Source organism: Heterocephalus glaber, unplaced genomic scaffold (assembly GCF_053883595.1).
Source record: "Heterocephalus glaber isolate CG9 unplaced genomic scaffold, H.glaber_assembly_v1.0 deba00001547, whole genome shotgun sequence".
NCBI classification, from domain to species: Eukaryota; Metazoa; Chordata; class Mammalia; order Rodentia; family Bathyergidae; genus Heterocephalus; species Heterocephalus glaber.
Window position 1 is genome coordinate 7,733,743 of NW_028258340.1, and position 288,358 is coordinate 8,022,100.

The 288,358-nt window shown below is 40.6% G+C and overlaps 1 protein-coding gene and 1 pseudogene across 5 annotated transcripts; one reads left to right on the top strand and one right to left on the bottom strand.

Annotated features, from left to right (window-relative positions):
• Positions 1 to 25,140: 25,140 nt before the first annotated feature.
• LOC101707357 (unconventional prefoldin RPB5 interactor 1 pseudogene) lies at positions 25,141 to 27,215 on the top strand (annotated as a pseudogene).
• Positions 27,216 to 60,964: 33,749 nt separating this feature from the next.
• On the bottom strand, positions 60,965 to 183,859 carry Usp9x (ubiquitin specific peptidase 9 X-linked). 5 transcript variants are annotated; one of them, XM_087189846.1, is made up of 45 exons: positions 183,842 to 183,859; positions 157,838 to 158,091; positions 153,368 to 153,513; positions 151,218 to 151,297; positions 147,510 to 147,622; positions 145,636 to 145,854; positions 141,959 to 142,074; positions 141,549 to 141,800; positions 141,333 to 141,471; positions 140,762 to 140,914; positions 139,486 to 139,590; positions 135,074 to 135,280; positions 134,284 to 134,420; positions 132,382 to 132,530; positions 121,831 to 121,918; positions 118,902 to 119,244; positions 116,507 to 116,602; positions 115,670 to 115,881; positions 114,230 to 114,470; positions 113,643 to 113,792; positions 112,546 to 112,666; positions 107,481 to 107,611; positions 106,848 to 107,126; positions 105,144 to 105,269; positions 103,730 to 103,855; positions 102,303 to 102,469; positions 96,978 to 97,086; positions 96,627 to 96,773; positions 95,760 to 95,906; positions 93,182 to 93,404; positions 90,810 to 91,030; positions 86,247 to 86,437; positions 82,912 to 83,085; positions 79,735 to 79,876; positions 77,248 to 78,001; positions 76,597 to 76,720; positions 75,532 to 75,757; positions 74,995 to 75,124; positions 71,287 to 71,472; positions 70,548 to 70,768; positions 70,372 to 70,460; positions 64,789 to 64,945; positions 64,379 to 64,639; positions 63,954 to 64,049; positions 60,965 to 62,491 (listed from the first exon to the last, which is right to left on the bottom strand). In XM_087189846.1, the coding sequence occupies exons 2-45, from the start codon at positions 157,931 to 157,933 to the stop codon at positions 62,354 to 62,356; spliced, it is 7,728 nt and encodes a 2,575-aa protein (XP_087045972.1). In that variant the 5' UTR covers positions 157,934 to 158,091; positions 183,842 to 183,859; the 3' UTR covers positions 60,965 to 62,353. The 5 variants fall into 5 exon arrangements, with proteins under 5 accessions (XP_087045972.1, XP_004850072.1, XP_004850071.1 ...); XM_004850015.4 differs by lacking the exon at positions 183,842 to 183,859 and adding an exon at positions 182,935 to 183,721 and having other exon boundaries at positions 64,427 to 64,639; positions 132,382 to 132,515; XM_004850014.4 differs by lacking the exon at positions 183,842 to 183,859 and adding an exon at positions 182,935 to 183,721 and having other exon boundaries at positions 132,382 to 132,515.
• Between the last annotated feature and the right edge of the window lie 104,499 nt (positions 183,860 to 288,358).

Below are 288,358 nucleotides of genomic sequence, written 5' to 3' on the forward strand. Positions count from 1 at the left end.
GTGTGTGCACGTGTGTGGGCACGTGTGTCAAAGTGTGGTGCCGGCCCTCAAACCCAGGGTCCCAGGCATGCTGGGCAGGCGCTGTACCACTGGGCGCCACCTCCCAGCCCCAACTCACTGTATTGTAGTCATTTTAACATAAATGTAGCAGCCACATAACATACTGAAATAGGATAGAGGTAAAGATTGGTAAAAATGGAGACAAAGAAAATAGTAATTTTAAAGTTGTATTTTGAAGAAAACTGCAGCTTCAGGACATAATCAAAGTTACCCAGGTTACAATGCTTTTTTCCTTCCCAGGAAACTCCAGGAAAAAAAAAAAAAAGAAAATTTCTAAGGGCCTTAAAGCTACAATCATCCTGTATTGAGTCTGTACTTTTCACCTGTAAATTGAGTCAAGATTTTCCTCCAATACTAAAGATTCACAATCCCCAAAACTTCCATCCTCAAGCAAATAGAACTATTAAGTAGGTAGCATATTTCTCAACTTCAAACACACACAAATGGCTCGCACACTAACATAGACCACTCACTAATGGCTAACCTAGGAATACACATCCTAGATCACCCTTACTTATTTGAGACAGGGTCTTGCTGCACAGTTCAGGCTGGACTTAAATTCATAGTGATCTTCCTGCCTCAGCCTCCGGAGTTCTGGGGTTACAGGCGTGTGCCACCACGCCCGGCTCTCCCAGTTTCTTAGTTTTTTCACCGGAGCCTCAGCTTTTCAGGTGTGTCCCCTTGTTTCTAATTGCTGCATGTCATTCCTGGCTGCAACGCCCATCCTCAGTTCCCAAGACAGGTACCTACCTGGCCCGCACTTACACCAGCGGCAGCCGCACACATCCTGGGCACCCTCCCAGCCGGTTGGCCAGAGAACCAGGAGCACAGTGGGCCTGGCTCCTGGCCCCACAAGGCCCAAGTACCAGGTCGGCCCCAGGCTGGCATCTGAACGCTTGCACTCGGAGAACTGGTGACGGGCTCACAGCCCGCGCAAACACTGGGAGTCTTCTACGGGCTGAGCAGAACGTGACATGCGCACCCCCAGCAAAGGCCCTGAACGCCGAGTCTCAGAGGAGCTTCGCCTGTACCACATGGGTCGTCCTGCGAGCATTAAGCCACTTGGCTCCACTGGAGGAGGCTTGAGTCCCCCTTCCCCTGGACCTGCCCCCATGCCTCTCCCCTTTGCTGATTTTGCTTTGGACCGCTTGCCGTGCTAACTCAGAGCAAAGAGTGTACCTGTGTGCGGAGTCCCGGCAGACCTGGAAGTGACCCATCAAACCAGAGGATGGCCTTGGGGAGCCCTAAGTGTGCCGGGGAAGGAACAGGTGAGCACGCAGAATACAAACACTAGAGTTCGGTAAGTCCTCATCTGCTCCTTCTTCTCTCCTCCCACTTCTAGTCCTCCCCCCTGCCTCTTTCCCATGCCCCTCTGGGCTCTTTCCTCAATTTCATCTCCCTAAATCCTTTGGTTTGATTTTGCTTTTGTTTTTTTGTTTTTGTTTTTGTTTTTGTTTTTGTTTTTGTTTTTGTTTTTGAGACAGTTCTCGCCATGGGGTTCAGGCTGGCCTTCAACTCACTATGCAGCCCAGACTGGCCTGAAATTCACAATGATCTTCTTGCCTCAGCCTCCCAAGTGCTGGGATTACAGGCGTGCGCCACCACACCTGGCTAAGACTGTTTCAAAGTGAAAAAAAAATTTTTTTTTGAGACAAGATCTCGTTATGTGCTTCAGGCTAGCCTCAAACTCAAAACAGTCCTCCTGCTTCAGCCTCCTGAGTGCTGGGATTACAGGTGAGTCCCACTGTGCCTGGCTTCAAGTAAAAGTTTTAAAAGGGCTGGGTATGTAGTTTAGTGCAAAGGTCCTGGGTTCAATCCCAAACATAGCCAAAAGAAAAAAAAAAGTGATTGTCACAATAGTTAAGTAAAAACATACAAAGTACTTCTAAAAGTGCCTGGCACATCGTCAGTAGTCAGTACACTTGGTCCTCCATATCTGTGGGTCCCCCACACATGGCTTCAACCCTTCACAGATTGAAAATATTCTGGGGGGAAACATATTGGCCAGGTGGTACATGGCTGCAATCCCAGCGACTCAGAAGGTTGAAGCAGGAGGATTCCAAATTCTAGGCCAGCCCGGCAGGCGTAGTGGTGCACACCTGTGATCCCAACACTCAGGAGGCTGAGGCAGGAGGATCGCTGTGAGCTCAAGGCCATTGTGGGCAATTTAGCAAGACCACATCTCAACAACAAGGGCCAGGGATTTAGCTCAGTGGCACTGTGCCTGCCTTGCAAGTGCAAGGTCCTGAGTTGGATCCCCGGTACCAAAACAACAACAAAAGGCTGAGGATGTAACTCAGTAGTAGAACACTTGTCTAGTATGCACAAGGCACTGGGTTCAGTCCCCAGAACCTCAAAAGAAAAGCAAAAAAATTACATCTATACTAAACACATATAAGACTTTTTTCTTGTCATTATTCCCTAAATAATAGAGGGTAATAAGTATTTACATAGCATTTCCACTATCTTAGGTATTATTGTATTCTTTTTTTGCGGGGGGGGGGGGTACCAGGTATCGAACTTGGGTCCTTGCACTTGCGCAGCAGGCGGCGAAACCACTGAGCTAAATCCCTAGCTTAGGTATTATTGTCATCTAGAAATGATTTGAAGTATACAGGAGGTAAGTTCAAGACCAGCCTAAATCACACAGAGAGAACCTGTCTCAAAATAATAATAGTGATGATAATAATAATAAAAAGTATCTGGGAGGATTGGGAAGTTCCTGTGCAAATAGCACACCATTTTATAGAAGGACCTTGCATCCGGGGATTTGGGCGTCTCCCCGGGCCCTGTAACCAATCCCCCACCCCCCACCCGCGCGCACTGCGGGACGACTGTCTCTTTAAAGTGCCACTGTTCCTGTTTTCCTGGCTGATGGGAGGCTACCGCAGGCACAGTGTGGGATGAAGTGCGGGACACCTGCCAATGGCACGATGACAATGATCTCCAGAGAACCAAGGAGACAACGCCTTGGCAGGCGCTCTTGAAACAGCCCGTGCCGCAGAGCTGAGGGCCTCGCTGCCCAGACAGAGGGGCCGCCCTTGGCCGCTTCCGAGAGGCCAGGCTATGGGGCGCGGCCACCCTGGAGTGAGGTGGCTGCTGCTCTTCTCCTTCCTCCCCCATTCCTCTCCCCCTCCCCTCTTCTCCTCATTATCTCCCTCCCCCTCCTCCTTTTTCTTCTTTCTCTCCTCCCCTTCCCCTTCCACCTCCTCTTCTTCCTCTTCTTTTTGTTTTGGTTTCATTTGTTTTTTTGAGACAGAGTCTGGCTTTGTAGTCCAGGCTGGCCTTGAACTCACTGTGTAGACCAGGCTGGCCTGTTGTCCCACCTCAACTTCCCCAGTGCTGGCACTGGGATTACAGGCCTGCGCCACCATGCCCCGCACACTTCTTCTTTTTAATGAGTGATCATTTTTCCACAGTGCTGGGGATGAAAGCTAGGGCCTCCCCATGCCAGGCAAGGGCTCTTGCCTCAAGGCCACCCCTGTCCTGAGCATGTTTGCCCTGGTTAAAAACCCCAGGCTAGAGAAGATGAAGCCTGAGAACGTTTTGGACAGTTTGGACGATGGCTGAAACCAGAAACGCCAAGGTCTCTGGTTTCCAGTATTCAGTAAATATTATTTCTCTCTTCTCCAAAGAAAAGTATTTGATTCCAGTTTATTTGTAGGGCTGAATAAACTTTTGCCTTAATTGGAAGATGTTACATGTTGTGTACAATAAATGAGAATGATTGGAAAAATACAAACAGGAAATTTTTACCATAAAAGTCAAATGAAGGGCCAAGGATTTAGCTCAGTGGTTCTGCCGCCTGCCTCACAAATGCAAGGTCCATAGTTAGATCTCCAGTACCAAAAAAAAAAAAGTCAAATGAATTACTAAGTGAAAGAAGCCAATGTGAGCCAAGCGTGATGGCGAACGCCTGTAAACCCAGCACTCGGGAGGCTGAGGCAGGAGGGTTGCTGTGAGTTCCAGGCCAGCCTGGGCTATATAGTGAGTTCCAGGCCAGTCTGGACCACATAGTGAGACCTGTCTCAAAAAAAAAAAAAAAAAAAAAAAAAAGCCTGCCTCATAAGCACAAGGTCTTGAGTTCAATCCCTGGTACACCCCCCCAAAAAAAGCCAATCTAAAAAGCTACATAGTGTGAGTCTACTACAATATGTGACATTCCAGAAAAGGCAAACCTATGGAAATTATGTTTTGAAAAAGTCAAAACTGAGGGTGGTGGCACACACCTGTAATCCCAGCACTCTAGAAGGCTGAGACAGGACAGTCTCAAGTTTGAGCCCAGCCTGGGCAATTTAGCAATTTAGCAAGACTCTGTCTCAAAATAAAAAATAAAAATAAAAAGCCTGGGGGTGTAGCTCAGTGTGAAGGCCCTGGTTTCAATCCCCGGGACCAGGAAAGAGAGACAGAGAGAGAGAGAGAGAGAAAAAGAAAGCTGGTTTGGAGGGAAGGGTTGAAGGGAGGGATGCATAGGCAGAGCATAGGAGGGGATGTTTTGGGCAGAGGAAGTACTCTGTGTCCCAGAGACGGGTGCCATAAACGCACCCAAGCCTGCAGCATGTATCGGAAGGATGCAGCCGGGTGTAAGCTCTGGGCAATGATGTGGCAGCACAGGTCCAGCGATAGCAACTAATGTGTAGTCTTCTGGGAGCAGGGTGAGGCTGTGCTCCTGTGGGGCAGGAGTGGGTGGGAAATCACTGCTGTTCCTTCTGCTACAAACCCAAAACTGTGCTAACAATGTCAAAAGGAAAATGAAAAAAGCCAGGTATGGTGGCACATGCCTGTGATCCCAGCACCAGGGAAGCTGAAGCAGGAGGTTCACCTCAAATTCAAGGCCAGCTTGGGTTACATAGTTCAAGGCCAGCCCTAACTACATAGCAAGACCCTGTCTCACAGGCCCTGCTAGGAGCACTGCACTGTAGATCACTATGGCCAGGTCTAACTCACCACCTTCTGTGGATGCAGCAGGGCCCATGCAGAACGAGGAACACTCCTCTTGTTCACTGCCTCCCATGGACAAGGTAGGGCCCCTCAGGAGGAGAACAGGCGACAAGAGAGCGTGGTGGACTAAGGCCTGGCTGAAAAAAGGACTATCTTCCTTCCCACCCATTTGCCAGAGAAACATCAAGCGTTATCTCCTGCAGACCCTAGCCCTTCTCGCTGTTCCAGTCAGGTCTACACTAAATAAAGGTGCTGAGGATGCAAGCCAAGCCTTTTGTCTCATCTGGACAAAGAGTTTACACCTGGCCTCAGCTATGTAAACTTTATTGTCTTCGTCTCTTTTGTCTTATTCTTTAAGTTTCTCCCTAGCTTTTTGTTGTTGTTGTTGTTTTTACCAGGGATCTAACTCAGGACCTTACGCTTTTGAGGCAGGCGGCAGAACCACTGAGCTAAATCCCCGGGGCCACTTATTCTTTAAGTTTCTTAATCTCTCACTGTTGTTTCTCACTCTGTGAACTCTTCAACCACGCAGGCTGTGGCGCCCGCCCCCCCCCCATGAAGGAAAATGGCTTTGAGGGCGTCATTTAGACATCTGCCGAGGGCAAGGCACTGAAATTTCAAGCTCATTAGACCTCAGGTTATTCCTTGGTTTTAGGTGCCTTGTGAACGGGAAGACTGAAGGCCCCCCCCCCATTTTTTCTTTTTTAGTACTAGAGATTGAAACCAGGGCCTTCACACTAGCTACATCTCTAGCCATTTTTTTTTTTTTTTTTTTGGTACCGGGGATTGAACTCGGGACCTTGCACTTGCGAGGCAGGCGCCGGAACAACTGAGCTAAATCCCTGGCCCTTTAGCCTTTTTTTTTTTTTTTTTTGAGACAGGATCTTGCTGTGTAGTTCAGGCTGATCTTTAACTCTATGTAGTCCAGGCTGGCCTCGAACTTGCAGAACTTGCAGCGATCCTGCCAAGTGCTGGGATTACAGGCATGGGCCACCGCGCCCTACCTATTTTTATATTTTTCCCTCTCTCCTCTTGTTTCTTCTCTTTCTCTGTCCCAGCTCCTGGGCATATACCGTGGCCCAGGGCCCCTGGCAGTGCCCTGCTCCCATCCTCACAGCTCTGGCCCTGAGGTTGGAGCTGAGGCTGGGGCCGGAGGTGTGGGGCTGGTCTGGCCAGGGACGTTCACAGTCTCCGCTTTCAGGCCTCATGGGCTTTGGAGCGCACAGGACCCTTCCGCCACCCAACGGCCTTCATTCGTCCTTCTGTAACTAACAGCAACGCGGAGGATGCTGGTCTGCTGCTGCTTCCTTTCTTGCCTGCTGCAGCAGTTTATTTATTCATTAGTGTGCAGAAGACAGAAGGGAAGTTCTAAAATAACCTTGTCGGGGCTGTACTGCCCACAGCTCGGCGGGGACCGGGTCAGCGTCTGCGGCCGCCTGGCTCCCTCCCTCCCCCGCCGCCCGGGCGTCGTGGGAAGAAAGGACTCCGCCCTCCAGGGTCCCTGCGTCTGCGGGATCTCGGGCTCTAGGGGGGCTGGGGGAGCTCGCGGAGGGGAACCGGCACCTCCCCGTGCCACCACCTCGCCGAGGACGCCCCCTTCGCTTCCCGGGCCCACGCGGGTGGTTGCAACCGGCGAAGATCCGAGCCCAGGGGACCCAGAAGGACAGAAGCTCCCCCTCCTCGGGCCCCAGCACCCACTTGGACTCCCGGGGCGACGCGCCGGGCACAGCGCACTCACTAGGCGGGAAGGACGCAGAGATCTAAGATGACCCGCCTTTGCAGAGGTCGCCCCTCGCAGCATTCCCACCGCTGCGACACCCCTTGGCTGGAGGGAGGGCCAAGCTGGCTCCTCGGGCCTGGCCCTCCCCGACTGGCGGCCGAGGCCCCTGCCCTGCTGGAAACGCCTGACGGGGGCGCCAGCTGCCTTCAGAGCCGGTGCAGCCAGCAGGGTCACACCAGGCCCCTCCACAGGACTCTCCCGTGACCCCCTGGAAAGTACACATCTGGGGTGAGGTGAAGATTTGGGGAGACAAAACGCCGCCTGGTGGGGGAAATGTATTTCATTTTCTGCGTACGATGTTATCATGTAAAGAAAAGTAAATATAAACAGTTCGAGAAAGTGTTACAAAGTGTTAAGTATGAAGGTTTTTTTTGTTTTTGTTTTTTTTTTTAGGTGCTGGGGATCGAACTAGGGACCTTGTGCAGGCCCCGGAAGTATGAAGATTTTCTAATGCAATCTTTCCACCACCTCCCCACTTTTGTTGAACTTTTTTTGTTTGTTTTTTGAGACAGGGTCTCCATATATAACCAACACTGCCCTCAAACTCAGCAATCTTCCTGTCTCAGCGTCCCAGAGTGTTGATTTCACAGGCATGCACCACCATGCCCGGGTGTTTAACACATTCTTCTGAAAAATTCCAAACATGCAAAAGTGAATGAAGCTAAGTGTAATAGCGCATGCCTGTAATCCTAGCACTTGGAAGGCTGAGGCAGGAGGATTGCTTCAAGTTCCAGGCCAGACTGGGCTACATGGTGAGTTCAAGGCCAGCCTGAAGTAGCTGCCAACTGTAGTGGTTCAGATCTATAATCCCAACTACTCAGGGATGCCGAGGCAAGAGTATTACAAATTCAAGGCAAGAGGATTGCAAATTCAAGGCCAGTTTGGCCAATTTAGCAAGACCCTGTCTCAAAACAAACAAAGAAATCAATTACATATGTGGGCCAATTTTCTTTGGTCTTTACTACCACCCACTCCCCTCCTACTAGATTTTCTCTTTTCTTTTTGTTAATATATTTTATTTTATCTATCTATTTATTTACTGTGGTACTGGAGTTTGAACCCAGGGCCTTCACACTAAGGTGATTTTTTTTTAACTTTTTATTTTGAGATAGGGTGTCACTGAGTTGCCCAGGTGGGACTCAAACTTTCTATCTTCCTGCCTCTGCCTCCCAAGTGTTGGGGTTACAGGCATGAGCCACCAAGCCTGGCTTTGCTTTTTAGTGTTTTTTAAAACTTTATTATCATCATCATCATCATCATCATCATCATCATCATCATCATCATCATCATTATTTATGGTGCTGGGGATTGACCCCAGAGCCCTGAGCATGTCCCCAGCTCTTTTCAATTTTCAATGATAAATTGAGCTCATTTCAATTAGCTTTTACTATGTTGATAGGGAAAAGTTTTAGATAACTTAATAGATTGAATATTAAGTTAGTTGTAGAAGCAAAATAAGTAATGTGTTCTTTTAAGATTTGCTTTTCCCATAACTCCTTGTTTAAGGTGAAGATCATCTGACTCTAACCAGTAATTTCATTAACCTACCAAAGTTACCATGCCAGGGTGAATTTACAATGTATATGGCCTATCTTGTGTCTGTGACTTGTAAATAGGAACTGGAATTGTACTTACACATCAAAGACCACTAGGGATGAGATAATGGCTAAAAAGGATATAAAAAGGGAAACACTGAAAAAAGGGGGTGTGGATACTGACCAGACTGGTTTCTGGCATTCCCGCCCGCTCACGAGAAGAAATTTTATTATTTTATCCGAATTCTGTGTCTCTGTGTATTTCTTTCCGAGATTTCTACAACATTTGGTGCATTGGCCTGGAGTCGGCAATGAAATAGCCCTTTTGGGCATTGGCCGAACCCCATTGGAGAGAGCGGCTCTCTGTCTCCTCGAGAGGAAAGCCGCGCCCCTGGGACTAATTTCCTAGGCTCCCCAACAGGACACAGAGACCCGCTCGCCATTGGAGGTTTGCCCGAACCCGAGACAGAGACTACAGAAGGAGGACTGCTGTTCTTGGTGTCTCGTCTGTCTTTCCTTTGCTGCATGAGAAACCCTGGGAAACTCCCTAGACGTTAACTTTCGGTTTTGCCTTGGGAATTTGTATTTTGTAACTCTGGGCAAATACAGCGCAGGGACCTGATCACTCCTTGCGCTTTGCCAGTTGGGAAGAGAGCTCCTCCCATTTGTTTTGGTTCACTTTGGGAACTTTGGGCAAAAATAGTGCAGGGGCCGATCACCCCTTGTGCTTTGCCATTTGGGGAGGTAGCTTCTTTCATTTGTTTTGGTAACGGTTAGGGGGTCACCGGGAGGGAATGTGGTAACTTCTGAATAAATGTGTGAGTGAGAGAGTTCTGGATAGGAGAGTGTGTGAAATGAGCTGCGGAACAAGACAGGGAGGAAGCGCTTGCGTTTAAAGAGTCCTCCCCGACTCGTAGAATTTGTGTGTGTATCGCGTTTAACAAAGGCACAATGGTGAGCTTAGCGACAGCCCACCTTAGCCTGAACGGACCTTAAAATGGCCAAGAAGCCCGCAGCCAGGCAGGCGAGCGAGTGATCCCCACCTTTGTTTGTCTTGCTTCTCCGTACAAGGGTACCCACACACACACCAACAGTCTGATCGGCCGATCGTGGGGACAGAAACATCTTGTCCTACTGTTTTGGAATGCATGCTTAGGGATTTTAGGAAAGGTTTTACTGGAAATTATGGTATTAAGATGAAACCCCAAAACTTACAGCCTTTTGTGAATTAGAATAGCCCAAGCTTTGCCTAGCTTGGCCAACTGAAAGATCCCTAGATGAGGGTCTCGTCTGGTCCGTCTGGCTAACAGTCACCATCCCTGGATGAGAACATCCAGATCAATTTCCCTATATTGATTTATGGCTCAAATTGTGCCACAGAATGCCTCCTTGGCTTCATATGTGCACCCCAGAAGCGAAAAGCAACATCCTGGTCCTCTGTCAGAAAGGGGACGATGGTGAAAAGTAACCAGATCCTGACTGAGAGAATTTAGACTTTCCCCCTCCTTTTGAGTTGCTAAATTCACAGGTTTGGAGGAGGTGGGGATAAAAGCATGAAAACTGCTTGGCTTCAGAGCACCGTGCTGTGGTCAGACTTAGAGAGGATCGAATAGGGCTTACACTCAAATTTTTAAAAAAAATTAAAAAGAAAAAATAAGTAATGGGTTAAAAACAGCTAAAAAAGCTCTGAAGGACATAAAACAAAGCCAGAGAAAGTAAGAAATTGTACAAGGGTTACAAATTTTAGCTAATGGATAAATGTATCTGTGTTTCAGTTTGAAAAGTTACAAATTTTAGTTAATTGATAAATGTATCTGTGTTTCAGTTTGAAAAGTTACAAATTTTAGTTAATTTGATAAATGTATCTGTGTTTCAGTTTGAGTTGATGATTAATTGGTGTGCTTAAAGTTTTTTTTTTTTTTTTTTTTGGTACCGGGGATGGAACGCGGGTCCTTGAGCTTGCACAGCAGGTGGCGAAACCACTGAGCTCCTAAAGTATTTCTTGTACATTGCAAATTCTTCAATTGTAATTATAAGGTTAACTTGCTCTTTTCTGTACTTTGTTGATTAAAAAAAAACAAACCTCAAAGTTACTACCATTCTATTGGCAGCCATCCAAATTTAAAGTGTAACAATCTGAGAACGAAAAAAGGGACACTTTAAAATTTTAACAGCTAAAGACAAGTTTGTGATAAAAGGTCTATAGTGAGATAAAAAATATATATTTGAAAGCTATAAGTAAAAGAAATACAATTTTGATATAAAAAATTTTGTATGTTTGTCTTGTTAAAAAGAAAAAAATATACAAGACCGGAAGGCCTAGGTATGTCAAAAGATGGGCAAAAGTGATTTATCAAAAAATATGTATGTTTGTTGGTTGGTTTCAAGTTTGTTATAAAAAGTTTAAATATGTTTACATTAGTTGTCATCAAAGGATTAAATTCTAAATATGCTACTATAATATGTGTACATTGGTCATCTTCAAAGGGTTTAAGAGCCAGCAGGTTACAATATGACCTCCTCCTTTATAGTGAGTTAGAAAAAAGACTGTTGGAAAAAGGCACAAATATGTCAGACCAAGGTGTGATATTTGAGATTTGACTTTAAAAAGACAAAGGAGGCTAGGTCCAGAGAAAAGGAAAGTTATTTATTCTTTGCCAAGATCCCTCCAAAATGCTTCAATTATTTGATTTCATTTCTGCTACCCCTTGTCCTAATTGGGAGGACTGTAAAGAACTTTGTAAAACTTTGTTGACCTCTAAAAATGAAGAGGGTTTTAGGAGAAATTAAAAGATCAATGCTCCTAGAATGCCGGCAGGCACACAAAATCCAGGCGCTTGACATGAACAGCAATTTCCAGTGAATGAGTGGCCCAATTGGAACCCCAACACCCCAGGAGGCAAGGACAGCTTAACCAATTATGAGACAGCCCTCCTGACAAGGATATGAGCCACGAGTAAAAGGCCTACAAATATGATTAAAGTGCTAGAAACACAGCAGGAGCCCGATGAGAGCCCTGAGAGATTTTATGAGTAGCTCTGTAAAGTTTACAGAACGTCTACACCTTTTGATCCTACTGTTCCTGATAACCATCAGTTAGTTAATCAATACGACTTTGTGACCCAGTCAGCTCAAGATATTAGAAGAAAATTCAAAAACAAGAAACTTGGGAGGGTATGAATATAACACAGTTGCTACACAATTGGCTAAAAAAGTGTATGTGAAAAGAGTCAGTGAGAGAGAAGGAACAGGCTAAGAGGAAAGATGAACGAGATAAGAGACAGCTGAGGGAGTTTCTTGGGGTAACGGGCTTCTGTAGAATTTGGATTCCTGGTTTTGCATAGATCACTAAACCTCTTTATAAAGCTCTAAAGGAAAAAATCATTTACTTTGGGCTATAGGAAAAAAAAGGCTTTTAAGAGACTAAAACTGACCTTAGCAGCTGCCCCTGCTTTAGGCATACTGGATGTAAAGCAGCCTTTTGTTCTTTTTTTTTTTTTTCTTGGTACCAGGGATGGAACTCAGGACCTTGTGCTTGTGAGGCAGGTGCCAGAACGACTGAGCTAAATCCCTGGCCCAGCCTTTTGTTCTTTATGTGACTGAGAAGAACCATGTGGCCCTTGGAGTGTTGACCCAAGAAGTAGGCCCATGGAATCAACCGGTGGCATATTTGTCTAAAAATTTAGATTCAGTAGCAAAAGGATGGCCTCCTTGTCTTTGGGCCTTAGCAGCTTCAGTTCTGTTGATCCAAGAAGCAGACAAGCTGACTTTAGGTCAGGAACTGACTGTGCAGGTTCCACACGTGGTCCTAGAACTACTGGACACAAGGGAGCATCGTTGGCTCTCAAATAATCACGTTACTCAGTATCAAGCCCTTCTGTGTGAGAACCCCCGCTTATGGTTTATTCCTGTAAAAGCTTTAAATCCTGCTACCTTCTTGTCCACGGAGACAGGCCCTCCCGATCATGACTGCTTGAGTGTCACCCATGAGCTCTTTTCCAGCCGCCCTGACCTACAAATGACACCCTTGTCAGATGCTGACCTTGTTCTGTTCACAGATGGGAGCAGCTTCGTGGAAGATGGGGTTCGTCATGCTGGATATGTGGTAACCATGAAGGATGAAGTGATCCTAGCCAGGGCCCCTTCCTTAGTCAGCACAGTGTGCTAAGCTCTGGGCATTCATACAGGCACTCCGATGGGCAAAGGGTAAAAAGGTAAATATATATATACGGACTTTCGCTATGCATTTGCTACATTACACATCATTGGCATGATTTACCGAGAGCAACGTCTTCTCATGGCAGAAGGGAAGCTAATTAAAAATAAACAGGAAAGCTGGGAATTTAGCTCAGTGGTTTCGTCGCCTGCCTAGCAAGCTCAAGGACCCGAGTTCGATCCCCAGTACCAAAATAAGATAAAAAAATAAAAAATAAACAGGAAATTATACAGTTGCTAGAGGCAGTGTGGAAACTTAGCAAAGTCGCAGTAATATATTGTTCAGGACATCAGAAAGGCAAAGACTTCATTGCACAAGGTAACAATAAAGCTGATGCTGAAAGCCGAGAAAGACAACGCACTCAAAGCCCTGCTCTCACCACTCTGGAGGCTGGTGAGTCAATGCACAGCTGAAGAATGGAAGCACCAAGAAGGACAACATGGATTATTGAGCTGTGCCAGATCACCACTGCCTTAAGTTTCTTTGTTTTCAAACTGCGGGTGTTTAGGCCTACGAATGAAAAGTTTGATGAACAGTATGTGACTTTTAAAATGGTAAAATGTGAACCGGAAGACTATCTGTTTACAATATTCTTTGATAAAAACATTATGGGGGACCTGGGGTAACTTCTGACTGTGAGAGGCTATTCTAATGAAAAATTATATTGCAAAGGGAAAACACAAGTTTGGATCAATGGCTCCCTTGTTGGTCGAGCCACTGGTAATTGTAACAATTGTAAACAAGGTCAATGTAATCCTATATCTATGTATATGCCAGCCCCATGGGATCTTATTTGGCTACAAGGAGTAATATATTTCATTAGGACAAGAAATTAAAAAAGATCTTGAGGGGCTGGGGATTTAGCTCAGTGGTTCCGCCGCCTGCCTCACAAGCGCAAGGACCTGAGTTTAATCCCCAGTACCAAAAAAACAAAAAACAAAAAAAGATCTTGAGGAAATTCGAGGCATACTTCAGGCTTTAGAAACCCAACTAGATTCACTGGCCAATGTCATTACAGAATAGGCGTGCTCTCAATTTGCTCACCTCCCAGAAAGGAGGGACTTGCTTATTTCTTGGTGAAGAGAGTTGTTAATATGCTAATAAATCTGGTCTAGTAAAAGAATCACTAGACAAACTAAAAGATCAGATCAAGGCTCTTTTTTTTAATTTGTTTGTTTGTTTTGGTGCCGGGGATCCAACTCCGGTCCTTGCTGCTTGCACAGCAGGTGGCGAAACCACTGAGCTAAATCCCCGGCCCAGATCAAGGCTCTTGATGAGAAATTTGGTATAGGAGAGCTGTCCTACGGGATTAATTTTACTTGGGCAGGATGAAAAAAACTTGGATAGGACCTCTTCTGAGTCCCCTTCTTGTTATAATATTAATATTAATGTTTGGTCCTTGTGTCATCCAATGGATTTCAAAATTTATACAGTAGCGCAGTGCTGCAGCTCAAGACTACCAAATGCTAGTGTTAAGAAATGTAGATAGACTGGATAGAACTTGTAATGGATAGATGAATTATCCCGAAGTAAACAGAGAGAGGAATGATATGGGAAAGTTTTAGATAACTTAATAGACTGAATATTAAGATAGTTGTAGAAGCAAAATAAGTAATGTGTTCTTTTAAGATTTGCTTTTCCCATAACTCCTTGTTTAAGGTGAGGATCATCTGACTCTAACCAGTAACTTCATTAACCTAACAAAGTTACCATGCCAGGGTGAATTTACAATGTATATGGCCTATCCTGTGTCTGTGACTTGTAAATAGGAACTGGAATTGTATTTACACATCAAAGACCACTAGGGATGAGATAATGGCTAAAAAGGATATAAAAAGGGAAACACTGAAAAAAGGGGGTGTGGATACTAACCAGACCTGTTTCTGGCGTTCCCGCCTGCTAGGGAGAAGAAATTTTATTTTTTCCAAATTCTGTGTCTCTGTGTGTATTTCTTTCCGAGATTTCTGCAACAATGTAACAAGCCAATCCCAAGCCATAGTCACCCAAAACAGTGCTTTACTATTTTACACCATTGCCAGGAAGTTCAATTGGCAGACTTTGGGGGGCTGTTTTTGTTCTGCAGTGGCGGGGATGGAGCCCAGGACCTTGTGCAACCTTGCCAAGTGCCCTACTAGAGAGCCACAGCCCAGCCCTGCTCCACCAGTCTGGACTCCAGCCAGCGGCTACCGAAAGCCCCAGGAAACTCACTGAGTGCCAGCTTCGAGCCAGGCCTCAGTCTCCTCGTCCAGATCATGGGTGTCCAGACTTGAGCAACGAGGAACTGTCTGGGGCTGCACATACAATATATAATATAGCTCAATGTAGTTCATGGATCTAAGTAACCAAACTTCCTTTATTTTTATATTGTATTGCTTTTTTTTTTTTCTTGTACTGGGGTTTGAACCCAGAACCTTTAAATTGAGCTACATCCCCAGCCCACTTTATTGTTTGAGATAGTCTCACTAAATCACTAAATTGCCCAGGCTAGACTCAAACTTTCAACCCTCTTGCCTCAGCCTCCAGAGTGTTGGGATTAGCCAGAACTTAGTATTGAAAGGAGAAAGCGTATGTGTGTGCACAGTAAAAACAGACGCCCGTCTTCAGGGACGCACACACGTGGGCAGGGTGACCCTGCTTTGCCCAGGACCTGTGTGTGGCCGACAGGAGGCGGAGCTCTGCTGCAAGGTGCCCTCCTCCACCTGCGTTCTATTTCGTTGTTGCCTGTGCCGTGTGCACCTGATCACCATGCAAGAGAGCCACGAGAAACATTGCTAAGATCACATACTGATGCCAAGTTTACCATCTTGTGGGGCCACACTGCCAGCTGCCCAGGGCCCCGTGTGGCTGCCGGGCTGCAGTTGGACGCCTGCTCTAGTAAGTTCCAGGGGTGTCTTTCTACAGCAGCCAGCCTCTTCCTGGCCGAGAGGAACCGAAGGCGGAGACACGCTGCCAAAAGGCAGCAGCGGGCCGGGGATTTAGCGCAGTGGTTCCAGCACTTGCCTTGCAAGCACAAGGTCCTGAGTTCGATCCCCGGTACCAAAAAAAAACCTACAGCCAAAAGGTGGCATTTGTGGCCTTTAAATAATCTGCTGCCAGACTTGGTGACACATGCCTGTAATCCCAGCACTAGGGAGGATGAGGCAGAAGGATCACGTGTTGGAGGCCAGCCTGGACTACAGTGAGACCACGTCTCGGGGGAAAAAGCAAGATATGTCTTGTACAGATACAAATTCCCTATGATGAATGTTATGTATATGTAAAACATACCAATAAAATAAAATAAAATGCCACAATTTGCTTCCATCAATGTCATTTTGTTGATTTATGTATTTATTTTTGGCACTGGGGAGTGAACTCAGGACCTTGCGCTTGCCAGGCAGGTGCCATGCCACTGAGCTAAATCCTCGGCCCTTTATTTACTTTTAGTTTATTGAGACAGGGTCTCACTATGTAGCCCAGGCTGGCCTCAAACTTGGGGCAATCCTCCTGCCTCAGCCTCCCGAGTGCTGGGATTATAGATGTGCACCACCACGTCTAGTTCGAAGAAGTCCTATGCATGATGACAGCAGCCCCAGCTGGTGGCTTGAACACCATGAAAGTGCACAGGAGCCCCAAGGGACAGAGGCACCTGATGGTCACCCCACCCCTCACTCTGAGGCCACCCCTGGATGTGGGCTGTGAACAACGGAAGAAACCCTCTACCTCCACAATTCCAGGAACCTTTGTGCACAATGGGAAGGGGCCAGTGGCTTTGTCACTTGTTTTGCTCATCACCCATGCTGATTGGGGACACACAGCCAGCTCTACCGTTTTGGGTCATTCTCTGAAGCATCTGGAGGTGATTACTCCAGGCCCACCCCAGCATGCTGAGGACTGAGGGGACCCCGGCTCAAGGCGTCCACAAAGCCTTTCTCTTAGCATGAAAACTGCAAGTGATTGGCTGAGGCACACCCATGACCACAATCGCCTCTCGTTTCATTCGTGTATTTATATTTGTTTCAGCCATTCGAAATACAAGTTTATCTTGATTCTAAATAAAAAGGAAGGGGAATGATAATAACCAGATCTCATCACTGAATATTGTGATCCATTCACATTACTACGAGACTGTAGCACTCTTATACCGTATTTAAAATGTGAGAGGGAGCCACGCAGGGCGGGGTGCATGCCTGTAATCCTGCCACGCGGGAGGCTGAGTATGCTCACTGTGAGTTCAAGGCCAACCTGCACTACATAGTGAGACCCTGTCTCAAAATACAGAATTAAATGACTTGGGTGAGGGTGTGGCTCAACTCCAGCACGCGTGAAGCCCTGGGTTCCCCCGAGCAGGAAGGAGGGCAGGAAGGAAAGGCGAAGGGGGTGAGGGCGGAGGCGCCCCACCCCCACGAGGCCTCGGCTGCTTGGGGAGGGGACGGAGGGGCGGGGCCACCTGAGAGTCGCGGTCGCCGCCCAGCGGACTGGCGTGCTCCGCGCCCGCTCCGCGCCCGCCGCTCGGCTCTAGCTGGGTTTCCGTGACGATACTGCCCTATTTAGGTGCCGTAACCCTGTTTTCTCCATCTGGCGCACCCTGCTGCCTCCTCTGTCCCGCCTACGACAAGCAGACGGGGGAAACCACCCCCGGCCTGGGGTTAGAACCGTCTCACCCAGGGGGGCACCCGAGTACCGAGGGACTCTGAGCAATCTACTTTTTCAAGCCTTCTTGCTAGAAATATCGAGGCTAAAGTAAAAACGAATTTAACTTATGAAACACTACCATAAAAAATGAAAGTTTTTTTTTTTTTTTTGCATGACAGATGATGTCAAATCCTAAAATATCTGAAAGAGGAAGCAGAACCCCGCTTCGGTCCGAAGCTGACCTCTGCCATTTCTTTGGCGGTGACACTAAAGCAAAGGAAGGCACTGCGGGAACGAACAGGAAAAATAGCTTAATTAGTAAAAATTTAGCCCAGTGCTTCTGCCGCCTGCCTCGCAAGCGCAAGGACCTGAGTTCGATCCCCGGTACCCAAAAAAAAAAAAAAAAAAAAAAGTCTCCGCGGCACAAGCTCTCAGGAAACGTGACGTAGCTTGGGAGTGTACGAATTTTTTTCCCTGAAAGTTGTGCGCATGCGCGGGTGGGCGTGCGCGCGCATGCGCCCGAGAGAACGTCCGGGTTTGTGGCGCTGACGTGAGAAAACTGAGGGGGGGGCCCTTTAAAGAAGACAGAGCCGGGCGTGATGGCACAATCCTGTAAGCTCAGCTCTCTGGGCGGCTGAGGCAGTAGGATCACAGGTTTGAGCCCAGCCTGGACAAGTTAGCGATTTAGCAAAACTTTCACAAAATCAAAGAGGAGGGGTCTGCGGATGTAGCTCAGTGGGATCCGAGGGATCTGGGATCAATCCCTGGAACGGGGGGGGGGGCGAAGAGGACGGGGTGTGGCTCAGTAGAACAACAATTCATAAATTTTAAAAGCTGAGAAATCCCTCAAATTTCACATAATTCAGGAAAACTAACAACGTTTACACGACTGACAAATCTCAGTGGTACTTTTCCCCCCAAGTTTTGGGCTGCATACTCTGCCTTTTTGCATGACAAGTTGTATAATATTTTCTAGCAGAGGAATAGAAAAAATTCAGGTTTGTCTTCTGGCATGATTGATGGAAATTTGGCTTTCAGTATTGTTAGTAAATTTTCAGCTTCACAATTTGTTATTAGTAGTTCTGTGTACATTTTTGGATTGTTGTCAAATTTGGGGAAACCTCTATCAAGTTTCTTTTGTATAAAAGCTGTAAATTGTGTTGATGTACACCTCTACTCCCAGCTACTTAGAAGGCTGAGGCAGGAGGATTGCAAGGTGAAGGCCAGTTTGGGTAATTTGGCGAGGTTGTCTCAAAAAGGGGGGGGGGGTGTAATTAGCTCAGTGGTGCCTCCGCCTGCCTCCAAAGCGCAAGATCTCGCCAGCCTCCAAAGCGCAAGGTCTCAAGCTTGATCCTTGGTACCAAAAAAAAAAAAAAGGCAGAGGATTTAACTCAGTGCTTCCTGGCTTCATCCCCAGTACTACAAATAAAACTAAATTTTCAGAGTACACAAAACTTACATGTTCAGGGACCAAACTTGTTTTTGAAATAGGGACTAATTTTTTTTTTTTTTAGTGTACAGATCAATTATTTTCTTTTTTTATTGGTACATTTTAGATATACATAATGATTACATTCATTATAGGGAATTTGTACTTGGACATGATGTATCTTGCTTCTTTTTTTCCCATTCCCCTCTCCTCCCTTCAACCCCTCTTTCCCACCTTATACAAAGCTTTGTTTCCATTTTATCCTTCTTTTCTCACTTTTTTCTTTTTCCCTTCCTCTCCCCCGCCCCCCGCCCCGGTCTTGGTGTGTACTTCAGGCTGGCCTTGAACTCACTATGTACCCCAGGCTGGTTTCGAACTCCCGGCAATCTTCCTGCCTCAGCCTCCCAAGTTCTGGGGTTACAGGCGCACACTACCACGCCTGGCTTCCCCTCCTCATTTGAACATTTTCTTCCCATTTCCCAATATCTATCATACATTTTGTTCCTTATTTACACTTTCAGTTTCTCACACCAGAGAAACAATGTGATATTTACACATGTGTGTCCACTTTATTTCACTTAAGAGTTTCTTCTCAAGGTGCATGGCTTTACCTAGAAATGTCTCAAGTTTATCCTTCTATATGACTGAGTAGTACTCCATCATATAATTTTTTTTTTTTTGTACCGGGGATCGAACTTGGGTCCTTCCGCTTGCGAGGCAGGCGGCGGAACCACTGAGCTAAATCCCTGGCCCTCCATCATATAATTTTTAAAAAGCACATCTTCTTGGGGCTGGGGATTTAGCTCAGTGGTTTCACCGCCTGCTGCGCAAGCACAAGGACCCGAGTTCGATCCCCAGTACCAAAAAAAAAAAAAAGCACATCTTCTTTATCCATTCATCAGTTGATGGGCATTTGGGCTGTTTCCAAGATTTAGCTATTCCATAGTATGCTGCTATAAACATGGCTGCGCATATATCACTGTTGTATGATGCTTTTAAGTCAGGAAGATAGCAAGAAGGGGAACATCTGTGTCAAATGGAACCTCTAGTTTTAGTTCTTTGAGGAATCTCCACACTGATTTCCACAGTGGTCTCACCAGTCTATACTCCCACCAACAGTGGAGAAGGGTTCCTTTTTCCCCACAGCCCCACCAGCATTTGTTATTGGTTGATTTCTTGATAGCAGCCATTCTTTCAGGGGTGAGATGGAATGTCAGCGTTGTTTTCATCTGCGTCTCTCGAATGACCAGTGATGTTGAACATTTCTTTCATATATTTATCTGCTGTTTCTACTTCTTCATCTGAGAAGTGTCTTTTTATTTCAGATGCCCATTTATGGATTGGGTCTTTAAATTGGGGGGCCTGATAGTTTTAGTTCTTTATTAGTCCTTCTGAGGATCAGCTGGCAAATTTTTTTTCCCACATTGTGGGTTGTCTCCACTCTGTTGTTGATTTCTTTTGCTATGCAAAACCTTTTTAATAAGATGACACCCCAACTGTTGAGTCTTTGTGATAGTTCCTGTGTGATCAGGGTTTTGTTTACACCAATGTCTTCAAGAGTTCTACCTATTCTTCCAGCAGATTTAGTGTTTTTGTTTTAATATTTAGATCTTTGGTCCATTTCAATCTGAGTTTACTTCATGGTGAAAGATACCAGTCTAGTTTTAGTGTTTGGCATGTAGAAAGCCAGTTTTTCCAGCACCATGTTTTTTTTTTTTTTTTTCCGGTAGTGGGGATCAAACTCAGGACCTTATGCTTGCCAGGCAGGCATGGTGCCACTGAGCTACATCCCTGGCCCACCAGCACCATTTATTAAAGAGGCTATCTTTATTCCAGTGAAAGTGTTTGGCTCCTTTGTCAAAGATAAGGTGGCTGAGTTAGTCTGGAGTTGTTTCTGCATCTTCTAATCTGTTCCATTGATCCTTGGGTCTGTTTTTTTGCCAGTACCATGCTGTTTTTATCACAGTAGCTTTGTAGTATAGTTTCAAGTTGGGGGTTGTAATAACCCCTGCCATGTCTCTGTTACCTAGAATTCCTTTTGCTATTCTGGGTCTCTTCTTGTTCCAAATGAATTTTTGGATTATTTTCTCAAGGTCCGTGAAGTATGCTAATAGTATTTTGATTGGAATTACATTAAATTTATATAACAGTTTTGGGAGTATGGCCATTTTCACTATATTGGTTCTTCCTACCCAAGAATGAGGGCTATCTTTCCATTTTCTGATATCCTCTTCGATCTCCTTTTTCAGAGTACTGTAGTTTTCCATGTAAAGGTCTTTTACTAGATATTCCTAGATATTTCATTTTTGGGGGATGCTATCGTGAAGGTGTTCTTTCCCTAATTTCTCTCTCAGTGAATCTGTTATTCGTGTACAGGAAAGCTATTGACTTTTGAGTGTTGACTTTGTATCCAGCTGCATTACTGAATTTGGTTGTTAAATGTAGAAGTCTTGCCAGGGATTTAGCTCAGTGGTTCTGCCGCCTGCCTCGAAACCAGAAGGTCACGAGAGTTCGATCCCCGGTACCAAAAAAAAAAAAAAAAAAAAAAAATCTAGAAGTCTTCTGGTGGAGTTTTTGGGGTCTTCTTTTTTTTTTTTTTTTTTTTTTGGCACCGGGGATTGAATTCGAGGCAGGCGCCAGAACCACTGAGCTAAATCCCTGGCCCTAGGGGTCTTCTATGTAGAGTATCATGTCATCCGCAAATAATGATAATTTGACTTCTTTCCTGTCCTTATTCCTTTTATTTCTTTCTTGTGTCTAATTGCTCTGGTAATGCTTCCAGAACTATATTGAATAAGATTGGTGATAGTTGGCATCCGTGTCTTTCTCCTGATTTTAGAGTGAAAGCTTTCAATTTTTATCCATTTAGTATGACATTGGCTGTTGGTTTGTCATAGATAGCTTTTATCAGATGGAGACAAAGACCATTTATGCCAATTTTCTGTAGGGTTTTTTTATCATGAGTGGTTGTTGGACCTTGTCAAATGCTTTTTCTGCATCTATTGAGCTTGTCATATGGTTTTTATTCTTGGCTGTTAATTTAGTGTATTACATTTATTGATTTGTGTATGTTGAACCATCCTTGAATCCCTGGGATGAATCCTACTTGGTCGTGGTGTATAATCTTCTTGATGATCTGCTGCATTCTGCTTGCCAGTATTTTATTGAGTATTTTTGCATGTATGTTCATTAAGGAGGTTGACCTGTTGTTCTCTTTTTTAGTTGGATTGTTCTCTGGTTTTTGTATCAGGGTAACACTTGCTTCCAGGAATGCCTTTGGAGTATTGCTTCCCTTTCAATTTCATTAAAGAGTTTGAGGAGTAGTGGCATTAAGTCTTCTATAAATTTCTTGTCGAATTCAGCATTGAATCCGTCAAGGCCTAGGACTTTCTTTGTTGGTGGGTTTTTTTTTAATAATGAAAATAAGGTATTTATTTTCTCGAAGTATTATTGGTGACAATGGGAAAAATAGTTGTTTGCAATGGAAAACCCAGAAAAATACTAGTCAAATCAAGTGATAAGGTTAATGTCCCCAGGAATAAGTCATATCAGCATGAGTACCCCCAATTGATGCACTGAAAGTATAAAACTACTTTTCAGTATCCTTAAGAAAAATGAAGAGCCTCAATATAATTACAGCAAAACAGCACTCAAATCCAAATTGAGAGAAATTCTACAAAATAATTGCTCATTTCAAAACGTTATTTAGGGCCCGGGATTTAGCTCAGTGGTGCCACCGCCTGCCTCGAAAGCGCAAGGTCCCGAGTTCGATCTCCAGTACCAAAAAAAAAAAAAGAATATACATCAAAATGTTATTTAAAATGTCAAAATGTTATTTAAAATGGCAGAACAAACAAAAAAAAGTCTGAAGAACTATCACAGGTTGGAAAAAACAAAACAATGCAGCATTATATACGGTGTAAAATCTGTATTGGAACATGAAACCAAAAAAGAACATTGGTGTAAAGACTTGGAATATTGAGCCTGGTTTGCTGGTCCATGCTTGTAATCCAAGCAGTCTGGGAGGCTGAGACAGGAGGAGCACAAGTTTGAGCCCAACCTGGGTAATTTAGCAACCTAGTGAGGCCCTGCATTGTTGGTCCCTTTTTTTTTTTTTTTTTTGGTGTGGGGGATCCAACTCGGGTCCTTGCGCTTGAGAGGCAGGTGACAGAACCACTGAGCTAAATCCCCTGCCTGTTGGTCACTTTTTAATTACATCTCCGATTTCATTGACTAATACTAGGTTATTTAGAATTTAGAATATCTTCTTGATTCAGCCTTGGTAATTCATATATACCTAAGAATCTGTCCATTTCGTCTGTTTTCCATCTTATTAGAGTACAGGCTCTGGAGAGGTGGGGCTTGCTGGGAGGCATGGTGGCGGCCTGACCGCAGGGAGGCCTGGCTGGGCCCGGCCACCAGAGGGCCACCTCCTGCTCTCCAGGGCGGGTCTGCTGCTCCTGAGGCAGACAGCCTTGGAGATACTACGGGCAGCCTGGAAGCGAGCAGCGAACCCTGCAGTGGCGACGAAGGTGGGCGCGGCCTCCTTCGTGCCAAGCTCCGATGCAAGAGGGCGAGCATGCGGGCTCAGGGCAGCTGCTGGTCCTGTTCCCAGAGACACTTGTTTAGGACACGTTTGCCTCGGTGAGGGCCCCCAGCAACCCCTGCACGGAGCCCCTGTCGGACCCCAAAGCCCACGCCCAGGCCAGGCCTTAGCAGTGACGCAGCTGCGTGCCCTGGAGGTTCGAGCCTCCTGAGGAGCAGGAGGAGGTGGTCACTAATTGCCAGGAGAGTATCCAGCATTGGAAAACCCTAGATGATGATTGATTATAATGGTCTTCAAGAAAGACTCAGCACCTTGCCTGATAAACTCTTATAATATCGTGGTACGATTTGGCCCCTTTGCCCTCAAGCCAGGAAAACTTGTCCATACTAGTGAAGTGACTGTTTTACTTGGGGACAACTGGTTTGCAAAGTGCTCCGCAAAGCAGGCTGTAGGTTTGATTGAGCACCAGAAGGAACAGATAAGAAAAAAAATAGATGATTTTTTTTAAAAGTGATGAAAAACTTTGAATACAGAGTTGAATTCACAGATTTTTTTTCCCCTTAAATTCTTTTATTGGTACATTTTAGGTGTACAATACGTTTACATGTATCATTGGATGCTTGTTCCTGTACATGATGTATCTTGGTTCTTATTTTTTCCCCATTACCTGTGTGCCCTTCACCCCTTCCACCCTTCCCTATTTACAAAGACTTTGTTTCCATTTTTTTCTTTTCTCAATTTTTCCTTTCCCTTCTTTCCTTTCCCCTTCCCCTCCCGCCACCTCTACCCCTTTAGACCTTTTCTTCCTATTTCAAATTATCAATTATTCGTTTTAATCATTTTAATCCTTATTTACACTTTCAGTTTCTCACACAAATTCACAGAAGATTTGCAGAAAATGAGTGATGGTGCATGTGACATTGTTGACATAAGGGAAGAAACTTAAAGTGACTTTGAATTTGAACAACTGAATTTAACACAACAAATTGCTCATAAACCTCATTCTAAACTGAAAACTTCAGATATTTTTGAAGCAGATTTTGCCAGTGAAATCCAAAGATTTTCTTGCTGATAAGGATCTGTGGACTAGACTTGAAGAACCAGAGACACAAGAAGCATTACTGGAAAAAAAAACAAAAAAAACACAAACAAAAAAGAAGCATTACTGGGTGAACTTGACAGTAACCTGATACTGTGATTACAAATGGAGAAGATACAACCTTTTCTGAAGAGAAGATAACAAAAACCTGAGGGCCAGGGATTTAGCTCAGTGGTTCAACCCCCTGCCTCCAAAGTTCAAGGTCCTGAGTTCAATCCTGAATACAAAAACAAAAAAAACAAAAAACACAAATGTGAGGGCTGGGGAATTAGCTCAGTGGTGCTGCCACCTACCTCGAAAGCACAAGGTCCTGAGTTCAGTTCCCGGTACCAAAAAAAAAAAAACAAACCCCAAACAAACCATAAACATGAATGTGATGCATCTAGTAAGAGACTCCCTTACTCCAACAGTTGTCCTAAGGGTGAACCATTCAGTGGTCAAGCAAATAGTAAATCGAACTGTTCAGTGAATGGTTCAGAGTCTTATCACAGTGATGAAGATGAAGATGATGGTGGTAGTGATAATGAAAATGACCATGATGCTTCAGGGGTTGGAAATAATTCTGTACCAACAATATACTTTTCTCATACTGTTATACCTAAGAGGGTTCAAATAAATACTGGGAAAAATACTACTTTAATATGTAGTGAGGTGCCGGGGATTTAGCTCAGTGGTGCCACTGCCTGCCTCGAAAGCACAAGGTCCCAAGTTCAATCCCTGGTACCAAAAAAACCCCCAAAACCAATATTTAGTGAGGGCTGAGGATTTAGCTCAGTGGCACCACATCTACCTGGCAAGCTCAAGGACCTGAGTTTGATACCCAGTACCCCAAAAAAGACTGGGGATGTAGCTCAGTGACGCCATGCCTACGTGGAAAGCTCAAGGTCCTGAGGTCAATTCCTGGTACTGGAAATAAATAAATAAAATTCAGTGAAAAGAAAGAAACCAAACGTAAACTAAAGAACAGCACTGGTAGTGGTCATTCTGCCCATGAGTTCCCTACAATCAAAACTCCTGCTGGCGTTTACAGTGTTTTTCTGGATGTTGTGAATGGAGAGCATGTCCCTCATAAATCAGTTCTCAAGTCTCAAAGCAGAGAGAACAAAGTTTGAAGTGATACCAGTGAAACCAGTGCTGCTGAATTTGATGAAAGGCAGGGGGGTTGAGGAGTAGTGTATTTTGAAAGAGGAACCACAAGAAAAAAATCATCAAAGGAAACCTTTGCCTTCAACGGGAGCACCTGAGGCTTTTTTGGGAACTGTAATGGAAAAAGAATTTTTATCGTCTTCCTTAATGCCACACCTAGGCATTGCTCATCTGTACTACCCACCATTTTGGAGAGAAAAGAAGTTGTGTCAGAAGCAGCAGAGGAAACTGCAAAAAGGGTTTCAAAGTTCAAAGCTGCCAGATTGCAACAGAAAAGCTAGGAAATGAGTTTACATCCTAAAACCTAGTTGTGCGTTTTTAAAATATACATAGCAAAATATGTTACATGTAGTTTGAAATAAGGCACACTGAGTTAATTTAGCAGCAGCTTTTTTTAATCCTTATCAGTGAATGGTACTAAAAAAATTCAAAGTAAATGCTTGAATACTTTAATATTCAGCTTGTCCATTAATTCTCTCAATACTAAGTTGGTCTTACGATGCAGTGGTAGCGTTTCAAATTATTTTTCAAAGAATAGTGTTTATATAACAAAATACAAGTAGTTTTGTAGCAGCTGTGATATTGTGCATACGATATGGACCATTTTAAAGAAACTTCTAAAATTTCAATGGATTCGACAATTATATCACTAAAAACCAATTATATTACTTGCTTTCACATTTTAAAGGCACTTTAAAAAAATCTACTTCCCTTATAGGTTTTGCAGCTAGGTGATTATTTTAAAAAACCTCTCCCCTTTGGATGTAATCTTTTGTTTTGCTTTTTTGGCACCGGGGATCGAACTCGGGTCCTTGCGCTTACACAGCAGGCGGCAGAACCACTGAGCTAAATCCCCAACCCTCCCTTTTCATTCTTAATGGCATGGATTTGAGTCTTTTTTTTGATAAGGTTGGCTAAGGGGTTATCAATTTTGTTTAATCTTTCAAAGAATCAACTCTTCAATTCATTAATTCTTTTTTTTTTTTTTGGGTACTGGGGATTGAACTTGGGACCTTGCGCTTGCAAGGCAGGTGGTGTCGCCACTGAGCTAAATCCCCAGCCCTCACTGATTCTTTATATTGTTTTCTTAAGTCTCCATTGCATTAATTTCTGCTCTGATCTTTATAATTTCCTCCCTTGTACAAGCTTTGGGCTTGATTTGTTCTTTTTCTAGAAGCTTCAGGTTCAACGTTAAGTTGTTCATTTGAGCTTTCTGTTTTATTTTTTTCTTTCTGTTTTTCTGGTGTGAGGATTTTTTTTTTTTTTTTTGTACCGGGAATCGAACTCTGGACCTTGCGCTTGCAAGGCAGGTGCCAGAACCACTGAGCTAAATCCCTGGCCCTTCTGATATGAGGATTCACTGCCACAAATTTCCCTCATAGGACTCCTTTCATTGCGTCCCATAAAGTACCAGTATGTTGTATTTGCATTATCATTTAATTATAGCAACTAATTTCTTTAATTTCATCTGTGACCCATTGGTTGTTCGGGAGGGTGTTATTTAATTTCCATGTGTTTATTAAGTTCATGTGGTTTCTTCTGCCATTGATTTCCAATTTCATTGCACTATGCTCTGATAATATGCATGGGATAATTTCAATTCCTGTGCATTTACATAAGCATGTTCTGCGAGCTTGTATATGGTCTATTTTGGAGACCATCTCATGTGCAGCTGAGAAGAATATGTAGGGTGGGACACTGTAGACTTCTACTAATTCCATTTGTTCAAAAGTTGGGTTCAATTTTGATATTTCTTTGTTGACATTTTTGTCTAGTTGATCTAGCTATTTGTGACGGTGGATATTGAGGTCCCCCATTAAAACTGTATTAGTGCTTCTTTGATTTTTCATGTCCGTTAATATTTTTTTTCCCATTAACTTTATTGGTACATTTTAGGTATAAAATACAGTTACATTCATCATTGGGATCTTGCACCATTACATGAGTCTCTTGGTTCTTATTTTTATCCCCTTCCCCTGCCCTCCCTTCACCCCCTCCACCCTTCCCTATTTGCAAAGACCTTGTTTCCATTTTTTTCCTCTTCTCATATTTTTTCCTTTCCCTTTTTTCCCTTCCCCTACCCCTCCCAATTCCCCTGCTCTTTTAGACCTTTTCTTCCTGTTACACAATATCAGTTCTACATTTTTTAAATTACAATATTAAGATCTAGGAGACATTACCACAGATTTTACAGAATTTAAAAGGATATAGAAAGCATATTACAAAAATCTTTTTTGAAATAAATTTGACAACTTCTAAGAAGTAACTTAGAGGACAAATTAATGAAACTAACTCTGGAGGAAGTACAAAATTTGAATAGCATCTATTAAAGAAAGTATATTCCTAGCTTGAAAACCTACCTATATGACAACAGCAAGCTCATATACATTTTAATTGATAAATTATATCAAACATTTAAAGCAGAAAAAGAAGGAACACTTCTCCCCTCATTTTAGGAAATCAACATTGTGCTAATCCTAAAACTGGATAAAGAAAATAGAAGAAAAAAGTATGAACATAGATAGAAATTTGTTTAACAAAACAAACTCTTAGAAGTCAGATCTGGCAGGATGTAGAAAGTGGTTTTGTTATAGGGATGACAGTGTTGGTTCAGCATTGGAAGATCCACCCCCAAAAGTAATCATTTTAACAGAGGAAAGGAGAAAGCCATATGATCCTGTCACTAGTTGGAGAAAGAGTATTGATGTCCATTAATATTTGTTTTATGGGGCCGGGGATTTAGCTCAGTGGTTCCGTTGCCTGCCCTGCAAACAAAAAGACCCGAGTTCGATCCCCGGTACCAAAAAAAAAAAAAAAAAATTAACAAGGAGCTACTGAGGCAGGAGGAGCCCAAATTCAAGAGGAGCCTGGCCTAGGTTGACAGACTATCTGAAAAAAACAAAAAAGGGTTGGGGTGTAGCTAGGTGGTACAGTGCCCCTTTGTTCAGTCCCCAGTAACACACACACACACACACACACACACACACCACTCGCTTAACCAGGGGCTGCGCAGCACCAAAGGGCCGAATTCAGAGCTCCCAGGTCTGTGTCTCTGCCCTTGTCCCCTCCCTAAACAAGTCCTCCCCGCGCGGACGCTGCCGGCCCCTCATGCGCCGTGTAACCCTGCAGCCCCTAGATGGCGCCACATCCTCATTTTAGCCAGCCTGACCGCATTTGGGACACAAAGGCGGGCCTCGCCAGAGTTGGTGGCACAGGGGATTCCGAGTCTCGCCGCGGGCCTCGCTCCCCGGGGACTCGGCCCAACGCCGGTGGCAGCGTGGATTCGCCCCCTAGCCCGGCCGTGCGGGGCCGGGACCAACCTGTGGGTGTTGGGGTCACGGGGAGTTTTTATTACCCTCAACCCGCCTTGGTCCCTAACGGAAGTGGGAAAGCGCTGGCAGGTCTCCCGCCGCGAGGCGCGCGAGGCGCGGAAACACTGTGGGGACCGAGGACCCGGGCTCTGGACCCCCGCAGGCCTGCGAGGGGCTGTCCTTGACACCAGGCCTCCCCTAGGGACTTTGCCGCCTCCCGCGCGCCTGGCGCCAAGAAGGCTCAATGGGGGACGTGGAAGGGGGCTTGTGACCAGGCAGGGCCATGTGCCAGGGTAGACACAGCCTACACCTCGGGTTGCTCTCTCCTTGGACCGATGGGGTGCGAGGAGTCCCCATTTGGGCCAGGCCACGCCAAGAATGGAGTCCCCATAGCGAAGCCGAGGGCATCCGAGTGCTGAGGTGGCGGGGAGCAGTGGGGTAGTGGATGTCTCACTCTGGCCTCCGAGCCCCGGAATTCAGGCCGGCGAGGAGGTATCGCTGCAAAGGGTAAGAAAACTCACCGCGATGACAATGACTACTGTCGCCCCGTGCGGGGGTGCCAGGCTGGGGGTGGGAACATTCCTCTGTGGCCTCCCAAGTGTTCAGTTTAGCTACTGATTGAGGAGTAAATAGGTTTACAGCCACATGGGGTGGCTCACGCCCATAACCCCTGCTACTTGGGAGGTTAAGGCAGAAAGGTCATAAATTCGAGGCTAGCCGAGGCAATTTGGAGACCTTGTGTTTTGTTTTTTTCGTGTGTTTTTTTTTTCTTTTTTGAGACAGGCTGGCCTCAAACTGCTTGCGCGGCCACGCGGGGCTTGGCTGTGCTGAGAATGGAACCCAGGGTCTCCTGCAAGCCGAGGCAGCATTCCACCCAAGCCGCACCCCAGGCCCGAAGAGAGCTTTAACTGGAGTAAACTCAGTTCTACCAAGTCTCACTCCCTTGTCTTGTGGGAGCATAAACCGTCCCACCCCAAATACGCTCGCTGGCGCGTCGCCAGTTGGTTATCCAGAAAGGCTGTGTGAGGAAGCCTCCAGCCCTGCAACGAAGTACAGACCCGAGGACGCAGCGTCTCGGCTGCCCGCCCGCCCCTCGCCCCTAGCCCCCGGAAGAGGAGGTGGGGGTGATACCTGGCCGGAGGGGGTGACCACGGGTGGCTGTCACCTGCCCGGCCTCATCTGCATCACAAGGCAGCCCTGGCCCGCTGCGCACCTCCTCCCCGACCCTCCCACCCCATCTCTTTAAGCTCCGAGTGAGGCCCACAAAGCAGTAAGGAAGACGTAGGCGGCCTGCTCTCTCGCCCTCCTCAGTGAAGCCTGTGTTCTTTTCCCGTTAGCCCCGGCAGTGTTACCGACCACACAGGTCCGCTGCTCGCCGCGGGCCAAACCGGAGGAGGCCACTTATTTTGTGAAGGAAGAAGGCTTTATTCAAAGCCAGGACGGAGGAGGGCCCGCCTCTAACCGCTGCTCTCCGCAGGCAGGCGGGCAGGGGTGTTTATAGGGGAGGGACCGAGGGCTGTGGACCCAGACCGCGCGGCTCTCCAGCCCTCCTTTGGCACTCCGTGCCATCATCAGCTCTTTGTCCCCTTTCTGGCCCCTGGGGCCCGCCATCTGCATATTCTTGCATTCTTCGGAGCTGGGGGTTGGGGTCCGGTTCTGCGCAGGCGGAAGTTCGGAGGCCTTGCTTACTACATCTCTAAAAGAAAAGAAATCCAACCTTGCAAGTTCCATTTTGAGCTGGCGGTTACATCGGGTTATTCCACAGACTGAAGTGATCGAAGCTTCAGAGGGAAAAGAATCAATTTCAAACTTCGCTGCAGCCTCGAGCTTTCTCATTCTGCATGGTTTTGCTCAGACACAGTCCCCAAGGGTTCTGAGGCCCGGAGACCGGCGGGCGGAGACGCCACCCCGGGGCGCTCCCGTCGGGTGGTCGCGCTGCCCGGAGTGTCAGTTTCCTGCCTCAGCTTCTCCTGGGGGCTTTTTTTGGGTAGGAAGCGCAATGCTCATACCAGATACTCTTGTAACAGAAATCTCTACATTAGTGGTGAGCAAGTTTTATTTTCCCCAAGAGCCAGTTTAGTGGGACAAGGGTGCTTACGGGTTGCATTTGTGGATGCGTCTCCTTCCGGGGCAGAAGCGTGCGCTGTCAGGTAGAAGCACTCAGGAGAGAACGGCCCCTTTGCGATGACCGAGATGTTCGAGTCTGCCCTCCTTTGAGTCACACAGGGGCTGCTTTCTAATTTTTTACCCTAAAATTAGTTGACAGACTGAAGATCGACTTAAACAGAATGGCACAAACCCACCAGCAGTGTTTCATTTCACCCTCTGTGATCCATTAGATCCGTTTGGGGCCCATACAGGGAAGCGACACAGGGAATCCTGCCTGTAGGGGCCGGGGATTTAGCTCAGTGGTTTCGCCGCCTGCTACGCAAGTGTAAGGACCCGAGTTTGATCCCCGGTACCAAAAGTAAAAAGAATCCTGCCTGCTGTTAATCTGCTGCGAATTGCTCAGCAAAGTGACTCTGGGCTTCTAGGAAAGCCAGAAACAGTTAGGACAGCTGCTGTCCCCAGGAAGTAGGGGTTTCCTCAGAGGTCCTCACAGAAGGAGGGAGAATGCACTGGAGTTGCTCCTTTTGGAGACTTAGTAACCAAAACAAAATAATTCAAAAATGAGTGCTTCTGTGTTCTCTGGCAGAATTCTTTATTGTAATACTGGGATTGTAACTCAGGAGGGCTCTACCACTAAACTACAACATCCCTGGCCCTCTTTTTTTTTTTTTTTTCTTTTTGAGACAGGGTCTCGCTATGTTGTTCAGGCTGGCCTGGAACTCTCGCTAATCCTCCTGCCTCAGCCTCCTGAGCACTGGGATTACTGGAATCACAGGTGTGCACCACCATGCAGGTCATCCCTTTTATTTATTTTTTAATTAATTTTACTGGTACATTTTAGGTTTACAATACAGTTACATTCATCATTGGAGATTTGTACCTTTACATGATATATTTTGATTCTTATTTTTCCCCTTCCCCTGCCCTCCCTTCAAGCCCTCCACCCCTCTCAATTTACAAACTTTGTTTTTATTTTTTCATTTTCTCATATTTATTCCTTTCCCTTCTTTCCTTTCCCCTACCCCTCCCATTCCCCTTCCCCTTTGCACTGTTTCTTCCTATTTCACATTATCTAATATACATTTTGATATCCCTTTTTATTTTTAAAATAGGGTCTTGCTAAATTGCAGAGGCCAGACTTGAACTCTGAACCATCCTGCCCCAGCCTCTGGAGTAGCTAAGATTACAGGCGTGCACCACCATGCCTGGCTCATGTTATGGGGAAAATAACTCCTAACCTGTTAGATGACAGATATGCCAAGTTCGTGGTCTCTTGACATCGAGGGATGAAGTTGCGAACCAAAGGAAGAAGTTAGGAGATTGGGAATAAGGAGAGAATAACTACTGGATTTCCAGGTGGGGCCCCGAATGAGGTTGCCACTGAGGCCCTTTGTCGGGGTAATTTATACAGCGATGTCACAATGTGGGTCAAACTCCCATCAACCTATAGGATTACAAGCATAGCTGCTTAGCTAATATTGGCCCAATAGGGAAATGAGTCATGTAGCAAGGGTACATGGAAAGGACAAAGGCATCTTTGGAAAGGGATGGGTCTGGATGCTCTGGTCACCCACCTGGGCAACTGATGCCTATCTGTACTTCCTGGACCAGGCGGTGCTGATTACAGTATAATCTCAATCTACTTTTAGGGAGGCATGCAGGCCTGGCTATTGTGTCTCTGTCTTGAGGCTTGGCCTTCAGGTGCACCTCCAGCCACGACTGTGATATCTTTTTTTTTTTTTATGGTACCAGGGATCAAACACAGAACCTTGCACTTGCCAGGCAGGCTCCATGCCACTGAGTTTAATCCCTGACCCTGTGATGTCTTTATTTTTCTGCTAACTTCCTTGAGGACCCAATCCCTTAGCATTAAATTTAGGCAGCAGAAGAAAGATCACATATTTTAAAATACAACATCTAAAGCTAGGCATGTTGGTGCACACCTGTAATCCCAGCACTCTGGGAGGCTGAGGCAGGAGGATGGCAAGTTCAAACCCAGCCTGGGCAACTTAGTGACACCATGTCTCAAAAACAAAACAAAAAAAAAAACAAAAAAGGGCTAGGGGATATAGCTCAGTCCAAAGGCTCTGGATTCAATCTCTAATACAGCAAATATATGTAGTATATTACATATAATCTATTGGAGTTCATTCACTAATATCAATTTTTTTCTTTTTCTTTTTCTTTTTTTTTCTTTTTTTGAGACAGGGTCTCGCTATGTAGTTCAGGTTGTCCTTGAACTCACTATGTAGCCCAGGCTGGCTTTGAACTCACAGTGATCCTCCTGCCTCAGCCTCCCAAATGCTGAGATTACATTACCACGCTGGGCATCTAATATCAATTATTTAATGCTAATTTGTTTTGGTACTGGGAATCAAACTCAGGTCCTTGCACTTGCAATTTTTTTGTTTGTTTGTTTGTGCTTTTGAGGCAGGGGCAGCACCACTGAGCTAAATCCCCAGCCCTATTTAATGCTAATTTTAATCCTTGCAGCTTAATTTCTCCTTTGTCCTCTTTGAACAATATAAGTTAGCTAGAAATAAATATACTGTAAAGTCAGAGAGGAACTGGGCTCTCAAGCAAGCCAGCAGAAAAATGAAGACATTTTTCTCCAGAATTGTGGCTGGAGATGCATCTGAGGAAGACCAGGCCTCAAAATAAAGATGCAGTGACCAGGCCTACATGCCTCCCTGTTATGGTTTGTGTCTAGATGTCCCCCCAAAGCCTCATGGGGCCATAGGTGGGGCATTTCAGAGGTGGCTGAATCTAGGGTGTGTGATGTTGGGATTGATTCAAGGTGGAAAGCTAGGATTAAGGTGTGAGGGCTACCCGCCCTAAAGGTGAGTAGCCTAGATAGGGTATAAGGGACAGAAAGAGCACGGGACTTGTCACTTGCTGCTTGCTACTTTGCTACCTTCTGCCTTCTGCCTGCCATAAACTGTTTCCTCTGTGATGCCCCTCTGCCATGCTGCCCTGCCTTGGAGCCAGCTGACTATGGACTGAAACTTCTACAAACTGTGAGCTCAAATAAACCTTCCCTCCTTTATCTTTGGATGTCAGGTGTTTATCTCAGCAACAAGAAAATTAACTGAGAGTCGACCAGGTGGGTGACCAGAGCATCCGAACCCATCCCTTCTCAAAAATGCCTTTGTTTCTTCCGTGTACTCCTGCTCTGTGACTCATTTCCCTATTGGGCCCACAGTACCTAAGCACCTATACTTGTACTCCTATAGGTTGCTTGTAGTTTGACCCACATTGTACCCACACTGTGACTTTGCTGTATAAGTTACCCCTGACAAAGGGCCTCGGTGGCCACCCACTTCCAGGTTCCTCAATAAACCTTTCCCACTCTTAACCTCTGTTGTCCTTTGGAATTCATTCTTTGATTTTGGGGGACACAAATTGGCACATCTGACATCTAGCAGGCTGAGAGTTATATTTTCTCCTATATCATTTTGGAGGCGTAAGAGTTTGCTCTTGTTTCATGACATCTGAAATATTTCATTGGGATTCTGGATTGCGATTTGTTTAGATAATCAAGAATTGTCATCTTTTGTTTGTCAGTCGCTTATGCCTCGTCTTTTTTGTTAGAATGATGATAGATTTAAGTTCTGAGCATGGAAGATTGTGATGTCTTCATATTTAGGTTTCTTAGATGGGATATTTTTGTTTTTGCAGGCAGGACCTTGTATTCCTGTTTTGTATATGCTACATTTAGACTTACTTCTACACTAGTTGCTGAATTTACTTGTATTACTTTCTTGACTTGTTTGGCGGTTACCAGATGGCTTGTTGTCTTATTTCAGACAGCTTTTTGGAATGGCTTTTTGAATTTCTAATTGCTCTGAGCTAGTGCTCTTGGGTAGGTCTGAGGTTAGGGGGCAGGTTTTGGCAGCTCACCTCTGTTCTGGATGGTTATCATTGTGAGCAAATGGCAATATGCTTCTCATTCCTCTATAGACTTCACAACCTCCATCCCAGGGTTAAAAGGGAATCAGAATTCATGCTCATTAAGGAAGGTACACGTGAGGGTTTTGGCTGACCCAGCACCTGGGCAGGTTTCCTCCTGACAGGACCAGCAGGAGAGAACACCCACACCGAGACTCAGTGAGGGAAGGCCTCTGGGTGACACCAGGGGGCGCTATGTCAAAGAGCACATGCACATACAAGCCCTAAACAATATAGTTGGAGAACTTCCAATCTGCCCTTTGATTTTTTTCCTCACTCTCACTGTCTTTCAAAAAGGTAGAAATTAGTCATTCAAGTCTGTTGATCATTGGTTTAATTTTTCGCTGGCATTTCTTCCCTTCTTAAACATGGCTGTTAGCCGGGCATGGTGGTGCATGCCTGTAGTCCCAGCACTTGGGAGACTGAGGCAAGATGATTGCTTCAAGTTCGAGGCCAGCCTAGGCTACATAGTGAGTTCAAGGTCAGTCTCCACTACAAAAATGTTTGTTTGAGACAGGGTCTCAAACAAACAAATGGCTGTTACAGCAGGAATCAATTGTCATTGTATCTTGTACTTTTGAAAATACACTCTGGAGTTAGAAATGTGAGTTTTACGAGAAAGTAGGTGCACAGGTCAGTAAGGGTGGCTAGTTTGGCCTGACCTATCCAGATAGCAGCCACCTGCTCTGGGGAAAGGAAACCTCAGGGGACAGCCTGAGGGTGTATACAAACCAAGTAGTGGTTAAAGTGGTACCTTCCTTTCCCCTTGTGCTTTTGCAGATGGAAAACTTGATGGCAAATTCCCTTACTCCTTTGGAGTGGTTTTGTTTTATAACTTTTTATTAGGAAACTAAGGCAAAACAACAAAATTCCAAAAAAATAAAATATAGAATTCTAATTTTAAATCTAAACATATATGAAATCTACACCAAGAACTAAAAATCAGTTTATCAGAATTTACGAATAAAGGGGAATGGCTAAAATGCACTCACAGTCATTGTTTCTTTCTCACTAGCTTCAGGTTTGCCCTTCCTCCTTCTTTGCTTGGATGACAGAATTTTCCTCAATTAGTCCATAACTTTAGAGAAAGTTTTGTCTTCCTACATAGTTCTTTGTTCCTCAACAAATACCTGAGCCCCTGCCAGCTTAGCCCTGTGGGCACAGAGATGCATGCATCAGAGGTCCTGTGCCAGCTCAAGGGAGCCAAGACACCAATCAATAATTAGGGACCAGGGATTTAGCTCAGTGGTTCCAGCACCTGCCACGCAAACGCAAGGTCCCAAGTTCGATCCCTGTGCCAAATAAATAAATAAATAAATAATAATAAATATCAATAAATAGAAATCACTTTGGGCCCGGGGATTTAGCTCAGTGGTGCCACCTCCTGCCTCCAAAGTGCAAGGTCCTGAGTTTGATCCCCGGTACCAAAAAAAAAGAAGAAATCATTTTACACAAGGTATAAAGTTACATGGCATGAATTAAGTATAGATAAAATATAAAGGTAGGAGCTGGCCATGGTGGTCCACATCTGTAACCCCAGCTATCCCACAGGCTGAGGCAGGAGGGTAGCAAGTCTGAGCCCAGCATGAACAACTCAGTGAGATCCTGTCTCAGAATAAGATACAAAAAAGACTAGGGATGTAGCTGAGTGGTAGAGCACTTGCCTAGCCTCCACAAGGCCCTGTACTCAATCCCCAGTATTACTGAGCATTTTGTCTCAGCAATGAGAAAAGTAACCAAGACAGTTGCCCAGGTGGGTAACCCAAGTACCCTGACCCATCCCTTCCTGAAAGTGCCTTTGTTCTTTCCGTGTACCCTTGTTACATGACTCAATTCCCTTTTAGACCAATAGTAGCTAAACAGCTATACTTGTACTTCTATAGGTTGATGGGAGTTTGACCCGCGTTGTACCCACGTTGTGACTTTGCTGTATAAATTACCCCTGACAAAGGGCCTCGGTGGCCACCCACTTTCGGGTTGCTATCTCTGAAGAGATATCTCTCAATAAATCTTTTCTTTTCTTTGTTTTTTTCTAGCAAGTTTCTTTTATTTGTGGGCTAAAAAGAACACAGGCAAAACTTAATTTTTTTTCTAAATAGTTTATGGTGTTTTCAGCTCAACTTGTAACTCACTACAACAAGCACATTCCTGAGGAATGACTTAGCTGTTTAAATTATTCAGAGAGCTGAAGGTTAAATTTTCTCCATGCTGTGCAGGTGGTCCAAAGTACCCTTTTGCTGATTTTTTCAAGCCTATGTGACCTAGGGCTGTTCTTGGGTAAAGAAAATCTGTTATTAGTCAAGGATTTTGGAGAGTGTGTTTTAGGATTATGCAGTGCACTTTGAGGTCGGTGGTTCCTTGGAGGTGTTTATATCTTCACATAGTACAGGTGCAGGAGGTAGCCCGAATCCATTATTGACTTTTGTAGATCCCATAGAAGAGAAAGGAAGGGGAAAATTGGCATAAGCTCATCCCTATGGGGGGGGGCTGGGAAGAAGTGGGTGCAAATGGCAGAATCCTGGGTGATAGGAGAATTGTGAGTAGGGTCAAGAATGTCCTTCAGCAGTGGTCTCTGCTTGACAGCTCTGTTATCAGCCACTGAGACCAGGTGGTCTGGGCCGCAGTTTGGGTGAATCAATAAATCTTTTCTGCCCTTAACCTCTGTTGTTCTTTAAAATTCATTCTTCGATTTCAGGGGACACAAACTTGGCACATCTGGCATCTAGCAGGTTGAGAGATATTTTCTCCTATATCAACACGGCCAGTATTATCTCTAGAGTATAAAGCATCTATCTCCCAGGGCAAGAATTAAAACTCTGTGTTTTTATTTCCAGGATCACAAAGGAAGCATTTCCTTTTTTTTTTTTTTTTTTTTTTTTTGCAGTACTGGGAATCAAACTCAGGACCTTGCACTTGAGAGGCAGGTGCGGTGCCACTGAGCTAAATCCGCAGCCCTCCTTTATGTTTTTGAGACATGGGGTCTCACTATGTAGTTCAGACTGGCCTTGAACTCTTGTTGATCTTCCTCCCCCATCCTCCTGAGTGCTGGAATTTCAGGCATGGTTAAAATCCATTATTGAATGCTGACAAACTGCAGTCAAAAGTCTCCACCCAAGAGCCCCAGCAGTCAGCACCATTCCAGAATCATGGACTAAATTTGAATCACCACCCTGTTCATTTTATTTGATCAATAGTTTAATGCAAAGAAAATTTCTTGTCTCTCTTCTTGCTGAGCAAGCCCAGACAAGCCGTTTTAGGTCTTGGAGCTGAGATTTCTTCCTGTATCACAGAGAATACTTTTCCTACCTCACAGCTAAGAGGATGAGAGCTATTCTACTACTTAAGAATGAAATCATCCAATCTTTTTGCCAATAGAAAAGGCAAAGTAATTTGAGTTCGATCCCTGGTACCAGAAAAAAGAAAGAAAGAAAAGAAAAGAAAAGAAAAGGCAAAGTAAAAGAATACTATTATTTGATGTTATTTAGCAAATCTTTTTTTTTTTTGGTACCGGAGATCGAACTCAGGTCCTTGCGCTTGCGCAGCAAGCGGTGAAACCACTGAGCTAAATCCCCAGCCCCATATTTAGCAAATCTATAAGAAAAATTCCGACTGAAATTTCCAAAGCAAAGCCAAGTTAACCACCATTGGTCATCCAAGGTCTATGAAAATCATCTCCAAGCATTATGCAGAATCATCTGGTAGACTAATGAAGTAACATTCTCTTCACTCATTTCAGCAACAAAGCCAAGCCTAAACACAAATATGTAACCACAAAGTTGTGATGCTCCCAATTTTACTTTGCTTTTCTTCAAAAAAGGAGAGATAGGGCCAGGGATTTGGGGCAATGCCACCTTGCCTGCCTCAAAAGCTTAAGGTCCTGAGTTTGATCCCTGGTACTGGAAAAAAAAGGAGAGATGGGCTGGGGATTTAGGTCAGTGGTTCCACCACCTGCCTCGCAAGCGGAAAGACCCAAGTTCGATCCCTGGTACCAAAACCCCCCCAAAACCAAAAAAAAACAATAAAAAAGGAGAGATGCAGCCAGGCATGGTGGCTCATGCCTGTCGTGAGTCCCAGCACTCTGGGAGGCAGAGGCAGGAGGATCACAAATTCTGTTTTTGGGTAACTCCTTCTAAAAGTGACTCACCAATGAAATGTTACCGTGTTTTGGGTTGCACGCCTCTCCTTCTGGTGTTGGATTCGAGGTTCTTCTCATCTCAAACAAAGAATTGAACGAATTGATCAAAAAGCAGTGGCAAAGTTTATGTGATGAAGTAAAAGTGAAGAGTGAGAGAGAAACTGGCTCTGCAGAGTGAGCTTGGGCTAAGTAAAGAGAAAAAAACAAGATGAAAGCACACCCTGGAGGACACAGGGCGGGATATCGTGAGGAAAGCCAAGATAGCAAGTTCTTCATAGCATCTGCGTCCCTTTATACTGTCCAAATCTTGAGGAAATTCGAGAACGTTTACCTCCAGATCCTAAGGGGAGGGAGGTGCGGGGATCCTACATCTCAGGCTGAGGTCAGGTCTGGGCCATCCTATGGGACACTGATGCAGTTCTCGTGAGCAGTCCACACGCAGGTCTTTGGGAACTGTTCCACCTGTGTCTTCTGGGATCTTGTAATGAAAAGTCCTGCCTGCTTTCCCAACCAGCTCTGCCACACCCTAATCTCCTGTCTCAGGCTGGCCTTGAACTCGAGGTGATCCTCCTGTCTCAGCCTCCCATGTCCTGAGATCACAGTTATGCACCACCATGTCCAGCTGGTTCTCGTGTATGATCAGCATCAGGGAATTGTGGGAGAGGACATGTGCAGTAGACGACGCTGACTTGACTTAGCTCCCTGACAATCATGCTCTGGAAGACCCAATGGGAGGCTTCTTAGAGCCAGAGCAGCATTTAAAATTCTTAAACCCAATGCTCTGAAGCACTCCTACCATTCTCCTCCGCACCAGTGCAGGTGGCTCACTCTGAGCATACTGTCACCTGATTAAAACTTCACTGCTTTTTCCTTACGTCTGTGCCGATTCTATTCTTTGTCCATTGTGCACAAGAACATAGAAACGCAGGGCCGGGGATTTAGCTCAGTGGCTCTGGCGCCCGCCTCGCAAGCGCAAGGTCCCAAGTTCAATCCCCGGTACCAAAAAAAAAAACCACAAAACAAAAACATAGAAACCTGTCCAGGACCCCCAGGACCCACAGTAACACTATGTTCTGATTCCTTTTGTTTTGTTTTTTTTCAGATAGGGTCTCACTATGTATTCCAGGCTGGACTTGAACTTACTTTGTAGCCCATGTTGGCCTGGAATTCTCGTCAATCCTCCTGCCTTAGCATCCCGAGTGCTGGGATCACAGGTGTGCCCCACCACACTTTGCTTTATGTTGTGGTTATTTTCCTCACACAATATGACATTGGTATCGGTGTTCCTGAATTTACCAAATCCTTTTATCAATTTTTTTTTTTTTTTTTTTTGGTGAGGGAAATTGACCCAGGGCCTCTGGGCCACACTCTAACCCCAGACTTGGTATTTGTTTGTTTGTTTTGTTCTTTGAGGCAGGACCTCCCTTTGTAGTTCAGGCCGGCCCTGAACTCACTACGTAACCCAGACTGGCCTCCAACTCCCAGTGATCCTCCTGCCTCAGCCTCCTGAGTGCTGGGATTACAAGCATGCACCACCACACCTGGCAGGTATTTGTTTTTGTTTCTGCTTTGTTTTGTTTTTGAGTCTAGGGAGGACATTTATTGAAGTCTTTTGGGGAAAAATGCTCCCTTGCTCTTCTGAAAGACTTTTCAGAAGTGAGGGGCTGTGGGTCATTGTTAGCATGGGAGAGATGGCTTACTTAGCCTCGGAGTTAGGCTGCTCGCTAGGGGAAGGGCCCAGCTAGGGTGGGCAGTCAGCCAGAGAGAGCACTGGTTGATAGGTCTCCCACCACCTCAGCAGCTATTATGTGTAGTAGCTGCCCTCTTCCTATGGTGCCTTGCCCCCTCCCCTGTGTGACGTCATGCCAAGATGGTTGCTCCCACCAAAGAATAAACCCTTCTTCCCAGCATGCCCCTGGTCCCGCCTAGAAAGTAACCTAATACTCGCTCACCTCCTACCATCTAGTGACATCACTGGCTCCTCCACTCCCTAATCACTACCTCACTCAACCCCGCCTCAGCCCCTACAAACCCCACCCCAGTCTCTATAAAAGACTCTCCCTGCCCCGGCCATATTGCTTTTGTCTCTCCTTTGTTCAGAGACAGCCCGGCAGATCTGTTCCCCTAATAAAGGCTTGTTGTGGCCTGGTCTGGTCTTGATCTTCATCTTCGGCCCTTTTATCTGACACTGGGGATTTAAATAAGAATAGCCCAGCAGGGCCACCACCTGGCATGAATAGACCTCAGGCAACAGGGAATGCTGCCCCCCTCCTGGCCACCCAGGAAGTTCCTGAGTTCTGAGAAAGTCATAATGCCAAGTGTTTTCTAAGATCCCAGTTTACTGTTGAAGATCCCAAGTTCCAGAACCACCCAGCATAGGTGACCACTAAACAGTGAAGAACTCTTGTGCCCTGCTTGCCTGTGCCTAACTCTAGACGAGGGGCCGAGTGGCAACCTATTCGGGAAGGAGCTGTTCTTATTGCCAATAAGACTTTCCTAACCTCCTTTGGTTTGAGACTTCATTCTTCAGCATTGGTGAAACTGATATAGGGGGAATAGATGCAACTCCTAAACCTGCTAGGTATCCGAAAGGAGAGTTCCTGTTCCCTAAAATCGAAGAATGAATTCTAGGAACCACAGAGGTTAAACTAGGAAAAATTGGGCCGGGCATTTAGCTCAATGGCGCCACCGCCTTCCTCACAAGCACAAGGTCCTGAGTTTGATCCCCTGTGCCAAAAAAAGAAAAAGAAAAAATTTATTGAGAGAAAAATAGCTTCTATCTAAGAGACAGAAGGGGGACCTGAAGGTGGGTTGTGCGCCCTCCCCCCCCCCCCCCCGCTTCTCAAAGGTATTTTATGGGACAAAGCCACGAGGTGAGGCGTGTTCAAGGTGGGACAAAACTATAGTCAACTTGTAAGATTGCAAGTACAGTTGCTTGGGTAACACTGATCCAATGAGAAATCACATGGTGGACAAAGCTATGATCGACCAATAAGATTATGACAAGTATAGTCGCGTAGGGACCATTGATTAAATGGGGATCCAATGGGGAAGGGAAGCAAGTCACATAGCAAGCTTTCAAGGATTTTTGGCAAGGGATGGATCAGGGATCTTTCCCGGAAGGGGTGGGTAAGATCTTGGTTCCCCCACCCAGGTGATTGATACCTATTTAGAATATCAGTCCCTGCAATTCATCCTTGGGGAAGCACCTGGTGTGGTAGTTTCTCTTCCTTTACAATGCTGGCCTTCAGGGAATGTGTCTTGGTTGTCCTCCGTGTTGGCTCCTCAAGGGCTGGCCCTGTCTAACTGCCCACAAGATATCTAATTAACTTACCTATGTGCAATAGAACCATGAGCCCAGTACACAACACCATCGTACAGGAAGAACTGAAAAGGAAGCCACTGAAGAACAGAAGCTGAGGCAGGAGGATTGCCACAAGTACATAGAGAGTTCGAGACCAGCCTGAACTACAAATTGACACCCAGTCTGAAAAAGCCAAAAAAAGAAAGAAGAAAAAAAAAAAAAGCCCGAGATAAAAGACAGAGCCTGGATGCAGCTTTGCCTGAACCACTCATGGGCCTGTGTCACTTTGCTCATATCCCAAGTGCAGTGGGGAATCAGAGACAACACCACCCTTCACGGCTGCCGTCGCCTTCCCAGTCCTCTGGTCAGCCCTCTGGCAGCTACCACCTTGGGCTCCGGGCCTCCATTCTTCTGTTCAGTCACCCGAGGGACCTTTTTGTTTTATTTTAATGGCTTTCCTGAGGTGCTGCACCCCAGCCCAGGAAATCCTCAGAAATCAGCAGTCAGATGGAACCTCTAGCTCTGCTCATGTAGTGCCCAGATTGTGAAGTCCCAAAGACCACCAGGAGGCCATTTTTGATGTAAGCACATGAGGGTCGTTTATTCAAGCTTAAGCAGGGACTCTCAATTGTCACCGACACAGCGGATCGAGATTGAGAGCCCCGAGTTCCAAATTAGCGGGGTTTTTATAGAGGTTACAGCAAGGTTTGGAGATTTTCCACTTAGCAATTACAATGATTGGTCAGCGCTTAACATGCATGAAGTGTACATTTTTGATTGGCTGAACTCATCAGGGGTAAGGGGTGATTACATATAGGTTTTACAAAAAAAAAGAAAGACAAAGGTTAGTGGGCGACTGTCACGTATTGATGGTCAGCAGACAAGGTGACTAATGGTCACGACCACCCAGTACTGACAGTCAGCTCATTGACAGATTGTTCCTACAGATAGTGGGCCTAAGATGTTCATTTCCTGGGTAAACAGATGGCTGAGTAATAAACTTAGAAATCTTGTGTTACAGATTGTGTCTTTTGTCCTAGATCAAGCACATTTTAATCATTAATGTGAGAGGACAAAGGAGACTACTCCATTTTGGGCAAAATGGAGTCATTCTGGTCTCACATAAGCAAAATAGAGTTACTTTGGTCTCACACTCAGAGCCCTCCCAAGCCTGTGCTTCCCCTGAGACCTGCACCGCCCCCAGGGTCAGGCCTAGGGCCTGCTCCCCTCTGCCCTCCTCTCCTACACACTGTCCTACCCTACCCTACCCTAGCTCGGTCCACGCCATCCTCATCAGGTTTCTTTCCAATTTTTAGTTTTTATTCTTTTTGGTTTTATGGGTTTTTAAATTTTTATTTTAATGTAATACAAGAAGATATTAATAAAGAAAATATAAAAGTTGTTCTATGAAAAAAGTTTTTCATAAGAAAAATAGAGAATAACAATGATAAATACATTGGATTATGATCTTAAAAGAACATATTTTCATTTGCTAATCTATCAACTCATTTCCTAATAATACTATACCTTTTTTGCATTAAACATTTTAATTATTAACAAAGTATTCACACTTCATATATAATTTTGAACAATTTCTTCCTATTTCACAATATCTATATTTCATCTTTATTTACACTTTCGGTATCTCACACCAGAGACAATGCAATATTTACATATGTGTGTTCGATTTATGATTTACTTCACCTAAGAGTGTGGTTTCAAGGTACACCCATTTACCTAGAAATGTCTCAAGCTTATCCTTCTTTATGGCTGAAGAGCACTCCATTATATTTTTAAAAATCTTCTTTATCCACTCATCAGTTGATAGGCATGTGTGTGGGTTGTTTCCAAGCTTTAGCTATTACAAACTATGCTGCTATAAACATGGGTGTGCTATATCGCTGTGATATGATGCTTTTAATTCCCCTCCTTACCAGGGATCAAACTCAGGACCTTGCACTTGCAAGGCAGGCGCAGGGCCATTGAGCTAAATCCCAGGCAATGCTTTTTAATGCTTTGGGGAAGACACCCAGAAGGGGAATAGCTGGGTCAAATGGGACCTCTGGGTCTGGGATTGCATTTTGCTTCTGCATCTTGTCATTTTCTATTTTTTGTTTTGCTTTGTTTTTTTGTGTTGATGCTTGTAAATTTCTTATGGCAGATAGCTTTATCACTAGTATCAAGGTTTCCCTAGGAAGTGTCTGTTCCTCAGAGATGTGTTCTGGGCGTATGTGTTTCTTAGTCTTTGTCTGTCCCAAGATCTTACCTTCCCAATTTATTAGGGATGAGAAATTGTTATTTGGCTCTGGACCCAGTCCTTTTGGTACTGGACTGGTGATAGGTATGACCTCAGACAATCTGTGTTGTCATACAAGGGAGACCAACTAATTACAACAGGTAGGAAATCCTGGGTAGAGTAGTACAATTAGCAATATCAATAGCAGCAAGCACAGCACAGAAACTGACAAACTGTGGTTAACTATGAATTTGGTACCTTTAACCTAGGAGCAAGAGCTACAATTATATAACACAATCCTGAAAGAGAACAAGGCGAGGGCCGGGGATTTAGCTCAATGGTTTCGCCGCCTGCTGCGCAAGCGCAAGGACCCAAGTTCGATCCCCGTTACCAAAAAAAAAAAGAAAACAAGCCGAAACAGTGAGGCAGGGCTTTATTGCAGATGGAGTCACTGGGCTGCCTCCCAACAATGGCGAGAGGGCGAGACTAACTGGAGGTGAGGTTTATACAGGGCGGTGCGGTGGGGAGAGTATCCTGAGAGTTGAGCAATGGGATGACCGGTGATTGGAAGGGAGGATCACGTGGGTAGCAGGGTGGAGCAACAAGTTAGGTTTTGCTTCTCCAGAGGAGGTAGGTTTTACTTTTCCGAAGTGGCTCATTTCCATAAGCGGGAACCATTTTAGGAATGGGAGCCATTTTAGAATGTAGGACCGTTGGCGCCATTTTGTCTGGTAGAGAACTCTACCAAATCCAACGTAAAGCAGGAACTTGTATGCAAGGAGTTTCCCTTTAGTGGGGTGATTTTACCCTGGGGGGGGCATTTAAGAGGGATAGGGGGCAAAACAAAGAGATAAATGAAGGGAAATGTAGAGGCAAGGCTGGAGGACAACAGATGATCACCCAAGGTTTGAGTAACTGGAGAGGAGGGCAGGAGAGAAAGAATGAAGGGTAAAGAAAGCAATATCAAAGTGAACCAGAAAGACAAGAGACGATTTTCACTCACATGAAAATATCATAAACTGAGTAGTACAAGATAAAAATAAAGATTTAAAAAAACCCAACCATTTAGAAAAAGGAAACCAAACTAACAAAGGGGGTGCTGGGGATTTAGCTCAGTCGCACCGCGCCTGCCTCGCAAGCACAGGGTCCTGAGTACGATCCCCGGTACCGGAAAACAAAACAACGAAGAAAGAAAATAAATAAATAAATAAATAAAATTCCTTTGGAGTCCACAGTTCTGTGGTAAAGTTCCAAATCTGTGCTGTGTTCACCGTTAAGTCTGCAGTAGGATTAGTGCTCAGTGGAGTTTGATGTTGGAGCTGGGGCTGGTCTTCACTCAGCAGCTCTTTAGATGTCTCTCTCTGGCCCACCCAAGTCTCCTTAACGTGGGTCGCTGTGCTGCCTTCAGGCTGGGACAGCCCGGGCCGCCCGCTCCCAGTCCCTGTACCGTTGGCTCCACTCTATCTTTGTGCAGTCGCCTCTATTTCACCCCCATGGCATGTGTCTATCCTATCTACACTGGGGGGGGGGGGGGCTGCTCAAATCCCGTGCATGTCTGCATCTTTCCCTCAAGCCACCGGTTGCCACTCACTTCTTTCAGCTGTGCTGTAGTCCCTAACTTTGGAGCACACAACTGAGAAAGAAAAATAAAAGGGCTGACGGCCCTTCCATCGGGGAGGGAGCAGAGTTTGTTCTATGTTTGCCAGGGACAGAGAAATCCGAAATTCCCTGCCAGGCTGCAGTGACCTTTGTGTGGAGGAGGCTAAAGACACAAGAGGCCTTCTTTCCCAGATCCATCTGTGTGGCTTGAGTTAGCCGCACACTTTCAGCCCATCCTTTTCTGGGGGACTTGCCAGCATGGCGATTCTTGTTCTGCGCTGCCCGTTTCCTCTAGTAGCCCTGTGGGCTGATGCGCTCTTTTATGAAGTCCCGAGTCTATGTTTTATTTGATCTGCTGGTCTTTTATTTCAGCTTGGTTTTGCCATTAGGATGTATGTCCCTCCCTTTCTTCCAATTACCTTGTTTCTAATTGACTTTTCTCTGAATAGGTCCTATGTGACTCCCCCTCCTTTCAGCCGTGTTGAACCCCTCTTTTTTTTTGGTACTGGGATTGAACTCAGGACGTTGCGCTTGTGAGGCAGGTGGCAGGGCAGTCAAGGGGTGGGGTCAAGTTCTGGGCAGAAGCAGGTAACTTTGTGCACCAGAGCAGTGAATTTTATTTGTTCTTGGTTGGAACTGAGGTGGTCCGCATAGGCAGTCATTGGGTGGGGGAGGGAGGCCGGGGCTGGCTTTTAGCTCGGTGCTTAATGCCGGGCTGGGACAATCAAGATGCCAGAGGGTGGGGGATTTAGCTCGGTGGTTTCACTGCCTGCCTCGAAAGCGCAAGATCCAGAGTTCGATCCCCGGTGCCGGGAAAAAGTGGGGGGGGGGGAAGAAAACTACAGTTTTCTGAAAAAGGAGAATGAGGAGGGTATCAGAAGATGGAAAGATGTCCCCTGTTCCCGGATGGGCAGAACCGATATTGTCAAAATGGCCAGACTCCCAAAACGGATGTCCCAAAGTATCAATTGCAGTCTTCATAGAAATATAGAGAAAACAACTCCAAAATTCATATGGAATTCAAATGGAAGAGACCTAGAACAGCAAAAGCAATCCTGGGCAACAAGGGGAAAGCAGGCAGCACAATTTCTGACTACAAAGCTACAGTGTAACTTCAGAATAAAAAAAAAAAGCTACAGTGATAAAAACAGGTTTATTAATCAAAACACTGGTTTTATTTCTGCATTTTGTGATTTTTGTAGTATTCGATGGCTTTTTAAAAGTGTATAGAGGGCCGGGGATTTAGCTCAGTGGTTTCACTGCCTACTGCGCAAGCGCAAGGACCCGAGTTCGATCCCTGGTACCAAAAAAAAAAAAGTGTATAGACAGGGCCGGGATGTAGCTCAGTGGCACCGCGCCTGCCTGGCAAGTGCAAGGTCCTGAGTTCAATCCCCAGTACCAGAAAAAAAAAAAAAAAAAAAAGCTTTTAGACTCTAGACTTCAGGAACTAGGGTTATCTCTGTTCAGTATATCACTTTGTTTTTGTTTGTTTGTTTTTGGTACCAGTGATGGAACTCAGGACTTTGCGGTGGCCAGGCAAGCAAGGCGCCAGAGCCACATCCCTGGCCCTCACTTTGTATTTTTGTTAAATGAAACTTTGGGTGTTAATAGATGGTAACAAGGCCGGGGATTTAGCTCAGTGGTTCCAGAACCTGCCTTTCAAGTGCAAGGTCCTGAGTTCGATCCCCAGTACCAAAAAAAAAAAAAATAGATGGTAACAAATGGGGAAAAATTGCGGGGCCTGGAGACGTAGCTCAGTGGCAGTGATATAGGGGGAATAGATGTAACTTCCAACATGCTAGATGTCAGATACGCCAAGTTCGTGTTTCCAGAAGTCAAAGAATGAATTCTAAGGAACAACAGAAGTTAAGAGTAGGGAAATTTATTGGGGAATAAGAATAGCCTCTGAGAAGGGCCGGGATTTGTCTCAGTGGTTCCTGTGCCTCCCTTGCAAGCTCAAGGTCCCGAGTTCGATCGCGGTACCAAAAAAAACAAAAAAAAGAATAGCCTCTGAGGGACAGGAGGGGTCCCAAATGGGTTGCCAATGAGCCCACTTCTCAAAGGGTTTTATAGAGCAAACTTACAAGGGGTGGGCACAACGTGGGTAAAAAACGATAATTAACCAATAAGATACAAGTATAGTCGCTTAGGTAACATTGACCCAGTAGTAACAAGAGTATATATGGATGACATCGTTAACCTTGGCGGATAATCTGTAGTCTTAGTCTTAGTGGATGGAGGGTCGCCCACCCCCAATGAGATAATAGTCTATCCATACATCCATACGGGAAATCCCAAAAGGGTGGTATAAATAATCTCAAGCTTTTGTTCATCCCTTAGGGAAGTAGGCAACTGTGGCCATTGTGACTTTACTCTTCAGATGCACCTCCAGCCATGGCTTCTATGTGTTCTCAGCCTCTGCATTGACTTCCAGGGCCCAGTCCTGTCTGACTGCCTACAGTAGTTTACCTAATTTAGCTGTCTATATCAGTAGGGCACTTGCCTAGCATGTGCAAGGCCCTGGGGTCCATCCCCAACATCATCTAAGAAAATAAAAAAACAATTCAAATGTGGATTGCAGACTGAAAAATTAATGCTCAAAGGCACCTGCAAATATATTGTTCTTGGTAACTTGCTATGGTATGGAAAAGTTTTAGATAACTTAATAGATTGAATATTAAGTTAGTTGTAGAAGCAAAATAAGTAACGTGTTCTTTTAAGATTCGCTTTTCCCGTAACTCCTTGTTTAGGGTGAGGATTCTCTGGTTCTAACCAGTAACTTCATTAACCTACCAAAGTTACCATGCCAGGGTGAATTTACAATGTATATGGCCTATCTTGTGTCTGTGATTTGTAAATAGGAACTGGAATTGTATTTACACATCAAAGACCACTAGGGATGAGATAATGGCTAAAAAGGATATAAAAAGGGAAACACTGAAAAAAGGGGGTGTGGATACTAACCAGACTGGTTTCTGGCATTCCCGCCCGCTCACGAGAAGAAATTTTATTATGTTATCCAAATTCTGTGTCTCTGTGTATTTCTTTCCGAGATTTCTACAACATTTGGTGCATTGGCCTGGAGTCGGGAATGAAATAGCCCTTTTGGGCATCAGCCTGAACCCCACTGGAGAGAGCGGCTCTCTGTCTCCTCGAGAGGAAAGCCGCGCCCCTGGGACTAATTTCCTAGGCTCCCCAACAGGACACAGAGACCCGCTCGCCATTGGAGGTTTGCCCGAACCCGAGACAGAGACTACAGAAGGAGGACTGCTGTTCTTGGTGTCTCGTCTGTCTTTCCTTTGCTGCATGAGAAACCCTGGGAAACTCCCTAGACGTTAACTTTCGGTTTTGCCTTGTGAATTTGTATTTTGTAACTCTGGGCAAATACAGCGCAGGGGCCTGATCACTCCTTGTGCTTTGCCAGTTGGGAAGAGAGCTCCTCCTATTTGTTTTGGTTCACTTTGGGAACTTTGGGCAAAAATAGTGCAGGGGCCCGATCACCCCTTGTGCTTTGCCATTTGGGGAGGTAGCTTCTTTCATTTGTTTTGGTTACGGTTAGGGGGTCACCCGGAGGGAATGTGGTAATGTTATACCCAGATCGCGAAGTCCCAAAGACCACCAGGAAGCCGATTCCGATGTAAGCACACGAGGGCCGTTTATTCAAGCTCGAGCAGGGGCTCCCAACCATCACCGACGCAGCGGATCAGAATTGAGAGCCCCGAATTTCAAATTAGCGGGGTTTTTATTGTGGTTACAGCAAGGTTTGGAGATTTTTCACTTAGCAGTTACATGATTGGTTGGCATTTAGCAAGCATGAAGTGTATATTTCTGATTGGCTAGGCCCATCGGGGGTTTGAGGGGCGGTTACATGTAGGTTTTAGGGGGAAAAGAGGGACAAAGATTAGTGGTCGACTGTCACGTACTGATGGTCAGCACATTGACAGATTGTTCTATAGATAGTGGACCCGGAACGTTCATTTCCTGGGCAAACAGATGGTTGAGTAATTAACTTAGGAACTTTGCTTCGTTACAGATTGTGTCTTTTGTCCCAGAGCAAGCACATTTTAACCATTAATTTGTGAGGACAATAGAGACTAGGGGAATAGTGGATTTTAGCAAAATGGAGTCGCTTTGGTCTCACAGTAACTTCTGAATAAATGTGTGAGTGAGAGAGTTCTGGATAGGAGAGTGTGTGAAACGAGCTGCGGAACAAGACAGAGGGAGGAAGCGCTTGCGTTTAAAGAGTCCTCCCCGACTCGTAGAATTTGTGTGTGTATCGCGTTTAACAAAGGCACAATGGTGAGCTTAGTGACAGCCCACCTTAGCCTGAACGGACCTTAAAATGGCCAAGAAGCCCGCAGCCAGGCAGGCGAGCGAGTGATCCCCACCTTTGTTTGTCTTGCTTCTCCGTACAAGGGTACCCACACACACACCAACAGTCTGATCGGCCGATCGTGGGGACAGAAACATCTCGTCCTACTGTTTTGGAATGCATGCTTAGGGATTTTAGGAAAGGTTTTACTGGAAATTATGGTATTAAGATGAAACCCCAAAACTTACAGCCTTTTGTGAATTAGAATGGCCCAAGCTTTGCCTAGCTTGGCCAACTGAGAGATCCCTAGATGAGGGTCTCGTCTGGTCCGTCTGGCTAACAGTCACCACCCCTGGATGAGAACATCCAGATCAATTTCCCTATATTGATTTATGGCTCAAATTGTGCCACAGAATGCCTCCTTGGCTTCATATGTGCGCCCCAGGAGCGAAAAGCAACATCCTGGTCCTCTGTCAGAAAGGGGACGATGGTGAAAAGTAACCAGATCCTGACTGAGAGAATTTAGACTTTTCCCCTCCTTTTGAGTTGCTAAATTCACAGGTTTGGAGGAGGTGGGGATAAAAGCATGAAAACTGCTTGGCTTCAGAGCACCGTGCTGTGGTCAGACTCAGAGAGGATCGAATAGGGCTTACACTCAAATTTTTAAAAAAAATTAAAAAGAAAAAATAAGTAATGGGTTAAAAACAGCTAAAAAAGCTCTGAAGGACATAAAACAAAGCCAGAGAAAGTAAGAAATTGTACAAGGGTTACAAATTTTAGCTAATGGATAAATGTATCTGTGTTTCAGTTTGAAAAGTTACAAATTTTAGTTAATTGATAAATGTATCTGTGTTTCAGTTTGAAAAGTTACAAATTTTAGTTAATTGATAAATGTATCTGTGTTTCAGTTTGAAAAGTTACAAATTTTAGTTAATTGATAAATGTATCTGTGTTTCAGTTTGAAAAGTTACAAATTTTAGTTAATTTGATAAATGTATCTGTGTTTCAGTTTGAGTTGATGATTAATTGGTGTGCTTAAAGTATTTTTTTTTTTTTTTGGTACCGGGGATGGAACGCGGGTCCTTGAGCTTGCACAGCAGGTGGCGAAACCACTGAGCTCCTAAAGTATTTCTTGTACATTGCAAATTCTTCAATTGTAATTATAAGGTTAACTTGCTCTTTTCTGTACTTTGTTGATTAAAAAAAAAAAAACCTCAAAGTTACTACCATTCTATTGGCAGCCATCCAAATTTAAAGTGTAACAATCTGAGAACGAAAAAAGGGACACTTTAAAATTTTAACAGCTAAAGACAAGTTTGTGATAAAAGGTCTATAGTGAGATTAAAAATATATATTTGAAAGCTATAAGTAAAAGAGATACAATTTTGATATAAAAAATGTTGTATGTTTGTCTTGTTAAAAAGAAAAAAATATACAAGACCAGAAGGCCTAGGTATGTCAAAAGATGGGCAAAAGTGATTTATCAAAAAATATGTATGTTTGTTGGTTGGTTTCAAGTTTGTTATAAAAAGTTTAAATATGTTTACATTAGTTGTCATCAAAGGGTTAAATTCTAAATATGCTACTATAATATGTGTACATTGGTCATCTTCAAAGGGTTTAAGAGCCAGCAGGTTAAAATATGACCTCCTCCTTTACAGTGAGTTAGAAAAAAGACTGTTGGAAAAAGGCACAAATATGTCAGACCAAGATGTGGTATTTGAGATTTGACTTTAAAAAGACAAAGGAGGGCCAGGGATTTAGCTCAGTGGTTTCACTGCCTGCTTCGCAAGCGCAAGGACCCGAGTTCAATCCCCAGTACCAAAAAAACAAAACAAAACAAAAGACAAAGGAGGCTAGGTCCAGAGAAAAGGAAAGTCATTTATTCTTTCCCAGGATCCCTCCAAAATGCTTCAATTATTTGATTTCATTTTTGCTACCCATTGTCCTAATTGGGAGGACTGTAAAGAACTTTGTAAAACTTTGTTAACCTCTAAAATTGCAGAGTTTTAGGAGAAATTAAAGAAAAATTAATGCCCCTAGAATGCCAGGTGGTATTCAGAATCCAGACACTTGGCATAAACAGCAATTCCCAGTAAATGTGTGGCCCAATTGGGATCCCTATACCCAAGCAGGACAGGAAAACTTGAGAAATTATCAGACAGCCCTTTTAGCAGGAATGTGGGCTGCAAGTATAAAAGGCCTACAAATATGAGTAAAGTGCTAGAAATACAGCAGGAGCCCGATGAGAGCCCTGAGAGATTTTATGAGTAGCTCTGTAAAGATCACCTTTTGATCCTACTGTTCCTGATAACATCAGTTAATCAGTACGACTTTATAACCCAGTCAGCACCAGACATTAGAAGGAAAATCCAAAGGCAGGAGACTTGGGAAGGCATGAATATAACATAATTGTTGCAATTAGCTAGGAAAGTGTATGTGAATAGAGAAACAGTGAAAGAGAAAGAGAGCCAGGAAGGAAGATAGCAGTAGCTATGGGAGCCAAGAAAAAGAAGGAAAAAGAAAGACAAGGCTCAAGGAAAAGAAAAAGCAGGACTTGAAGGAAAGCAAGGATACCGGCACACTGTTGCCTGTGATGGAGGACAGTGACTGACACAGACCAGGATCAATGCAGCTGGGCCCCCATGAGCCCATGGTGGATATATAGATAGGGGCCAAAATCTGTCCTTAATGGTGGACAGTGGCACAGAACATTCAGTGGTAACAGCTCCAGTTGCCCCTCTGAGCAGAGAGCGCATCCAAGTGATTAGTGCCACTGGAATTTCAGAAAAGCGCCAGTTTTGCTATGAATGGACATGTGAAGTTGGAGGACATAAAGTGAAACATGAATTCTTGTATATGCCAGAATGTCCTAGCCCCTTACTAGGAAGAGATTTATTATCTAAATTGGGAGCTACAATAACTTTCACCCAGTGGGGAAATGCATCTCTGCATTTAGACCCAGGGAGAGATCTGTTCACGGGTGGGAGCAGCTTCATGGAAGATGGGGTTCGTCATGCTGGATATGCGGTAACCTTGAAGGATGAGGTGGTCCTAGCCAGGGCCCCTTCCTTAGTCCGAACAATGTGCTAAGCTCTGGGTACTCATACAGGCACTCCGATGGGCAAAGGGTAAAAAGGTAAATATATATATACGGACTTTCGCTATGCATTTGCTACATTACACATCATTGGCATGATTCACCGAGAGCAACGTCTTCTCACGGCAGAAGGGAAGCTAATTAAAAATAAACAGGAAATTATACAGTTGCTAGAGGCAGGATGGGAACCTAGCAAAGTCACAGTAATATATTGTTCAGGACATCAGAAAGGCAAAGACTTCATTGCACAAGGTAACAATAAAGCTGATGCTGAAAGCCGAGAAAGACAACGCACTCAAAGCCCTGCTCTCACCACTCTGGAGGCTGGTGAGCTAATGCACGGCTGAAGAATGGAAGCACCAAGAAGGACAACATGGATTATTGAGCTGTGCCAGATCACCACTGCTTTAAGTTTCTTTGTTTTCGAACTGCGGGTGTTTAGGCCTACTAATGAAAAGTTTGATGAACAGTATGTGACTTTTAAAATGGTAAAATGTGAACCGGAAGACTATCTGTTTACTATATTCTTTGATAAAAACATTATGGGGGACCTCGGGTAACTTCTGACTGTGGGGGGCTATTCTAATGAAAAATTATATTGCAAAGGGAAAACACAAGTTTGGATCAATGGCTCCCTTGTTGGTCGAGCCACTGGTAATTGTAACAATTGTAAACAAGGTCAATGTAATCCTATATCTTTGTATATGCCAATCCCATGGGATCTTATTTGGCTACAAGGAGTAATATATTTCATTAGGACAAGAAATTTAAAAAGATCTTGAGGAAATTAGAGACACACTTCAGGCTTTAGAAACCCAACTAGATTCACTGGCCAATGTCATTACAGAATAGGCATGCTCTCGATTTGCTCACAGCCCAGAAAGGAGGGACTTGCTTACTTCTTGGAGAAGAGAGTTGTTAATAGGCTAATAAATCTGGTGTACTACAAGAATCACTCATCATCAAGGCTCTTGATGAGAAATTTGGTATAGGAGAGCTGTCCTACGGGATTAATTTTACTTGGGCAGGATGATAAAAACTTGGATAGGACCTCTTCTGAGTCCCCTTCTTGTTATAATATTAATATTAATGTTGGTCCTTGTGTCATCCAATGGATTTCAAAATTTATATGGTAGCGCAGTGCTGCAGCTCAAGATTACCAAATGCTAGTGTTAAGAAATGTAGATAAACTGGATAGAACTTGTAATGGATAGAATTATCCCGAAGTAAACAGAGGGAGGAATGATACAGAAAAGTTTTAGATAACTTAATAGATTGAATAGTAAGGTAGTTGTAGAAGCAAATTCTGTGTCTCTGTGTATTTCCGGGATTTCTGCAACAGCTACTGCTTTTTTGGGGGGAGGTGCTGGGGATCAAACTTGGGACCTTGCGCTTACAAGGCAGGCGACAGAACTACTGAGCTAAATCCTCGGCCCTTTGTTTGTTTTTTTGAGGCAAGGTCTCCCTTTTCGTTCAGGCTGGCCCTGAACTCACTATGTAGCCCAGGCTGGCCTCAAACTCACAGAGATCCTCCTGCCTCAGCCTCCTGAGTGCTGGGATTACAGGCATATGCCATCATGCCCAGCTGCATGAGCTCGGTATTTAATCCTTTTTTTTTCTCTTAAAACAGGGTCTTGATACATAGTTAAGGCTGGCCTTGAACTCACTGTGATTCTCCTGCCTCAACTTCCTGAACTCTGAGATTACAGGCCGGCGCCCTAGTTGAGAGCCTGATTTTGTTTTTTCTTTTCTTTTCTTTTTTTTGGTACCATGGATCGAACTCTGGTCCTTGCGCTTGCGCAGCAGGCGGTGAAACCACTGAGCTAAATCCCCGGCCCCTTGTTTTTCTTTTGAAATGGGGTCTCTCTTATGTAGCCCAGACTGGCCTTGAAGTCACGGTAATCCTCCTGCCTTAGCCTCCCAAGTGCTGGAGTTATAGGTGTCTGCCACCAATCCCGGCTAAGAGCCTGATGTTTTATTTTATTCATTCATTTATTTTTTTATTTTTAACCTTTTGAGCCTGATATTTTAATTTTTTTTTTTTTTGGTACCGGGGATTGAACTCAGGTCCTTTTGCTTGCGAGGCAGGCGGTGGAACCACTGAGCTAAATCCCTGGCCCTTGAGCCTGATATTTTAAACTGACTTCATACCTTTAAGTTTTTTTTTTTAGTACTTTCATCGTTTTAGTTTTTGACTAAGACTTCCTAAAGAAGATAATGCTTTATTCTGTGTTCCTCTACTACTATGAGTTGAAATCTGGAAATAGAACTAAAACCAGTGCCTTTATTGTAGGCAGCTGGATGCTCATTGAGGAGATTAAACATGTCATTTTAATAAATTTGTGCAAACTAGCAAAAAAAGGATAATGCTTAATATTAGTTTTTGGAAATTTTCATAAGGCCCATTACCCGTGGGTCCACAATATATGCTTAAGGCCGGGGATTTAGCTCAGTGGTTCTGCCGCCTGCCTCGAAAGTTCAAGGACACGAGTTCGATCCCCGGTACCAAAAAAAAAAATTGCACATAATATCTGCTTAAGAAAACACCTTAAAAGTAGATGGCTTAGAGAATTACCAGTAATTTGTGTTGGGGGACAGGTACTGGAATGAAACTTAGGGCCTTTGTATTGAACTACTTGTCCATTCCTTTTCATTTTCTTGAGACATGATTTTGCCAAGTTGCTCAATCTGGCCTTGAAATAAAAAGAATTAAGATGTGTTATGTGCATGTACCAAGGCCCGGAGATGAATGTAATTGTTATGTGCCGCAAACATGTACTGATGAACATTTAAAATATTAACAAAGAGGGCCAAGGATTTAGCTCAGTGGTTCCGATGCCTGCCTCGTAAGCTCAAGATTCCGAGTTCAATCCCCAATACAAAAACAAAACAAACAAACAAAAAAACCCACTAAAATATTACAAAGAAAAACTAAAAAAACTTCTGTTCCTCATTCATGTGAATTTCTTCCAAGGACTCCATAAAACTATCCTTTCCAATATCCAAGTAGCCATTTTGAACTTTCTTACATCTATACAGCTCAAAAAAGGAAAGTCTGAACATAATTTTTATTTTGCAAGGAGGCTACCACTGGGTAACGTCTGGGGTGGGAGCCCGAGGAAGTCAGTTGCTACACTTAGTCCGGCAACTGACCAGCAGGTGGAGCCAGAGAGTATCTCGAGAGGATCCCTATCTATGGCACTTTTAAATTCGGTGAGGGAGTGTCAGGGATTACAGCTCAGTGGTTTCACCGCCTGCTGCGCAAATGCAAGGACCTGAGTTCAATCCCCGGTACCAAAAAAAAAATTTGGTGGAGGAGTTCTCCAAGGTTCAGTTCCATCAAGGTGCTTCGTAAATTTGTAGAATTGGCTAACTTTGTCAGCAAGCACCCCTAAAACAGGACTTGTAAATCCCTCTAAGAATGGTAAGCAATGTCAGAAAAGCCTCGAGTCCCAGCACTTCCGAGGCTGAGGCAGGACTGCAAGTTCCAGGCCAGCCAGGACTTACACAGCAAGACTCCTCAAGAAACCCTTCTATGTGCAAGCATCAGAAGTAGTTATTTGCCGTGACATGGATTACTACACCAGAGTGCGCATATTTTAATGTCCCCGAACATGATTTTGCCTCCTGGTGCACCTTTGACTGGGTGAAACACAGCATGTTCTAGTGTTAGCGGAGCAGAATGAACCCGTTGTACATCAGATGATAGCTCAAACCATCCTTGTTGCCATCTTTTATACTTCAAAATGGAATGTCTTTTTAAAAGGAGCATCTCAGGGCCGGGATTTAGCTCAGTGGTTTCGCCGCCTGCTTCGCCAGCGCAAGGACCAGAGTTCGATTTCCCGGTACCAAAAAAAAAAAAAAATTCAACAACTAAAAGGATCAACTCATTTTCTTTATGGGTCTGAAATTAGTTGTGGAAGGTGTGGAGATGGGGTGTAAGCTGTGGTAAACAAACTGCACCCTCGATATGCCAATCTCTGGGCTCCATCCCTAGCATGAGGGAAAAATGTTCACGGCAAAACCAAAGGCCACTATAAATACTGCATAACATTTTCAGGCCAGGCGTACAAGCTGTTTTTGAAACAGAAATGAATGTTGTTTTAAAATTTGGGTCCTACCCCTGTAAGACATCTCATGCATATGCAAATATCCTAAGATGAGGTGGGGCACACCAAATCTGAAAAACATTTTTGGTCCCAAGCGTTTCAGACAAGAGAATTCAACCTGTACTTAACACTCACACAGAACTATTTTAATCCAATGGGGAGTTTTCCAAATGCAAGAAAAAGTTCCCTGATTGTTTTTTTAAAAACTCTTGTGGCCGGGCATGGTGGCACACGCCTGTAATCCCAGCACTTGGAAGGCCGAGGGCCCAGCCGGAGCTACACAGTGAGACCCGTCTCAAAAAAAGCAAAACCCACAAAACTGATGAAAACATGAAAATTTAAACTGTCTTTTTAAAGCAGCAGTCCTTGAAGTAACCCAACTTTAAAAGAAGTACCAAGTTTCTGTCGACGACACATTTTTTTTTTTGGTACCGGGGATGAACTCAGAACCTTGCGCTTTCCAAGCAGGCGGCTGAACCACTGAGCTAAATCCCCGGCCCCCAACGTCACATTTCTTTAGAACATGCCAACAAGAACTTCTACGAAACGGGAGGAGGAGGAGCGCCGAGTAGAAAATTTTCCCTTCTATAATTCCCCTTAGTAACATATGGTTTGCTTTATTTCAGTAGGGAAGTCTGGGCAGCAGATCTACAAGATGACAGCGGAATCCCTCTCCACATAAACATTTCCCTTAAAAAATTCCCTCCAGGGCTGGGGGCGCAGGTCAGTGGGAGAGCAACGCTCCAGACCCTAAGGGGAGTCCTCAGCACAGCAAAAATCAAAAACAAAATCACCCCCTTCAGATTTTAGAAATATTTTAATAAAAGAGGAAAAACCAAAATTTAATTTATAAAGTTTTATTTTTGTATATGTGCTAAACCTTAGGAACGGTGGACAATCTTTATGTCAGTCTGCTGGCTTGTAAAAAGCTAAGTGTGTGATTTGGGTGGTGAAATTTCCTTTTGGGATTTCAAAATAAAAATTTCCATTTGTGACTTTAAAATGTGGCACACACCCCCCTTTTTACACCTATAAATTTGGAGGAAAAGTGCTACATTTCTGCAAGCACAAAATAATTGTTATGAATACAATCGGCAGCAAGTTCTTAATACATTTAGCACTTCTGCAGTGGTTTACCATACCCGAAACCGTATTTTCAAATACTAAACACATAAGCGTAGGACCAAATTCTGGTCGAGCCCTACTATGAAACCAGTACTGAAAAGTCATTCATTCTTTTTTTTTTTTTTTGGTAACACAAAAGCTGGGGCAAGGGGGGTGTTGACTTACTTTCTTTCTCGGCAGTATGTCTATAGTACTTTCAAACTAAAGTGCAAAACGGAGCACTTCTAATGGAAAGGCAATTTTAAAAATCTGGTTATAATCCTAAATAAGGCAGGAAATATCCAAATCAACCACAAAATTCTGCAAAGGAAAATAGTTCACGGGAGAACATAAGCTGGAAAAATACTTATAAAAACCTGAAAGAACTATTCTGAAGTTGTCATCTGAATATTGTTGCTTTCATCTGCAAAACTCAAATGAAAATAAAAAAAGCTGTTTTTTAACCACTAGGATTAAAGACTTTGCCATTCACTAGTAAAAGTTAAACATGAGGGCTGGGGATTTAGCTCAGTGGTTTCGCCGCCTGCTATGCAGGCGCAAAGACCCAAGTTCGATCCCCAGTACCAAAAAAAAAAAAAAGTTAATCATGAAAAAAATAGAAAACATTTTAATAATTCTAAATTTGTGTAGTTGCTAAAAGACATAAAAAGCTGGGAAATCATCACTGAAAGAAAAATCAACAAAAGGAAAAAAATCCAAATATGTTTATGTTCTTATCTTGGCTTCTATGATGTCAAACGTGAAATTTTGGTTGGTGGAGGGCTTAGAAACAGCAGCAATAGGGTTTTTTACCGAGTTGTACACTGAAATACTTAGCTCCAACTGGGCAATGCCCAGGCTCACACAATTTTACAACTAAAATATCTTCCGTCTACATTAACAAATTCCACTGTCTTCTATAGAATAATCATGCCGTTTAGAACTCCGGAATATTTCTTTCAGAGTAAGAATAGTGAGATTCTGCAACAAACATTTAAAGTAGGAAATATATGGCTCAAAAAAAACAGTCGAAGGAGAATTAAATAATATTTAGGCACTTTGAAGACTTGAAATTAAAAATGTGCCATTTATGTTCAGAAAGACCTCAAAATCACCATGTTGCTTTTACAATAACATGCATCTTAAAATTTCAGTTATACATTAATGCTTAAGAGTTATATATAGAAAAAAATTTGCACAAACAAAAATAACTGTTCACTGTCCCTCATTCCTGGTTATAAGACTATTCTTTCTCAAGTGGAGGGAAAAGTGATTCACAAGCCTTCATCCGGCATTAGGGCGCTTATGAATTCAAAGCAAACAAAGTTGGCATCTCTCCAAACAAAAATTCACAGCCTTTTAAAATGTCAAGTTTTTGGCCAGGGATTTAGCTCAGTGGTTTCACCGCCTGCTGTGCAAGCGCAAGGACCTGAGTTCGATCCCCAGTACCAAAAAAATAAAAAACCAAACTAAAATGTCAAGTGTTTTCTTATTTAGGAAGTCATTGGCTTTTTAAATTAAGTACATTATATACTTTTGTTAAAGAGCAGAAAACAAAACAAAAAACACATCTCAGATAAGTGAGATGGTATAATTAGCAAAACTTGCACAAACATTAACCTAACTTCACTAGCTGAGGAAGCTTGTAACTGAGGAACTTTTAAAACTGCCAATTGGAATTGCAAACTGTAAAACCTTTGCTCAAACAAGATTCAGGCTGGGGATGTAGCTCAGTGGTGTAATGCTTGCCTAGCATGCCCGAGGCCCTGATTTCCATCCCTAGCTTTGCAAAGAAACGAAACAATAATTCAGATGTAACACAAAGTAAAAACAATCTTAACTGGGCTCAAAGTTTCCTAATGTTACAGCAAACCTAGAAACCTAGATTGACTATCGAGTACTGCAAGTAAGATACCCAAAGCCTTAGCTTAAATATCTGCCCTTTTAATCACAAAATAACGCAATGCTTGATTTTGTTTCTGCTTTCAGTTCCAACTGTAGCCTTTTGACAAAACATTTTCCCATTAACTGAATTGTTAAAAAATACAACCAAGCTTGTGCTCATTAAATATACATGTATATAAAAAACATACAAAAAGTACAAGATTGTTAGGAAACTTTTACAGTGTCAACGTCCTGTTTTCTCTAAGTCTTTAGTAAAGGGCCAAAGGTCAAGTCTTTCTGTGCACCAACACTCAGTGTGCCCGGAACCCTGAATGCAGTGTCATGCCTATGCATGCTATGCACAGAATCTTAATATGCAGTCCTTAAAAAAAAAACAAAGGACAAAAAAGTAACCAAAAAACAAAAAACACACCACAGGACAAAAAGTTCTTAAATCAAATTCTATTTGTGAATTCAGCAAAATAATTTCTATAAAATAAAACAGCAAAATATTTAAATAGAATAGGGTGGGCTGTATCTGTTTGCAGGGGGTATTTGGTTTTTAGACAGGTTCCAAAAAATTACACACATTCAAGCCACCAATTCTTTTAAATACAGTATTCACTGATGAGTTCCTTGTCTTTAATCATGTTTATTATGAAATTGTGATACCTCAATTAACTAACCAGTAGTTTCTTTTTTAATTAGACCCTGCTTTGAATGTTAAAATTTTTGGAATAATGAAAGGAGCTAGGACAATTCTTGCTTTCAAGTAAAATTGTGACTGAGCAGAAAATCAGCCAGACATCTCGGTGCAGAGGTACTCCAAGTACTGTGGGATTCTGACGACTTCCATGTCACTGGGATCCAGCAGAAGGAAAGTTGTAGAAGATTCACCTAATAAGCTCTAAGAAACAAAACAAGCACACCAAATACAGTCTTCTATTATGCTCCAGCATCCTAGCGTAGCAAACTGTTTGCATATTTGTTTTAAATTCCCATTACTGATATTTAAGTGTTCTTCATCCCACCCAGAGACTCAACTGAACAGAAGGGAGGAGTCTATGTGCAACTGAAAACGGCCTGTTTGTCATATCTCTCTCTTATCTTGTATTTTATATTCTAGGTGTAAGGAGGAAAAGCTGAGCAATACAGCCCACACTCCAAGACAGCTGCAGTCATTATGGTAATTTTGTCCTCATTGGCTACACTAACTTGGTGTGAAGCCATGCTAAATGTTACAGCATAACTATAGCTTCAAAGTGATTAACCTAATATCAGAATAAAAAGGCAATGAAAAAGATCTAGAAACAATGTTACATCACCAATTTTCCACATCAACCAAATAATTTAAAGGTTACCAGCCTTACATTGGTCATAGTAAAATTGATTCCAGTGGCAAAGAATTAACAAGAAACTATTGGTGTGGCTGACATGAATGGGCTGTTTTGTTGCTGTTGGTTTTTGTTTTTGTAAAGGAGTTGATCCAATTGCCACGAGGCAGGCAAACACTTGTAGTTTTTGTAGATCTGTGAGTCTCATCAAGAAAAAAGTTTCTTGCTTAAGAATTAACAGTCAACATTAATATACTATATACACCTTTGCCATTTACACATTAGCATCAGGCCATTTATTACAAAACACTATACACTTTCCACTGCAGGCGGGTTATATATTGACAGCAAATTTCTGCAGATAAGACAGTGAATAAACTCTCCAACTCCATGTTGATTAGGAATATTTTTTCTAGTTTTAAATATTAGCCAGACACAGAAAAAGGTTGGACTGTAAGGCCTGGGTGCACAGTCTCGATGGAACCAGTTTATTATGTGCATTTCACTGATCCTTGGTTTGAGGTGGGGATACTTCTTCACTGCTTTCGTAGTTTTCCTGTGCTCGCTGGCCAGTTCTCTGAGGGTTGTTCATGTGATGTGCTGCTGGGCCTGTATATGGCTGTCCATGCACATGGTTATTCTGGAAGGGGAGAAGAGATATTCACATTACAACTTTTCCCACAGTCAACAGTCTTTAAAATTGACTGAAGTTTGTGGAACACTAAATATGTCTTTCATTCCTGGGACTTATAATTGTGGAAAACTAAACATTTCTTTCATTCTGGGGACTTAACACACACAGTGAAAAAATAACCTGATTTAAAAGAGAAAAAGCTACTGGTAAATATAAACCCTAAGGCTCCAAGTAAGAGCAGTGATTATGTAGGTGTCTTATTTGGCCAAAGTGATTTTTAGTGCCAAAAATTTAGATGCAAAGGTGATAACCAAAAGTCTGTTATTGCTCTTGGTTAAGTCTTCACAAACAATGATTTGCAGCCAAGTCTGGGGCACATGCCTGTAATCCCAGCTTCCTAGAAGGCTGAGGGAGGACTGATAGGTTTGAGGCCAGCCTGGATAATTTAGCAAATAACAAGGCATGATCAATGTAAGACCTTCCTTGGGGTTAAGCAAAGCAGCTTCTGTGGATTTGGTTTCTTTTTTTTGGTACTGGAGATCGAACTCGGGTCCTTGAGCTTGCGCAGCAGGCGGCAAAACCACTGAGCTGAATCCTCGGCCCCAGGTTTCTTAACCTTTAAATGCCTGGACTCTACAGGGCTCTCATCTCAATTATAAAAATGAGTATGTTAGGGCCGGGGATTTAGCTCAGTGGTTTTGCCGCCTGCTGCGCAAGTGCAAGGACCCGAGTTTGATCCCCGGTACCAAAAAAAAAAAAATGAGTATGTTGAATATGAACTATTTAGTATATTTCTATTTATACTCAGAAACCTAAGAAAGAATGCCTTAATGTTTCTCAGACCGTAGGAGTTGTCTGATGCTGACCTATGGAGCCAGAGCCAGTCCCTTTGGGGTGGGGTCTGGCATCCTGTGCTGTGACAGTCAATCACCTGTGGAAATCTGCCAAATTCTCTTTCTTTATTTTGGTACCAGGGATCAAACTCAGGACTTTGGGCTAACCAGGCAGGTGTCACACCACGGGGCTACATCCCTGGCCCCAAATTTTTTATTTTTTTCCAATAATTTTTACTGTCACTGAAATCTGAGGCTAAGTAATCATGAACCTCTTACATTGGTGTACCAATTGCTTACTTCACTGCTAGTCTTCAGAATCCAACTGCAGACTTAGCCTAATAGGAAATGACACCATAATGCTTTACAATAAACAGTGATGATCATTTTATATTGACAGAATGATTCCAGTTCTAGTAACTAACTCTAGAGGGACACCTAACTCGACAAGGAAACACCACAGGGCCCACTTCCAACTTGCACCCCGACCCCACTCCAACCATTTCTCTTCCGACCGGGCCCCAAAGCTAGCCCAGACAGTCCTATTACTTCATAGTCACCACAAAAACCGCAGTCATCCTTTACAATGAAGAGTGAGATTGGTTCTAGGGAGAAAAATACATCTGACTGTTTACCTGTTGATACTGAGATCCAGGTGAATGGGGGTACAATGGAGCATCTTCAGGTGGAGGTGACTCATGCTCATCTGGGGCATCTTGGTCGTCTGGCTCCTAATTTTAAACATTTAAAGAGAAAGAATTAAGTAGACAAATTCAAGCTCATGTTAAAACTTTTTTATTTAAGGCAAATTTTAAAAAGTCTACAAAACTGATCCATTAGTGACTTCTCTTTTATTGCAGGTGAACAAATTAAAGCAAATGAAAAAACCCTGATCTGGATTCTCAATACTTACCTTTCAGACAATTTCCCAGAACCTCCCCCAACAAGAAAAAAAAAAAGGATCCCTCACAACTTCACATACAGTAAACATTAAGTCAACTTATTTTTTTAAAACTCTATCATTAATACATAAACACTGGCCTATAAAATAAAGAATTACTTTGCTTTCTTCCATTTCTATCGGGTGCACACTGGTGGCTTTTTTTACCTCCTCTGGACAGAGTTCACAAGCTTTTGCAAGTGTCATCCTAGCACTATGTGATCTCTCCAAAAAATAGCCATTTGAGGTTTCATTGCTTTGGACTGGAGGAGACCAGTTGTTGTAAGTGTACTGAGGATTGCCAGTGTATGGTCTTCTTTCAAGTTCATCTCCAAGCCATTCCACTGCCCAGGTCCACTTCCTTTTAAGATCTCCGTTGCCCTTCGAAAGAAAATAAAGCCGTGAGAGGATGTGGAATACTTCCAAAGGTAGTTTAAAATGACAACCCCAAATTCTCAACATCTTCTTTGAAAACATTATCTTTAATTCTGATTCAGATTTCTATGCAACTGTAAGAAAGAAAAACCCACCTGTAGGATTTGGTAAGCAACAGGACAATTGCTAAAGAGTGCTACCATACATTTTATACACTGGTATGCTCTTTTTTGATAGTGATTCTTAGAGCGCTGGATTGTGTCAAATAGTCCATCTCGGTCATCTGGAATTCCTTTAAGAGCATTATGAATTCTGAAAGAGAACCAGATAACAGACAACTTTTAAAGTTGAATAGCAGCTAATACTTAGTGTATTACATGTCACTCAAAAAATGTTAGATCTCATCATTTAATCTCACATGGAAAAGCAGATGCTAAACCCTTGAACAGATGAGAAAATGGATACAGAATTCAACAGCCTGTGCAAGGTCACATAGCTGCCTAGCAGTCAGACGCTAGAGGCAGTGATCTTATATACATATTACGAAAAAACAAAAACAAAAATATATTACCAGTCCAAAATGATTTTGATATGTATATTACTGATATACATTACCCAAAACAAATTCAACACTCGAGGTAATAGAAACTTTTTTCTTTTCTGGTACTGAGGATTGAACTTGGGTCCTTGCGCTTGCACAGCAGGTGGCGAAACCACTGAGCTGAATCCCTGGCCCCACTTTTTTCTTTTTTAAAAACAGGGTCACGCTATGTAGTTCAGGCTGGCCTTGAATTCTTGGGGATCCTCCTGCCTCAGCCTTTGGCCTGCTTGGATTACAGGCGTGCGCCACCACGCCCAACTACAAACTTTTAAAACTACATTTTTTGAAAGTAAGTTAGAATCCAGTAACTATGAACAGTAGCATAATTTGGCAGTACAAAATTAATTTGAAGTCTAATCAGACTACATAGACAACAAAGCAATTTCCATCAGCAATAGTACAATTTCGCTAACATACCAATATAGGATTTCACTTCTGCTTCTGCCAAACCAAAATAGAATACACTGCCAACTATTTCTGTTCATTTTTGAAATAACCAATTTAAAAAATGATTGTAGAGGCTAAAGTATGTCTTGTTTCAATTAAAAAGTATTACTTCCCTGTTGGGAGAAGGGATGAGAGGAGAGGGGAAATAAAAATTACCTTCCAGTTAATGAGATGTATATCCATAAAATCTAGGCATATATTGGGGGCCGGGGATTTAGCTCAGTGGTTCCAGCGCCTGCCTCACAAGCGCAAGGATCTGAGTTCGATCCCCGGTACCAAAAAAAAAAAAAAATCCAGGCATATAAAGTAAAATACTGATATACCCTATAATATGAACAAATCTTGAAAACATGCTGAGTGAAAGCAGCCAGAAACAGAAGGCCATATATTGTATGATCTTTTTTTCTTTTTTTACAGTTCTTCTGAGAGAGGGTCTCACTATATAGTCTAGGCTGGCACTGAACTCACTGCAATCCTCCTAACTCAGCCTCCTGATTGTTGGCATTACAGGCATGCCCAGATTGATTTCATTTTTAATGAAATGGTCAGAATAGGGAGATCCAGAGAGGGAAAGCAGGCTAGGGGGTGCCAGGGGCTGGAATGGACAGGTGGTGACTGCAACTGGGTAGGGAGTTTCCTTCTGGGGTCGTAAAATGTTCTGGAGTGAGACATAATGGTAATGTGGTCCCATAACACTGCGAATGTACTAACAGCCACTGGGTTGCATACTTCAAAGTAGTTGAAATGGTTAATTTTACCTCAGTAAAATAAAAAAACACCTGGAGAGTCAATTTTAAACTCATGCAGTTATAAAATTTGTTTTGTTGCTTAGATTCCACCTCACCCCAGAAAGAATGGCTATTATCAAGAAATCAGCCAATAACAAATGCTGGCCGGGCTGTGGGGAAAAAGGAACACTTCTCCACTGTTGGTGGGAGTGTAGACTGGTGCAACCTCTGTGGAAATCAGTGTGGAGATTCCTCAAAAAACTAAAACTAGAGGTTCCATTTGACCCAGATGTTCCCCTTAGTATCTTCCTGAAAGAATTAAAAGCATTATATCACAGTGACATATACACACCCATGTTTATAGCAGTGCAGTTTCTAATAGTTAAATCTTGGAAACAGCCCAAATGCCCATCAACCAACAAATGGATAAAGAAGATGTGGGGTTTTTTTGTGTTTTTTTTTTGTAACGGGGATCGAACCCAGGTCCCTCAGCTTGCGAGGCAGGTGGTCAACCACTGAGCTAATTAAATCCCCGGCCCAGATGTGTTTTTTTTAATATAATGGATAATACACTTTGCCATAAAGAAGGATGAGCTTCAGACACTTATAGCTAAATGGACCTTGAGACCATACTCTTAAGTGAAATAAGGAACAAAATGTGTAATAGGTATTGGGAAATGGGAAGAAAATGTTCAAATGGGAAGGGGAACAAGGGAGGAGGGGAGGGAGAAGGGAAGGGACAAGAAAAAAAAAGTGAAAATAGAAGGAAAAAGTGGAAACAAAGCTTTTGTATATAGGGAGAGGAGGGGGCTTGAGGGGAGAGGGAAAAGGGGGCAGCAGGAGGTACCATGTACAGGCTCAAATTCCCTATGATGAGTGTTATCATGTATGTCTTAAATGTTGTGCTAAAAAAAAAAATTAAAAATAAAATTTGTTAGGGGTTGGGGATTTGCTCAGTGGTGCCGCACCTGCCTTCGTAAGTGCAAGGTCCTGAGTTCAATGGGCGGGGGATGTTTTGTTTGGAAACCTTCAGCAATTTTGTAACATTTCATCATTTCAGACAAACTAATGATGTATAGGCTTCTTGTTGATCTGTTTTTTGCCTTCAGTTTCATGGTGTTTGAGTACTGAGGATTGGATCCTGGTCTCATGAATGCTATGGAAGTGCTCTATCATTGAGCTACATCCTCAGCTTTCTGTACTTTTGGGCAGTATCAGGGATCGAACTCAGGACCTTGTGCTTGCAAGGCAGGTGCAGTGCCACTGAGCTAAATCCCGGAAGATAGGGCCTTGCTAAGTTTCCCAGGCTAGTTTGGAACTTGTAATCCTCGGGCTTCAGCCTTCTAGAGTACTTGGGATCACAGGTGTGGGCCACCATGCCCAGCTTAATCATTAATTCTGTTGCATCATGTTTTCTTCCCATCAGTGTTAAGTGTTTCCAATGGCACCTTTAATCAATATAATCCCTCCCTACCTTGTTTCCTGATGCCAAGCAAAACTGGGAACGTGACAGACACTCCATAAATATGTGGACCCTATTTACTCAATAAACTCAAAGCTCACTATGAGAAAATTATTTTTAAGTTGGGGCCATTCCTAATAAAAATGAGTCACTAGGGCTGGGGATTTAGCTCAGTGGTTCTGTTGCCTGCCTAGCAAGCACAAGGATCCGAGATTGATCCCCGCTACCAAAAACAAAACAAAACAAAACAAAAAACCCTAAGAAGTTCATGGTGGACTAAAATAAGCACATTTAAAAATGATTCACTAGGGGGCTGGGGATTTAGCTCAGTGGTTTCGCCGCCTTCTACGCATGTGCAAGGACCCGAGTTCGATCCCCTGTACCAAAAACAAAACAAAACAAAACAAAATAAACGATTCACTAGGGCCGGGGATTTAGCTCAGTGGTTCCGGCACCTGCCTTGCAAGCGCCAAGGACCCGGGTACGATTCCCAGTACCAAAAAAAAAAAAAAAGATTCACTAATCTGACTACATAAAAGTTGATCTCTCCCATTTAATCCAGCATTTAATATGCCTTTACCATTATCATTTATTCTAATGAAATGAGAGCAAAGCTGGGACTTAACAGTTTAAAGCTACAAATGCTTGCTTTATTTTAAAACAGAAAATAGTCTCAGAAGAAAAGTTTCAAATTGTTTGATATTAAGAAATGGCACACTGCCTGCTTCGCAAGCACAAGGTCCCAAGTTCGATCCCTGGTACAAAAAAAAGAAATTTGAAATAAAGAAATGGCTTGATCTCACCTTTGATCATTCCAAGAAAGGTACCAAACAGTGTCTGAAGTAAACGGCTACAGTTTGGATGCTGGCCATTAGTGGACACACGCAGAGCAGAAAGCATTCAAGGGGACCAACCTGCACTTTCCTAGCTGAAGTACAACAAAGTGACACTCTGCCTTGTTTTAGCTTCAACTGTAAACAAAGCACCTCTCCCCCTACCTTGCAGACAAGGTCTTACTACTTATGCCACATTGGCCTTGAACTCAAGATCTCACGGTCTCCACCTCCTGAGTGCTGGGATTACAAGTGTGCCCACTACTCAGGCATTAGTTATAAGAGCTGTTGGCCATAAACTCCATGTTAGTGAACCAAGAATATATATTAAACAGATGTACACAACAAGGTTATACACTAATTGGTTGATAAAAATGTAGAGGCCATGGGCCAGGGATTTAGCTCAGTGGTTCCCGCGCCTGCCTTGCAAGCACAAGGTCCTGAGTTCGATCCCTGGTACCAAAAGAAGAAACTAAAGAAAAATGTAGAGGCCAAGTGTGGTGGCACATACCTGTAGGATCAGCAGTCTGGGAGGCTGAGGCAAGAGGATTAAGAGTTTAATTGAGCCTGGGCAATTTAGTGAGCCTTTGTCTCAAAATTTAAAAAAAGGCTAGGGCTGGGGATGTAGCCCAATGCAAACTCTGGGACCCTGGGTTCAATTCTCCGTACAGCAAACAACCCCCCGCCCCCAAACCCAAACAACCACTACCAAAACCTCCGGGGACGAGGGTAGCAAAGAGGCTCCCAGTACTCTTAAGTCCTCATCTCCCTCTAGGGACAACTGTTTAGCATTCACTCCCTCCAGGATTGTGATGACTATTTACAAGCACTATTAGGTAACCAAATGTTATTTTATGCGACTAATTCTAAAGCTAATGTAATTTAATCCTAAAAAAATCCAAGAGCATATGAATGACATTCAAATATTTACCAAAAACCCATGCTAGCGTTTTTATAAAAATGCAACTTAAGTTAGTAATACTAAGTATGAAATTTAGACTAAGAAAAAACCAGAAAATGATATATAATTCTGGGGGAAGAGGGAACTTGTTATTGACCTTTGTCCTGAGTTTTCAAACCACTTTTATTTTGGTTTTTTTAGACAGGGTCTCACTTTGTAGTTCAGGTTGGCCCTGAACTCACTATGTAGTTCCTGCCTCTGCCTCCCAAGTACTGGGATTAGAGGCATGCACCACCATGCCTGGCATCAAACCACTTTTTAAAAATGTGCACACTACTAATACAGAACAGTGATATTCATTTTGGGGAACTGGTATATACATTCAAGTATTTTGATAATTTTCAAACACCTCCCCCACCCCATTTTTGGAGAGAGGGTCTCACTATGTAGACCAGGCTGGCCTTGAACTCACAGTGAGCTCCCTAAGTGTTGAAATTACAGGGGTGTGCCACCATGCCAGGACTGAGAGTTTGTTTGTTTGTGAGACAGGGTCTCAGCTATGTAGCCCAGGCTGGCCTCGAACTCACAGTGATCCTGCTGCCTCAGCTTCCCAAGTGCTGGGATGATAGGCATGAGTCACCATGCCTAGCTGGAGACTGAATTTTTTAAAGATGAAATAATCAGTAGAACTCCAAGAGGTTAAAATAAAAAAGTATATGGTGACTGTCACAGTCTAAGTTAGTCCAGTAATAAAATGAGTATTTACCTGTGAGTCTGCCAGGAATCCTCAATCAGTAAGATTTGCAAAAGTAGATCCAGATAGGGTCGGAGTTCATAGGTATAGGAATAAGCAACCTACAAACAGGTAAGACATAGTGAGTAACTTAACTATAAGAATAACAAATCAAATCAGAGGCCAATGAATGTTTATTTTCCTTTAACCTGCCAGAGAAGTTCACTGAGGACAGTAGATGAGAACTGAGGATTCTCCCAGCAGCAGAAGCGAAGTAATTTGACAGTTTCCTCCGAGTTACTGCAGTCTTCGATAATTTTCTTCACATAACTTGTTCTCACAAATAAAATGTCTGCCACATTCTGCTGAATTGGCATTATAGGCTGTGATAAGTTAGGATCGCCAAAAGGATTGGGAAGAGGAGGATTACCTAGAACACAGATTTGGCATCAATGAACAGTTAACAAGCTTCTCCACAATAACACAGAGTTCACCATAGTATTAAAATAGCTTGTGGATTTTTTATTTTAGAAAAATAACAGTAAATCAACTTTCCTAAATACAATAAAGAAAGTAATAAGCATTAAAATGATCAGGTACGCCAAAATGATAAAAATGCAAAAAGGCAGGTCTGTGATCCCAGTACTCTGGGAGGCTGAGGTAGGGGGATCACAAGTCTGAGCCCAGGATGGGCAACTCAAGGAGACCCTCAGAATTTAAAAACAAAACAAAAAACAAAACAAAACAAAACAAAACAACAACAAACCAACCAAAGAAACCCATCTCTGATTAAGGCACAGGACTCAAAATATTCTAAAACATTTTCAAGCATGGAGCTTCCTTCAAACTAGTATTTTATACTGAAACATCTTTAGAATTACATTTAATCAAGTATTTTACATATCTGGCAGTATTTAAGAACTATTATCAAGAATTGGGCTATTTTACCATTGATTGAAGACTGCATTCTTGATGAGACATTGCAACAGCGGATTAGCTGTGATACTACCGAGTATAATTTGCCTAACTCGGCATACTGATACTTGATCGGAGGGCCTGGGCCTTCATCTAAAGACACAAGCATAAAGGTAGCAGGTACACTCAGTTTCAGCAGCTGTGTCTTCTCCGCCACACCTACAATGAAGAAGAGAAGCAGAGTGGGGGAAAAAAAATAAAAGGAAAAACATTAGGATGGCAAGGGCTTCATGAATAAAAAGTATTAAAAATATTTGCTTACAGGACCGGGGATTTAGCTCAGTGGTTTCGCTGCCTGCTGCACAAGCGCAAGGACCCGAGTTCGATCCCCGGTACCAAAAAAAAAAAAAAAATTTGCCTATCATCTTTATGATCAGAAGCGTTATCACTTTTACCTAACATTCAGAGAATTAATCAAAATATAAAAGTCGCTGATTATTAAAATTGCTAGACAGTGATCACGACTATGATCTTTTAGTCATATTGGCCACAGGGATGACCAAATCTCCTGTGTCCTGGAAAGTCTGAAAGGACTGGCTCACATGCAGCCTTGACTGTAAGCACAATGAAATCAACAATTCAATTAAGAAATAAGAACTTTTAATAATTACCTTTCTCCTCTGTCCTCCACAACCAAACTTTTTTTTTTGATACCGGGGATCGAACTTGGGTCCTTGTGCTTGCAAGGAAGGCAACATAACCACTGAGCTAAATCCCCGGCCCCAAACTTCTTAAAAAAAAGATGCTTACACTCTCTACTTTATCATGCCAATTTGGTTTCTAGCCACCTTCTTCAGGTAAAGCTAAGCAGGTTTTCAAACCATAACCATGTCCTCCTTGGATTTCTATCCCTTTTTTTTTTTTTTTTAGTACCAAGGATTGAACTCAGGATCTCACACTTGCCAGGCAGGCACTGTGCTGCTGGAGCTACATCCCCAGCCCTATCCCTTCTTCTTGATCTCATTTGTGAGTCTTTCTTCCTTATTTAAAAAAAATTTACTGATCCTCAAGTTCCTAGACCAGGCCACCTTCTCATATCATATGTTTCTCGGGCCAGGGATTTAGCTCAGTGGTTCCACCACCTGCCTCGCAAGCGCAAGGTCCCGAGTTCGATCCCTGGTACCAAAAAAACCCCGCAAAAACCAAAAACCAAAAAATATACGCTTCTCCTGCCTGATCAAGTCCATTTTCAAGTCCAGTTATTTTCATTCTGATGAATCCAGAGTTTTTCCAAACACCTCACCATTCTAGTCATTCTCTCCATTTGGGTGTCACACAGGCTCAAACCGACTTCATCATCCTTCTCCCCATTGCGCTTTTCTGTGTTTCTCCTCAGGAAATGGCATTCTGTTCAGCTGGTCAAGTTGGAATCCTGGGCATTACTCTTCTCTCCTTCTTGCCCCTTTCCCCGAATATCTCATCACTAAATCCCACAGAATTACAAAAAGCACCACAACCCACGTCTGTAATTCTAGCACTTGGGAGGCTGAGGCAGGAGAATCATGATATTCAAAGCCAGTCTGGGTTACATTGGGAGTTCAATCCCAGCCTGATCTCTCAAAAAACCAAATCAAAAAAACAAAAAAACAACAACAAAAAAAAGTTTGGTTGTGGAGGACAGAGGAGAAAGGTAATTATTAAAAGTTCTTATTTCTTAACAAAAAGCAACAGAATCTGTCCACTTTTATCTTCCTGCTAGTTCTCCAGGGCAAGCCTTCTGCCTATAGATCATTTTAACTATCTCCAATCTTACCTATTGCAATTCATTCCACACTATGGCCAGGGATCTTTCTAGAAAAGTATGTCTCTTCAGAACCTTGAAATGGCTCACCAGTGCCTCAGGTAAGTCTGGACTCCCTCACAAGGTTTGCCAGAAAATCATGAGCAGATTCCTCCCATTCTTAGCTCATTGCAACTCTAGTTGGACCCTGTAACTATTACTTCCTTCAATGAGCAAGTTAATTCCAAGTCTCTGCATCTATATTTACTTTGCATAGAAAACTCAAATAATCGATTCCCACAGCAACTTTCCCATTAAGTCTTCCATACTTCCCAATCTACCTGGTAAGGTATCCTAATAATGTACTTGCACAGCACTTTCCCTATTACAGCCATGAATATATTTAATGGCAGCAAACTCTTAAATTGCTTCCATATTTTTTTTTGATACCGGGGATCGAACTTGGGTCCTTGTGCTTGCAAGGAAGGCAACATAACCACTGAGCTAAATCCCTGGCCCCAAACTTCTTAAAAAAAAGATGCTTACACTCTCTACTTTATCATGCCAATTTGGTTTCTAGCCACCTTCCTCAGGTAAAGCTAAGCAGGTTTTCAAACCATAACCATGTCCTCCTTGGATTTCTATCCCTTTTTAGGCAATAGAGTGTTTTGACATGATAAACACAATTCTACAATCCCTTATCTGATATCTTGAGATTTAAAATCCTGAGATTCAAAAAGGCTTTTTTGGGGGGTGGGGGGTAGTGTTAGGGATGGAACCCAGGGCCTTGTGCATACCAGCCTAGTGCTCTATCCCTGAGCTGCATCTCTAGCCCCCTAAGGTTCTTTTTATAGCTAAAGTTCTTTTATAAATTAGGTGTCAAAATGTGTTTGGTGGAAAAATTTAGCCTTAACTGACAAGAAGTGATCCAGAGTCTTCCTTTTTTCACATCCTTTGCAAATATTCATGTTTTACTCTAGGGATATTAAAGTGTTTGATCATAAGGAGCCATCTCTTTTTTTTTTGGTACTGGGGATGGAACTCCAGAAATTGCGCTTTTCAGGCAGGCGCCAGAACGACTGAGCTAAATCCCCGGCCCAAGGGGCCATCTTTTACTACCCATCCAATCAATCAACAAATGTTTACTGAGTGCCAGTGTGCAAGGTTTTGATGTTTGCAATGCAGTTGGGGAGCAATGCGACAGAAGCACAACAGGCATGGAAGACAATTTCGCAATTTTTAGGTAGGTTTTACTAATCATGGAAAAGAAATAATCAGGTGCTATCAGAAAGACCAGGCTATTTTGAGAAGGAGATCTATCATACAATGGTAAAAACAGAGAAATGTAAGTGATTTTTTTTGAGGGGGTGCTGGCAATGAACCCAGCATCTCCTGGATGTGCTAGGCAACTGCTCTACCGCTGAACTAAATCCCCAGCTTCCATATTGTTTACTTCAAGAAAAATTTGTAAGGACTGGGGATTTAGCTCAGTGGTTCTGCCATCTGCCTCACAAGCGCAAGGTCCAGAGTTCCATCCCAGGTACCAAAAAAAAAAAAATTATGTATAGAGCTCTACCCAAATGTGGGGAGTATCACAACCATCTAGGGACCTTTTGAAAACATGGATTCCTTGCATTAACTTTAAGAATTCTGATTAGATCAGAGGGGAACAAGGCCTAGAAAGGAGTATGTTCAAAAAGCCAAATCTGGCACCACTGCTTTACGGATAAAATATGACTAAAACATAGATTCCTACCTGTGTCTATTGCAGGGGTAACATACACACATAAAGTACTGTACAAGGTGAAAAGTGCTGTGTTGTGTTCAGATATAACTTACAATGCATTTCATGAAAAAAATGGTTTCTATCTTAGACGAGGTTATATTTCATCATTAGATCTAGATGACTTCACCATTTAACACAATACATTAAAACAGATTATGGAAACCGAAATTCTTACCTAAATTGGCATACATCACAAACAAGTTGAAATACTGCTGTAAATGACGTCCATGTTCTGAAACTTCCCTTCTTAAGAGATTTAGGACTGCTCTTAGTAAGTGATCACTCAAGCTTAAATTGTCATAAGCCTGTAAAGGATAGAACATTAGCAATATATTTCTCAGCAACAAGGTTCAGGTATCATTCTATAAAAGAGAATCACACTAAACTTTTTGCTTTGGAGACAGGGTCTCACTATATACTAACTCACAGCCATCCTTCTGCCTCAGCATCCTGAGTGCTGGGATTATAGGCTTGTGCCACCACGCTCTGCTCACTTAAGTGAACAGGGATAATTCCTTTATGTTTTTTAAGAGCCAATACTCTCTATTCATTTCAATGCAGTAATTTTAATGCAATTCACAGATATCAGACTGCGCATATAAATGTTATTTAGGTTAATGTATCAAAGGGATGTATATAAGTTTGTGATTTCAACTTCCAGGAAACACGTTTTGTAAGCATGTAATTTTTAGAAAGAAAGCTGTGCAATTACCTGACTAGAAGGTCCAGGAGATGCAAAAGGTGAAGGACATGGTCCATCTTGCAAGGAAAAGTGTGCAATAAAAACTATAAGTTTTGCAAATGCACCTCTCACTTCTGCACTAGGGCATTCCAAAAGGTATTCAGAGAAGCGATTTGAAACATTAAAAAGGACATTATGAGCAAACCAAAAACGTACGTTCTTGCTGTGACGAAGGAGAATACACAATGCATCATACCTAAAACAAATGAATAGATCTCTATGAACCAAAAAGAAGCAAAGACCTCCTTTAACTGCATGAGAGAGAAGCAGCAATAGCCGCTTCTAATACTAACATTAAAATGATAGATGGATCCTGGGAATTGGTCTAGTCTCACTGGTTTACAAATTAGGTGAAAGTATGAACTGTCCTCTAAAAATCCATTATCAAATGCACTTCTTAGGTTCAATGCCAAACTACCCTTTTCCCGTTTTATGGTCTTACTTCTTCTGGAGGAGTCATTAAAACTATGAAACAAAAATATTCTAATGGTCTCTATACTTTTACAATTAGAAACTTAAGGAAACCGTTTTAATTTTTTACCTTCTCAATCTAGCGCAGAATTTAAGGAAAGCTAAAATATAGTAACTTCATGATTAAACGGCTTGGATTGTTCAATGTCATTTTTATAACCTTTTATTTTTTGGGGTTTTTTTTTTTTGGTACTGGGGATAGAACTCGGGTCCTTGCGCTTGCGCAGCAGGCAGCAGGCAGTGAAACCACTGAGCTAAATCCCTGGCCCCACGCCTATAATCTTTTATATAAGGTTAATGTGAAGTAGAAGCCAGCTTTTGAATTATAATAGGCCATGTAAAGACTAAGTTGTTTTTTTTTTTGGTACCGGGGATTGAACTTGGGACCCTGCCCTTGCGAGACAGGCAGTGGAACCACTGAGCTAAATCCCCGGCCCTTGTCAAGAATTTATTGTGCATTTCAAATCTGAAGCAAGCTTTTTACGTTTAGGAAAAAATGAAGCAGTCTAGCAAAGAGCCAAAGCACATGTTAGTACGTTACAATAAAAATCCAAAACAACGTACCAATCGCTGGCAGAGCCGCGGACTATTTTCTTTGTGTGAAATCCTGTAGTAAAGAGGAACCTAGCAGCAAGTTGAATACTAATCATAGTAATTTCTTCTGCTTCAGGCAACAGGTGATCTTGCCCTATAAATACAATGTAGATAAAAAAATAAAATAAATTTCTATTTTCAAATAGATTTACATTTTGAAGAGTCCTAAATTTTTAAAAATCCCATCAGACAACTTATGAAATAATTATCCTCATTTTAGAAGTTCACTAAAGTATGTCTGAAATTAAATGTGTAAGTAAAAAACAAAATTGCTACACAAAAGCTTTGTCTCCAAACAGTTAAGTCAACATATATTTTGCTCAAAGCTAACAGTCACCTTAAATGTGATCTTCTTTTTGGTTTTCTGAGACAGGGTCTCACTTTGTAGTCCAGGCTGGCCTCGAACTTACAATGATCCTCCTGCCTCAGCCTCCCAGAGTGCTAGGATTACAGGTGTGTGCTACCACACCTGGCTTTAAATGTGATTTTAAACAAAAGCAAAAATTTGGATTCATTTAAAATGGAAATGTTAACTTTATGAACTTAAACATGCTGATGTCCATTACGAAATCCTACAAGAATTATTCTTTATTACTAAGAAGCTAAACTCTTGACACTTACCTGGAGGAGGGTTTAAGTAAACACCATTACATGTAAGCAATTTTTTCATAAACTGGAAATACTCCAGACTGTACTGCATTCGGTTATGCATGAATTGGACATTCTGTTTGCGTACACTTCTCTCAATGGCCGATGGCATAACAATCTGATGGGGCCTTGTGGTGACAGCAAGCTCTGATATGTATCTTACCAACTCATTGTCTTGGTCTATTGTGTCCATTCGTTCATAAAAAAGTATATAAGCATTCCACCACCTTTTCTGGCGCCTGTATGACATGCGCTTCATCATGTGATCAAACACTTCACCCATGTACTCTCCACCAAAACACTGGTTTTTCATTTCTTCATCATCATCCATTTTACACTCTGTTACATCTCCATCATCGAATTTATACCAGCGATTTCTCTCACCATCTCCACCATTCCTCTGAATGATGTAAGAGTAATAGTGTCCTCCACTTGCTTGACCACTGTGTACAAGCACACCCACAAGTCTGTACTTTGTGCTTCCTGCTGTCTCGCTTTCAGACTGCTCATTCTGTTGTATCAACTGACTCTCAGGGGTTACATTATCTCCTTCCAGCTTAGCAACTCCTGCAACTGTGTAAGGTTCCATGTCCAGCTCTCGGGGAAATTCGAAATAATCATTGAACTTGATTGCACATTCTCTTTCCCAGTCATAGTCAAATCGTTTGAGTTGGATAGCAAGAACAGGAGGTAATTTTTTAATTAGCAAGCGCTTTACAGTATCAACCTAAAATAAATAAAGTTATTGGATTTTTTAAAATGACCAATGATCCACCAACAAAGAAGCAAACAAAAAGTATGACAACCTTCCCCGGAAAGACCCAATCACACTTTTAACTAAAATGTACAACATGGAAAGGGGGTTGTTACAAAATTGCAAAAATTAGTGACATGTAGACATTTGTTGCCTGGTTTCTATACTAACATTGCTATTTATTATTACTTGTTTGATGCTTACTGTTGTTCTACCGAAGGTGGTTTGCTATAAGCAAACTGAAGACATACAATAACAATAGTAAACAGTATTTATTAGGAAATTAGATGCCAGGTAATATTCCAAGTGCTGCACAAGGAATAACATATTTAACCCTTACATCCCTTTCAAGCAGGTACTACTGAACCGTAAAGATGAGAATTAGCAATCTCAGAGAAACAACTTGTCTCCAGTCTTAAAACTGTGGGTAGCAGGCAGAATGGCCTTACCACCAACAGTCTCAATCTCTAGATGGTAATACTTTTGGTGGTGTACAAGGTTAAAATAAGGTGACTTGGAAGTCAGAGGACTTCAAAGACCATAAAGATACATATTCTTTACTGTATACGTGTGTAAATCATCTTTCCCAAAGAGCTCCTAAGTTCTCACAGGCAAAAACTACGCAGGTTACAAATCTGATCCAAGTGGTTTGAAAATATAGATTAGCAAAAGAAATCTCATATGGATAAACAAAACAATTAACAGTTTCATCAAAGTAATCCTAGACATGAGATGAGAAATGTTTTCCTTTATCAGCTCTGTAGCTTTGGGGGGTTAACAGTTTGATTTTTGGCAGAGAAAAAAAGCACCTGTGTAATTCACATAAGAGAATGCAGTATTAGGCTACTTATGACATTGTGACTTCTAAGATTATTCACTCAATTTATATGCTTTCCCTGCCTCTCTGGTACTATTTGTTTGTTTTGTTTTTTTGAGACAGGGTTTTGCTCTGTAATTCAGGGTGGCCTTTAACTCACTATATAGCCCAAGATGGCCTCAAACTTGCAGCAATCCTCCTGCCTCCCAAGTGCTGGGATTATAGGCATGTGCCATCATGCCTGGTCCTGGTACTACTTTTTAAATTTCTTTCCCTGATAAGATTTTTTTTTTGGTACCAGGAATCAAACTCGGGTCCTTGCGCTTGTACAGCAGGTGGTGAAACCACTGAGCTAAATCCCCCACCCTCCATGATAAGCTTTTAAATCAATTATCATCTTAACAATCTATTAATATCATATCAAAGTAGGGAAGAACAATAAACAAAATTTTTGTCCTAGGTAGTACAGAGATTGGAACCAGGGCCTTCGTGCTAAGTTACATTTCCAACCCCCCCACCCTTTTTTCTTTTCTTTTTTTTTTTTGGGTACCGGGGATCGAACTTGGGTCCTTGCACTTGCACAGCAGGTGGCGAAATCACTGAGCTAAATCCCCGGCCCCAGGCCCTTTTAATTTTTTATTTAAAAATGAAAAAAATGGTTGGGCATGGTGGCACATACCTGTAATCCCAGCACTCGAGGCTGAGGCAGGAGTTGTTGAAGGTCAGCCTGGACTACACAGTGAGTTCAAGGCCAGTTCAAGTACATAGTGAGATGTTGTCTCAAACAAACAAACAAAACAAACAAAAAAAAGAAAAAGAACAAAAACAACCCAATTCCTTGAAATCCATTAACTCTCATAGCTATTTTAAACAAAACAACAATTCATACCTTTTTATTGCATTTTTCACAATGATATGCATTTGCACCTTCCAATAAATCTCCTTTGACATACTGTTCCAAAGAATCAAGAAGGTTTTGGTGATTTCTAATGTCTACATTCAGAGTCGTAAAAGATTCTTCACATTCATACCTAAAGATATTATTTAAGAAATGACCAAAAGGATTTATTCATTAGTTTTCTAAATATTTTCTTTAGTTCTAGATGTAATGAAAGCTACATTTGCAATATTTATTATATAATGTGAAATTTCAAAGACAAAACATGCACCAATATGACAGTTAACATTCGTCAGTTATTTACCATGTGTTGGTTTCTCATTAGGTTGGTCACACACTCTATATACAGTGGTACCTCGGTTTACAAATGCTTGTTTGCAAACTCTGCACCAGGTGACAAACACAACCGCAGCCGTCTTTCTCACACAAACAAAAATGTGGTCATCTTTTCAAACATCATAGAACAAATTAAATTCATGAATTGAGGTACCATTTGTACTAGGTTCTCTGCCTTTATGATAAACCTGCTAGAGAACTATCACTTTATAGAGATGAGGAAACAAAGCTCACAAAGGTTAACATGGTCAAGGTAACTAGGTGAAATGGTTTTTTTTTTGGTACCAGGGATCAAACACACAACCTTGCGCTTGTGAGGCAGGTGTGGTACCACGGAGCTAAATCCCCGGCCCTGAAATGGTTTTTTAAAGCCAAGTATGTCTGGACTCACAGATTAAGCTCTTTATGGCCTACCATGCTGCTATGAGTGAGATTTGTGTGGATGGTAACTATTGCCTTATCATCTCTGTGGCAACTATGAGATTCTGCTGTTGAAGTAAAAGCAGCCAGACAGTACAAAACTGAGCATGTTCCAATAAAACTACACAGAAACAGGTGACAGGCTGGATACGGCCTGTGTTTTATTCTTTGTTGACTTCTGTTCTATATAAATAAAGTCCTATAATAGCCTTGGGACTATTTATGTAACTTTGTAGGACGGGATAGGAACTGAAATCAGTTTAGTTTTTGGTTAGGTATTTAGCATCTGACTTCAATTATCAGATTTCTTCTTGGCCATACTGGGGAATGAATACAGGGCCTCATGTACTCTACCACCAAGCTACACCTCCAGCTCTTTTTATTTATTTTTTGTTGTGCTGAGGATTGAACACAGGGAGCACTGTTCAGCCCTTATTGTTTTATTTTGACACAGTCTTACTAAGTTTCCCACGCTGGTCTCAAACTTGCAATCCTCTTTCACAGTGATGGTGAATCTTTTAGAGTTTTCAATGATGCAAACAAGCTTGCTGCTGTGGCACTCATGCCATAGGTTTGCCACCACCGCTCTGACGTTAGCCTCCTCTGTAACTAGGGTCACAGGTGTGCATCATCATACCTGGCTTCTATTTTTATTTTAATTATTTATTTGGGTACTGGGGATCAAATTTGGTACCTTGCACTTGCAAGGCAGGTGCCAGCACCACTGAGCTAAATCCCCAGCCCTCTATTTTATTTTATTTTTTTATTATTTTTTTTTTGGTACCAGGGATCAAACTCGGGTCCTTGTGCTTGCAAGGTAAGCGACAGAACCACTGAGCTAAATCCCCAGCCCCCTCTATTTTATTTTTGAGACACTGTCTCAGTAAGTTATCCAGGATGGCCCTGAACCTGTGATCCTTTTGCCCCAGCCACCTGAGTAGCTGAGATTGTAGCTGTGTGCCACCATGGCTCAGCAAGATCACACTCTTAACATTTTCATCTGGCAAAGAAAACCGGTAATTTCCAACTAATTTGGAAAATTGTCTAAAATAAACTGAGAAGGACTGACAGAAACAGATGATCAAACAGTTCGCTATTTTTTTCAGTAATTAAAATGAAGAGCTTAGAATGCAAATTTTATTGTATGCCTAATGTAAAAGGTCTTTCCAAAGAACCAAAAGTTGCCCAGGCTAAGCAAACAAGTATATCCCCAAATTCTGAGTGAATGGTAAAATTATAACCTCATAAAACTTCTCATTTATACAGTATTCTTTTCCCATAACATGTCTTTATGTTCAAAAACAAAGTGCCAGGGGCTGGGATGTAGCACAGTGGTGCCATGCCTGCCTGGCAAGAGCATGGTCCTGAGTTCAATTTCTGGTACTGAAGGGGGGGAAAAAAGCTGCCAAAAACAAAGTGCCTCTGCCAGTCACAAACCTAACTCATGAATATTAATTATACAATGTGGCTAGTAGAAAAATACCATCTTACTGTGGTATTTTGGCGAAAATGGATTGCAAACCAACGTTAATTGATAAGATTATGAGGTAAGGCACAAAGTAAAAACTTCCATGAGACAGATGAGTGTGTTTTTCAGTGATGAACTGATTAGTTATTTCCAATAGGTGTTCATTAATTTCCCTTTTAAAAAACCCTCTAATTTGTTATTTTGAACTCTCGCTATGCTTTGTATGCAAACATACTATAAATAAGTATATATTTCAGGGCCAGGGATTTACCTCAGTGGTTCCGCTGCCTGCCTCGCAAACGCAAAGACCTGAGTTCAAACTCTGGTACCAAAATTAAAAAAGTATATATTTCATTTGAATAGGAAATACTACTCTAGATCTTCAATCTTCTAAACAATGGATTTATAATATTATATTTAAACTCTAAGATAAAGAGCAAATTTGTAATATCTGTAATTATATGCAAAATGTTATTTTAGTTCCTAAGTACAGTAATACATAAAAGGATATGAGTACAAAACAGTAAGAAATTAAGCAGTGTAGAAAAGGAACCAGAAGTTGACAAACCAAAAATAAATCGCACAGTAGTCAGGTGTACACAGTACAGTGGCACCTCTGTTCACAAACACCTTTGTTTGCGAACAATTTGGTTCACAAACATAAGCGTTTGGCAAAATTTTGTTTCTGTTTGCAAATTGCATCATGTGACAAACACAATCACAGCCATCTTTTCCAAAATCGTGGAACAAATTAAGTTCGTGAACCGAGGCAACACTGCATACAATGTATTCAGTTTCAGAAATTTTATAAACAGTGGCACATTTTACTTTTGTACATGAGTACTGATAAAATTTTAAGTTTTAGGCAGCACTGTTTATACTTTTTTTTTTTTGGTACCGGGGATCGAACTTGTTTATACTTCTGATCTGTAATTAGTACTTACCTATGTGGGCAGCCTTGGCAAATCTTCTGATCAGCAAAGGAGCCTCCTAAGACTTTACTGAGCATAGCTGGATGTCCTAAGGCTTTTAAAGCTTCATCTAAACTATCCACCAATGAATTAAAAAATTCTAAAGCATCATGTTGTTCACGGAGGTTAACAGGCTCACCCCAAAGCCTAGAAAATGAATGAAATAAAAAACATGTAACATGTGACACTCATGACAATACACACACCACTTTTTAGTTAAAAAAGCACAATACAACCACAGTAAGGTTTTCTTCCTTAAATACATACATAGGAGGGTGCACTTCACCTACAGAGTACAATGAGGGTGAGACGCGAAGTGAAAGTGGAACCCCAGGGACAAAGCACTGCCATGAAACTACTGGTGTGGTTGATAGAAGAGTGGCTGCTCCAGGGAATGTGACACAGACACATACTTACTAATTATAAAAGGGAAAAGTTATCCCTTAAAATGGAGAGGCCTGTCATCAAGGGATCAAAGTCATCATCGCTAGCAAACAAATGGACACCACATCTCTCCCAATGCAATGCACTGAAAAGCATGAAGCATCATTCCCGTGGTATTCTTGCTCTGCTCCCCCAAAGTTTAACCTGAATCTCATCATGAGGAAACAATCACACAAACCAAGAATGCTACTCTCTGCAAGACAACTGGCCTGAACTCTTTGAAAATTTCAGTGATATGAAAGTCATGACAAAGAATGATTTTAAATTACAGGAGAATAAGGAGTTAACAATAAAATTCTTATGATTCTTTCTTGGATATCAGACTGGGATAGAAAAGTCAAAAAGTTATAAAGACTATTTTGTGGTCTTTATTGGAATATATACTGATAAATATTAGAGACTACTAGTATTATGTTTCTTGGGTATTAAAATTATACACAAGTAGGACAAGAGGCTTATTTGCTAGGTGTCGTATCGCACACCTGTAATCCCAGCACTCGGGAGGCTGAGGCAGGAGGACTGCTTTGAGTTCGAGGCCAGCCTGGGCTACACAGGGAGTTCAAGACCAGCCTGGACTACATAGCTAGACCCTGTCTCAAAAAACTAAAAATATTCTTAGAAGATATACATGTTGAAAGTATGCAGGGATGAAGTATCATGCTTGCGACTTACTACCATACCAACTGGTTTAGAAACAAACAAACTCAAAGTAAATACAAATAAATAAATAAAAGCAAATCTGGCAAAATGTTCACAACCAGGCAACTAGGAAAAAACTGTAATAAAAACATGATTATTATACTACTCTCACCTTTTCTGTAGGTCTGAAATTTTTGAAGATAAAATACTCAGGAGTGGGGGATGTGCTTAACTAAGGCCTATGCATCAAGAATAGATCACATGTCTGAAGTGTGGATAACAGACAGTGCTAGTCTGGAACAAGTGTGAGCCTACCAGCACAGGGAATTAAAAAAAAAACAAACAAAGGCACTGTATGGAGAGAAAAATGTAACTCAGTGACAAATACCAAGATGAAAGTTCAACAAGTTGGAGAACGAATAGAAATGAACTGAAATAGAGGGGAGAAGACAGAGTAAGCTGAGAGGTGACGAGACACAGGAGGAGCTAGTGTAGACCAACAGGGGCCTGGGTAGGGGTGACGGGAATAGATGTGCTGGTGGTCACCCACTGTATTCTAAAGCAGGGGTTCTGAAGCAATACACATGCAGCCTCCTGCCACAAGCAGGGAAGGTGGACCAGAATAGCAACGGTAGGTGACTTTTTTGCTTCCCTAACCCCTTCTCAAGCTGTCTGGGAAGTACCCTGTAGTACGTTTTGTGGTTTTTGCAAAGCTGGGGACTGAATTGAGGGCCTTGTGCATGCGAGGCAAGTGCTGGATCCTGATTTTTAAAAATATCAGTGAAAATCATTTATGAGAAAACTGACTGTAGTTCCAACACTGACCACATATGCTGTTAAAGATTTTTTTAGGGCCGGGGATTTAGCTCAGTGGCACAGTTCCTGCCTTGCAAGGTCCTGAGGTCAAGCCCCGATACCGCAAAGACTTAACCCCCCTGCATAGTAACAGTACAGTGGTTATGTTGCCCCCCCCCAATACTGGGGCTTGAACCCAGGGTCTCATAAATGCCAGGCAACTGACCTACATTACCAGCCTTAAAAAAAACCTTTTTAAAATAGCAAAGCAGTTATTGGTGGGCCAGGGATTTAGCTCAGTGGCACCAGGCCTACCTCATAAGTGCAAAGTCCTAAGTTCGATCACTGCGCGGGGGGGGGGGGGGGGGGGCGCACTCACCACACACACAGTCATTGGTACACTTTAGGCATACATAACAACACTCATCATAGGGAATTTGCACTTGGTACATGATACATCCCGCCTCTTTTCTCAGCATTTATTTATTTAATTTTTGGTACCAGGGATTGAACTTAGGACCTTGCACTTGCCAGGCAGGCATGGCACCACACTGAGCTAAATCCCTGGCCCTCAGCCTTTATTTTTAAAATAGGGTCTTGCTAAGTTGCTCAGGCTAGTCTGAAACTTGAGCTTCTCCTCCTCACCTTCCTAGCTACCATGATAATATTTAAAAATAGACATTAAGTTTTTATGGGTGAAACTATCTGTGCATTGCTTAAAAACAATTTGGAAAGTGGCAGGTAGGAATACACATTAAACAAGATTGAGTGATGAGCATATCAGGATTGATACTATTTTTGTTTGTTTTTGAGACAGGATCTTGCTATGTAGCCCAGGCTGGCCTTAAGACTCACAGCGATCTTCCTGCCTCAGCCTCTTGAATGCTGGGACTGCAGGTGCGCACCATGTGCCTGGTTACGATTGATATTATTCTGCTTATGCCTATGTCAGACATTTCCATAATAAAGTTAGTAATTATCTTAAGGGACTAAAAAAAAATGCTGCTCCCATGTATAGAAATATCAAATAGTATCACGAGTATAATTTTTATGTGTCAAGTAAAAGAAATGACAGTGCTGTCCCACCAGCAATGCATTTGTATCTTCTATAGAGACAAAAGAGAAAACTAAAAACAATAGTTGGAATCTAATTGTTTAAATATTGAACACATAGATACCTTAAAACATGTATTTTAGAAGTTTACTGTTAGTGTATTGAGATGTTCCTCAAGTTTTTGGGGGGGTTTTGAGACAGGGTCTTGGTATACAGTTCAGGCTGGCCTTGAACTATGTAGCCCAGGATGGCCTTGAACTAGCAGTGATTCTCCTGCCTCAGCCTCCTGAGTGCTGGGATTACAGGCATGTGCCACAAGATGTTCATCAAATTTTAAGAACTATTCTTACTGCTACTATCTTTCCATTGATATTACCTGAACTGTTTCCAAAATCCTCTGGGCACGTAGTATTGCAGTCGAGAAGCCGCTAAATGGCCAAAGATGACCTGAAGGTGTCTTAAGACACCAATATTATACTCTTTCCTATCTTCTGTTTTATTTAATGCTGGTTTGTCTTCAAACTGTTGAGGGTATCCAAATACATCATCCCTGGGATCAACATTGCTCTAGAAACCAAAAAATATATAATGAGTTATAGTGTAGTAAAATACGTTAACACAAATGTCAGTTAGTGAACATGTAATCTGTACTTTTATTATTTATTTCCAAAGCACTTTTTGGGGGGGCCATATTGGTAACTGAACCCAGGGGTTCTCTTCCACTGAGTTTCATCTGTTGGTTTTTAAAAATTTTTATTTTTAGTGTCTTGCTAAGTCACTAGGTTGCCCAGGCTGGGCTAAAGCTTGAGATCCTCCTGCCTCAGCTACCCAGGGTGCTGGAATTCCAAGCATGTGCCACCATGCCTAGCTTAACCTTCAATTTACAAAATTTAGTCTATTAGTGTTTAATCCTGCCATTTCATAAGAACTATTATTATTATTCATATTTTTTCCCCCTGAAATAGGGTCTTGCTTTGCAGTTCAGGCTGGCCTTGAACTCGTAGTGATCCTCATGCCTTAGCCTCTTGGGTGCTAGGATTACAGGGGTATGCTACCATGCCAGCTACAAGTTATTATAAATGAACAACTCTGACCATGTCAGAGAGGCAGATATACAGCAGAGAATTAGTGTGGCGATCAAGTTAGACTAAACTGGACACAAACTGAGACTCTTATCAGCTAACAAATTTGATAAAGTAAACATTACTTAAAACTTTCTAACCTTCAGTTTCCTTACATGTGAATGGGGCCAATACATTCTTTTTTTTTTTTGGTACCGGGGATCGAACTTGGGTCCTTGCACTTGCACAGCAGGCGGCGAAACCACTGAGCTAAATCCCCAGCCCAACAATACATTCTTCATGTAGCTATTGTAAGGATTGTATGAGATAATGTATAGAATGCACTTGTAATTGTAAATATTCAATAAAATATATACATTAATAGTGGTCATGCTCCTCAATAAATGGTGCTGGGAAAACCAGGTTATCTACAAGCAAAAGAAGTAGGATCTTTACCTAACAATAAATACAAAAATTCAAAATGCATCCAAGTTCTAAACATAAGAGCAAATATATATATTTGGCCAGGGGTAGAGTGGGGCTGGTAGAGGTAGGGATGGAATCCAAGGTCTCACACATGCCAGGGAAGCACTCTACCAATGAGCTACATTCCCAGCCCACAAAACACTTCAAGAGATTGAATGCGGTAATAATTTCTTCACTATGGCACCAAAGACACGGGCAACAAAAGAAATGATACAAATTGGACCTCCTTAAAACTTATTAAAAACATTCATGCAAATACACTCCCAATTGAATAGGAAAAGCTATTTGTAAATCAATCATCTGATGAGGGATTAAAATCCAGAACATATAGAGAAATTCTAAAACTTAAGTCAATTAAAACTGGACCAAAGACTTGAGGTCTTTTTTTTTTTTTTTGGTACCAAGGATCGAACTCAGGACCTTGTGCTTGGCAAGGCAGGTGTCACCACCACTGAGCTAAATCCCTGGCCCAAGACTTGAAGACATTAATTTTCCAAAGATGATATTCAAATGGCCAACAATACACAGCAAAATAATCTCCACATCACTAACCATAAGGGAAATGCAAATCACAACTACGAGATATTACCTCACACTCCATTATAGGTGTCTACTATGGTGAAGAAAATATAACAAGTGCTGGCAAAGATGTGGAAAATGTGAATCCCTTGTGCACTAATGGTGGCAATGTGAAATGGTGCAGTTGTTATGGAAAAGACTTTCTCAGAAAAATTACAAATAGAATTAGCTTATGTCTGAGCAATTCCATTTCAGGGCATTTACCCAAAAGAAATGAAAGCAGGGCATCAAAGAGCTATTTGTATACCCACATTCAGAGCGGCATTATTCACAATAACTGAAACTAGGAAGCAACTCAAATGTCCACAGAAAGATGAATGGAGAAGCAAAATATGGGATATAAATATAAACACAGTGGAATACTATTCAGCCTTTAGAAGGGGGAAATTCTAACACATGTTACAACATGGATGAACCCTGAGACATTATGCTAAGTGAAATAGCCATAAAATGCCAAATATCGTTATGATTCTACTTAAATAAGGTGCTTAGGGTTGGAGATTTAGCTCAGTGGTGCCACCGCCTGCCTCGCAAGCGCATGGTTCTGAGTTCGATTCCCGGTACCAAAAAACCCCAAACAAAAACTCATTATTTTTTTCTTTTTTTGGTACCAGGGATCAAACTCGGGACCTTGCGCTTTTGAGGCAGGTGCCAGAACCACTGGGCTAAATCCCCGGCCCAAAAATCTCTAGGATTTTTTTTTTTGGTACCGGGGATCGAACTCGTGTCCTTCCACTTGGGAGGCAGGCGGTGGAACCATTGAACTAAATCCCTGGCCCTAGCAAGACCCTGTTTTAAAATGAAAACAAAACAAAGGGATGGAGATGTATCTCAATGGTAGAGCACTTGCTCAGCATGTGCAAGGCATGAAATTCAAATGCTAGTTCAGGAACACACCACCCAAAAAAGAGAAAAAAAGTATCTAGTCCCTGTTCAAAAGAAATTTATAGCCTAAAGAAGGAAACAAAAATATAAGTAGGCCGTGTGATGGCACATGCATGGATCCAGCACTTGGGAAGCTGAGGCAGGAGAACTGCAGTGAGTGTGAGGACAGCCTGGCCTACATAGTGACTTCAAGGCAGCCTGAAGTACACGGTAAGACTCTGGGGCCAAAAAAAAAAAAAAAAATCAAAACACTCCTGTCTTAGCCTCCTGAGTAGCTGAGATTACAGGTGCATGCAACCACAGCCAGGTAAATTGTGCCATTTGGAGTGCCTCATTTACTGCTTGCCAGTGCAATCAGCTGTATCTACTTGTGTTTAACTCAACATCCCAGGGATATATGATGGGCTACAAAACTAGAATTTAAATTCCAATTTCCCCCTAGAGCAGTGATTGTTAATCAGGTATGGGTGTAAGCATTCCCTATGAAGCTTTTTGTTTTTAAAAAAGGTACTGGGGGCCCAGGGATTTAGCTCAGTGGTTCTGCTGCCTGCCTCGAAAGCACAAGGACCCGAGTTCGATCCCTGGTACCGGAAAAATAAACAAGGAAAAAAGGTACTGGGGCTGGACTCCAGGGCCTCACACATGCTAGGAAAGTGCTCTACCATTAAACTACATCCTCAGCCCCCAATCCCTGGATGATCTGGTCCACAGGTCCAGGGAGAAATAGAGACAAGTGTGTTTTAGAAGCCCTGTAAGTAGTATAAACTATTTCTTCAGAACAAATCCAGTTCTGGTGGCTGAAGGGAGTAAATGAGGGCATTTATTACAATGAGAATATACTCCGGCTTCCCTCCTCAGTTTCCACTAAATGCTACAAACACAAAAAGATAAAGAAATACAGTTTAGGGTGGATACAAACATGACCGCAATCTAAGTCTTTTCGAAAAGCAATGTCATAGTCATGTCAACTCTGATCCACCACAACAATGTAACTTTTTGTTGCTTTATTTTGTAGTGGATATTTTGTAGGCAGCCTAAATTTTGCCTTAAGATTTTTTTTGGAGACAGGGTCTCACTGTGTAGCCCAGGCTGGCCTCCAACTTGTGGCGATCCCTCTGCCTCAGCCTCGAGTGCTGGGATTAGAGGCGTGTAGTACCATATCCAGCTCTACACTATCCTTAAGTAAGAGTGATGAAATAGGAGAAATATAAGCATAATCTAGAAGCAAACACAGATAATAAAAGTGGTAGATACTATACAATTTGGCACAAATTGATAGATAATTGAGATATGAAATAGAAAAGCAAAAATATAAACTATTAAAAGTGAAGATTTACACAAACTCCAAATTATACTGAACACCACACACAAAAATGATGTGCACACTAAATTGTTGCTTCACATCAAGAGGTAACATCCAGCCAGCACACTCTGCCCCTGCTTCACAAATAGTTTTATCAGGTCTAGTCAAAGTACAATGTAATTTGCTCTCCATAACCACTAATTCTACACCTGCACCATCACCAACCCCTGATCAAAGATATTGGGGGAAAAACTGGGTCTGTACTGAACATGTCCTGACTTTTCCCCCTTGTTATTATTTCCTAAACAACACAGTAAAGCAACTATTTTCATGGCATTTACACTGTTAGGTATTATAAATAATCCAGAAGTGGTTAAATTATACAGGAGGGTGTGTACAGCATTATATGTCAATACTGTCTTTTTTATATGAGGGATTTAAGAATCCAAAGGATGTTAACTGTACTCTCTTTTTTTTTTTTTTTGGTACCAGGGATCGAACTTGGATCCTTGTGCTTGCGAGGCAAGCGGCAGAACCACTGAGCTAAATCCCGGCCCAACTGTACTCTCTTAAGAGAAAGGTAGCAGAATTTCAAGCACAGTAAACAGAAATAACTAAAATTTACCTCATTGTCCTGCTTCTCATCCCCAGACATATCATCATCTACATCACTACCTGTGCCTTCAATTGCAAGAATACCATTCCTGATGGAGGGAATCATGTAGAGTTGTTGAATCACAGAATTCATGTAACAAGTAGCACCAGCATTTTTCAGTCCCACAAATCCTTTTGGTGGGCGGGGTCCAACAGGTGGCAGATATTCCCACTCAGTAAGTGCTTCACAAGCTGGGAGAAGGAGAGAGACTTGTAGCATGAACACAACCATCTTGTCCTTTTGAGCTCTATTATATGGACAAAGCACTTCCACCACCCCTCCAGCCACCTAAGGCAGTGATTTCACTTTGCATCCCACCCTCAACACCTCTTAGACAGCAACATGCACTGCTGCAGATTCTTACCCACAAAGCCATATACCCAAGTTTTATATGGTTTCATTTCTGATGGCAGTCTCAGAACAAGTCATACAAGATGGCATAGTGCTGGTACCTATGAGCTAAGTTTGCTTTCATCTTTACTGTTCATTCACTTTTTTTTTTTTTGTACCAGGGATCGAACTCAGGACCTTGCGCTTGTGCAACAGGCGCTGGAACCACTGAGCTAAATCCCCGGCCCGGTTCATTCACTTTTAACATTTTGTACTTTTGTATTTTTTCTAAATGCCTTCAAACTCACTGTGGCATGAAATATACATGCATGAACACATGATGATTTGCTCCTTTTTAAATAATCCTAACACCACCCCAGTTCTGACACCAATCTTTTCTTTTTCACTTCCTAACCAGATTGCAAGTTTCAAAGTCTTTTGAGAATTGTTAATCTCTAGCTACCCTCACTCCCATATAAACCTGGAAATAACATAAATATTATCATTTCTTAGGGGATTAGTTAAGTGAATTATAGTCTACTGAACTGAAAGATATAAAGCCACTAAATAGAATTAGGTAAATACTTATAAGTTGGAGGACAGGGAATAATGACAGATAAAATATATCTTTAGACGGGCTGGGGATTTAGTTCAGTGGCACCGAGCCTGCCTCGCAAGATCAAGGTCCTGAGTTCAATCCCCGGTACTGGAAAAAAAATCTTTAGATTTAGCAATGAAATGGAAGACAAAGTGAAGAATATGTTTGTATTATATATTCCAATCTATGGTAAAGGGCAAAATGAAAAAAGATTTTGTACATAGATTTTGCATACAAAGAGAAGCTGGGAGGACAGATAAAAACTGGTAAAAGTTATAGCTATCAAAAGGAACTGGGGGATTGCAGAAGCATATATTTTAGTGTATATGCTTTAGCAGCTGAAATTTTTCCATGTAAATTACCACTTAACACATAAACCCCTATTAAATTTAAAACAATTTAAAAAAATCATGCTACTATGTAGATTTGATAGAAGAGCTCAAAGTCTAATCTTTTAAGCAATCCGTTTAATTAGAAACACTTAAGATGTTATTTAAAAACCTTACACTCTGAAACACAATGTATCAAAAAAAAATTGCTATGTTCTTTAAAGATTTACCAATCATATTATGTTACTGTGGTTTTCTTTTTTGAATGAAACAGACTGTTGTGTTTCTGTGCATTCTGTTACTGTGTACTGCCCTTACCCTTTGAGCTTCTGTTCAAGACCTGGTGCCTGTACCACATTTTCATGGGCTTAATAGAGGCATTAACTGAACATAAATAGCATGCACCAAAATGGCACCGTCTCACATTCTCATCACCAAAAAACCAAATTTTCTTAAAACTCACGGAAGTAACACTGAAGAACTTTTATTTTTGAGACAGGGTATCGCTATGTAGTTCAGGCTGGCCTTAAATTCACTATGTAGCCCAGGCTGGCCTTGAACTTGTGGGGATCTTCTTGCCTCAGCCTCCTGAATGCTGGGATTACAGGGCATGCATTAACACACCCGGCTGAAGAACTTCTAAGTGAGGGTTTTCTTTTTTTTTCTTTTCTTTGGTACGGGGGATAGAACTCAGAACCTTGTATTTGGAGGCAGGCGTGGCACCTGAGCAAAATCCCCGGCCCCTAAGTGGGGTTTTTTAAATGCATGCAATTTATGTTTTAAATTGCATTTTATTTTGGCTACTTATTGCCCTGAAATTTATGTTTTATTTCAGATTTGAAAAGTTGAAATTTAAATTGCAAATACCCTTACTTATAGAAAAACATTTAACAAACACTTGAAAATTTTTCTACACAAAGCTATCTGCTTATAATGATTTAATTATATATCCATTTCCTAAAAACATTAAACTAGTTGGTGAAAAAACATGACTTGACATTTACTAAAAGAAAAATCTGCGAACAGAATTTGAAACATTAAAATTATTAACCATCACAACTTCAAGTATATTTTAAAATACTTACTAGTTATTGCTGTGCCAATATAATACATTTCAGTCAAAGAATCCACTATCTGTTTGAGATTCCTCACACAGCCAACAGCCAAGGCCACAAGTAACTCAAAACCAGCATTAATTGTAGCTGGTGAACTACAGACTGGGATAGCCTGTTCGGCTGGGAGCTCTCCATTTCTCATATACTGCAGGTAAACATTGGATGCAGGGAAGATGAAATCATCAATTAATTCCTAAAAGTTCAAAAAGAATTGTGTATTAGCAACAATATACTCAGGAAAAGAAAAAAGGATCTCTTGTAAGAAAATAATTTTAAAATTACTTGTTGGAATTTAAAGTCTTATTATATCTCAGAAACCATACTTGGATATTCAAAACACCCCCCCCCCTTTTTGGTACCGGGGATCGAACTCGGGTCCTTGCGCTTGCAAGGCAGGCAGCGGAACCACTGAGCTAAATCCCTGGCCTCCTTTGTTTTTTTTGGAGACAAGATCATGCTGTGTAGTCCAGGATGGCCTTGAACTCACTATGTAGCCCAAGCTAGCCTCAAACTCATGGCAATCTTCCTGCCTCTGCCTCCCGAGTGCTAGGATTACAGGAATGCACCACTAAGTCCTAAAATATCCCATTTTAAGTGCTATTTATTGTAACTAAAACCACACTCATTTGCCACATTAAAAAAACTAAGTATTAGGAGAACTGGCTGTAGCTGGATGTGGTGGCACAAGCCTGTAATCCTAGCACTTGGGAGGTTGAGGCAGATTTCAAGGCCAGCCTGAACTACATACATAGCAAGATCCTATCTCAAAAAACCAACCAATCAACCAAAGACAAGACAGAGAGAGAGAGGGAGAGAGAGAACTGGCTAATAGTACTTATAAAATTTACATTTTAAGAAAGTTTACTCCTTTAATCAAATGTGTATGAAAATAAACCAGCCCCCTTCCCCCAATATTAGGGATTGAACCCTGGGCCTTCACACTTGGTACATTCCCAGCCCTTTAAAAAAATACTTTGAAAGTGCAAGGTCCTGAGTTTGATCCCCAGTACCAAAAAAATTAAATAAATGAAATAAAATAAATAAAAAAATACTTTGGGACAGAGTGTTGCTGAGTCATCCAGGCTAGGTTTAACCGTTCAATCCTCCTGCCTCAGACTCCCAGAGTGCTGGGATTATAGGCATGTGCCACCACTCAGTCTCAAACCAATTCTGAATGAAAATAAAATCCATTAAAATGATACTTTTGGTTTAAGTTACTATACAAGAAGAAACTCATTAAAGAAATGATACATATGATACAGTCATACAAAACAAAGGCTTGCCTCATTTAAATAGTCTAATAATATTTACAAAGTACTTTATACTGAAATTTACATACAATATTTAGTAACATCTCTTGAATAATGTATGGCACAAAAGACTTCATTAACAACAACCAGGCCAGGGATTTAGCTCAGTGGTTCCGCCGCCTGCCTCAGAAGCACAAGAACCTGAGTTCGATTCCCAATACAAAAAAACAAAAAAACAAAAAAACGCCACCACCAGACCACACCACAGAAAATACTACAACGAATCAACAACTGGGACCTCATCTTATTAAAAAGCTTTTGCACAGCAAGAGAAACCACCAACACAGTGGGCAAAAATTTTTACCAGCTACTCAGATAAAGGACTATTATCTAGAATATATAAAGAACTAAAAAAAAAAACAGACCCCCCCCCAAATTTAAAGACCCAATGCAAAAATGGGTATCTGAAAAAGATACTTCTCAGATATAGAATTAGAAATGGTGGGCCGGGGATTTAGCTCAGTGGTTCTGCTGCCTGCTTTGCAAGTGCAAGGTCCTGAGTTTGATCCCTGGTACCAAAAAAAAAAAAGTACAGCATCACTGGTCATTGGAGAGATGTAAATTAAAACAACACTGAGATTCCTTCTCACTCCAGAAAGAATGGCTGCTATCAAGAAATCAACCAACAACAAATGCTGGAGGGACTGTAGACTGGTGCAACCACTGTGGCAATCAGTGTGGAGATTTCGCAAAAAGCTAAAAGTAGAGGTTCCATTTGACCCAGCTATACCTCTTCTGGTATCTTCCCAGAAGAATTAAAAGCATCATACCACAGTGATATATGCACACCCATGTTTATAACAGCACAGTTTGTAACAGCTAAATCTTGGGAACAGCCCAAGGTATTTTGAAGATTTTTTTTCTTTTTTGGTACTGGGGATCAAACTTGGGACCTTGGGAGAAGATTTTTTTATTTATTTACTTACGATACTGGGGATTGAACGCAGGACCTTGCACTTACAAGGCAGATGCAGTGCCACTGAGCTAAATCCCCGGCCCCTTGAACATTAGGTATAACCTTGATAAAGACTTTTTTTTTCTTGTACCGAGGATCGAACTTGGGTCCTTGTGCTTGCTGGGCAGGCGGTGGAACCACTGAGCTAAATCCCCGGCCCCTTGATAAAGATTCTTAAAAAGCACGTTTAAAGAAGGTGAAGATATGATACTATCAATTAATCACAGATTTGATGACATTTAGAAGGATAAGTCTCATTTAGGACCAAGAATGCTGAACTTACTTTAATGAGATTAGCACCTCCTTTTTCACAACCAATATGAAACTTCTTCTCAGGAGTTTGAAAGGCCAGTAACTCTTTTGTTACCCCAAGGTGGCCTTCCAAGATCGTCTCTTCCACACCCGTTTCACCTGTTCTTTTAACATCATCCTACCAAAGGAAAAAAAATGATAAACGTGTAACTTATAAAAGAGGTAAAGGGGAAAGATGGAGCTAGAATAAGACAACAGCTGGGGAGATATGAGGTAATTCCCCTAAACCAGGGATGGCGAACCTTTTAGAGCTTTCAATGATACAAAAACACTCCGCTGCAACATGCGTGCTATAGGTTCACCACCACTGGTCTAAACCTTTCCATTCAAGCAAGTTTGCAAGTTTTCAAAATTTTCTAGAAGCAGGCTTTACAAACTGAAATGATGATCTGAAGGGTAAAACTCTAAATTTCATCAGAAATAAATCCTGTTTTCATGATCAAAAGTGCTAGCCTATCAGATACGTTTTTTTTCTTCAGTATTGGGGATTGAACTCAGGACCTTGAGCTCGAGAGGAAGGCGTGGTGCCACTGAGCTAAATCCCCACCCCCTTATCAGATACATTTTAAATGAAAACAAGATGGGGGGGCAAAAAAACACCCAATAAAATGGAAGGAACCAAACAGCAGAATTCCAGGTCTCAAGCAAAGGATTTTACACTTGTTATGTATTCATTTTGTGACTTGTGAGTTACTAACATCCACCAATGCACTGTATATTCTTTGGTCCATTTGTTACTTTGGAGTTTTCTCTTTAACCAAAATGTTCAAAACTATAAACCACCTATTAATAAAACATTACCAACAATGCTATTAACAAAGTATTAACTGTAACTTACCCTAATTCTTTTAAGCCAATCAATTTCATTATTAAGAAGAACTTCAGCATTGGGTACATTAATATTGCTGTTGTAAGCATAATTAAGAAGGTGCCTTAAGAGAGTGAAGTAGTCCCCTGAATGTTTAGCTCTTTCTTTAGCTGTGCTCTGGAAAGAAAGAACAATATGAATTTTCACGTCCATGATCAGAATCTGCTTTTAAAAAGAATAGATAACTATAATAGGAAATTTTCTAGTTTTTTATCTATTAAAAAAGACTGACCTAATTTTAATGAAAGCTAAAACCAAAATTCATTAATGTCCTTGTTGAACGAATGTATCACACTGGCAAGCATATGAAAAATGTCTCACCCCCAAAACGGTAAAGAGCAGAGTAATGAAGAAAAGCAGAGGCCTGTGTCCCATGCAACATCTGGTGCACATTAAAAAGAACTGCTCCTGTGCCACCTGACGAACAGTTCTGAAACAGAAATGTGTCACATTTAATACATTACACTCATTTTTAAAAGTCTGAACACTGTTCTCCCTTGGCAAGGGGGATGAATAGTGGGGATACAAAAATAACCTCCACTTAAACACTCACACCACCAATACATAACAGATGAGCTTAGGCTGTATGTCGTCCAGGACTATATCCTGAAATTATCGCTCAAAGTTTAAGGGATGCCTTTTTTTTTTTTTTGGTACCGGGGATCGAACTCGGGTCCTTGCGCTTGTGCAGCAGGAGGCAAAACCACTGAGCTAAATCCCCAGCCCCAAGGGATGCCTTCTGACATGCTCTCTCCAAACAGGCTGGAAATGCTACTTGAGATTAAGTGCTTTACAGTAAGTCTTATGCAATCTTTCAGCCTTCCACAGAACTTTAATTCAATTGTGCTTTGGAGCAACAGCTCTGTGGGAATTCTCTTGCAATCAGAGTAAGGGTATTTTTTGCAGGTGGTTCTTTGTATTATGAGTGATTCTGAAAGCATGGTCCTCAGCTCAGCAATAACAGAATCACCTGCGAACTTGTTAGAGAAAAGCCAATTCTCAGGCTCCATCCCAAACCTCTGAAATCAAATTCTAGGTGTGGGGCCCAATAAAAAACCTTTTACATAATTCTGATTGTACCAAAGATTTAAGAACCACTGTATTATTCAGTATTTCCTTCTCCATGATCTCTGGTCTCAATACTGGGAATTTTACCTGATCATTATAGATTTAAAAAATCAATTAAATACTATATAAATCTCACTAGAATAAATATTCCAAGGGGAAGATGACATCCTCTCCTTCCCACTATGCCTCTAGAACCTAGAAGAGTATTTGGCATAAAATTTGTGCTCAAGAACCAGTTACCAAATACATGAATACTATTTTTTTTCTTTTACAGGATGACGGTCTGTCTCCATTAGAAAGTAAGCTCTCCCAGTGTGGGAGCTTTGTTGTGCTGACGCCAGAATTCTAAGCACCTAGAACAATGTCTGACACGTGGAAGAGACTCAACAAAGATCTGCCAACAAAGTATTTGTGTATCTTGCAGATATCACAAACTTGTCTTTGTGCTACCTGCTAAAGAGCTCAGGACTTCCTCTACAACTCAATCATAAAGGACTCGACGGCATACATTAAGCTCCTAAAATTTTTGTGGGGAGTGTTTTAGGGGAACCTAAGTTAAATAAAGTCAGAAGTACCTAATTTTCTGGGGAGAAGATAATTTTACCAGATTTTTAAAGGTATAGGTTACTCCTGCTTTTAAACAAGTAGGGTGCATAGCCCAAATAAAATTGGGGAATCTATGCAGAGTTGGTTGTTGCTTGTCAGTTCCTCACAAAACATACCTAAGCATATCATTTCCACACTGCTTCATAGAAACACATTTTTTGTCTTTCTTTACAATATGTCCAGAACCTGATCATTTTTTAATCACTCCTGCTACTGCCAGTTTTAACCATTGTCATCTTTTATTTGGATCAATGGAATAGTTCAGCTGCTTTTCTTTTCTTGGTACAGGGGATCAAACTCGGGTCCTTACGCTTGCAAGGCAGGCGGCGGAACCACTGAGCTAAATCTCTGGCTCTTAGCTGCTTTTCTTAATACTTTAGAGCAGTGGTGGGAAACCATTGGCACAAAAGTGTTACTTGTTTTTAAGACAAAAGATATTAATGCATGAATTTTTTAAAACTAAAACTTCAGTATTCAGGTTTAAGTGCAGTGTTGACACTTTCTGATAAGTAAGTAGGTTTTGGGTTGCGGTTTGGGCACTTGTCTCTAAAAGGTTTGCCATCACTGCCCTAGAACCTACATTCCACACAGTAAACACAGAGCGTATCATTTGAAGGTCATCTTACCTGAGAAGCTTTCTTTGACTACTCTGGATAAAAATGAACTCCACTGACCCCTGCCCCACCTGATATAAAGTACTTGATAAACATTTACCAAATAAATGAGATTGCCCACCTTGCTGAAATCTAGTATTACTTGGATCTCAGCGTTACAGGCCTTCTGTCAAACTGACTCTCACTAAGCTCTTTACAGGGTTATCTTTACTCCTCTACATATCATATCAGAGTCCTTGGCTCAGCTCTGAAAGTAGTTCCCAGGAGTGGCCAAGTCAAATGACTTTGTGGACCACAGAGGTAGCATAAGTGAGTTAAGCAGGAAGGCTACAAAGCACCAGAAAAACATGCCTAAAGGAATTCAGACACTGTGACTTATTTATCAGTGTTATGACGTGGAAGAATTTAACAGAGATCTAGGAACCTTGCTAGTCTAGGGATAAGGAAAAGTTACTGGAAAACAAGGCATTTAAATTGAAACTTATGAGTAGATGTAGGGGTCAAATTGTGGAGTGCTTATAAGGCAAATTTAAATGTTTGGATTTAATTCAAAGGTAATGGGAAGGCCTAGAAAGATTTTAAGCAGGAAAGCAACAGATTCATGTTTTGTACAGATCACTCTGCCTGCAGTGTGGTTAACAGGTTAGGGGGATACAACACCAGGAGTACGAAGGTAACAGACACTGTAGCTGTCCAGGCAATGGGTTTTGGTTGCTTAGCTAGGGCAGTATGAGAGGAGGAAAGCAGTGAGGGTGAGGGAGGGAGAATACTGGCTATATTTCTCTTTCCTTTTTATTTTCTGGTGGTGCTGGGGGATGGAACTCAGGGCTTTATGTATGCTAGGCAAGTGCCCTACACCTCTAGCACCCCATGTTACATTATTATGCACATTTAAACCCTACTCGAACATCAACTCACATGCTACATCCTACATAAAACTTTCACTCCTGCCAGATAAAAAGTAACCTACTTGTCTCCCAATTCCCAAAATACTTTACTTTTAAGGCACCAAGTTCTGTCTCAAAGTTCCTTATCAGACAGTGCCTTGCACTGAGCTACACCCCCAGCCTGACTTTGGATTTTTAACTGCCAAGCACATAGTGGGGATGCACATATTTGCCAGAAAGTCAAGGTTCAACAGGCAGCAAACCTTGTTTGAGTCTTAGTTTTAGCATTCTACAAGGCTATGAACTTGTCAGTTAATTTCAACAGTTTCAGCTTCATCAGTAGAGCTCACCCTCCAGCACAGTGGGAGTTGAACACAGGGGCCTGTGCATGCTAAGCACCCACTCTAACACTGCACTATACTCTCAGCCCAAAGTCTATTTTTTCTTAAGTTGGTATAGAAATTAAGTGAAAAATGCTTTGTAAATACCATATTGGTTGTAATATGACTATTCAAGTATAAACTGAGATATTTGTGTGTGTAGGTTCACAAGGCTATATTTGAAATGCTTGGGACCAGATGTATAAAGGGATGCAGATTTTAGAAAGTTAACGCCAAAGTTGCTGCCAAATTTTTATGATCTTGAAATAAGGAATTTTATATCTACAGTATAATTTGAGAATCATAAATAAAGCTATTTTTTCAAAAAGTTTCAGATTTTGGAACAGTTAAGACTTTTGGATTAGGGATGCTTAAACAGTAAAGTCTATGCAAATATTCCACAATCTGACAGATCTCAAAATCTGAAACATTTCTGGTCCCAAAGCACTACGGCTAAGGGACACTCAACCTGTAATAAGGAACAAATCAGATACCTAGAGCTCACAAAACCCCTAACTTTAAGAACATTTCCTTTCTTACTGCAGACAAAACACAGACATGAGATGAAGTGCTATCTATAGCACTTTTCCTTATTATGTGCATGTTTTAGGCAAGAGGGGCAAAAAATAGTTCTAATTTATATAAGGGAATATTTATAAATGCTAGAGGGCAGAAAATCTGCTAAACCAAGTTCTTTCTTATTAGCCTAAGAAGTAAAACATGTTCCTAATTTTAAGGATTTAAAAAATCAACACAGAGTAAGAATTTGCTATTGCAGGTTGAAATACCATTGGACAATCATCTTCCCTCTCTTCACCATCCAAATGCATTAAATCAAATTAGACTCACTCAATCTCTCTCTTGAACATACATAGCTATCCAACCATGAGAAGGTCTCCTAAAGGAGGCACCCCCCCATTTCCAGGATCCTTGTTAAAAGGAGCTTCTGAATAGGCTATGCTGGATGCCTTCAAAGAAATTACCCAAGGAACTTAAAATAGCAAATACTCCTACTTGAGACTCCACTACATCACTTCCGAACACCTTTGGTGGTGGGCAAGTTGAACCTATTGCACCTTTGCACTGAGCTACATTCCCAGCCTTAAATACCCGCCCCCCTTACATATAAATAAAAAATTCTGACATAAGGTCTCACTAAATCACTAAGTTGGCCAGGATTGAACTTGCAATCCTCCTGCTTCAACCTTCCAAGTAGCTAGGATTACAAACTTAAGCCACATGATCAGCTAACTATGTACATTCTGAAAGCGTGCTTTATCATTAGACTTCATTTCAGCCAATTGCTTATTTTGACTTTACACTAAACTTTCACCAATTTTTATTGTTGAATGGCATGTGATAAGATACGGCAAACTTTTTTAAAAAAAACAATGCATATACAACAGATTAATTACATATAACAGTAACACTAATCAGTCTAAAAAGTTAAAAGTAAATATGAAGGTCAGATTGACATATAAGGACAGAAACCAACATTTTCTACAAATCTGACTTGCACAAAAAGAATCTTTAAACAAAATCACTGTCGCTGATTAATTGCTCTTGAAATGAAAACAAAGGCTTTATAATTGATCTCTATTCTAGTATAAAATGCAAGTTTCTACAGTAACGGTCTCATAACTCTCACATCAAATTAGACTCAAGAAAACCTGGAATCTAGGAATCTAATACAGAAGCCAATGTCTTAGTTAAATCTTTTAACTCAGATTTTTAAAAAATGGGAATACATATACATCCTAGGTGACACAATTTTACAAGTAGAAAACTTACCACTTTGGAGAAATAATGTTAGCATTTTACAAAACCTAAAATCAAATTTAGGTTAAGCATAACACTGTTAAAATTTTCCTCAACACCAATGTGATAGAGAATAATTATGTGATTTATGAGATCCATTGTGGAAGCATAAATCAATTAATTTCTCCTTACAAAAATAAGATTAAGTTTTTTTTTTCTTTTTTGGTACAGGGAATTGAACTCGGGACCTTGCACTTGTGAGGCAGGCCTTGGAACCACTGAGCTAAATCCCCAGCCCTAAGATTGTTTCTTAAAATTAAAAAAGATGCTTACTTGCTGTGACAGTGCAACAGTAAGTCAATAATGAATGTCTGCCAAGCCTTTTCTTTACTGAGAGCATCCAAGGCTGTTGGAATCAAAGCAAAACACAATGTCATCACTTCCAACGCTTCACAGCAGACTTGTTCATCTTCCAAGTCCAGCTCATTGCCTGCATTGGTCTGTAAAATTATAATTGGAAACATATTACCAAGAAAAGCATTTAAGAAAAATTATCTCAGGTGACTTTAAGTTAGTGCAAACCACATAGCCTCAATTGCCTTACCTGTAATTCTTCAGGCCTCTCTGAAATAGTGTGGAAACAACTATAATAGAAAATGAAGTCTAACTCCAGAATTTTGCTATATTCCAGAAAGGGCTGAAAGAGCACATTGAGCATACCATCGACTTCTTTCTCCTTCATGCTCCTAGAGACCCTCTGAGTTGTGTACTTCTGTACGAATGACCATTCCTTTCCCAAGAAACACTCCAGAGCCAGGTGTGGTGGTGCATGCCTAGATTCCCAGCACTTGGGAGGCTGAGGCAGGAGGATTGAGCCCAGCCCGGGCTACAGAGTGAGTTTAACCCAGCCTGAACTACATAGCAAGACCCTGTCTCAGAAAAAAATCTGAAAGAACCACTCTAGTACCTAAAGGTACTTTTGACTAATTTCATTATCTAGCTTGTCTACTAAGTCTATTTATCAAGATCAACTGTCTTGGACAATAGTTCAGGAAGGCTTTGAAAGATTCATAAAGCCTAAAATATTCCAATGTGACTTTACTCATTAAAAAGTAATAACTATAATAGCACATGGTTGGCACAGAATAGGCATTCAATTATTTGCTGAATGAATCCCAAGACTGTACCAGACAGATATGATGGGATACCATGAGTTTGAGGCCAGCCTGAAATACATGAGACTTTGTCTCAAAAGAAAAAAAAAAAAGCCTCATGGAAGATTTTTAAGTAATTTGCTGGTCCTCAACTCATGGTGATCCTCCTGTCTGGCTCAAAGTAAAATTTTAGCTGGGCGTGGTGGCACATGCCTATAATCCCAGCACTTGGGAGGCTGAGGCAGGAGGATCTCTCCAAGTTCAAGGCTACCCTGGGCTACAAAGTGAATTCAGGGTCAGTATGAACTACATGTTAAAACCCTGTCTCAAAAACAAAAAATCAAAGTAAAATTTTACTACATTCCGAAGTATAAGTATAGCTACCAATTAATTTTCAACTGGGTTGGGGATTTAGCCCAGTGGCATTGTGCCTGGCTCGCAAGCACAAGGTCCTGAGTTTGATCCCAGTACCGAAAAAAAAAAATTTAATTTTCAAACATATAGATGTGTGGTTGAATATTTAAAGATAGCAGTAAGCATAGTTAGCCACATAACACAATTAAGCAACACTTATTGAAAAAGAAATATATTTGTCACAATGCTTACCTTCTCATAAATTTTAGTGATTTCTTCATTTGGGCTAAAAACTAGCTGTAATGCCCCACATCCTGATGACCAGATAATTTTCTGTATCGCTCTAATCACACAAATATCAGGCATGTATCTTGAAGCCTGTAAGATGAGTAATTAAAAATGTTGATAGAATATTAGAGTGGAATAATGACTAGAAAAATTAAAATGTTTCTTCTTGTAAAAAAAAAAGTACTCTTGTCTTTTTAGGTTCCCAAGTTGCCCTTGTTGTCCCCCCCCCCCCCCCCGCTTTTCTTTTTGCTTAAACAGCAATACCACAAAGTATGCTCTCCAAGTTAGTACCTGGCCATGCACTATTTTCATACATTACATTTTTTAGGGCTACAAACACAACAACCATTCCACTCTTTGTTTCCTAACCAAGAGAAATGAAATCCTATGTCAACACAAACACATGTATAAAATGTTCACAGCAGCTTTATTCTCAACGGAAAGGAGGAATAATCTAAGTATACAGAGGAACAAAATTAAAGACTATTCATAATGGGACACTAGGGGAGTCGGGGATTTAGCTCAGTGGTTCCATCACCTGCCCTGCAAGCGGAAGGTCCCAAGTTCGATCCCCGGTACCATCCCCCCCAAAATGGGGAACATAATGGGACACTATTCAGCAATAAAAAGGAATGAACTGATACCCACATGGGTAATTCTCTAGGTCATTATTCCTTTTTGGGAGGGTACCAGGGATCAAACTCGGGACCTTGCGCTTGCAAGGCAGGCAGTGGAACCACTGAGCTAAATAAATCACCGCTCCTAGGTCATTATTCTTAGTGAAAGAAGTCAGACACAAAAGAACACACAGTATGATCCATCTGTATAAAATTCTAGAAAATGCAAATTCCTCTACAGGGACAGCAAGATCCAGTTACCTGGAGCTGGAGGGAAGAATAGACTGCAATGGGGCATAAGGAAAAAGTGATAGAAATATTCTGCAACTTAGGGTTCCATGTGCAAAGGCCCTGGGTTTGAGTGGCAGAACCACCAAAAAAAAAAAAATTTTGTGCAGTGGTTTCACATGTGATTTGTCAGAATTCACTGAACTTTGTATTTCAGATGAAGGATGCTGATTATTATACATACAGTTGATGAAAAACAAAGTGGTGGGCCGGGGATTTGGCTCAGTGGTTCCGCTGCCTGCCTCGCAAGCACAAGATCCTGAGTTCGATCCCAGGTACCAAAAAACAAAAAAAACAAAAAACAAACCACAAAGTGGTAGTGCTAATAAATTAAACTGATGTTAAGGGAACTCTATTTAGGCTGAGATAGTAAAAGGAGTTGAGACAAATTAAACCTGTCCTTATAATAACCTTTACAATATAACATAAAACATTTTATATCTGTGTACATCTATAAAACTCGTAAAACTAACCTCATCAGATATCTGCTGAGCAAGACGAACTGACACATTTCTAAGCATACACTCAGATGACGGGTTAGGAATGCTCTGAAGGGCACTTTGTAGCACCACTGCTTGATCATGAGTAACTTGATTGACCTGGAAAAAGTTAAGCATTTTATATTAGTAAGTATCTTGTGCAGTGGAGTGTCATGTGTCTTTCTCAACCCCCCATCCTAGATCAATCCAACTTGTGTCTCTACCTCTGGGCTTAGCTTAACTTGCAAGGAATAAATGATAAACTGAATAGACTGGGTTCAACTTTACCTAGAGACTTGCTAAAGTATTGCACATCTTTTACATACGTGTCCCTGAGAAGATCCTGCTTATATTCCCCATCAAGTTCTGCTTTGAAAAGGAAAAAAATAAAAAAGAACAGGGCTAACATAAGAAAGGTAGTGGTGTTTTTATTTAATACAAGCAAGATTTTAAGTTTATGAGAAACAACAGATAAAGATATTCCAATACTGTATTACTAATTTTACATTTAGTTTCCTACTGACTGTGAGCTCCTTCTGACTAGAAGCTATTATGTACCTCGCCATCCACAGTCACTAAGCACTGCAGGGAAGGTAAAACAGGGCTGCCAGGATTATTTTTTGTGTATTTCACTAAGCACTGCACCTGTGTCAGGGATCATGAATAAAATCTCTTTTTATCTTAACAAGAAGCCACCTTTTAAAAAAATCTAATACAGACAAGTGTGGTAGCACAGGGCTGTAATCCCGGCACTTGGGAGGCTGCAGCAAGGATTGCTGTAAGTTCGAGGCCAGCCTGGACTACACAGTGAGTTCAAGGCCAGCCTGAACTACATAGTGAGACCATGTCTCATAAACAAACAAATTTTAAAAATCCTAACAAAATGGACCCTCGATTAAAAAAATATATATAAAAGAAGTCATTTTTACACACCTTCATGTCCCCAGGGCTTTCACATCAAACTATATCCCTGGTCTTGTTTAAAAATTTTAGATTTTGAGACAGGGTCTAAGTTGCCTAGACTGGGCTTGAACTTGCAATTCTTCTTTCTGCTTTAGCCTCCTGAGTAGTTAGGATTACAGGGGTATGCCACTGGGCCTGGCTATAAAACTATTTAACTAGAGCCCTCATCTCAATGAAATTCAATTTCGCAACAGGCGGTGAAACCACTGAGCTAAATCCCCAGCCCATCAATGAAATTCAATTTCAATCTGATTAAAGAGCCATCTCAAGATTGTTTTCAGGCAAATCCTGCATATATAATTTTTATCCATAACTATTTCACCAATTATTTTATCAACATTCCAATCTCCTTCAATTAAGACCTAAGTCATTTCTAAAGGGGAAAATCGCCAGCCCTGAAACTTTCATCTTCTATCAGTAACTTAGCAAGACTACCACTTGGGTGGGGGTGTGGGGGTGTGTGTGTGTGCGCGTGTGTCTCACTTTGTAGTTCAGGCTGGCCTTAAACTCACAGCAACCCTGCCTCAGCCTCTCAAGTACTGGAATTACAGGCTTGCACCACCACTCCCAGCAGCATTTTCACTTTTAATAAAGGAAAACTAAAACAAGGTACTCCCTAGAAAGGATCTTTCAACATTTTCAGCCAACCTTGAACTCTACACTGAAAGAGTTGCTGAGAAGCTTAACCTTAAAAGTTACTTAGCATAAAAAAGACTGTTTGAAAGTCTGCATTACCGGTGTCATGGGATTCACGCCTTCTACACCTGGCTGACAAGCTTCTGCCACGGCCCGAACGTGGCCATAGCCAATGGCAGTTAGGAACAGTTTGGCTATTTTAAGAGCATTGAGGTAGGCACCCCTTCGAGTTTCCATATCTGCATTTGGTAGGAAGTTATTTCTGGTTAGCATACTCAGGACAAGGGGTAGGCCACCACTTTTCAAGAAGTGAAACTGAAAATCAGAGGAATCATCTGCCAGAGGTGCACCAGCAGGCATTAACAAGGCATAGACTACCTGGAAGAAAAAAAGGAGGGAGGAAGTACTGTATTAAAAGGTCTTTAAAAAGTAATTTTTTTTTTGTATCTCGCTGTATAGTTCAGGCTGGCCTTGAACTTGCTATGTAGTCCAGGCTGGCCTCGAACTCCTGGCACTTCTCCTGCCTCAGTTTCCCAAGTTCTGGGATTACTGGCCTGCACCAACATGCCCAAAAGTAACGTAATTAACTTCTATTTTGCCCTAGCATCACTGCTAAAAAATTCGAGATCATTTAAAACCATCTCATTACAATTTTATCCATGTTCTTCACATAAACACATAAAAGATCAAATTTTAAAAGCATGGAATAAACTCAAAAGGCGAAAAACCAACCTCTGTTAGGTATAGCACTTGTGAGGCTGAAGGACCAAAGAAAAGCGAGTCAAGAGATGGGCTAAGGCTGCTTTCTCCAAGTTTGGCATGGTCTAAACAAATAGCTCTTAATTTTTCTATTGTTGTGCTATCTGAAAGAGAGACATGGTTGGAAAGAAAACATAATAATTCATTTGTTCATAATATTTCACTTCTGATATTTTTAAGATTTTTTTTTAAGACTACTTTAAAATGAAATAACAATTTGAGTTTTAAGCCCAAACTTTGTAAGATATAATGAGACCTGGATTGATTTAAAAAAGAAGCAACCAGGGCCTCCTACTCAGTCAGCCTAAGCACAAGGGGAGCAGTTTCCCACATGCAGGCCTCCTGTCAACATACCATCCTCCACCCTGGGAGACTGAAAAAAAAAAAATACACTTAGAAACCAAGTAGCTCTCATTGAAAATAACAACAAACAAATTACAAGTTCTTCCAATTTCTCTCTTTTGAATCCCTGACACTATATTAACTAGCTTGCTTCACTGAAACTAGTATCCAAGAAATTGAACCCTAAAAAGCAAACAAAGAAAATATAGTCCATAACGTTTATGTCAAAGTAAGCAGAACTGAGTTGTATTATTATTATTTTTGGAAGAGGGGATCCAACACGGGACCTTGCACTTGCGAGGCAGGTGGAGGCACCATCGAGCTAAATCCCCGGCCCCAGGATAAACTAATTTTATAGGCCTGGAGATAGCAGTCATATAAAGTATTTATAATAAAATACTTGTGAATATCTTCATGTCAGTAGCCATCTCCTCCATGACTTTTACTGATGATTAAAATGACATTGTCATCCTGCCAATTTAATTCCTCTTCCCCAGCATTTAGACACCCCCTACACTTTTTTTATATTAAAGATCCTAGCAGCTAAATCTTATTTTCATCATGAAAATCTAGTAAGCACAAAGAACTAGGACCTAAAAAGTCCAATCTTGACATACATTGCCAAATTACTCCCTAAAGAGAAATCAATTCCTTTATTTGAATGTATCTTGCTTGGTTTCAAAATATTCTGAATGGAGGATGGCACTAAAAGGGTATAGGAGAAAAGAAGAGTTTAAGAAAAGGTAGCAGTGAATTCTAAGCAAATCATTTAATGGTCTTGGATTATAGTCCATTTAGCTGAGGAGCCTGAACCAAATGTCATTTAGCCACCATTCCAGTTCTTGCATTTGTGCATATAAATGATTTTTGGCCCATATATGCTCATTTTACCATAAAGTATGAAAGATAAGAGAAAAATTTAAACCACCCATAATCCTATCATCCAGGGGTAATTATAATTTAGGCTATTTCTGGTCTTGCAAAACATTCTGTTTCATAAAGCAATATATACTTTGTTTTGAAAATCAATATATACTTGCTCAATATTGAACAAGACTCTTGTTTCCCAGCTGCATGTAGAGAAAGGACACAGGAGCTTTAAGTCTAGTGTAAGTTATATACATTTATGCACAAACATTAAACAATTGTCTAAATGTTCCACAGCTACTTTACTACACTCAGAAACAAAATTTAAAGCCACTTCTCTCTCTCTCTCTGAAGCAGGCCTCTTGCTATGTTGCCTGGGCCGTTGTTGAACTCCTGGGCTCAAGAGATCCTCCTGGCTCAGTTCCTGGGTAGTGGGGACCACAGGTGCGCACCACCACACCTGTTTTTCTTATACAATTTTGTGGTGTGTGTGTATAACAATCACAGTGACAGAGTGGGTTAACATTTGTTAAACCCTAAGCACCAGTCACCAGGGTAAAGATTTCTCATACTTCACCTCATTTAATTCCCATAATTCTATGAGAAAGTTATTATTACCCTGATAAGGAAGCTCAGAAATACTCAGTATAACTAAGGCTACATAGTAGCAACTAGAAGCAGGATTAGAACTCAAGCTCCCTTAAGTCCAAAGCCTATAATAATTTTTCTACTGTACTAAGAATCATTACTGGCTTTTCCAAATTTAGGTACATACTATACTTTGTATAAAATCTGAAAAAAAACACCCTCTGAAATTTCCTGCCTGATGTTCTTTTTTTTTAAAGGAAGAGCTCACTTTTGCCACCTGGTGGTATTAAACTCAAATCACAAGATCAAAGATTCCGTAGTGGATTTAAAATCTTGTAATGGTTCAATCTGCATATATAAAGCAACAACTGTAACTGAGATACAAGTGAATGAAACATACAAACTCTAAACAATACAACAGATCAAGATCAAATAAAATGAGACGACTTAACTGAGATATTCATGTAAAATGATTCTGTCCCACAGGAATCAGAAAAGAAAGGTTAACAAGATGTTTACTTCAGAAAAAGATGGTAATAGAAGAGAAGCCCAAGACAGTTTTAAAAATTACCTGGGTCAATTAAATATATTGAACTGTCATGGCAATGTAACCCTAAACTCTATTAAAATGAGAATGAACATGAAGATATATAAACTCAGAAGGACATTAAAAAAACAAGGAAGATGGAAAAGGGGCGCCTAAAAATCAGCATCTCAATCACAGAAAAGTCCTTAGAAACAACCACCTGGGTAAGATACAGATGAAATCAAAAGCCTATATAAACAGTTTCATGTTACCAATCTCTTCCAAACAGATTGGTCATGACTCAATGAATGAAATAACCCATGGGTAAAGAGTGAGAGAGAATACAGCTGGTGCAGTGGTGCTCCCCTGTAATCCCAGCACTGAGGAAGGCCAAGGCAGTAGAATCACAAGTCTGAGTCCAGCCTGGCCAATTAAGACTGTTTCAAAATAATTTTTTTTCTTTTAAAAAGGGCTGGGGAGATGGCTCAGTGACAGAGCAATCTCCCCTCAGTTTGATCACCAGTACCAAAAAACCCCAAAAAACCCAAAACACAGAAAAAGTGAGAACACATAACTAGAGAGAAAACAAAGCACTATCTTATAGTAGAATGGCAGTTAACAGATGTAAAAGGTATGAAGAACTTTAAAACCTGATTTAAGCCATAATCACAATAAAATGACAAAACTAGTATGATTAAAAAAAAATTCTAGGGCTGGGGATTTAGCTTAATGGTTCCGCAGCCTGCCTCGAAAGCGTAAGGACCTGAGTTTGATCCCTGGAACCAAAAAAAAAATATCTATGAACAAGGTCTAAAAAATTTTATACTAGAATGAATGAGGGTAAAAGTCAATAGAAGAGCTGTAACAATTTAAGGAAATCACTGTCAAGGTGGGATAAAGTTAATGAGACAAAGAGAAAGTTAAATTAGGGGCCAGGGATTTAGCTCAGTGGCACCACGCCTGCCTTGCAAGCGCAAGGTCCTGAGTTCGATCCCCAGTACCCCCCCCAAAATGAGAAAGTTAAATTAGACCTAGTAGATTCAACACAAAATTCAAGACCTTTGAAAGGCATACAAAAAAGCATAACCCCAACAAAAATCTAACCCCCCTTGCCCTCAATGCCCAGACTCACTGAACATCTACCACAAAGGAGACCTAACTCCACCAAGACATATCATGAACTTTCGAAGCTAAAGGATTAAAAAATTTTTTTTCAAAAACAAATATTACATATACAGGAACAGAAACTAAGATGTCTGGTCATCTACCAGCAACACCATGAGGTAGGAAGAATAAATTTTCAACCTAGAATTCTACACCCAAACTACAACTCAAATGTGAGGATTTGGCTGTTTCAGGAAGCTAGGTCTCAAAATCATACACCTTCCACACAGGCTTTCTACCTACCTACAGGAAGGTGTACTTCAACAAAATAAGACAGCACCTCAAGAATGCCCCAACATTCACCAGAAAATATAGTGCCAATACAGGAAACTTACAGAAAGTTCCCAAATGAGAACTGTGTGGCAGACAACCACCAGGAGAAGAGGAAGAGTTTCAGGATAACAATGGAGGCGATGGACTATAAAATGTTCAAAATAATGGAAAAATTTTTGAGAAGTTATTATAAGGCATGTGGGAAGGATAAAAGATAGGCTTATAGCTGGGCAGGTGTGGTGGCCCATGCCTGTAATCCCAGCACTCAGGAGGCTGAGGGAGGAGGATCACCCTGAGTTTGAAGCCAGCCTGGGCTAGTGAGTTCAAGGCCACCCTAAACTACACAGTGAGACCCTGTCTCAAGAGAAGATAGGTATAAAGAAAATAAAAAAGGAGACATTATTAAACCCAGGATAAAAACTATCAGAAATCTAGAGAACTACTTTTCACTATCTTGAAAATGTAAATGTTCAATACAGATTTAAGCAAAGAGCAGATGTGGGAATAGGTTACTTTCACCTACACAGTAGAAAAGCAGTATACATCTAAAAGTGAAAAATAACTGTTTACAGATATAACTGTATATACATATATAAGAATAAAAGCTAAGGTTGAAAGTGGTCATTTCTAAGGAATAAAAAGAATGCTATAGCTGATACATGATCCAAATTATAGGATAGGTATAGGCAAATATTTTCTGTAAAGGGCCAAAGACTTAAGTATTTTAAGTTTGTGGGCTAGACAATCTCTGCCACAACTACTGAGCTCTCGTGTTACAAGACAAAAGTGGTACACAATGAATAAATGGCTGGATACCAATAAAACTTAAGATTACAGACACTATAAAAATTGTTTTGTACCAGGGATTGAACTCAGGACCTTGCGAGGCAGGCAGTGGAACCACTGAGCTAAATTCCTGGCCCCTAAAATTTAAATTTCTGTAATTTTCATGTGTCACAAAATAGTCTCTCTTTTTTTTTTTTGTCACTTAAAAATTTCAGAAACCATCCTTAGGTGTTGGGCTTGGATAGTGTAGAAAACCGGTGTTGAGGCCAGGGATTTAGCTCAGTGGTTTCGCCACCTGCTGTGCGAGCACAAGGACCCAAGTTCAAACCCTGGTACTAAAAAAAAACAAAAACAAAACCAAACAAAAAAACGGAAAACAGGTGTTCAGCTAGATTTGACCTATGGGCTGTAGTCTGCCAATCCTCGTTACATACTTTATTTAGAAAAAGTATTTGCCAATATATTCCTCTGTGAGTAGGTAAAAATTCTTACCTGGTGGCATAAGTTTCATAAGCACTCTTGCTCCATCTCTAAGAGGTGGCATATTTAGGCTGCTACCTAAGTCTGCAACTTGCCAAAGGAAAGAGATGTATCTGGGATGCAGTGACATTATCTAGAATACAAAATACACAAAATGATCACCTGTAAATTATCACAAAAAAGGTCCCTCAAATACATTTTGTTAATTTACATACTCTCTTATGTTATTTCAACTCTCTGAAATGGTTGGCCTTCCCCATCATCTCATTTTTACAAATCCTTCATGATGCAGAATGAACACATCATCCAAGACACCTCTAGTTACTTCTCTGTGATCGTTCTCTACTGTTCTATTAAATTATTTCTCTCATACATACAAGTTATACTCCAGACATACAAAAAGCTCCCATGGCCACTACTAAGTTCCCAATCCAACTAGTGCAGGGAGCCGAGTCCTTCCCACACTAGAGTGGCTGGTAGTGTAGCCATTAAAATTTTTGTGAGGAGAGGTGAGAAGAGAGGGCAAGAAAGGGAGGAGTCACAGATTCATTCGACACAAGCTATCTTACTGACAAACCTTAGAAAAGTCACAGATATTTCCCAACATAAATTTTTGTTTTGTTTTGTTTTTGAGACAGGATCTCACTATGTAGTCCAGACTGACCTTGAACTTGTGATCATTCTGCCCCATGTCTAGAGTGCTACAAGTGTGTGCCACCACACTCTGCAACCTACATTAAATAGTGTTAAAGGAAGGATCCATTATATGATACAAATTTTAAAAAGTGGTATTTTTCTAAATTGATATATTCAAGTGCTATAAATTAAGCTCTAATTGATTAATTCTACATAAACACAGCTACACTGTATCTACAGAAAAAGTTTTAAATTTCAACTAAGTTACAATCACCTTTCAGAGGGATCCCTTCTGAAGGTGATGGTTAACTGTGTAATTATACTTGTTTTTTTTTGGGGGGGGGATACCAGGGGATCAAACTTGGGACCTTATGCTTTCAAGGCAGGTGGCGGAACCACTGAGCTAAATCCCTGGCCCCTATATACTTTTATTAATGCCTTGCATATATATGTTCACAACACAATCTACTCACCACTCCAGGTAAACAGCTTTCCACTTCAGGATTAGGACCATCACTATAATGATTACCATGGTTTCCAGGAGATCCAGTTGAAGAATCAGACGAGCTATCAGGGCTTGAAGGCATATTGGAACTGATCTGTGTAAGTTTGGCTGTAATTAGCTGAAAACGACAGACCATGTTAGTATCAAAGTCAAGGAAAAATAAATGAATCAGAACTTAGAACCTAGTAACATACCCATACCAACAGAAACCCCTCCCAAATGCTATACTTTCATAAATATATTTTAGAAGTACTGTTTCATATAACCACTCAGATTTGTCTCATATAGCCACTCAGAGTTCTAAATCCTTTATTCTGACATACCATGGGTGCCATGATGCCCATTAGTGTTATAACCCAAACACCTTAACACATATCAAATAATTGGCATTTACTGAATAAATGAAATAGTCTCAGGTTTGTTTCTCTTAAAAAGTCCAGTAACGGGACGGGGATTTAGCTCAGTGGTTCTGGCACCTGCCTCGCAAGCACAAAGTCCTGAGGTTCGATCCCCGGTACTAAAAAAAAAAGAAGTCCAATAACTATAAATACTTACCGATTTATCTTTCAGGTTTAGTTGTCCAATCAGCTTTCTATCATCCCCAGGATCTATCAACTCTCCACCCACAAACAGCTCAATTTTTGTATGGGCAACATTGGCTTTAATGCGGTTAAGAATACATCGTCGAACTGAACCAATTGTATCATTTGTATGAGACCATACTTCCAAGTCATCTACCTGTCTGCCCTGGTTTGGAAATCGAACTATAAAAGAGAGGTGTTTACCGCGGAAAGCTCTGGTGGGGGAGAAAAAAACATCAATTTAGCACTTTCAAATCTTGGAATTTAACACTGAGTATTTTTTATTAAATAAGAAGTGAATTAAAGATACATAATAGTATCCTGAAAATTAAAATTGCTCCTTTCAAAAACTGTAAGTATTACAAATAAGCCTCAGAACAAAATGATCACATTCCATTTATTTTTTTCATACTAGAGATCAAACTCAGGACCTTGCGCTTGCCAGGCAGGCGCTGTTCTGCTGAGCTACATCCTCGGCCCATCACATTCCATTATTACTTTTGTATCTGTGACTGCAGAAAAAGGTTATCTATTTGTAAGAAATTAAGACAGAGATGTATCACTTTGCTAATTTTTATGCCACACAAGCCCAAATCACAAACACTGTCTGTAAATTTTAAAGACAAACTTTACCTGGGGAACATATACCAATCTGATACTGTTTTCTGAAAAATTCTTAATATAAAAAAAAAATCACAAAGCTATTATTTGTGATGGTATTTTAAGTTCTTTTGGGTAAGATACAAAATAGAAATCATATGAGGAGCAATTTTATATAATTTCATTGTTAACAAATAGAACTTTAAAAAACCCCAAAACTGATGGCACTTTCTATAAACATCTCTAAACTATAAATGTCATTTGAATTACTCAACAGTATAACCTTACGAAAAATGTTACTAGACCATTTGAAAATATCTGTTAAGGCAGCTTTTAAGAGTTCTTTCCAATTAATAGTACTCTCTGATCTGACTATTATTAACAGTGTGAATGAATGACATCAGAATAAAAACACTTAAACTGTAGAGTATCACTGTGACACAAAGTCAATGGCAAAAAATAAAAAGGAGAGAAAACTGGACATAATAAGAATGACTTGCCAAAAAAACCGAAATTTTAATCAGATCCTGGAGGGAGAAATGTCAACTATTACAAGATTCTGTAAGTGGTTCCTCTGCCTGCCTTGCAAGTCCAAGGTCCCGAGTTTGATCCCCAGTACCAAAAAAAAAAAAAAAAAAAATTCTGTAAGATACAAATAACCCTTTTAATGAGTGAGATACTACCATTTTCAAAAAAGAATGATTTCATCCTCACTGTCCTTTTATCTATACACACCCATCATTTAAAAAAAAAATCAAATGGTCAGGAAAATACCAAATAAGAACTTGCACCAGCTGATGAGTTATTTACAAACCTTGACATAGGTAGAATGGTTCTTTCTTCATGATAATCGCTGTCACATTCATTTATATATTCTCTTAAAACAGTTAATACTCGAACCATTCGAACAGCTTCCTGTCTTGCACAATTAATACTGTCTTTGTCACCATCCAAAACACACAATGTGTCATAAGAGGCTTTCAAACGATCAAAGCAAGACTGAATGAAGTCTTCGTGGATCACCACCTACAGCAATGGGCCAAATGAAGACACTTCAAGTTGCTTTGAAATCCAGAAATATGTAACATTAATCCCACCAGAGATAGCAACGAGTAATTTAAAGGTAGCTCTCAATAATAGTCATATTTAAGCAGTCCATATTGATGAAAACACATCATGTTATAATAAACAAGGTAAACTAGTCAAAACTGAACCTTAAAAGTTTAGGTGCTAGTATCAAAACATTCATAGTAGAGTATGCCATTTCAAAATATAACAATATATTTAAAATAAAAGATTCACTTAGGTATTTTATAAGAGAAATACAGATTAAACATTTTAATATTTTTTCCCTTTTTGGTCATATTAGGGATTCGACCCATGCTAGGCAAGTGTTCCACTACTGACTACATCCCCAGCCATTTTATTGTATCTTTTCTTATTTTTGAGACAGTCTTGCTAAATTGCCCAGGCTGGCCTCACTAAGTGCCCAGCCATTTTATTATAGCTTTTCTTATTTTTGAGACAGCTAAATTGCCCAGGCTGGCCTCAAAATTGAGATCCTCCTGCCTCAGCCTTCCAACTAGCTGGGATTACAGGTGCAGGCCACTGCACCTGACATGTTCGAGTTTTAATGTGCATTGATCCTCACCTGATTGACCTGCAGCCTTGGACCAAGGTTCGTATATATCTCTTTAAGGAGATCTATAGCTCTGCTGGCAATATCATCATTACTCTGAATCACGACCTAGGTTCAAAAGGATTAAAGTGTTAATCCTTTCAAGAAATGCTTCAGTTGGGCATTTATATTCTTCAACCACATCCCTCAGTTAATTTTAATACACTATTCAATAACATAATTATAACTTAACTTAAAATCAAGTAAAACTGAGAAAAATAGAAAAGAAAGAACACAACAACATGTAAAAGTCTTTGAGTAAAGCAATTTAAGAATGAAAGACATTTTACTAAGGCTAAAATATGTCTTGATCAGTATTATTTAACCTTGTACTTTAACATACTGATAACCAAGTTGTGAAGTTTTCAAGGAACTTGAAGGGAATAAACTTTTTTTTGTTTTTGTTTTGGTACTGGGGATCGAACTTGGATCCTTGTGCTTGCGAGGCAGGCGGTAGAACCACTGAGCCAAATCCCCGGCCCGGAAGGGAATAAACTATATGAAATAAGAGCTTAGCATAAAGGGCCATCTTCTCTACTCCCAGTTCCTACACATCTTTATTACTCATCTAATTAATTAGTGGTTTTCAAACTATGTTCAGAATTATAGGACTCAGAGGAAGTGTTTTAGGGCTAATCCCTGTAAGAGGCTTGGGGAGGGAAAGGTGTCAAAGTACTGGGATATGGAACAAAAAACAAAAGGCTTTCTTTCTTTCTTCAACTAGGTTGACATTTTGGACTACATAATTTTTTTTTAAAGTTTCAACTACAGTAAGTCCCCCACTTATAAACATTCAGGTTGCAAACTTTCACAAATACGAACAGACCTCGCATTATGAACATTCACAGTTGCGAACAGATCGCAGAAGTAGTTCACATGTCTGCCAGTCACTGTCACAGTTGTGTTGCTGTGTGCTTATTGTACAGTGTGATAGTGTACAGTAATACAGTGCTCAATCAGAGCCCAGGATGTCCGGAATCAAGAAGAAAAGCAGTGGTGACGTGGCAGAGACTGAAAGGAAGCATAAAGCAATAACCATAGAAACAAAAGTGAAAACAAATGAGAGATCAGACTGAGGCGAAAAGATGGTAGATGACACTTGTTCTTATAAACATGAATTGTTCAACCCTCGGCACAATTCTAAAGAACAAGGACAAGATTATGGAACATGTGAAGTCTGCTATGCCAATGAAATTAACAAAAATACCCAAAAATGCATGGTGAAGTGATAGAGGAGATGGAGAAACTTCTCTGCACGTGGATGCAGAATCAGCATCAGCATCGAGTTCTACTCAGGATTAATGCTTATTTAAGAAAAAGCAAAAAGCCTGTTTGAAGACTTGAAGAAAATAAATGAACAGGGTGCATCTTTTACTGCCAGCCATCGACGGTTTAACAGTAAAAATAGTTTATTTACAGTTGTACTGTACTGTATCCATCCACCATTTTAGGGTACATGTAAAAGTAAAAAAGTTTTATTTACAGTATTTTTTGTGTGTGTTTGGTTTTTTAATGCTTTACATTGTATATTTGCATCGAAGGTGTGTAAGACTTTGTTGGACTTCCTATTGAATCAGACCTATGTTCTCCTGGAATGGAACTGGTTCGTAAATTGGGGACTTACTATATTAAATTTTTGTGTGTGTGCTAGAGACTGAACTCATGGTTATCAGGTATGCCTAAGTACATACTACGCCAACCCATATTATTTTGAAAAACATTGAAAATCACTTTTTAGAAGTTTTAAACACTCAAAATACTTCACTAAACATCTTAGTCTATCTATGGCTTTTATAAAAATTATTTCACAGAAACCTAACAATATAAGATGCTGTATAACACATCAAATTTGTAAAGATAGGAATACTATAAACACTAAAGATGGAGAGATTACCCTTAAATATACTTCCTCAGATATTTATAAATATTCTAAGTTAAACAGTGCTAATAAAGGACACACTCGTAATCCCTTCTAAATAAAGTCTTCTTTTGTCCTCTATTTTAGCCTCAAATGGAATAATAACCTAAAATTTACATTGAAAGGAAGGAAACAAGAGATCTACAGGGTGAATTAACTTGCATGGGAGACTCATGAAAGATTTATATAGTTGGTACATTCCTGAACATAAATAACACATGGATTCTAAACCCAAACAATAGAAACATCAATGGTAGGAGGGAGATCAAAATAGAAAGAAATCTCTCAAATGACAAATGACATCAGATAAAGATGAACAATTATCACCCTAGACTCCTGGGACAAGCATCAGAAGAGAATACACATGTACGTTACATGAAAAGTTGTAATTCCTTACCTATTCAAATAACATCAGATACAATGTCCATAGAGTTCCTACTTTTGACTTACCCTCCAAAGATAGTCTAATCCTATCAATTCCAAATCATCCATCATATAGGCTCTTCTTTTCGCTACTAGTTTTCCTTCTCGACAATTCACAGCTTTGAAGAATCGCTCAAAACATTTCATTCCATTTTCAGTTAATAGGGAAGGATCAAGCTGAAGCACATTACTTTCAAAGAAGTCCTTATTAATATCAGGATCTAAGTCTGGTTCATCCCCCATCAATTTGGAATACCATTTAAAACAGGCTTCGCGATCACAAAGGTAAACTGCATTCTCAGCTAAGCATTTCCATATTTGTTTTGCCTGAGGGGCACATAGCCACAGTTGGCCATCCTTCAATAAAAATCTTGGAAAAACAAAAAGAGCAATTAGGTTTACATATTTTTTATTCTGAAAGGCAATCTGTATATGTATAAAACAACACATTTATCACAATTGTATTTTAACTACAGATAAAAAGATATTACTCTTTCAAGAGAACCTATTTCTAAGATTTTATCTGGTACCAAAAACATATTCATTCAAAAGCTTATACCGAAAAAAAGAAAAAAAAAAAACCCTTATACTGGACACCCACCATGAGCCCTATGAAACTCAGCTAGGTGAAGAGGAGTAAAACACAACAGTTTAGTGTTTGAAACCAGACATTTTGAAAGTATAGTTACTAGGGCCGGGGATTTAGCTCAGTGGTTTCATGGCCTGCTGTGAAAGCGCAAGGACCTGAGTTCAATCCCCGGTACCAAAAAAAAAAATAATATATAGTTACTAGGTAATTTGATTTTAAAATAAAAGATTTAGCATTCCATTTATATGCCATTACCTAGAAATGACACATTCAACTAAGAGACTTTCATGGATAACTAATCCATTATTTATTAGTTAAAACTGCTTCAATTTCAACACTTTCTGATGACCTATTTTCATCACTCAGTATCTGGTCACATTAAATACAATAACTTACATATTATTTAACATTTTATGTTAATAATCAACAGAATGCATATTATTCAGTCATGTTCTCTAGGGTTTTTAGCTTTTTGACTGTAGGTTTGAACATTAAAATTCAACAATAATGAAGGTGAATTCTACTGTTAACTTGTAACTGTAAGCTCTTCCTCTTATTAGCTTAATAATTTCCCTTAGCATTCATCCACCTACCCTACCCTGCCATGTCTATAAATGACACAGACAGCGAAGATCTCACTTTATTCCGAAAAACTTAACATAACTTTTAGTTAACATAATGGTGCTGCATGCCCAGTTGCAGAGTATGGTTCATATACTTAATCTCAATAGGATCCCTTCCATTTTAAAGCATTTTTGGATCTTAACACTAGAATCTGATACTCTAATAGAGCTTTTGACCTTCACGTCAAGGGAGCTTGCAGCATGTAGCTATATCTAACCATGCCTACCTCTAATTTACAGATAAGGAGACAGAGGTCCAATGTAATAAAATACAATTGTTTTCAATGTTTTTTCATTTTGTTTTTTAAATACAGCAAAAAAACCTTCTTCAAGTGAAAATTCTATTTGAAAATCTGATGCACAAAAGTAGAGGTCCTCCGTTTGTTGGGAGGGAGGGGAAAAAGAAAGAAGAAATGGGAATGAAACTTTCCATCTCTTGATGAGGAATCTACTCAGAGCCCTGAAGCTCCAAGTCTGAAAAATTACTGGTCTAACACGAAGAAAATGGATGGACTTAGGTCTAGTTGAGAAGTGTAATTTCATCACATTACTAACTATGATTTCAAACAAGCTACTCTAAGCCATATGAATCTTGTTTTCTTACTGATCAAATGGGAGTAAACCTACTTTACTGTGCTGCTCTGAAATGTAAATATGAAGTTTTTAACACAGGCTGAATATACAGCAGGCATTAAAATTAGGTTTGTTGGGCTGGGGATTTAGCTCAGTGGTTCTGGCGCCTGCCTCGCAAGCGCAAAGTCCCAAGTTTGATCCCGGGTACCAAAAAAACCCCACAAAAAGTAAAATTAGGTTCGTCTGCCTTAAGTAAATTGCTATAAATCATACAGGTAAGTACTCATAAGAATAGGGGTTACAGTAGGTCCTCTGATTCCAAACTTAAATGTGGCAAAAAGGGCTTGAAACTACTTTTCTGTTATAGTAAATTGAAGGGATATACCAATCAATAACAATGGCACTCTACAGCAGTGATTCCCACTCTAGGGAGGCAGCCACTTCTATTCAAGTGGTTGGAAAAACAAAACATTTCATTTTAAATAAATGTCACCTTTCTGAAAATTTGGTGGATAGTTTTTCTCAAATTAAAACCATTATGTAATTACTCAAAATTCCCACATAAGCAAGCAGAGTTCAATAAAAATAAGGCCAATTAACAAAGCCCAGGAAAATAGCCACTGGAGCATGTATCAAAATAATAAAAGCAATAGATTTTCTGAAGTGCTGGTCATCTGGGCATTTTTGTTAGCACACTTACGGCAAGAACAGGCTTCTCTGCTACATGATATGGTTTTTGAATTCATAAGCTACATGTCATCATGTAAACTTTTACTTATCATGTAAACTTTTCTCCACAAGGTCATTTAAAAATCTTTAAATATATTCATTAAAAGCTAAATTATCACTGAGCAAAACCAGCGGGGGACATTTCACTTTGACTTAGTAGAAGAAACCTATTTTCCTCATCCTCATCAGAAATGATGTTATTAACACAACTTCATCTTGTCTTTGTCAGCCATTCTACAAAGTAAAACTCAGTCAATAATTTTAAAGTATTTAGTGACAAACAGAGGAAAATGTGTGACTCTTAGGTAATGAATTCTATGTGGGCAAATAAAAGCAGGACGAGGAAAAAACCACCCAACTAAGACCTAGCTATATAGCACATGCACTCTGCATTCCTCATCTGTGTCTTAAAAGAGAGCAATACTAATTATATAAAACAAACCTAAGGAAGTTAAGCCGTTCTTGGACTTCTTGAACATGACTATATCTACTTCCCAGCCTCACAGTTTGTGGGTCATAGTCTTCGTGGTCTGAAAATTAAGAAAAATTATGCATTATACACAGATACCCACACCACTGCTGACTTCAACCAAAAAACTGTCAGAAAGTCATTAATCCTTTCTCAGAAGGCAACCTAAAACCTACCAATGGTAGTTCAATAATTTGTGGTTCCTACTCATCTCCTATTGTCCTCATAAAAATAAATTTTCCTTTTATAAAAACAAAAGAAAATGCTATGTTAAACATGCCATCAAAAATAATTCCTTAGCACAGCCCTTTTACTCCATCTTCATATACAATGAAGCAATTTATGATTACAGCCTAAGACTGACCTGAGTGATCTGTAAATACGGCAACCAAGACAAAAGGATTTTTTTCTTCAGTTTCTGCTTGATATACAGAAAGTATATTTGTGGAAAAGTTACGCCGGTATAAAAAATTATATTACTAATTTATACTTAGGAAGTTAGATTAACAGAAGGTACTATCCTACATGACCAACTTATCATACAATTACCAGCAACATAATGTTATAAATACCCAGAAACATGTAATTTCCCTTTAGCACTAGTTACTGATATTTCTATGGCAGACCCTGGACTTACAGTATGTATACTACTGCCAATGGATTCTAGTTATCTGAGGCCTTTTAGAAATAATACAAGTACTATCTTGAAAGACAGCGAAGTTTTTTCTGAACAAAATATTGACATGCTGTAAAGCTCGGACACTTACAATGTTTGGAAAAATATGGTTTTAATGTTTTAGTGAAGAAAAAAGCCCCATATATTATGATCAAATGTTTCCTACTTACATAAATATTATCTGCCAATAGTTTAAGTACACTGTTTAGGTCCAGTTTTCTTATGAGTATTATATTTTTAGTTAATTGCCTTAGGTTCATTTTAAGTTGTTTTTACATATGGTATAAAATAATGATACAAAGCATTTTTTTAATACACATTGTCTATTTCCATGAAAGTCAATTTCATAAGGGCTCGTGACTTGAAGCACTACTTCAAGAGGTTCTCTTAGGAAATTGAAAATTCTATTCTACTATGAAGGGCCGGGGATTTAGCTCAGTGATTATGCCACCTGTCTCTACTATGTAAAATTTTTCTTTTATACCACTAGTCTTGAAGTATCTGACTAATCACTGGACTTCACTGGGGAGGTAACTTTTAATACTGGTGGTTTATGCACAGCTTCACTTGGCAAGTTTTTAGGGGAAACTTTCAAGTTTCAAATAAGTTAAAAACAAGAAATTTCTTATAACCTTTACACACATTCACCAATTGTTTACATCTTGCTCCATTTGCTTCATTAGCTGCCACATAAAAATACTTGTAATTTTTCTAAACTATTTGAGGGTAAACTGGACACATGTGCTTTTACTCCTCAATATTGGAATGAATACTGTATTTCCAAATAAACAAGCACTGATACACCACTTAATCCAAGGTTCTTCAATTGCATACTATTGACATTTTGGGACAGACAATTCTGTGTCGCAGGGGACTGTGCTGTGCAATGTAGGATGTTTAGCAGCATCCTAAGCTTCTTCCCTACAGTATCCTTGCCCTCACCTAAAGTTTAGACAACCCAATATAGCTTGAGACATTATCAACTACCCACCCCACCCTTTTAGAGAACCAAGCATTGAATCTCAAGTTTACATTTCAGTTTCATCAATTTAAATTTTCACAATGAAGTCCTTTTATGCTTTTTTTTCTCCAAGTCCAAAATTTAATATATACTGTATTTGTCATGTCTTTTTATTCAATTTTTTTGGCTTTTTGAGACAGGGTCTCCCTCTGTAGTTCAGGCTGGCCTCAAAACTCCAGCGATCCTCCTACCTCAGCCTCCTGAGTGCCAAGATTACAGGCATGTGCCACCAGTCCCGGCTCGTCTTTTTATTCTTTTTTTTTTTGGTACTGGGGATTGAACTATGGTCCATGCGCAGCAGGTGGTGAAACCACTGACCTAAATCCCCGGCCCATATCTTTTTATTCTTTAATGTGGAGAATTCATCATCTTTTTTTGTTTGATCCTTCTGAAAACATTTGTTGAATGTCACTCTATTTGGGTGTCTAAAATGCTTCCTCATAATTAAGATTCAGGCTATAGCATTCTGGCAACAAATACCACAACAGTGACAATGTCTTCCTCAGTAACAATCACACTGCTAACTCTGATTATACAGGCAAAGTGGTTCTACCAGGTTTCTTCTCTGGTAAAGTAACTGTTTATACCTGCTAGTTTTAGCAACCAACCCCTGCTCCCTTTTTTTACATTTAATTGCCAACACTCCAGACACAGGATAGAACTTTGGAAACATTCAATGAAAGCCACACAATAATCAAGATACAAGGTTTTCCCGCAGTGCTAAATAGGAATGAAGAGGCCTTCTCATTAGAGAAGCTTTCAGGCTATTAAAACAAAAAACGTAATATGGCTGGTAGTTTTCACTGCAAACATTCAGTCCCAATATTCTGATTTGTTAACAGTCAAACAAGGAAGATGAACCATTTTTGACTTAAGATGTCTAGGTGCCTCATATCCCACTGAAAACGGCAAAAGGAATTAGACAAAATTAACTCAAAAGGCTTTGAATATAAAGAGATGGTGTCATGGCTGAGATGAACATAAACTGGTTCTTGTCAGCAGACTGTCTAGGGCCCATTTCAGAGCTCATTATAGAAGAGGGAAGTTCACCTACACACCTGTAATCCCAACTACTCAGAAGGTTGAGGTAGGAGGGCTGTAATTTCAAGGCCAGGCTGGGCAACTTATTTAGCAAGATCTCTCAAAATAAAATGGCTGAAAAGGTATCTCAGAGTTCCTTCTGTTCAATCCCCAGTACCACAAAAAGAAAAAAAAAAGTCTGCTTGTTTTGAAAAAAGAAATTTTATTGAAATACAATTCCATGGTGGTAATGGGGATCAAATCCAGAGCCACACACATGCTAGGCAAATGCTCTAGCAATGAGCTACATTTCCACCCCTTTTAAAAAATTACGAGACAGTGTCTTACTGAGTTGCCCACACCATCCTCAAACATGCAATCCTTCAGCCTGCCTCTCAAGTAGCTGAGATTACGGGCATGAACCATCACACCTGGCTTAAAACTCAAACTTCTTAGTACAGTGGGGTAATTATCATCACAGTCTATGTTTACAACATTTTTCATCACCTCAAAAAGAAACTGTACAAATCACTCCACTCTATTAATCCCTACCCTCAGCCCTTGGTCTTTTTGAGACCACTTCATTTAACTATAAACCATGTAGTATGTGGTCTTTTCTCAGCATTTCCCACTTAGCATATTTTCAAGGTTCATACATGTTGTGCCATACTGTATATTAGCTTTGTAAACAATGAGTAGTACTTCATTGTAGAGACATATATATTTTACTTATTCCCTCACCAACATTTAGGTTGCTTCCATTGTTGACTGTTATGAACAATGCTGCTATGAATATTTATGTACATGTTTTTGTAGGCATTTATGTTCCCATTTTAACCAAAGTATATAACTGGGGATAGGTCACATGGTAAACTGTCGAACATTTTTGCGGAACTGCCAATTCATTTGGCAAGGTGGCTGTACCACCGTATAATCCATAAGCAATGTATAAAGTCTCTACTTTCTTTACATCCTCACCAACACTTGCTGTTGTCATGTCATCTCAGTAGGTATGAAATAGGGTATCTTACTATGGTTTTCATCTGCACTTCCCTAATAACCAATACAAAGCAGTTTTTCAAGTATTTACTGACCATCTGAATTATGTCTGGAGAAATTACTATTCAGATTCTTTGCCCATTTCCTTAATTTTTAAAAGCATTTTTGGGCCGGGGATTTAGCTCAGTGGTGCCACCGCCTGCCTCGCAAGTGCAAGGTCCTGAGTTTGATCCACCGTACCAAAAAAAAAATTTTTTTGTCCTTTTTCATTATTGAGTGATAAAGCTCTTTATATATTCTGGACCTAAGCTTATTAGATATGATTTACAAACATTTTCTCCCATTCTTGGGTTGTCTTTTCACTTTCTTGATACTGTTTTCATTTGTAGTTAAGTTTTAAGTCTGATACAGTCCAATTTACCACCCTTCCACCTTGGGATTCCCAACCATTTTTGCTTTCCCTAACAGAAAATCACAAAGACTTGTTTTCTTTTAAGAGTACAGTACTGTATTTTTGGTTAACTCCCTAAGATTCTATTTGATTTAATTCTTTACACATGGTGTGACACAGAAAATCCAATAGGATTCTTTGGTTTTTTTCTTTTTGGTACCGGGGATTGAACTCAGGACCTCGGGCTTGCCAGGCCAGGTGCGGTGCCACTGAGCTACATCCCTGGCCCACCAATAGGATTCTTAAAGATGTGGACATCCAGCTGCTCCAGAAATTTATGAAAACAGATTCATTTTCCACTGTATGTTTTTGGCACCATTATCAAACTCAATTGACCATAAAAGTAAAGGTTTACTTCTGGACCGATTTTACTTTATTGATAGATACATGTATATGCCAGCTCCCTACTGTCTTATTAATATTGCTTTGTAGTAAGTATGGAAATCAGGAAGTAAGAGTCAGCCAACTGTGGTTTTCATCAAAATTATTCTGGCTGTCTGAGCCCTTTGAATGTCTACGTAAGTTCAACAGGATCAGCTTTGCCAATTTATGCAGGAAAATAAAGCAAGTTGGGGTTTTTATAGGAATTATGTTGAATCTGCAGAACAACAGATTATCCTGTTAGTCTATTTTGTGCTGCTATGACAAAATACTTGAGACTGAGTAGTTTATACAGATCAGGTTTATTCTCCTTACAGCCCAAAGCTGAAGGGCCTGCATCTAGTAAAGGTCTTCTTGCCGTGATACCATGGTGAAAGGTGGGACAGCAAAAGACTAAACTTTTATAATAAGCTTACTCTCAAAATAATCTACTCAATGACACTAATCTACATGGCCTAATCAATCATTTGGCCCCACTTCCCAACGTTGCTGCTTTGGGGATCAAGTTTCCAACACATGGACTTTGAGGAACATACTCAAATCATAGCATCATTTTAACAGCGTTAAGTCTTCTACTCTGTGAACACAAGATGTGTCTTTGCATTTATTTAGACCTTTAAGTTCCTTCAATGTTTTATGGTCATCGGTTACAAATTCTGTACTCCTTTGGTTAAAGTTATTAAGTATCTTACACTTTTGGATGCTACTGTAATTGAAACTCATTAATCCTAACCTTCTAATTCAGAAGCTTTTTACTCCTTTTTCTTGTCTAGTTACTAGAAGTAAAATGCTAAGTACAAATGGCTAGAATACACAACCCTGTCTCATTTCTTGTCCTAGACCTAGGGGAAAGCAACCAATCTTTCACCACTGAGTAGTATGTTAGCTGTGGGTTAAGATACGTTTGATTAGGCTGAAGAAGTTCCCTTCTATTCCTGGTTTGTTCAGTGTTTTTATCAAAATGAAACAGTGTACAATTTTGTCAAATGCGTTTTCTCCATCTACTGAGATGATCATATACTTTTGGTAGTTTCTACTATCATTGGGTGGAGCGTTTTGCAGATGTGTTAGGGCTAGTTGGTTTATGGTGTTCAAGTCTTCCATTTTTTTTCTGCAGATTGCACCACTAATGTCACTTGCTTTTCCCCTATTTCCTTTAGGACTACTACACTACAAATGAACTACAAACAGCATCTTAACTGTTCACCAAAATGTCCACTTGTTTTGGCAACACCCTGAGGCATGGCATGCTCTGGTCCAAAGAGTCCCTCTAAGGATAAAGCTGAGTTCTTCATCCTCACAGCTTCTCTCTCCTGGGCAGAACATCCATACCACTGTATAGGAGCCACAGGCAGGACAGCAGCCAGCTTTTTCCAGGACACCCCTGTCTTATGAACAGGTATTAGTATGGGGGTGAAGTGGAAACCACTCTTTTTTTCCTCCCAGACTGTGGCCCTTAACTGGGAATTTGCATCCTAGGAACAAGCTGAGGTGGGGGGTAATCAGATCGCCAGTGTTTTCAGCCTGCAATGCCTGGAATAAAGCTTCATCCTATTAGTAGGCACTGAGTAGGGTAAAAAGAGTCTCAGTCCTCTTGGCCACATCTGCCTAGAACAGAGCTTGTCCAACACAAGAATGAGAAGGATAAGAAATGCTGGTAGCCAGCTGTTCCTAAGGTGAAACTACAGTCCGAGACTAGCAGCAGTGGGGAAAAGGGGCCTTCTTAGTCACACCTACCCACAGGAGAGTTGCCACATGATAAAGCTGAGTATGGGGAGAAGAGAGCAAGCTGGGGCTTTTGTTTTTTCCCGAGACTTAAATGATTTTATTGAATGCTTCTTCATTTGCTATATCCCCTTATAACAATTTCCAGACACTTTAAATGATTATTTTTATATTTGCTCCAGCTGAGCAGTTGCTTTGTTAAGGTTTGCTAAGCAACTCATTCCACCATTCCAAAAGTTAAGTATCTCATCCCTTGGCTTATTTCATCCTATGTTCTACATTTATATTACATAAGTATATTCATGTTATTCAGCGGGTTCAATTATTTTCATTATTTTGACCCAGTTTGGGTCAGCAAAACCCAACTCGTATATTCTTATGACATGTCAACACGATTCCCTGAGCACTTTCCAAGTTTCAGGAATAAGATGTTGAAAAATCATGGGGCGGGGGGGGTTTACTTGGGATCAAACTTAGGACCTTATGCTTCCAAGGCAGGCACGGAGCCACTGAGCTATATCCCTGGCCCTGAAAGATCATCTTATACTTCCCCTGCTCCAGTCCCCAAAACATCTATTTCTCCAGAGAGGTATATACTGTCTGCCAAAATGGGTAACACATTTTTTTTTTAACCAAAAAGAACTCATAGACTTAGTATGTCATGGCCGATGTGTAGGAATGAGCCAGGCTACTGAGAAAGTCTAGGCCAGCATATACATCCCAAAAGAACGCGGCTGGTTAATGCATTTTATGAAGATATGTTTTTGTTGGGGGAGCATAATTCCTAAAATCTGTCAGTGTTGGATATAAAAGAACGAGAAGAGGTAATAGAAGGCGGCAGTTCTTAGAAAACAGGATTAAAAAAAAAAATCTACACTGAAGACAAGTCACTCAACTCTATCCAGAATCGAAGAAAAATGGTAAATTAAACTTTCACTAAGTGTTCAAGTCAGTACAATGACTATCAGAGAGGTAAAACTTGAGTAACAACAAAAAAATGGTTTATACTTTATTGTGTGTTATGGCTTGTATCTAGATGTCCCCAAAAAGCCTCACATGGTCATGTGTAGGGCTTTTCAGAGGTGGGTGGATCTAGGGTGTGTGATGCAGGGATTAAGGGTGCCTTACTCTGGGTGTAGGTGGTACCACCCAAAAGGCGGGTGGCCTGGAAGATAAAGGAAAGGCAGGCTGATGTTGCTTGCTGCTTTGCTGTCTCCTGCCTACATGATATGGATTATTTCTCCTCAGTGATGCTCTTCTGCCATGCCACCCTGCCTTGGAGCCCGCTGATTATGGACCAAAACCTCTACAAACTGTGAGCTGAAATAAACCTTTCTTCTTTTAACTTTGGGTGTTGGGTATTTTGTTTCAGCAACAAGAAAAGTAACCAAGACAGTAACCGTATGAAAAACTGTAAAGAATAATCAATAACCACTAGTGCATGAAAGCACTAATGTGAATCTATGAGCAAATACTGGAGAAAATTTTAGTAAGTTCACTCCTTTACCTAAATAACATCAAAGCAGGAGGAGGAATCAGCTGACCATTCTATTGAGAACATTTTTTTTCCCAAAGCTAATGATACTAGTGGAGATGAAAAGTGGGCAGAACAAATACTTAATACTGGTGAAATGGTTATCTGAAATTGAGACTATCAGTGAACTCTGGAAGCTTGATGTTACCCTGCTGAATGGTATGCCTCATACCTAACAGATTCATACAACACTTTCCCTATGCAAAGGCAAAAAAAGGTCGTAATTTACTATAGAATTGAAAATTCAGAAATATTAATGAACAATGTTACAACAGAAATGATTTAATGTTGTGAAAAATTTAACAGAATTTTACTAACTTAAAAAACTATCCTCCTGGGCCACAGATGTATTTCAGAGGCACCGCACATGCCTGGAAAGTTGCAAGGTCCCAAGTTCAATTCCTGGTACCAGGGGAAGAAAAAAACAACTATCCTCACATTTAAGTATCTATAGGCTGATCAGAATTAGAACAGTGTTAATGAATTAGAGAAGCAGAGTATATTTCAATGAATGTAGAGGAAAATATTAATAGCACACACACACAAATCAAGTGTGTACTGTGTGGCAGACACTGTTTTAGCATAAATAGCTTCCCTAAGGTCAAACACCTAACTATGTTTTGAGTCATGCTTCATACCTAGGCTATTTGACTATGCAGAGTCACTTTTGTCTCTTACTTTGTGGCGATACAAACAGTATAAGGAAGGGAAGCCAGGTGTAGTGGCACACGCCTGTAATCCCAGCACATGGGAGACTAAGGCAGGAGGATCACTATGAGTTCAAGGCCAGCCTGAACTATATAACAGAAACCCTGTGTTTAAAAAAAGGAAAAAAATCGCAGTCCCTGCCTGGCAAGCATGAGGCTCGAGTTCGATTCCTGGTACCAAAAAAAAAAAGAAAGAAGAAAAAAAATTCTTTTGAGCATGAAATTGAGATGTGGCAATAACATGTAGAGTTTGACTAAAACAGAGAAAACTCTAAAGAGGTGGAACTGAACACGTACCATCTCTAAAGTGCCAAACAGGAGAGTCCCTAACCCCTGACAATAAAATGAAATGAAACATTACATACAAGCGAGGTTAAAAAAAAAGCACTGAAGTGCACACAATTTATACAGCTCCACTTTGGAGGAAGTGCTGTACTGGTAACTGTGAAGGCTTTGTACTGCAAAGGAAATGAAATTTTAACAGACTGACTTATGTTAAACTGAGCCTCAATGTTTGGGTGTTTATGTATACTGCATACAACCCTTCCTTACTTCACTGATTCTGGTTTCCTTTGGTATAGACTATATACCACATGTTGCATGTCTTTTTTGTGTGTGAGACAGGGTCTCACTATGTAGTTCAGGTTGGCCTTGAACGAATTATGCAGGCCAGGCTGGCCTGGAACTCATGGCGATCCTCCTGCCTCTGCAGACCATCCGAGTACTAGGATTATAGGTATGCACCACCTCGCCTGGCTTGCATGCCTATTGCCTTCACTGTTCTATCTTGCTGCTTAGGAATGTAGGACTGAAATGATAAAAGATTGTTGTCCACTGCTCAGACTACTTGTCTAGCTCTATAACCTATTACCTACCAGGACTCAGCTGGCCCAAAGGGAAAAGTGGAAGACAATAAAATCAGAAAGGCTATTTAAAGAGTTGCCTAATTCTTCCTTTATGTTTACCTGAATTTAAGTTTTAAACAAAAATCTAGTGATTATATGCACCATGGAATTTTATTCTACAATAGCAAGTGTCTACTCTGCTCTTCAAATGAGAAGTATCTTCATTTTTAATATACACTACTTGCTTTGTAGATTATAAATATAACATGTTAAAAGAATGATGTTTAATAACCAATATGTTCAATTCTGTCTCTAACACTAATAATATAAAGTTCTCTTGTCTATGGCTCTGGGAACAAACTTGAGATTACAACATGGACAGGCTGGGTAAGGGGAGACTATGAATCTGGTGTATGACAGAGGAGAATGTGTAGTAAGCACTCATCTATACTTCAGTATACAGATTCTGACACAATTGTTAAAAGGCAAAAGAACTGACACAGCGATCCACATATGGCAGGCACTTAAAAATCATGTGTTGAAATCTCAGGAAAATTTACCTCAATATGTTTAAACTTTCAAAATATGTAAAAATCTAGGGCCAGGGATTTAGCTCAGTGGTTTCACTGCCTGCTGTGCAAGCACAAGGACCCGAGTTGGAGCCCCGGTACCAAAATACATAAAAATCTGGATTTGTATAGCCTTCCATCTCTTAATTCATAAATATTTAATTCACTAAGTCTGAAGCACTTAAAAAACAGATAGGATTGTAAAAGAACTACATGTAAGAACAGACTTAAACAAGTTTTTTTGAAAAGCTACAGGTGGTAGTAAGCAGGGAAATAAAGGTTGGAAACAAATACATACCTGGGAAGGTAACAACCAATGACAGACTGACAAGAGCTCCCCAGTCAGGGAAGAAAAGCCAATCAACTTAATAAGGAAGAGTGGGGAAGGCAAGCACTGAGTCAAGAGCCTTGAAATGCTGGACTGGAGTTTAGGTTGTACAAGATCTGGGAGTAAAACTGGATTATTAAGCCCGTAAGAGAACATAATTCACAGAATTAACTACCTTCCGTCTTTTAAAATGAGTCGCTCCTAAGGTAATCAATGCAAAGAGATCATTATTACTGTATTTCCATAGTTCAATTTATCTTATACTCACCTCTAGCGTACAGTCTCATGCTTTCCATGTAAGTTGCAAGGTTTTCTGCTACCAAAGTAACTAGGGCATGATTGTGCTGAAGTTGATTGATTAAGTCATGACGATAAAATACGTGAGGACTTCGCTGAGTTTGACTGAAACGAGAAGAACTTAACAATATAATTAGGCAATTAAACTCTGCTATAATCAAGAGTTTACACTTTCTAAATTCTTAGCTACTACAAAACTTAAAGACCATAGTTTTGTCCATTTACTTCAATGGAAATTTAAAATAAAAAAATGTTGCAAAAACCAAGCAATTACTCCTACATACACAGAAACGATGCACCAGTATCCTCTAACTTCACCCCCTGGGAGTCTACTTCAGTGACTGATTTCTACTCCTGTACTACAGGAGTACTCAAAGCATTTGTGTTAGGTTATGCAATTATTTTCAGAATTTTAAAACAAACATTCTTTGCAAGACTAGATTGCAACTGCTGGTGAAGACTTTAGTCAAAGAAAATGTTTTCGTACAAGTTTTAAATACCTATTCAAGGTACATATACATATAGGGAGACTTGGTTGTAGCCAAGGTTGCCCATAAGTGTCACCAAAAAAGATACCTAGTTTCTTTCAAATCTTTTGCCACATTCATTGAAACTAGTCAACTTTCACGGCCACTATTATTCTAGTGGAGATGAAGTTAATGATCTTCAGTAGAGTGTATGAACCATGCCTATCTCCAACAAATGAATTTATTTGAAAAAAGGCCAAGTAACATACATACATTGGGCCAAATATACTCAAAGTACGTCCCTCAAATCAATGTTATTTTTAAGACAAATGTCTAAATTTTTTTCAGTGATTATTCCTATAGCTTTTCTAATTTCCTATTATTTTTTCCAGCTTTGGAAAAAAAAATGAGGTAAGTTCAACTGTTAACATCAAAACATATATATGACTTTTTTACTTAGTCACAATCACAGTAATCCAGAGTTGTAATGGGCCTTGACAATCATTTAATCTTAGATAGAAGAAAAATGATTCTTTAGAAAATGTTTGTAAGATTAAATAACTAGTTTGAGACAAGGTTCACATTTCACTGTTACTTTTCCTTTTAAAAAAATTAGTTCTAACTGTACTACCAGAAAATACAAGGACAAATTATTTCAATAAGCAGAATTTGGCACCTAAGATAGTATTAAAGAAAGCTGCTAGTATTAAAAGAAACTTAGCTTAAAAAAGTTAAAAAAAAAAAAAGTATTTTTAACTTGTTCTGTATTTTGTTATCTTCCATCATTTAAATGTCCTTGCAGTCTAGTCTTCAAAATCAACTTTAGGCCAGGGATTTAGGTTAGGGGTTTTGCCATCTACTGCGCAAGCGCAAGAACCCAAGTTCAATCCCCAGTACCAAAAAGAAAAAAAAAATCAACTTTAAAAACTAACTACTAGGGCCGGGGATTTAGCTCAGTGGTTCTGCCACCTGCCTCACCCAGTTTGATCCCTGGTACCAAACAAAAACAAAAACAAAACATTGACTACAAAAAAAAAAAAAGTTTACTTTGACAATCACTCTGTAGTAGTGTAATGTTTCAAAATTAACAAAGACAGGATGGATAAAATAGTTAACAGACACAACACATGCTATGAAACCATTTGGCATACTTGATGGAAGATGTAACTCTGAACCAAGAACCTAAAGGAAATATCGTCATCTTAATTCTGATACCTATTTAATTATGGCTTATTTCCTCATCAATAAAACAATGTTGAAGATGGCAATGGGTTTTTTTGTTTCAAGCTAATCTTTTCCTTAGTCTCGTTATTCACTAATTTTCTTTAAAATTTGCTTGTCAACTGCTGTTATTTTCAAAAGAATACATAAATAATAATATTTAAAATTCTAGATTTAAGTCTTACCTCAAATTTTGAGGTGCTTCACCAAACAAACTACAAATTTCTCTAATTTGCTTCAGTGCAGGAATAACCCATTTGTCATTTGTGCGAAGTTCTTCTATAAAGCGATCTATCCACTGGATCTTTTGTGTGTCACGGTCCTTAAACAAACAATTTCAATGTTTTATACAGATCCATATTCATTCTTCTCCTTTCACATTATTTTACATTATAAAACAAAAGCTTTTAAGATTAGTATCACAAACATTAGACTAAGATTTTTAAGAAAAACGCTTACGTTTACTCCCAAAACTCCAACAAGTAAAAGCACGATTATAAAAGTTCAGTACTGGTAGTTTTAAATTTTTCATGTATTTAGCTGTATCCAGTGTTCTTAAGAGATTCTACCACATCACAGAATCAAGGATTAACATTTAGCATCCTGATTACATGGTCTACTGTTTAAGAAATTCTATTAATTTTTTTAACTTACTTATGAGCAAAGAAAACCTAATTTCTCTTACCCATCAAGGCCCTAATCAGCCTTCACATTTTATGATGTATTTGAAACAAGTATTTCTATACCATACCTTTGACAATACTACCACTAACAGGAAGACTCAACTGATTTATAAAACCTTAACGTAGAGGCGGCGTAAGTAAAGGAAGGCAGTCTTACGTGAACAGAGATAACTATTGAAGATCATTTAAAAAAATAACAATGTTGGGATAACCTGGATGTATCCAGCAACTAAGCCATCCTAAAGGTGAAGGAGAAAGGTCACAAAAAGTGAGCAAATCAGTACATTCTTACCTGGGAGCAACTATAATCTAGTATTTTTATGTGGGCACTAAGAGCCAGGTCCATGATATCTACAGGCACATCATCGCTGTGGGCTAGATTCCACAGAAGGTTCAACACTTTGTGTGCCATCACACCATCTTTATCATCTTCTGCAAGACGACGAATCAGCTCAAGTAGCTTTTCACGTTGCTTTTTACTTGCGTTTGTCCAACTAGCCTAAAAAAGGATTTAGAAAATAACTCATATTTGGTTATCTCTTCTTAAATACAGTGTTACTGGGTTAACTATATTCAGCTCATTGGAAAAACAACATTGATGGGCATAGAAGTATTCAAGGGACACCAGAGAGACAACAGTATTTATTCACAGGCCAGAGTTAAATTCCAGGAAAAAAAGAGAAACCTCTATTTAGAGTTAAATGCGCTGACAATTTTAAAACTTTCTCAAGTGGGCCAGGGATTTAGCTCAGTGGTCCTGCCGCCTTGTCTCTCAAGCACAAAGTCCCAAGTTCGATCCCTGGTACCAAAAAAAAAAAAACCTTTCTCAATTTCAGTTTTAATAGACATTCCGGGCTGGAAACTTCTTTATTGTGTGTGGTTATACTGTGCACTATGGGATATTTAGCAGCATCCCTGGCCTTCACCAGCAGAAGCCAGCAACAACTCCCTGAGTTGAGGCAATCAAAAATGTTTCCAGACACTGCCAAACACTGGGGGCAACAGAAGGGGGCGGCACAAGCCCAGAATAGCCTCCCACTGAAAATCCCCATCTTAAGTTTCAACCTATTTGTAATTTTATACTAGAAAATGACAGAGCTTGATATACCAAGATTTTCCTAACAAATGAAAAAGCTGACCAACACTGTGCATCACACACTTTAAAAAAAGTGAAAGTCTAAGTTATGAACCAAGAAAATAATTTACAAATAAACGACACCACATAGGAGAGAAGATTGTACAATAATTCAATTTAGGAGATAGAATATTCATTTAAGAACTTTAAAATGTAAACAACAATGACCCTCTTTCAAATGTCCAGTTAATACAGTATGGTTATCACAACTTGGGAAAGGGAAGGATACTGGCAGCATTTAGTGGATAAGAAGTCAGGGATGCTGCTAAACAATATGGGAAAATTATTACGTACAAAGTTACTTATCAGTGATAAGTAACTCATCACTGATAAGCTAAAACAAACCTAATGGCCAACAACAGACTGACTGCATTAAATATTTTCTTCCTTTATTAACAGCACTGAGGATTGAACCCAGGGCCTCACACATGCTAGACAAGAGCTAACCCCCCCCCCTTTTTATCTTGAGACAGGATCTCAATAAATTGCCCAAGCTGGGCATGAAATTGCAACCTTCCTGCTTTAGCCTCCTAAGTTGCTAGTATTTTTTTTTTTTGTACTGGGGACCGAACTTGGGACCTTGTGCTTTTGAGGCAGGGAGCAGCACCACTGAGCTAAATCCCCGGCCCCTAAGTTGCTAGTATTTTAGGTATGTGAAACCGTACCCAGTAAAGAAGATCCTTTCAATAGAATTATCACACACTATTTACAATAGCAAATATGGGATATCCTCAAAGACAACTTGAAGATAACCTGGCTTTCACACACACACACACACACACACACACACACAGATAAAAAGTAGCTCAAAAATTTAACATGTTCTTTCATTACTGATCAAGGATTTCAAAAAACCTAACACAACAACGAGGTAACATTTCACAACACACAGACTTCAAAAATTTAGAATGCTGACAAAAACAAGTGCTGGTAAGAATGTGAAAAACCTTGATGGAACTAAATTGATATAGCTACTTAGAAAAAAGTCTTACTTAGTATTCAAACATTTAAAAACTACAATCTGGGTGAAGGACCTACGTTAAATCTAATTGAGGAAGTTGGGATCATTTGGTTGTATAAAGAACTACAAAGATGCTCAGATTTCATGTTTCTTCTGGTCACCTTTACTAGAAACTTTTATCTTTTCCTTTTTTGGTACCGGGTATCGAACTTGGGACCTTGCACTTGCGAGGCAGGTGGCGGAACCACTGAGCTAAATCCCCGGCCCTTTGAAACTTTAATACTCCATAGGAATTGCTAGATTTACCAACACCTTTACCAAAAAAAAAAAAAAGCTTGTATTTCACCAAAAATACCAAGTGCTCAATAAATATTTGGTAAGCCAAGGGAAAAATGTGAGAGATTTTATTTAGACCATCCTAAGCAGAAAATGGTCCAGGAGACAAAAGAACAACTTTGCTTCTTCCATTATGGCCATGGCTGGTCATGTACAACCATTTCATTGTTTTTTTTCCTTCCAGTACCAGGGACTGAACTCAGGACCTTGCACTTGGAGGCAGGTGCAGTGCCACTGAGCTAAATCCCCGGCCCTTACCATTTCAGAAGTCATCACAAGATCAAATAAAATCAAATGGCAATTAATTGTAGGGTACCCTTGATAACTGATTCTATTATTTGCTCAGCTACCTTTCACATACTTCAGAGGATGGGGGGGAGTATAAGAATTTTGCTTTTATATGTATAAAAAGATATTTAAAACACAAAAGATTCACTCAGTATCAAGTTTTTCCATAAGGCAGAGGTTTACAACTTTAACATGCTTAAGACTCATCTGAGAAAATGGCTTAAAATACAGATTACCAGGCTTCATACCTAGAAATTCTAATTTTATATGCCTGGGATGGAAATCAATAATCAGTTTTTCCCCCATAGTGTAAAACACACATCTAGGAAAATACAAACATATGTACATTATAGTACATAATGTAAACATCTGTGTAACTATTACACAAGTCAAATATAACACATGGTAAGCAGTGTCCCAGAGCCAGCTGGGACTATTTCTGAGGTTTATGTGAATATAATCAAAGGCTATGAATTAGTGTGACTTTATTCCTTTCTTCAACCTTCTACTAATTATAATTAGACTCATCCATGTGGTTTTGTTACTCTAATGTATTCATGCTCATTGCTGTGAAGTATTCCATTATAGGAACATTCCACAAATTTATCCCTTGAACTGTTCATCCATTCTACATAGTAGTTTTTAGCTTTTACAAACAATTCTGCTACAAGTGTTTCTGAACATGAATTGAGGAGTTTCTCAAGTATGTATTCAGAAGTCAAACTGGTAAATCCCGAGAATTTTGTATTTTACCAGAAATAACAAAGTATTTTCCAAAGTGTAGAGACTATCCCTTTGAGAATACTGCCTTAAGGTCATATATTTTTAATCCACAAATTCACTAACCACTTGGGCTTTTACAAACCCAACCTCAGTCATCATTGGGAGACTGTTACACAATATGGCCTTTAAAAAAAACCACATGATGGCACCAAAGCATACACCACTGTCAGGGTCTTAGACTACCTGACTGAGCTACATTTCCATTTAGGCATGTTTTGTCTGGGCTTATGCTCCCAGAATGCAACATTAGCATTCCCTTGCTGTTATCTGTTTTCACTGTAATCAATGATCTATCCAGGCAGTCCTACAGTTCACTTTCAATCTATTACCAAAACACAAGCTGCCAAGTAAAGAAATGAAAAATGATAACCTGAGTTCTGAAAGAGAATGAGATTCCTTATTTACGAGGGCTTGTTATGGCTTGTGTCTGATCTCCCAAAGCCTCATGCAGTTGGTCATAGGTGGGCTTTTCAGAGGTGGCTGGATTTAGAGTGTGTGATGCTGGGATCAAGAATGTGTGATTACTAAATTAGTCCACTGATTGCTTTGGCACAGTTCTAGGAGTGAATAATGGGGAGGCCCTCCCTGGGTGTGAGCGTTACCCACCTGGAAGGGCATGTAGCCTGGATAGAATGTAATGGACATAAACAAGGCTACTCTGGTCACTTGTAGCTTGCTGCCTTGTTGCTTTCTGCCTGCCATGAAGTGTTTTTCCTCTGTGATCCCCGATCCCCCTGTGCCATGCTACCTTGTCTTGGAACCAGCCAACCATGAACTGAAACCTCTAAAAACTGTGAGCCAAAGTACACCTTTCCTCCTTCAACTTTGGGTGATGGGCATTTTGTCTCAGCAATGAGAAAATAACTAAGACAGGGCTATTATTATCTATAACAAAATTAAAATCACGTCCTCATTGGAAAACAATGGCAAAGTCACCAAAATTTTTTCCCCGGTTCTGGGAATCAAACTCAGGACCTTGAGCTTGCCAGGCAGACACGGCACCACCAAATATTTTTTAGTGGGATTTCTATTTGTTATTTATTGGCTAAGAACAATTCACAAACTTAATGAATTCTATTTAAAATAAAATAGTGATCCACCTGCTTTGCAAGCGCAAGGTCCCAAGTTCAATCCCCGGTACGCCCCAAAAATAATAATAATATAAAATAAAATAGTAATGATTTTCCTCGCTAACAATTACCTTAAAGCAATCAAAAAGATGATCAAGTTGTTCAGGTGAAAAATCCCATGCCAATTTTGCCAGTAGATCATGTACATTCTTCACAATGGCTTCATGTTTCCCTGCCTATTGAAAAACACAAATGAAGAAAAGCGTAGCTCACTAGAAAGTAAGTAATGATAGTGGCATACTCACTGCTGAAAACTATGAAGTTCTTCCCATCTCTTTAATTATGTAACCTAAAATCCCGAATATGTATTTTTCCCCTTTGGTTTTTTGAGAGAGGGTCTTGCTGGTAGTTCAGGCTGGACTTCAACTCACTATGTAGCCCAGGCTGGTCTCCAACTCCTGGGGATCCTCGTGCCTCAGCCTCCCAAATGCTGGGATTACAGGTGTGTGCCACCATGCCTGGCTTTAAAATTCCTAATATTATAAATGCTTTATCAAAACCCTGGCAATTCTGAATATATGTAGTTAATATGTACTTTAGCAGCTCACATGAACCATTATTACAGTTTATGGAATTCAAATACCAATTTTAATATATATATATATTTTTTAATGCTGAACAATATGCCAGAGGTGTTTTCCTTTTAGGGCCTCTTTTATTTATTTATTTTTTACCAATTTTAATATTATAAATAAAAGAAAAATAAGGTTCACTAATGATATTGTTCCAAAACACTATCCCTAAATACTTAAAAGCAAAGCTATTTTCTTCATTTCTATAGACTAAATGATTACTGGTCTTTATAAATTAAAAATGATTTAACTCTGGGCCGGGGATTTAGCTCAGTGGTTCCGGCACCTGCCTGGCAAGTGCAAGGTCCTGAGTTTGATCCCCGGTACCAAAAAAAAATGATTTAACTCTCCTGATATTGGTGGTTTCTTTTTACTAAGTCTACAAAAAAAGAATCATGTTACGTTTGTTTGGTTTTTTGAGACAATATCTCATTGTGTAGTTCAGGCTAGTCTGGAGCTCGGTGGCCATCATCCTGCCTCAGCCTCCCGAGAACTGGGATTACAGGCATGCTCCACAAGGCCTGGCTACTTTTCTTTTCTGGCTACTTATTTAAAACTACCTACAAACTACAAGCTTTGCCAAATAAAAAAGATAGAATATCTTGGTTATTTCAAAAACTTTCCTGGCAGATTTCTGTAAATATAACAAGCATTTAAATGTTTTAAAAGTCAAATACCACAAGCCTGCATTCCATTTCATGAAGACTACTATATTTCTTTAGTTTTTAGCAGCTTTCATTTAAAAACTAAGTAACTGGCACCTTAAATTCCTTACCTGTGCTGCCCAGATATTATCAAGATCTTGCAAGGTCAGAGCTTTTTCTTTGATGACAAAACGAAGAATCTTCTCTAGCTTCTCTACATACTGTGGCTGATGAAGACTATCTCGCAAGACTATAGATAAAATATTGTTCTGCTGTATCCATTCCTAAATGTAATGTTAAAAAACTTGTTTTAAAGCAGAAACTAAAACAGAAGTTTTAAAAAATATATTGTTCACATCATTAAAGAAATTCCAAAATACATAAAAATACACTGAAATTATGGGGGAAAAAAAAATCACAATTTCTTAACACCTAACCTTGCAGATACTGAAATACTTCATAAATTAGAAACACTGAAATACCATATGACTTTTACAGTATTTATCTTATTGGGAATAAAAACTAGTCAGGCTCAAAACTGTGCTACAAAAGTACATTCCCCACCTATAAAGGATTAGTTTTTAAAATTTCAAATCTATTGTACATAACTTTCTAAAATACAATAATGTGGCAATGTCAAAGTATTCAAATTTTTGTCTCAAGTAGATTCTTATTTACTAAAAAGAGAACCAAAAGACATACTGCCATTCGTTCAGCTGTGAGCCACTCTTCCTCCTCAGGATTACCATGCCGATGGGTGTAGTATGATACACTAGAAATCACCTTATTAACTTCATTCAATGCATTCATCTTCCCATTGAAAGAAGAAATTTGTAGTAATCTATAAAAGAAATTCAGTGATAAGTATGATTCTAAAAATCCACATACGTGACTGTTCAAGACGTGTCAATAACTTACCTAAGTATCATTTTTAACCTAAATATTTCTAAGTTTTTTACAGTGTCTTCTTGTCCTGGAACCCTTGAAGCTAAATTCTTCAAAGATTTAATGATCATGGAAAGGGCATCATTTTTGGCTTCATTCTTTGCTTCTTTCTTCAGTTCTTCATCAGTTAAGTTTTCTAAAAACTGTGGAACCATTTCTATTATTGGAAGAAAGTACTTTTTCACTGTATGAAGAGTGAGAAACTCATAGCATTGTCCAAAGGGTCTGTAATAACAAAGATATGAAACTTGTAATACTCAATTTCTTAACAATTATGACTAAACTCTTCAGAAACCCACACTAGAATAACTCAATTTATTAAAATCAAGCAATAACATTCCAACTTCAATGTGCAATGAACATTCACTTAAAACATAACTTACTTAATAAGGGCTGCAATTATTTGGACGTTTAATGCTGATCCATTAATAAATCGATCATGCAATATCTGGAACCCATTTAAAGTGCCAAATTTGTTAAGAAGATCCACTAGCCAACCCTGAAATACAATTAGGGAAAAAAATTAACTCCTTGCTTTTAGGAGGAAAATAGTACTACCTTAATTGATACATTCTAGAAACAGTAAATTCAAGACCAATTATGTCAAAGACTTGAAAATACTGCATCGTTTGCACTAATCCCACCTGTGAGACAGCAGCAGCTCATTAGCAAGTATAGATTCGATCACTGCGGCACAGCTCTGTTCATACCAATACGGCTGGTGAACAGAATTAGAAACCATGTGTCTATTTCAATGACCCCATCATAAGAGTATCTTCTATCTGAAAAAATGCTATTAAAATGAGATAAAGACTTCAAAAAATAAATCACTAGTGGAGTGAATTCTGAATCCATTTCTCATTGTAGTTGTAAATATTAAGATTTCTCAATAAACCAAATAATCTTGAAGTCTGAGTGTGAGTTATCAATTATAAACTAACTCCTGGTGAGAATGTGATAGTGGTAGAGGACTTGCCTAACATGCACAGGGTTCTATCCCCAACACACCACCACCACCACCACAAAGAAAGGAAAGGAAGGAAAGGGGAAAAAAGAAACAGAGCAAGAAAGAGACAAAGAGAAAAAGACCTGCACAATTTCCTAGTATTCCCCTGGCATTGATCACGTCTGCTGTACCTTTGTATCAACATGCTGGGTGATATTTCTGCTGACTTTTATGAATGCACCCAGTTCTTATTTTAGAACTAGCAATGTTTAACATTATGGATTGTCTTTCAAATCTTCTTTAAAGAGCAGTAACTCAAAGTACAATGCAGCTGGGATAGGCAACAGTTGTATAGTTAAAAGCACGTTTATGTGCAAAAATTTAAGATGCATTAAAAGGTTAAATAAGTATTAAAAATATATCTAATGTAACTAAGACAACCTTCCTCTAACAGGCAACATTTCAGAAACCCATGAGGGAACAACATGGGGAAAAGAAACAACTTCTCTATTATGTCTTAAACAAGAGTAATTTCTACAGTTGTTTTTAAAAAGTCTAGGAAAGAGGGAAAATGATAAGGTTTTATTGTTAATATTTAAGAAGAAAATATGGTAGCTATTTAATTTTATGATAATCTAAATGAACTAAATTCTCTAATAAGTCCACCACCATATTTCAACCTAAGTCATTATTTTTCTACCTTTTTATTTGGTAAGGCTCATTCAAAACAATTAAAATTCTGAGTACTTAATTCACCAGATCCTTTTGGGATTCAGAAATTCTAAAAAAGTACATGGTGGTTACATAGTTTTATTCCTTTAGTAACTAAAGATGAGACTCTTGGACTGATACACTTAACAGTTACATATACTGTATTATATAAAATAGAATGTGTACACACAGTAAAGAATTACTTGAAAGCTTAATCTTTCCATACTTGAGATGAAATATATTTTATGTAATTAGGAATTCTAAGTACTTCACACTGAAATGTAGTTAATAAGCTACTAGATTTAGCAGTTGCAACAAGTCTTCCTTATCTGGCTCTAAGCTGTCAAGACTGGAAAGGGCAGACCAGTCACTTTACATAAAAATGATCACACAGCCTAGAGCTTGTCATATTTTTAAAATGTAGTTTAACCTAAACTATTACTACAAGTTCCATTTGTCCAAAGATAGTATAGGTGAATTTTACCTGAGACCTTTTATCTCTTTTACCAGATTTTTACTAAATTTTTAATATTTTGAATAAAAGTTCATTTAAACATCTTCAAAGATCTTGGGGGGAGGCTGGAGGCAGAGGAGATGCTCCCACAGTCAGGCAACTTCTCTTATAGACAGCCCTGACAGCTTTAGTTTTGTCAGGGGTCAAATGTTGAGGCCATAAAGTTCAATTACGGGAGAGAATTTAAAGAGAAGAAAAAGTGAAGATTAAATAGTATGGCTCAAAAATATTCCCTAATCCAAAAACCCAAAATTTGAACTATGACACATCAAATTTTTGGATTACAGATGCACAACCAGTGAATCATGTATGTAAATATTTCAACATCTGAAAAACAAAAATCCCAAATGTATGGTCCTATGCATTTCCTGTACCACCACTGGAGAATAAGACAAAAAAATTATGGGCATTTACATTTCTTTCAGTTTATTATCTCTTGGTGCTTGGACACATCTAAGGACATACTGTAGTTGCAAATTCTACCAAATATTTCTTTTAATCAATTTTCAAAACAGCTGGGCAAGGTGGTAGGTATATGCTTGTAATCACAGCTACTTGGGAGGCTGAGGCAGGAGGAACCCAAGTTTGGGGCCATCTTGGGTAACTTATAAATACCCTCTCAAAAAACAAAGAAGGCTGGGAATATAGCTCAGTCCTAGAGCACTTGCCTAATATACACAAAGCCCTGGGTTCAATCCTCAGTACTGCAGGAAAAAAGAAGTATGGGTACAGATTCAAGTTTTGATTCTGGAGATTCTAGAGTTTTATTTTGGTATTTATCTGATCTAGTCAAGCAAAAGCAAGCCATCTAGAGGCAACAATATGAACAAGGAAACAAAATGTCACCTCTTTAAGTTCAACTCATTTTTGATGATTTCAACTTCTAAAAAACTAAACTCAGCATTGTTTACGACTTCAAATTTTTGTGACTGGTTAAAAAAACTGTAATATCTACAATACCAAAAATGTTTCCCTAACTTCTAAAATTTAAAAACTGTATATTGTTTAATATTTATTAAAAGAAACAATTTAAAGATACATTTTTAAAAGTATATAGTAAAACAAAGGATTTATAAAAGGTATATAATCTGCTTACATTGATACAAGTAAGTTTAAATTTATGTACAGAAAAAAATTTATACATTTAAGTGTTTTGTAAAAGTTTTTTTGTGTTTTTTGAGACAAGGTCTTACCATGTAGTTCAGAATGGCCTTTAATTCATGGCAATCCTCCTGCCTCAGCCTCCTGCATGCTGGGATTACAGATGTATGCCATCATGCCCAGCTCATTTAAGTGATTTTTAAAATTATTTTGCCCTATAATTTCTATAAATTTACCTTTGTGGTATTATTTTGCATTTACAGGATATACTTGATTTTGTAGTCTAAATCTTAGAATGTGAAAAATGATTACATTACAGATCAACACCTGAGGTCTTTAATCAAAGAACCAATCTCTTACTCTTATTACAGAGGAAAAATATGATTTGCTTCATGCTAACCCAAATGATGATTATTTTCAAAGATGCTGGGCAGAAAACAATGGGCATTATTCATGGAAAAAGTAAAAATGAAAGATGGCCATAAACACTGAACTACAATGCTGTGGCTGTATAAAAAAGATTCCTCATTCCATCTACTTTCATATAAAGCCTCAATGCAAATTTGACTGTTAGACTTAATTTCAACCCAGAAAAACTTTGTAGTAGTAGAAACAAAATACTATAGCTTTGGTTAAAAAAAAATCTGTAACAGAAAATTATGCAGAATTCCTTTAAGAGGAATGAAATTATTCTTCACCATGTTAATAGGAGGTTCAGATTACTGAAAGATCCGTGGCAGAGCAAAACAACCATAAGATTTAATTTTGAATATAACAAACCAACACACTTTTGGTGATCGAGGGTCTGGAGAACGAGCAAAGAGTTCATCTTCAGGCAACTGAACACTTGAGGAAACTGATTCACATGGGCGTGTACCATTGTAGATATGAAATTTGCAATGAGGATTTAAGGCCATGGCAAGAAGTTCTAGAAGTGGAAACCAGTCTTGGGACAGTTTGGCCACACATAACTCCACTAGCCGATGAGTATTGTTAATAATACATCTCTGTTGGGAGAAACGTGTTTAGAATATCAAAGCGTTGCAATTTCAAACAAATATTATAAGATTATCTTATATTTTAATGATTTCTCCATTTTTCTATACTGATTATTTGAATTATACTGAATTTCACTAGTACTGGAATCAAACTAATTATCAAAAGACACATTAGCATTTATTTACTTCATATTTTATATGGCACCTACTTTCAAAAGCTATTTGTTGTGCTTAAAAACAAAGCAGGTGCCATAAATTACCAATTTCTGCCTTTTGCCTATAGACCAGATGCAAATTACCATATTTTCTTCTTTGGAATTTGTACACCAGAGGGAGCAGTTCTAAAATCTAAATGTCAATTACCCAATATGGAATAGATTTGCTATCCTAAATGACACCACTTTCAAACTTCCCATTTCTAAGCCTATAACCTATTATATATGAAGGTAATCAAAATATACACTGAATAAATTTTAGAAAACCTTATTACAATAAAAGACACATTGCCAAGAATGTATTTGAAACAAGACAACTTTGAGTACTTTGATGGGGATTAATGGCAGTATGTCTTTCACTGTAATAAAATTTTTAAATTAAACACTCACTGTAGTTTTTGATCACCCTGTGTACAACCTATGATGTAACACAGTAAATCAGAAGATCATGTTTTTTTTTGTTTTTTGGTACCAGGAATTGAACTCAGGACCTTTCGCTTCTGAGGCAGGGCTTACAACGCAGGCGCCGTGCCACTGAGCTGAATCCCCACCCCAAGATCCTGGAATTTTTACACCACAATCACAGCTGGGACATTGTTCGCAGATGACAAAAATATGGGTTGCTTTACAACTTATGACCATTTCCACTGTAAAAAAAAGGAAATTAACATTTAAAAAGCCTAATACACAAAGTTTTTACTTTTTAAGATCTCTAAAATCTGCCTTTATTTTATAATCAATGAGTTACTGAAGTGTTTGAAGAGATCTGGGTTTATAACTAAGTCACTTCAGGACAAAAACTCACCCCAAACTACTTTCAATACTCCACTTTCGCTTATGGTTTAAATTTTTAGATCATTTTTTCCTCCCTGTACCAGATGCCAAAGTCGAAATACACGTTTCTTTGCTGTTCTTTTCTGCATGATGAATGTATTTTCCATTTACCTTTACACTGACCTGCGTGGTGTCTCAAATGTGTTATATTCCCCATGTTGGGTGTTTTTTGCCCTTAATGGTACGTAAAACGATGGTGCATCTTACAACTGATAGCACCACATCTTCTACGAAATGTGACTTGTTTGAGATCACAAGGCACTAGAGAACCCAAGAGACAGATTAAAACATGTTTTATCACTTCTCAATCTCATGCCTTTGTTTGGAGACAGGGTCCTGCTACCGTAGCCCAGGCTGGCCTTAGAGCTTATGGTGATCCTCCTTCCTCAGCCTCCTGAATGCTGGGATTACAGGCGTATGCCACCACACCCCGCTCATGCTCATTCTTAATGACCATGCTGCCTTTAATAGATTTGCAAAAAAAGTATTTAAAAAGCATTATTTTTATACTTTTAATTCATTAATGGACCAAATGTACCAGGCCCCAACCATCTCCTTCTCATCCTAGGGATCACTATGTAAATCTGATCTTTTAAAGTCAAATGCAAGACTCACATGAATTTCAAACTTCCAGCCACTCACTGCTTCATCTGTAAGGATTTTAGTGAATGATATTGTTAGCCCATCTCGAAAAAATCGCTGACATGCTTCACTTTTAACATCAAGGCCTATGAAGAGAAAAACTTAATGTAAAAAAAATATTTCTCTAGTTGTTTTACAATATCCAATTATAACAAAAAGGTAGTAACTTGAAACTGTTCAATGACAGCTCACAAATGCAGAGTAAGTTAGGGGGAGTCACATCATGTAAGAGGCAAAAAAAGTAAATATACTGTCAAGTTATTCTCATTTCAAAGTTCCTATACAGTAAGTTGACTCACAAAGAAAAATAACCAACAGATTTAAAAATATTTGGGCCGGGGATTTACCTCAGTGGTTCCACCGCCTGCCTTGCAAGCTAAGGACCCAAGTTCGATCCCCCGTAACAACAACAACAACAAAAATTTAATTATGTAAAAATACATTAAACCTAGTAATGCTAATTGAAAACATTAAAAATTATGACAGTGGGGCCGGGGATTTAGCTCAGCGGTTCCAGCGCCTGCCTCGAAAGTGCAAGGTCCCGAGTTCAATCCCCGGTACCAAAAAAAAAAAAAGACACTGGAGCTTAAAAACAAAATGGTTGTCAATAGCATGTGATAAGGAATCTAAACACTTCATAGCATTTTACTCACTGAAAATAAACCTTAAAAACATTCACAACTTTAAAAAATCTTATCTTGTTCATAAATTACCCATTCAGCACCCACATCCTTATACTATTCACTAAGTTTGTTCAAATAAGATGAATTGTTTTCTTTATTAGCCTCTGTCTAAATGTATACATGCTTCTATCTTTGCTTAATTTCATCTTATTTAAAATAGAGGACCAGGGATATAGCTCAGTGGTGCTGCACCTGCCTTGCAAGTGCAAGGTCCTGAGTTTGATCCCCGGTGCTGAGAGAGAAAAAAGAGCCATCTGCCATCAAATACAAAGAACATCTATAACTCTTAAAAGACAAAAACGAGGGGCCAGGGATTTAGCTCAGTGGTTGCACCACCTGCCTCGCAAGCTCAAGGACCTGAGTTCAATCCCCGGTACCAAAAAAAAAAAAAAAAAAAAAAAAAGACAAAAATGGAAAACTATTTCAATTTACAGAATCCCATTCCCCATCCAGTGGTAGGGATTGAACCTAAGGCCTTTAGCACTGTACTGCATCCTCAGCCCCCCTTTTTTTGCCACTTATTTGGAGGGTCTAGGTCTACTGGGGATTGAACTCGAGACCTTGCGCTTGTGAGGCAGGCGCCAGAACCACTGAGCTAAATCTCCAGTCCCGTGCCACCCCCCTTTTTAAATTTGAGACAGGGTCTTGCTAAGTTGACCAGGCAGGGCCCAAACTTTTAATCCTTTTTCCTCAGCCTCCTCAAGTGCTGAGATTATAAGTGTGTGTCACCACACCTGGCTTTAATATTTCACTTTGATTGTACAATAAGGATGACACTTAAGCTTAACTTTGTTTAAAATAAATCATGGCCCTAGAAAATAAGGAAGGGAGAAGGATACAAATCCACTGAATGTCAATGCAATTAAATATCATTATCTGTCTTTACCTATTATTTTGTAGTCAGGATTTAGAGCATGACTAGCACATAAGTTTTCAAAAATTTGCTAAATTGAATAATATATTTGAGTAGTGGAAGACAAGTGTAATTTGGTTAACTTTTCTTAAGATAAGGCACAAGGATGGGCCAGGGATTTAGCTCAGTGGCAGTGTTTCTGCCTTCCAAGGTCCTAAGTTTGATCCCCAGTACTGGGAAAAAAAAAAAAAAGACTCTCTGTATAAGGCATAAGGACATATTCTTTAATGAAACATTTAATAAAAACATTCACAACTGGGTCATAATTCCTATGTCTCACTGTAGGGTGGCATAAACCACTGGTGTTACAAATATGCCTGTCCCATTGGCCAGAGTGGGACAGGGCAAGGTGGGACAGTCCTACTTTGGTTCAGGGCGGTGGGAACACTTTAAACAAAAAGAGTAGTATTACAAGATAAATGAAATTTTCCCCTTGAGAGGGAGTAAGATGGATTCATTATTAACTCTAGTTGTTATAATATCTATTGAAAGTTATAAAAGGAGTGGAAACGTGGAGAGCAAGCCTAGAGCAGTGATGGCGAACCTTTTGGAGCTTTCAATGATACAAACAGCCCACTGCAGCACGCGTGCCATAGGTTCACCACTACTGGCTAGAGAGGGGGTCTTAGGACATTGGAGGCACGCCCTCAGAGGTAAATGTGGGACATCAATATCTCTCACCCTCTCTTGCACTTCTTGGCCACTAGAAGGTAACATTCCTCCACCATATACACCCCATGACATTGTCTCACCATGGGCCCAAAGCAACAGGGCCAACAGAACATGGAATGAAACCTCCACAGCTGTAAGATATAAGCTCATTACCTTAGGTATTTGTTACAGTAAAAAGCTAACACACATGGCTATCCTATTTCAGAAAATGAAATTGTTACTGCTTTTTAATCTCCAATGCCTTAAAAATCAGAGTATTATAGTAATAGTTCTCTGCTAAGATAATTCAAAAAATTGTACCCTAAAGTAGAGCAAAGTAATTTTATTTTATTTTTTGAGACAGAGTCTTGCTACGTAGTTCAGACTGGCCTTGAACTGTGTAAGCCCAGGTTGACCTTGAACTTGCAGCAATCCTTCTGCCTCAGCACTCCCAGTGCTGGGATAACAGGCATGCGCCACCATGCCTGGTAAGCAAAAAGATTAATTCCTATATTGTTTTACTTCTGAACTGAATAAAAATACCGGATTCCTTTTCATTGGCTTTTAAATTTTTTAAAAACATAGAATCTCATCTTTCAAGTCTTTTAGAGAAAAATCACACCATTTCTGTGCATTAGTAAGACCACATGTAGAAGCTGGATGTGGTGGTGCACACCTATAATCCTAGCACTCACAAAGCTAAGACAGGAGGATAGCCACAAGTTCGAGGTCAGCCTGGGATACATAGTGAGTTTGAAGCCAGCCTGAACTACAGAGTGAGACTCTTGTTTCAAAAAAACTAAAACTCAAAATAATTTAGTTTTAAAACACAGTATTAATAAAATGACAATCCTTATTCAAAGGATCATGGATGAAGACTACTAGGTTAGGTACACAGGTCCTTTGATTCACAAAGGGCAAGTGTACAGAATTTGTAGATTTACATAGCGCGTATCTTAAGATCAGAAATGGCTCAGGATAAAGACACAAGCAAAGCCAGTTATATCTGAAGTCCAGAGCATCCATCATTTAGAGTACTTAACTGTAAAATGTTCTTTCATGTATTATCATACCTCATAAAACGGACCCTCATTTAAAAATAAAGTGTAACCTTTGAGTGATAACCTTTTTACAAATAGGACTAAGCAATAGAACTGTTCCTTAGAAATATGAATATTCACAAATTGAATGTCTTCAGAGTTCATAAATACCCCTGAAGGCCTTATAAGCCACTGCTTGTGTTTATTTTTTTATTTTTATTTATTTATTTTTAAGGTACTAGGGATCAAACTCGGGACCTTTCGCTTTCAAGGCAGGCGGCAGAACCACTGAGCTAAATCCCCGGGCCCCACAGCTTGTGTTTATAACAGGGATAAAGTAAACTATATATGTAGTAGCATAAATTATGCAAAGTATGACAACATCAAAACTTACCTTTCTTACTAAGATCAATAGCAGCTTCTAAAAGTACTTCTAATTCCCCTTTTGGCAAAACTGGAACCACCCATCGAGGCCTAAGAGTTTTTATAAAATAAAAAGATGCTTACTGTTTGTGATTATAAGAGGCACTATAAATGAGCTACTAATTATAGTTACTTACCTTGCTGTGAAAATATTAATACCAAAATAACAAAGTACTGTATTAAAAGAACCAGGTTGACAGAGTATCTGCTTTGTGTGACCAAGCACCATCTATTGTCTCTACAAACAGAATTTCTTAAAGACTTCATGAAAGATACAGCAATGAGGGAATAAAATTAAATCATTTCAATAAAGTATAGCAAAGTACTATAATTATCAGTTAATTATATATCATAGATGCCTCTTACTGAAGTTCATAGGAAAGGGCTCTTTCAGAATTCAGATTAGAGGAGACATATCTTGAACTTCATAAAGAACAAAAACTTCAGGAGGCAAAGAAATGATTTATGCCTCAATTCATCATAATCCACAGACTTTTTCTGAAGGTTAGGTGAGCAATGGTCTGCAGCCTCCATGTTTCTACAGATGCCTTCCTCCCTCAAACAGGGATGCAACCTACACCCAAGTGATACTTTCTCCTTGGTCCTAGTCCTGGCCCAATCATCGAGTTGTCCATCTTTTTCCTACCCTTTCCTCCTAACCAACACCCAATTCACCCACTGGTCCCTAGAACACCCAGCTTTCTTCCATTTATCTTTTATTAAACTCTATCCTAAGACCTGACAAAATACTCCTTGTAATTTAATAAGGCATTCCATTACCAGATAATCTGTTAAAAACAAATGTATATGACCTTTGTCATTTTTTAAAAAATCCTCTGTATTTTTTTCCCTTAAAGACAATATGGATGCAGTCCTCTAGTCTAGATAGTGAGTACTTTACCAACAAGCCCCAGTTAAATTGAAGAGCAACCATACCACCTTCTGTTTTGACGTCTCTGCTACAGAGAACAGTGAAGGGCCATTACAAACATCTTTACACAGTTTTTGGTCATAATTCATTGTACTATACGTAGCTTCCAGAATCATATATAATGTATTATTTTAAATATACTATTAAAAACAATGAGCTAACTATTTAAAGGAAAAACATTCAAGATAAATGAAGTGAGGAAAATGAGTTACAAAATTATAGTAACAATCCTATCTATAGCAAAAGCAATAGTAAACTCAAAGATAATCTGCAAGAATGTATCCCTAATTGTTAACAGTAACTTTTGGTTGGGACATGTGAAAAAAAGAGGGAAATTAAGAGAAACATACCTACCTAATACAGTTCTATGTTTAACATACTTATGCATTCACATTTTAAAGGCAAAGGGTATTTATCTCCCCTGACATTATGCACGCAAAGTGAAAATACAATGAAGAAAACTTGGTCAGACAAGTGCCTGTAAGAGTGTATTCATTACTTTCCTTTTGGGGGGGGCAGGGAATGTGTCACACCTCTCTAGAATTTCCTTGCACAGCCCGTGGACCCAGGGAAGACCATACCTGTTGGGAGCAATGTGTTGTAGATCACTATGGCCAGGCCAAACTCACCTCCTCCCACAGATGAGGCAGGGTCCCGCAGGAGAACAGCCAACTAGAGGGTGTGGTGTAGCAAGGCCTGGCCAAAAAGTGGACTATTTTTTCTTTAACAAGGCCCACACCCATATGGGGCTGGCTCCTTGACATGCTCTTCTCTTACTTTCTTAAAGTCTTTTTCTTGTCCTACACAGAAGCTTAAAGCTTCACTCTGGGTTCACAAAGGGCAGGCTCTGAGGAACTAAGTCTCCTCATAACCTGGTTTATCTCAGGGCCACCTCAATGTTATTAGTCATCCAGCAACCACCCTGATGAGAAAAAAACTCTAGAAAAGGGAACTGACACAAACAGTTCTAGTTCTACTTCAGAAACACACCACCTAGGATTATCATTAATCTAAAAACACTTTTATTTATTAAATCCATTAAGAACCAAAGCACTTGGCAGTGACTGTGAGACAATCGAAGTAGCAGTGGTGTTACTGTGACATTCCTCTTCACTCTTATCCACTATCAGGCACAATGCTGAGAAACTCATTTGTATGCGACATACATTATAAAGACAAAACCGACTCACCTATTGATCATATCATCCAACTTTGCCAAGTCAGTATGTGGAAATGCAGGTTCCTCATCTTCAATCTGTGGTGGGGCATCACCTCGCCCTTGTTCATCTGGGGGAGTTGCCGGGGAATTTTCATTGGAAGAATCAGGCGATGAAGTCTTGATTAAAAGATTAAATATGCAGATTTAAGTTTAACATATGTACAATATTCAGTAATTCAAATATCAACAGATAAATGTTGCAGATTTTGAAAAAAATGTTGTAAATGCTATAAAATTTTGCAAACGGTATTAATGGAAGTTTGACTTTCAGGGCACCTCTGTGCTATTGTGACTTAAAATAATTTCATTTAGTCCTTAACAGTCTAACAAAATATTCTACTGCTGTTTAATAGATGAGAAAACAAACTCAGTAAGATTACACAGCTCAAACTCTGGAGTCAGGATTTGAAAGTCTATTCTAAAGACTATGTTCTTAACCAATTTATACCACTTCTTTGCTTATACTTTCTATTAAAAGACCCCTGTCGTGATGTACAAATTATTGCATACATATGAAACAGTTATAATTTATAACTTCTACTTTTAAAATTAGAAGTGAAAAAAAATCTAAATATTTTTTTCTATAATTTCCCTACTCACACTATTATCCAACAACAGTAACTTAAAAACATGACTGTAGTTTCTAGATAATTTTCATTTTTTCTTATTTTTTAGCACACTTCTTTCCCCCAACTTCAGCTGGACATAGTATTTTCACAATAAACTAAATAAACTTTTATGATCATTACACCCCTCCCTTCCTTATTGGTATTGGGGACTGAACCCAGGGCCTTACACATGCCAGGCAAGTGCCCTACCTACTGACCTATACCCCCAGACCATGATCCTTATTTTTAATTTAGAAAGTAAGTGCTATTTTCTCTTTCAAAATGAAACCAACCTAAATTTTAAATTTATTTTTATTCATACTCAAATTTTCTAGTCACCATAGGTCGATGGCTCTTTTAGAAAAGAGCCCCTTCCTCTATCATTTAAATACCTACTGCGTAGTTATACTATCAACAGACTTGCGTAAATGTTTGCATGAAGACAGCTGGTATACTGCCATTAATATGTTCTACTTAAAGTTTGTACATGAACTCGTAAGGTCAATTAGCAATCAAATGGTGAATTTTTATTTGAGATGGAGACAGTGCACAGATGCCACACAGCTAGTCTCAAGGCACAGAATTCAAGTGTTAAAATCCCAAAAGAAACAACCGATTGAAATCTTGAAAGTAGGTTAACTGTAGAAACCTGATTTGAAAACAAAAATTTTCTCCTAGCACGTATGTATTATACACATGCTCACAGAAAATATAGACAAAAATAAAATTTAAAACATCTGTAATAGGGCCGGGGATTTAGCTCAGTGGTTTCGCCACCTGCTGCGCAAGCGCAAGGACCCGAGTTCGATCCCCGGTACCAAAAAATAAAAATAAATAAATAAATAAAACATCTGTAATAGAAGCTTGGCATAGTACATGCTTATAATCCCGGCTTCTTGGGAAGTTGAGGTAGGAAGATTGCCAAATTTGAGACAGCCTGGGGAACTTAGGAAGACTGTCTCAAAATAAAAAAGGGTTGTGCATGTAGCTCAGAGAGGCGGCCTTGGTCTTAATCTCTAGTACTTCAAAACAACAAAAATCTGTAATAGCATACCAATAACAGTTATTTCCTGTGATCTTTATGAGCTAAATGGAAACTGTACATGTATGAATTTTTAGTACAATTAAGATTATACCTGCTTACATTTATTTGTGTCCTTTCCATTAGACATCTCAGTGTTCCATTTTTTACTAAGAATATTTTAAAAAAATGAATGGCCAAGCTGGGCACAGGGGTGCACTTATAGTCCCAGCTACCTGGGACAGTGAGGCAGGAGACTTGAGCCCAAGAGTTCAAGACAAGCCTAAGCAACAGTGAGACCTCATTTCAAAAGGTGGGGCTTGGATTGGGAGAGCCCTTGGCTAGCACACACAAGGCCCTAGGTTCCACTCCAAGAACTTCAAGTAAGAAAAGGCTAGAGTATTACTTGACTTCAATAAGACCAAGGTATGTTTTAGTATTTTGTAATTTATAGAGCTGTAATATATTTTTTCATATATAAATCTTTATGTTGAACTTCAATTTTTTCCTAAGATAGGATCCTAGAAATATAATTACTAGAACAACAGTTTAAACAATTTAAGGCCACCAAAACAAGTGAGTCAGGAGGGGCCAGAGAGATACAGAGACAGAGCTGGAGACAAACTCTTCACTACTACCTCCTGGTTTAAAAATAGTAATCTTTGGGTCCAAGGATTTAGCTCAGTGGCACTGTGCCTGCCTTCCAAGTACAAGGTCCCGAGTTCGATCCCTCTTACCAAAAAAAAGCAATCTTTGGCAAAATCATGCTTAAAGAAATCTGAGTACTGGCCATCAAATTTGTGACACAAGAAAGACTGAGCTCTAACACCAAATGCATTACTATTTGATGTCTTAAAATTGGGAACTAGAGAGGAAAAAGTAATAAAGTTGACACATTCACTTGGAGTAAAGAGACCTGATTTGCTTATTTCTCTAAAATGGCAAAGTGAAAAAGAAGCTAGGAGAGGGCCGGGGATTTAGCTCAGTGGTTTTGCCACCTGCTGCGCAAGCGCAAGCACAAGCACAAGCACAAGGACCTGAGTTTGATCCCCAGTACCAAAAAAAAAAAAAAAAGCTAGGAGACTAGTGATGAAATACCTATTCTGTAATAGCTGGACAATGAGAACTTAGAAACTCTATAATAACAATACATCTGCCTTAAAACTTTACTAAAGAGTCCACAAAAATATGTACCAACTGTAGGCAACATATTTTGATTCATATACACACCCTACTAATCTATCCCTAAGCACTATCTAAGCTACCTATCACAAATTTTAGTGTCTAGTTTAATACTTCCCAATATAAAACTATACATATGAGAAAGTGCTAAAATCATTAACTAAACTTTCAAGAAATAACAGCAAGTCAAATCCAAAAGAAGTAAAAAGATCACCGAGATAAGGTTGAAAATGAGTGGGTGGGGAGAACCAAAGCCAAAAAAGCTGTTTTTTTGGGAAAGGTTTACTGAAATTGGTGAACCCCTAAAAAAAACTGATCAGTAGAGAGAACACAAATTGACAGTTATTGGAAATAAACAAATGCCACAGGCCCCAAGACACAAAGATAATTAAAAGGATACTATTGTGGATGAGGGGGTTCAGTGGCAGAATATGTGCTTAGCATGTGTAAGGCCCTGGGTTTGATCCCTAGCACACATGTGTGCACACATGATATGATAAACAATTGTATCTCAAATTTGACAATCTAGATGAAATGGACAGATTCCTCGAAACACTCAATTTACCAAAAGACACACAAATAGAAGGGGGAAAAAAAAATCAGAAAACTACTTTAAAAAGTTGGATGTGCAAGTAAAACCTTTCCACAAATAAAATCCCAGATCAGATGGTTCCACCAGGAAAATCTTCCACACAATTAATGAAAAATGTACAGATAAATTCATTCAAAGGATAACAAAATTATCCAAAGAGGTTTAAGGCCAGTACAAAATCTTGATAGCAAAATCTGCATTAACCCCTTTGCAAACATCATTTTATTGTTAACTCTTATTAACAAAGCTATGAAGTAGTGATATATTATCCCCATTGTACAGATGAAACTGAAACTTAGTGGTTATATAAATGACCTAAAGTCTCAAAGCTAGTAGAGTGCAAAACTGAAATTTAACCACTAGCAATATGACTTAAATCCATGCTCTTTAAAAAAAAAAAAAAATACTGTAGGGCCAGGGATTTAGCTCAGTGGTGCTGCAGCCTGCCTTGTAAGCACAAGGTCCCGAGTTTGATCCACAGTACAAAAACCCCTGTAAATTGGTGATTTATAATTGTACACATTTATGAGATATAAAGTGTTTCGGTTTATCATGGTTTCATATTTTCTCCAGAACAGACACAGCTTACTTAATTCTAATGACAAATGACAACATTAGATACCAGAAAAATGGATCATACACTCAAACATCACTATCCACAACACTTTCACTTTCTTGCTGCTATGCAAGACCTATGGTTCACTTTTCTTAAAAAGATAATGATTTTAGGGCTGGGGATTTAGCTCAGTGGTTCCAGCGCCTGCTGTGCAAGCGCAAGGTCCCAAGTTCAATCCCTGGTACAAAAAAAAAGGAAAAAAAAAAGATAATGATTTTAAGCCAGGGATTTAGCTCAGTGATTCTGCCCCCTGCCTCGTAAGTGCAAGGTCCCAAGTTCAATCCCCAATACCAAAAGAAGAAGAAGTAGTAGAAAAAAGGTAATGATTTTATGGCTACTTCTTATTCAGAACCTGCTTCATCATTCAGTACCCCACAGCAGACATACCAACATAGCTAGAACAATTACCTTCAACACCCTACCTGATTCTGTTGGAGGGGGGGCTGAGACTGGCCATCAGGAGCCTGGCCCTGGTTGTCATTCCCTCCAACTGGAGAGCCACGAGTCGTGGCTGTCATACTCGACACAGGACAGATCTTTGCAATTTTGTCTGCTTATGTAGTTGTCTTGAGAAAAGAAATTATAGTCCACTTATAGAAGATGAAGTACCAGCATTTGTCAGTCTTAAAAAGCTCCAATTCAAGAATAAACCATCTTGCAGAGACCATTGCATAACCTATAAGAGGAAAAAAAAGTACATTTGTTTTAGATATGAAAAACATGAATTAAAACTGCAAATGTAGTATCAGCAAGTAAATCAAGTCAGGAGATGGCTATAGAAATGAGAGGGAAAGCCAGGCGTGGTGGCGCCCGCCTGTAATCCCAGCATTCAGGAGGCTGAGGTAGGAGGATGGCTGCCTGTTCAAGGCCTGCCTCAACTATATAGCTAGACCCGGTCTCAAAAAAAAAAAAAAAAAAGAGAGAGAGAGGAAAGTGAAGTTAGTTTCATTACCACATTCAATATAATAAACAGATAATGATACACCAGCCATTGTTCCAAGAAAATATACAAGTATAACTTTCTATGTAACCACCCATCTCCAGCAAAAAAACAAAAAACCCTCAAGAACCTCCCCCGCAAAACTCTTTGGGGGATGTTTTTCTTAGGAGAGTACAAAGTATATACTAGTACTCCAACACAACTGAACTTGTCAAGTGACCTCAGGTCTCCACTTTTTACAAGATTTTGGTATAGGTACTCCTGAAGCCCTACCAGGGATACAGGCCACAACTGTTTAGTAACAATACTTTGTAACCTAGCAACGGTGTATAGAAGAATGCCACCAAACCCTCAAATTCTATTTTCATTAGACCAATGAGTTTCATCTTTAGCTGCACAGTAAAATCATTTGAGGTGCTTTTAATAAAACTGACCCCCAGGTTCCTCTCTAGATGGAATAACATCATTTAGTTGTAAGGCCTACATAACAGTGCTTTTAAAAAAATCTCCTGATTCCAATGTTGTCACTAGATGGCAAAACTCAGCTGATTGACTGTATTTGGTTCTAAGTAAGGTGACCATACTGGCCATTTTGCCCAACATAGTCCATATACAGTTATCATTGAAATATATAACTTGAAGGAGGGGAGAGAAAGGTTGCTTTCCCACACACATGGCAATGCTTCATTTGTAAGTTTTAAAATCATAACCTGGTTTAAGATATTCAAGACCAAATATACAAAACATACCTAGGGCTCACCTGCCTAATATTAATACCCAAATACCATGTTTATCACAAGACACTTAGGTGAGCAAAATGTCACATCTACAAAGTACAAGAAGAGGTTTCCAAATGCCATGCTATAACTTACTAATTCACACTCCTAATCTATGCAGCACAGAAGTACTATTACCTCCATTTTACAGAGTCAAACATAAGAGCAGCAGGGCTGGTCTAAGTTATATGGAGCCAACTTTCACTCAGATCTGACTATGACTTCTTACTCTTCAAGTTCTCTATCATTTTCAAACCAAGTAAAGTGTACCTTATACTACACAAAAAGAATAAATTGTGGATAAATGGGGAAAGAAACTACAATAAAGTTATTAGATAACTTTGAAAAACACACACACAAAACACTAGTATTTTTTTTGGTACCGGGGACTGAACTCAGGTCCTTGCACTTGCGCAGCAGGCATCGAAACCACTGAGCTAAATCCCCGGCCTGAAGGATGTAATTTTAAAAAGTACACACAGGGCTGGGGATTTAGCTCAGTGGTTCCGCTGCCTGCCTCACAAGCACAAGGTTCCGAGTTCAATCCCTGGTAACAAAAAAAAAAAAAAAAAAAAAAAAGTACATACAAAGCTTTGCCAGTATGTTCACTGGGGGAAGGGTGGGGAACAGGTCTGGTGCACAGATCAATGGTCTACAAATTGATCAAATGACTGCTTCCCAGTATTCACCTATCTACTCTTCTCAGCATCAGACAATTGGCTGAGACTAACCTAGCCTCCCTTCTTGAACCTTATAGCTTCCCTGGCTTAAAGGAAACTGGACTCCATGTTTCTTTTGGAAAGGGTGATAGTGGCAGGTAGTAGTGATGCTGATGATGGTATAGTTTTTAACAATGAAATGGAGGTGAAATGATCCATCCACTAGACAACTGATTCTGTAAGTCTGGAATTCAGGCAAAGCTTAGTGTCTTCAGTCACAAGAGCAGAACAGTGATGGTGAACCTTTTAGAGCTTTCAATGATACAAATATACTGCTGTGGCACACATGCCATAGGTTCGCCACCACTGGGGTAGCAGATTGATTCACTACCATCAACTAAGAGTCCTTTTATTTCTAAAATAAACAATACCTCTACCCACTACCACCCTCCTTCCTGTGTCACAATTTTGGGGGCAGGAGAGAAGCAGCATAGTATATTCCGAAGTATTATAGCCAGCATTGCAAAATGGAGCTTAGAAATTAGATTTTTCTCCTTTGGAGTCAAGTGGCTTCCAAACTTTCTCAGGCCTAGGGCATAAATGGCTCTCCAACCTCTCCACTACTCCAAGAATGGACAGAGTGTATAGATCCTGGCACCCTGAGGTCAAGGCTAATTTCATTCCCTTAGGCAAGGGAGGGAGAGGTCTGGGTCCTAGAAGGGATAGAACTAACCTTAAAATGTCTATTGTTTCATTGTATTCTCTCCCACACTGCTCCTTATTACAAAAGGCCCCAACACACCTGTACAGGGTGAGATGATGATTTGAGGCAAATGGGCTCCCCCTCCTTCTCCTCAGAGCTAGCTTTGAATAAATCTGTTTTCCTTTTTACCAAATACATGGTCTCCTTTGATTTGGTCAGTGACAAGCACAGGAACCTAAGTGGCCAGTAACAGTACAGGACAAGTGAGGGTGGTGGGATATTAAGCCACACCAAAATTAAAATACTCTAGCATTCTTTGGGTAAACCTTTACCATTTATGTAAAAATTTGTATTTCTACAAATTAAAAAATCAGGGCTCTAAGTTGTTATGTGACTTGATCCAAATATAGGCAGAAGTTGAAAGAACTAATTCTATCATCTTGTTCACTAAACCAACCATCTCTTAAAAAAAAAAAAAGTCCAGGAAAGCAGCCCAAGTGTCCACTGACAGATAAATAGACAAAATGCTGTACATAAACACAATGGAATAGGTCTCTTAAAAAAAGGAAGGTAATTGGGGCCAGGGATTTAGCTCGGTGGTGCGCCGCCTGCCTCGCAAGCACAAGGTCCTGAGTTCAATCCCTGGTACCCAACAACAACAAAAACAGGTAACTGACAAATGCTACCATGTGAATTAACCTTGAGGGCATTATGCTAAATGAAATCAGTCAGTCAAAACAGGTCAAATAATTGATGACCTCACTTACAAGGAAACCCAGAAATAGCTGTACTCTTGACAGAAAGAATGGTGGTTTTCAGAGGCCAGGAAGAATGGAGAGTTACTATTTACAAGACACAGAGCTTCAGTTCAAGAAGATGAAAAAGTTCTGGAAACAGATGGTGACACTGGTTACAGGTATCTGTGATAAGACTCACCAGGCACTAGACCTCACTACTTTTAACTTTTTAAATTCTACCTAACTACAATTGCCTTAGGCAAACTATCGGTAAATTATTTTGCAGTTAGTAGGCTAGCACACAGGGAAGTTACCCTAGCCTTAAATTGTTGACTGGAAATATTCCATCCACATGTAATCCAATTACCCTCCATCTATAGACAAATAAAAAATATCTGGCAACTCCCACAGCTCCCGGCCCAGAGGTAGGGGCTTCTGAGTCACCATCCCACAGTTCCTGGTCCAGAGGAAGGGGCTTCCTGGCCACCATCCCTCCCGCTGCTCCCAGACCACAGGAAAGGGCTTTTGGGCCGCCTTCTGGGCCACCATCCCTACCACTGCTCCCAGCCCCTGTCCCACCTCTCCCAGCTCAGAGGAGGTGATCGGCACGGGCGCCAACAGAACACCTCCCCCCTGCCCCCCAGTCGAAATGAGAAAACATGCAAATAAGTTTCAAAACCAGACTTCCAGATCACCTACAGCAACCCCAAAGGGAAAGGAGATGGAACACTCTGATACTCAACCACCTGGACCCACTGAAATGGCAACAAAAGGGGATTTGGAAAAAATGAAATCAGAAATAATTTCTCAGATAACGGGAGAAATTGTGCTCCTAGTGCAAGACATGATTAATAAATCTAGAGAGGAACTGAGGAACATGATGGAAACCCAACATAGGAAACAAATGGAATCCATAAAACAGATGGAAATAATTTCCAGGAGATGAAAAACTCCATTGAAAGTCTACACAGCAGAATGAGCCAATGTGAAGACAGAATTTCAGATATAGAAGATAAGATTGCAATTAGTGACCAGGAAAAGAAAAATTGCTTCAAGATTATAAGGGAACACAAGAAATCAATCCACCAGCTGTTAGACGATGCAAAGAAGAATAACATAAGGCTGATTGGAGTCAATGAAGAAACAGGAGAGAGTGCAGATGACATAAAAAAACTCTTCACAGAAATAATGGCAGAAAACTTCCCAAGCAGGGGAAAAGAACTTGACATACAGATAAGTGAGGCATATAGGACTCCAAATAGCCTTGATCAAAAATATCTGGCAAGCTGGGGACAGTAGCACATGCCTGTAATCACAGCTACTCCAGAGGATGAGGCAGGAGGATTCCAAGTTTGAGGCCCGCCTGTGCAACTTAGTGAGATGCTGCCTCAAAGTAAAATTAAAAAGGTCTGAGGATATAAGCTCAGCACTTCTGGGTTTAATCCCCAGTACAAAAGAAAAAAAATCTGCCAAAAGTGAGGAGAAAAACTATTCTAGACAAAACTATACAGATAACTAAGAATTCTTTTAAACTGTAAGATAAATGGCAAAAGTGGCAGTGTGAAAACTCTCAAACACAACTTTCTCTCAGACCACAGAATTAAATCACTATCTACCTCCTGTAGGACATTCAATCAGCAAACTCAAGCTGCTTATCATCTCTACTCATACTGTTTCACCTTTCTAGCTCTTGCTTCCTCTGTTCCTTCTACCTTGGTCAAGTTCTCATTTCTACATTTCCACTGTTGCTGGACAGGTATATAAGGTCTCAGCACAGCACACCTGCTGTATTCTGCTATTTTTAAAAGCATCTCTGTAAGAATTTGATACCCTTCCCTTACCATGCTAGGCTGTGAAAGAGCAAACCTAACTGCATTCAAACCTAACTCTTATTCAAAATCTTACCTCTGCTACTTATAATTTGTCTACCTAAAAAGTAAATTATAATCTTTTTTCCAATTCTTAAAATTGAACTATGATACCCACAAAAATGTCATGAGATTTTAATAAAAGGTGTCTCACAAATACCCTGCACACAGTAATTCTGTGAAAATGTAATTTTCTTTCCATTTTCTTTTTTTTTTTTTTTTTTTTTGGTAGCAGGTATCAAACTCGGGACCTGCCGCTTACAAGGCAGGCGCTGGAACCACTGAGCTAAAGTCCCAGCCCTGAAAATATTATTTTAAAATTCATTCCTTAAATATTCAAGAACCTTGTAGAATACCTGATAGAAAAGCGAAAGAAGGGCCGGGGATTTAGCTCAGTGGTTCCGGCGTCTGCCTCGAAAGCACCAGGTCCCGAGTTTGAGTTCGATCCCCAGTACCAAAAAACTAAAAAAAAATATTTTCAGGTATGATTTGGAAATGTGAAATGTTTAAATGAAGGAAAAGTCTCATAACAGATAACTACACTACAGTACCTTTTTAAACTAATCCCTTTCAATCCAAGTGGGAGAATAGCTTGGAATCACTTGCTTTACTTGATTTCAAGCAGCAGTCTTAGTTCAAACAGAGCTTGTTTCCTGTGTCACTGAGCTAATTTAGGCACACAAGCAAGACATCTTCCAAGACAAAGAAGCAGTATCCTACATAAACTGATCAGCTCAGTCAAACCATTTAAAATCTGACACAATAATCACTGCCTTCTATAGGAATGCTCATATTCAATGAATCACAATGTGAAATTTTACTGCATAAAGTTAAGCTTTGTTTCATAAAGAATTTTTAAAAGTATTGAATAGGCAGAAAGCATCTTGGACTTTCTGCAATACAAAAATATAACCAAACTAGCAATATTAGATTGCTTTTAGGACACATCGCATTTTTTTCATATTCAAATGTAGCATCTTAACATAATCTATGATAGGAAAAGCATCACCTTTACTTAGGGGAGGGCTGGACTATATTCTTTTAAATAATCTAGCATTATGTAAGTGGCAAACCATTTATGTATTTTAAACTTCGCAAAACTGACTTTCAGTAGCAGCTCTCTAACTCAGAGAGCCTTATAGTACCACAGAAAGCCCTCAGGAGAAAGAATGGTTCTTCCTTACCCAGGCACTATTTCTCTGTGCTCAAAACTTCCCCATGTTCCAGAACCTTTCTCTTACACAATGAAATCCTCTAGGATTTTATGTGTGAGAGTAGTATACTGCTGTGGTTTGGCTAAGGGTCCCAACAAAGGCCCATGTATTAAAGGCTTGGTCTTCAGGACACTGTGGGTGAGAGAACATCTCCTTGAAAGGTATAATTAGGTCCCAGCCCTTTTCCTCCACCTCTTTTGCCTACTGGCCCTGAGGAGAACATTTTACTGTGTTGTAGCCATGATAAGGGTCCCAACAAAGGCCCATGTATTAAAGGCTTGGTCTTCAGGACACTGTGGGTGAGAGAACATCTCCTTGAAAGGTATAATTAGGTCCCAGCCCTTTTCCTCCACCTCTTTTGCCTACTGGCCCTGAGGAGAACATTTTACTGTGTTGTAGCCATGATATGCTGCCTTACCACAGGCCCAAAGCAACAAGGCCAACCAATGAATTATGGACTGAAACCTCCAAAATTGTAAGCCAAAATAAATCTCTCTTTGTAATTTGTCAGGTAGCTGTTATATCCTTCTAAAATTCTTTCCTCTCATTCAAAAATGTTCAAATAGAAATTCAATGCTGAGTCATTCAAGAAATACACAGTGAGCATCTGTATAATGGGCCACACATTGTTCTAAGCAGAGGAGAATATAGCACAATTCGTCAAATAACTGCTCTTGTTGAATCATCTTGACAGGCTAGGTAGTAAAAAAAGCAACAGTTGGGGGCCGGGGATTTAGCTCAGCCTGCCCTGCAAGCTCAAGGACTCGAGTTTGATCCCTGGTACCAAAAAACAAAACAAAACAAAAAAACAACAAACTGGTCTCTAGATCATCCTTAAATTCACAGATGGAAATTAACGTAAATTTTATCTATTTTGGTTTTATGTACCAAACTCAAGGGGGTAAAATGATTCAATTGTTTTCTTCCTTTCAAAGGTCTTTTTATGTTTAACTGACATATATAATCATTGTTTTTCCATTCTTAAAATAACTTAACAGAGGCAAGAGACATTAACTGTACAACACAAGGTGTACTTAGCCGTATCAGGCATTAGATCTCACAACTTTTAACTTTTTAAACTTAATTACACCTGTCTTAGGCAAACTAAGTTATTTTGCAATTACCATACTAACATACAGAGGAAAGAAGGCAATGTTTAAATTACACTGTCAAGATTTTAATGTAAAATGTATCACTGTTCCAACTTTATAATTCAGTAAGAACCATCTTTTGAATAACTAAGCTTTCTTTCAAAATAACCATTTTAGAGCGTGAAATACTCTTTTAAGTCAAGAGTACTTAGCTCTTTCTGAATTTTAAATTAAGTTACTATTGCTATGACAGATTTAATATGATTTTAAAGGCAAACTGTGTATGTATTGTCGCCTGGAAGAAAAAGTATCCTGTATGACAGTAGTTTTCCCACACAACATGAGAAAAGACACACACAGAAACTACCCAAATCCCAAAACTGTACGAGGCAGAATACAAAAATAAAAAATTCACAATCAGCTTTTAACCTATTTTTCCAATTTTCTCTCTCATTCTTCTATTTCACTACTACAGCCAGGTTGACATAATTAGAATTTTTCTTATTAATAGTTAAAATGTGTTTGTTTTGTGCCAGGCACTATTCTAAGCAAATTACTTAATCATCAGAATTGTACTGATTCATTTCATGAATAACTGTGGCACAGAGAACAAACTGTCAACATGGTAGATCCAGCATTTGAATCCAGGCAAGTACAAGCTCTAGTAGTATCCCAGTTTTAACCACCATACCATACATTAATAATGCTAGCAAATAAGGAAGAAAAAACCTACCATTAATCTTAGCATATCCCCACCCCAGAGATAAACTGTATCAACATTTTTGATGCAGAAATGTTTTACAAAACTGGAATCTTCACTTAATTCATGATTTTCCTCATATTATGTATTCTTTCAAAACACAGTTACCTGTATTCCTAAAACAATATGGCATTATTAGAAATTATGTCCATAGCTGGTGTTATAGTTTAGGGCTAGACGTCCCTCAAGAGCCTCACACTGTCAGATGGGAGTGGGGCTTGTGGAAGGCGATGGGTTTTCATGTGTTGCTGGGAGGTGGGGGGGTCTGGGTCAGAGGAGTTGGATCACTGAGGGCCTGACCTGGGAGGACCCTCCTTCTCTTTTCTCTCTGCTTCCTGGCTGCCACGATGTGAGTAGCTTTCCTCTGCCAGACCCTTCCACCATGCCTTTCTGCTTTGGAGCCAGCCAAGTATGGATTAACAACGTGAGCCAAAATAATGTCCTTCAAGTTGTAGGTGTCAAGCATTTTGTCCCAGCAACGAAAAAGTGATTAAAACAGCTGGGCATAGTGGTGCATGCCTGTAATTCCAGCACTTTAAGAAGCTGAGGTACAAGGATTCCAAGTACAAGTGCCACACAGGCAACTTAGTAAGATCTTATATCTCAAAAATAAATCAATTAAAAGAGCTATGGATATAGCTCAGTATAGGACTGGAACGGGGGGGGGTCATATAAAAATTACTGTTCAACGGAGAGATAAAAAGTTCATATTAGTTTGAAATATAGTATTTAATACTATAATCGAGTCCATAGCTATAAATCTCAACATTCCTAAGTAATTTAAAATGTAACCTTTCCTGAAGAGTAAAGGATTTTCTTTTCCTAGCTCTACCAGCACTGCTCTTACTCTACATTACTGTGATAAATTAGACACAAAGCCAGTCAAGGCAATCATATTTAAGTATAGGCCCTCCCAAGTGTGATGTTAGCTCTAGATAGCCTCACATCCAATCAATAATTCAGAAAATGCAAATGAAGATACCCAATTAATCTTTGTTAAATTCAAATGTGCTACTTGAGCTAAATGTTCATTCTATTTTCAATACTATTTGAAATAACACCCCTAATTTTTGTCACTGACATCACTGTATACATCTAGGCTACTTCCTAGAAGTCACTGCAACAGAACTGTACCTTGCACTTGAAATTCTTTCTGGCAATAAAAATTTATATTCATTTAGAAATGCTTGACAATTAGTCAAATATTCTCATTCAAAACTTCTCAGGTCTGTCAGATAAAGTGAACACAATTAGGGTACTGGAAGCTTTTATACTTGCATTCTCAAACACAAAGTTTTGAGTGGTTATACTCAGTTTGAGTAATTTTACATTAAAAATGATTTCTGGAATGAAAGCATGATAAGGTCTGCGGCGGTTTCACTGGGAAACCACCGTAACAGGTGAAAATTATTTTTGAAAGACAAAACAACATTTAAAATCTCTGGAAATTGTCCTAAGGGCATACAGCAAACAAAGAAGCTTTTAATCAGGAAAATCTACCATACCTCAGTATGAACAGTCTGGCACTGAAGCCAACTCAGCAGGACAGAAGATCCATGGCAGGCAAATACAGCAAAAATACTCGTGGGCTCCTCAGCTCCAGGAGAGGAAGGCACCAGCATTTCTCATCACCCTCAGCTTTGAGTGGCAGAGGAGTCTCAGGCCCTTACTCTCCACCCAGACCTCACTTGTGGAGGTATAGCAAGCTAAGAACAGGATAGGCCTAACGGCCATCACCCCTACCTCACCCACAAGACCAAGATCCCTGACAGGAAATAGGCTAAGAAGACCAGAGGCAGTTCAAAGTGGAATTTCTCTGAAAGAAGTGGGCCACCATCAAACAGAGAGCTTCGTTAAGTTCCCTTAAGCTGACTACAGTATTTGGATTACTAAGAGGCTGGTAGTTTCACGAAGGCAACAAGTTAAACCACCTAGCTAGCAGTTTACCAGAGAGAACTAGAAACACAGCTAAGAACAACCTTCCTGCGGTCAGAATAAACCTCAAACTTCAAACACTGGTGCCGGAGGTTACCCTGACAAACATCAGAATTTAATTAGATCAGAATGTGGGGAAATTTACATCCCAAAGCATCATGTAAAACACAAAGCAGTCTTCATTAGTACAGGCTATAACATTTACATGTGAAACCATGCTTAACATAAAGGAAAATATGACAATTTCTAATCAAAAGCTAGGAGTGGTGGCACATACCTGTAATTCTAGTTACTTGGGAGGCCAAGGCAGGAGGAGGGCTAGCAGGAGGCCCGCCTGGGCAACTCAGCAAGGCCTTGTCTCAAAACAAAAGACCTGGGGGGGCCGGGCCGGAACAAGAGACAGACGTGGAACCTGGGACCCAGAATGTAGCTCAGCGTGCAAGGTCTTGTGTTCAAGTCCCAGCCCAAGAGATACACTTGACATCCACAGAAAAATTGGAACCATTGTGTGTTGCTGTTATCAAACAGTACAGCTGCTGTGGAAAACAGTATGGCAAGTCCTTAGAAAGTTAAACAGTTTACCACAAGATCTGGCAATTCCTCTTCTGAGTATACACCCAAAATTAAAAGGGACTTGAACAGATATTTGTACATCCATGTCCATAGCAACATTACTCATGGTAGCCAAAAGGTAGAGGCAACCCAAATGCACATGGAGAGATGAATGGGTAAACAAAATGTGGGCTGTACAAATGATGAATTATCATCCAGCCTTTAAAAGGAAATTTTGATGCTACAACATGGATGAACCTGGAGGACATTAAGCAAAATAAACCAGTCACAAAAGGACACAAATACTGTATGATTCCATTTATGTGAGGTATCCAGGGCTCATCAAACTCACAGAGAAAATAGAATGATGGTTGCCAGTTTTCCCTTAACAGTATTTTGCACCCAAAAGCAACAGAAGCTGAATGCAGTATAGAAGTGGGAGTTAAGAGAACTGACCAGATGCCTGAGGCCCACATTCTTGCCTTTATCCAGTCACACGCTGTTTTAGGATTTATGCAGTTCTACCTGATCTGCATGCATTTTAGGCTTGTCTTAACTCAGTAACCTCCTCCTTCTATTAGGTTACTTTTTTTGGGGGGAGGGGTTTGAGATAGGGTCTGGATGTGTAGTTCAGGCTGGCCTCAAACTCACAGCAATCTCCCTGCCTCAGCCTCCCAAGTGCTGGGATTACATGTGTGCGCCACCAGCTTAAGGTTATTTTTTTTAAAGTCCTATATTTACTATGGAATTTTTTCAGGAATTTAGAATCTTTTATTTTTGAGACAGGGTCTTGCTATGTAATCCAGGCTGGCCTTGAACTCAAAGCAATCCTCCTGACCCGGCCTCCCAGAGTCCTGGGATTACAGGCATGCATCACCATGCCTGGCTAGAATCTTTTAAAGTTGTGTTTATTAGGATTTTTGTTTTTGTTAGCATTCTAATTATAAAGTTAACACAGCTTTTGAGTGATCAGTTTGCTCTAATTCCCACCCCACCCCCCATAAACCTTATTTTATTGTTATACAATTTTGCAGAACATGGGGTTTTTCAGAAATGCATGTTCTGCAATACAGCATACCTACAACAGATGATGTTTAAATGTCAAGTATCATCTTTTTCTCTCAAGGTGGCTAACAACTCCAGAGATTGTTGGAAAGCTTTAATGAGAGCATGTACATGAAGTGCCGGGCACACAGAAGGGTAGCAAGTAGGGTACTGGTTATTTCTCTGCAAATGCTAATTAGATTATATTATTCTATTGCATTAACTACATTCTACCATACCTTTAAATTGTCTTGTATTACTTTATAAAAGGTAAATTGCAAGTCAAAGATTATCTTCCCCCTACAAGATAATTCATAGCACAGTATTCCTATCAGCCTATGCTAGCTCTAAATGTGACAGTAGAAAGATTAAAGACATCAGTAACAAGACATCAAATTCAGTGCTACACAACTTATATGTCCAGTGAAAGAATAAACAAATGAACTATCTTTTAATGTAAAAATATAAAATAGAGAAAATCTAGTAAATATGAAATCATCTGACTCCAAGTGGCAAGTTTCTATCAATAACACTAAGCTGGACCCTGGCAAGTGCAAAGTCCTGGGTTCAATGCCCAGTACCAGAAAATAATAACAGTAATACTAAGCTGGATCAAGTTCGCTAATTCTGATGCTAACCTTAACTGAACTACTCCATTAACTGCTAATTTGATTACTTTCTATTTCAATGTTGCTTAAATGCAGAAATGAGTTAGGATTAAACTCCTTATGCTTACTGCTCTTATATAACTATAAACAAAACAAATTTATAAACTAAACACAAACAAATCAATTAGTATTGATAACATGACAGATGGCAGGGTATATTTCTGACTAAGGCATGGGTTCCTCTGAGTTTTTCATGGCTATACTACCACCATCATATGCCATGTGGGGGACTTAGCTCTCTCCTACTTCCACTTGAATCACTATACCACCCTGTACATATGGTGAACTGTGGTATCACATGCCCTTGGCACCAACATATCATTCATCTGTTAATTGGCCTTTGGTATTTTCATTATCCCACAAATCAAATGGTACAACTGAGCACAAAGGCATTAAAAACACAATGTTAACATTAAGTAATAAAATGGTATAGCTGTTCTTGATTATAAGGCAATCGTGTATAGACAATTTAAAATACATATACCTATGGTCAAGAATACAATAAAAATGAAAAACTTGTTTTAAAAAAGTTTGTTTTCACTTGAACTGTATTCATTTATTTATTAATTTTTTTGGTACTGGGGATCGAACTTGGGTCCTTGCGCTCAACACAGCAGGCAGCAAAACCACTGAGCTAAATCCCCGGCCCTTCACTTGAACTTAAAAAGGGCACCAAAGACATATTTATAAGTGCCGGAAGTGGCTCAAAGAACATTAAGATTTAGAAATGTAGGAAATTCTGTATCTATTCTCCCCTTGGACATTTTGTTACAACACTATGAAGACCACTGCTGTCAGCCAAAGATCTTTTTTCTTTCCTCTCCATTCAAAAATCTATTTCCCTTGTGATTGTTATATCCATTAGGTATAGTTCTGTCCTCTGAACAAAAGGTAAATTCTCACCTCATCCTCATTCTTCAAGAAACTGGGATTTACTATGTACATACACCTGGGTCTCTTTTCAAGACAAAGATACACTTTTAAATATTCGTTTACTTATTGAATCCTTACAAGAGGTGCAAGATCCCAATAAATTCCAGGCCCTAAACAAATCAGCCAACAAAAATAAATGAACAATGTTGACTTAAAATATTAAGACACAAGTCACATACCAAGTGGATGTATCTTCTGTAACATTAGTCTACTTTGTTGAAATGACAAGAAAAACAACTCAAATAGTATTTACCAATCTTTGTCAAAAATATCTCCATACTCTTAGAAGTTACTAATCGAAATCATGAAATGCTGATCCAACACACTAAAACAAAGACGTCTTTTCATTTAATCAATATTTTAAGCAAGGCAGATCCTTAATTAACATTTTTATGTGCATCCTTTTGCTTGGATTTTCCACAACTAGAATGGTTAGGTCAAATGTAAAGAGTCTGAAAAAGGAAACCAAGAATTTCAAATTCCTTTTCACCAATGAAAATTACTATCTTCAATATATTTAGACATGGCCTTTCTCTTTTTTTCTTTTGTATCTTCAATGTATTTAACAGCCTTTAAATTTAATTCACATACAGTACAAATCATTCACTTACAGTGTACAAATACCACCACAATCTTTTCAGTGTATTTTCATCACTCCCAAAAGAAACCCCACTTTGGGGATGGGGGGTATAGCTCAGTGGTAGAGTGCGTGCTTAGCACGCACAATTGTACACTTGAGTTAGCATGCTCAAAACCCTGGGTTCAATCACCACTGCTGCAAAAAATTAAAACAAAGAGCCTCACATAGAAATAGTTCTATGTCCTGGTCAGGGCTGGTGGCACACGCCTGTAATCCCAGCACTTGGGAAGCTGAGGCAGGAGGACTACAGCGAGTTCGAGGCCAGCCTGGGGTACATAGCGAGTTCAAGTCAGCCTGCTACATAGCAAGACCCTGTCTCAAAACACTCCCTCATTCTATGTCCTGAAATAGAGATTATAGTAATAAACTAAAATGTCCCAATGTTTTACCAATATTTAAACGTAAAGTATGTTAAAGACTCACCAGAAGGCATATACAAAAATGTTTGCAGCTACACTGTTTTGCTGAGAATACTATAAATAATCTGAATGTCCACCAATGGTAGAATGGAGAAATAAATTGAGGTGTATTTCAGACAAGATCGGGCACATTCAAGGCGGTATGGTCATAGACTCGAGGTATATTTCATACAATGGAGTATCACACAGCAATAAAAAAAATTTTTGAATGTGTTAAGCAAAAGCAGCCAGATGCAAGAGTGTACAATATATTACTTCATTTATACGAAGTATAAACAGTAGCATGTAGCACAGCGCAAAGACGGTGTTCAATCCATAGTACCACCAAAGGAAAGTCTCAAATCTGCCAAGTCTCCGCCAACATAGCCAACCAAGATGCCACCAGAATTATCTTAAAATCCCCAAAACTAGTGCCATCTTTCACTTAAATGCTGATCTCATCACCTTAGGAGCAAAACCTACCCACCCTAAGCAAGGCACTCAAGTGTCTCTTGTGATCTTAGCTCCAAACTACTTTCCTAGTCTCATCTCCCATAACCTCTCCCTCCATATACTACTAGTTTTTCCTCTAGAAATATCCTTTCACGTTTCCACTGATCCAATTTTAAATAATAGCGGTCTCAATTTTGCTCTCAGGACACATTTGGTGATGCCTGAAGACATTTTTAGTTGTTACAATGGTGGGGTACTACTGGCATCTTATGGGTAGAGAGGTCAGAGATGATTAGGACAGCATTCCACAGCAAAGAATTTTCTGGCCAAATAGTATCTGGTCAACAAAGTAAAAGTTAAGAAATCTTGCTTATCTCAAGTTGCTCCCTCTGCCTGGAAGTCCATGCTTTAATTCACACAGCCATCAAAATGGCACATCTTAAGCCCAGCAAAGCTTACCCAAACCATATGATTTCTCTGTTCCACCACTACTTTTTTCACACTTTGTCTTGGTTTTTGGTGCTGGGGATTGAATCCAGGGGCCACCTGCTTGTTAAGCATATGCCCTACCACTGAGCTACTTCAGCAGCCCCTCCCAAATACAGCTCTTCTCACACTATATAAACTATTGGGCCCAATAACCCTTAGAACCTTGAAAGTAAAGATTAATCATCTCTATATTTTCTGTGCCTAAATGGTATTAAGTGAATGAATTCAATTCAATAGTTTTACAGTAAAAGAGTCTAGACAAATGCTGCATATAGGCAGTATCCCCTTTATATATAATGCTTGCCTAGAAATGCAAGAGAAGCTAAATCTTTCAAAGTCAAACAATACTCACATGTTTTGGGGGGTTTTCCTACTCCCAGATTGCAGGGCAATATTATAAAAATCCCTGATTATTCTCACCTGTCAAAGGTAAGCTTTACTGTACATCTGCCAGACTTAATTTCTTTTTTCATTCTAATTATTTCATTTACCTGATAAGGTTAAAAATTCATATCCCTAATGCAGTGATGGCAAACCTTTTAGAGACTTCAGTGATAACAAACAGCCAGCTGCTGTGGTATGCATACCATAGGTTTGCTACAACTGCCCTAATCAGTTCCCTCTGTCTCAAGGATTATTAAATTTAAGACCTCCTACTACCACACCGTGGTGGCATATACTTGTAATTACAGCACTCAGGAAGCTGAGGCAGGAGGATCGAAGTGAGTCCAAGGCCAGCCTGAATGACAGACTCAAGTTTCAAAAGACAAAAAGTATTAAAAACAACAAAAAAAAAAGCAACAAAAGTTTCAGACCTCCAGCTGATTTGTTTTTGCTTTCCCATTCATTTTTATAAAAAGGCACAGATGAACTTGTAAATAAACATACAAGATACTGCAGCAAAACTTCTGAAACCAAACTGTTCTCAGAAAGGCAATACCAGTTTGCAAACAGCAAAAAAACAAACTCATCAGCTAATGTACATAAGTCTGAATTTGAAGGAGGGAGGTCTAGGGTTGTCAATGTATGTGTAAGAATGGAGACTATACAAAGTCTAATATATCACAGTTGAAGATTAGCTAACATTTTTAAAGGGGAAAAAAGATGTAGAATAGCAGAGCTCATCATGATTACTGTAAGAGACCCTCACTCTTTATATTCAACCATTAATATGCAGTCATCTCATTTCCCAGTCTGCAGCTCATTAAGGAAGGAATCAAAGACCAGAACCACAGGTAAACAATGAAAATAAGTTATGAAGAAACAAAAGTTTTTATTTTTTGTGACAAGGTCTCACTATGTAGTTCAGATTGGCCTCAAACTCGTGGCAATCCTCCTGCCTCAGCCTCCCGAGTACTGGGACTCAGGCATGTGCCACCACACCTAACCCTGAAAACAGAATAGTTTTAAAAATTATTCAAAAAGGCCTGGGGGCCCTGTATTGTACGTGGTGAGCCAACCTGTAAACTTCAATAGCCACTGAAGATGAAAAGCAACAGATTAGGTTCATGATATAAGTGGCCTTAGCAAGCAACAGGAATCCCCTAAAGGTTACTAGAAAAACAAAATTGTAGAAGTATAAAAACATAGCGGGTATCTGGAGAACTAGGAGTTAAATCAACGAAAGCTTGGGGATTAAAAAAGAAAAAGGAAATCAAGTTGGAAAGTTAGTTTTGTATAGTATTTAGCTGGGCTCAGTGACTCATGGCTGTAAGCCCAAGCTGCCTGGGAGGCTGACGGGGACTCCTTGAGCTCAAGAGTTCAGGGCCAGCCTGGGCAACACAGCATGATCCCAGCTCAACAGAAAAGCTCTCAAAATGAACAAACAGCACATAGTCAAGTCCTGAGAGAGAAGACAGAGGATACCTAAATGTGACTCATTAAATTGATTATGTAACTGATGAGAACCTTAATCAAATTCAGAGAAAAACATTAACCCAAAAATGTTCACTACAAAATACTAGCAAAAAATGTGAGATAATTCATATGGCATTAAGGCAAAGTTAATGATAAACTCATCTGATGGAATATTACAGGGCTATGAAAAATATCTATGGAAAGTTTTAAAATGAAATGGAAAAAAGTATACCTACAATATTTGCCACCTTAAAGACAAGATGGAAATCGACGTATCAAAAATAGTATGGTTAGCTGGGCACGGTGGTTCACTCCAGTAATCCCAGCACTTGAGAGGCTGAGGCAGAAGGATTGCCATGAGTTCGAGGCCAGCCTGAACCAAAGGTTGCTTCTACATAGTGAAATTATCAGAGGTGGGGTTTGAATTTTGGCCAAACCTCTTACATTCCCCAATCTTTTTCTTAACAGATTAATTATATAACCAGATAAAAATTATACAAAGTATGTAACATCTTTAGAAACTTTCCATCAAATATTAAATTATAGCTTAAGTATTTGAAAGCAAGCTTTGGTGTTCTGAAAATTATATAGAACATTATCTCCCAAGACACCAAATTAATCAAACATTACTGTATTTAACCAAGCCCTTTTCCAATTTAGCTTATGCTACTGGCCTGCTTTCAAAATGGTATTGTCTCACAGATTAACCTCTGAAGTGTTTGTGGAAATTGATTTTTAAACTCACTCTAACCAATATATATGACTAGGACAATTCTGTTCTTATCTTGTATTCCCTTTACCTGGTACAATATCTAATACATAGTACAATACCCAGTACATAATGAGGCATTTAATATTTAATGATTGAATTTAAAATAAAGTAAAAACAAAAATGACTCAAGATAGAATCAGGGGCAGCTTGGTGGTGCACACCTATAACCCCAGCACTCAGGAGGCTGAGGCAACAGGACTGTCATGAATTCAAGGCCAGCCTGGACTACATAGTGAGATACTGTCTCAAAAAAAGAGAAAATTCAAGAAAGTAATAAACTGGGGAAAAAGTAAGGTATGCCGAATTAATCTTTAAATCAGTATTCTCTAGCACCTGAGAACTTGCTAGAAATCCATTATTGCAGGGCTCCACTCCATACTCATTGAATTGAACTTCAGGTGCCAGCACAGCAATCTATTTTAACCAGCTCTCCAGGATGAGAACCACTGCTCTAAAGTAGGAGTCGGCAAATGATGGTCACAGACCAAATCCAGCCTCCTGTTTCTATTTAGTCTACAAGCTAAGAGTGGATTTCACAAAGGAATATTTGCAATCAATTTGATAGGGAACATTAACTTTAAACCCATTAACCAAATACTGTATTATTTTCCCTCTATATACACCAATCCTTCTATTCTCACTGGACCTGAATTACATATGATTATTCTCAAAAATCATTGTGCTTTTTAATTTACCCAAAGTCCTTGATTTTGCCCCTTAGCCCACAAAGTCCAAAGTATTTATTATCTGGCCCTTTACAGAGAAAGTTTGCAAATCTCTGCTCCAAACTCAAGGTGTTTTCAAGGAAAGCAACATCTCTCCACACTATTTTGGTCTGAAACAAAATACTCTTCTAAGGTAGAACATGGCTCTAATACCATATGGCAATTTCCATGCTCTCGGGGGTTGTTCGTCATGAGCAGACTTAAGAAGTTCCAAGTAACTAGTTAAAAGACCAGAATAAAGAGATGTAACCAACAATCAAAATGTCCAATCCCAAATTCACCAGTCAGCAAGAAGGAAACAAGCATAAAGGACAGGAATGAGAGGCTTCCCCTACTCCCTTTTTCCTTTTAAATGTCCTCTTCCTAATTTAGACTGTAGAAGATAGGCGCTAACATCAAAGACTATCAGCTCAAAAGCATCCCAAGGAACTGGACACAGTGGTACATACTTGTAATCCCAGCTACTCTGGAGAGTAAGGCAGTAGGATTGTGAGTTGAACTTCAAAGCCAGCCTAGGCAATATATATAGATCCAGTCTCTAAAAAATTAAGACAAGACATCCCAGGGAAAATAATTCCATTCATAATAGTGGACAGACATAGGTTTAACATGTTCAAAGCTCAGGTGCTTGATCAGAAAGGATAAACTGCAAATGATACAATTCTGTGCAAGTTTGAGGTGCTGGAAATTACTGTTCCAGGTTTTGCCATTCAGGCAACAGTTATTGTTAACAGCATCATTCTAGGTGTTCTGTAATACACAAAAGGACAGAATCCCTGACCTTATATTTACCCACTACCAGGGACAGAATTTGGTGTTAATTGTATGAGTGACTATAAAGGTAATGGCTTAGAAAACAATTAATGTGACTTGTTAGGATGTAGCATCATGAAGGCAGTCTATGCATGGTATCTTGGTCAATGTTTTACTTCATTTCTTTGAGCCATTTTCCTCATCTGAAAAATGAGAATTTGATTAGAATTAAGACTCATCCCAAGACTCATCATAAAATGATTATTAGGTTAAACATCTCCAAGAAACAACTTAGCAAAAGAGAAAAAAGGAAAAAAAAAACCCGCAAGAATATGGAGACCTAACTATATTCATTGAACAAATACAGTAGTTACTGAATATCTATGTGCCAGGCACTTTCTGTTTGCCAAGGATGTATCAATCAGTGACTTAGGATCTTGAGTATGAGTAGACAGAATCCACCAATATAAAAAAATCTGGAGGACAATTTTTTATTATTTTTTTAAGATGGGGTCTATATTGTTCAGGCTGGTTTGAACATCTGAGCTCAAGCAATTCTCCTGCTTAAACTTAAGTAGCCAGGACTACAGGCTTTAGAGGACAAAATTAATCAAAGCACCTGAATGAAATGAAAAGAAAAGCAGTGTAGTAATAAGAGCATCAATACAGAAAAATAAAGGCAGGAGAAAGTGTAACAACAGAATATGTTATTTCTGGTGAAAAATTAAAAGCACCTTAAGTATAGCAATTCCTAAAGTCCATATGCCAAGAATTCTTAAAAAATTAAATTCAATTATACTTTGATATGAGCTCACTGGAAAAAAGTTCAGAATAAAATTCTATTTTACTAAAGGAACTGAAAGGTAATAGGACACTTCCACTGGCTTATACCATAACAAGATCCATTTCTTACAAATCAGTTCCATCTCCTATAAGACACACAAAAAGAAAATGACAGGAGTTTAGAGATTAGCTAATTCAACCCTCCTTACTTCATACAACTTAAGCTTCTAGACAACAGTAATTGTCAGAACAGTGACGAGCACATAGCAGATGCCCATAAATATTTGCTGACTGGATAAAAAAGGAAACCAATGCCTTAACAGATATTTTAAAATGTTCATTTTAGAGCTGGAACCGTAACTCCAAGAAAGTACTCAGAAGCAAGAATACATATCGCTGCTAGTGACAAAACTCAAATGCAAAAGGCCTTGGATCTCCCCTTCCCCTAAAACGAATATGCAAAAAGCCTCTACCTATACATAACTCACCTGTGGAGTTTTTTTTTTTTTTTAAGTGCCCAGTTCCCTCTACAAATCCACTCAATTAAATCTAGATTAGAAAGAATAAGACCTAGTCAAATAAACACATAGTTTGAAAAAGTTCCACAGATGATTCTGATATATACTTGAGGCAGAAAAATCAGTTAGACAGTAATTGAGAATAAAATTAGAAACCTAGCTAGGTGTGGTGCCATTTGCCTGCAGTTCCAGATACCGGGTTTTTGTTGTTGTTGTTGCTTGAGCCCACAAGTTCCAGGCCAGCCTTCCAGGGAAACGTTGAGACTGCTTCTCAAAGGGGGAAAAAAAAACCACTAGAAACTCATTCGCTGTTGAATATACATACAGGGTACAAGTGTGCATGCATGCATGGGTGTACTTGAAAAATACATTTTAGGTAAGGTATTTCGTGCTAACAATAAACTTTTTCACATTTTATTCCTTAAAAGCATGTTACAGTGATCATCACTTTGTAATCAACAGTAATAACTGAATGATAAATTCAAGCCCCCAAATTCGCATTTCAGAAACTTTCACTTAGGCTGTTTTCCTTATTTCATAAACTTTTAGGGTAACTAAGTATTCTATATGAAAAATGTTTGAGGAATCTTTTGTCACATTAAAAATGCTCATAAAGGGCCGGGGATTTAGCTCAGTGGTTCCACCGCCTGCCTCAAAAGCGCAAGGTCCTGAGATCGATCTCCGGTACTTTAAAAAAAAAAAAAAAGCTCATAATGCTGGAGTATCACTCAGTAGGGTAGAGCTACAAGAGGCCCTGGGGTACATCCCCAGCATTGCTGAAAAACAAAGCTCTTAAAATTCTACTCTACTAGGCTTCTTCTGCCGTATAGTTTTACAAAACAGATCAAAGGAGTTAAGAGACACAAACACCTAATAAAGTCTATTGTTGCTATTTTGTTCATTCCATAAAACAATTATCAACCAATGCTACAAAAATGCAAAATAGACCCGCAGTTTAAAAAGTTTGATCCCCGGTACCAAAAAAAAAGTTATTTGGTGAAAATTAAACTGATTTTAAACTAATAAAACAAAGAATTTTTGAGATAATAAACGACAATGTTGTCTGTTCATTTATAGGATAATTTAAATAAATATCCCGGAGACAAATGGCTGTTTTACATCTTTAGGAAAGCTGAGTTGCCATAAAACTATCGCTCTGAACACATTGGAAGATACATGAAAAAGAAACTATGTGCTACAGTTTCTACATCTCCCTTGGCCAACCAAGATATTTCTCAAATTGCATACTATGTTGATAGTTTTAAACACTATGTATGCTGTTACAGCAACAAAAAGTCCTAAATGTTTTTTTAGTTTTTATTTTTTGGTACCAGGGATCGAACTTGGGTCCTTGTGCTTGCGCAGCAGGCGGTGAAACCACTGAGCTAATTCCCCGGCTAAATGTTTTGTTTTTTTTTTTTTTTTAAATAGTAATCAGTATCATTTCACTAACATGGCACAGAAGCTAAAGCATCACTGGTTGAGACTGACAGACCATGGCCCCTCACCTGTATAATGGAAATACTACTATCTACAAAACATAATAAATGGAAATGCTTTAACAGTGTTGACATATAATCCTCAATACATAATAATTGTATTGAAAAGTGAAAACAGCTGGGGAAAAAAATCCATTTTTCTCATTTATCCACTTGAAAGTTCTAACAACAACATGCCAGAGCCTGGCCTAGTGGTGTAGAGGTAGGAGGATAGCAAATTCAAGGTCAGTCTAGGCTAAATAGGGAGACCCTGTCACAAAACAAACAACAGCCTAGCACTTTTCCACTGTGACTGCATACCATACGCAGCTCCTAAAAGAAATGAAAGAACACTAGAATCCTATTTCTCAATTCTTGAAAAAGAAAAACATTTCAAGATTCAGAAAACACACGAACAAGAGTAAAAATATGACAAAAGGCATCAAAAATATTACAGGGCTTTAGAATAAAAATTGACTAGCTCAATAACCACAAGATTACTTCCATTTTACTGCCCAAAAGACTTAAAGAGGACTAATCCTTTAAACACGTACCCGTGTTTCAAGTAACTCTTTAACCTGTTTTAAACAAAGATTGGATTCAGTATTAAAATTACAGAACTAAAGTATAAAAAACATTAAAAATCAATCTCATGAGATTTAAAAAACTGCTAAAAGAACACCTGCATGTGTCCAGCTAATCAAGAACTGGATGACTGGCATATCCATGGCAAACACTAATTTGAAACAGCATTATTAATACCATGTCAAAGAAAAATGATCTCTGAAGAAATAATCCACGAAATCCCTCATCTTCTTGACATCAGAAAATGTATTTCAAGATCCTGGAAGACAAAAGATCCAAAGTAAATCCTACTGTACTTGAGCATTCCACTGATACTACCATAACAGAACTACAGAATACCAACAAGAGATACCAATAATTTGGTGAAAGGTGAAATTTGTCCTTCAAAGTTATTTTCTGAAAGAACTTACATTCTCCCATGCACTGTTTTTTGCTGTTACTTAGTCCTTCCAGAAACTCTCAGAAACTACCAAGGTCACCAAACAAAAGAAACACCATGAGAACATTAAGATAACAAGAATTCCAACAGTTAAATTTCAGTGCAAAGTAAGAAAAAGTATGGAAAAAAATATTTGTATAGCCCCCCAATTGCAATTTCAAATCAGAGAAAGCAAAACATACTAAAAACATCAAATACATTTTGAGTTCACCGTTGCAACATCAATTCCAAATACTTCAACCTCTCACTGTACCTAAACACTGGAACAATAAAGTTTAAAGGGTTAAGTTACAAGTATGACAAAGCATGAGTTTAAAAACTGAAAAAACAAATGTTGACATCTGTGTATATTTAACACATAAATCTTCCAAGAATTTGGAAGGCATTTGCTGAAACCAAAATGGCAGCCCAGTGAATCAGTAGCAGACCAGTGAAATCTAAAGGAGAGTTTGTAGTCTCTATTTTTAAGTTCAAGTCAATGGGTTAAGAAAGCCAAGCTAGTCTTGGTTAACTACTCCTTATCATAAAGGTAGATAATAGGCCCCGAGAGAGGATTAAGTACCTGCTGAAAAGTTTCCTCCTAATCAGTGCATCCAAATTATTCTTCCTCAAAAGTTAAATTATACAACCGATTGATTTAAGGGGCCCGTAGGTTTCTAGATGAAAGAATGCTACAAATATCTCTCCTCCCAAAATAAGCTACTGTACCTGTATAAATATTTAACCTAAACCTACAACTCGCTTAAATTCAGGCAATCTGAGCAATTATACACACCTGTAAACTACACCATGAAAGTTCAATTAACGTTGGGTCGCTGGACCCCCCCCCCCCGCACCGCCAATAGCTTAATTCAAGCAAGTCCTACTGAAAACCCTAAGAACTCCCACCTAAGTTCCAGTCGCTGCAGTAATTCATACAAACAAAAAACAGCTATACACCTGCTCCGTAACTCTTCAATATTTCATAATGAATGAAAAATAAGTCACTCGTCAAACCCGCAGCCTCACATCACAAGAATCTTAAGATTTCATCACTAACAAACTGGCACATACTAATATTTTTTGCAGAAAATAGTTAAAAATAGAAAAGTGGCAGGTCCAAGCTCACTTGGAAGCGATTTCTGCAGGCAAACACCTTTCGCGGCTCTGGCCCTCCGCAAATGAAGGGTGGCCGAGGAGGTGGAGGCGGCCGATAACTCGGCTCAGACTCCGGGACCTCGGGGCCGAGGAGAAGCTGCGGGTTATCGCGGGAGGGTGGAGGAACGAACCCGGCGTCGAGCCCGATAGCCAGGCGGAGCCGAGGCCTAGCTCTCCCGCTCCAAATCACTCCACCTCAGTAATGGCGTTCGGTGTCAAGTGGAACGAGACCCGGGAGGCGGGCGGCGCGAGTCGTCGGAGTGCCGGGCTGCAGGGCCCCGGGCGGGGGCGGCGCTGACCCGGCCCCGGCGGGTGGGGGTGGGGGCTGCTCCGCTCGCGGCGCCCTGAGGGAGCCGCCGTCCTCCCACCGTGCCCCAGACAGGACGGGGAGGGGGAGGAGGGGGAGGGACAGAGCCGTCAGCCATTTTCCCTTCCCGTCCAAAACACACCGCCACGCTCCCGGGACGCCGGCCGGGCTCGCGGCGCAGCCCGCCCCGCCCCGCCCGCCGCGGGAGAAGGGGAGCCCCGGCCCCGGGCGGCCCCGGAGGGAGGGACTCCGCACGCCCCCCGCGCCCGCGCCAGCTGTTGGCCCCGGAGCGGCTGGCTACTCACCGCACGACTCGGGCGTCTACTTCGAACCAGGACACTCGAAGGCGGGGGCACTAGGCGACGGCTAAGCTCGGTCCGGTCCACAACCTAACCTGGGTGCATCCCAGGTCCGGGGGTGACGGGCGACAAAGTGTGTCGAGGGGCTACAGCGGCAGGGCTCGAGACTGCGGGAGTGTAAACGAGGGGCTGCACCCGGCGCCGAGACTCGCTCCTCACCGCGCCCGCTCTGCAGCAGCGGTGGCCGCAACCGCCTCCACCTCCTCGGCCGGCGGCGACCCGCTTCCCCTTCTCCCCTCAAGCTGGGGCACTCGCTGAGCTCAGACGGGCTCCGGGCGGTGCGTTTGTCCTGCGTCACCTCCCCCTGCTCCTCCTCCTGCAGCGGCAGCTTCACCTTCCCTCAGTTGCCGCTTCTGTCCCCGCTCCTGGCCTGGTCGCTTTTCGGCGGCTCGCTCCCCAATCCTGGCACCGACCCGAGCGAGCACTGGGCGCTAAGGCGGCCGCCTCCCGTGAGAGAGAGGCGGCAGCGGCGGGCTCCCGCGAGGGCGGAGAGCTGTGCGAGGCGGGAGGGGCTCGGCGGCAGAGGCCCGAGCGGGCCGGGTACGGAGAGGTTGCGGCTCCGGCGGCGGCGGAGACTAGCTTCCGCAGCCGCGGACGCCTGTCCCCCTCAATATGGCGGATCCGGCAAACCGAAAAAACAAACAAACAAAAAAAAACCGCTCGGCCGGTGGCGGTGGCGGTTATGCTGGCGGCAGGAGCGGCAGGAGCGGCGGCGCAGACTCCTACTAGCCCCAGCACCGCCCAGAGCCCCGAGGTTCTCCGCCGTCAGGTCCCGCCCCTCAAGGCCCCGCCTCCAGGCCCTCCCCTTTCCCCTGCCCAGCCCCCTCTCGCTCAGCTGCCCCGCTCTCCTCACCGGGCTGTGGAGCCAGCGGGACCGAGTGAGCCTCGCAGTGGGCTGGGCCGTGCGAGAGACGCTCAGAACCCAGAGTCGGGTGGGGGAGGGGAAGACGATGCGGTAAAGATTGTTCGCGAAGCACCTTTTTCCTTCTGGTCAGTCCCTTCAGGATCATGCTACGGCCAGACCCGGCGTTCCATACTCCTCGGCTCGGCAACGGGGCGGGGGCAGAGGTGGCACGAGGACGGGCAGAAGTGGGGGAAGGGAGACCCGAAAGGATCTGGCACACCACGCCAGAAAAGGGGCTGGGCAGTGGGGACTGGCAGTGTGTAACGGCCAGGACAGGGTTAACTGCGTGAGCTGCAGCCGCGTCGCTGAGTTTTACTTAGGCTGCTTGTTTTTGTTCCATTGTGAAGCGTGGCCCCGCCGACAAGTGCCCGGATGATGACATCACTGGCCTCCCCCTTTTCCGGGATTGTGGGGGGAGGGGTGGCGGAAAGATGAGATCCTGGGACCAAGCACTAGGCGGTCGGTGCCTGGGGGTCCCGGCGGCACAGCTGACCCGTGTCACGTGATATTCAAACGGACTGGATCACGGGGCGGCGGCAGGGCCAGGTCCCGAGGGTTTGGCCACCTGCTCAGCGCCGATACGGGAAGGTGTGGCTATATCTCCTGCAGCGGGAGGAGGGGCCTTGGGAGTGGGGGCCTCCTTCCTTTCCTGTGAGGAGGCGCTGTGAGAAACTCATTCACAGGATCTTGCTGCCTCATCATCTGAAAGCATTTAGGCGTCCTCAAAGCCCAATTGACTGTGACAGACTATACTTTGGCCACAGGAACCCTTAAAACAGACTAGCACAGATAAAAAATATACAGTGGCAAGGACGGCAGAACCGCTAAATGTAGTAAGATTAGCCTCTCTTGCCAATCATCAGCGCGACATAATGTGAGAACCCGGAAGGGACTCAGGAACCATCCGCTATGTCATGGACTATTTTCTACATGTTTATAATCCAAAATGCAGACTGCATACGAAAAATGTATCATTTATAATGTCAAATAAATGGCGTGCTTAGAACAATTCTATACAGTCGACCTAGGTGAATAGAAAATAAATGAAGTTCCTAATTTACTACCCATTTCCTTTTGATTTAAAAATGCTTGTGGGCCTCAAAACACACAAAAACCATAGTAAGCCCTATAAACAACAGCTATTGTATTTTGTAAAGGACAGGTTTGAGTGTAGTTATGTTTAAAAAAATATGCTAGTTCCTAAAAAGGATTGTTAAATGGGATCCAAACTAATTTAGGTGACAACGCAGTACTGATGTCTTAAATTTTTAAAACATTTCTCTATGTACAGTACTAGATGCTTTACAGCATATCACTCATAGCCCTAATAAATCTTAGCACGCGTTGCCTTGATTTTATAATTATTTCCATGCATGCTTTTCCTCCCCCAGTAGCTTACAGGCTCCTAAAAATAGACACTACCACCCATATACACCGCAGGTTTGTGAAGTACATCGTGGTTTTATTTAATCCTCAGAACTCTGTGAGGTGACCAGAACACAGGTTTCCATCCTTGGTTTTAGATAAGGAAACGGAAAGGGTAAATGATTTTTCCAAATCAACAGACATGATAGGTAAGTGTCGAACACAGGTCTCTTAATCCTATCAAAAGTCCCCCTTTAACAAAAATATTCATAAAACAAGTAACAAAACAAAACAAAGATGTCTACTCTTAGCAGTTCTATTCAAGCAAATCTGTACTTGAGATTCTAGCCAGGGCAATAAAAAGAAATGAAAGACATTTTTTCCAGTCAGAAAGGAACAATTAAACTCAGCTTGTACATGACATGATATTATACATAGAAAATCCTAAGTAATCTATTATTTTAAAAATTAAAGCTAATAAATGAGTTTAACATAGTTGCAGGATATAAGATCAATATTTTAAAATCAAATACATTTTTATCCACTACCAATAAACAATCTGAAAAATTCCAATTACAATAGCATAAAAAGAATAAAATACTTAATCCATTTAATAAACGAAGCACAAGGTTTGTACCCTGAACACTACAAAATATCATTGAAAAAATTAAAGATCAAAATAAATGGGAAAACATTCCGAATTTAAGGATTAAATAAACAATACTGCTGGGCTCAGTGGCACACGCCTGTAATCCCAGCTACTCAGGGGACTGAGGAAGGAGGATCACTTGAGCCCAGGAGTTCGAGGTCAGCCTGGGCAACATAGTGAAATTCTGTCTCAAAACAAACAAGGAGATACTATATCATACTGTATAAAGATCTGTAATTACCATGTGTCAAAAGTAAAATTTTTGCAGTTACATTTCATTAGCTTATAAAACAAACAGGGAAACACTATATCACACTATAAATCTGTAATTACTATGTGTCAAAAATAAAATTTTTATAGTTACATTTCCTTTTATTAGCGTGTTTGAGATACATAAGATGCATTATGGTTACACGCATTTTGTGGAATCAGTACATATATAATTTCTTGATCATTTATTGATCAGTTTTGATCCCTTTATCCACCTTCCCTCCCCTCTTTTTCCCACTCCCTTCTTCTCCTAATCTCATTCCCCTTCTCCAAAAACCTGCCCTCCCTGGTTGCTACAATCTCTCCTTTTACTCTTCAGTTAATTTATATGTTAGGTTTTCTCATATAACAGAAACCATGTGATGTACAACTTCCTGTGTCTGACTTATTTCACTTAACAGTATAATCTCAAGATCCTGCAAATGGCATGGTTTCATTCTTTATGGATTGCTTGAGTTCAGGAGTTAAAGTTAGCTTGGGCAACAGAGTGAAACTCGGTCTCAAAACAAAAAGATACTATATCATACTGTATAAATATCTGTAATTATTATATGTCAAAAATTTTAAAAGATTAAGTGAAAAGGCAACCTACAAAATGGGAGAAAATATTTCCAAATCATATATGAGTTTACAAAGGGTAAATGATTTCTCTAACATGAACAGACAGAGAAGTAAATGTTGAACATAGGGCTTTTTACCCTCAACATTTGTTATTAGTGTATGTTTGCAATACATAACAAATATGTTCATTCTGGGGGAATTGTTACATATATGTATCGAAACTTGATCCTTTTTACTTCCTGTTCACCTCCAACTCTACTCCTAAGGCCAAAGCTTCCTCCAATCTATACAAAGAAACAATTCTTTGATTCATTGATCCTTTGTATTGTTTTTTTAGTTTCAATTTCATTAATTTCCACTCTGATCTTTTTTTTTTTTTTTTGGTACCAGGGATTGAACTCGGGTCCTTGCGCTTGCACAGCAGGCGGCGAAACCACTGAGCTAAATCCCTGGCCCCTCCACTCTGATCTTTATAGTTGCTTTCCTTCTATTTGCTTCAGATTTGAATTGTTTTTGTCTTTCTAGGACCTTGAGATCATCATTAGATTATTTATTTGGGATCACTCTATTCTTTTTATGTGTGCATTTACAGCTATAACCTTCCCTCTTAGAACTGCTTTCATTGCAAACACAGGTCTCTTAACCCTGCCAAAAGTCTACCTTTAACAAAGATGTCCATAAACAAACAAACAATAAAATCCTTTGTGTCTTTGTGAAGGGATTAATATCCAGAATATATAAAGAACTACAACTCAAATTTGCAGCAAAATAAAAGTCAATTCAAAAATAGGAAAGAGATTGAATTTCTCCACAGATGTCCAAATGGCCAATAAACTCATGAAAAGATGATTAACATCATTAGCTATTAGAGAAATGCAAATAAAACCACAATGAAATACTACTTCACACCCATTACAAAGGCTATTATCAAAAGGGTGGGCCAGGGGATGTGCCTAGCATGCTTAAAATCCTGGGTTCTATCCCCAGCATCATCAGGGGAAAAAAAAAGAAAGAAAAAAAGGGGGAGAGGAGAGAGGGAGGGAGGTAAGAAGAGAGGAAGGAAGGAAAAGGAAAATGACAAGTTGATCAGTATTAGCCAGGATATAGAGAAACTACAACTTTCTGACATTGCTGATGGGAATATAAAATAGTACAGCTGCAGATTCTCAAAAAGCTAAACATGAGGGCCGGGGATTTAGCTCAGTGGCGCCGCAAGTGCCTCCCAAGTGCAAGGTCCTGAGTTCAATCCCCAGTATGGGGGCGGGGGCTAAACATAAAATTACCATATGACCCAGCAATTCCATTCCTAGATATAGGTATACTCTAAAGAATTGAAAGCAGGGGCTGGTGATTTAGCTCAGTGGTTTTGCCGCCTGCTGCGCAAGCACAAGGACCCAAGTTCGATCCCTGGTAACAAATAAAAAAAGAATTGAAAGCAGGGACTCACACATGCACGCCAATGTTCATAGCAGCATTGTTCATAATAGCCAAAATGTAGAAACCACCCAAATGTCCAACAGATGTATGAATAAACAAAATGTGGTATATACACACAATAAAATGTTATTCAGCCTTAAAAAAGAATGAAACTCTGATACATGCTACCACATGAATGAAGCACGGAAACATGCTAAGAAGACAGACACAAAAGTTCACATATTGTATGATTCCATTTACCTGAGGGTCCTAGAGTAGTAAAACTCATGAAGACAGAAAGTAGAATAGAGGTTACCAGGAAGAGGCTGGGAGAAGAGGAGAATGGGGAAGTAAGGTTTAAAGGGTACAGAGTTTCTGTTGAAGGATGATGAAAAAGTTCTGGAAATGCTAAGTGGTAACTGATACAACATTGTGAATGTACTTAATCCCACTGAATGATACACTTAAAAAGTTACTATGTTAGGGGCCAGGGATTTAGCTCAGTGGTTCCGCCACCTACCATGCAAGCCCAAGGTCCAGTGTTCGATCCCCAGTACCAAAAAAAAAAAAAGTTACTGTGTTAAATCTTATGTATATTTTACCACCAAAATAAACAAATGAAGGGCTGAGATATAATTCAGTGGCCCTGCATTTAATTCCCAGTAATACCCACCCCCGTAAGAAAATCCTGTTAGATAATGGCAATTTCCTATGATTGAGTCTATAAATTAATCTCTAGTCTCAATTCTCAAGTCAAGTTCACCAGTAACTCCTCAAACTGTGTGGAGCTACCTAAAATGTACACACACACTCACCCACGCACGCACGCACACACGCACACACGCACGCACTCGCCCTCCCAGGGTAAGTATGCCCTACCCCATGGACCCTTCTGACACCTTCCACTCAGTAAATGGACTAGGAAATGAAAAGTTCTGAGTTAAAAGAGTAAGTTCAATGCCATGGTGCAATTCACATTAAAATGCATATAGTCCAGACCTTTTTTCTTACTTCCTTTGTTTTGGTTTCTGTTTTCTAACACCTGTCCTTTAGCTTCACAACTGTAATTTTTTTACTTCCTGGTTCTGCCTCATTAAGGTAAAACTTTATTATATTACATTTCCTCATAAAATTTCCCATTGCATTCTCTCCCCTCTTTCCCATCCCCAACTCTAGAAATACCTGGTAAATATACTCATTGTTTACTAGGACACATCTTTTTTTGTGTGTGTGGGAGCAGGGGACACAAAGGGTCTTGTCAAGTACCCCAGGCTGGCCTCAAACCTACTATACAGCCAGGCTGGCCTCAAACTCTTAATTCTCTTGCCTCAGCCTCCCAAGTCTGTCTGTCTCTGCTGGGATCACAGGCGTGTGCCACCATGCTTAGCTTACTAGGACACATCTTAAAGAACAGACAGAGTTTCCAGGGTAAGTTGACATAATTTAATTATTTAACACTTTCAGAGCTAGCTACAGGCAAGGGTATAAATGCTTCACACCTGTGGAAATATCTTCTAAGTTAATGGCCAAACTAATATGGAAGACAGCCTTGATAATATGCCCCCCACCCCGCTTTGTGATTGAATGAAATGAGGAAAGTTGACAATGACTTGCAATTTTAATCCACAAATGCGATTAACTAGGAATCTAAGTAGATAGATTCCTTTCATCTTGAACAACAGGTAAAGAAAATAGCTAGGAAGAATGAGGAACAATATAAAAGATCACAGTTGATAATATGCTATTGCTCACGGATATTCAATTGAATTTGAAACCCAGTGTCGACCAACATGGTTAGAAATTGTTATGGCTTGTGTCTAGATGTCCCCCTAAAGCCTCACACAGTCATAGGTGGGGCTTTTTCAGAAGTGGCCAGGTCTAGAGTGTGTGACTAATTCATGGTGCAATGTGAAGATTAAGGATGCTAGGATTAAAGGCATGTCATTACTAAATCCATCCACTGATTGGTTTGGCACTGCCCTAATCCCAGTAGCCTGGATACAATATAAGGGACAGAAAGAGGCTTGTCTTGCCCTTTGCTTGCTTGCTTTGCTACCTTCTGCCTCTCATGAACTGTTTCTCCTCTGTGATGCCTATCTGCCATGCCATCCTATCTTGGAGCCAGCTGGTTATGGACTGAAACCTCTATAAACCGTGAGCTAAATAAAACTTTCCTCCCTTAACTCGTGGGTGTTGGGTATTTTGTCTCAGCAATGAGAAAAGTAACTAAGACAGAAATCATCTGTCCATTTTGCTGTGTAGGAAACTGAATTTGACCTGTTCCCAGCCAGGGGCTTGCATGCAGAGTACTATGGGGACACTAAGAGTGGCCTTAGCCTTGGATTATCCCTGTGTTCTGGAGACAGACAATTCTAAAGTAAAATTGCCCTTTTGCCTGGCCATGTGAGGGAGACCAGCTACTTGGTCTTAAATGTGGTACATGGGGCTCAGTCACTAAGCAATACCACTGATACTACAAGGAGAACATCAAGGAGAAGCTGGTTAATGAGCATTATCAAGTCAATATTTAGATTAGTATCTGGACAAAAATCTTGAGCACTTACAGCTCATATAGGAAAGAAACTTGATAGTTATTTCAAATTTGATAATAATCTTTAACATGTGATCAATATTACTAACAAGTTGTGAAGCTGAACAAATTTTCTAAACTACTAATCAGAAAAAACATTTTGATCAACCACGATGTTTTTTTTTTTCTGGATTTCATGCTGCTTTAGTTGGTTCAGCTATTGGAAACTTGTAATTTGTGGTGATTTCTTTTTTCATTTTTATGATTCCCTTTTGTATCTTATTTTGCATTTGTAATTTTGTATCTTATTTTGCAATGCTCCCCAGATTGTATAAGTGTCAAGCTTCAAAAAAGTCCAGGTTTACCCCTTTAAAGAGGGATAAGAGCCAGGTGTGGTAGGTCATGCCTAGAATCCTAGTACTGGGGAGGCTGAGGCAGGAGGATCACTGCAAGTTTGAGGCCAGCCTGGGCAACATAGTGAGTTCAAGGCCAGCCTGAACTACATAACAAGACTCTGTCTGAAAAACAAAACAAAGCAAAACAAAACAAAAAACAAAAAACAAAAATGAATGAAAAAAGGGATAAGATAGTTAACAGTAAATAATGATAAAAGGCCAAACCATGAAGGTGTCCATAGTGTCAGTGAAGAAAGTCTCGGTTTATTTTCTGTTAGTTTCTCTAGTTAAAAAACAAAAAAGAACAACAACAAAAAGAACGAGAATCTCCAGCAATGTTAAAAAGCCAAGAAAAATACAAAAGAAAAAAATATATGCAACAAGATGAAATATTTTTTCTCCTGATTTTCAAAAGAACATCGAAAGGCCCTTGAGGTAGAAGATGCGCCCCCTAGAGCCTGGGCATCAGATTGGACAGCTTTATAGGAAGCCCAAAGAAGCATGTGAAGGAAGGGGCAGAAGGACCGAGGGATCACTCAACACCAGACAGGGAGAAGGAGCCTGCTAGGGCCTCCAGAGGTAAGAAGCCTCCAAGAGGGCCAGGGATTTAGCTCAGTGGTTCCACTGCCTGCCTCGCAAGCAGAAGGACTTGAGTTCGATCCCTGGTACCAAAAAAAAGAAGACGCCTCCAAGAAGCTCAGGCAATGGGCAGCTATTTAACCAGAGTGGCTTTTCATAATTCTGATAAGGTGGAGCAGGTACCCTGGATAATAGGATCCCGTCATTCTCATCAACAGGAACAAACATTGTGATCTGTACATTAGTCTCATCTTCATTTGGCTGGTTTAAGGTTTTCAAGCAGAGACTGGTCATCTGTGGGTATTAAGTATTTGAAAAAACGAGACCTGAAAAATGATGGCAGAACCCCAGAGCTGACTCCAAGCTGACTTGGCATCTCCATCCCACCCTACCTGCAACAGGAAGCTTCACCTAATATTTCACCCAGTCTTTTAGCTGGTGTTAAAGATATTATGCATTCCTTTTAGAGTTCTGATCATTTTGGCTTTAAAATTTGAAGGGTTCTATTTTATATATTTTATGTAATCCACTACAGTGTAAAATAATCTGATACTTTTGCTTTTATTCCCAAGCACAGTCTTGCTTATTTTGTCTAGGTCTAAAGAAGTACTTATTTCTCAGTCCAAGATATCACCATTAGTTTGTGGCACCTATTGTGCCTCGCTCTTGATGCTATGCTAGTTCTAGTAAGCTCCTTGCTCCTTAACAGAGGTATAGCTCCCATCTACCCATACATTTGTCTGGAAGATTCCAAAATGTTCAGGTCCTACCTACCTAAAATACAAGTCTCATGATTTAAACGAGAGCTGTCAAATCAACCTGATTTTCTCAACCATTTTTACAATCAAAAGTGTCTTAAAATTTAAAAAAAAATTTTTTTTAAGGGCTGGGGATATAGCTTTGTGCAAAGGCCCTGGATTCAATCCCCAGCACAAAATCAAATGAAAACAAAAGCAAAACAAAAAACTGTACTAGTCTCCAGGACCAACCATTTGGTCATTCACAAGTCAAATTTCTGTACTATTGCAGCCTGGAACCAGCTCCATCTTACTTTCTGCATAAGCATACACTCCTATTATCTTCCTGGCCAGGCTGGAAGTTTTGTGGGAAAAAAAGGGGGACAAATTTTCAACCTAATCTTCTTTTTACTAGAATTTCTTCAAAGTCTACTCTAATCTGTTTTGTTTTGTTTTTTTGGTACCAGGGATCGAACTTGGGACCTTGTGCTTGCGAGGTAGGCACCAGAACCACTGTGCTAAATCCCCGGCCCAAGTCTATTCTAATCTGGAAATACTTTTACTTATCCCAGAAAAAAGCAAACACTTTTAAGCTCATAAACAAATAGGCTCCTTTGCTACCAATTTATATGCTATAACATCATTCATTTGGATCTCACTAAACTAGAACATGGTACTCTGCACAGCAACAATCTTGAATTTTATGAAGGGGGAAAGGAAAAAAACAGAAGGCATTATTTAAATCAGCATAATTCTCTTAGAAACAAAATTATAGGAGAATTATTTACAATCTAGCTCTTAATACTGTTGTGTTAAACATTTCAGGAAAATTCTTTAAAATACTAAATTCTCCGAACCTTCTTTGTTTTTTTTTTGGTACCAGGCATCGAACTCGGGTCCTTGCGTTTGCGCAGCAGGTGCTGTGAACCGTCTTAACAATTAAAACCACTTCTCTAAAGCATCAGGAACCAGCATGATAATGACCCAAGGGCTCTGTTTCACAGAGAACTTTCTAGAATCAAGAGAGGCAGGGCAAAGGGTCCAAGTTAAAGTGGTTACCTCCCTTTCCAGGGGACTCCACTGCAGGCTACTAAAGTTTGAGGTCCACTTCTTTCAGGATTTTTAAGACAGAAATCATCCACTGTGTGTTTCTGTAAAGATATCCTGCAATTCAAACTTTTCACTAATTCAAAGAGGCTTTTTTTCTATTGAAATTGAGAAGATTTCTGGTGTGTGTTTATTTAAATATGTAATCTAACAATTGCATTTTTGATTGCTAAAAAAAGCAATTTTCTTGGCTTTAGGCATATTTCCCCCTTCCATTCTTTTAGATAAAATTTATTCTTTTTAGGAAAAAATCTACATGGAGATTTGTCAACTATCCTCTCCTTTCCTTCTATTTTTGGGTTCATGCCTGGACCTCCTGCTACTTTGGGGAGCTGACTTGGGTAGCACTGTGGCCACCACATCTCCGCCCTTGCATTTGCCAACTCCTGCAGCTATTTGCAGAAGGTGCTGCTGTTTCTGGCTGCACTGTTCACTCACAGTTTGTTTAGGGACTCAGCTGGCCTCTTCTAGTCAGTCAAGTCCTTCAACAAACATGGGATTGTATATCGAAGTAGTGATGGATGATAGCTTTGAAACATGTGCTGTAAATCCACCAAGCATGGTGCCCCATGCCTGTAATCCCTGCACTCTCAGGAGGCTGAGGCAGGAGGATTGCCATGGATTTGAGGTCAGCCTGGGCTACACAATGAATTCAAGGCCAGCCTGAACTACATAGTGAGGCCCTATCTCAAAAAACCAAAAACCAAAACAACAAAAAAACATATGCTGTAAATGACAATGGAATAGGTGGCATAACCAATAGAGGCAGCCCAGTCCAGTACCATTCTGTAAAAGGGCTTTCCACCTAGTTTAACTGATCTGGACATCAGGGGCTGAAGCCAAACAAAACCTGTACATATGTCACACACAAACAACAGTATTATAAATGTAATATGATGACATTAAAAATGTCTGGTAAACAGGGGAGACATTTTCCTTAATTCCATCAACAAAACCAAGGACCTGTCAGTTTTGTATATTTCTTTCCTGATTGATTTGTATGAAATCTTTTAAAAAATATAATTATAGAAATAATGTAACCAAGTTGAGGAAGTATGAAAAATTGAGAAACAAAAATATCTCCCATATACTAAAATGTGATTGGTGGCCGGGCATGGTGGTGCATACCTGTAATCCCAGCACTTGGGAGGCTGAGGCAGGAGGACTGCCATGAGTTCAAGGCCAGCCTGAACTACATAAAGAGACCCTGCTTCAAACAAAAAATGTGATTGTTATACTTTTGGTGTATTTTCTACTAGTCACTTAAAATTGTATTTATTCTGAAGATTTATTCTGAAGATAGTAGCTATATGTACATGTCCTTTTTTCAAATATTCGTTCACTTGATAGAACATTAAGCAAATATTAGCATGTTCTGCATCTTGCATTTTTTTTGCTTAAATATCTTACAGATCATTCCATATCAAGACATCTAAAGCTGTTTTTTTTTTATTACATAGTACTGCATTGGATGGATGCTGTATAATTTGAAGAGCCAGTCCCTTACTGATGCATATTTGGCATGTTTTTAATAATTTACTATTGTAAGAAAATGCTGACTTCCAGTTTCTGGTCCAACATGTAAGGAACCTGGAAGTCATCACCCCCAACCTCACAATAACAAAAATGCTGAGCAAACTTGAAGTCAACAAGTCCTCTTAGATCTATCAGAAAATGAGGTCACAGGGCTGACTGCTGCCCCCTAAACTGGAGACACAGGTGAATACAGAAAAATCACAGCTTAACACAACAGAAGCTTGAAATGTTAGCTTGCAGCTAGAGCCAGAACCAGGGAAGGAAAACTGAAACAGTAATTGATGAATTGCTGGAGGCTGGTATGGAAAAACAGTAAAAACCCCAGAGGTAGACCAGTTTTTGAGGCGTCCCACAGTTTTGTGCATCTTACTCCAGGAACTTACCCTGATCTTAGAGTGGGGTGTCAGGAGGGGATCCCCAACTGCTTCTCAGCAGGGCTGGAGGAAAAGAAGCCATTTTGAAATATACTAGAGTGTTCTAGACATGATAAAAGCATATCTGCAAAAGAAACTGTGTGTGTGGTACTGGGGATTGAATGTAAGGCCTTCACATTGAGCTACATCTCCAGCCTTATCTATCTCTATCTATCTATCTATCTATCTATCCATCTATCTGTCTATCTATTTTGAGACAGGGTCTCACTGAGTCACTAAATTCCCCAAGCTGGGGTCAAACTTGCAATCTTCCTGCCTCAGCCTCTCAGAGTGCTGGGATTACAGGCATGCACCACCACACCTGACAAAGGAAACTATTTTACCAGCACCTAAACACTTTTCATGTTATCAGTCTAACCAACCTAGGTTGGGGCCCTCTAGCCTTACACATGGGGGAAAGGAATACCCAAGTGCAGTGCTCCCTAATCCTCTAGTCTCATCTAAAAGGGGAATGAGGAGGGTGAGAAGCATTTGTGAAGTTCATCAGCTAGCTGCACAGGGTCATTAAAAGACTAAACCCTAATTCATGGGACTATAGAATCCTTCTCCTTCCCCACATACTCTATCACTGAAGATCTATTTGCCAGTTTCTTTTACCCAGTGCCTCATCTACCTTTCAACAACAAATTTAAAAGCATACTAAAAAATAAAAAACATAGTTTAAAGAGATAGAGCAAGGATCACAACCTGAATCAGAGAAGGCAGAGATATCGGTATTATCAGACCAAGAATTTAAAGCAACTATCATTAATATGGTAAGAAATCTAATGAAGAAAGTAAACACCATGCAAGAACAGATGGATAATGTAAGCAAAGAACTGGACACTAAGAAGAAATCAAAAGGAAATGGTAGAAATTAAAACCACGGTAACAAGTGCTTAGCATGTGTAAGGCCCTGAGTTCCATCCACAGCACCAAATGCTAGAAAACACAAACAGAAAGGAAGAATGCGTTGTGGACTGTGCATAGCCAAGGGGAAAAAAATCAGCAAGGTTGAGATGTAGGAGAAACTTTCAAACTTTAATGCAAAGAGAGCAAAGAATGAAAAGGACCGCTCAGAATATTCAAGAACTGGGCTGGGGATTTAACTCAGTGGTTCCGCCACCTCATAGGCACAAGGTCCCGAGTTTGATCCCCGATACCAAAAAAAAAGAAGAAGAATATTCAAGAACTATGGGACAGTCACAAAAATTGTTTTTTGGTTTTGTTTTCCGGTACCAGGGATCAAACTCAGGAGCTTGTGCTTTTGAGCCAGGTGCAGTGCCACTGAGCTAAATCACTAGCCCATAAAAACCGTTAATGGGAACACTAGAAAGAGAGAAAGGAACAGAAGAAATATTTGATGCAATAATGGCTGAGAATTTCCTGGTATTAATGACAGACACAATTACAGAGCCAAGAAGTTCAGAGAACAGTAAGCAGGGCATGTCATATTCACTGCAGAAAATTAAGATAAAGTCTTTTCTTTTTGTACTGGGGATCGAACTCAGGACCGTGTGTTTGCAAGGCAGGCGGCAGCACCACTGAGCTAAATTCTCAGCCCTCAAGATAAAGTCTTGATAGAAGACGGGAGCACAGTGTGTGTGTGGGGGCTGCATCTTAGCAATAGAAGAACAAGGAAAAAGTTTACATCAGACTTCTCTTCAGAACCCATTAAAAGCAGAGTGGAGTGAAATATCTGAAAAGTGTTAAAAGACAAAAATGCACTAACCCAGAATTCTGTATTCAATTCATCCTTCAAATGTGAAGGGAAAATAAAGACTTTCTCAGACAAACAAACATGGAGGTAATTTGTTGCTAGTAGAATTGCCTTGAAAGAAATGTTAAAAGAAGTGCTTCAGAAAGAGAACATTATGTAGGTCAGAAACTCAGGTCTGGCCTGCCGTGGTGGCACACACCTGTAATCCCAGCACTTGGGAGGCTGAGGCAGGAGAATCACAGTGAGTTTGAGGCTAGCCTGGGATACATAGTGAGTTTAAGGGCAGCCTGAACTACAAAACAAGACCCTGACTCGAAAAAGAAAAGAAAAGAAAAGGAAAGAAAGAAAGAAAGAAAGAAAGAAAGAAAGAAAGAAAGAGAAAGAAAAGAAATAAAATGAAACTCAGGTCTAATTAAGAAAGGAAGATTAGAGAAAGAATAGAGGAAAGTATGGGCTGGGGATTTAGCTCAGTGGTTCCGGCACCTGCCTTGCAAGCTTAAGGTCCTGAGTTTGATCCCCAGTATCAAAAAAAAGAAAAGAAAAGAATAAAAGAAAGTAAAATAAAATCTTTCATTTTTCTTATTCTTAATTGATCTCCCAGCAGTTCATTCAAAATAATAATAGCAGTAATGTATTCAGTGATTATAGTTTACAGATAACTGAAATGAACGACAGGAATGGGGGAAGTGAATTGGGAATATTCTGTTATAAGGTACGTGTACTACCTGAAAGTAGTATAGTGTTATTTGGAAGTGGACTTGGATTAGTTGTAAGTGTGTATGGCAAACTCCAGGGACAACTTTAAAAAAATTTTTTTTCTCCTTTTTTAGAGACAGAGCCTCACTATTTTACCCAAACTGGCTCTGAATTCCTGGGCTCAAGTGTTCCTCCTGCCTCAGCCTGTGGAGTTGATGGGACAACAGGCACGTACTACCATGCCTGGCTTGAGACAACTTTAAAAGAAAGGAAGTATAACTGATAGGCTAAGAGAGAAGAGAAAATGGAATCATATCAAATGCTCCATTCTCACTAGAGAAGGGAGATGAAGAGTGAATGACAAAAAAAGAAACAGAACAAAGACAATAAATAGAAAACAGTAACAAACATGGTAACCAGTAGGCCAACTATATCAATATCACTTTAAAGACCGATGTTCTAAATACACCAACAAAAGACAAAAGGGTGGGAGTGTAGCCCAATGGTACAGTGAGTGCTCGATCTTAGCGCACACACACACACACACACACACACACACACACACACGCACACACACACAAAGACAAACTGTCAGGGCAGTTAAAACAAGACCCAACTATTAATCTGCTTTAAATCCACGTTAAATATAAAGACACAGATTAAGAGTAAAAGGGTGGAGCTTTCTCCTTGCTAACACGGATCATGAGAAAGCTGGAGGGGGGGACATAGGTCAGTGCAAAGTGTTTCACAAGGCCCTGGGTCAGTCCCCGGTATCCCCCCCACACACAGCTGGAGTAATTGTATTAATTTCAGACAAAAAGGCTGCAAGGAATATCACTGTAGATACACTTTTTTTCTTATTTAGAAGACCTCTTTTTCTCAAAATTTGTTTTGTTTTTTCTCTTTAATGAATGTATAAAGTACATACAGTAATGTGGGTAAAATGCACAAAAGCGTTTAGCTGCATGGATTTTTTTTATGCACATACACGTTTTTCACATATTTTACCAATAGTATCAAATCATTTCAGCACTTATACTAAACATTGTTCTAAGCATTTTACATGTGTTGATTCTTTCAATCCTCATAATAAACCTATAAGTTAGGTACTGCTATCATCCCATTTTAGATAACAAAACTATGGCACACACAGATTAAGCAGTTGGCCAGATTTATGTGATTAGTAAATCCAGAGACAGAATTTAGATTTAATCAGTCTGACTCTAGTGTCTATGTTGTTAGCCTTTCTGGATTATAACTACATAGAAAGATAATCATAGAAAGGGTTTATCCCAAGCTGGGGATTTAGCTCAGTGGTTCCGCCGCCTGCTTCACAAGCGCAAGGAGCCGAGTTTGATCCCCAGTACCAAACCAACCAAACAAAAAATAAATAAAAAAAATAAAAGAAAGGGTTTATCACAGAGTGTGAAGCACATTATTAAATATTCAATGTTATCATCATTTTTACTACTCTTGTTATTATGATTTATTGAATCTGAGGTGCCATCAATTGTAAGATACATCAGTATTTTAAATGCCACTAACAAAGAAAAAAAACAGTGCCAATTATAATATTGAAGATCCTATTGAGTGTTGAAAGATGCATTCCAATTTCAAAGATGTGAGAAAATGTACTTTGTGGGATGAATGAAAGTATCATTGGATATAGTTTTCCATTTAGTGTCCAATAGCTATTAATACCATCTGTCTTGAAGGACCCCAAGTTTATACTTTTATCCTGGACCATTCCTTTGGATGGCAGAGATCCACACATCCAACTGCTTATTTCATATCTTCATCTGGATGTTCACAGGCACCTCAAAAATAATATGCCTAAAGCCTATCATCTTGGTATAAGGCAATCCTATTCTTTCAGTTATTCAGGCCAAAAACCTTGGTGGTAAAACATTCTGATGTCTCTCCTTTCAGTATAAAGCCATAACCGGGGCACTTCTCACGACTCTTACTGTCAATCACTATTGCACAGCATCTGTGGCAGAGGTTGCTAGCTGCCCACCTGCTCCATGCCTTCTGCTTCCTCCTGGGCAGACATTTCCCAGTCTTCTCTACAGTTATATATGCAATGAAATATGACAACAAATATCATATGCCACTTTCAGCCTGCTTCTATAAAACTCCCAAGAATACTTTTATCTGCTTTTCTCTCCATTTGTGGCACTGGAGATGGCTCTGCACTTTACCCTCAAAGACAACCTTATCAGCTGTGTGTTGAAGATAGCAGAGCCTGTCAGCCTGGGCTTTTCCATGCCTGCATGGAGGAGGGCTGCCCTACAGACCTGTTCATCTACTCATGTATTAGTCACCCTCTGGTCACTAGGACAAAATACCCAACACCCAGTAGTTAAAGGAGGAGAAGTTTATTTTGGCTTACAGCTTTTAGAGGATTCAGTCCGTGGTTGGTTGGCTCTAAGGCAGAAATGGCATGGCAGAAAGGCATGGTGGAGGAAAAGTGTTCACCTCATGGCAGCCAGGAAGCAGAAAGAGAAAGGAGGATCTGGGGATAAGAATACACCCTTCTAGGTCGCACTCCCAGTGATGCACCCCTTCTACCTCCAAACATGAGATTTTGGGGGACACTTTAGATCTAAACCATAACATTCCACTTATGGCCTCCAAAAGGTTCATGTCCATCTCATTATGTAAAATACATCCTATTTATCTTTAAGAGTTACAGTCTTAAAGTCTTAGCAGTTCCAGCATTGTTCAAGTCCAAGTTCAAAGTCTCTTCTTTTTTGGTACTGGGGATCGAACTCAGGACCTTGCTCTTGCGAGGCAGGCGGCAGAACCATTGAGCTAAATCCCCAGCCCCAAAAGTCTCTTCTGATACTCAAAGCAAACTCTTACCTGTGAACCTTTATAAAAATAAAAAAAGTTAAATGCTTCCAACATACACACGGTTAATATTCCCATTCCAAAAGGGAGAAATAGGAGGTTAGAAAGGAATGGGACCAAAGACAGAAACTCAGCAAGGCAAACACTAAATCCTGAAGCTCCGTTTCCACCACCAAGGGCTGGCCATGGTGAGATACGATCTCTAAAAGGCTCAGGTGGCCCCACCCATATGACCTTTGCCGGTTGTAACCCACATGGCTTCTCTCTTGGGCTGGCTCCACTTGTTGCCTACAGCTCTCCTCAGCAAACATTCCACATTCCTGGCATCTCTGCTACACCTTGGGCTTCACTCTCACAGCTTTCCATACTGTCCTCTCAGGGGCTCACAGCTTTTAGAGGATTCAGTCTATAGTGGGCTGGGTTTAGGGCAGAAACAGCATGGCAGAAGGGCATAGTGAAGGAAAAGTACTCACCCCATGGTAGCCAGGAAGCAGAGAGAAAAGGGGACAAGAATACACCCTTGCAGGTTATGCTCCCAGTGACCTGTCCACTCTGACCAGGCCCTGCCTCTGTTTGTGAGACTTTTGGGGGGATATTTAGTACACCTCGGTACTGTAAAATGAGCAACAAATTTTCTGTTGTGCTTGAGCCAGTAGGCAGTGAGGAAACTGATATTGGAGTATAGAAGGATGGAGAGTCATGTTAAAAGGCAGCAAATTCTTGATTAAAATGTCACCTATGATAAATTAGAAGCCAGATCAAGTGCCTTCTGAGCCTATAACTTTAGGGAAAGAGGATAAAAAGCAATGTTAGATGTGTATTGATAGTTATTTGCAAGGTATTAATACAGAGAGAAAAGCTCAGGCAAGAATGGGCTGGTTCAAGAGTAGAAATAAAAGGAAATCAGAGCTGGGAGATTCAGGGATACGGAGTTAGAAGAGCTGACTGTGAGCCAGGCACAGTGGTGCATGCCTGTAATCCCAGCACTTCGGGTGGCTGAGGCAGGAGGATAGTAGGTTTAACTTCTGCCTGGGCAACTTAGCTATACCCCATCTTAAAATAAAGATAAAAAGGGGCTGGGGATGTAGCTCATTTGTAAAATACATTTGGGTTTAATCCCTAGTACCAAACAAACAAATAAATAAATATCTGACTGCTCTGTAGAGAAGACTGTGAAAGGCTTTGTGTAACCAAGTGTGGGGGAATGGCTCAATTATGACATACTGGTGACCTTGCATATCTTCACATAGGCCACATGAGCAAGGCTTGCCTGCAGTCCAACCTAAGTCCTGGCGGAGTGCCCTGTGATTGCCCTGGAACAAGAGGAGATAAGGACAGGAGCTGCTGCAAGGCAGTCTCTTGTCCGTATCTTGTGGGAGAGTGCCACAAGGCCATTTCTCATCCTTCTCCTCTGTTTCAAGGACAAGGCCATTTCTCACTTCTCTCCTCTGTTTCAGGGAGTGCTGCCCTCCCCACCTCCCCCATGTCCCAGCAACTGCACAGCTGTGGGCTCTGGCGCCACTGCAAAACCTCCTCTCCACAGGACAGCGACCTATGTGCCACTCAGGTAGGTCACTTGGCTCCTCGGCTCAGGTGTCATCCTGTGGGACTAGGGGACTGTGGAGCTGACCTCATGCTGACCCTACTTAGGTTGTCACAACATACCATCTAAACCCCTTTGGCCTCATTATATGTTCCCTGCCAAAGCTATAGAAGTGTGGAGAGCTGGCCCATGGGCTGCAGGTGTCAGCCGCCATGCTGTTGCCTAGGGATTGCTTGACCACTTACCATAAGAGCCAGCCCATTAAGACCCCTACATTTGAAACCAGGTGTGGTGGCACACACCTGTATCCCAGCATTCAGGAGGCTAAGGCAAGATGATCACTTCGAGTTCCAGCCCAGCCTGGGTTACATAGCAAGCCCTGTTTAAAAAATTGAAAAAAACCAAACTAAACAAAAAAGACCCCTCTGTTATAAACACAGGAACCCTGCCCTGAAACAAAAATCAGATTATGGGAGGTGGTGGGTTCTTATCCAAGCCTGTTTTTTTTCAGATGGCATCAAGGTAAACAACATTAATTTGAAAGGGAGAGAAGTGTGGGAGCAAGGAAGCACATAAGTACATAAAGCAGGCTTTACAGCCATAGCTAGAAAAGAATTCTGGGCATGGTTACAGCCCAAAGAACTGTTCAAAAGCAAACTTGTCTAGAAAAGTACTGTGATAACAGCCCATGCAACTGTCTACCGGTAGAAGTAAATGGATTATGTCTACCAAAAAAAAAAAGTTGGCTATGGTTACAGCACATGGAACTGTCTAGAAGTAAACATGTCCGGGAAAGAATTTGGGATATGGTTACAGCACATGGAACTGTCTAGAAGCTTGCTGAATCCTTCTATGGTTTTGAGGGAATTAAATTACCAGGGAAACCAAGAGTCTGGTCTGAAAAAGCTGGGAAGTTTAAAACAATCCTTGGGCAGGAAGTGATCTGGGAAAGTTGATATTCTCCCATCTTCATCATTATCTCTCTGACATCATTTCCTACTTTCTCCCCTTACTGCCTCTGTTCCAATCTGCCTCCTCACCATACTTTTAACCTGATAAACACACTAACTCCTCAGATCCTTTGCCTTTGTTGTTTCCTCTGCCTGGAAAGAAAAAAAAATTTTCCAGATATTCACAGGGCAAAACACACCATGGATCCCAGCTTGAGGAAAAACTGAAAGAGACTGTCTAGCTTTCCCTGCAGCTGCCACTCCCAGGGGCAACCAGGTCCACTGTTGACAACCTAAAACAAACACTAGGAATAACCTAATTGTTCTGCTACCCGATCATGCAAGAAACTGATCCCTACAAAACACACCTCCTTATTTCTAGGAGTGCTAGGGGTTGTCACAGGTACAGGAACAAGTCCACTCCATTGGTCTCTGTGAGACTGTCAACTGGACACCACAGACACTGTGGCAACCCTGATGGCTCCATTATGATGCTGGTTTCTCTGGCAGGTTTACAGTGGTTCTGCCCTGGTGGCCCCACCGTAGGGTGCTGAAGGTGCTTGATGGTTTGGTGGAGAGAACAGCTCTATCCCCAAGTGAGCTGCTTCCAAAGAAGCCTGGAGCAGAGTCAGATGGGAAATGTAGGCTAAGGCACCCATCAGAAATCCTGTAGTAAGACCAGCATGGTGCTCTCCCAATAAATTTGGAAACCTGAACTACATTTTAGAGGACACATTTTTTTTGTTTTCTTAGGTCATACTGGGGATGGAACCTAGCGCCTCTTGGATTTTAGGGACATGCCTAGCACTGATCTACATTCCCAGCCCTTTTTAAAAACAGTATTTTATTTTCAGACAGGATCTCACGAGATTGCCCAAGCTGGCCTCAAATTCCTGCCTCAGTCTCTCCAGTACCTGAGATTACAGGTGTGTGCCACCATGGCCAGCCAGAGGACACACTGTTAACGTCTAATGCAATTTTTTTTTTTTGGTACCGGGGATCAAACTCAGGACCTTGCACTTTCGAGGCAGGCAGCGGCACCACTGAGCCAAATCCCCGGCCCTCTAATGCAATTTTGAGAATGCATTCTCTCTTACCTAGCATTTCTACTACTCCGTATCTACCCTAGACAAACATTCATAAACAGGTACAAAGACACAAGGATATAGATATTAGTCATAGAACTTTTGTAATAGTGAATATATAGCAACAGAGAAATAAACCATGACTTATGCATACTGGGATATATTACACAGCAGTCAAAAAGAATGATGTAGCACAAGGTCCCGAGTTCGATCCCTGGTACCAAAAAAAAAAAAAAAGAATGATCTATATGTCATAATATTGAATGACTTCCAAGACAAATTACTTAGTGAATAAAGCAAATTGTAGAAAGATATGTATACTATGCGATAAAATCCAAAAACGTACAAAATAATATCATATATTTCAAGGAGCATATACATGTAAGCACATATAAGTCATAACTGATGGGAGCGGTTGCCTTTGGGGAGGAATGAAGAGAAGGGAATCAGGATTGGGGATGGTGATGAAGAAAACTTTAGCCTCATCCTTAAAAACTAAGTGTCTTTCAAAGACAATCCTTATGTAATTAGAAATCAACTTTTCAAAGGCTATCCTGGGGATTGAACCCAAGGACACTTTGCCACTGAGGTTTTTGTTTGTTTTGAGACAGTCTCACTAAATTGCTCAAGATGGCCTCAAACTTTCAGGCCTTTCATCTGAGCCTCCTGCATAGGTGGGGATATAGGCAAGCGCCACCATGCCCAGTTTAGAAATCAATTTTTAAAAAATGCCATCTGACTGTGTGACAAACATTGTCCCTCTCTCTTATCAATTCAGTACACACTGGCCCAACTTTCAACTACCGGCTCCTGCATTACTTGGCCTTCGGGCTACAGTCAGCATCACCACCCTGGAGACAGAGGGACATGCTGGGGGACTAAGTGCCCTGGAAGCAGCGCTCACAATGACTGCTGGGCTCAGTGTATCTCTCAGGTGGAAGCATCAACAGACAGAAGCCACGTTAGGTATTTTAGGGAACTCAAAGGGTGAAAACAGAACCCAAAGGTATCAGAGTCAGCAACTGCAAGAAGCAGCTACCACCCCTCAGAGCTGGGAGCATAAAGAAAAGAGGGTGGAAATATTACAGCTTAGAAGCTTGGCCCTAGAGCCCTGGGGAGGAGTGCTCTCACCTCATGCTGGTGTTTCTGCTGTGGGTGCCAGGAGGCTGATTCAGTGAATGTTGGATAACTGAAAACTGGACTCAGCTAGAGAGCCAGGGAAGGCCCTCTGGTGTGGGAGTGAAGCTAAGAGGGTGGACAGAAAGGAATTCAAGTTTCTTTGTCCAATAGCCTTACAGTCTCCCGCTATCACCATCGATGGGGGTGTGGCACAGTGGTAGAGCATTGGCCTAGCAGGTTCCATCCCTAGCACCAAAAAACAGCAACAACAAAAGGGTTTAGAAGGGTAGGTTGAAGTGTAACAAGTCAATAGCTTATGAGCCATAAAAGAGAACAGTTTAGTGAGTGCAAATTTTTGTTTGTTTTTGTTTTTTGAGACAGGATCTCACTATATAATTGAGGCTGTCCTTGAAATCACTGTGTAGCCCAGGCTGGCCTCAAACTCATGATCCTCCTGCCTCATCCTCCTGAGTGCTGGGATTACACACATGCACTACCATCCCTGGCTTGTGAGCCCAAATTTATTCATCAACAATAATTACTATTTTGCTATTCTTGCTTCATTTATTTCCCTCCACATTTTTCGCCTTCAGTACTTTAAAGCAAATCTGATCACATGATTTCACTTATAAATACTTTGGTATTTAAGAAATACAGACTTTAAGAACACGATACAATCAAGACTAATATTAACCGAGTTCCCATTCTGTTCAAATTATCCTTATTGTTGACAGGTGTGGTGGCACACACCTGTAATCCCAGAAGTCAGGAGGCTGAGGCAGGAGGATCGCCTCAAATTTGAGACCAGCCTAGGCAACACAGTGAGTTCAAGGCCAACTGAGCTACATAGCAAGATCTTGTCTCAAAAAAACAAATTATTGGGCCAGGGATTTAGCTCAGTGGTTCCGCCGCCTGCCTCAAAAGCGCAAGGACCGGAGTTCAATCCCCAGTACCAAGAAAATAAATAAATAAATAAATCACATTTTAAGCCAGGCATGGTAGCACATGCTTATAATCCCAGCACTCAGGAAACTGAGGCAGGAGGATTGCTACGAGTTCAAGGCCAGTCTGGGCTATAAAGTGAGTTAAAGCCCAGGATGAACTATATAGAGAGACCCTGTCTCAAAAAAAGAAAAGAAAAGGCATTTTATAGTTAGTTTATTTGAATCAGAACCCAAACCTTGTTTTGGTTAATATCTCTGGCTTCATCTTATTTTTTTTCCCTCTTCTTTTTTCCTTTTCTTTTCTGACAAACTTGCACTCTTATCCAGGCTGGTTTCAAATTTGTGAGCTCAAGTTAACTTTCTGTGTAGCTGGAACTACAGGCACGTGCTACTATACTAGGCTGGTTAATATATTTCTTTTATCTCTTTCAATCTATAATCCTTCTGCTGTGGTTTGAATGTGATTCCCCAAAAACATGTTGGAAACTTAATTCCCTGTGGAACATTGTTGAGAAGTGGGCCCTAATGCAAGGTGATCAGGACAAAAGGCTCTGCCATTCTATTCATCATAGATTAAGACCATTATCGTAAGAGTAGGTTCATTATCTCCAGAATGGGTTTCTCCCCCCACCTTTTGTCTTTTGGACAGGGTTTCCCTATACAGTTCAGGCTGGCCTTGAACTCACTTTGTACCCCAGGATGCCCTCCAACTTGCAGTGACCCTCCTGCCTCAGCTTCCTGAATGCTGAGCAGAATGTTTTTGTTTTTGTTTTTGTGGTACTGGGGATCAAACTCAGGACCTTGCACCTGCAAGGCAGGTGTGGTGCCACTGAGCTAAATCCCTGGCCCAGAATGGGTTTCTTATAAAGGGACAATTGGGTTCTTTTCTCTCTGATGATTTTCTGCCATAGGTTGAGATAGCACAAAGCCCCTCATTGGATGCTGGTGCCTTGATCTTGGACATCCCAGCCCTCAGAACTATGAGAAATAAATTTTTGTTCATTATAAATTACTCAGTTTCTTATATTCCATTATAGCAGCACAAAACAGACTAAGACATCTTCCTTTTCCCTTTCTCTTTTCTTTAATGTCATTTATCCTGAAGAAGCCATATCATTCATTCTGTAAAATATCCTCTATTCTAAATTCACCTGGGTGTATCTTGTTGGTTTCATTTAATATGTTCCTCTATCCCCTTTATTTTGTGTACCTTTGGAGGTTGGATTAGATTCAGGTTCAATTTTTTTTGGCAAAGATATGTCATACAGTGCTGTGTATTTTTTTTATTGGATACCTCATGGGAATGTACAATGATTTTTTTAAATTGAAGTATAGGGCTTGGGGGTGTAGTCCAGTAATGGAACACTTGCCTAACATGTATCAGGCCCTTGGCTCCATCCTCAGCTGCCAAAACCACATACATCAATAAATATGAGGTATAACTTTTTTGTTTTTGTTTTTGTTTGTTTGTTTGTTTTTTTGGTACCGGGGATTGAACTTGGGTCCTTGCACTTGCGCAGCAGGCGGCGAAACCACTGAGCTAAACCCCCTGCCCATGAGGTATAACTTTTAAGTTGAGGTAAAATTAAGATATACTTTATCTAAAATAAAATACATAAATACTAAGCAGCTTAATGAATATTTGCATATTATACAGCCATGTAACTACTACTTAGTTCAAGGTATAAAGCATGTCCATACAACCTATGGTATGTGTGTTATTTGTTTTGCTTTTAAGACAAAAGATGTTAATGTATGAGCAGTTTTTTTCTAAACTAAAACCTCAGTATTCAGGTTTATTTGCAGCATTGGCACTTTGTGATAAGTGGGTTTTGGCTTGCAGTTTTGGCACTCATCTCTAAAAGGTTTACTATCACTGGCGTAGATTATTCCTGCATAAAATGGTGGTTTTTCCAATTGTTATTCTTTCTGTCTGAATTATTTTATAATCTTTTATAGCAAAGCATTTATTGGTACATTTTAGTCATACATAATGATAATACTCATCATAGTGAATTCTTTTATAATAAAGAACTTTCCCATCAATTCTGGATGTGCTGAAATATAGTTTACACAAGGCAAGATAAATGCTTAATTCTTTCCATTTATTTGCCAATTTTACAATTAGTAAGTTGGCATCCTAGCAGCTTTCAAAAAGTGATCAATGAGGTTTTATATGTTCTGTAATATCATTTTGAACTCAGGGAGTTTTAAAAATATTTGACATATAAATAAATACAGTACTTTGCAGTTATTATACATTTTGACGATTAAACTGTCCTATCTTGGGCTAGAAAGAACCTCTTAGAAATGTGATTCCTTAGTCCTTGAGTATGAGCCTTGTACCAGGTTCATCTTTTTACATATCCAGCCTTGGAGTTGGAATTAGCCATTTTCTTAAGAAGTTCTGCATGTTTGTTTGTTTTAAATTATATTTAATCACCATGAAGTAGATGCTGGGTATTTACTGTACTTATGTTATAATTTCTTTCAGGTCTTTTCAGGACTAAGAAAGACATATTTTTAAAAATACAAATAAATTATGAATAAATACTATTTCCAATCTAAAGATTAAAGACTTTGCACTTAATTTCTTTGATTTTGTGTTTGTATCTCTCTTCTCTCATGTGTAGAATCTTGGTTCTTATTGATATTAACATAATGACCTATTTGCTTTATTCCACTATGCAGACAGAATGGTTTCAGGATAATGATAATGTTATTAGTAACAATTAAATCACTGAATGCCACGTAAGATTTATTCACAATTATTTTTTTTCTTAGTGCTCACCCCACTAGGTATGTACTGTAAAAATACTATGTTTGTAAGTCACTTGAAATAATTATCTGTGTAGTTTTGCCACCAATTGGTTAGGCTCATTTGTTTCAGTTTGTCTTTAATTTTTAAAAACTGCCCTTTTTTCATTTTGATTATAGTCAGTTTTTTAATTCTTAAAAAACAATTTTACTGTCCTAACATGTATTAGTGTTGCATTGCTGCCTAACAAATTATATAACAAACTTAGCAGCTCAAAATAACAAACGTTCATTATCTCACAGTTTCGGAGGGTCAGGAATCTGGAGTAGCTCAGCTGGGTGATTTTGGATCCAGGTCTCTCATGACACAGCTGTCATTCGGGGCTGCTGGCACCCCAAGACTTGATTGATGCTGGAGGATTTGCTTCCAGAATGGCTCCCACATATGGCTCTCGTGGGGCCTTGATTCTTCCTGCGTGGAGCTGCTGCGTGGGCCTGCTGCGTGGGGCAAAGGGTTTCCCCTTTGAGCAGGTGGCCCCAGAGGCCAAACAGTAAACGGGAAACACAGACTCTCTTAGAACACAATCCCAGAGGGATATACCATCACTTCTGCCAGACCCTGTGGGTCACACAGGCTCAGACCGGTACAGTGTCAAAGGGGACATCCCAAGGGGATACCAGGAGGTGGGGAACCTTGGGGGCCTTTATACAAAGAAAAAAAAAAAGAATGAAACAAGTTATTGTACATCCAGAGAGATCTAGCTTCCAACTTGGTGCTTTCTACATTCCCTACCTTTGCCTTTAGGAAACCACTTTTATTCATTTTTGCTTTATCTTTCCACTATTTCATCTTGAAAAAAATCAGAAAATATGTACATATATTTATAGTCCCCAAAATTAACTTAGTACACAACTTTTCTGCATCTTGTTTTTGCAGTTAACACCATATCCTAATAACAACTTTCAAAGATCTCTTTTTTTTTTTTTTTTTTGGTACCGGAGATCGAATTCGGAACCTTGGGCCTCCGAGGCAGGCAGCGGAACCACTGAGCTAAATCCCCCGCCCTAAAGAGATCTTTTTTACTCCACTTTATTAAACTCTATTCCAGAGCTATCCTGTAGTTTAATGTTTTAAAGTTATCATCAGTTATTAATTCTTCTCCAAGTTTTGGACATCTAAATTGCTTATAACTTTCATCATTGTAACTAATGCTGCAGCAAACTGTATAAAATTGTATAAAACTATCAAAGTCTTCTTGATGTAGGATTATTGCTTAAACTGTTGACTCAAAGGTATAGATTTATTAAATTGAATTTTCAGTGCTTTTTATGCCATTTCTATATTACTAAATTGGTTCACAAAAGAGTTCTTCCACATTACATTTCCATGTACTATATAGAAAAAGTTTATTTTCTCTCTATTCTGATTCACACTGGGTTAATCTTTACTATCTTGACAGATATATCTAAGAATATTCCATAGTGGCCATATATTTTCACATTGTATTCTACTACTAAATTAGTTTACCTTATGACTAAGTATTTTAAGATAATTCATTACTTTAGGAACTACATTTTATATGCCTATATATCTCAAATACCATTTTTTACTATTTTATTTTTCTGAAGTATATATGGACTTGTAAAATAGTTTTTAGCCAGTAAATAGTTTTTTCCTTTTTTCAAATTTTTAATTTTTATTTTTTTAAAAAATAAATTCAGTGTTCATATTTCTATAAAGAATGGACCCAGTTTGGGGTAGCCCTGGTGTCCTCTAGCATGAGTCCCTGCAATGCTCTGGAAACCTCGAAAAGCAGCAGTCTATGGGAGAGCCAGTCTGTCCCACCTGTGCGTGCCAGCCCTGAGCCAGTAAATGTTTGGTACTTACATGCAAGACTATAATGTGTGCAAAAACTGTAAAGTGCAAGATTGTTTATACAACTGTCATCTAATTTTCAAAAAAAATCATTCCAACAATTTTTAATACTATATATGCAAATATTTAGAGGTCGTAAAACATTCAAATTGTTTTGTCAGATTTATAGCACCCTGGTTTTATTTTGGTGTGTGTAATAGTTGTTAAACCTTTTTCACTAATAAAACCTAAACTGACGTTAGGGATCTACTCTTCACAGACTGTATACTCAGTAAATGCTTTCAAAATGGCACAGCCGTGTTTCCCATTTTGGTAGCTACAGCATGTGTTTCTAGGTTTCTGGGTCCTCATTTTCCACTGGATTAACAAAATGATTTCCTTTTCCTTTTCCTTTGCAGAATGATATTTAAAAAATATTTCTGCCACTGTGTCCAGAAAAAAAGAAAAGAAAAATTCTGAGCTGAACGCAGTGGCGCATTCCTGTAATTCCAGCACTGAGGGAGGCTGAGGCAGGAGAATCTCAAGTTTGACTCTGTGTCAAAATAAAAAAAATTTTAAATGGCTAGGAATGCTGGACATGGTGGCACACGCTTGTAATCCCAGCACTCGGGAGGCTAAGGCAGGAGGATTTCCATGAGTTTGAGGTCAGCCTGGGCTACAAAGTGAGTTCAAGATCAGCCTGGACTTCACAGCCAAGACCCTGTCTCAAAAAACTAAAAAAAAAAAAAGGCTAGGAATGTAGCTCAATGGTAGATTCCATCCACAGTATTCAAAAAATGTATACATATAAAGGCACTTATTAGATATATAGAATGCAATTTATAGGTCATAAAATAATCATCCATATAATAAACTACTTTTGCACAGACCTGCTATTGATACCATGAGTACTACTTGTGATATCTATATATTTAGGTTTTTGGATTTAGATACCTAGCTGTTTTCCTGAAATGTGATAAGACTCAATAGCAGAGGGGGTGGAGGAAGTACTTAGCAGTAGCATCAAGACCACCTGAATCATCAATCTCATTGTTTTCAACAAGCAAGTGTAACAAACTGCTGAAATTCCTTGGCCCACGTTAAAAGGAAGCACTGGTAATTACTATGTTTCATCCTTTGACCAGCAAAACACTCAGGCCTGCTGGAATTAACCTTCGAAGCCCAAGAAAGAAGCACAGGCTAGCCCAAAGCTTTCCAAAAGGCTAGAACAGTTTAAAACACGTTTTTAGACTATAATGCAGAAAAAAAGCAAATATGGCTAATGAAATCAATCCAAAATGGAAATAATACAAGGTACTTTAAGAAAATAAAACTGAGCTGGATGTGGTGGTGCACACCTGTAATCCCAGCACTCTGGGAGGTTGAGGTAGGAGGGTTCCAAATTCAAGCCCAACCTAGAAGACTTTGCCAGACCCTGTCTCAAAATAAATAATAAAGGGCCGAGGATGTAGCTCATTGGGTTCATTCCCTAGCACTGGAAAAAAAAACTGATGAAAATTAACGAGAATGCAAAAATTCAGTGTCAGTAAGGATGTAGAGGAAATAGGACTCTTCATTCACAGCTCAGGGAAGACATAAATTTCTAGGGCCTTTCTAAGACACTTCTCAGTGACTGGCATCAGAATTCTTTAAAAGTTACATTCCCTCGGCCTAACAATGACATATTTAACATTTTAGCCCGAAGAAATAATGGAGGACATGGGCAGAGAAAAAGTACTGGGCTGTTTATTGTGACACAGTGTTAATAATAGTAGCAAAACGTTGGAAACAACCAAATGTCCAGCAACGTGGAGCCTGTTTTAGTAAGATCCATATGCAGTTGTTTGAAATAATTTTGTGAAAGTCTTTTGTGGCGTGTCTAAAATCCTTCCTGCCCGTCTGGGTTGAGGATATTGTTCAGAGCAGCAGGGTTCACTGCTCCAGGCACAAAATCCTGACAACCTTGATCCCACTTTCCCAGCTCCTCCTGCACCGAGGTGGGGGGCATTTTAGTTATGGCCAATAAAATATGGGAAGTCCACTGGGGTCTCTCTTTTCAGTACTGGGAATTGAAGCCAGGAAACGCTGAGATACATTTCCAGCCCCCTCTTTCTTTAAATTTTGAGACAGGATCTCAAGTTTCCTAGGGTGACCACGCACTCGAACTCAGAATCCTCCTGCCTCAGGCTCCCGAGTAGCTAAGCCAACACTAGGACTTCTCAAGAAGTTTTTGCTTTTCTTATAAAAAGGGGCAGATACCACTAGTGCCAGCAATCACCTATTGCGGGACCTTTCGGTGAGTGAGACTACTTATTAGGCCAAGGTCGATCATGTTTTCTGCTCTCCGGAGCCCACAGTGTCCCTAATTCTGGTAGATTCTGTGATCGCTGCTCAGATTTCCCCTCCCCTCGGGGCTGTAGGGAGTGTTAAGGGCTGACAGCCATCATATGCAGGCTGGCTCTCTGGGAATTGCACTCTCTTACAGTCACCAGCTTCGCCCAAGGACACCACCAGCTCTTCCCCAGGGCCAGGCCACATCAAACAGCTTGCTACAAACGCCCAGGCTGCTTTCTGCAATTGGGGACAATAGCGAAGGCCCTGGAACCACCAAGCTGGAGCCCGGGTGGCTACTGCACCACCACCATTGCCTGACTTCCCCTCCGGTCTAATCCTATTTCGTTCCCTTCCCGCATGGGCTCTGAATCTTGAAATCGCTCCCTGATAAGCATTCTGCCCGCAAATCTCTGTCTAAGTGTGTTTCCTGGGAAACCTCACCTAAAACACTACCGATACATTTATTCAAATGAAAAGATGTTCACAACGAGTTGCTACTTGTCAAAATAACAGGTTATAAAGCAGGATGCATAACAGCATCCTTTTCTCTTATTATGCCGACTCTATCTGGGTAGAAGTAAACATCTGGGAAACTTTTTAGGAGATAATGTAAGGGAATATCTTTACGATCTTATGATAGGGGAAATTTTCTTTGAAAGGATGAAAAATGCAAACCATGGAGAAAGGCTTATACATTCAAACACATTTAAGTTAAAAATTATGTTATTCCAAGGATGGTTCAAAACAAAATGATAAACCACAAATTAGAGACAATATTTTTATATTTTCAGCATGAGAACTAAAAACGGATTGCATCCAGAGTGTAAAAAGAATTAGGAAAAAAAATTCAGGAAAGAAGGCCAAAAATATGAAAAGGCAGGTCACAAAAATCATACATGGCCAGAGATACTCTCAATCTCACCAACTCTCAGGAAAAGGCAAAACATTTTTCACCCATAGGGTGGACAAAGATGGAAAAGATTGATAATACCCAGAGCGGGCAAGAGTATGGAGAACCAGCCATTAACACATAATATTTTAAAAATAGTCTTTCTTGTAGGTAATGTGGTCCACCCTTTTGGGAGAGGAAGTTTTAATAGCAAAACTATTTAGGCAACTAAATTTCTATATGGCATAGTATGTAGTGCTTTAAAAAAGTCAGTGGGCAAGAGCTGACATGGAAAGATCATCAAGACCAAATGTCAAGTGAATGAAGCTGCTCGGCGCATGAGTAGTACAGCCCCATTTGTGTTTTTACAAGACTACTGTATATTTCAACACATGCATATATCCAAATTCAAAGAAAAAAGATTTGAGGTGATATGTATTAAACTTTGATAGCAATTACTTCCAGAAAGGGGGGTAGGTAGGTGGGAAAGAGGGGGTGTACTGTGTGTGACATACTCCTCTGGATTCTTTTAGTTTTTTCTCATTTTATGATGAGCATTTTAATTTGTAAACATAAAGTTGAATTTTATGGTTCACTTTCACAAAATCTTAGATTTTACCATCAACGTTTTACTACCCCTTTTTTTTTAAAACCACAAATTTATTTATTCATCCCTGTAAGTACCCATTAATCCTTTTTTTTTTTTTTGGTACCAGGGATTGAACTGGGAACTTTGCTCTTGCAAGGCAGGCGCCGGAACCACTGAGCTAAACCCCGGCCCAATCTATCCTATTTTTATAGATCATGTAGTAAATTGTAGACATCAGTACTTATAGTCTCTAAGTACTTCAGCAGGGAAATCATTAACTAGAGTTAAATGTTTGTTTATAGATTTTCTTTGGTATGAAATTTCCCTATAATGAGAGATGAAACTTTTCAGAGTGCATTCATTGGGGTTTGACCAATGTCCTTTGATCCAAACCCCTATCAAGATAACACTTGCAAAAACCATGCAAGTTTCTTCTTGTTCTTTCCGGTCATTATCCAATCTCATCAGAGGCCTGATTTTTCCCATTCTAACTTAGTTTTGTGCATTCTTGGATTTTATCTAAATGCAATCATGCAATATGTACTCTTTTGTGTGAGGTTTCTCCCACTCAGTATTATGGTTATAAGATTCTTCAAGTTGTTGCACATGTCCAAAGTTCATTCATTGCCTCTGAGTAGAATCAAGGAGTTTAACACATGCTACCCCAAAATATTGCACTGTGGTATATTGACCTTTTTTGGTGTGTGAGGTACTGGGGAATTGAACCCAGGGCTTCATGCATGCTAGGCAAGCGCTCTGCCACTAAGCTACATCTCCAGCCCCCCTGCTCCTTTTTAAAAATTTGATTTTGAGACAAAGTCTTGCTAATTGTGCAGACTGGCCTTGAATATGGAATCCTCCTGCCTCAGCCTCCTGAGTACCTGGGATCACAGGCATACACCACAGTGCCTGGCCCATATTGACTATTTTGAGTTAAAAGCATTTGAAATACAACTGATAAAGGAGGGCACTGTGGCCCATGCCTGCAATCCTAGCATTCTAGGAGGTTGAGGCAGGAGGATCGAAACTTCAATCTCAGCCTGGGCAATTTAGTGACTTATTGAGACCCTGTCTCAAAATAAAAATTTTTTTAAAGACTGAAGATAAAGCTCAGTGTGAAGGCCCCGGGTTTAATCGTCTTAGTTGCTAATTTGGATAAACTCTCATCAGTGTTTTCTTTTGTGATTACTGCTTCCTGTGACCTGCTAAGAAAATTTTGCCTATCTCAAATCAGGAAGATAGTCTTCTGATGTTTTCTCTAAAAGATACATGTTTTTACCATTTACACTTAGGTGTATGTGCCGTCTCAGATTAACTTTAGGGTATGGTGGAAGGCAGAGACTGGGATTCATATTTTTCCATATGACATCCAGTTATTTCAGCATCATTGGTTCCACCAAACTTTTTTTTCTTTATGGTCCTGGAGAGTGAAGCTAGAGTCTCACTCATGTGAGGCAAGAGTTCCAGCACCGAGACCCATTCCCAGCCCCATTGCATCAGCTTTCCTTTCTCATTGCATTGCTTTGGTGCTTTTGTAAAAAATCAAATGACTAGGGGCAGGGGACTTAGTCAGTGGTTCCACCACCTGCCTCACAACACAAGGTCCCGACTTTGATTCCTGGTACCAAAAAAACAAAAGTCAAACGGCTATATTAGTATGGGTCTATTTCTAGCTCATTATTCTATTTTTCAATTTATATATCATACTTACAATTTTAAAGTAACCCTTGAAATCGGGTAATATAAGTTCTCAAATGTTTTTCAAATTCTCTGATTTTTTTAGTCCTTTACATTTCCATATAGACTCATTTTCTTTTCCTTTCTTTTCTTTTTTTCCCCTCTCTCCTTTCTCTTTTTTTCTGCTGGGGATGGAACCCAGGGCCTCACACATGCTAGGTAAGTGTTCGACCACTGAGCTCTATCTGCAGTCCTCTGTATGAACTTTAGGACTAGATTTTCAATGTCTACAAAACTAACTGCGGATATTTGAATATAGATTGCATTAAATGATGAATTAGGGAGAATTGACATGTTCACAGCGTTGCATCTTTCAATTTATGAACATGGCCTTTCTTATCTACTTAGTTTTTCTTTGTCTGAAACATACTTAGTAGTATAGAAGTTTTTTTCTTTTTTTTTGGTACCAGGGATCAAACACAGGACCTTGTGCTTTCGAGGCAGGCAGCAGAACCACTGAGCTAAATCCCTGGCCCATAGAAGTTTTTTTTTAATAGGTTTGTTCCTAAGTATTTTATGTTTTTGATGCCATTATATATAAAATTTCATTTAAAATGTTATTTTCCAAATGTTTGCTGGTAGCATATCAAAGTACAATTGAGTTTTTAGCATACTAACTTTGTACTTTGTGACTTTGAAAAATTAGCAGTTGTTGGGCATTATTTCCTAAGGTTTTCTAAATAAACAATCATGTTATCTGCAAATAAATACTGATTCCTTACTGGTTCGCTCGCCTTTCATTGTCCTTGCCTTCTCCTGGTCAGACTTCTAGTACTCTGTTGACTAGAAGTGAGAACAGTCTTGCTCTGTTCTTGATTTTAAAGAGAAAATGTTCATTATTTCACCACGAGCTATAATGTTAGCTGTAGATTTTTGCAAGTGTCCTTCATCATTTTGGCTAAGAAAAAAAACCAGTGAACTTAACAGCAGTACAAACTATTCAAAATTCAGCACATAGAAAAGGGGGTATTTAAAAATTAAAATGCATCAGTGAGATGTTTGACAACTTTAAGTGGTCCAATAATTGTAACTGGAGCCCTTGAAATGGGGAGGGAGGACAGGGAAAAACATTTGAAGGAATAATGGTTGAAACATTCCCTATTCAATAAAAATGTAAGCCTAGAAACAACAAATCCCAAACACAAGAAACATGGAAAAATTAGAATTCTGCACCTGGAAAAAAATGCCTTTCATAAAGTAAGGCAATATAAAGACTTTTCCAGACATAAAAAAAGCTGGAAGAATTCATCACCTGTATATCCACAGTACAAGACATATTAATGTTTCCTTCAGGCGGAGGGAAAATAATACCATATGGAAATCTGGATCTATACAAAGGAATGAAGGAGCTAGAAACAGTGAACAACAAGGGTAACTATCAGATTTTTACCTTTTATTTTACAATTTTTCTGTGTGTGGTGCTGGGGGGTGGAACTGCAGGCCTAGCACACCTGTTAGCCAGTACTCCTCCATTGAGCCACATCCGGGGCTCCCTGAGAATTTTAAAAAGATTTTTTCCTTATTGTGGAAATGCCTTCAAAAGATAACTAGCTGTCTAAATAAAAGCAATCACATTGTATGATGGGGCTCCTAACATGTATAAAAGTTAAGTGCACAGAACAATAGCATGAAGCCAAGAGGACAGAAATGGAGTACTGTAAGGTTCTTACAGAAGTGGTGTGACATCACTTGAAGGCAGACTGGTAAGTTAAAGGTGTTTACTATGAATCCCCAAACAACCACTAATTTAAAAACTCTGTATTTATTTTCTATTCTGCATAGCAAATCATCACACATTCAACAACTTAAAACAAGACTCATTCATTAGATTCATGGATCACAGGTCGGCCCTGGGCGTGGCACAACTTAGGGTCTCCACTTTGGGTTTGAGGAGGCTGAAATCAAGTTTTTCTCCAGGCAGGGTTCCTGTCTGGCAGTTCAGGGGGAAAATCCACATTCAAGTTAATTTTTGTCTACAGATTTCAGTTCCTGGTGCTTGTGGAATGAAGACTGAAGTGCATTTGTTTGGTGGCTGTTGGCGGGGACCATTCTTAGCTCTCAGAGGCTGCCTGCACTTGTGACACGTGGTCCCCTCCATCTTTTTTTTTGTACTGGGGATCGAACTCAGGTCCTTGAGCTTGCGCAGCAGGCGGCGAAACCAGTGAGCTGAATCCCCGGCCCCAGTCCATCTTTAAAACAGCAATGACACGTGGAATCCTTTGCATGCTTTTAATCTTTGAATACCTTTCTGCTATTAGATAACAAAGATGATAAAATAGAATCTTATAAAATGCTTGATGAAAATTCCTCCCCCAAAAAAGAAAAAAAAAAAGCAAGTGGGAAGATGATGGATTCAAACCTAACCAAATCAAAAATCACATTAAATGTTAATGATTTAAACTTTGCAATTATGAGGTAACTCTAGGATTGGGGTGCAGCTCAGTGGACCATGTGCCAACCCCTGGGTTCAATCTCCAGGCAATGCAAAAACAAAACAAAACAAAACCGAGCCCTCAAAAACTAAAAAACAAAACAACAAAAACTTCCAAAGTACATACTCAGCAAAAATCTCCCCTCAGCAAAGGGCAGTAGTCATTCCTAGACTGATAATTGCTTTAGACTCACTTAACAAGTCGTGCAAGGAAGACCAAAGAGAATAAAACTATTTCCAAATAGCTGAACTACATCCAGGAAAAAGCTGAAGCATAGTGACAGGAATACAAAATCATTCACCCCCAACAAGTTAAAATTTTTTGAAAGACACAAGAGAATGAAAAGATAAGCCACAAACTGGCAAGACATATTTCCAAAGTATATATATTTAAAAATCTTAAATTGGGGGTAAAATAACATAGCAAAGCTACCATTTTAAACATTTTTAAGTGTACAGGTCAGCAGTGTTAAATATATCCATGTTTTTGTGCAATCAACCTCCAGAATGCTTTTCATTTTGGGGAGGCAGTAATGGAGAGTGAACCCAGGGCCTTTGCACTGAGATCCTCCCCTTTCTAAAATTTTGAGATGAAGGGCCTGGGATTTAGCTCAGTGGTTTCACCACCTGCTGCGCAAGCGCAAGGACCTGAGTTCGATCCCCAGTACCAAAAAAAAAAAAAAAATTTTGAGATGAAATCTGACTAAGTTGCCCAGGCTGGGCCCAAACTTGCAATCCTCCTGCCTCAGCCTCCCAGAGTGCTGGGATTACAGGTGTGTGGTGTGTGCCACCACAACCAGCTGTGTGTGTGTGTGTGTGTGTGTATGTCTTGTGTAATGGTGGGGTGGGCACATGCACTACCACTGAGCTGCACCCTGACCCCATCTTTTTGGGGGGGGGGCGGTACCGGGGATCAAACTCGGGACCTTGCGCTTGCGAGGCAGGCTGTGGAACCACTGAGCTAAATCCCCAGCCCATGACCCCATCTTTTCTTTTTGCAGAACTGAAGCTTTCTGTGCATGAAACAACAAATCCTTATTTCCCCCCTCTCCCATCCCCTGGCAACCTCCACTCTGTTTCTGTGTCTGTTTGTGACTACTCTAGGTACCTCATTTAAATGGAATCACATAGCACTTGTCTTTTTGTGATCAGCTATTTCACTTAGCGTGATGTCCTCAAGGTTCATCCCTGTTACAGCACATGTCAGGACTTTCTTCTTTTTTAAGGCAAATGATATTCCATTTCACAACAAAACCACATTTTGTTTACACATTTATCCATCTAGGGACACTTGTGCTGCTTCCACCTTTTGACTATCATGAATAATGCTGCTATCAACATAGGTGCACAACTATCTCTTTGAGTCCCTGCTTTCCATTCTTTTTTCTGTTTGTTTTTTTTAGACAGGGTCTCCTTGAACTCACTATGTAGCCCAGTCTGGCATCAAACTTGAAGATCCTCCTGCCTCAGCCTGCTGAGTGCTGGGGTTACAGGTGTGTGCCACCACGCTCTGCTAAGTTCTTTTGATTACATACCCAGAAGTGAAACTGTTGAATCATATAGAAATTCTATTTTAATTATAAGAGATTTATGCTTAAGATTTATTAATATGGGCAACATAGATGAATTGTAAATTATATTGTATAAAAGAAGCCAGTCAATAATTTGTACATTTATATAAAATTCTAGAAGATGCAAAATAATTTATAGTGAAAACAGATTAGTGTCTGCCTGGGGTGAGAAAGTGTTGAAGGGAGAAATTCCAATGTATACCAAGAAAGTTTTGAGGGTGTGGTGATGTTTTCATGGCAATGTATGTATGTGTGAAATCATACATTTTAAAAATGTGCAATTTTTTTTTTGGTACCAGTGATGGAACTCGGGTCCTTGCTCTTGCGAGGCAAGTGGCAGAACCACTGAGCTAAATCCCGGCCCAAATGTGCAATTTTTAATACATCAACCATATCTCAGTAAAAACATGCAAAGAAACTGCCAAGATTGAGTTTGTTACCCTCTCCCCCAAACAGTGGCTGGGTTTTCTTACTTAATCTTGACAGTATGGAGAGAAGGGAGAAAAGTTTGTCTGTTTTATTGTTTTGTTTTTATATTTTTGGTTTTTTGAGACAGGGTCTCACCATGTAGCCCAGGCTGGCCTCAAACTCATATCGATCCTCCTGCCTCAGGATCCCTTTGCCACTATACTCAGCTGTCTTTTTAAAAATCCACTAATTAATTTCTCTCCTTCCCTCCCTCCTTTCGTTCCTTCTGGCTTTTGGACACACAGAATTGCCATGTTGTCTAGGCTGGCCTTGAACTCATAGTAAAGGCTGGCTTTGAACTCATGATTTTCCTGCCTCAGCCTTCCAAGTGCCGGAATTACAGTTGTGTTCCCCATCAGACATGGATGCCTTACAGTAGAAAAGGCCCACAGACCCCAAATACAGAATAGTTGAGGAATAATTTTCTTGATTGTGGCAAAGCATCTATCAAAAGGCAGCACTTGGAACTTCTGCGAAAAGGAATAAATGTACTTTTCCCCAATTCCTCCTTCTAAGTACAGCCAACCCCTCCTGGTTTTATATGTAAAATAAGGCAGAGAGAAAAGGGGAGATCTGTTAGAGCCCTCAGGACCCGAGGAACAACAGGGCTGCAAATTCTGTTTTCCTTTGTCTCCCATCTTGCACACAGTTGGAGAAGCCAGTGACCCTGAAACATCAGCAGGCACAGGCAGGGAAGAAAACAAAACAAAAACAAGTAAACAAACAAACACAAATAACAAGGACAATCTGCTCTTTCTAGCAGATCAGGGAAACGGTAGCCTAGCAAGTCAGAAAACGTGTGCACAGTAATCCCTCTCCTTTGGCCACACACCTTGGAAGCAGTCTGTGGCCCCACCCTCCAGGCAAGGCCAAGAGAGGACCTGACCACACCTTTGACCCCTGTATGGAGTTGGCTCCCCCAGCTCCCCCAGGCGAGGGAAGCAGCTGCCCCATCCCTGTGGGGGGACCGCATGGAGCTGGGGAAGGTGGGCTTTCACCTGCACCAGGTGGGGAGCAGTCCCCGTCCCTCCTCCTGGAGTGACGTCAGGGACCCAGCGGGGTCTGAGCCTCACCACCCTTGTCCATCGGTGTGAGAGATTGTCCCCACCATGACATCTGTGGGGACAATAATAAAGGGCCACTGACCCTTCCAGACAGTGGAAGCCTGAACTCTTACCCCTGCCTGGCAATAACACACACACACACCCCACTGGTCAACAAAAGCAGAGTAGAGAACCTGGACTTTAACCCTAGACTGGCAGCAACGAGGAGGTGTCCACACCTGCCCACCCGAGCAGTGTGGGAAGTCTGCTAAGACTCAAGATGTCAGTAATATTTGGGATCTTACTACAGCATCCCCAAAGTATCCTGGTTTCTATAAAAGAAAAAATCACTTTTCATACCAAGAATCAGGAAAGTCTCAGCAAATGAGAAAAGACAACCAAAGTGACGAAGTTGTTAGAATTCTCTGACAAGGACTTCTAAACAGCTGTCATAAAAATGCATTGGCAAAAGATGACAATTGTGCTTGCATGAAACAAATTTTAAAAAGGTCTTGGCAAAGAAATAGAAGCTATAAGGAAGAATCAAATGGAAATTTTTGAACTAAAATGACAATAGCTGAAATTTAAAAAACTCAATGCAAAGACTAGCAGAATATAGAGGATATTTGAGGATAGGATAGAATTTACTCCATCTGAGCAACAGAGAGAAAATAGACTGAAAAAAAAAAAACAGTGCTTCAGGGACACATGAAAGTATAATGAAAAAATCTAATATTTGGATCATGGCAGTTTCAGAAGAAGAGGTTAAAAAAAGTGGAGCTGAAATAGTAGTCAAAGAAATAATGGCTGAAAATTTCTGAAATGTGGCAAAAGACATAAACCTACAGATTCAAGAAGCTGATGTTGGGTGTGGTGGCACATATCTACAATCCCAGCACTCAGGAGGCTGAGGCAGGAGGACTGCAAGTTTGAAGCCAGCCTGGGTTACATAGCGAGTTCAAGGTTAGAATGGACTACGTAGTGAGACTTTGTCTCAAAAACTGCAATATTTTTCAAGCACTGAAAAGAAATTCAATGCAGAATTGTATAGCCAGCAAAAATATTCTTCAAAAATGAAGGGGAAGGGCTGGGGATGTAGCTCAGTGACACCACGCCTGCCTCGAAAGCTCAAGGTCCTGAGTTTGATCCCCGGTACCACAAAGAGAAGAAAAAAAAAAAGAATGAAGGGGAAACCAAGATATTCTCTGCATGCATAAAACTAAGAGAATTTGTTGCCAGCAGACATACCCTAATGAATGGCCAAAGAAGGTCTCTAAGCAAAAAGAAAATGATCAAAGAAGAAATCTTTGCCTATCAAGAGGGAAGAAAGAATGACAGAGCAAAAATATGGGTAGATACAATAGACTTTTGTTCTCTTCCTGGGATTTCTAAATTATGTTTGACAGTTGAAAGAACAATTATAATACTGGTTTATGTAGTTCTTGTATGTCCAAAAATGTTTAAAACCATTATGTTATAAATGGGGGAGGATTAAGGAGGTAAGGTTTCCACAGTCCACTTGAACTGGTAAAATGTTGAACCAGTAGACTAAGTTGTATAGATATGTATATATATATATATAGTAATGCTTAGAGTAAACCATTAAAAATGCCACACAATCAGATACACTCAGCCCAGTGTGGTGGTGCGGGCCTGGGATCACAGCACTTGGGAGGCTGAGGTCGCCTGGGCACAGAGTAAAACCCCATCTCTTAAGGAAAGAAAAGCCAAGTGCAGTGGCTCACACCTGTGATCCCAGCTGAGGGAGAGGCTGAGACAGGAGGACTGAAAGTTTAAGGACAGCCTAGACAATCTGGAGACACCCTGTCTCAAAATAAAAAAAAAAAAGGGCTGTGGCAGGGGTGGTAGTGTTTGCCTAGCATGTGCAAAGCCCTGGGTCCAATCCCCAGTACTCCAACAAAACAAAACAAGACAAAACAAAAAACCCAAGCAACAACAACAAACAACCTCCTCCCCCACAAAACCCCCAAAGAGACACCCAAAGAATAGTATAGCTAAATCAACTTGGAATCCCTCACCCTGCTCCAAAGTTCCAGCAACGCACAAGGAGGGCAGGGAACAGGTTATTCTTAGGGGCAAGTGGGAGGCTGACGGAGGTGAGGGGCCAGAGCTAACCGGGATCCCATTGTCACCTTCACCGGAGCACCGTCCATCCTGAGGGGTTGGGGATAGGGTGCCGTGCTCCGGCTGATTGCTGGCTAGTGGTACTGGTGCTCAGGGAGGGATCTTCGCCAGGCCCCAGGCCAACCTCCGGCCCCACCTGAAGGGGCTCCCGCCAAGGTGTAAAGGGCCCCTCCCTGAGCAGGATGGTGCTTTCGCACTTTGATTCCAAAAGCCAAGAGCAACGCTGCGTGTGTGACCTTAACCGCTGCAAAAATGGAATGAAAATGGCTTTGCAAAGGGCCTGATGCAACTTTGGCAAGGGGTAGAAGCAAACTCAATACATTTGGAACTGTGCCCTGAATGCTTAAGTGATATTTGGGTTCCAAATCAGACAACCTTGGCAAACGCTCCCTACCCGCTATAAAGACCTATTTTCGCAGGCGGCTTGGGCCTTGGAGCGATTTGGAAGGGAGTACAGAGCTCTGGAGTACTCAGACTTCTCTTTCATCTGATTGGGGGCTGGAGCTGGGTAGCTTCCCAGGTAGGAGGTGAGCCCCAAATCTTGTAGTAGACCACCCCCTAGCCCTGCTGGCCCTGCAGTTCTGGCCTCTTCCATTTTGATCTCCCAGAATGCATCTGACTTGCAGTTAGAGTTATTTATAGTTTTTATACTTTAAAAAAAGAAACAAATGTGGTTGGAGGTTATTTGTACATGCCATGTCATTCATTATTCCAAATGCCATTTTAATCAGTCCGACACAAAAGTATCTTACTATTCTCAACAATGCCACTGGTAACTTCAAATATTGAAATCCATATTCAAAAAGAAGAATTAGCCACCTAATTCCCCTGATAGGAAACAATATATGCTCGGAGAGGGTCAAGTTTAGCAGATTTTTGGATTTGTAGTTCTGAAATACAAAGTCTTCTAGTCTAGATTTCTTTGCATTTCTATTGATAATAGTAATAGTATTTTATAGCTTTCCCTGCAGAGTTCTTGCTCAAGTATGGTAAATTTAAGTATTTGGTAATTTTGATCTTCTTATAAATGATTTCTTATAGAATTTCATTTCCTAATTTTTGTTGTTGTTGTTGTTGTTTGAGACGGAGTCTCACTATGTAGTTCAGTCTGGCCTTGAACTCATTATGTAGCCCAGGCTGGCCTCAAACTCATAGTGAACCTCCTGCCTCAGCCTCCCATGGGCTGGGATTACAGGTGTGTTCACCTAATCGGCTTTGTTTTCTAATTGTTTCTGATGGCATACAAAAAGGCAGCTGACTTTAGATATTGACATTTTATCTGGACCTAGCTGACCTGCATACACAAGTATCCACACACACATTATTTCTTCCCTGCTAGACAAGATATTCTCATGTATCCTTTCTTGACTCATTGTATTGGCTTGGAGCTACGTTACAATGATGATTAAGTAGGGAGAGTGGACAATCTTGTCATATTTTGATTTCAAAGCTTTCAGTATTTGTTCATAGTGTATAATGTTTGTTGTAGGCATCATTTGAAGAAACCCATCTCTATTTGGAGCTTTCTAAGAATTTTAAAATCCTGAATGGGTGTTCTAACAAATGCTTTAATGCATTTTGAGATACTTATAATCTTGTTCCTTTATTCTTTTAATATGGGAAAATAATCTTTATTTTCACATTGTGCACCAATCCTGTGTTTCTGAAATAAACACATTCTTTTTCATAAAAATAAAAGGCAGCCTCTGCCAGCTCTGCCCAGCCTTCGTCACGGTGACTCACAGCGGCCGCTCTCTGGAGCTTTGCATATTTCTGATGTTATGTGCTGGGATTTTGTGGAAAATGCATGCTCTAAGTGGTAATAGCCTGAATTGAGGCAATCTTAAAAAAGATGTACTGGTTGGCTTCTTGCTTAAGTATGGGTATCCCTCTGAATGTGTGTGTGTGTGAGTGTGTGTATGTGTGTTTGCTTTAAAACCAGATGAATAATTATCCATCCTTTTCTTATGTTATGTAGTTATTATTTTGCTTATGGATCGCCTTACACTTACGTGTAGATATAGTCTCTATGACCCATATGATGTAACATTTTTATTCTTTTTTTTTTTTTTTGGTACCAGGGATCGAACACAGGTCCTTGCGCTTGCGCAGCAGGCTGTGAAACCACTGGGCTAAATCCCCAGACCAACATTTTTCTTCTTAATATTCTCTCTTCTTCATCAGTGTAGCTAGAGGGTTATCAGTTTCATTGATATTTTCAAATAGAATCAGCTTTTGCTTTCATTGATCTTTTTATTGCTCTATTTTCTGTTTTGTTGATTTGAACTCTGAAGCACCTTTCTAGCTGCAACTCACACATTTTGGTTTATTGCATTTTCATTTTCATCCCGTTAAGAAAAGGAATTCATCATATTAATTCTGATGTGATTTCTTCTTTGACTCATGAGTTAATTAGAAATGTCATGTTTAATTTCCAAATATCTAGATTTGTTTTACTTATTGATTTGTAATTTAATTCTGTTGTGGTCCAGGCATATGCTCTGTATGCTTACCATAGCCTTACTTTTATTAGGTCTTGTATTATGGCCCAGCATATGGCTTGCTGGGCGAATGTTCCACGTGCATTTGAAAAGAATGGGTGTACGATAGTTAGGTGGAGCATTTGTAAAATGTTAATTAGGTCAAGTTTAATGATTGTGTTGTTTAAGTGTTCTTTACTCTTATTGCTTTTCTGTCTGCTTGTGTTACCAATTACTATGAGAATTATGTTTAAATCTCCAATTTCCTTGATTTTATCCATTTCTTCTTTCAATTCTTGTTTTGTTTTGTTGAGACAAGGCTATGTAGTCCAGGCTGGCCTTGAACTCACTGTATATCTCAGATTGGCCTTAAACTAGTGATGATCCTCCTGCCTCAGCCTCCTGAGTGCTGGGATTACAGGCCTGTGCCACCACACCTGGTTACTTCTTTTAATTCTCAGTGGCTACTTCCTTCAATTCTATCAGCGTTTCCTTCTTACAGATAGCATATAGGTGAGTTGTGCTATCGAAAAAAAACCCCTAATTTCTGCTTTTGGGGGGAGCATTTAGACCATTTACATTTAATATATCAGTATGATTAGCTTTAAATTTAAAAACTCTCTCTGCCCCACCCCTAAGTGCTGGGGATCTAACCCAGGGTTGCTCTGCCACCGAGCTACACTCTCTTTTTAATTTTTATTTTTGAGATAGGGCCTAGCTAAATTGCCCAGGCAGGACTTGAATTTACAATCCTCTTGCCTCAGCCTCCTGAGTAGCTGGGATTATGGGTGTGCACCACCATGCCTGGCTATTTGCTTATTTTCTATATTTCTTTGTTTAGTTTGAGGTTGTTTCTCTAGAGTTTATAAAATGCTTTTTTATCACATCACAATTCACGTATTGGGTAAGAGCCTTTCATCCAGCTACTACCCCCCACTTTGTGTTTATTTACCAAACACTTCACATCTACATATGTCATAGACCCTGCAGTGCATTGTTTTTATTGTTTTTAAACAAGTCTCTTGAAAAAGAATTAGAACATTGGAAAGATGACTTATATTTAACTACCTATATACCATTTCAGCCTTCTTCATTCCTTTGTGTTGATCCCCAGTTTCTGGTATCATGTTTCTCTGCTGGAAGAACTCTTATAAACTTTTCTTATAATGCAGATATGCTGGTGCCAAATCCTCCCAGTTTGTGTTTGTCTGGAACTTTTTTTCCTCCTTCTGTGTGTGTGTGTGTGTGTGTGTGTGTGTGTGTGTGTGTGTGTGATGTTGCTGGGAATTAGGACCTTTCTATAGCCAGGCACATGCTCTACCACTGAGCTATATATCCCCAGCCCCACACCTTCATTTTTGAAGGTTTTATTTTCTGGGTAGTGAATTCTAACTACTTAGATCTCCCCTCACATTCAGCTCTGTAAAGAGCTATTTTTATGCTTTTCACAGTTCCTGAGAAGAAGTCGACAATGATTCCTACCTTTGTACATCTGTACAGCGTTCCTTTCTTCTCAGGCTGCATTTGATTTTTTTTAATCACTGGTTTTTAGTAATTTGACTTTTATGTGTCTTTTTAAATTTTTTTATTTGCATCGGTACATGTTTGCAGTACATCATGATTACATCATTGTGAGGAGTCAGTATATGTGCATAACACATCTTCATTCTTTTGTTTTTCGGTACCGGGGTTCAAACTTAGGACCTTGCTCTTGCAAGGCAGGCAAGGTGACACTGAGCTAAATCCCTGGCCCCACATCATTCTTTTTATGTCTTCCCCTCCCCCCTCCCTTTATCTGATGTGTCTTGATGTAGTTTTCTTTGTTTCATGTTTGAGAGTTCTTGTGTTATTTGGATCTGTCCTTTTATAGGATTTTTTAAATCAAATTTGGAAAATTTTGGCCATTATTTCTTTAAATATTTTTGTGTCCTCTTCTTTCTCCTCTTGTGGGATTCCAATTGTACTTATGTTAAACTGCTTGGTATTGTTGTTTAGGTCACCGAGGCTCTACGTATTGTTTCTTAGCCTTTTTCTTTTTTGTGCTTCAATTTAAATAGTTTGTGTGGCTGTGTCTTCAAGATATCTGATCTTTTCTTCTGTGGTGTCCAATTTGCTGTTAATCTTATACAGTTGCCTGTGATCCCAGCACTCTGGGAAGCTGAGGGAGGAAGACTGCAAGTTCAAGCCCAGCCTGGGCAATTTAGTGACTTAGGACGACCCTGTCCCCAAATGAAAAATAAAACAGAGCTGGTGATGTACTCAGTTAGAAGGATCTGGGTCCAATCCCCAATACAGAGAGAGAGAGAGAGAGAGAGGGACAAAAAGGAATTCAGACATTACATTTTTCATCTCTAAAACTTCCATTTGCTTCTTTCGCAAAGCATCCATTTCTATTTTCATTCTGTTCATATTTTCTTTTACTATATTTCCTACTTTACTGTATTGAGCATATTTATAATAGTTATTTTGTCATCCTTGTTTGTTATCCCTAGCATTCTGTAATTCTCATATCTATTTCTCTTGACTGAATTTTCTCTTGGTTATGGGTCACATTTTCTGTTTCTTTGCATGCTAGGTCATTTCTACACTTGATCTTAGCCAAAAGGCCGAGAAGCGATGCTAGGTCATTTCTGACTGGACAGCAAGCAGATGAACTGTAGGCCGTTGAGTCCTAGGACTCACTACACGGCTTTAGATCCTGTTGGACTTTGTTCCACAGTCAGTTTATGTTCCTTGCAGATCAGCTTGGTCCCTTCAAGACTTGCTTTTAAGAATTTTCAGGGTAGGTCCAGAGTGGTCTTTCCATTAGGGCCAGGTTAGCCACACTCTGAAAGTGTGACACTCTGGAGCTGCACTGATGTTCCGTCTACTCAGTGAGGTTTCTCTACTCAGGCTGATGGGACCTAGACCCTCAATCGGGTGTGAACTCGGAATTGTTTGAACACAACTTACTGCTTGTTCTTTCTGCAGAAGTTCTTCGCTCAGCAGTTAAGAGTTTCGTTCCCTGTATGTGGGACCCAGCATATATCTTTGGAACTCCCAGGATTCTGCCTACTGTATTATGGTATTGGCCTGTGCATTCTCTTTTACAGCTTGGTGCCCTGAACCATGGTGAGGGTGACATTATGTAAATGTTCTGTATTATCTATCTGATGGCATATCCAATAGTAAATAATTCTGTTTGTGTTGCAGCTCCATTTAGGTTTAATGTTCTAAGCAGTAAGAGAACAGATTACACAGTACAGTGAAAATGTAAACACAAACATGGAATCAGCATCACATTTGGCACTTTATGTTAAAATCATCTTGAATAATTCAGAATGTCCATTTTGCCACAGAGCCCATTTGTTACCTGTGTTACCGTGGCCTGGATTATAAGAATGGAGCAGAGCCTGTATGTGTGGGGAGCCTAGACCTCTAGCTCACTGGGGGGCCATGACCAAGTCCCAAAGCTTTCTGAACGTGTTGGCTTTTTGGTCTCAAGAATTCTGAGCTGGGCATGGTGGTGCATGCCTGTAATTCCAGCATTCAAGAGGCTGAGGCAGGAAGATCACTGCGAGTTCAAGGCCAGCCTGGGCTACATAGTGAACTCAAGGCCAACCTGAACTACATAGCGAGACTCTATCTAAAAAAAAAAAAAATTCTGAAGCCTTTGTTGATAAGGTAAATATAAAGCTTTATGGCAGAGGCACATTAATTATCGTCCATTTCTTTGCTGCAAGTATGAGGAAGTCAGTTGCAATTGCATATCATGAAATATATACCAATAGATAAGGGATTGTCTTCAAACATATAGGAGACTTCTGTTTCATGTTATCTGCACGGGTGTTCCTTTGGTGAACATGTTAGCAAAATTTCCAGGTTAAAGATTTTTCCTTTGCTTGTATGACAGCACTGCATTTTTAGGAAAAAGAAATATAGTTTAGTATTTTTAATCAAGTGATTGATAGAATAAACACCTGGGTAGATACATATTTTTAAGAGTAAGGATAATTGTTGACTTACTTTCATTTTTCACTCCCAATTTTTCAAATACATAAAGATTCCATTGTAAAAAATGCAGAAAAAGTACCACATTGTTTCACAAGAAGGTAAATATTTTTATAGGATAAAATTTTAAAATTAGTTGGGCATGGTGGCACACACCTGTAATCCCTGCACTCTGGGAGGCTGAGGCAGAAGGATTTTGTTTTTGAATATTCACTTTTTAAAAATATATAGATTCATTATTATTTTATTTTATTTAGTTTTTCTTTTGCTGTTCTGGGGATGAAACCCAGAGCCTCACACACACTGAGCACTATCACTGAGCCACATCCCTTCCCCTGCATTTTTAATTTTTGCTGTTTTTTTGTTTTAGACAGGGTCTCTCTGTGTAGTTCAGGCTGGCCTTGAACTCACTATGTATCCCGTAATGATGGCAGTGATCCTCCTGCCTCAGCCTCCTGAGTGCTGAAATTACAGGTGTGCACTACCATGCCTGGCTCTGTATTTTTAATTTTTAGCTGACACATAATAATTGTGCATATTTATTGAGGTACATTGTAGTTTTGGGGTGTTTTTTTTTTCTGGTACCAGGGATTGAACTCCGGACCTTGTGCTTGCAAGGCAGGCGCCAGAACCACTGAGCTAAATCCCCACACGCCTCAGTACAGTGTAGTACAGTTTTTCAGTACATGGATACAATGCATAATGATCAGATCAGGATAACTGGCATTTCTACCACCTCAAGCATTTATCATTTCTGCATGTTGGGAACATTCAAAATTTTCTCTACTAGCTATTTTAAAATATGTGAATAATTGTTTTTAACCAGTGTTATCCTGTCATGCCATAGAACAATAAAAGTTCTTCCTCTTCTCCCACTGCATCGGTCTATACCTGTTCATTATCTTTTCCTCATTCTCCTGCCACCTTCCCACTCTCCTACTCTACTTCTGTGAGATCAGTGGGGGCTTTGGGTAGCTCAGTGGTAGAATGTGTGCTTAGCATGTGCAAGGCAAAATAAAACTGTGAAATCCCTTTGGCTGTTTCTTGGTGTTGTCTCTAAAGGTTGAAATCATAAACCTCTAGTAGATGTGTATAGCGCCAAGAGTAAGTAATAGATTATAGATATTCACGCAAAACCTCAAGTAGACTAAATGTCAGCAGAAGCACTAACGACTCTCCAGTAAGAGATGCGCAATTACCTCCTGCATTTTTTGGGTGGGGGGATATTAGGGATGGAATCCAGGACATGCCCATCCCCTCCCCTCAAAAAAGAAAAACACTGCACATCTCTTACTAGGGGGTCTTTTGTGCTTTGTTCAAAGCACAAACACTCTACCACTGAGCTCAGACTCAGCCCTGAGAGGCACATTTTTAATGGTGCACTTGTCCAGTGTGGCTGCTTTCAGGCAATGAGATGAGACAGGCTGGGAAGGGCTGAGCTGCCCCTTGGACCCTGTACTCTAGCTCTAGGCACAAAGACAAAGTTCATTCCAGCAGGTATGACACACTATGGAAGGAAGGCCAGCAACACTACCCACGAGTTTGGCAAGGAACTAATGAAATAGTCAGCACGTAGGGACCAAGCCTGGGACCGGAGCGCTGGCATTTCTCAACAAGAGTACGACCCGATCCAGCGAAAGTAACTTGCTCAGAGCTCAGACGGGGCGGGCAGGCTGCTCCTAGGTAGGAAGGCCCAGGAACTGTCCACTAGTAGATTCCAGAACACAGGCTGGCAGGACCCGATCCTGTACAAGTGACATGCCAACCCTGAGACTTGGACACCTGGAACAGATTGGGAGCACTCTGAGCATCCCCTTGCTGGTGGCCAGATAAGGGTCAGACAGCAGTTGGGCCACCTCGATGCCATGCTGAGTCCCACCACCACGCTAGGGGTCCCCTAGAGCCTTTCCATCCGAGAGCTATGTTTGGTCCCAGGGCCCAGCTCAAGTTGAGCCTGTAGGTGGGTCCGAGTGGCTGAAGTTACAGACTGGGTGACACAGAACCTAGAGAAATGACTCTGCTGAGAGAAGTTCAGGCTAGCTGAAGCAAAAGGGTAGCGATACAGCTGTCTGGTCAGATTTCTCTCTAACCTACAGGAAACTCTGCTTTCAAAGGAAAGAGACGATAAGTCCAAGTGTATATACTGAGTTGTTCTATTCTTTGTTTTTTCTATTAATGATTTATCTCATTTTTCCTCCACAGTTACCAGTATTCCATTAATGTATCATAATTTATATAACTAGCTATCCATTGAGGGACATTTAGATAGTTTTCATTCTTTAATGTTCAAAATAGCCTGGTACATATATTATTTCATACATGTGTAAATATTTTGTAGGATAACTCAATAGAAGTGGAACTGATGGGTGAAAAGATTTATGCATTTGTAATTTTGATAAATTTAGCAAAATTAACCTCTGGGTTATACCAATTTACACTCCCACAAGCAATTTATGAGAAGACCTAGCAACTGAATATTTTCACTGTGTATTTTATTGGTGTAAAAAGGCTGACACTATGACTACAGAGAAACAGCTCATGGAAATGGCTCCTCTGAGCATAGGTTGCCAGGGAAGTCTGAAGCTGGGAAGATCATGTCTTTTATGAAGTTGTGGGAAGCTGTTATTTTATTTACGGAAGCTCATTAAATAATTTTTATAATCTGGAATATTTAGCTTCTTTCCTTTTATAAAGCCAAAGTATGAACTATAACCCCACGACAAGAAGCACAATAAATGTGCTGCTTTACAGTTTATGACACATCAATTTATTGACCGATTGATGCATATTTTGGGTGCTGGAGATTGAACCCAAGGCCTCATGCATGCTAAGCACATGGTTTACCACTGAGCCCCCCCCCCCATTTAAACCTACCTTTCTCCACATCTGAAATCAAGTTGTATGCTACTGAATTTTAAGGACTTTGCTTCAGAAATATTAGAAAAATCCAAAGTGAACTGAAGCAAGAAATCATTTATCACATTTATGCCTGCATGTTTCTCATATCCACAGGGCCAGTTCTGTACTTCAAAGCAGTTATTTTTCTCTCCAGTAGTGTTTGGAACTCCCAGTGGCTCTTGAATCCAAGCCCATGTATTAAAAATGAATGACAACATCATGTTATCATGGCTGATTCCTGCTTTAATCATTCTTGCAAAACCTCTTTGCATTTCAAGACAATGAAAAATGCAAAAAGCTGTTATAAACAGCTGAGTCAAGATTTAATTCTCCAATATGCTTCTTCTTATTAAGTTTTACATACCCTCTTGGCAAAGGAGATTGAATAACATTCTGGCAGAAATGAAGATTACTGACAAACAGCTACATGATGCTCAATGCAAAGGCATGACAAGAATCTTTCTATGGAATCTTTTACCCACCCATTTATTTAGCATGGGTCACGTGACCATCTTTGCAGCTTGTGGGAGAGGAATAGAATTTTCTTGTGCACTGCAGCAAGCCTTAGAGAGGTTTATTTTTTTCCACTGCAAAGTCCACAGTCATGAGACTCTTGAAAAGCCTAACAGCAGGAAAGAGTGCTATTCATTGGGAAAACAACCAAAGCCCATTTTCCACTAGTAATTCATCCACAGATGTTTCCTAAAATTGATGGTTCAATATGTCAATCATATAATCCTAGCACTGAAAAAAGATGTATTTTAAAAGACCTTTTTAAATAGAAGATTCCCATGCCTGTATTTAATATTTGTTGTCTAGACAGCCTTCATGTACACCCTATGCTGTGCTGAGAGGTTGGCTCCATTTCTTCTTTGTTTTCTTCAACAGCTGTGGTTAAGAACTCACCAATGACTTTCAGTTATGAACCATTTATCCACCCCCTCAGTTCCAGGAAAAAATATGGGTGAAATTTTCTACAACAGTGTTTCTCAAAGTTTATGTCTGAAAAATGTTCAGTGCTGGGCATGGAACCCAGGGACTTGTGCATGCTAGGCAAGCTCCCTACCACTGAGCTACAGCCTTAGCTCCTTTTTGAGTTTTCAAGTACAAATTAATTGTGGGGGGAGGGGACTGGTTAAAATGCAGAATCTGATTCAGTGGGTCTGGGTGGGACCTGAGATTGATTCTTTCTCCTCTCTCTCTCTCTCTCTCTCTCTCTCTCTCTCTCTGTCTTTGAAACATGTAGTTCAGGGTCTCTCTCTGTAGTTCAGGTTGGCCTCGAACTCACGGCTGTTCTCCTGCCTCAGCCTCCCAAGCGCTGGGATTACAGGCCTGTGCCACCACATTTCTAAGGAATATTTTGAATATTCCTTGGAATGAATGCAGCTGATGCCTCTGCTGCTCATCCGAGCACCACATGTGGGTAACATGGTCGCTTGCCCTAGAACCTGGGAGAGGATAACACTTTTACAGTTCTGACTCAAAGTGCAAAAGCAATAAGGAAAAAAAGAACCCAGATAAACTTGGTTGCACTAAAATAACCCCTTGCATGCAAAACCAAGCAACACTTTAGATAGACAGATAGATGATAGATAGATGATAGGTAGGTGGGATAAAAAGATGAATGACAAAATGGGAAATTATTTCTGAGTTGTACCGCAAAGGATTACTGTCCCTAATGCACGAACAACTTTTAAAAATACAGAAGACTGATAATTCTGGAAAAGGGGCTAAAAGTATGAGAAAAAAATTTAAGAGAAATAAATGAAAATAGCTCTTTATGGCATAGAAAAAGTCCCAGTCAAAGAAATGCAAATTCAAACTACATTGAGATAACTTTTCTCTCCTACTGGGCCAGCAAAACTCCAAAAGTTGGACAGCTTTTTCTGTTGGCATTCCTGCTTTTAGGAACCTATCCTAAGGGTACATTATAAAAAGATGAAAGCACAAATCCATTTATTGCTTTGTTAATTAATTATAGTAGCAAAGGGCTGGAAATAACTCTGCAATAACCCTACAGAGGACTGAGTAGAATAACTTTTGATGCATCTACACAAAGAGGTACTATTTACATATAAAGGGCAATAAAAGATATTTCTATGAAGTATTCTCCAGGAAAGACTGTTAAGCAAGGTGGAAAAATAAAAGCTAGTAATTTGAAGACGAGCATGGTGGCCCATACCTGTAATCCCAGCACTCAGGAGGCTGAGGAAGGAGGATCTTGAGTTCAAGGCCAGGTTACACTACATAACAAGACCATGTCTCAAAACATCAAAAAAAAAAAAAAGACTCAAGTTTTTGATGGGCTATAAAGATAAAAGGGAAATACAAAATATTCTTAAGCTGATAGTAGTGTTGTTTTTGTTTTTCTGACAATATATATTTTATTATAACATAACATAGTACAAATATGGATATTTATCTACATAATGGATAAAGCTTATAATTAATTGTGTTAATGCTGTCAGGAACCAAGAATATCAATATAGGAGAGAAAAAAATAAAATGGAACTCTTTAATCCTAGGAATAAGTACTCCCAAAATGAATTTATGATATTTTTTTCTCTTTTTATGAGTGTGGGGGTTTGAGACAGGGTCTCACTATGTAGTTCAGGTTTGCCTTGAACTCACTATGTAGCCCTGACTGGCCTAGAACTCACAGCAATCCTCCTGCCTCAGCCTCCCAAGTGCTGAGATTACAGGCATGCACTACCACGCTTGGCTAAAATAATATGTATTTTCATCCAATGGAAATCCATAGAAAAAAACGACCAACTCAGTGGCAGTGAGCACTTGTATCAGTTTGTGTCTAGTGAAGAGAAAGGATACAGTAATGTAAACAAGGAAAGTGTAATATAAAGAATTATGAACTCTAAGCAGAGAGTAGAATGACAAGGGCTTGGCTAATCAGAAATCAAGAGAACCCAAGTATAGAACAGCAGATATAAGGTGCAATCACTACCCATAGGGATGGAGCATTTGATGAAGAGTCCCTTCCACCCTCAAAGTGGTGTTAGAGAAGTCACTGAGTGGCAGAGTTGTGGTGCCCTACTTGCAGGACTTGACAGAAATTACTCTCTGGAAAATACTCTCTGGAGCTTGCTGGAAAGCTGTCCTTTGGAACATGGTAGAAATCCACCTTCTGGGATATTTGAGAAAGTTGTTCCCTACTGGGTCCTGCCAGCCACTGCACACTGCAGGAATGGTCATGGGGCTAGGTCACGCTGCAGTAGCCCGGAGGGGGCACACCAGAAACAGGAAGCAAAGCCCTTTCTCTTGCAGTGTCTCTTCAATTCCCTCTCCAGACAAAGATTCAGTGCCAGTTGGCACAGGAAAAAAATGAAGGGCCCAGATTCATTTTCACAGAGCCATCTAAAAAGATGATCTACTGGGAAGAGACAATACATTAATATCTGCCACAGCATTCCTGGCACCCAGATGTGTGCGTGCGTGCGTGTGTGTGTGTGTGTGTGTGTGTGTGTGTGTGGTGGTACTGGGAATTGAACCAGGGCCTTTGCACTAAGCTACATCCCCAGCCCTTTTAAGAAGTTCTAATTTTTTTTTTTGAGACAGGATCTCACTGGCAGGATCTCACAGTTCATTCTGGCCTTGAACTCACTATGTATCCCTGGCTGGCCTTGAACTCAAACTCTCGGCAATCTTCCTGCTTCAGCCTCTCCAGTGCTGGGATTATAGGCATGCACCACCATGCCTAGCTTTAAAAATTTTAATTTTGACCGCTGCCTGCCTCGCAAGTTCAAGGTCCTGAGTTCAATCTCCAGTACCAAAAAAAATTAATTTTGAGGCAGGGTCTTGCTAATTTGCTCAAACTGGGTTTGAACTAGTAAGCCTCCTGCCTCAGCCTCCCAGAGTGCAAGGATTACAGGCTTATACCATGGTGCCTGGAGAGATTATGGTTTTTAAATACCATTTCCTATTAAAAGAAACTGGAGCCTGGCAAGTGCAAGGTCCTGAGTTCAATTCCCTGTACCAAACCAAACCAAACCAAACAATACAAAAAAAAAAAAAAAAGAAAAGAAACTGGAGATCCCTAGAGAAATGGTTGATTTCAGGTCTCAGTCAGGAAAAGTACAGAAGGATCACTGACTATCCGGTCATCCAAGAAGGCAAGGAAGCTGTTGAAGATTGTCCAGATTGTGTCAGAGGGACCCAGTAGCCAATGTGAAGAGGCTCCTATTAACGGATGATGGGACAGTGTAATTATTAATAAAAATAATAACTGCAATGGATTGAAACACCATGTTAGCATCTCTAGGTTCATAATGAAACAAACCAAAAAATTCTTAATTCCCTTTGGAGAATGCAAGAGAACTTTTTTTAAAACTTGAAAACAAAGGGAAATAATCATGTTAATTGGTTTTCTTTCCAAACTGACCTCAGAGTAACCACACAGGAAATGAGGGAAAATTTCTCTCTATGGAAATATTCCAATTTAAAAATGATAGAATTAGGGCCGAGGATGTAGCTCAGTGGTGCTACACCTGCCTGGCAAGTACAAGGTCCTGAGTTCGATCCCCAGTATAAAAGAAAAAAAAAGATAGAATTAGAATGGTGGTTCTTAAAGTGCAGCTTCCTGGATTTTTTTCAGGGGTCCATGAGGTCAAACTATTTTTGTTTTCTTTCTTTTTTCTTTTTCTTTTTCATTTTCTTTTTGGTAGGGTCTCACTGTGTTGCCCAGGCTGATTTCAAACTCTTGGGCTCAAGGGATCCTCCTGCCTCAGCCTCCCAAGTATATGGGACTACAGGCATGTGCCACCATGCCCTGATAACTAATCATTCATCTTTCTTTCTTTCTTTCTTTCTTTCTTTCTTTCTTTCTTTCTTTCTTTCTTTTTTTCTTTCTTTCTTTCTTTCTTTCTTTCTTTCTTTCTTTCTTTCTTTCTTTCCTTTTTTTTTCCATGTGTGTATGTATGTGTATTACTGGAAATTGAACCCAGGGCCTTTACACTGAGGTACATCTCCAGCTATTTTTATTTTTTTTGAGACAGGATCTCACTAAGTCACTAAATTGCTCAGGCTGGGGTCAAACTTGCAATCCTCCTGCCTCAGCCTCCCAAGTATATGGGACTACAGGCATGTGCCACCATGCCCTGATAACTAATCATTCATCTTTCTTTCTTTCTTTCTTTCTTTCCTTTTTTTTTCCATGTGTGTATGTATGTGTATTACTGGAAATTGAACCCAGGGCCTTTACACTGAGGTACATCTCCAGCTATTTTTATTTTTTTTGAGACAGGATCTCACTAAGTCACTAAATTGCTCAGGCTGGGGTCAAACTTGCAATTCTCCTGCCTCAGCCTCCTTGACTGCTGGGATCATATAAGTGTGCACCACTAGGCCCAGCTAAGTAGTCACTTTCTTTGTGGAAGATGATTTTTACTTGAAAGAACCACTGACAGGCAACCTATGGTTATTTAGATATTGGTATTTGGCAGACGTTTTCTCAAAAATTAAGAAGGGAGCCTGCCACTTTAAAGAAAATAATTTGACAGCATTTGTTGCCAATGATAAAATTCAAGCTTTCAAGTGAAAACAGACATTTTGGAAAACTTGTATCCGCCACTCTGAGTTTAATATCTTCTCAATATTTTGAAGACTTTTCTGATGAGATTGGTAGTGATATTAACAAATGTGATTTTTTAGACAGTGTATAGTGAAATGTGTCAACATTTGGGATACCTGCATGACTCAGTGAGCCGATAGTTCTGAAATGACTAATGTGTGCTGCTGCCACATTGTCACTGGTTTTAAAAGATCCATTCAAAGTAGAAGGCAGATTTTAATGGAGCAGAATATAAAAATATATCGTGGTTTCGGATTCCACATTGCAATTTAGACTTGAAGAAACTACCATTTCTTTTTTTAAAAAATTGTCTACAGTTGTCTATAGAGGCCTTTCAAATGCTCCTCCTGTCCAGGGGATGTCGTTTGGTGGTAGATCACGTGCTTAGCATGTGAAAGTCTCTGGGTTTGATGCCCAGTACTAAAGAATAAAATGAAATAAATATATGAAATGTTCCTCCCTTTTCTAACTACAGATCTGTGTGAAGTTGGATATTCCCAATATATCTCAACCAATATAACCATATCACAACAGTGTAGAAGACATGAGAATCAACCTATCTCCTGTGAATCCAGGCATCAAAGAGATTTACACAAATATGTAGTGCAAAATTTTCTCCTTAATATTTTATTTTGTTTGGGGTAATACAGCTGTTTTTCTTAAGATGTTATATATCTATGCTTACTGTTACTTTTTTGGGGGGGATCAGGGATCGAACTCGGGACCTTGCGCTTGCGAGGCAGGAAGCAGAACCACTGAGCTAAATCCCCGGCCTGGTTTTCAAACTTTTTGAACTCAGATTTCTTTTATACTCTAGAGGGCTTTTGTTTACATACATTATATGTATTGCTACTTACCATGCTTAATATTAAAATGAAAAATTTTAAAAGCATTACTTCACTGAAGAGTAACAATAAGAAGGGCTCAGGGTGTGGCTTACCGGTGCCGTGCTTGCCTAGCATGCCTAAGGCCCTGGGTTCCATTGCCAGCATTAGAAAAAAAAAAAGTAACAATAAGGGCCAGGGATCTAGCTCAGTGGTTCCAGCGCCTGCCTTGCAAGTGCAAGGTCCTAAGTTCGATCCCTGGTACCAAAAAAAAAAAGTTTGAGAACCTTTGAATTAGGATATCATTATTTTTCAGAGTTAATGAAGTAATGGATCTTGGCATTGATCAATTGCCACTATGTGACACAAACACAGAGAGAGAGAGAGAGAGAGAGAGAGATTCTTTATGTCCCGATGAAGAATTACATCTCTTAATGAAGTATTCTTGCCAAAAAGATATCAAACGTGATTCTGAGAAAGCCTCTAGATTTGCCTACTGGAGGCAAATAAGAACCTAGGGGCCGGGTGCAGTAGTGCACACCTGTAATTCCAGCTACTCAGGAGTTTGAAGGGGGAGAATCATGAGTTGGAGGCCAGCCTGGGCAACTTGGCAAGACCCTGTCTCAAAGTTCATAAAGGTTTAGAGGTGTAGCCTAGTGATAGAGCACTTGCTTAGCCTGTGCGAGTCCCTGGGTTCCATCTCCAGCACTACACACACACACACACACACACAAACAGACACACACGCACACCAGGGTACAACAAGCAAAACCCAGCAGTATAGGTCATTCCAGAGGGTGAATAACTCCATTTCTTCCATAAATAAATTGCAGGGCGGGGTGGGGAGAGAAAAGAGCAAGCCATAGACTTCTGCTCCTGTTGTCTGGATTACTTTGCCCTCCTCTTCCATGTGGGGTTGTGGATTTAGCTCAGTATTGCCACGCCTGCCTGGCAAGCACAAGGTCTTGAGTTTGATTCCTGGTTCAAAAAAAAAAGCTCAAATGGTACCTCTTCAGTGATCTTTCCTGCCTACTCCAGCAAGGACCTTTGCCCTCCCTTGTATCCCAATGGCAGTTCAAACAGATCTTTGATTTTGCACTTACCATCCTGTAGTAGTGTCTCTTTTCTTCTTTTTCTTTGTTTGGTACCAGGAATCAAACTCAGGGCCTCACACTTGCCAGGCAGGCTCTGTGCTGCTGAGCTATATCCTTGGCCCATAGTATCTCTTTTCATATTTAGTCTCTCCTTGAGTGCAGCACTCCCTTCTTCATGCTTGTGTATTTCCCAAGGCTCAATATGATTTGAGTTCATAGTAGACACTCAGTGGATGTTCGGTAGATAAATGAATGGGATGATGGTTGTGTCCGTGCTTAAAGTCCATGAATACACTCTTCATTCCTATTCTAATGAATTCTACTACCTTTGTTCCTTCCACATCTATCTTCAGATTCCTTGCCATTTCCCTTATCCAGGAAACCAGACTGATCAAGGCTGTGACTGTTCACTGTGATATGTCAACCTAACTGGACTAGGAGACCATAGCAGATTGGTAAAGTACACTTCTGGGTGTGTCTGTGGGTGGGTCCAGAGATGATTGGCATGTAGGCCAGCAAACTGAGGAGGAGGGACCCACCTCTGTTGTGAGTGGCACTAACCAATAGGTTTGTAGCCTGGATGGAATAAAAAGAAAGAAGAAGGAAGTTGGCCCAAGTACTTGAAGAGCTCTAATCTGCTTGAGTGGGCATGTCTTTTGGTGTCTTTGGATGTCAGTCTCCAGTTTCTCCAGTCTTCCAATGCAGACTCATACCAGCAACTCTCCAGTGAGCTTCCAGGCCTTTGAACTTGGGCCAATGCTGCATCCTTGATCTCTCATGTTCTGTGGCTTCCATCTTCTTGGCCTGAGCAGCTACTGGATTCCCTGGTTATCTAGCACCTTGAGGGCCATTGTGGATTCTTCCACCTCTTTATACATCTATCTATCTATCTATCTATCTATCTATCTATCTATCATCTATCCATCCATCCACCTATCCATCCTATTGATTCTGCTTCCCTAGAGAATGCTATCCAATACAAAGACTCATCGTGACAGGACACAAGTTTAACAATAAACATGGTGTACCTACTCTGTGGCAGGTGCTGCTCTAGGTGTAGGATGGTCTGAGAGATAAGCAGCTAGGAGCCTGCTATCCTGAGCTTACATCCTGTTTGGGAGACAGCTAATAATCAAGTGAACTCATAAAACTAATTCTAGTTGCTCTGAAGAAAACAAATTGGATCTTGTGAAGGAGAACTGGAGTATGCATGGGAACAAAACTGGGGGATACTCTAGCTAGAGTGGAAAAGGTAGAGGTGACATTTAAACTGATATTCAAGGGAGTCAGCCATATGGAAATGAGGGAAGAACTTGTCTTACAGAGTTGAGGAACAATAAACACAAAGGCCCTGAGGCAGGAAGAGCTTGCTATTCTGTGATTGTTGGAAGGCTATGGTGACTGGAGAGGAGTGAGTACAGACAAGAGGAAGGTGAGATGACAGCAGAGGTGTAGGAAAGCACATAGGGTCCCGTGCAACAGGGTAAGGGCTTTGGGTTTCATTTAATGAGCAATGGGAAGTCTTCGGTGAGTATGAGCATTGTCATGGGGGAAGGTGACAAGGTGGGAGCCTGGGTTTCCATCTGATTCCAGAGCCAATCGAAACACTGTGAAAGGCGGTGGAAGCTGGGTGGGGGAGGCATGGGAGTTTGCTGTGCTCTCTGAAAACTTTCATAAGAACAGTCCAAAAGAGTGAAGTGCAAATTATGCAATAAAAACAAAGAAGTACTGTGGTGGCAGGCCTTCTTTTCAAAGCCACCTTGCTGCATTTTGTGGGTCATGGTCAGTGTGTCCTCATTTAAGGTCCTCAGCCCTCACAGCTATGGATACTTTGTTTCTTCCCCCAGCGAACCACCCTCTACCATTTCATTTCTAAATTTCAGAACTGCAGAGTGGGGCTGGGGATATGCTTCAGTAGTTAAGAGTGCTTGATTAGCATGCAAAAATCCTGGGTTCCATCCCCAGCACTGGAAAAAGACATCAGAAATACATAGTATATTAGAGTCATCTTCTGTATTTTTTTTTCTTTTTTCATATAAGTACTTGCTATGTTGCTCAGGCTGGCCTCGAACTCCTGGACTCAAGCAGTCCTCCTGCCTCAGACTTCCAAGTAGCTGGGACTACACGTGGCACCACCATCCCCTGACTCTAGACTCATTTAAATGGGTGCTGGGATCTAAGGGCTCAGATTTTAAAAGTTTCTCCAGGATCTAGTCTGACCTTGGAAAACGACTATGAACCTAGCACTTTTTCTCTCTTCCAGTGGTGAAAAAGTCCTGAGGAGGACTGGGGATTTAGCTCAGTGGTTCCACCACCTGCCTCACGAGCACAAGGTCCCGAGTTGGATCTCCGGTACCAAAAAAAAAAAAAAAAGTCCTACAGAACTGGCTGGCAGAGTTTTCTTTTCCATCAAGCAACAGGTAGAAGGACAATCTTTTTTATTTTTATTTTTTGTGGTGCTGCCGATGGACCCAGGGCCCCTGGGGCACTAAACAATGCTCTACCACTGAGCTACACACCCAGCCCCGGAGGTAAATTCTGATGTGCACGCGAGGAGAGCACTGATCTGTATAGAAAGCCATCCATGACACCAAATACTCTTGTCCCCAACTGGCTATAACCATTCCCCGAGGTCAGGCAGCTCCTTGTTGTCAGGCAGCTCCTTCATGTCAGGCTGACCCACTGATTTCCCAGGCTCTTCTGAAATACCTGAGGCATCAGTATGTCTCTGACTTGCTCAAGTCTGCCTTTGATATACCATTCGTGCCACCAGCCGACAGGGTAGCTGAAACCACAGGCATTTGCATGTGGCCTGTGGACAGCTTGTCCAGCCACAGTCCACCCCTTTGCTCCCCACCATCCCCCTGTCCTCTTTCCACTGGTGATGTCACTGCTTGCTCCTGGGACATTTGCCTGCCTCTCCTCTGTGTTCCAAGCCAGGCCAGCACCTGTCCTTTCTTCTTCCTTTTGAAGCTTGGCATTCCTTTCTTCGCACCAAAGTCAGCTTCCTCTAGACTTGTCGCTTTTCTGTGGTTCCTGAAGACAATCTGTCTGTCTGTGCTGGTTCCAAGGGTTTTGCAGGATAAGAAGAGCATCTCCTCCCATGATGGGAAAGCCCCTCCTTTGGATTCTATTTGAGTCAAATGAAAGTTCTGTTGAGTTTGGAGTTCAGAATTCCAGGGGCTGAACAGGGTGTGGCTAAGAGAGCAAGTACCAGCGTCAGAGACCACATCATGCTGTCCTAACTGTTAACTGATGACTTTGGCTGAGTCATTTTGCCTCTTTTGGCCACCGTTTTGTCACATCTAGAGTAGGGGAAAAGGCTGGGGCTTTAGCTCAGTGGCACTGCGCCAGCCTGGCAAGCACAAGGTCCTGAGTTTGATCCCTTGTACCAAAAAAAAAAAAAAAAACAAAAAAACCCCACACCTCTATAGAGTAGGGGAAATGCCACCTACCTCCAAGGCTCATGAACATTAAACCGTAAGATGAGGTGAACAGCTGGGTTCAAATGGTGAAGAAAATCCTGGTCACTTGGGTGGTGCTAGGTTACTTATGTTGTCCCTTTGGATCCACTCTCTGTTCTGCTCTGCCCTGCTCTCCATCTGTCTGGCTTCTGCTTGCTTTGGCTAAGGGTGAGTTCCAGCAAGAAATCAAAGGAAGAAGACAAAAGGAAGCCAGGGACCCATTTCCTTGACCTTTCTCACACCTCAGTGTATTGGTGTCCCTTAACATAGGTCTTCTCAAGGCAGCCCTTGGAGTAAGACCTGTCCCTTGTGGGTTCCAGTTGCCACAGTAGGTGATCAACTTTGGACCTAGAAGTGATACCCGCCTCAGGGTACTGCACTGATCCTCGCTGACATATCTGGGAGCTCCCAGAGTAACCTCCTTCTTGGTGGGCTCTTTCCTTCTCCAAGGTCTGGGCCTCTAGCTCATCTCTCCTCACAAGGGCTTTAGGAAATAATTGAATGCAATACCACCTAGTGTACTCTGTCCACAATAAAACACTAAGAGTGCGAGGGTTTTATTACTACTCTTAGTTGGCTGAACCCTTTTGGGTGAGAAAGTGACTACAAGAGTTGCTGGAAAAATCATCAGTGACCTGTGCTAGTTACCTTAGGCCTCTTGTCCTATTTTGGCACTTGGATTATAATTTCAAAACGCAATACTGTATATTAAAGTGGCATCCAGCTATCACTGGGAACCTGAGAAAAGACTATTTTTAGGCACATGAGTTTTAGGCAAGGGCCTCCCTCGGTGGCCTCTTGTCTTGTCTACCATAGGACCTGAGAGATTTAAGGACTTCGTCCTTTGTAGGCTGTGGGCCCACAGGCTCATTCAGGGCTTTGCTTGCTGTTTTGGTCACCAACACATCTATCATGCCAAAAGGTGAGAAGGTCTCATCTCGTTCTTTTTTTTTTTTTTTGGTACTAGGGATAGAACTCGGGACCTTGCACTTGCCAGGCAGGTGGCAGAACCACTGAGCTAAATCCCCAGCCTCTCATCTTGGTCTTCTTGGTTTGTGAATTATAGGAACGTTGTTTAGCCCCTGAATGCAGTTTGATCCAACCTAATATTCATGTGGGACTTTTTATTTCGGATCTGTTTTCCCCGCAGGCTACCTTACTATATAGTTTGGATCTGTAGCATCTCCTAGGTCCTTGAAAGCTTAGTCCCCAGCCTGTGCACTATGGGAAGTGGTAGAATCTTTAACAGACTAGACCTGATGAGAGGAAGTTAGGTTGATGGGGTGGTATCCTCGAAGGGAGTACTTGGGTGAGCCCCCTATCTGTCTGCAGTACTAGGGATTGAAACCAAGGCCTTCACATTGAGCTACATCTGCAGCACTTCTTATTTTTTACTTTGAGATAGGGTCTCACTCAGTCGCTATGTTGCCCAGGCTGGGTTTGAACTTGTGATCTTCCTGCCTCAGCCTCTCAGAGTGGTGGAATTACAGGCATGTGCCACCATACCTGGCTTCTTTTTGCTTCCTGGCTGTAGTGATGTGAACAGGCCTCCTCTGCCACGTACTTTAGTCATGATGTACTGTGTCGCTGCAGGCCTAGAGCAACAAGTCCAAGTGACCATGGACTGAAATCTCTGAAACCAAGAGACAAAATAAACCTTTTCCTCTTTTCAAAGTTGATTCTTATGGGTATTTTGTCATAGTAACAAAAAGCTACCAATTTCTCTTTTCTCAGGTATCATTCTTTTTTCTTTTTTGTACCAGGAATTGAACACAGGATCTTGCTCTTTCCAGCTAAGCGTGGCACTCTCAGGTATCATTCTTTTTTTTTTTTTTTTGTACCGGGGATTGAACTCGGGATCTTGCACTTGTGAGGCAGGTAGCGGAACCACTGAGCTAAATCCCTGGCCCATCTCAGGTATCACTCTATAGGAGATGTTGTCCAGCAGCCTCTCAGTCAATACATATCACTCTTCACTTTACGACTCAGATGCAGGGAGGCATAATAACAACTCCCTGAATGAAGAAAGAATCTTGCAGGATGGTGTAGGTAAAACAAGTTACATCATGGCCATGGCCACAGAATTGAAATAAACTCTGAAGTATTATACATGTGTGGGATCTGTGAGCTCTACTTAATGCTAATTTTTATTCTTCATCCATTTCCCCCCAATCAGTTTAATAGTCACACACGCCTACTGGGGACCACATCTTGATTTAGTTGAATTGTACTGGACAGAACATGAGGACAAAGACACTCTCAACTATTTTCTTTAATTGATGCCCGGAAGTGACCTTTTCCTTTATAAACATAATTACCTTTCATTACAGCCTGTTGCTGTCCTCCTCCAGTCCTGTTATTCCACAGCTATTCTCTCCCTAAAAACAAAATGTTTTTTCTTAAGATCAGCATGTTAAGAGGAACCAGATTAGGCCCAAGCTAATGACAGAAATGTACTTTAAAAGCAGTAAGATAATAAGCTGAAATTGCCTACACAGTCCTTGTAAACTTGGACTGTTTACTGACAGTTCCGGTCAGGCAGAGGGCTGGAATGTTCCAGAAACTTAAAGGACATGAGCAAATGGTAGAGTGCTGAAAGCAGCACTGTGCTCTGGTAATACCCTGAAGCCACCCAGGCACAGGGTCGGGGAGTCAGCTGGATCCCAAGGATGTCCAACCACACCATTTGTTCGGTTAGAGTCAGTACTAACACTAGCAATTAGCCACCTTTGGTTTTGGTTTTTGGTTTTTGCTTTTTTTTTGGTGCTGGGGATGGAACTCAGCCTGGCACATGCTAAGTGTGCACTGTGCCACAGTGCTGTCCCCCTGCCCTTAGGTTGCCTTTTAAAAGAAAGGAAACATATTGGCTTAAAATTTTTAATTGAGGCATAGCATATATACAGAAAATACACAAGTCTTAAGCGGACAACTCTCTGACTTTACACAAACTGAGTACTACCTTATAGTCAGTATCAAGAAGATCAAGAAGATCAAGAAGATCAAGAAGTCTCAAATGCCCAGTGATCTCCAGAAACTTCCACTGTGACCCCTTCCAGTCATCATCCAATCCCTCTTCCCTGCTCTATTTTTGCCTCTTTTGCATTTCTATCTAGCATACTATATATTTATATTATTTATTTGGTGCCACTGTCACCAGATTGAAGCAGAATTTTAATGAGGGCAGGGATTTTTTTTGTTTTATTCTTTTATTTTTTGAGACAGAGTCTTGCTATGTAGTTCAGACTGGACTTGAACTCACTTTGTAGCTTAGGCTGGCCTCAAATTTGGAGCAGTTCTCCTGCCTCAGCCTCCTGAGTGCTGGGATTACAGGTGTGTGCCACCACGCCTGGCTGAGGGCAGGGATTTTTGATCTGTTTTGTGAAGTGCTGTACCCTCAGCTTCTTGAATTGTCCCTAGCATATAGTCACTGCTCAGTAAATATTTGTGAAACAAATTAATGAAACTCTGCAATAAGGAATGCCAAAAATAAATCCAATTGATGAATAGAAAATAAAAGTATACTATATCCATGCACTGGAATATTACTCAGCCATAAAAATGAACGAAGTACTGACACACATTAACAATGCTGTTTGTCTTAGTCACTTTCCTCTTTAGGACAAGATATTTGACACCCACAACTTAAAGAAGTTTATTTTGGCTCACAGTCTCAATGCATGTTTGGCCGGCTCCAAGGCAGAAACACCATGGGAAGGGTCTGAGTGGAGGACAGGTGCTCATCCTATGGAAGCCAGGAAGCAGAGAGTGAAGAGAGAAGCCAAGGAGTGAGATATCCCCCAACAACTGGCCTCTTCTGACCAGGCTCCCCTTGTAACAGCATGTTCACTTATGAACAGATGAGTGGATGGATCCACTGGCAAACATATCGCCTCATGATTCAGTTGCCTTCCAAAAGCCACACCTATGAACACATGAGACTTTTAGGGGGACATCTAGGTCCTAACCATGACACTGATGAACCTTGAACATATTATTCTTTTTTTTTTTGGTACCAGGAATTGAATTTAGAACCTTGCGCTTGAGAGGCAGGCGCCGGGACCACTGAGCTAAACCCCCACCCCCTTGAACATATTATTCTGAGTGAAAGAAGTGAGATACAAAAGGCCATGTGGCACGATCCCATTTAAATGAAATGTCCAGAAAAGGCAAATCTGTTGAAACAGGAAATGGCTTACTCATTGCCTAGGGTGGGGGGAGAGGGGAGAATGAGGAGAATTGCTTAATGAACACAAATTTTCTTTCGGGGTGATGAAGATGTTTTGGAACTAGGTAGAGAAGATGGCTGCACAACATTGTGAATGTGTTAAATGCCACCAAGTTACACACTTTATGATGGTTTGTCTTGTGTGAATTTCACCTCAGAAGAATACAATTTAAAAAATAAACCTAGATGGGGCCGGGGATTTAGCTCAGTGGTTCTGCCGCCAGCCTTGCAAGCGCAAGGACCGGAGTTCGATCCCCAGTACCAAAAAAACAAAAAACAAATCAAAAAAATAAACCTAGATGCCACACATCCCTGTAATCTCAGCTACTTTGGAGGCTGAGTCAGGAAGATCGTAAGTTTGAGGCCAGCCCGGGCAACTTAGTGAGACTTTATTTCAAAATAAAATTTTAAAAAGCCTGAGGATGTAGCTCAGTGCTAGAGTGCTTGTCTAGCATGAGTGAAGCCCTCAGAACCATCCCCAGCACTGCAAAACAAAACAAAATACTTACTATAAAGGGTGCAAAACTTGCCATAGGTCTTTCCCTGCATCATTATAAGAGTGAGTTCTGGTGCCAGAGGATGCTTTGAGTGAGGAGGGCTGTGGCTAAGCAGTCATACATGTGAATAACCAGGAGAGGCTAAACTGCTCCATGTTGGAAGGCAAGAGAGGATTTCTAATTACAGGAGGTGGAAGACAAGCCAGCAAACCTGAGCAAAGGTGGAAGAGGGTAGAAGAAAATATGAGACTTCAGGGCTGAGAGAGGAAACTTGGGATGAATCAGTTGAATGGGATTCTTGGGCCAAACACAGATGTGGGGTCAAGGATCATTTCTGAAGACAACAGACAATGTTAACGAGTATAACATTGTAGAGACAGTTTTGAAAGCTCTTATAAAGACAGGTAATGAAATACTTCTCTCCAGGCATGGTGGTACACGCCTGTAATCACAGCAATCAGGAGGCTGAGGCAGGAGGATCACGAGTTTGAGACCAGCCCGGGCTATATGTCTCAAAGAACTAAAAAATCAAACAAACAAAAAACCCCCAAACAAACCAAAACAAAACCAGCCTGAGTCCAGGAAGACAAGGCTTTGTAGTGGGCTGAATGGTTGCCCCCCAAAGATGTGTCCCCATCCTAACCCTGGAACTTGTGAATGTGACCTTATTTGGCAAAAGTCTTTGCCTGTGTAATTAAGTGAAGGATCTCAAGATGAAGACATAATCCTGGATTATCTGGATGGACCCTAAATTCCAAGAATAACTGGCCTTATGGGAGAAAGGCAGAGAGAGATTCCAGACAGATAAGAGAGACATAGACACCCAGGGCTGGGACAACAGAGGCCGAGATCCGAGTGCCTTGGACACGGGCCAAGAATGCCAAGCAGTGCTGGCAACAGCTGAGGCCAGAGGCTCCAGCCCTCTGGACACCTTGATTTTGGCTTCCAGAAGTGTGACGGAATGCATTTTTGTTTTCTTAAGCCATTGACTTTGTGGTAATTTATTATGGCAGCCTGGGGCAGGGAACCAGGCTTCAGCTGTAAATCAACACAACATACTGGAGGTGAAATCACACACAGAGCCAAGAGTTGGGGTCCCTAGGGATCCAAGGAGTGACACGATCTCTTTTCTGGCTCTGTGAGGAAGAGCTGGTGATTTTGGGCTTACATAATGGCCCCCTGTGCTCATGCACAACTCCCCAGAGCTGAAGATTGACTCTTGGGGATTTCTTACTCTTTGGCCACTGTCTGCATTAGTGCCACGGCGTTTGGACACAAAGGAGAGAACTCTGGGAGGCTGAGGCAGGAAGCTCTCAAGTTTAAGGCCAGCCTGGGAAACTTAGCAATTAAGCAAGACCCTGTCTCAAAATAAAAAAAAAGGGCTGGGGATGTAGTTCAGGGTGAAGGCCTGGGTTCAATCCTTCGCACTGAAGGAAAAAAAAAAAGTCAGCCAAGAAGAAAGCAATTTATATCTGCTTGGTGGAAATAAAATTTTACTGCTCTATGAGCTAAGCTTATTAGTTCAGAATAGGGAAAGGAAATTGGCAAAATCAGCCACCTTTTATTTGATAAAGTGACCAGCCACCTGAAGTGTGCATGTTTTGGATACTAGAGGAATGTGCTCGCCAAGTGAGGATGGCAGGGGAGGCACATGAGTTTGATTTTGAAAGAACATCACAGAATGCTACATACATACAAGCTCAGTTCATAAGAAAAACAATAATGTCAAAATTCTCTCTTGGAAACCGTTTTACAATCTTCTTTCTCTGTTGCAGAGAACTATGATAAAGAGAAAGCAAAGGCTTGCTGGCATGCTTATTTACTTAACATTAAAGCCTCACTACAGACTTTAGTAGTATCTGGGTTGATGTTATACTGTTGGATTTTAAAATGTTTATGAACCCTAGCTCCTGTTCATATGTAATTTCATGTTTGAGGAAGTGGATTTCCTAGCTAAGAATCACTCCTTTCTCTTTCAATTCATAGAGGATAGAGACTTAACAGACTATTTTCTTCAGCTATATCCTAAGGAATTCATGGCAAAATTCAACAGAAGATTTCCAAAAACTACAAAAATGGTTTCTTAGGCCAAGGATGTGGTTTAGCGGTGGAGCATCCAGGGATGCCCTGGGTTGCATCCCTAGTACCATGAAAAAAAGATTTTGTTTGTTGGGCGTGGAGGTGCATGCTTGTAACCTCAGTACTCTGGGAGGCAGAGGCAGGAGGAGCGCAGGTTCAAGCCTGGGCAATTTAGCTGATTTTTTTGGGAGACCTGTCCAAAACAAAAGGAAACGAAAAACAAAGGGCTGGGGACGTAGCCCAGTGTGAGGGCTCTAAGTTCAAATCCCAGTACTGGGAAGAAAAAAATAACTTCACTAAAACAAAACAAGACAAAAAAATTGTTACCTTTTCAATTATTCCTAACTCTTTTCCCAAGTTGACCTACATATAAGGCACATACTGTATTATTCATCCTCCATTTTCCCATTTTAAAAATCCCTTCTTCATTTCCCACACAGCCAGCCTATAAATCAAGCATATGAATTTATAGATTCTAAATATCAAGGCGGGCTATTTATTAGGTGGCCTTACAATCCAGAACGAGTGTCTTCTTGCGCTAGTTTTCATTTAAAATGAAGCGAAATCTGTAGGCCTTGGGTGGCTCAGGATTTGGATAAGCGAGTAGGGCCAGGGTAAGCATTCTAGGAATCAGCCTTGTAGGGCTTGGGAAGAGCTGGGGAAGCGAAAGTCTGGAAGCAGGAGGGAGGGACGCGAGAGTCAGCAGCCACTGGGGAAGCGCGGGTGCAAGCTGGACACATCAGAGCTTGTAGGAAAATTCCAGAAGCCAAGCACGTCCAGTCACGGCGAAGGGGGCCCTCGGTTTCTGGCTTTCTGGGAAGCTGGCGGCTGTGCAGCTCTGGGTATGGGGAGGGCCAGCCAGGCTGCGGGTGCGGGGCCGAGGCAGCTGCCGGCGAGCGGAGCCAGTGGTGGGAAGTGGAAGCTGGGCGGAGTGATTCTTAGCTGGAAGCGCCGGGCATCCGTTTCTGTCACTCACTCGTTCTGAGGGGAAACCCGCCTAGGGCAGCGACTGCCGCTCGCCAGCCGCCCCACCACGCTCCCAACTGACCCGGAAGCGCGCGAGGGCGGGGCTTCCAGGAAATGGAGTTCCCAGCCTCGCGCCGACGCCCGCTCAGCCCCGCATCCGCCTCCACGAGCCCTGGAGTGACGTCACGAGCCCAGCAAAGGCCATTTTAAAACAACTCCTCCATTCTACCGTCCCTCAACTCAGAATTGACAATGCACGCCCGGGCCTCCCTCTCCTGATGGCTAAGTAAATCCCAGGATTGTTAGCCCGGGCTCTGACTCACAGGTGAGGTGCGCCCTTGGGCAAGCTGGCTTCCTGTTTCCTCACCTGTAGAAGGGCAAGATGGCACTCATGTGGCTTCTGTATGCTTTGCGGAGAAACCAGAAGTGAAAGCCCCTTGTGCCCTGCCGAGTGCCATGCTGGTTGTAATTTTCTTTTATTTCAAAGAATATTCTTCAGCTTGGCAAATGTCTAGAGTTTACATACAAAATGTATACTCAAAGTAATTGTAAAGTGAATGCATTCATGACTGAACATGACCCGACATCATAGGAAAAAAATGGAAGGTGTTAGTGGGGACATAATTTCAGGTACAGAAACTGCTAGAAGAGCATGTTTTCTCCCCAAAGTCAGTCTATCCCATGGACTTTCATCAGTGACATGATAACCCAGAGGTTCCCTTGCTTCTACAGAGATGTTTATTTTCTAGTTAACAAAGAGTGACAGGGGACATCGTCACTGTTATCATCATTTGCTCCAAGGCCCATCGCAATGGAGCTCTGCCAATAGCAGAGCAATTATTGTTGACCTCGCTGAAGGTCAGTCGTGAAAGTTTGCCTCATGGCCTAATAATTCGTCTTCTGGGAGTTTATCAAAGGAAGTGTTGTAGCATGCACGGATGGGCAGCTGTGTCTTGCATTGAAGAAAACACCTGTAGGAACTTGGAGGGGGAGTGCTCCTCTATTTGGGCAGCACTTAACCTTCCTTCCATAAGGTAGACGTGTTATCAACAATTTGAGGGACAAAGATATCATGAAATCATTTAACCAATATATTTGAAAGGGTGGGACCTGAGTAGTGAAATTAAGAGTAATGTATTTCTTCCTTTTTCTAAACTTTTTTTTACAGTAAATGTTTATGATTAGAGAGAGCCAGAAATACTTTTTAAAAAAATTTACTGATGCGCGACTTGGATTTTACTTATCTTTTATGTATTTTGTTAAGAAAACATTTTGAGGATAGAACAAAAAATCATTTTTATGTTAGTGTGTAGGTAAACTACACTGGAGTTTTAGGATAATCTAGCCTTCTTAGTCCTTGCATCAATTTGTCAATCAGATGACTTACCTATAAGAAGGGCCTCTAAGTACTTTAGAAGATTAACCATATTTGCATGGGGGTTTAAAGTACACCTACCTGTTCAACTGTCCAGTATTTATATTTATGATAATGTTCTGATACTTCACCTTGAAATAATTTTGGGGTCTGATGTAAGGTAGAGGCAAAGTTTAATTTTCTTCCTACTCTGGTAATGTTTGATGAGGCCAATACACTAGAAGTCATTTTTATTTCTTTGTCTTTCCAATAATTCCTTTCCAGAGCAGGACATAAATTGAAAAGTATCTCTGACAGAGTGAACCATTTTGTAAACTTGCAATCTCCCCACCCCTGATTTCTGGCAATGGGGAAATCACTTTTCCTCACTTGGTAATGTAGCTTCTCTTCAGAGGATTTGGTGCCCTACTTACATGGAATATTTTCGCGAAGCCAGGTCTTAGAAATGAAAGTTCTTAAACCCCAGAAGGTGCTGTAATACAGTACCATAGACTGGGTTATTTATAATAAACAGAAATGTATTGGCTTATAGTTCTGGAGGGTGAGAAGTCCAAGATCAAGGTGCTGGCATCTGGTGAGGGCCCTCTCACTGTGTCCTAACATGACTGAAGGCATCCAGTGGTGGATGGGTAAAGAGAAAAGGTGGCCTCACACCGCCACAATAATGGCGCCAGCCCACTGGGAAGGCAGAGCCCTTATGATCTAAACACCTCCTACCCCCCCCCCCAATACTGTCGTAATGGTAACAACATGGCTTTGGGAGGGATCAGACACTCAAACCAGAGCGAAAGTCATTCTCATCTTTTCTACCAGATTGGTTTCAACCAGTGGAAGCAGAGTCACATCAAGCTCCCTGGGCTGGTTGCTAGTTTTGTCCACTCAGAGTCATACCCTGGGAGCCTTTGGGTAAATCAGTTCACTTTGTTGTTTTTCTAGTTCCAAAACACAGATAATGGTGATCCTCTCCTGCCTCATGACTGTTCTCTCAAATATCCATGTGCTCCCTTATGTTTCCCAACCTCTTTTGTGGTTTAGCTGGGACCACATGAGTGAGTTAGCATCAAAATATGAACAGACTGGGTATGGTGGAGTAATCCCAGCACTTCAGAGGCTGAGGCAGGAGGATTATGATTTCAAAGCCAGCCTGGACTGTACAGTAAGACCCTGTATCAAAAATATGAACAGAAGTGACATTATTTCTAGAGAAGAGCAGATATGAGTTATCCATGCCCTTCTCTCTTACAGTGGTAAGGCAGGAAGGAAATTTCAGGATAACTAAGTTGCAAAATGGACATGACCTAGATCTCTTAGGCACCATTGGAAGAGACTCATCTGATCTCAGTAAAGCAAGTGAGAAATAAATCTTTGTTGCCACCAAGATTTCAGGGTTTATTTGCTACTGCCCCCCAGCCTTACCTGACCAAGGCAACCTTCTTGTGTCGGTCTTAGTTACTCTTCTTGTTGCTGGAACAGAATACCCAACGCTCAAAGTTAAAGGAGGAATGCTCACAGTTCATAGAGATTTCAGTCCATAATTGGCTGGCTCCAAGGCAGGGTGACACATGGCATATAGGCGTTGTAGAGGAGAAACAGTTCACAAGGGGCAGAAGGTAGCAAAGCAAGCAAGGGGCTTTAGGGCTGGGGATTTAGCTCAGTGGTTCCGGTACCTGCCTCGAAAACACAAGGTCCTGAGTTCGATCCCGGTACCAAAAAAACAAAACAAACAAGCAAGGGGCTTTAGCAGCTTTTTTCAGCCCCTTTTATACTCTATTTTGGCTACCAGGATTAGGGTGGTGCCAAACCAATCAGTGTACTGGTTTAGTAATCACACACCCTTAATCCCAGCATCACACACTCTAGATACAGCCACCTTTGAGAAAGTCCCACCTATGACTACATGAGGCTTTAGGGGGACATCTAGACACAAGCCATGACATGACAGTGTCATTGAAATCAGTCATATCCAAGTAACACTGATTGACCTTCTGCCATATTATGTCAGACCATGAGCTGGATGTAAAAACACAATCAAATGAATAATGGTTGCCTTTATTATGTGACGTTTATTTATTTTTAAGTGGGTTTTTTTTTTTTTGAGACAAGGTCTCCCTATGCAATTCAGGCTGGCCTTGAACTCACTGTGTAGCCCAGGCTAGCCTCAAACTCACGGCGATCTTTCTGCCTCAGCCTCCCAAATGCTGGGATTACAGGCATGTGGCACCATGCCCAGCCCTGTATTTTAAAATTTTTATTGATTTGTTTATAATTGACAAGTGAAGACACTGATTTTAAAGTAGCTCATTGTCTGGGTGGGGAGACAGAAGTGCATGTGAAAATATGAACCAGCTCTGAAAAGTAAAAGGTTCTTATTAGGGGCCAGGGATTTAGCTCAGTGGTTTCACCGCCTGCTGCCCAAGCCAAGCGCAAGCCAAGCGCAAGGACCGGAGTTCGATCCCCGAGGCCAAAAAAATCAATCAATCAATCAATCACTGGCCCTAAAAAAAAAAAAAAAAAAAAAAAAAAAGTTCTTATTAGCATTCAAATTACTTCATTTTTGTGACTATCAAAGTAAAATTTTAAGTGAGAGTAAAAAACTCACATTGTTCAAAATCCAAAAGCTTTAACAGAATATAAAGTAAAACATTCTCCCTTTGTTCCCTGTGTCAGGCTACTCAGTTTTTCTCCCTGAAAGCAATTAATACTGCTAGTTTTAAACTGGGTGTGGTGGCATATGCCTGTGATTCCAGCATTCGGGAGGCTGAGGCAGGAGGATCACCCTGAGTTCAAGGCCAGCCTAAACCACATAAGGAGACCCTGTCTCAAAAAACAAAACACACAAAACAAAACAACCCTGCTAGTTTCTTGCATACCCTTTCACAGATATTCTATGTATATGTAAGTAATTATTTTTCCTTTTTTTTTTTTTTTGACACCGGGGATTGAACTCAGGACCTTGAGCTTGCCAGACAGGGGCTATGCTGCTGAGCTACATCCCTAGCCTCTTTTTTTTTTTTTTTAACATTACCAATGACATCATATATATATGTATATATACAATTGCCATTTTTTATACTACTGATAGCGTATCATCCATGTGATTCTCTGCTTGCAATATAATATGGAGATCATCCCACATCAGTTAAGGACTTTTAATTAGTCACATACTATTCTTTTCAATGCATATGCCTTTATTGATTTATTGATTTATTTATGCAGTGCCAGGGATTGAACCAAAGGCCTCTTACGTGCCAGGTGAGTGCTGTACCACTGAGCTACACTTGTAACCTCTATCACCATTTATTTAGCTAGACCTGTCTCATTGGGAATTTAGGTGGTTTCCAGTATTTTTGAGGATATGGACGCTTTTTAAAAATTATTTTTACTAAATATTTACTGTATAGTTAATGCTTGTAAGGAGAGCCTGAAAGATTTGCTGGGGCATGATTATGGAAGAGCAGGAATGCAAGGGATTTGGATTTAACTTATTGGCAATGGTGAGTTTATTGAAACATCAGCGTGGATACATCTTTGGAGAGAGAAATTAGCCATGGATATCTTTCTACTTAAATGCAGTTTGTTGTTTTTCACAGATTTAAAACTGAAACATGTTCATTATTGAAAAAGTGCAAGCTATAACAACAGTTCATAAGTACTTTTAATGTGCACACAGCATTGACTGAATGAATGGCTATATCAAAATAAACCTGTTGCCAGGTGTGGTGGCACACCCTTGTAAACCCAGCACTCGGGAGGCAGAGGCGGGAGGCAGAGGCAGGAGGCTTGCCTCGAGTTTGAGGCTAGCCTGGGCTACATAGTGAGTTCAGGGCCAGCTTGAACTGCAGAGTGAGACCCTGTCTTAAAAATAAATAAATAAATAAATAAATAAACCTAATCATTCTTTCACTGTGTTGATTTGAAATTCTTCAATATTTTGGATCTTATTTTTAGATCTGTTTGTTCTCTAAGTTACAGAGCGAGAGGTCACACTTCCCCTCTGTTGAAGGGGTAAGCAGCTCATTCCCTGGAGCTGGCTTTGGGCAGGAAGTGAATGCCTGCCCGTTCCTTTTCACAAATACCCTTTCCTTTAAATTTTCACTTTGGAAAGTATCTACTATTAGAAATGTTGTCTTTCTAACATCACAGCCCAACACTGACACAGACCAGGCTTTCTGTGTTTGTCTTCCTTCTTTTTTTTTTTTTTTTGGTACCAGGGATCGAACTCAGGACCTTGGGCTTGCAAGGCAGGCGGTGGAACCACTGACCTACATCCCCGGCCCTGTCTTCCTTCTTTCTTTCTGTGCTGGCGATTGAGCTACATCCGTATCACATACCACCCTATCCCTGGCCTCTTTTTAAAATAGGCTGTCACTAAATTGCTATGTTGCCCAGGCTGGGCTCAAACTTGTGAACCTTCTGTCTCAGCCTCCCAGAGTGCTGAGATTACAGCTGTGCACCACCATGCCCTGCTGCAAACTAGCTTTTCTTGGGTACGCTTCAAGTAACTTTGGAGAGGTTCAAGAGGTCCTGGATTCAAAATTCACCTGCAGATAATACAGACACATGTAATCGAGATGATTCTGGAGGGCTCGGATGTACTCAAAATTCTTGTGGTAGACCAGCTCCAGGAGGAAAATAATTGCTACAGCAGAGATCGTGATGTCCCCAAGCTGTCACTTGTTATTTTCTGAGATCAAAGGATTTCAGGAGGCTTGCTGGGTTTGAGAGGAGACATGGATGGTGATCTTGATAGTGGAACACATGCCTCAGAGGTGAGCATGCCAGGTGCCCCAGGCCATGTAGCCCTGAAGATGGGCATTCCTGGTCCCTAATGTCTCCTTGAAGAGCCCGTCTGGACAGCGGGTTCCCTAAAGGTGCACATTACCAATTCTGGTGTTTGTGCAGAGCAACTCTGACAAGCTGGTACAGTATGCTCTGCTGCTGTACATGTACATAACACAATCGTCAATGATTAATATCAAAAGCCTCTGAGGGCTGCTCTCCCAGGTGCTGGGCAAAGGTTGATCATAGCTCTGGGGGCCCCTTGGGGCCAGTCGATGCACTGAACAAGTAGACATGCTGCATTACTCTTTCCTGTTTTCCACCCCTGCACCAAGCAGAAGCAGGGACTCAGTCCCCATGATTCCCAAGTGCAGCACCTTCAGGGAAAAGTCCATTTTGGGCCGGTGTTCATGTTTAGGGCAATCAACAAGAGACTGACGCATATGTAAACATGTGTGTGCATCACACGTGTATGTCGTGTGTGTGTGCACGTGCATTGGAATGACAGAATTTCTTAGAAGATGATACTCTGGGGAGTTAGAAGCTGCTGTTGAGGCTGGGTTCTTCAGAAAGCTGACCCTGAGATTGGAGCTGTGTGGGCAGGATGTTTCCTAAGAAGTACCCTTGGGATCAGTACATTCGGAAAGCAGGGGAAGGAAGCAGCAATGGGCAGAAGAAGGAGCCCAGCTCGGATGCAGGCTGATCCTGCAGGGAGCTTGGAGTTAGAAGGGTCATTGAGCTGTCCAAGGCTGGGTGGAGAGGGCCGACCTTCTGCCCTTGCATTGAGCTACCTGGGTGCTGGCTATCCCAGCTCCCTGCAGCCGAGGCAGACCTCGAAGGGCTGAGAGCTGAGGGTGGTCTTGTGATCACACTCTTGAAGTTAGAAAACAAGCCTTTCATTGATGAGGAATGTGGACAGTGCATCCCGGTACCCACCACAATGCCCACTTGGAGGGACACACCCATAAACAAACAGGACTTGGAGCATTTGAAACGAATGCTACCTTCTATGCCAGAAAGAGTGTATGGATTCCTATTCCGTTTCAGCCTGGAATAAAGAACTTTTGCGACTCAGTGTTTAAAAAATAACTCAATTACAACCGAGCAAAGAACTTGCACAGGCATTTCACCAGAGATGACTTGCAAATGGCTGATAAGCACCTGAAAAAATGTTTGATGTTGTTTTCATTAGGGAAATACAAATTAAAACCATGGCGAGTTACTTCACTCACCTAGGATGGCTACAATAAAGAAGACTGCCAGTGACACGAGTGTGGATGAAGGAGAATATTCATATACTTCTGGTAGATGTGAAAATGTGGTGGAATCAATTGGGAAAATAGTTTGGCTGTTTCTTAAAAAGTTAAGCATGAATGTACCATTGTGACCCGGAAGTTCCACTCCTAGATGCCCACATGAGAGAAATGAAAGTATGTGTCCACACGAACACTTGGATGCCCATGTTCATAGCAGTATTATTGATTATAACCAAAAGGTGGAACCAACCCAAACATCTATCTATCCACTGAAGAATGGATAAACAAAATATGGGCTATCCCAGACAATGAAATATCATTTTTCGTAAAAAGGAATGAAGTACTGATACACGCTACAATGTGGATGGACCTCAGAAATGTTACACTCACTGAAAGAAGCCAGACTTACAAAACCCACATTGTAGGATTTCATTAACATGAAAAGTCCAGGAAAAATAAATCTAAGAGACAGTGGCTGCTTGTGGCTGGCTCAGTGAGAATGTTCTAAAACTGGAATGTGGTGAGGTGTGTACAACTCTGTACATTTACTACAAATAAATCATTGACTCAATTTTATGGTAGCAAATTCTGCATCAATAAAGTTGTGTTGAAAATTTCAACCTGGGCCTGTAAGCACAGCACTCTGGAAGGCTGAGGCAGGAGGATCACAAGTCCCAGCCCAGCCTTGACAATTTATAGATTTAGTGAGTCTCAAAATAAACCAAAATACCCAGTCTCAAAATAAAAAATTAAAAAAGGGCTGGGGATGTAGCTCAGTGTGAAGGCCATGTGTTCAGTCTTGAGAAGCGCACACACACATACACACACACACACACACACAACCTAGATGTAGAATATTTAATAAATAAAATCCAAAAATAAACCAAAATCAAAGGTGAATCTCAAATTAATTTAAAAAATAAATGCATAGGGCTGGGGCTGTAGCTCAGTGGTAGAGCGCTTACCTAGCATGCACGAGGCGCTGGGTTCCATCCCCAACACTGCAAAAGAAAAGAAAAAAAGGCAATAATTCAACCAAGTTCTACTTTGTAAAAGCATGTTAGACATTTCAGACTCTGACTCAGAACCCTTTCTGGGCACAGGAGTGGCAGAGTCAATAAATAATTTTCTCCTTCCCTTTTTGGCAATGAAGTAGGATCTAGAATTAATCAGTATCATTAGATAAAAATGGTAATCAACTTTTACAAAACAAGTTCAGCAGGTAATATGCAGAAGAGAATTGACCAATGCTTATTTTCATCATCCATTCAATAATTCCTACATGAGGAATTAATTTCCTGTTCCCAACACAGATTCAGTGCAATACATCATTACACCGAGCAAGAACTGCAACGTGAGTTCAGTCACCCTGCAGATTTGGGAGCAAAATATCTTTTGTGTGTGTATGTGTGTGTGTGGTACTCATGATTGAACCCAGGGCCTTCATACTGAGCTACATCCCCAGCTCTTTTTTCATTTTTTATTTTGAGACTGGGTCTCACTAAGTTGCTAAGTTTCCAAGGCTAGGCTTGGTCTTGTGATCCTCCTGCCTCAGCCTCCCAGAGTGCTGGAATTATAGGCAGGCACCACACCACGCTCAAGTTTGTCTTTGTTTTAAATCACCATTTTGGGGTGGTTTGTTTCACTCTGAGAACCTGTGTGGGAGAATAACCTGGCCAGGCGCCTCAAGCTGAGCAGCCCTCCACTAGTCTGGCATCTTCTGTCTCCTTTCTTTCAGTCGCCTCCTTGGGAAGTTTACAGCATCCATCTGTGCATACTTCCTCTCCGCTCCCAGGCCTGGCCAGTTGCTACATCTTGTCACTTCTGGGTGGCTTGCCTCTCTGTTGCTCCCAGCCATCCTCCCACAACTTCTCTGTCTGCCGATCCCTCCCCTGTTCCAACCCCTGCATTCTAAATCCTTCGTAGTTCTCACAGCCTAAACACCAGCACTTCAGGTCTCTCCTCCACGTTGCCTTACCTTCCTGGGGTGGCTTTCACGTGGCAACTTGTCTAAGCCAGGGAGTCCCCAGACACTGGATCAAAAATTATCCTGGGTATTTCCATGAGAGTATTTTTTGATGAGATCAACACATAAATTGGTAGATTTCGAGAGCAGCAGATGGCTCTCCATAATGTGGGTGGGCCATATCCAATCAGTTGCAGCTTGACTAGAGCAGACAGACTGGCCCCTCTCAAGCAAGAGAGAACTGGACAGCAGACTGTGTTCAGACTTTGTCTGCAACACTGGCTCTTCCTGGCTCTACAGCAGACAGAGGCCTTCGGACTTGAACTGGAACAGGGGCTCCATCCTGCCAGCCTACGCTGCCAGTCAGTATAATCTCATGAATCAGTGCCTTCGAATATTCTCTCTTGCTCTAGACATGCATGCATTCACGCACATGCTCTCGCGCGTGCACACACACAAACACACACACACACACACAGCCATCTCTGCTTGTCGTTATGTGCCGAACTGGGGGAGTGGGCTGAAATATATTATTCCCCACATGGACTGATAACTGGGTGTGGATCTTCCATCTTGGTATTGGGAAACAGATGGTAAGCAATAAATACAAGTAAGTAAATTATAGAGTACATTAAAAGGTGAAAGGTATAATGGAAAATGTGAAAAAGGAGAATAAAAAGGATTAGGAGTTGGGGAGGTGCAGATCGCAGTGGTCAGGGTAGGCGTCCTTGACTAGGTGACATTTGAACAAAGATTTTAATGTGACAGTTATGCAGATATATGGGGGGAAAGAGGTCCAGGCAGTATTGTTTAAATGTCTTACCTTTTCATTAGGTATTTAATGAGCATTTATTACCTTTGTTAATGATAATCCCCCCAAGAGGTAACCATTATTCTGACTTCTATTACAATTGATAAGTTTTGCCTGTTCTTGAATTGTATATAAATGGAATTACACAGCATGTACTTTTGTGCCTCGCTTCTTTCACTCATAATATCTGTGATATACATCCATGTTATTGTATGTATCTGTCATGTGCTCTGTTGGTGGCTGTGTATTATTGTGTATGAATATACCACCACCAGCATATCTATCCATTCTCCTGCCGATGGACATTTGGGGCTTATTCCGTTGCTCACCACATGAATGGTGCTGCTGTAAATGTTTTATGCATGCATTTTGGTGAGGATATACACTCATTTCTTTTGGATATATACTCAGGAGTAGAATTGTTGGATCATAAGGTATGTGAGAAAAACAAATGTTTAGATAAATCTAGCTGGATGTGGTCATGCACTCCTTTGATCCCAGCACTTGAGAGACTGAAGCAGGAGGATCACTGCAAGTTTGAGGCCAACCCGGGCTACATAGTGAGTTCAAGGCCTGAACTACATAGTGAGATTTTGTCTCAAAAAAACCCCAAAACCTAAAAGACTATCTTAATAAATTTGGCATTGTGGTGCACACCTGTAAATCCAGCACTCTGGGAAGCAGAGGCAGGAGGATCACAAGTTTAAGCCCAACCTGGGCAACTTAGCAACTTAGTGTGACCATGTCTCAGAAATAAAAAATAAAAGGGGCTGGAGATGTAGTCAGTGCAAAGGCCTTGGGTTCAATTCTCAGTACTGCAAAAATAAAATAAAAACCCCTCCCTTAGTAAATATAAGATAACAATTCTAAGTGAAGAAAAACACACATCTGTGTGCCTATGTATTTTATTTTTTTTGTTTTTGTTTTTGTTTTTTGTACCGGGAATCAAATTCGGGTCCTTGCGCTTGCGCAGCAGGCAGTGAAACCACTGAGCTAAATCCCCAGCCCCATGTACCTATGTATTTTAATCCAGCACGTCCTCCAGGGTCACCCATTTCTCAGTGAGACAGGAGAATGCCCTGCTCCCTCTTTCTTCTTCTTCTTTTTTTTTTTTGGTACCAGAGATCGAACTTGGGACCTTGAGCTTTCAAGGCAGGCAGCGGAACCACTGAGCTAAATCTCCGGCTCCCCCTGCTCCGTCTTTCGACCTCATCACAGAGAGCACAAGATGCTCAGGCCAAGATGCTCACAGATGCTGAAGCTGCATCTGCAGGGCCCTGAAGGCCCCACCCGGAGAGGAGCTGGTGGCTGGATAGCTGGGCCTAGAAAGGCGGCCGAGGTCACTAGCAGGCTCTTGATGAAGGTCATGGGTCCACCCCTAAGGTGCTTCTGTTGTGACTTTCTGGCAGTGCTCAAGCCCACCCTAGCCCATGCCCATGCCCTTGCCCCAGGATCTGGGACACGCCGTGCTCTCTACCTTCCCAACATCAACCAGGACTAGCACCCAGACTCTGCCTGGTTCTGCCTCTCTTCCAGTGCGCCCAGTCACATACCTTGGCGACTTTGAGGGCAGTTAAAGGAGTGACCATATTTCGCACACTTGGGGGACAATGTGTAAAGCCACTGCTTGATCAGGATCTGATAAGACCAAACATGGGACACAGAATTCAATTCTGACAGACCCCAGTGCGACCGGACTGTGAAGTGTCGTGCATAATTTGATCAGCCTTTCCTTCATGTACTTTTAAAAATCAAGAAAAATGTTAATCTAGTTTCACAGCAGCAATGGTGAGCTTTCCTCCATTTTATTCAATTCTCAGAACTGTTATTAGACCTCAAATTGGATTTGCAGATACAACGTTTGCAGATTTTTTTCTTACTGAGATTTACTATTGTGTTTTCCTTGACCCTTGTGATTCCCAGGTTTCTATAAATGTGTAAATTGTTTATGGTCCAGATGGTGATCTGATACTATTCTGCATTTTAAAATCTTCTGTGCTTTTGCTGTCTGCACAGTCACTGAAGTACAAAATTCAGATTGGTTATTAGGTAGTGTCCTAAATGCCTAAGCCATCCTTGATTACAAATAAATACTCTTGGTTTCAGTAGCCTTTTTTCCTTTGTCTTTCATTGCTTGAAATTAAAAGCTATTTTTCTGTGGGAGCTACCAAATTAGAGAAGCGGGTGAGATTCTATTATTTAATTTTGTCAGAGGGGAGAAATATTTTTTTCTTGCCATAACTGAAAACTTCCAAGTCTCAAAATGGGAGGCTGTGGATTGATAGACTAATGGTCCCTCCACCTTTTTTTTTTGTCTTTTTGTTTTTTGGTAGTTATAGAAACCTTGAATTTAACAAGGTAAAATGGCTTCCCAGAATAGAGACTACATTACCCAGCCTCCCTCACAACCAGGTGTGGTCTTGGGGCTACATTTTGGACAACCACATGTGAGCAGAACTTATGGATAAAACTTCAGAGTCACTTCCCTGGAGGGGCAGGGTTTGCTACTCTTTCTCTTTGTGATTTTAGCTAGCTGGAAGAAGGATGTGCTAATGAGGCATCTTGGACCATGTGGATAAAGTATCTAAGGATGATGATTCTTTAATAAAGGAGCCAGGAAACCACAATGGTGTGGACAAAGCTCCCTGGACTATGTAAGTGTGGAGGAAGAAATGGTCTTTCCCTCTCTTCCGGCCTCTTCCTTCCTCTCTTCTCTTCTCTTCTCTTTTCTTCTCCTTTCTCTTCTCTTCTCTCCTCTTCTTCTCCCTTTCTCTCCTCTCCTACTGCCCCAGACCTCTTAATTTTTATTTTGAGATAATGCCTTGTCAAATTGCCCAGATCGACCTCAAACTTGTGGTACTCCTGCCTCAGCCTCCCAAGTTGTGGAATTACAGATGTGCACCACCATGCTTGGCTCTGAACTACTTTCCTATAAGACATTGCTATTTTGGTTCTCAGAGATAACATCCAAAGCTATATTCTAATGAAAAGTGCAACCACTTAATCAGATGAAAACTTTTGGTCAAAGGAGCAGGAAAATGACCATAAAAGCTCTCCACACTCCATGTTCAATTGAAGGTTGGATTAAAGGAAAAACATTGGTGGATTTTTCTTGATACACAATTACAGACATGTTTTCACTAGATGCTTGAAGGAAAGTCCCTTTGAGTCTGAGTTAACGGCCTTTTTGCCTCTTGTTAAGCCTAGGGACAGATTCAACACTCAGGAACGAGGCAGGAAGGGTCTCAAATGAATCAGAAAGGGTTGCTAACATATTAGGAAGGGTCTCAAAGACATCGAGAAAAGCCTCATATACATAAGGATGACTCAAAGAGGTCAGGAAATGTCTGAAATATGTAAGTAAGAGCCTCAAATAGGTGCCAAAGTATCTCACCTACATCAGGAGGAGGATCAAAGAGGTCAGGAAGGATCTCAAATAGGTAAGGAAGGGTCAAAAATATGGCAAGTTGCAAAAATCAGAAAGAGTGTCAAAAAAGAAGGAAGGAACCAGGCGTGGTGGCACACACCTGTAATCCCAGCACTTGGGAGGCTGAGGCAGGAAGATCACCCTGAGTTCAAGGCCAGCCTGAACTACATATCAAGACCCTGTCTCAAAAAACAAAACAAAACAAACAAAAAGGCTCAGATACCTCTGGAAGGATCTCAAGCAAATGAAGAAGGGCATTAAATATGTTAGTGTTCCAAATAGAAAGTGACAGTCTTGTGTAGTAGCAGAAAGTTTTAAACACATCAGAAAAGGTCTTAAGCAAGATATAAAAAAATCACCAATGTGTCCCAAAGTGTCCCAAAGAGTCTGGTAGAGTCTCAGAAAGTTATGAGGAAACTTAAGTATGTCAGGAAGCAGTTCAAACAAGTTGCAAAAGATCTCAAACCTGTTAAGAACTGTCTCAAAGTCGCAAGGAAGCATTTTAGATACATCAGGAAGGGATTCAGACAAGGAAGGCCTCACATACACCTGGAAGGATCTAAAACATGTCCGTACATGTTTTAGACAGTCAACAAGAGATTCAAGTAGATAAGATAGGGCCACAAAGTTGTAAGGAAAAGGTGATCTTTGAAAAGGGTTTCACATAGACAGGAAATGTCTATCAACAAAGTCACAAAAGGGCTGAAATACATCGGGGAGGGTCTGAAACAAGTCAGAAAGGATCATACATGTCTGGAGGTATCTCAATATCATTGGGAAATCTTGATCAAGAATGATCCCAAATAGATCAGGAAGTGTCCCAGATGGGTGAACAAGTGTCCCAAATACGTCAAGAAGAGCGTCCTTCATATCAGGATGAGTATTGAGTGGGTCCAGCATGGTTTCAAGTGCAATAGGAAGGGTCTTGGGTACGTTAGGAAGAGTCTGCCATTCACCAGGAATGATGTCAAACACAGAAGAAAAGGTCTCATCGGTGAGAAATTTTTGAAGTAAAGATTTCAAACAAATTAGAATGGGTCTCAGACATGCCAGGAAGGATTTCAAACAAGTCAGGAAGGATCCCCCAAAGAGGGAAAGAGTTCTACACGCACTGTGGAAAGTCTCAAATATGTCAGGCATTTCAAGCATGACATGAAGGGGTTCCAACAAGTCAGAAAAGTTTCCAAACATGACAGAAAGGGCCTCAAAGTCATCAGGAAGAGTCTCATGTACATCAAGAAGAGCTTCACATACATTCAGTTTGTCCAGAAGAACCTGAAGTATGTCAGGACAAATACCTACTACAAGGTAAGAAGGGTCAAAATGCTAGCAGGAAGAATCTTACCTGGTCAGGATGAGTCTCAAATATTTAAGCGAAGGTCTTAAGCAAGTAAGAATGAGTCTGGAACAAGTTGGGAAGGATGTAAAACATGGCAGGAAGAGTATTAAATCATTAAGAAGGGTCTGAGATGAATTAGAAAGTTTCAAGGAATCAGGAAGAGAATTTAACAAATAAGGAAGAGTCTTAAATTAGGAAGTGCTTCAACCATTTGAGTAAAGATCTCCAACAAGTCAGTAAGAGTCTCAATTAAATTAGGAAGGGTCTCAGCTAGGGTGGTGTAGCACACTTGTAATCCCAGCACTCAGGAGGCTGAGGCAGGAGGATCAACCTGAGTTCCAGGCCAGCCTGGGCTACATAGTGAGTTCAAGGCCAGCCTGAGCTATATATCGAGACCCTGTCTCAAAAAATGAAACAAGGGGCTGGGGATTTAGCTCAATAATTCTGCCGCCTGCTTCGCAAGCACAAGGTCCTGAGTTCGATCCAAGGTACAAAAAAAAAAAAAAAAGAAAGAAAGAAGAAAAGAAATAGAAACAAAACAAAAATTAGGAGTCTCAAACAATCAGGAAGGATCCAAAACATGTCAGAAAGGCTCTCAAACATGTTAGTCATGGGCCGGGGATTTAGCTTAGTGGTTCCACCACCTGCCTCGTAAGTGCAAGGACCTGAGTTCGATCCCTGGTACCAAAAAAAAAAAAATGTTAGTCATGATCTAAAACAGTCAGGAAAGGTCTGAAATCGGGAAGAGAAATTTATATTTCAGGAAGCTTCTCAACCAGGTAGGAAGTGTTTCAAATGATCAGGAAAAGACTTAAACAAGTCAGTAACTTTCTCACCATGTAGAAAAGGAATAAAACAAGTCCAGAAGGGTCTCACTCAAGTTAGGAAAGGTCTCAAACAAAAAGGAGAAGTCTCAAATCTGGTCAAAATGATTTGCAACATGTCAAGAAGTGTCCCACAGAAATTAGAAAGGCTCTTGCTTAATCAGAATGATTTCAAATATGTCAGAAGAGTTGAAATAAGTCATGAAGGGTCCTAAACATGCCAAAGTCTTTTTTTTAAAGCATAGAGCAATTTTTGAATTACAATATACATAACATGCAATCTATCCATGTAAGGTATACAATTCAATGGCTTTTAGTATAGCCACACTTATGTACAACCATCACCAGAGTCAATTTTAGAACATTTTCATCATTTAACAAAGAAACCTCGCTTAGCCTTTAGCTATCACACCTTTATTATGCCTCATTCCTCAGCCTTAAGCAACCACTAATGTACTTTCTGTTTCTAGAGATTTTCCTATTCTGGACTTACATACAGTTGACTAATATGTGGTCTTTTAAAAATTGACTTCTTTTACTTCCTTGTTGTAGTGTATAGTAATACTTCATTCCTTTTTATTTTATTTTTTGAGATGAGGTTTTTCTGTTTCCCAGGCTGTCCTCAAACTCGTGGGCTCAAGTGTTTCTCCTTCCTCAGCCTCTCAAGGGGCTGGGACTACAGGTGCATGCCACCACACTTGGAAATACTTCATTCTTTTTTATGGCTAGATAATATGCCACTGCATGGACACACCATATTTTGTATGTTAATCTATCCATTTATGAACATTTGGGCTGTCTTCACTTTGTCACTGTTATAAGTATAAACATTCATGTATAGGTTTCTGGGTAGCTATATGCATTTACTTTTCTTGGATAGATAGCTAGCAATGGAATCGTCAGATCATATAGTTACTCTATTTTGAACTCCATGAAGAATTGCCAGAATTTTTTTTTCCAAAGTGGATACATCATTTTACATTCCCATCAGTAGTATATGAGAGTTCTGATTTCACCACATGATCACCAACACTTGTTGTTGGACTGAATCAAGCCATCCCAGTGGGTGAGAAGAGTTGTCATTGTGCTCTTGATCAGGAAGAGTATTATATACGTCAGGGAGGTTCTTGAACAGAAAGGAAGAGTCTCAAATGGAAAAAGATTTCAAACCCATCAGAGAAGTTTGCCAAAAGTCAAGAGGTCCCAAATATGTTAAGTTGTTCTAAAACCAGCCTGAAAGTATCTGTGTTAGTCAATAATACTGGTTAATACACCAAGAAGGGTCTCCATGTCTCAAACATGTTCTTAAAAGTCTTCAAAAGTCAGAACAAGGTTTTATATGTCAGGAAGTGTCTCAAAGCTGAAAGTCTTCAGGAAGAGTTTTTTTTATAATAGAACTTTTATTGATATATAATTCACATTCAATAAAACCTACCACTTTAAAGAGTACAATTCATCTGGACATGGTGGCACATGCCTGTACACTTGGGAGGCTGAGGCAGGAGGATCACTGTGAGTTTGAAGCCAGTTTGGGCTACATAGTGAGTTCAAGGCCAGCCTGAACTACATAGTAGACCTTCTCTCAAAAAAACAAAAAGAAAAGAAAGAAAGGAAGAAAGTGTACAATTCAGTGGTCTCTTGAATGTACACAAGGCCATGCCACCATAACCCTTATCTAATTCCAGAATGTTTTCATCACTCTGAAAAGAAGCACTCTCCCTACTTATTAGCAGTCACTCCCCATTTTTCCTTTTCCCTGACAATGGCAATGACTAATCTACTTTTTGTCCCTATGGAATTGCCTAGTCTAGACATTTTGTATGAATTAATCAAGCAACATGTGGCTTTTTTTTTTGGTACCAGGGATCGAACTCGGGACCTTGTACTTGTGAGGCAGGCAGCAGCCCCACTGAGCTAAATCCCCGGCCCCAACATGTGGCATTTTTGTCTGGTACCTTTCTCTTAGTATAGTATTTTCAGAATCATCCATGTTGTACCATGTATCAGTACTTCATTCCTTTTTATGGATAAATATTGTGCCATTTTACAAATATACCACATTTTATTTACCTGTTCATCAGCTGATGGACATTTGGGTTGTTTCTACTTTTTGGCTTTTATGAAAAATGCTGCTGTATTTGAGTACAAATTCATGACTGAATATAAGTCTTAGTTTTTCTTTTTCTTTTTCTTTCTTTGAGACTAGGTCTCATTATGTAGTTCAGACTGGCCTTGAACTCACTATGTAGCCCAGGCTGGCCTCGAACTTGCAGGGGTCCTCCTGATTCAGCCTCCCAAGTGCTGGGATTACAGGCGTGAGCCACCACACCCGGCCAAGACTTCATTTTTCTTGGGTACATACTTAAGAGTGGAATTGTTCCCCAGTACCAGAAAAAAAAAAGAGTGGAATTGTTGGGTTATGTGTAGGGAAGAATTTTAATTCCCATAGGAAGGGTCATAGGTCAAATAAGACTTGCCATCATATAGGAAGGGTTCAAATACATCAGGGAGTATCCCAAACATGTCATAAACACTCTCAAAGACAGAAGAGGAAGTGTCTCCAATGTATTATAAATAAATCTTAAAGAAGTCTGTAATAGTGCAGTCAGGAAGATTTCAAAATATGTCATGAAAGGGTGCAAAGTGCTGAGAGGAACATCTTGAATATGTCACAAAAGGGTTTCATACTTAAAGGAAGAGTATCAAATAATCAGGAACCTGTCAAGAACCTGTTAAGAAGGGTCTCAAAAATATCACAAAGGCCTCAAATAATTAGAAAATGTAACAATAAATCCAAAAGAGCCTCAAATATATCAGGAGTAATCCTATTCAGACAGGAAGAATCTCAAATCGTCTCGCTGAGTGTCTAACATGACAGCAAGAGACTAAAACAAATTGATACAGGTCTGAAGTTGGTAAGGAAGGGTCGCAAATTCATCAGGCAGAGTTTAAAGTATGCTTCTTAGGAAGGATCTCAAAACTGTCAGGAAGAGTCTCAAACATGGCAGAAAGAGTCACAAATAGTGACCAGATGTCTCAGATCCACCACAAATCATCTCAAACAGGGCAGGAACAGTTTTCAAAGTAGTAAGGAAGAGTTTTAAGTCAGTAAGTGTCTCAAACTGAGAGCAACAATTTCAAATAGTTGGGAAAGATCATGACTATCTCAAGAAGTCTTGGACTTGTCAAGAAGAGTCTCAAATAAATACAGATCTTTAAAATGTCAGGAAGGGTTTCAGAGAAATCAAGTAGAGTTCCATGCAAGTCAGGAAAGGCTTCCAAGGCCAGAAATTTAGCACAGTCGTTCTGCTGCCTGCCTGGAAAGTGCAAGGTCCTGAGTTTGATCCCCAGCACCAAAAAAAAAAAAAAAAAAAAAAAGGAAAGGCTTCGAACAACCTCCAGAGAGGACCTCAGAATCATCAAGAAGAGTCTCAAACACATCAGAAAGAGTCTCTTCATGTCAGGATGTGCTTTGAACATTAAGAGAAGTGTCACAAAGACTGAAGAAGGATCTGTAATACATCATTAATTCTCTCAAACCAAACTGAAAGCTTCTCAAAGTGGTAGGCAAGAACTTTTAAATTTGTCAGTGAGGGATACAAACATAAAGTGTCTCAAGGAAATCAGAAAAGGTCTCTCAGATATTACTCGAAAAGTCATGAAGGCTCTCATACTGTTCGTGCCTTGTTCGAGATGATTTGTGATGGATTGGACACACTTGATCTCTATTTATGAGCCTTTCTGCCATGTTTTCTTGACAGTTTTGAAATACTTCCTGTCAGAAGAACTGTTAGATACATTGGGAAGCCTCTTTAATACATTAGAAAGGCCTCAAACACATTAGGAAATGTCTCAAATATGACAGGAAAGGATTCAGGCTTGTCAGGAAATCTCTAAAACAGAGAAAGCATTTCATATACATGAGGAAGCATCACAAACAAGTCTGGAGGTTTCTCAAACCAAAGTAGAAGGAAGAGTTACAAAATAGTAAGAGTCTCAAACAGAAATGGAATGTTTCAGAAATCAGAGTCTCAACATGTCAGGAATGATCTCCAATCTTCAGGAAGTGTCTCAAACAAAATCAGAAAGAGTAGCAAACACATCAGGAAGTGTTGCAGAGAGGAAGGTTCTCAGGTCAGAAATCTTCTCAAACAAGTCTGGAAGGTTTCAAAGTAATCAGGAAAAGCATTAAATATGTAAACAAAGAATTCAAAAGGAGGGAAAGGGACCTAAATATCCCTAAAACGATCCCAAAGTTTTCAGGAAAAGCTTCAAATAAGTTAGGAAGGATCTCAAGCAAGTCAGAGAAGTTCTTTTTTTTTTTTTTTTTTGGTACTCGGGATTGAACTCGGGACCTTGCGCTCACTTTTGAGGCAGGCGGTGGAACCACTGAGCTAAATCCCTGGCCCCAAGAAGTTCTTAATATGGCAGGAAGAGTCACAAAGAAGTCATAGATTCTCTAAAATATATAAGGGGTAGGTCTAACATCAGGAAGGTTCTCAAATATGTGAGGGAGACTCAAACACGACAGGAAGGTCTCAAACTCCTTAGGAACTAGCCAGAACAGAGAGGAAGAGTCTTAAATATCTAAGGAAACACCTCAAACAAGTTAGGGATATTCTCAAGGGGGTAAGGATGAGCCATGTAGAAGTTGATAAAGTTTACCAAACTGAAGGGAGAGTCTCCAGTTCATTTGAGAGAATCTCAATCATGTCAGGAAGATTCTCCAAGAAGTCAGGAAGGGTCTCAGGCAAGTTAGAAATATCAGGAAGAGTTTCAAAAGTAGTACAAAGAGGCCTGGGGATTTAGCTAGTTGTGCTGCCATCTGCCTCAAAAGCGCAAGGTCCTGAGTTCGATCCCTGGTACCCGGCCCCTACCCGCCCCGCCAAAGTAGTACAAAGAGTCTCAAATATGTCAGTAAGACTCTTAAATAGGAAAAGAAAGTTTTCAAAACTGTCAGGAATGATTACAAAGAGACAAGAAGAGTCTCAAATGTGTCATAATGGTCTTAAACAGGAAATGTCTAAAAGGCATCAAGAAGATTCTTACACCAGAAAGAATAGCAAACATGTCAGGAACAGACCCAAACATAGAAAATGTCTCAGACAAATCAGGAATTGTCTCACACATGTGAGGAAGCTTCTCCAACAAGCCAGTATGTGTCTCCAACAGATTGGAAGTAACTTGAATCCTTCAGGAATGATTGCATACATGTCAGCAAGGGTCTTAAATGTATCAAGGAGAGTCATGAATGACAGAAAAAATTTCAGACACATCAGGGAAGGCCCTCAACCTCATTAGGATGTCTCAAATAGATCAATAAGAGTCTCAAACACGAACAGGACATTTCAGAAACATGACGGAAAGCATTCCCAAGACAGAGGAAAGGAATGAAATACATTAGGAGTCCTCTCAAACCATACTGGAAGGATCTCTGAGCAGGTGGGAAGAACATCATATTTCTCAGTAAGAGTCAGTTAGAGTCTCAAATACTGCTGGAAGAGTCTTAGACATTTCAGTAAGAGACTCAAATGAGCTGGGAAGCATCTTGAGCAAGTCAGAAAAGACCTTCAATTTCTCACAAAGAGTCTCAAAGAAGCCCTGAAGACTCAAACATGTTCAGAAGAGTCTTAAATATGTTCTCAGTTAGGACAAGAAGAGTTTCATACATAGCAGGAGGAGGCTTAAACATTTTAGGAACTGTCTGAATCGTCTCAGGAACCATCTATAATAGAGATAAATGATCCTAATTACACCAGCGATTCTTTCCAAAAAAAAATCTAGAAGGGATTTAAAGCTTTTGCTGACTACTCTGAGACAGAAAGAGACACAAACACCTCCAGATAGTTTCAAACAAGTGAGAAAAATATCAAATTAGGCAAATAAGAGTTTCAGACAAGTCGTGAAGGTTGTCAAATATGCCAGGAAGAGATTTAGATACAACAGGAAGGTTTGAAAATATGCTAGAGAGAACCTCAAACATGATAGGATGTGCTCTAAACTTCTACGGAAATATTTATTTATGTATTATTCATTTATTTATTTTGTAGTACTAGGCATTAGACCTCAGGTTTACTGAGCTAAATCCCCAGCCCTTTAAAAAACTTTTTTTTTTGGAGACAGGGTCTCACTGAGTTGCTAAATTGCCCAGGCTGGGCTCAAATGTGTGATCCTCCTGCCTCAGCATCCCAGAGTGCAGGGATTACAGGCATGTGCTACCATGCCCACCCCTTAAATTGGTTTTTAGAAGAGCAATGGAAGGTCTCATATACATCAGGAGCCATTCCATATAAGTCATGAAGGTTCTCAGATATGTCAGAGAGTCTAGAATATGTTCTAAGTACACTAGGCAGGTTCCCAAATAAGTTAGCATGACTATTTTACAGGAAATGTTATGAAAGAAAGTGTCTCAACGTATTTATAAACTTTCTAGAATGCAGAAGAATGTCCTCACATTAGGAAGTATCTCAAACAAGTGTGAAATGTTTTTCGGAGTAGTAAGGATGAGGTGTAAACAATTCTGTGAGGTGCCTCAAAAAGATGCAAGGGCCTCAGATACATCAGAGAGCCTCAAACATGTCAGAAAGGGTCCCAACAAAGTCAGGGAAGGGCTAAATTAAATCAGAAAAGTTCCCAAGTACATAAGGAAGGGTCTCACTCAAGACATGAAGGGTCTCAAACACACGAACAAAAGTCCTAAAAATTTCTCAAATCCATTAGGAAAGGTTCTTAAATCCAGACAAGAAGAATCTTAAAAATGTCAAAAACAGTCTCAAATCCAGAAAATATTGCAAATATCTCAGAATGAGTAGCAGACATGTCAGCGATGGACTCGAACATGTCATGAAAGGTTTTGAATAATCAAGGAGAGTTACAAGAAGTCAGAAAAGGTTTCAAGTATTTAAAAATTTGTGAAAAAATCTGAAACGGTTTTAATCTCATCAGGAGGAGTCCAAAAGAATTATAAATCTCCAGGGTCAGGGATTTAGCTCAGTGGCACCACACCTGCCTGGCAAGTGCAAGGTCCTGAGTTCAATCTCCGGTACCAAAGAAAAGAAAAGAATTAGAAATCTCCAACCAGACTGGAAGGATCTCAAAGGTATTAGGAAGAGCTTCAGATTTGTTGGTAAGGGCCTCAAAGAAAGAGAAGAGCTTGAGGTAAATCTGAAAGGGTTTTGGTAAGGAGCTCAAACAAGTTGAGAAGAGTCTCAAACAAAAAAGTTTCAAATACACTACAAAAGGGCCCGGGGATTTAGCTCAGTGGTTCCGGCACCTCCCTCACAAGTACAAGGTCCTGAGTTCGATCTCCGGTACCAAAAAAAAAGGAAGAAAAAAACCCCAAACAAATACACTACAAAGTATCTCAAACAAGCTGTGTAAGCTCTCAAAGAAGTCTGAGTCTTATTCACATTAGGAATGCTTTTACATATGACAGGAAAGGGTTCAAATATGTTGGGAAGGACCTTAAAGTTGACAGAAAATGTCTAGAACAGAGAGGCAGACTCTTGAATATAGCAAGAAACAACTCGAACAAATCAGGAAGGTTCTCAAAGAGGAGTTACAATTAAGTCAGGAAGATTCTCAAACAGAGAGGAAGTGTCTCAGATAAGAGTTGAGAGTGTTACTTGTCAGGAGTGGTCACAATCAGGAAGAGTCTTAAATACCTCAGGAGGAATCTTGAACACAGCAGGCAGAGCAGCAAATGTCAGAAAGTGCTACAAACAGAGGGAGAGGCTCAAATACATCAGGAATTTCATCAAACAAGTCAGGAAGGTTCTCAAAGTAGTCAGAAGAAGCTCTAAACAAGTCAGTATGCATTTCCAAATGAGAGAAAGGGACCTGAATATCTCCAGGAGGGTCTCAAACATGCTACAGGCTTCAAATAAGTTGGGAAGGGTCTCAAGTAAGTCAGAAAATGTGTGTAATATGTCATGAAGGCTCTCAAATGTTAGGAAGCCTAAAATACATGAGGTTGGTTCTCAGACATGGCAAGAAAGGTTCCAGAAGGGTCTCAGACTTGTTAGAAGGTATCCAGAACAGAGAGAAGTGTCAACTACGTAAGGAAACATCTCAAACAAGTCAGGAATCTTCTCAGAATATTAAGAATAAGTTAGGGGCTGGGGATTTAGCTCAGTGGTTTCACTGCCTACTGCGCAAGCGCAAGGACCCAAGTTCGATCCCTGGTACCAAAAAAAAAAAGTTAGATAAGTTAGTAAGATGTTTCAAAGAATAAGAAATGTCTTATATACATCCCAGGTGTTTCAAACATGTCAAGAAATGTCTCTCGTCAAGAAAGTATTCAAGAAAGTCAACAGAGGTCTTATAGATATCTGAAAAAGTATCAAAAAATATATGAAGTCTCTTAAATATGTTAGAGAAAGAATTAAATAGGTAAGAGAGATTCTCACATCCTTCAGGAATGGTCTCTAAGAGACCAGAAAAGTCTCCAGTATGTCAGGATTGGTCTCAGACCATCAGCAAATATTTCAGATAAATCAGAAAGATTCACAGATATATCAGAAAGAGTAGTAAAAGTGGCAGAGGCAACCCCAGGCAAATCAGGAAGAGTCTCATACAAGAAGAGTTGCAAGCAAATTATAAAGGGCTTCAAATATATTGGGAAAAGTTTCAGAAAGTCAGGAGACATTGCAAAAAATTCAAAAAGTATCCAATATTTACCAAAGTTTACAATGTGTCTCAAAGGATGTCAACCAGATAGGCATAGTCAGGAAGTCTCAAATAGGATAGTAGATGTACTAAGTTCAACAGTGTTTCCTCAAAATTTACCTGTACCCGAAAAATCACAATGTGACTTTATTTGAAAATAAGGTCTTTGCAGATGTAATCAGTTAAAATGAGGTCATCTTGGATGAGGGTGGGCCCTAAATCCAATGAAGGCCAGGGAAGACAGAAATGAATGGCATGTGAAGAAAGAGACAAAGATTGGAGGGATGTATCCACAAGGCAAGGAATGCCAGGGATTGCCAGCAACCACAGAAAGCTAGGAGAGGGGCATGGGACAGATTGTCTCTTAGAGACTCCAAAAAGATCCAACCCCTCAATCTCAGGCTTCTGGCCTCCTGAAGTGTAAGAGAATTAATTTCTGTAGCTTTTTTTTTTTTTGGTACTGGGGATCAAACTTGGGTCCTTATACTTGCGAGGCAGGTGGTGAAACCACTGAGCTAAAGTCCCGGCCCTAATTTCTGTGGCTTTAAGACACCCAGCTTGTGGTCCTCCTTTTGGAAAGGATGAAAGTAGTTCAGAGAGGATTGTTATGAAAGGACATATACCACGAGGCCTTCATCAGAGATGAGATGATGCTGGTGCCATGACCTTGAAACTCTAGAATTGTGAACTAAGTAAACCTCTTTGTTTTAAAAAGCACTCAGCCTCGGGTATTTTATTATAATAAAGGAGGACATGCTAATACAGGAATGATCTCAAATAAATCAGGAGAGCTTTGTAAAAGTATAAATCAGGAGAACTTTGTAAAATGTCAGGAATATTCCAAGTGGATCAAGAAGGGTCTCATACTTAATGGAAGAGTTTTAAATAGGAAAGTTCTCAAAACTGTTAGGAATGGTCTTGTTGAACATATGGGGTCTCAAACATGTCAGAGACTGCCTCAAATAATCAGGAAAGGACATAAATAAGTCAAGACTCACACTCATTAGGTAGAGATAATAAATCTGGAAGGGTCTCAAAGAGACAAGAGGAATCTAATATACAGCAGGAAGAGACTAACACAACTCAGAAATAGTGTCACATAGTCAGAAAAGCTGTCAAACAAGTCAGCAAGTATTCCAGAGTCATCAGCAAGAGTCTCAAGTAGTCAGGAAGGGTCTCAAATAAGTCAGAAAGGACATTAAAGTAGGCAGAAAGGCTTTTAGGTACGCTAGTAAGGCTCTCAAAGAGTCTCAAGTACTTTGGGTATGGTCTCAAGTCAGAAAAAGTGTGAAAGTTGTCAGTTCCAGTCCTGAATGTACCAGGAAGAGTGTCAGTAACACAGGGAGACTCTGAGATCCATCCAAAAGGGTTTCACACACATAGGAAGGGATTAATTACATCAGTCAGTGTCTCTACCACCCCAAGGAATGTCTCAAACATGTCAGGAAGAGACTCAATCAGTCAGAAATGGTAACCACCAAGCCAAGAGGGGGTTGGCTATGTTAGGAAACATCTCAAACTAGCCATGAATGGTCTCCAGCACAGCAGGAAGGATCTCAAGGTTGTCAGGAAGAGTTTTCATTATCTCAAGAAGGCTCTGAAACAGACAGGAAGAGTCTCAGCATGTTGAGAAGGATTTCAAATAGTTTTCAAAGAATCATAGCAGAGGAAGAATCTCCACTTGTCAATTAAGTGTTCTAATATGTCAGGAAGAGCCTCAAACACATCAGGAAATCTGTCAAATAGATCAAGCAGGGTCTCAAACAACTTAGGAAGGGTCTCAAAGATGTTGAGAAGTTTCTTACATAGCTTGTCGGATAAGTTATTCAGGGTCTCAGTTATGTTAGGAAGGGTCTGAAACATCTGCTGGGATCTCACATGTGTTGAAAATCATCTCATACAAATTAGGAAGTGTCTAAAATAGTCCAGAAGAGTTTTAAATATATAAGAGCCTCAAACATATGAGAATGGCCTTAATATATCAGGAATGGTCTTAAACGTGTCAGGAAAGGTGTTAAATATGTCTGGGAGAGTCTCAAGTCAGGATGGCTCTCCAAGTTGTCAGGCAGAGCTTCAAATTTGTCTGGAAGGATCTCAAACAGACAGGAAGAGTCTCAAGTATGTTCAGAACTGCCTCATGTGTATCCAGAACTATGTCAAAATCCTCAGGACAAGGGCCAGGGATTTAGCTCAGTGGTTCCACTGCCTGCCTTGCAAGCGCAAGCTCCCGAGTTTGATCCCCGGTACCAAAAACAAAAATCCTCAGGACAAGTCTCAAAGACGTCAGCAAGGGTCTTAAACACGTCAGAAAGGGTTCCAAACAAGTCAGGAAGAGTCACGATTAGGTCAGGAAGAATTTCAAAACAGTTAGGAAGTCCCAAACAAATGAAGAAGTGTCTCAGATACATCAGGAAGTATCTTAGTCGAGCCAGGAACTGTCTTAAATATGTCAGGGTCTCTCACATGAAAGGATAGGTCTGAAACAAATTAGGAATAGTCTCAAACATGTCCAGAAGGGCCTCAGATTAAATTAGGAAGGGCTGCATACACATCAGGAAGCACATCTAATTCATCAGAGTCTGAAACAACTCAGAAAGGGCTTAAACAAGTCAAAAAGAGTCTCAAAGAAGTCTGAAATCTTTTTAGATATATCAATAAGGGTCTTATCTTAGACACATGAACAGTTAATTCTAAGGGAATAAATGCGTTTGATTGCTCTTTCATCACTGTGATAATCTTGGGCCTCTAGTTCTATGGTCTGAGGTGCTCAAAATTTCAGAAAGACCCAGAGTATTCGGCCAACCCATTCCCCCACCTCTCCCCCTCCCTCCCCCCCCACCTAGGAATTTGTTTTGCAGTCAAGCGAACAGAATGCCAAACTATTCTGACACAACTCCCAGGTCATGGTCAAAGACCCAGTGCTTGTTTCCTTCTCTGTGCATTTATATCACAGCTGTCAGCTGGAATTGTCTCAACAGCAAAATGAATCCAAGCTTAAAATTCTACAGGAAGAAATTCAGCAAGCAAAATTGATTGCCATTTTTTTAAAAAATGGAAAACCAGAAAGGAGTCCTGTAGTGTAGAAATTAAACTGTGGCATGCCTGTAATTAGTGGTTTACATCCTCTTTCAATGGAAAATAAACATAGGGTTCAGCATGGTTGGTCCTACACTTCCTTATTTACAGAGGTGTCTGGGTATCTTTATCAATTATTTGTTTACTGTAAATGCTCTAATTAGATATTGGGCAAGCTTGCCTCTAACTTTGCATTTTTTAACTCTAGGAAAATTTTTTTTTTACCCCAAATAGAGGTCTTTGTGCTTGTATAATGCACATGAAAAAGAAAGAAGAGCTGCTGTCCTGGACTGTTTTAGATAATGTCAGAGAAGTTGTGATAGTCAGCAAATGTTGGTTAAAGGGTAAGAGACAGAAATCTTTTGTGCCTTAAAAGTAAAGAATTAAAGAAAGAATATCTTGGAAAGAATACCTACAGTTCCTCAACTCTGAAGAATTATTGCATGTGAGAGCAGTATTGAAATATAATTTGTCAAATTAATAACTATAATAATTAAAAATAGATGACCTAATTTGGTTTCATAAATTATTTTTGAGAACCACCAACTCATGCCAAAGTGTCTCTGCAGTGAAGACTTTGCCTGCTCTGGTGTCTCATCCCAGCCAGCTTTAGGGGCAGGGGATACTGGGGGGTCCCTAACTCCCTGCCCCACCCCCAGCCCTGGGCCTAGTTAGCCAGTCAGGGTGGTCTGTAGTGAGTACTTCTGCGGTGTGTGTCCTCGAAATCCATATCTTTATATCTTTCTCTATGGATCAAATACTGGGGAAACAGAAACACTTAATGTGGTGAATTAAAGATGGATCTGGAATGTCCCCCAAGCCCCGTGTGTTAAATAGCGCTAGAGCAGTGCTGTTAACTTAAGGGGTGAGGCTAGTGGGAGGCTCTAGGTCATTGGGGGAGTGCCCTTGAAGGCACAATGGGATCCCACCCTTTCTTTGCCAAGGCTCAACCAGAGGTGATGTTTTGCCGTTTGCTACTGCTGTGATTTGCTACATTGCCACAGGCTGACAATCATGAGCCAAAGTAACACCCCCCCCCCCCCGCAGCAGTCTTGTTGCCCAGGTTGGCCTCAAACTTATGATCCTTCTGCCTCAGCCTTCCCAGTGCCATAGTTCTTGTCTTCCGAAGAACCTTTCAGAAAAACCTTTTCCTCTGGAGCATTTCCGAACACATACACTAGTAGTACAGTATATGAACACCATGTACCTATCACCTGCTTTCAACAATTGTGAACACATGACCAATCTTTCTGCATTCCCAGCTATTTGTGTCACCCTATCATGAGATTATCTTAAAGCAAATCTCAGACGTTATGTCTTTGCATTGGAAAATAGTTACATATGTAACTTTAAAAAATAAAGAGACTTTTTTCCAAACATTACCAGTATCACACACAAAAAAATTGTTTTGACAATAGTTCCTTAATGCTGGTGTCTAGTCTTCTATCTCATAATCTTTTTTCTTTTTCCCTTTTTTGCTACCTGGGATTGAACCCAGGGCTTTTGCACTGAGGTACATTCCCAGACCTCCACCCCTTTAAATTTTTGAGACAGGGTTTTGCTGAGTTGCTAAATTCTCCAAGCTGAGCTAGACCTTGCAATCCTCCTGCCTCAGCTTTCCAGAGTGCTGGGTTTATGGGCATGTGCTCACCATTCCTGGCTAATTTTTTCTTTCTTTCTTTCTTTCTTTCTTTCTTTCTTTCTTTCTTTCTTTCTTTCTTTCTTTCTTTCTTTCTTTCTTTCTTTTTTCTTTCTTCCTTCCTTCCTTCCCTCCCTCCTTCCCCCTCTCCCTCCCTCCTTCCTTCCTTTCTTTCTTCCTTTCTTTCTGATACGGTTTCACTATGTAGTACAGGCTGGCCTTGAACTCATACTCCTCCTGCCTCAGGCTTCCAAGTGCTGGGATTATAGGTGTGTGCCACCCTGCACAGCATATATTTACAATTGGTTTCTTTAAACTAGGAACCAGGAAAGGTCTCTCATCATATGTGGTTAATATGTCTCTTAAGTCTATTTGAAAGTTACACCTATCTCATATTCTTGCCATTTGTTTGTGAAAAATGGTAGCGTATTTGACCTGGAAGATCTCCCAGAGTCACTTATTTTGCTGGTTTTATCTATCTTTCTTGTGTCATTTAATATTGTCCCTTAAGCTCTGGATTTCCTATAAATTGGTAGTTAGATTTAGAAGCATGATCAAATTCAGGCTTGATTTTCTTAGCAATAATAGTTCGTAGGTGGTACTGTGTACTTCCTATCACACCACATCAGGAGGCCCATAATGTTCCATTTTTAGTGATATTCACATTAAACATTGGATTCTGGCATTATAAGCTCCCCTTTTAAGGTTCCAATCAGCTTTTTATATAATAGAAAGAACTGCCTAGCTCAGTTATTTCATTAGGGCTTGCAAATTTGTTAGATTCTAATTCTACAATTTCTTCTGCCTTTACCAGGTGGAATTTTCCTATAATAATGAATTTTAACAATTTGATACCTGGAGGTATACTTCACATAGGAAAGGTAGAAGTGTTTGATTCCTTAGTTTTATTCATCTATTTTTAGAAAAATGAATTGATGGTCTAAAGATGACCACAGGGCTTTAAAAAGAAACATTTGAGCCTATGGATTTTAGCATATTTGATGTATTTTAATCTATTACAGTTATTATCCATTTTAGACTCTTCATCCTTTGACAGTTTCATAGAGGTATAATTCACATACCATACAATTCACCCACTTAAAGTGCACAATTCAATTGTTTTTTGTTTTTTTGTTTTTTCTCTTTTTGATACCGGGGATTGAACTCAGGTCCTTCTGCTTGCGAGGCAGGCGGTGGAACCACTGAGCTAAATCCCCGGCCCTACTATAATCTAATTTGAGAACATGTTGTGTCATGCCAAGAAGAAACCTTATATCCATTAGCAGTCACTTGAATTCCCCTTAACCCCCCACAGCCCTGGGCAACCATTGATCTAGGTTCTGTCTCTATTGATTTGCCTATTATAGACATTTAATATAAGTGTGATTACATAACATGGCTTTTGTCTGGCTACTTTCCCTTAGTATAATATTTTCAAGGTTCATCCATGCCTCAGTATGTGCCAGTACTTTATTTCTTTTTATTGGCAAGTAATATTTCACTGTATGAATGAACTTCATTTTTCCCCTTAAATTTTTTATTGGTACATTTTAGGTATACAATACATTTACATTTATCATTGGGTGTTTGTACCTGTACATGATGTATCTTGGTTCTTATTTTTTCCCCATTACCTGTCCTCCCTTCACCCCCTCCACCCTTCCCTATTTACAAAGACCCTGTTTCCATTTTTTCCTTTTCTCATAATTTTTCTTTCCCTTCTTTTCTTTCCCCCTCCCCTCCCACTTCCCCTACCCCTCTGAGCCTTTTCTTCCTATTTCAAATTATCAATTATTCATTTTAATCATTTTAATCCTTATTTACACTTTCAATTTCTCACATCAGAGAAACTATTCGGTATTTACACGTGTGTCCTATTATTTCACTTAAGAGTATCGTCTCAATGTGCATCCATTTAGCTATAAATGCCTCTAGTTTCTCTTCTTTATGGCTGAGTAGTACTCCATTTTATAAAAAAAAACCCCACATCTTCTTTATCCAATTTCCAGTTGATGGGCACTTTGGCTGTTTCCAAGTTTTCACTATTACGAACTGTGCTGATATAAACATGGGTGCACATATATTGCTGTGGTATGATTCTTTTAATTTTTTTTTTTTGGTAGCAGTGATCAAACTCAGGACCTTGCGCTTGCGAGGCAGGTGGCAGAACCACTGAGCTAAATCCTCGGCCCTGATTCTTTTAATTCTTTTGGGAAGATACCCAGCAGGGGAATAGCTGGGTCAAATGGGACCTCTAAACATAGTTCTTTGAGTCATCTCCATACTGATTTCCACAGTGGTTGCACCAGTCTGCACTCCCACCAACAATGGAGAAGGGTTCCTTTCTCCCCACAACCCGCCAGCATTTGTTATTTGTTGATTTCTTGATAGCAGCCATCCTTTCTGGGGTGAGGTGGAAGCTCAGTGTTGTTTTCATCTACATCTCTCAAATGATCAGTGACGTTGAACATTTTTTCATGTTTATTTGCTGCTTTTACTTCTTTGCCTGAGAAATGTCTGTTCATTTCAGATGCCCATTTTTGAATTGGGTCTTTGAATTTGGGGGGGTCTGATTTTTTAAAGTTCTTTATATATTCTAGATAGTAGTCCTTTGTCTGAGATACAGCTGCTGAAAATTTTTTCCCACATTGTAGGTTGTCTGTTAGCTCTGTTGGTGGTTTCTCTTGCAGTGCAGAAGCTTTTTAACATGATGAGATCCCAGTTGTTGATTCTCTGTGCTAGTTCCCATGCTGCTGAGGTTTCGTTCATGAAGTCTTTTCGTATGCCAATGTCTTCAAGAGTTCTACCTAACTTATCTTCCAGCAAGTTTAGTGTTTCTGTCTTAATATTTAGATCTTTAATCCACTTTGATCTTAGCATGGTGATAGTTATGGGTCTAGTTTTAATCTTTTGCAAGTTGAAACCCAGTTTTTCCAGCACCATTTATTAAAGAGGCTATCTTTCCTCCAGTGAGGGTGGTTGGCTCCTTTGTCAAAGATGAGGTGGCTGAGTATGTCTGGAGTTGTTTCTGCATCTTCTAATCCATTCCACTGATCCTCGAGTCTGTTTCTTTGCCAGTACCATGCTGTTTTTATCACAGAGGAATTAACTTTTCAATATTACAGTCTGAATGAGAATATCATTCCTAACTTTGAAATGCATACTTGGTTCCTTAAGTGTTCAGCCTCAGGCATCTGCTCTGGCGGCTTCTTCCTCAGCGCTTGCTGGGCGCCGGGTCCATGGGTGAGTTCATGGCCTTCATGGATGCAGCCCCCCTGCTCCCCAGCTTGCCCCCTAGCAGCCCACGAGACAGCCCATGCAACTGACGCTGGGGGTGTACCCTCCTCACAGGAGGGAACTGCAGACAGTCACAGGGTCCGAGCTCAAACAAACAGCCCTTCGCAATGCCCGCCCAGGGCCTCAGCCCACTGAACTTCATTTTTGTTTCTTCATTTTGATGGGTTTGTAGTGAGTAGAAAGGTAGCTTCCAAAAACTAGTTCTTAACCCTCAGAACTTGGAAATGTGATCTTATTTGGGCAAAGATTCTTTACACATGTAATTAGGGTCTCCTGGATTTTCTAGATGGGCCCTAAACCCACCGACAGCTGTCCTAGTAAGAGATGCATAGAGGACAGAGGACGACAGAGGACGACAGAGGAGAACGCCATGGAAACACAGAGGCTGGTTGCAGTCGGGCATCCACAGCAAGCTAAAGAGAACCCAGAGTCACAGCAAGCTGAAGGAGGCAAGGAATGAGCCTTTCCTGCACTCCTCAGTGGGTGCGTGGCCCTGCTGACACTTGGGATTCAGATTTCTGGCCTCCAGGACTAAGAGAGAATACATTTCAGCTTTAGTCATCCAGTTTGTGGCAATTTGTTATAGCAGCCCTAGGAAACTAATACAAGGTTGTTTCCACTTCCTTGCTAATATGAATAAAGCTGCAGCGGACATTTGTATACAAGTTTTTGGGTAGGCATGTGTTATGGTTTTTATCTAGATGTCCCCCAAAACCTCATGGGCTCATAGGTGGAGTTTTGGGGAGGTGATTGGAGCATGGGGACGTGATAGCCATCAGAGGATTTGTCCACTGATGAGTTTATAGCTAAATGTAATGTTGGGAGGTATGAAGCCCGGTCTGAGGAGGTGGGTTGCTGGGGGCGTGACCTGGAAAAATCTGCCTTCCTCCTCCTCTCTTGATCACTCTCTACTTCCTACCTGCTATGCCATGGACTTTTTCTCTTTTGCAATGTCCCTCTGCCATGCCCCCCTGCCATGGAGCCAGGTGACTATGGACTGAAACCTTTACAAGGTTTCAGGTGAGCCAAAACAGACTTCTCCTCCTTTAAGCTGTGGGTGTCAGATATTGGGTCTCAGTGACTAGAAAGTAAGACAGCATGTGTGTTTTCATTTCTCTTGTGTGTAGAGCTAGGAGTGGAATTAGTGGGTCATATGGTAACTATGCTGTACTTTTTGAGGACCTGGTAAGTGTTTAACAAAATACTTGCATCATTTTACTTTTCCATCAGTGATACTTGAGGATTCCACTTTCTTGACAACTTTACCAACTCTTGTTATCATGTGTCTTCTTTTCTTTTTTATTGGTACATAGGTATGGTACATAATGTTTATCTTACATTCCTTGTATGGAGTTGGTACATGTACATAACACCTCTCAATTCCTGTTTCATCCCTTTTCCCTCCCCTCCCCCTCCATCTCTTGATCCTCTTCTGATTATAGCCATCCTGGTGGGTAGAAAGTGGTATCTCATTGTGTGTTTTTTTTTTTTTTGGTGTGTGTGTGTGTGTGTGTGCGCGCGCGTGCGCCCTGGGGATTGAACCCCGAATTTCAAGCATATTAGGCAAGCCCTCCACCACTGAGTTACATCCAGAGCTAGCTCCTTTTTATATTTTGAGACAGTTTTGCTAAGGTGCCCAGGTTGGTCTTGAACTTTTTTTTTGTACCGGGGATCGAACTCGGATCCTTGGGCAGCAGTCTCGAACTTTTGATCCTCTTGCCTGAGATTCCTGAATGTCTGAGATTACAGGGATGCGCCCCTATGCCCAACTCATTTTGGTTTTGGTTTGTCTTTCCTTCTCTCTCTCTCTCTCTCTCTTTCTTAGAGACAGAGTCTTGATATGTTCTTCAGGCTGGCCTTGAACTCACAGTGATCCTCCTGCCTCAGCCTCCCAAGTGCTGGGATTACAGGCATGTGGCACTACACCTGGCCAGGGCCTGAGATTTTATGTTCTTTTCAGATTGTTTGCTGCTAGTGTATGGAAATACAATTGAATTTTGTATAATGATCTTATGTCCTCCAGCCTTACTAAACTTTTTTTTTCAGTAGTTCTGGTAGGGTTTTTTTGGTGGATTCCTGAGGATTTTCCATTTACAAGATCAAGTCACCTGCAAATAGAGATCACTTCACTTCCTCCTTTTCCATGTGGGATTCTTTTATTTCTTTTTTCTTGCTGAATTGCCTTGGTTAGAACCAGTTCATTGTTGAATACCAGCAGTGAGAATACTGTCCTTGGACTTATTGTCCTTTTTGATGCTCAGATTGTTTCATGGTTGGCAAATAGAACCCTTAAAATTGGTTATTGTGTCCTTCTGATGTGTCACCGAGTGTATTCCATACCTTCCTTGTTTTCTGCTGCAACAGCTGGTACATCGCGCACAACTCCGGCCCCAGGTCTGAAGTCAGCTGCTACTCCAGGGGGTCCTGGTTCCCTTCAGTGGATTAAGGCATTGGTTTAGAAACCACAAGCTGCGCATGAGGAGTACTCATTGTTGCACTGTTGCTGGGTGTTACTTGCCTTTTCAGTGGGTGGAATTGTGGAGTTTATACTGTTTAGAAAGATTAAAAATAATTAACAAATTCCTACTCATATCTTCAATTCAAAATTAAGATTCTATAGCTTTTACATAATGTCACTGAATTTCTATTTGTCTTTTTCTCCTATGCTGAAAATCTTAGTTCTTAATAGTATTAACACAGTTACTTACTATCTTCACTTTACCCTAATATGTGTGTATAAAATATATTTATGTGTATGTGTTTATATGTGTGCTTATACATTATACACACTCACAGTTTCAAATAGCGATAGTGGAATCATCACTAAGTTTAAGATGCTTTTGTCCATGGCATATATCCTACAAGTGATAAATAGTCCTACATGTTTGCAGTTGTTTGAAGTGATTTTTTTCTATGTTGTTAAGCCACTAATTTGATAAATAGGTTAATTTGTTTCACCTTTCTTTTGTTACTCAGGGCTTGATTTTTTATCCTTCTGATTTAAATTTGTTTTTGTAATTCCACGAAAATATTTATGTTTCCTGAGCAAGGTGCATTCAGAAATGTCCATTCTTGTCCCCTCCATCCTGGTCTCCTGCTCTCTCAAAGAATGAGGGAAGGGTCGGGGATTTAGCTCAGTGGTTCCACCACCTACCATGCAAGCCCAAGGTCCAGTGTTTGATCCCCGGTACCAAAAAAAAAAAAAAAGGGAATAACTTCTGATTTTTAATTAGTTTTTCTTTGCCCTTTCATTGCTGATCATCCTCCAAGGAGGTGACTCCAGCACATAGCGCATCTCTTGATTTAATGCTCGCTGATGTTTAGCACTGGCTTACCAGGCAATGAGGTCTGGGCTCTTCAGAATGCTGTGTGGGCTCCCATGGTGAAGCCACAGCACAGCAAAGTATAGCTGAGCTTACGGTGAACCACAAAATTTTTTTTTTGCTGCAGATAATCAAAATTTTATTTAAAATGATAAAACACTCAAAAATAAACAATATAGTATGCTTGCATTGTTATTGTGTAACTTGAAAGCTGCTTTGGATGACATTTAAAATCACCAGCTTCTACCCCAAAGTATGCAGTACAGCTAGCTGGTATCTGCTTGATAAGCACTGCCCTCC

Excerpts from the sequence above, each read along its gene's own strand:
- Usp9x (XM_087189846.1), bottom strand. The coding sequence starts at position 157,933 with ATGACAGCCACGACTCGTGGCTCTCCAGTTGGAGGGAATGACAACCAG. Across the intron at positions 145,855-147,509 it reads GCTGGAAGTTTGAAATTCAT|AGATGTATTATTAACAATAC; the intron begins GTGAGTCTTGCA and ends TTCTCCCAACAG. Across the intron at positions 96,774-96,977 it reads TGCTCTTTACCGTTTTGGGG|AGCACAGCTAAAGAAAGAGC; the intron begins GTGAGACATTTT and ends CTTTCTTTCCAG.